Source organism: Globicephala melas, chromosome 13 (assembly GCF_963455315.2).
Source record: "Globicephala melas chromosome 13, mGloMel1.2, whole genome shotgun sequence".
Lineage (NCBI taxonomy): Eukaryota > Metazoa > Chordata > Mammalia > Artiodactyla > Delphinidae > Globicephala > Globicephala melas.
In genome coordinates, this window is record NC_083326.1 from 57,826,933 (window position 1) to 58,060,853 (window position 233,921).

The window sequence follows — 233,921 nt, forward strand, 5'->3', positions numbered from 1 at the left end:
CAACAGCTAGGAGATTTGCATGGCAGAGGTAACTAAGGACATCAGGGGTTTCTAGTGACATCGTTACCATGAGTACTGCTGGAGAAAAATAGATGGAGAGGTGCTAGGGTAAGTCGTTTGAAATCTTATTAGCGCTGCTCTGTGACCAGGGGATTTCATAGCATTTTTTCTGAACTCCATCTGCTACAGTTCAACAGTTTGAAATGCAACATCCCTTTGCTTCAAACATTCTATCAAATTGCCCTGATGAGATGGGTCCTTTTGGAGGTTCTAGGCTGCATCCTCTGATTTACTCAGTTGTCAGGATGCCCGGGTTTTATCACTTGAGTTCCGTTTTTAATTAAAAATCATGTGCAGAAAATCTTTTCTTTAAAATAGCTTAAATATATATTTAATCAGCAATGAGAAATGACCTTGGGAGCAGTTGTTCTTCCCCGGCGTGTTGGGACGAACACACAGTGTTTGTTGTCATTCTGACAGGCTCTGGATGTTCTGTCCTAGCCAGCCTGTTGTGGGGTACTGTGGTGATCCATGGGAAGTGCTATTTATTTGACCTGTGTGGAATGTAAAGTGCGATGGAAGGGGTCTCAGTGTGAGAGCAAGCTTTTAACTATGGTAATTCAAGTAAACCAACTTTTGAAATGACTTGGTCTTAAGGTCAAATTCAATTTGCTGTATTGTTTTTCCTTTCAATAAAATGCTTGGAAAATCTGTCTTGAAGCAGATTGTGAGCTGGGCAGTGAGTGGTCTTTCATCTTTGGAACTAATTCCTGATAAATATGATACTGAGAATCGTGCTCATATATCAGTTTTCTCAAAATTCTTCAATAGATTTAGCTCTACTTAATTTTTGCTCTAGAGAAAAAAAAGATATGACAAGTGTTATTATTAATATCGATTTAGCAGGATGACCCCTGTAACCAAAATCACTGTGATTAAAGAAGCCATGATGAAAATTCGACGCCTGTCTTTAGTGCTGCTAAATTCCCACTTAAACTGCTTCCATTTTCTCTGTTACTGGGGCAGTTTTGTTGCTGCTCATGGTTGAAGAAAGTCTCATACTGGAGCTGACAAAGCCCTGTAAAAAGAGCAACTCTGAACACTGTCGATCAAAGTGACCAAAAGCCCAACTTTGTTTTGTATGACCTCCAATTTTTCCCTATAGGAAAACTGCATCAGAAAGACAGAAAAAAATCTGAGTGCCTTCTTTGCACAGATGTTTTATTTTCATCATCTCTGTAATCTTCTCACGGAGACTATGACTTATCATTACCGTTAATTTACACTTTCTGAAAATGAGGAATGGTTACAATGCCAGTTTTTTGTAATCCTGTTTTCTGGCATGTTGTCTCATAAATCACTGAGTCTCTCCTCATTTTTTTTTTTTTTTTAAGAATTTTCCCTAATCTCTGGGTCTCATTTTAGGTAGTTTCTATTACTATTCCTTCAAGTTTATTGACCTTTTCTTTTGCAGTGTCTAATCTTCTATTAATCCTATCCAGTTATTTTGTAAAGATATTTTTTCCTCAGAACTTCAAATAAATGGTTTTGTTTATGTCTGGCATTTAGTGTTTCTAATTAGAAGATTGGTGCTATTCTCTTCTCAGTCTGTTTTGGAGACCTGGCTTTCTAGAGTTCTCTATCCCCAAGGTATTAGTTGTTCTTTTCATTAGCCTTGTTATTTGGTGATTCCAGTCTGAAGACTCTTGTCTCTCTTTTTTTTTTTTCATCTCCAAGGATCTTCCTTCTGTTACTTCTTTACTTATTCTCTTCCATTTTTTCTTTTCTGCACAGCTGGAACTCTTATTGGAAATATTTGGATGCCCTGCATCTATCTTTCATGGCTTATAACTTTAATTATTAATCTCCTTGTTTTCTGTTCAATATTATATTTCCTTAACTTTGCCTTCCAGATTAATAATTTTCCTCTTTAGTTTTGTCCAAGTTTTAAATCCAGCATATCCACTGATGTATGTATCCATGTATTTTAGGCAACAGTATTTTTTTTATTTCCAGGCAAACTTCATTAAAACCTCGACCCAATCAGAAACTAGTTACTTCTCATCGACTTTCCTGGTAATGTCCAGACCTAAGCCATCATCATCCCTCAACTGGAATAACTTATATCCCTTGCCCTCCCTCTCTCCAGAGTTTGTTCTTCACATACAAGTGGTCTCTTTAAAATGTGTTCCCATCATTTCATTCCTCTGCTTAAAATACTACAATGGCTTTCCATCTCATTCAGAGTAAAATTTAAAGTCTTTACCATGGTCTACAAAGTCTTACTTTACCTGGACTTCTACCACTTCTTCTGTCAACTCTTCTACTTGTCACCCCCTCCCACACTGTTGCCCCAGGGCATTTGCTCTTGTTCTTTCTCATGCCCTGGGACACTCCTCCCCCAGATTATACATGTGACTTCCTTCCTCAACTCATTCAGATCTCAGCAAAGCCTTTCCTGACCCCTCTGTTATGGACTAAACAGTTGAGTCCCTCCCAAAATTCATATGTTGAGACGAAGTCCCCAGTCTAATGGTATTTGGAGGTGAGACATTTGGGGGGAGGTTAGGCCATGAGGGTGGAGCCCTCAGGAATGGGATTAGTGTTCTTATACAAGAGGCTCAGGAGAACTTCCTCCCACTAACACCACGTGTGCTTATAGCAAGAGGCTATCTGTGAACCAGGCAGCAGGTCTCACCAGACCCATAGTTTTCCTGTACCTTGATTTTGGGCTTCTCAGCCTCCAGAACTGTGAGAAATAAATATTTGTTGTTGATAAGCCAACAGCTGATGGTATTTTGTTATATTAGCCCAAACAGACTAAGACACCTTCTGTTTAAGATCCCAACCCTCTTGTTCCCTCCCTTCCACCATTCTCTGCTTTATTATTCTCCATATTATTTCATTTACTTATGACATATAATATCTGATTGGTTTCCTGTGTGCCCTCCTGTAAGTTCCAGGAGGGCAGGGGGCTTTATCTGTTGTGGATAGTGCTATACCCCCAGCACCTAGAATAGTGCCTGGCAATGGTAGGCAGAAATAATACATGTATGGCAAATTGGTGAATGAATAAGTAAGCAAATAAACGCTTCTCCAATTTTTATCCTAATAGCCTCTGGATTAGAACTTCTCTGAAATACTGGTGACAATTTTGTGTTCACCTTAGTGTATTACTTGTTCTCAGTTTTCCTCAAAGATCTGATTCTTCTTCGTAGTGTGTTATTTCTTCAGCTACAGTTTTCTCTTTTTCCTCTGCTATAAATTTTATTCCATTCTCTTCCACCTTCCGTATAGTCCTTAATATTTCTGGGCCACTGATGATACACTTATGGTTGCATAGTTTAAAAAATATATTTATTGTAATTTCAGAGGGACTTTGGTGGGCAGCAACAGGGATGTGAGTGTTCTGTCCACCATCTTGAATAGGAAACCTTGGCTCTAATTCTCAAATCTGATAAACTTATTCGTAATGCCTCCAATTTGCCTACTTGGCTTTTTACTCGAGGACATATCTTAATATGATAAATATCGTTCAGGGATTGTTGGGTAAAATCTGTTTCCCTTCATAAATATTTTTGTCTCCTTTCCTAAGCTTTCAGGATGAAACAAAACCAAAGAACCAAACAACGAAGGAAGACTTGTTAATTGAACATATGTCTTTCTGTCTTGAGGCACATGTTTATAAACTCTGCCACATCAGCATTCTATGAGTGCAATCTTCCACTTTTAAACATCATTGAAACGTTTTAATATTAACTACTTGACTGTATTTTCTGCTTTTGTCTTATCTTTTCATCTTAAATATGAAAAAAACACCAAGTGACATTTGAAGAGAACCATGACAAGTTTATAGGAGGAAAATATGGCATCATTTTATGTTCATTTATTTTCTATTTCCTTTTGTTTATCTTATTTTTATATTCTTTGAAGCTTGAATTAACTGTGTCCTCTGAACTCTGGGATTTCTACCAGATGGGCTATTTAATTAACTCACAAGCCTTCATAGAACATTTTGAGTGGATAAATCATCCCAGAAATTAAACTGGCAAATTAAAAGTGATTTTTGGTATCAAGAGTTTTGGGCCTAAGATTATTTTCAGTTGATAAATAACATTGCAAAATAGTTGAACCTGCAGTTGGTTATCTGAGCCTTTATAGTTTCCCAATGTAGTAGGGGCAAATATGATCCAGAAAGGAAGACAGAAACTGGAGAAAAGCCTCAAGCGTGATAGACAATATCTGCAATAATTCTGTACCCTTTTAAGTGATTCAAAGGCAAAGTTAAATGAACACACTCTACAAATACATTTTGTCCGTTATTTATTTAGTATAAAAAAGAAGACATTCTAAAGAATACATTTTATTTCCAATTTTTTTGTCGGTCTCTATAGATCTAAATGAAATGGTACATTCTACATTAGAATGAACCACTTTGGATTACTGTCAAATACATGGAGATGCCAAAACTTCCTCATAGCTTGAAGTGATGGCATAGTCCAGAGCACTCATACTTAAGGAATCATTTCCATTTATTGTCCTCTCATCTTTGTGAATTCTTGTGAATTCTTTTCCTGCATGAACATATTATTCCCTACTGAGGACATTACCATTTTTCTCTTTCCTTACTCAAAGGCTGTTAAAATCAACTGAGCTACTTAATTACTTAGTTAAGAGAAAACATCTTAATTGGAAAGTATCTTCCTTCTGCAGCCAGTTTTAGAATTTAGAGCTTCATAGCTACAGCTTAAGAGAAATTTGCCAAAAGAACCTCAAGATGCTAATTATAAGGGTATATAATTTACATCGATTTACATATACATTTCGATTCTTTTGAGAATTAATGGAGTGCAAACTGATGAGGGCAATCACTGGGGTATTTTAAGATTTTCCCCTGTGATCAACCCAAGCACATCATTTATTTTAAAAATGTGTATTAGTTTGTTCTAATGAAAAGTATCTCAAATAGACATAAATAATTATTAGTTAGTATTCATGAGACCACATGGAAGAATTCTTTAATCGTGAGTATTGTAGTCTGGTGGGTCTCTAGTCATCTGGATACAGAATCACGGGGGGCAATCTCCGAGATTAGGGTTTAGTTACTCTGGAGTGTGGCCTAGGTCTTTGTGTCCTTTCAAAGCCTCCTGGGTCATCCTTCTGAGCAGTCGGGTAGAGTCAACAACTAACGTGAAGCATATCACATATCATTTTACAAACACTGCCACCAAAATTGTCATTGAGTTATACCATTAACAAACTTCAGCAGGGGCAATGTAGTGAGCATTTTTAAAATTAATGATCCCCTTAGAAAATCCTTGTGATAACAAGGAAAATTCTTGTTACCTGAGAAATCCAAATCTCCAATTTTCCCTTCCTTCCTTCCTTCCTTCTTTCCTTCCTTCCTTCCTCCCTTCCTCCCTCCCTCCCTCTCTCTCTCCCTGCCTTTCTTCCTTCTAGTCATACTTTGGTAGCATTCAAAATGATATGGTCTTCCTAGCTATCCTAAATGATTAGGAAGAAATGTCCATAAACTTTAGTGTTGTCTTTATGTCTGATATGTTTTTATGCAAAATCTAAGTAAATTCCTATACATTCCCTGGTACACTAAACAGGTTCAATGTTATTTCCATACACAAATGATAAGGTGTGTGTTCTTTAGTATCAAGCTAATGAAACCTAGTATTGGATTGGCTAAAAAGCTCATTCGGGTTTTTTCCGTAACCTCTTATGGAAAAACCCCAATGAACTTTTTGGCCAACCCAATACTAAGGAATACTAAGGTCTTCCTAACTCTTTGTCTTTTTATTCTTTTCTCATTAAATTGACTCCTTCTAATCAGAGTGGTCTGAGATCTGTAATATTGCCTAGTGTTAGTCACAATCACAAAGTCAATTTTTTCAATATTAATGTTTCTAATCATTACTTGATAAACTACCAAATACAAGGTTATACCTGGCTCAGGCCCAGGACAGCCACCAGAAACATATATGTCCAGTTGCCTGTAACTCTGGAAAGCAAATTTTGGCCATTTTAATTTTGGTTCTATAAATATAGATGCATCTTGATCTAAGAAAGAAAAATGCACTGAGGTTTATGACACTTGAGCTTATATTAAATATTCATATTCAGGTGATCGCAGCATAGTTTTTTCATTGACCTGATGTACATGTTTTTTCCAAAACCACTGAGAAGTGTCAACTGATGGTTATAAAGAGCTGATCTTAAAATTAAAGACACACACAAAAAGAAATCACGAAATGACACCTAAATATCTCTTGACAAGATTAAATATCTAACCCTTTCAGGTAACAAAGGAGAAACCTTATATTCTTCTGGTAAAGAAAAATCAAAATTACGGAACAAGCAGGTAGGGTGACTGTGTTATCTGAACTTCCGAAATCTTTAAAAATGGCTGAGTCAAACAAGTTTGTGTCGGTCTCTAAGAAATTATTCTAAAATAGGAACTTTTGGGAAGGTTCAGACATTTTTCTATTATTTCTGTTTTTGCCCCTAAAATTATGTCACAAAAAATTTCCTCCACAAATGATATCAGGGAAGAAACAGTGAAATAATTCCAGTCTCTGCTTGTAGGCAAGCTAGTTAGTTGACTGCATCTACTAAACACCAGGTGGCTAATTGTACCCAGAGTGGTTTATTTTGCCAGCATCAGACTGCTTTTGTCCGTGATCATTTTGGTACCAAATTTTGCATCTGCAAATGGACAAATTATGAATATAAATTGGAAGTTTATACTGTGTAAAATTCACCCTAAATGTAGAAACTAAGTTTTTTATTTTGATATGTGTCCAGACCTTATTTTCATCTGAATTAAGACAAAACATGTACCTAAAAGCCATCTCAGCATGTCATCACTTCACACATGTGACACCAATACCAGTGACCTTTGGGGAGTGCATCTGTAGCAATTAAATCATTTCTTCATTTTATGTAGTGTTTCCTGAAGGACATTCCACGAAATTTTAGAACATCCTATGTGGAAAGCAAAAGGTAAGGGAGAAAAGGAAGACTTGGTCCTGAAAGTTTGGGAAATATTGTCTTCAGTTTTAGAATACAGTGCTTTTAAACTCCTTTAATGAACAAGTATTCTTGATGGATCTCCAAGATCAGAAAGTGTAGCATTTCCCAAATGTATTTGACCTCGTAGGACCCAGTGAAATGTAGGACCTACAAAAATGCTGCTTTAATGAATCAAAACTACACATTTGTGAAGATAATTTCCATTCCCGTATCCATGTTGTCATAATTATTGCTCTTAACTTATATCACAAACTTGTCTGCATTCCAACAGTAAAATAGATTTTACTTATCTCCTAAGTATGTATGCTAAGACAGTTGCAGTGGTTTAAAACAGACAGCTAATATCTCCAGGGACTTTTCCGGAAGCTGATACTACCCCAGGATCTAGGAGTGAGCAGGTTACATGAGGTGGGTCTTATTAAGTCTGGAGAGCCATCTTGGCCACTGAGCTGAGCTCACTTATATATACCTTGTTTCAAATAGTCACTTCTATGCCTAAAATTTTACAATCTTGCTATTAATAACGTACTAGATACAATTTAGAGGCAGCTATAATCCTGCACATAGCCCTTTAGATAGGACCTACTCAGAAATTAACTATCAGGCAGATGCTGGTTAATTTCCCATTATATTAGCCAAAGCATTTTTTGTTCCATTAACCACAGTCAAGTACACACTTAAGACACTCGGGTATTACCTGCATTGCTTCCAGCTCCTGTTGAAGACGGGGTTCAACTGACCCTGAGCAGTCCAGGCCCCCGAACTAGTAGGGTTCTCTGTGTCCCTCTGGTGGACACAGAAGGCTTCCTCACATCAGGGTCTCTGGAGGCAAATGGGTAACTGCTTCCAAGGTGTATCCTGATGCCCTTTACAAAATCAACTTTATTGAGATATAATTTACATACAATAAATGCAGCCACTTCAATAAGTTTTGACAAATCATAAATCTGTATAACCGCCACCTGGTGAGGATTTGGGACAGTTCTGTCACACATGTTCTCTTTGAGCATCAGTTTCTTCAACCCCTGGCTCATTGTAACAACTGATCTGTTTCCTCTCCCTCTAATTTTCCCTTTTCCAGAATATCCTATAAATAGAATAATACAGTATGTACTCTTTGTGTGTGGCTTCTTCTGCTTAGCATATTTTTAACATTTTGAGGCTGATCAGTGCTGCATATCTCAGCAGTTCATTCATTTTTAGTGCTGAGTAGTATTCCATTGCATGGTTACACTACAGTGTGCTTATCCACTCACCTGCTAATGGGCATTGGATTGTTTTCAACTTAGAGCTGTTATGAATAATATTGCTATGAACACTGGTGTTCAAACTTTTGTGTTGCCATATGTTTTCAGTTCTTTGGAGTGAATGCATCAGAGTAGAATTGCAGGGTAGTACAGCTAAGAGTGGGTTTAAATTTCTAAAACTTGCCAATTTTCCAAAAAGGCTCTACCCTTTACATTCTCATTTGTGATCTATATGAGTTCCAGTTGCTCCACTGGAGCAACTATTGATAACCAGTCTTTCTTATTGCTTATTATTGTCAATGTTTTTTGTTTGAGTCTGCATTTTCTGATGACTAATTTAACATTTTTCATTGATTTCTTCACTAACATTCTTATTTAATATGAACCAAAATTTACTTTTAAAAGTTCAGTGCTAAATAAATTTCATGAGCTCAAATGTATCTTTTTTTTAATAGATTTTTAAAATTTATTTATTTATTTATTTTTGGTTGTGTTGGGTCTTCATTACTGTGTGCAGGTTTTCTCTAGTTGCGGTGAGCGGGATCTACTCTTCGTTGCGGTGCTAGGGCTTCTCATTTTGGTGGCTTCTCTTGTTGCGGAGCATGGGCTCTAGGTGCGCAGGCTTCAGTAGTTGTGGCACGCAGGCTTCAGTAGTTGTGGCGCACGGGCCTAGTTGCTCCAGGCACGTGGGATCTTCCCGGGCCAGGGCTCGAACCCATGTCCCTGCATTGGCAGGCAGATTCTTATAACCTCTGTGCCACCAGGGAAGCGCCATGTTGCCATCATTTTTTTTTTTTGCGGTACGCGGGCCTCTCACTGTTGTAGCCTCTCCCGTTGCGGAGCACAGGCTCCGGACGCGCAGGCTCAGCGGCCATGGCTCACGGGCCCAGCCGCTCCGCGCCACGTGGGATCTTCCTGGACCGGGGCACGGACCCGTGTCCCCTGCACCGGCAGGCGGACTCTCAACCACTGCGCCACCAGGGAAGCCCCACGTTGGCATCGTTTGTCAGAGATTTTGGCCCTGTCACTGGATACAAATTCTGACCTCCTGCTACAAAGTACAGGGGTCCTTCACAATCAGGAGGAGAGAAATGTTGTTTTCAGGGGGAAAAAGAAAACCAAAACATTTTATTTCATCAAAGCCTGGCTATCTCCAGTGGGCAAGTGTGGGAGAGTGACAGGTACCTGCTCAATACCCAGTCTCTTTTTCTTGCTTTGTAAGAAGACCCTTCTTTTATTCATGCTGGCAATGTGTCCAAGTAAAAGACTGTATTTCCCAGATTTCCTTGTAACAAAGTACAGCTTTGTAATGAGCACTGGCCAACAGAAGTAAGATGGATTTTTGGATGTGATGTCCAGGGAGAGTGTTAGAGGGAGCTGTTCCACTTTTTCCTTCCTCTCTTCTGCCTTCTCACTGCTTGGACAGTAGATGTGATGGTGAAGCTTCAGCAGTCCTATGATGCTCTTGAGGACAGAAGTACTAAGCAAAAGATGCAGTTAGAAACAGAAAGAAGAAACCAGGGGCCCTGAGGAATTTGTGGAGCTGCCTACCTGGCCCTGTTTGCCTAACTCAACTTTCATGGTGTGAGAACAGTTATAAAAGAGAACCATGCTTATACAACTGTTATTTGGGGTTTTCTCTTTTATGCAGCCTGAACTAATCCTAAGTGCTACTGCCAGCAGAGAAGAGGCATGAGCACTGCGGCCACCTGCAGTGCCCCCATCCCTCCCTGAGAATTACCAGCCAGCTGCAAAGGGGAGGGATGAAAGCCAGCTGGAAACAGCAAGTAGCCATAGCAACTCCAAGCTCAGTAAGATGGTCCTGATCTATTGTCTGGTCTTGTTTATTCCAGCAGAGAACTTTTCCAGGCAGTATACTAAGTCTGTGAGCACTCTGGCCATCTGAGTAAAATAAGTAAATCAATAGACTTATTTCATAAAAATCATTCCAGGCAATCAGCGTGGTTTAAAGAATAGAGTATTGAACCAACACTCAAGAAATTGGGGTTCCAGTACTGTTTCCACTTGTAACTGACTCTGGGAAAATTGTTTCTGTTTTCTGAGCAGTAAGTGAATAACTCCATTGCTATTAGGAAGGTTAGTCTTTAATGTGATCCTTCTTTTCTCTCCAGTGATTGTCCAACTGTGACTCTAGGTGAAGGTGACTGAAAGATAGTGGTAAGGTAAAAAATCATAGACAGAAGGCAAACAAAACAAGCTAAAATTATGATTTTTACATAATATCCTATGCTTATTATATATAATTTTATATACTATTATACACGAAGGTGACTTGAGGATGTTAAAATAAACTACAGAAAGCTTATCTTGGAATTGATTCTGTTGCAGTAGAACGGTAATAACGAAGTAGCCATAATGCCCAAGCTTCTCTTTTCTTTTCCACCTTCAGTATATTTATTTTGTGTCTAGGCATAGTATAGTATCTGCTTTAGGTTGTAAAAATGGACGCAGCTCCTCCCCCTCCTTACACGTCTGCCAGGTATTCTGCTACTGCCTCTGCCTGCCCAGCTGACAGCCAGCCAGCCCCTAGAAGCCAGCTGCCCCCAGACACACAAGTGAGCCCAGTCAAGGCCAGAGCAGCCCAGATGAGCCCAAATTGCTGACTCACAGCATCATGAGCTAAATAAATGGTTGTTCTTTTAAGTCACTAATTTCTGAGATTGTTTGTTATTCAGCCACAGCTAACTGATACTTATTCCTGTGACTATTTGAAACGGAATTTCCTTCTGTATCTTTTTTTCCTTCTTTAAACTTGAAAAAAAAAATAAGGAGGCTTTTCAATGCAACATTTTCCCCCAGTAAACTATCATGTTTGGGGTGACCAAACAATGGAAGGGATGTAGATCTCTTTTGTGTCTACCTTAAGGCCATCAAACTAAACACACTTTTTTTTTTTTTTTTGCGGTACACGGGCCTCTCACTGTTGTGGCCTCTCCCGTTGCGGAGCACAGGCTCTGGACACGCAGGCTCAGCGGCCATGGCTCACGGGCCCAGCTGCTCCGCAGCATGTGGGATCTTCCCAGACCGGGGCACGAACCCGTGTCCCCTGCATTGGCAGGCGGACTCTCAACCACTGTGCCACCAGGGAAGCCCCTAAACACATTTTTATTTTGTGCTGAAGCAACTACCTGGACATCACTGTATTTCTCCTATCTTTATAATGAGGTTTTATTATTTTTTAGTGCCCTGGTCAGCTTTACTGGGACCACATGAATTGATGTGAATTGCTGGTGCTGGAGGCACCTGGGCTGTGAGGTCTCAGAGTGAGTGAGGCATTATCCACCATCACTGCCCTGTGAAGAGTGAAGGTCTTCAACGGTCCATTTCCCAGCCATGGGCTCCTGATGTGGGCTCACCATCTCCGCCCCCGATGCAGGAAGATAGCAGGCTGCTTTCATTTGCAAGCTTCAGAGTTAATTTTGAAATAATATGTTTGTCTTCCCATGAAACCCTTGAGGTTTTCGTGGGTAAACGCAGGTATTGGCTAATTAAATAATCTGTTTTCTGATGCCCCACCTCATCATGCAGAGCACTGACTGCAGTGACTGCAGGGGTCTTGTCACAAGTTGACAGATTAGGAGCCCTGCACAGGACGTAAATTTAATGTTGCTGTGAAGATTCCTTGCTCTCCCTCAAGCGTCTGTCTCATGCTTGTCACCACACCTGGATTCACTCCATTAGCTCGTTATTTCTTCTGATCTTAAAGTTTTTTTGATGTCTAAGTGTTCCTCGTTAGAGATAAACCTCCCTGGCATCATCACTTAGCACATCTGCGGAATGAACTGATAGCTAATGAGGAGGAAGACCCTTGTAGGATGTAGGATAGGTCCTGAGAGAGGTAGGTGGTGTCATTTCAGGGACTTCGCCGAGTATTTGGGGGACTGTCGCTTTTCGCTTTGGAGCTTTTCTTTGGAAAGCTCTGCCGATTACTCACCCCCACCTCCAAGTCTCTTTCACACTCAGCAGATGACAATTTACTTCTGTTCTTTGAGATGTTCGTGTTCCCTTATTATTACTTTGGAAGCAGCTTTATTTCACTGTTGAGTTTTGCTCAAGTCATCGAATTTCATAAGCATTCTTAGAGGTCATCTCTTCTGATTCTCCCTCCATCCTGATTTTATAAACCAGGAAGCGAGGATCAAAGAGCTCAAGCGAGTTCCCTGGGCTCTGAGATTCCCCACTAACTGCCTGGTTCCTCTCCTTAAATACACACACACACACACACACACACACACACACACACACACACCTCTAAGGATCCTGGGATTTGGAGGAGTTAAGCCTGGGGTTACAGGGAGAAAGAAGGAGGGAGAGAGAGGGAGGGAAAGAAGAAATGATAAAAAGGAAGCAAGGGGGGAAGGAAGGAAGGAAAACATACATGTCTGGGAAAAAAGGCATTAGGAGTACAGATTTTGCCAGATATTTAGATCCTCAAAGCTGATGGAGGCCACCTCTCTGGGCCTCCAGGAGGTCAGGGTGGGGTGGGATTTGTACTCTAGTTACAGACATGTCAGGTTATAGCAAATGAAGTAATAGTCTCCATTTCCTTCCCCTTCTTTTAGGTATAGAAATCTTGAGTGTGAGGGGAAATTAGGGAAGTACATCTGCAATTATCCCCACCGGTACCAACAAGCCACCAAAGGTTTCTCCTTACTCTGTTTAAGGACAACATCATTTTTTGTGTGAGTCAGTAACACCTTAGCCTCCCTTTACTGGCTACTGTGGCAGAGACCCTTGTGGGGGTAATGAAAGACGCTCTGAAAGGAGGAGATTCAACAGGATGTAAAGAAATTGTCTTAGTTTGGGTCTCCCAAGAGCGGGGCCTGAGATGAGGCTGGGTGCAGGGAGTTTATCTGGAGGTGGTCCTGGCAAAGAGCAGTGAGGGCGCCTGTGCAAACCCGGCAGGATTTCCCCGCCCGAAGGGCCTGAAGTGGGGTGTTTCTACATGCGTCTATCCGCTGCAGAGCAGGTGAAGCCAGCAGGTGGAGGGGCGCAGGTGTGGACGCCGTGGATGTGGACTGAGCTGCCGCAGCTATGCACAGCATCTCCGCGGTGATACCTGGGCTTGGCTCGAGTCGCAGACAACGTCTTAACTCCCTGATTCCCTCCTGAGATGTGGGAGACGTAAGTAGGCTTCGTATTGATATGGTTCCCAAATGACAGCAATCAGGACCTTGAAAACCTGTAAGCATCAAGTTAGAAGAGGGACTGTCCCCCAGTATGCCCTTTGGGTTTGATTGACAGATGCTGATTGGAGCCAGGACTGGCCTCCACGTCTGGACCCCGGGATCCCGGCTCCTCCCACCAGCCTTGCCTGGCAGGTCTCTGCATTCTCAAGTTGTACCCTCTGATCATCATATCAAATTACGTTTTTCCTTAAGAGAGAAAATAGTGAAGTTGTTAAACATTCGGGTTTAGTGCCAGACTGCCAGCTTCAAATCCTACCCCTGCTGCCCACCAGCCATGTGAGCTGGCAACTCCAGCTGTTTGGGTTTCAGCATCCGTAGAACAGGGGTAATAATACAAGAGAACCTACCTCCCGTGGTCGTTGGGATTCAGTGAACACAGCGGGTATAGAGCACAACTGTTCCCAGCACTTATAAAAAAAGCCAGCTAAGTAGTAATTGTGGATGTTATGATTCCTTATGTTTTAGGCAGACTTACTCTTGTCTCCGCAATTCCCCAGTGTTCCTTCTTCTTAGTATTTAACTTACTGTGTTGGGATTGTTTGGCCGCCTTTCTCCCTGCTAGTCTGTGGGCCCCTGGAGAGAAGACTGTCCTGTTTCTTTTAATTTTCAGAAACGAACACAGTACCTAGCACATAGTAGGTCATTTAAAATCTTGTTTGATTGAGTGATTCAATGATTTCATTATACTCAGAATAAAGCCTCCATTTTTTTTTAACATGGCTTTCAGATTCCTTTTATTTTTTAATTTTCAGATGCTAACACAGGACCTAGCACATAGTAGTTCCTCTAAAATATTGTTTGAAAGAATGATTCAACAATTGCATAATACTCACAGAATAAAGCCCAAATTTCTTAATATGGCATTCAGATTCCTCCAGAACATGACTACGATGTCACCTTTTAATCCCCTCTAAACCTCCGTGTGTCATGTTCCATCCACGGATGCATCATGAGCTACTTGCTGTCATAACGTGTCCTGTTCCTACTCTCACATCCAATGTCCGCCTCCCCTTGCTTTGCTGGGTGGCTTTCTTTACTTCCTAAGGCCTTTCTTGAATGTCACCACTTGTGAGAGTTCTTCCAGGCTCCTTCAACTCTACAGGAAGAATATATTGCTTTTTTTTTTAAAATGTGTTCTCCAGGTTCTTTGTTCTTCCGTGTAGCGCTTGTGAAAATAAACTGTGGTTGGTCACATGCGTGTCTCCCTCCTTTAGTTTGCCAGCTCCTCCTGGAATAAGAGAATTGAGGCTGCCAGATATTCAATAAATATTTGTTAAAGGTTAATGCCTATGACTTTGCTGCTTTGGGTGATGTTTACATGTCTGTCTGCCACATCTACTCAGGGTTCAGGAGGTGATTTCTCCAGGCCAAGCTAATCAAAGGCATGCGACTAGGTGGTCTGCGCCTGGTGGAGTCACAGATCATTAAACTTCATCCCTGGTGTTCAGTGAACCGTTGAATAAGCCAGGTGTTCCTTTCTTTGTCCTTCTCTGTACCGACTCCTCAAGCTGGAGCCTACGGATCTGGAAGATACTTACCCAGGCGGGGGTGGGAGTGGGGCTGGAAACCACCATGTTTAACATCCTATTTGAGGTTTCCCTTGGCTTATTTTTATTGATTGATTTATTTGTTTGCGGGTGGGGAAAAATAACTTTATTTTTGCTAATGTCAAACTAAAATCAATCATTTTATTCACATTGGAATGAGGATGACAAACCGCTGTAATATTAACAGTCCCTGAGATGTTGGCAAAATAAGTCCCAGGTATTTTCATATGATATTTCACATGCAGCAGATATCATTTATGCTAGCATTACTTCAGAATTACAGGGTGTAGTGATTAGTTGGTCCAATTTTTTAAATTGTTTAATTTTTTAATACAATTTTAAAGGTTACCTTCCATTTACAGTCATTACAAAATATTGGCTATGGACTTCCCTGATGGCGCAGTGGTTAAGAATCCGACTGCCAATGCAGGGGACACGGGTTCGAGCCCTGGCCCAGGAAGATCCCACATGCTGCAGAGCAACTGAGCCTGTGCGCCACAACTACTGAGCCTGCAGTCTAGAGCCCGTGAGCCACAAGAACTGAGCCCGCGCACCTAGAGCCCGTGCTCCGCAGCAAGAGAAGCCACCACAGTGAGAAGCCCGCGCACCACAGTGAAGAGTAGCCCCTGCTCGCCGCAACTAGAGAAAGCCCACACGCAGCAATGAAGACCCAATGCAGCCAAAAATAAATAAATAAATAAATTATTGGCTATATTCCCTGTGTTGTACAATACATCCTTGAGCTTATCTTATACCCAGTAGTCTGTGCCTCCCCTCTCCCACCCCTAAATTGCCCCTCTCCCCACCTCCCCACTGGTAACCACTAGTTTGTTCTCCATATTTGTGAGTCTGCTTCTTCTTTGTTATATTCACTAGTTTGTCGTACAATTTATTTTTAAATGTTGGAGTTTTTCCTCATTCTTTGCAGAGAAGAGGGGACTTTGATATTTGTTAAGAAACTGTAGATTCTTGTAGGTAATTTTTGTTTGTCTGTTTCCTGGATGGATCCTAACACTGTCTTGCAAAAATAAGCAGTTTAGTAGTCTCAGATGGATATTAATCTGAGAGTCTTTGTGTCCATACAGGCACTGACATTTAGAGCCAGGTTTGGGGACAGAGAAAGAAGAGGAATGATGAATAAATGTCCCCTAAAGAAGGGCAGTGGAACACCCAGTGTGACAACTGACCTGTGTTAGCTGCCTATTCTCTTCAGTTGTCTCGGGTCAGAGACCAAAACACCAGCCACGTCCCAACAACTCTGTTCCCAAGCCTCTGTCTCTCTTGACTTTTATGTGTCCCCCTCCTCCCTCAAAGCCTAAATGCTACATCAAAGGTTTCATGCTTAGTCACATGAAACCAAAGGAGAAACAGGTAATCCTCTTCCACATTCTCTGAGGTCTAATTATTGTCAGGCAACTCTTAGATCTAATCATTAAAACTATGTGCATTTACACGTGTACACACAGACACACGTGGAAGAAAGTGCTTCAGTAAGATACGAATGTAAGCGTCTACTTTTGTACCTGGTATTTCCAAACTATTTTCTTAAGTGTTAGAGCTTTGTACGAAGAAATATAGTGTGGATTTAAACGTTACTTTGCATTGATACCTATGTTAAATCGAGTTGCCAAGTTTTAACTTCAAGTATAAAAATGAGGAACATACTATAGTTTAAAACTAGTATTCACAACATGAAATAGATGGACGCAGTATCTGTTTTTATGACAACTTCAACTGTGTAGCAAGATCAGGATCCATGTAGTTCAGATAGTCTGCCAATGGTACCATTATGATTGTAACAGTCCTGAAGTAACAATAGGTTATATTTCCAGAGTGTTGGCTGTCTAGAGAGATAGCAAATGTGCAGCCTCATTTAAATCCTACCTTATCACCACCAGGGAAATACCACTATTCCCACGTTATAGATAAGGAATGGAGGTTTAGAGAACTTGAAAGCAATTTGCCCAAGGTTACAAAGTGGCAAATAAATCTGAACTCAGGTGTGTCTGGCTCCAAAACTCATGTAGGCACAGCTATGTTACCATACTATCTTCTCCAATAATAATTGTTCATATTTAGCACCTACCTTCTCACTTCCAGATCCTGTGAACAAAGCTAATCCAGTGTTTAAATAGAGACGGCTCAAAGGACATTCAGGGGAGTATGGACTTCATGAGTTAAATGTACTTTATCTTTTACATGCACCCCTACGTTCATAGCAGCACTATTTACAATACCCAAGACATGGAAACAACCTAAATGTCCATCAACAAATGAATGGATAAAGATGTGGTACATATATACAAGGGAATACAACTCAGCCATAAAAAAGAGAAATAATGCCATTTGCAGCAACATGGATGAACCTAGAGATTATCATACTAAGTGAAGTAAGTCAGAAAGAGAAAGACAAATACCATATGGTATCACCTACATGTGGAATCTAAAATATGACACAAATGAACCTATCTATGAAACAGAAATAGACTCACAGACACAGAGAACAGACTTGTGGTTGCCAAGGAGGAGGGTGGTCAGGGGAGGGACGGATGGGTCTTTAGGACTAGCAGATGCAAACTATTATATATAGAATGGATAAACAACAAGGTCTTATTGTATAGCACACAGAACTATATTCAATATCCTGTAATAAACCATAATGGAAAAGAAAAACATTTTATGTACTTTATCTTTGATACTATGTCTTAAAGAAAAAAATCTAAAGAGAGAAACTTAAATGCATAAGTTCAAAATATATTTATTACCATGACTTACACTAAACCTTCTTGCTCCTGTGTGGACTCTTACCACAGTCTCCTCACTGATTTCTGTGTCTCAGTCACTTCATCTCTGATCCGTTTTATATTCTGCCTCCAGGTAAATCTTCACAATGCATGATGCTCTGCTCTTCAAAAACCTATGGTTTCAAATTCAAAGTTCAGCTTTCTTATCCCTCTGAATAACTAGACTATGTTGTTTATATTACTCATGTGATACTTATCTCATACCCTCTTGTGATTCAGCAATATATACACAGTTTATATTTCTTTACAGAATGTAAGCATTTTAAGGGTTGAGCCCTGAAGTAGGTAGCCAAAGTAAACAGTAAATAATTATCAGATTTGGAATTTTCCAGTAGGCAGCAGAAAATGCATTATTTTGGTTCTGTCGCTGGCTTTTCAAATGAGCTCAGCTCAGGCATGCTGTTCATTCCTGAGCAACTCAAAAACCTGCCACCATCTCATCTTAGTTATTTACCCAGATCTCTGCCCGCTTCCTTTTTCTCAACCCCATATTCCTTGGTCTTTTCTTCCACAAACCTTCAGCTCTGTCCTCTAGCCACTAAATCTTCCTCTGGCCTTGCTGGATCGGAGGGTGCATTTGAGCTCCAGATATGATCCTCCAACTCTGATTCTTGGTATCCTGTCTTGAACCAGTCATTGTCAACAGTCTTGTAACTTGTGCCAATAACTGTACATAGTCCTTCCTTCACAATCTGTCCTGTGGAGCTAACACCTGAGCCAGCCTCCCTGAATTCCTGCAGGGGAACATGGATCAAACAATATTGTCTGAAATACTTATTAGCCACTAGGTACTGGGTGGGTTAACAGATGAGAAATCACAGGGCTTCTCAGACAACAAAGTGAGAGTTGATTAGAATGCCTTCGAAAGCCATGCCTCCTTGAACTGAAGGGGATGCAAGAAAAATTGGACGTGAAGCGTAATAGAAAGAGCCTTAGCTTCAGAGTCCAAATGTAGAGATTCCATTTCTTAGGACTGTCAGGTGCAGGTAATAGTATCTGATGTGTCCCTTGAGGACTGTGGAAAGAAAGGGTCAAATGAGATGATGAGTATGAAAGTTCTTTGCCAACTGTAAGTGTTATAAGATAGAACTAAAAGACAGAGGCCCTTCTCTGTGACAGTTTCCCATGTGGAAAATGAGGATGTTGGACCAGAGCATCCTCGACCTTCCAGGGCTACAAGACACAAGCTTACGTCTCTCCAAGGCTGAGACACCTTCCAGTCCTGTGTCTTCACACTGGTACAGTTGGGAAATTACTCTTTCTTCTCTTCTGTGGATCCACAGATGCAGGAACCAGAGTACAAAGTCACATGGCCAGAGGTGAAGGATACCCATTCCCTCCTCTGCTCCTGTGACAGTTGCCTGGACCCCTGGAAGAGCTGGTGTCCGGCAGCTCCTGGAGGGACTGTGCCCCCCAACCAAAAGTGTGGGGAAGATAGGTCCTCATTGGGGTGGTCTAGAGTTGAGGAGAAGCCTGCCCATAAAATGTTTACCCTTCTTATCCCCAGTGGGACAAAGGGGCTTCAAACAGCATCTTGTCTGTGCCCCACACAACAGAGCAGTAGTTGTGTTTCCTTGAGAAGCTCTGGACAGCTCGGTCATGTACCACTTTACCTCTGCTTTCCCTCCTTCCCTGCCTCACTTTCTTCTTTCCCTCTTACTTGCTGCCCCAGGATTACACTCCTACAGGTAGAACACTGGCACAAGAGCTTTGCCTTAGGTTCTGAGTTTTAGGAACTTGGGTTAAACAGATTCCCAATGTAGAGATTTTGACCAGGCCATATCTCATTTCGGGCCGTGACATGGCCTAGTTTCTGATCGCTTTGCTGCCTGTTAAAAAGATTATTACCAAGAGGCATGATCATACACACATTTTCCTTAGAAAAAGTACTTGGTGGCAAAATATGAAGTCACACCTAATAATTTAACCAATAATCACTCAGTTAAAAAAAGCTGCAGCATTTTGCATTGAAATGATAGCGCTCAAATTAAATTGTCAAATCGCATGTGTTTGGCATGCTCTTTGGAGAAGTAATTTAATTTAGAAAAAGGACACTGGAGGATCATGTTACGTAGTTTCTAAAAGATCCCCACTCCAGTGTTTTACAATTGAGAACATGCAGCCTTTTTGATACTCACATTTTGTTTCTTAGCATTTTTGAAGGAGTCACTATGATTTTAGGAAAGAAAAGAGAACAGAAGCTGGGGCAACGTCAAGAGCATCCAGGGCGTTAGGAGCCTGGGAGCCACGTGGAACCACGTGATTACGTGGTTCCACGTGGCTCCCAGGCTCCTAACGCCCTGGATGCTCTTGAATTTGAAACCATAGCCACAAATTGAAATTCAAAATTCGAATTTGGAATTTGAAACCATAGCCACGAATACATCACCATGTAGCCAGGAGCAGATTTCCTGGTTCACACAGTGATGGAATTACACGGAGGCATGAAGAGCCTGGGTGGGAAATGATGAAGTAGCAAGAGCTTGGGTTGCCAAGGGACTGTTTCTGACAGTGGGACTCAGAAAATGTTAGGACCAAGGAGCTGTGCTGTCGTTCTGTTTTAAGATTGATGAGCATGTTTTTATTTACATTTTTACAAGTATTTATTACATTTAATTTTTTTATTGGTCATCAGGAACTTACGTATTATCATCATTTGTTACAAGTCCTCCTCTTTCTTTTTTTAAATTAATGCATTTTTAATTGAGATATAATAGACATATAACATTGTATTAGTTTTAGTTTAGTTTAGTACTAGTTTAGGTATAAATCAAATAATGATTTGATATGTGTATATATTACAAAATGGTCCCCACAATAAATTTAGTTAACATCCATCACCACACATAGTTACAAATATATTTTCCCCTTGTATGAGAGCTTTTCAGATCTACTCACTTAGCAACTTTCAAATATACCATACAGTATTGTTAACTGTAGACACCATGCTGTACATCACATCCCCAGGATTTATTTATCCTGTAACAGGAAGTTTGTACCTTTGGTAGCCATGTACTTTACTCAGAATGTGTGAGGACCAAAGGAGTTTTTACAGCAGAATCCAGCCTGAAAGTAGGGAATCTATCCTTGGGTAACTCACAGCTCTAGCTGTGTTGCTGAGAGTAATCTGGTGGAAACAAATGCAATTAACGTTGAGATTTCCAGGGACTTGTGTAATCCCTTGTAGAGTCTTAGAAAGCTAAAACTATAGGAGTGGTCAATGAAGTGCCTGTACTGCAAGCCTGAACACTGAGAAATCACAGCTTGAGAGAGATGAAGGACCCCCAGAGTCGCTAGGCAGCCCCAAACCATGTGCTTATCCGCGGGGAGTAGGAACCAAGTGGGGTAAAGTCGACAACACAGAGGGAAGTCTGGCTAAAACTCTGACGCCAGATTCCCTTTGCTGCACTTAATGGATGGAGTGTTTTGGCAAAAGGCAGTACCAGACCCACATCACACAACAGGTTTTGTTTGGAAGTAACTGTAGGTTTGAACTGTATATACTTTATTCCGTGAGATTATTTTAGTCGTTTTTATTTCTCACTTAGTCCCTTTGGTCCTTTTTACAGAATTCCTAGGCAAAGATCTTGTTAGTATAGGCTGAATCATGATCGTTGGAAACAGGAAAGACCCCGCTGGCAATAGTGCTCATTCTGCTTTGAGGTGAGGGCCAGGGGAGGCCTAGTGGAGACCAAGCACAGAGCCCTTGGCCTAGATGGGCTTTGACAGAGAACACTGGGTGGAAAGTTGTTGGACTAAGCATGCTGTTCTGCTCTGCCCAAAGAGGGAGAGGAGAAAAGTAGTCAGAACAAGGTTGTTTGTAGGAACTGACGACTGGAGCTGATGAGGAAGGGGGAGGAAGCGTTCAGTACACAAAGATAGGTCAGATGATCAAAATACAGACATGGTGGCAGATCGCCCAAGAGGAAAACTGTCACAAGCAGCCAGTCAGGATTAAGCCCCTGAGTGCCTTCTTTGCAAACATAGAATCCGGAAGATGCTACGTAGCAGAAAGCTGAGGCTATTTGATAAGGATGGTGGTGGTTTGCAGCGGCGAGGGTGTCCAATTGAACGTTATCCGACAAAGTGATTTTGCAACAGCTCGTGTGTTTCCATCTTTGCTGATCTAACTTCATTCTTTAAAGAGCAAATGACGTGAAATCTGACACCCAGTTTCCTGTAAGTAGCCTCCTTTATGGAATGGTGCTCAAATAAAGCTTAGATTTAAAATGCCTTTAATTACATGTGTCTAATCAGGCTCCTGACTTATCTGTTGTGAAACAGCAAACTTGGGCCGTGTATCTTTCAAACTTACATCTTGAGGTTTTCCATGGTAAAGCAAACTTTTATTCTTTCACTTAGGTGGTGCTGTTGATCGGGAGAGTGGCTTTCCAGGGTAGGGCCTCTCTGCAGAGCCTAAGCCAACTTCCAGAGGAAGGAATTTAGAGCTTTTCCACCTATGGGAAGATGCAAGAGTCTGGGCTCATTGAAACCATTCCTTTGATACGCACCTTAGCTATCTAGGGCCTGTATCCTGTTCTTTCGCATCCTGAGTTCCCACAGGGCTCACCGTCAGGGGCCTGCAGTGGCTGATGGCGGCAACATCCTTTGTTTATTGATATGGCAGGCAACATTTTTCATTCACAGCCTTGATTATCTCTCCCTCTTCCATTAACTTTCTTATATATGTTTTTTTAATCTTCCTCATTTTATTCAAAGAGGCAGAGTATACGTGTTAAAATAAATTTCTTATAGGACTTCCTTCGAATAGACTGTGATCTACAGGACTCCATGGATTGTGCCCTGGGGTGGAATTAGACACTGGGGTTGTCACCCTGTGATACAGTCAGCCTTTCTCAGGACCGAAACTCACCATCTTACAGGGCTCAGTTCTCTACTATGTCAAGACTCATTTCGTGAGCTGGAACCACTTAGGAACCAACTTTCTTGTTATGGGCGAATCCCCAGGAAATAAGATCATTAACATCGAAGTGTTCTATATACTAAATTACTATATCACAAACGACCCATAACAAGTAGAGAAAAAAAAAGTCCAAAGTAACGAGCTAGTTATTATGCCATCTCTTCATCATTCCTAATTATCTCAACAAATTGCTAAATCCTTAGAAACCCTCCATGTAGTTGTCTCCGCACTACAGAAAAGAGGAAATTTGTGGTTAGAACAATAAATCCCTAGTTTAAGGTTAATGTAAACCAGAATGTTAAAACTCCTATCGTTTCGACAGTGCTAAATTATAAAGAGTTCTAACTTGGAATTATGTATCCCTCTAGGGGGTCATGGGTTTCGGACACTATTCTTAAGCAGAATTAGGTCTCATCTTGATAGTTTTCTCTACTCCCAAGATCTCAGCATCTTGGTGAAAAACAGATACTCATTTCTCACTCAAGCCACATGTCAATGTGCAGTGGGATTGAGGGGGGTGCGGGTGGGCCTGGGGAGGTTCCCAGAGCCCTTCCATCTTCTACCCACTTTCTGTCCTTGGTGTCCTCTGTCCATTTAGGTTGCAGGGAAGATTGTGGAGGAAGCTTTCCTGGGTCAGACCTGTAGGTGGCATCCTTCATTCTTCCCAAGTTCTGGGTCACAAGGAGATATCCGTGTGCAGGTGAGGCTGAGAGCCCAGAAAGGAAAGGAATTAGGACTTAGAACAAGGCAGTCTCCCTCTCATATTTTGTTGCCCCCAATTTTCTGTCTTCGTTGTATCAGCAAATTTTGACAGAATTTACCCCACGAAGGAGCAATTTGTTCAGTGTGGGTCTTTGATTCCATGTTGTCAAAAGTCTCTACCTTCACCACTAACACCTTCCACCACTTGTGATTCATGTAAGGTTCTGTTTGTTTGTTTCTCTCAAATCAGTTCACAACCAGGTTTAAACCATCTCCATCAGAGGAAGAACTCCCATGCCTCTAGGGGTCAGGGGGGTCAGGCCACAGATTGTCGTGGGATGGATGTTAAGAGACCGTGAATTGCTGAGGCTGTGCTAGCACAGGAGTTGCATCTCATGTTTTCCATGAGCCACCGTGTGGCCCCTTGCCAATTGTTGCCAAGAAGGAACATGGTCCCAGGGTTGTAAGACCGTCTACTTCTGTAAAAGACACAGATATCCAGATTTTTCAGTCAAATGTCCTCATTTGGAAACGTTAACCTAACTAAAAACTGTCTTTAAACCTCTGAGTAGGCCATTCCAAATGTATCCGAAGGCCAGACTTGGCTGGTAGGTTGCCATTTTGCAACCTGTTTTAACTTTTCTGCCCTCGTGAGTGAAGACAAGGATTCAGAAGAAGTCAGAGCAGTGAACCGCAGCCCTTTCCCAGAGGAAGGAAAAGCTGCCAGCTGCTTCCTTAAAGGCCTGGTGTTGGGATTTTAGGGACAGTCATCTCTGCAAGGGTAATTAAGACTCGGAATTCTACATGTTGAACACCCTTGTTATTTCTTTGCAGATGTTACAAATACCAGGTGTATGTAAAAATGTTGAAGTTCTTTTTTATGGGCAGAAGGAATAGGACGGTGCATCCGAATTTGATGCTGCTGAGTAGGAAACTGATGTGTGTGTGTCTGCATTGTGGTGTGTGTGCATGTGTTTATGTGTGTGTATATGTGTATGTGGTGTGTGTGTCTGTGTTTATGTGTGTGTGTATGTGGTGTGAGTGTGTCTATGTATTGCGGTGTGTGTGTGCGTGTGTGGGTGTGTGTCTTTATGTGTGTGTATGTGTATGTGGTGTGCATCTGTGTGTCTATGTATTGCGGTGTGAGTATGCGTGTATTTATGTGGGTGTGTGTCTCTGTGTGTGTCTGTGTATGTGGTATGTGTCTGTGTATGTGGTGTGTGTCTGTGTACGTGTATGTGTGTCTGTGCTGTGATGTGTGTGTTCATGTATGTGCATGTGTGTGTCTTTGTGCTCACGTATCAGTGGAACTTGTCTAAACTTAAAGTGGCGTATACTTGCAGTCAAATTAGCAAGAGTGCTCGGTAGAAATAGTTTTGCAGTGTTTTGTTTTTAAAATGTTTGTTAAAGGGTGTGAAGAATGGTGCGGGGAGGAGTGGGGAGAACGAAAAGAGCCTGGTCAAGAGTACAGGGAAAAATATTATCTGAGGAAACCACTCAGTTGTCCACAAACAGACCTACCAGAGTAGAAGAGAGACCGGGGAAGGTGGACACACAGACCAGGACTTTCCAGCGGAGACTTGCAGACTTCCCACTTCTCTAACCCACAAAGCCGAAGCCCAGCGTCCTTTAGGGAAAAAAAAGTAAGCCAGGAATCCCTCAATGAGCAGGAGGTTGGAGTAATGGCAACCCTGGACATCTGGGCCCATTGGACAGAATTTGCAAAGAGAGAAAGAGTCCAGTTATGGCACAGATCAAGTCCCAGATTAAAAGGACATAGAAAAATATTCAAATAAATACATAGACCCTTAAGAGAACGGATGTGAATTAAGAGAGGGATAACAGATAGGAATTAAGGAAATTGAGATTAAGGAACACCAAATGCTATAAAGTCATAAAATGAAAAGTGTGTGTGTGTGTGTGTGTGAGTGTGTACATGCAGATTGTTTCTAGACATGGCTGGAGGTCTGACCTTTGTGCACTTTGCAGCCATGTTTCTTCTTGTTCAGGAGTTTTTGCTACACGTGGTCCAGAGCTCAGATTTCCAGCCTCAGACATGCTGTGCACATTCAGTAACAGATGTAGTATTATTTGAATGAGTTGGCTTAAAGTTATTTTGTTTTTATTCACTCACTAGCACTCCCCTTTAAACATCATTTATCATAAACAGAAGTTTTGCACACATCTTATGTACCATGGAGAGGTTTTATCCTATAAATTTTTTCCCCGTGATATACCTCCAATTTTAGGAATCTTTTTTTTCTTTCTTTTTTAGTTGAGATATAACTGACATATAACACTATATTAGTCTCAGATGTACAACATAATGGGAATCTTTCCTTTTCTAGGAGACTGGTCTGCTCTTAACAATAGAACAATAAGACTTTGTATTTTGTAACTAGCCACTTTTTAGAGTAGGCCTTTGATAAAGTGTTTTCACTTTCCTGAAACTTATTATTTTTATTTATACTTCATTTTTAAAGTATGTTATGAAACTTAGCATAGGCCTGGCCCATGGTGACATGAACCTTCAATAATTAAAATGTAAGTCATCAGTCCTGATTTATTTAATTAATCTAAATTTAATCAATTAAGTTTTCTTTTCTATAAATAAACAGATAAACATTTAAAATCCCTACATACTTATGGAGACTTCAGAAATTGCTTAAGTTTCATTAGATAGTGGTACAGATTTCTGGTAAATATATAAGAACCTTATAATGGCAGAGATATTTACCCTAAAATCCTCTGTGGAAAACAGACAGGAATTTTCACGAACCTGATCTGTTTGAGACTGAATCCCGTTGGCTTTTTCTTTTCTTTTTTTCCAGAAGTTCTCTTGCCTTCGATTTTCCAAGGCACTGGATAGAGCCAGAAAATCAAAGATCAACTAAAACTTAAGGTAGATCTTCAATTCCTTCAGTTATATACCAAATTTGATTAAGGCAAGTGAACTCTTCTGAAAGGAATAGACAAATGTACAATGCCAAGGAATTGAGTTGAAATGGGGAATTCACTTCTTTGGGCCCATTAACTCTGTCAAGGAGGGCAGCAATGAGAACCATATAAAGGCAGAAAGCACCTAGTGCTGAAGGTGGGTCTCTGCCTATGGTTCTAAATGTTCCACATGGACAAAGAAAACAATCTGGGGAGGCACTCTCCTAAAATACCCTGGGTCTCCATACAAATTTGGATTCCTTTGATTCAGGAAGGCCTGAACTACATTTGGTGTCGGTTTCTGGCTTACGTTTAACCTTTGGGTGTGTAAGGCAAGGAATGTCCGTTAATCACCTTTAGCCCCATAAAATCTGGCGGCTTAAAATGTGGACACTGTTTTGGAGCCATGAACTCCAAAACAGTAAAGATTTTATATAAATGTAAGCAAATATCACAATAACTATTTTCATTATTGTTGTTTAAATTAATATTCCACAACATAATGTTGTAGTAATGGTCTTGCGGGATGCTTCTCTTAGCTTAATTCAGCAAAATTTTGATGTATCATAGTGTCAATTTAATGTGAATTCTTGAGATTGTTTGAAAACTTTTTGAATACTTAATAATTTAGAATTTGGGACTAAATAGTACCTCTTGGTATTACAGGCATTTCCAAAGCTCTTACAAATGGACCTTGAGTACCAACTTTCTGGTTCTAAGACAGCCCAGCGACTCATCCTCTTTTAACCAAGGTGCACATTTTTAACCTAGGAAGGCTCTGCCCTTCAGCAGTTTGCTGCTGTGAGGGAGAAGAGGTCCAGTTCCTGACAGGCCAACCCTGTCCAGGGTTGCAGATGTCACAGCCAGATCACCCTCAGTCTGCCGAAGAGGAAAATGTATGACTAAGGCACGTGGCAGATTGTTGCAAATTGGTTTCAAGGAAATTTCGCCTGCTATTCCATTCCTCTGTTCACTTATCCATTCCTTTACCCCTGCTTTTATGAGTTGTCTATTGCTGTCCATGTGTCTGTCATCTGCTCAGAGCTGAAGACACAATTCTGAAGAGTAAAAAGAAGAAAAAGGGAAAGAAAGAAAGAGGAGGAACAGAAGGAGAATAATAATAAGGATAAAAAGGCAGCAGACAAATAATTATTGAGCATTTATTACATGTCAAGTCCTGTGCTGAATGCGTTATCTACTATCTATAGATGCATTATCTCATTGAATCCTCTCACTTCTTGAAGCCAATACTGTTATTTGTTCCCATGTTTCAGATGAGAAAATAGTTTCATTCAGGGCAAGAAATGACCCCAGGTCCAATAGCTAGTAAGCAGTGACTTTGTTCTAGAACCCAAGACTCTGATTTAAGAGGCAACACCTTATCATGATAAAGAGCATGGTCTCTGCAGATAACTGCCGAGGTTCAAATTATGGATCTGCCACTTACTGGCTGCATGACCTTGGGATAGATAACCTCTCTCTGCCCCTGTCTCCTGTGGGGTGGTTATGAAGATTAGATGGCGTTCGTCTACGTAAAGCACTCAGAATAACACTTGGCGCGTAGCATTCACGGCAAAGCCCATGTGCATAGCTATCACTTGCCTGTCCTCATGGAGCTTAGAGTCTAGCAGAGAATCAAGGTCATAGTACAGACCTAAACAGCCTGCTAAGGGCTCAGACAGGAGAAGTGAAGGGCGCTAAGGGAACGTGCTGGTGGTCTCGAATCCAGACCTGGAGTTTCAGGAAATGCTTCCTTGAGCAGGTGGCATCCAAGTGGAAAGACCTGAAGAAGGAGAAGGAGGAATGAACTATAGCCCAGGGAGTTGGGACCTGTGTACCAGGAAGGCTAATTTTCTTCTGGGAAATGTAAGTGTTAAAAAAATTAATTCAGGGAATTATTGCAAGTCTTTACTAACATTTTCCTGACTATTGAAGCAGGAAACAGCACACTTGACAAAGAACAGTGTAAATAAAATTTCCAAATAGATGCTAATTATTGGATCTGGAATTAGCTTTTGCATCAAGAATTTTAGAAGTACTTTTGATAACCTTTGATTGATATTCAGCACCATTAATATCTGTGTAACAGAATGCACAGAAAGGTCAACTGTCTCACTCTTTGCCTGTTGCCTACTAGTCTCTTTTTGTCCTTCCCTGTCTGTCCTCTCTGGTCCCCCATAGAATTCCCCAGTGACAATATTCACATCAGGTCTAAGTGCCTGCTACAAACCTCTGTGTCCTCTCAGTGTGCTCATAGCCCCAGTGGTCCCCGGCTGGGGAGAGAAGACAGCCTAAATGACGGAAAGAAAGAGGGAAGCAGGTATGTTCAGGGAACACGTGGCCACCTACCTTCTATCTAGCGTGCTCTGAGGATGTAAGACTTTCTCAGCACTCCCGCCTGCCTGCTCTGTATGAGGGAGGATGCTCTTTGTCTCATCAATATCTTACCTTCTATAAGAACGTCTCAGTATCCAAAATGTAGTACTTTCACTCCAAAACAAAATTAATAATATAATATGATTTCAATCAAGGCTATTATGAGGTGCAGCCTAATCCTAGATACAAAAACCCAGGCACGTGAAACCCATGTTTCTTCACCTCTTAGCAAGAGAGGGCATTGCACTTAATCACTTAATCCAGGGTTATGCAATCCATACAAAAGCAAAGTGAGAAAGATTGCTTTCATTAGCCCTTGCTATAAATTCCCAACTACTTTAAGAAGAAAAATGCAGCATCCCCTCCCCTGCAGCAGAAGAAAAGCAAGTGCTAAACGTTTCCATTATAAAATTTCAACCCCACAAAATGAATTTTTAACTAAAATTTTTTTTTGGTTAAAAAAAAAAATTGTGTTTTTTAAAAAAAAGTCTCTCAAGAAAAGACTGTCCCTTGTGAATGCTGCCTAACTTTTTATAAGCGTTACTTTGCCAGCTCGAAGTTACCCCTGTTTCATTTTCTGTGGCTAATGCAGTGAGGGCTGAGGTGTAGAGTCACATCCCCCTGTCTGTGGGGTTTAAGGTGTGGTGCTGGTTATAATAGTCTTTATCTCTACTTTTCTGTGATTGCAAAGAAAAAACCCTTGTTTGCCAAGTCCAGACAGGATCCCTGATTCTTTTTGTTGATCTTTCTATGCTTTTGCTCATTAGAAAACAAACTCATCCAAATCATCTTTCTTTTAGTGGAACCTAATAGCACACTTGCAAAATCACCGTATAATTTTGTGAGCTATATTTAAAAGCTGATTACATCCTACTTGAGCAATTTTTTTCCACAAGAAACCTAGAAATGTCTCCCAGTATAAATACGAAAATGCTCCAGGCCAAAATATATCATTGTTTTAGCCATATTTTCACTTGTAAGGCACTGTGCACTGAAATTGTGTTCTTTATTTCCATCCTATTAACTCATATAAATACAAGCAATGAGAATAAAACCGGGATAACCGAGGAGGGTAGATAAATGGATGAACCTTCTCTCCTCTGAATACCTAGAATTGCTGCCCATACACTTCACAAGTGGCAACTCACAGCCAATCCACAAAAGCACTGAGAGCCGTAGGTGGCCCCAATACACAAAGCACAGCTGGAAGATGTGGATTTGGGGAGCAAATAATAAATGTCATTAAGACATCCATTACTGTACTTTGCCATCAGCGCTACTCCCCTTAGAAAGTACACTGATCCAATGGGAATTGGCCCCAGACTTCAGTTTTCTGATCATGCTTGCTTTATAGCTTTGCTGTTTCCTCTTGGGCTATCATAATGTCAACAATCGCTACTTCATATTTCTTTCAGTTGGAGTTTTAAAGGTCTTTCTGAATTTGAGGTTCTTAATCTTTTGTAGAGCTCTAAGTGAGGACCATTTCTATTTTAATGCTCAGGAGCATTTTTCTTTTTCGCCTTCGATTCTCATTGGTGATTTGGACAGTTGAGGTTTTTGGATACATGATGGATCTGCTGTATGAGGCTACAGTGTTTGAAACGAAAACTCTGTGCCTAAGAGTAAGCAATTCTGAATGTGAAAATATGTTTACTATTAAGGTAATCTGGTTGTCCATATCTTAGTCATACCAAGGCTAAAATTAATTCTAATTCTTCTTTGACATGAGTTTGACCAAAATCAAATGTTCTTCCTATGAAAACATATCCCGTTATAGTTTTCTTTTCACTTGATGCCAAGCGATTATTAACTTATTTCTAAGATCTTTTACAGAGCTCATGTTACAAGAATATGGCTATGGAAATACACAGCTTTTATTTCTCAGCACATGAACCTGATTTTAGCTAAAAACAAAGCACATATTTCAAACAAATGAACAAAACATTGAAGCATGTGAACAAAAGAACACAAATTATCATGGTTATTCCATCCGTTTGTGATTAGGGCAAAACATTTCTAGTATAAAACATGTGTTGAACACATGCGTGGCAGTCTTCCAAAATATTTTCATAGAAAAATCAAGAGGGCAAAAACTCAAAGTGCTTTTCACATTTTTAATACTCAGTTTCTGCTAAAGGCTACAACAGAGAAATATTATAGAAATACCAAGTAATAATTAGCTATTTCATTATCATTTGATTTTTACATGTAGGGTAAATTTGAAAATGCCCCAGATTAAAATCTGCTATAAAATATTCCTGGGAAAACTGGAGTATAGGAATATCTCTGAGATATTGTACGTAGTCCACACTGAAGGTGATTCTTTCACTAAATCTCTATGCCTCATTTTCTAGCCAATTGCTACTTTTGAAACAGAATGAAGAACTAAATCAATTAGCCAGATAATTCTTTTCCAAAATAAAGGTAATTTCACTTTTCTTCTGATTTTAATTATAATATATACTCCTGGCTTTTTATTTTGGTGAAATCCATGTCACGGAAAAATCAGGTAATTTTAACCTTGAGCAAGTTCAAAACACTCTGAAGAAAGTAAACATTACTCCTAATCACACCACTCAGAGTTAGGCATTCTAAACCTTTAGGGGACCGTCTCTCTATACACGTACATACATATACATGAGTATGCAATTTCAAATAAAGTGAATTATATGTATTGTTTCATAATCTGCTTTTAAATCAAGGTGTCATATAGATCTTTCCCTGTCTATGAATGTAGATATACATCATCTGTCAAAGGGTTACATAGTATTCTAATATATAGCCAGACCACAGTTTATTTAACCAATTCTGTATTAATGAAGTTTTAGATTGCTTCCAGGATTTATTATTTTAAAAATGAAATGTTGTGGTGAACATCCTTGTACCCTTGTAAATCTGGCTACTTATCTTATGGGAAACACTCAGAAAATTCCTTGTATGGGCTGGAAACCCTTGGTTATACCTGAGCAGTGATTTTTCTTTTTTCATGGAAAGTGGAACTGACATTGATCATCGTCTATCACCTTAAGCAACTACTGCAAAGATCCATGTGGCCCTTTCCAGAGTAGAGAATACATATTTACAGTGAGAAACAGAGCATCTAATGTTTCAAGTTTCCCTCTGAAAAGCCCTTTTTTTGTGTACATGGATATAATTTTCCTTTTGTATGTGGTATTATATTGACCTTGGAGAGAAGTAAAAAGATGCATTTCATCTGACACAGTTCAGCTGAATAATGATGGCTTTGAGTGTGCTTGTCTCCTAAGAAAGAGTCTTATATTTTAAGGAATTATGTTTGAAGAGTAATGTTGTGGTCAGATAGACTTTTACCTCTCAGGAAGAAAGGGTTTTCTTTTCTCTGGGTCTTCTTGTCAATAAAAATAAATCAAATATTTGGATTGCTTGCTTTTACTTGCTTTAAAAATAAAGAGTGAACAAAAATGTGAAGAAAACTTTTCTGAGACCATTGAGTGGTTTTAAATACTAGAATGAAGGCTTTATACTAAAGGGGTAAGTAGACACAATTATGCTGATTTGTTTTAAGAAGCTCCAAAGGGAAAAGAAAGTGATTACTCTGAGACTGATGTAGAGAAGCCAAGAATCATTTAGAGCTTCCAGAAAACTGGGACAAAATCAATAGGAAAAGGGGTCTTTGTTTATAAGGGAATTTGAAATTTAAAAGTAAAAGTCACTAAAGTCTCTGGAGCTCCCCAAAGAATTGCTAAGTGAGTGAGTGGGTGAGATCTGGTGAGGCAAAGGAGAGGAGATGAGAGGGAAGGAGATGCAATAAATATTGCGCAGTTTCAGTGAAAGAGGAAGCCACCAGTAATTCCTTTACGTGACTAGACTTTATCATGGGAGATACTCATGAGTGTTATATAAGAATTTTTCTAGTTTTTTTCCATTCCTTCAGGTCAGCTGAGTTTTGCCTAATGCCCAGTGGAGGTCCTTGACCTCCAACTTACAGTAGCCCCCTGCTATGACATTAGAGACCTATACAGGACATGCTGACCTCATGTTGACCTCTACTTTTGAGCTGATTATTGAAAGGTAAGATGAAAAGAAGTCTCTAAAAGTCACCCAGACCTTCCGTTTCTGCAAACGGCCAGCTAGATTATTTCAATCAACCCTCTTGCTGGAAACAATGAAAATGAGGCTAGTAGTTTTGGCTTCTGGGGTTCTGACAATGTTGTCTTTCTTGATCTGAGGTTTCCTTGGTAGTAATTACATCTCTTGACCTGGGTGGTGATTACTTGTTTTTGCATTGTTCTGTATGTAAGTTATATGTCACAGTTAAAAAAAAAAAATGTAATTACCTAATTTGGCCTTCAACCTTCAGGCAGGTAGGTTTTGCCCACTCAAGATATATTTTCACTCTCCATGAATAGAAGTATTATCTTTCTTTAGAATCCAGAAAACCCTTTGTCAAATCCCACCTCCTAGTGGCATTAGTCATCTTATATATCAAATTGAAAGCTGCAGGTCCCAAACTGAAAATAGTGAAAAGACTTCCCTGAAAATTTTTGTCTAGAACATTAAAGTTTATGAGGTTGCCAGTTAGAATCATTTATAGTGGGAATAGTCTTCAATGTTTCTACTACAACAATTTTGTTTTAGCAAAAGAGTCCTCTCATTCAATTTCTTTAAATCCTGCATTAGGAAGTTCTGGTCTCTGAACATTTCTCACAAATCAAAAAGTAATGATGTGGCTTTTAATAATTGCATCAAAAGTTTGATTCTCTGCATCTAGCCAAAAATATTTGGAGTAGGAACTCTTTTTTTTTTTTAACATCTTTATTGGAGTATAATTGCTTTACAATGGTGTGTTACTTTCTGCTTTATAAGTGTGTTAGTTTCTGCTTTATAACAAAGTGAATCAGCTATACATATACATATATCCCCATATCCCCTCCCTATCCCACCCCTCTAGGTGGTCACAAAGCGCTGAGCTGATCTCCCTGTGCGATGCGGCTGCTTCCCACTAGCTATCTATTTTACATTTGGTAGTGTATATATGTCCATGCCACTCTCTCACTTCATCCCAGCTTACCCTTCCCCCTCCCTGTGCCCTCAAGTCCATTCTCTACATCTGCGTCTTTATTCCTGTCCTGCCCATAGGTTCTTCATAACCTTTTTTTTTTTTTTTTGATTCCATATATATGTGTTAGCATACAGTATTTCTTTTTCTCCTTCTGACTTACTTCACTCTGTATGACAGACTCTAGGTCCATCCACCTCACTACAAATAACTCAGTTTCGTTTCTTTTTATGGCTGAGTAATATTCCATTGTATATATGTGCCACATCTTCTTTATCCACTCATCTGTCGATGGACACTTAAGCTGCTTCCATGTCCTGGCTATTGTACATAAAGCTGCAATGAACACTGTGGTACATGACTCTTTTTGAATTATGCTTTTCTCAGGGTATATGCCCAGTAGTGGGATTGCTGGGTCATATGGTAGTTCTATTTTTAGTTTTTTAAGGAACTGGAGTAGGAACTCTTAAGCTCATTATGGACAATCATTGTCATCAGAATAATTTCATCAACCGCAGCTAAACTTTATTGAACACTGACTATGTACAGACATTCTGCTAAGTATATACAAGCATTATTTCATTTAGCACACACACAAATCCTGTGAGACAGGGAGTGGAATTAGTCAGTTCCAATTTTTAGACTGGAAACCTGAGAACCATAAAATTTAAGTATCTTTCCCAATATAAGACAGCTACTAAGTAGTAAAGCTGAGATTCAAATTCAGGTCTGTCTGACCCCAAAGTCATAGCTCATAATCATTGTTCTATGTCCTACGGAAGTCATAAGCAAATTGATGTAGAATCATTGGTGATTGTATTATATCCTTAATAAAGATTTTTTCCCCAAAAGATAAAATTGAAAGTAAGAAAAAAAAATGATTAAAGTCTGATGGGCCATTTTCTCTTCTCTGTATTTCTTATACCCCTGCATTCTTTAAGTCCACATTTTTCTTGAATATTCCATTACTCCTACTATTTTCCTTTCCATAATTATGATATTATCTGGTTAGTCAGTCTTTCCTAGGATATAAATGAATATTTCATTTCCAAGTTAAATTGGAAATAACTACTTTGAAGAAATGAGAAATATCTTTTGTTTAAGTATGAAAGTGGAGTAGATTACAGTAAAGTTATCTAACTCTTATTTTCCTAGGTGATATGATGGTATCATGTCAAATTTGATTCCATTGAGACTAAGTTATTCAGTTTCCGTCTAGTCTTAAATTCAGTGGTACATCAAACAGAATTTAGTTAACAATAATTTATGTAGAGAATATGTGATAGTGATTGGCATATAAAAATTAACCAATATTTAGAGGAGGTAAAGTCAACGTTGGATAAACCGAAGTGTTGCACCATTTTATAGGTGTAACCTCAAAACAAAGCAGCTACCAAGAGGGTGAATGCGGCTGAGCCTGGAGGGAATGATCTTGGGCACCCCACCCTCAGGGACCTTATCATCCCCCGCTCAAGCTCAACACACAGGATAAACTATGCATGAATGAGAAGCAATTCCTTTCAGACTGTGATCAATGCTGTGTGTCACACCATGCACACCAGTTTGCTGAAATACACAGAGAAAATTATTGGCTCAGACTGAGAGAGAACATTGCAGTGGGAAACGATAAGCCAAGACATACAAAAGGTCCCAACTTCTCTCTGGAAGTTCCTGGATAGTCATATCAAATTCATTTCATCCTCTGTGTGCTGAAACATTTCATGTTTGAGAAAACGAGTCAAATTGCATGCAAATAAAAGCTGAGAAAGAAAAACTACCGTTTCCTTATTTGGAATAAAAATCCAAACAACTCTGAGAAGTGACTTAGAAATATCTGAGATTGGCTTTAAATTCTCTCTCTGTAGTAAGATAAAAAGCTACATAAAAGTATTTTCACTAATGAAGGGGAAAAGTAAGATAATTTTTTTAAACCCGTGAAATAAAATACTCAGTAACCAATCTCTATGGAGTACTGTATCCTATAAATAAATGTATGTGTGTTTGGGTAATTTTCCTTTAATAAGCGGTTGCAAAAAATTATATAAAGTAGGTGCTTTCTAGCTTAGGCAAACTTCTCTCCCTGCAGAATCAGCAACACTAAACTTTAGCATTAGACCACATTATCAATTATAATAATGGACATGATAGGTCTTGTGAAAAATGGCTTTTCTTTGAGGATAGTGACGGACACACCAAATCATTGCAGTTTCTCTCGGCACAGCTAAATTGAGAGACTATTATTAATCACGTGGAATTTGTTGAAATGCTTTTTGTGTCAAGTAGGTACAGCACTGGCCTATTATAGTTACTGTCACGCTCTTCATTTTTTTTTTTAATAAACCAGATGTTCTCAGAAGAAAGCAGAATAGAATTTGATGTGAAAGGAATGAGTTTATCATGCTAGTTGTGATAAATGAACCACATAGAAAGATAATACACATTGGTAGAGATTGAAGCTTAAAATATCTCCAGAAGGAAGACCAAGAATTACAAATAATGAGCACCCAAAAGAAGGAACATTATTCATGTTAATATCCTATAGAGGAATATTATTCAGCCTTAAAAAGGAAGGAAATTCTAACAGGCTACGACATGAATGAAACTCGAGGACATTATGCTAAGTGAAATAAACCAGTCATGAAAAGACAAATATTGTATGATTCCACTTATAAGTACTTAGAGTAGTCAGTTCATAAAGACAGAAAGTATTGGTTTGGCCAAAAAATTCATTTGTGTTTAAACTTTTTGGCCAACCTGATAGAATGGTGGTTGCCAGGAACTGGGTGGGGAGTTGTTATTTAAGGGGTATAGAGCCTCGATTTTGCAAGGTGAAAAAGTTCTAGAAATTGGTTGTACCGTAGTGTGAATGTACATAACACTACAACTGTATATATACATTTAGAAATGGTGAAGATGGTGAATTTTATGTTATGTGTATTTTACCACAATTGAAAATTTAAAATGTCTTATTGATCCCAATTACAAACATTGTATTTTTCAGAGGAAATCGTAAACTCTTCATTCAAGTGTGTTTGATTCTCAAAATAATGCTGTTGGGAATTTATTATCTGTGTTCTTCATCTGGAGAAAACAAAAGAGAAGAAGGGTTAACTAACTTGTTTAAAGTTACAGAGCTAGTTAGTGTCAGAACTGGGACTGAATCCCAGGTCACCTGTTTGTAAATACAGAGCTCAGGTTGCATATTTATGTACATTCTATTCATATATGTGTATGTTATGCATAGCCATCAATTGTGACCACAGTGAACCATTCAGTTCAATTCAAAGAATATATATTTTTTAATTTTATAAAAATTTTATTGAGGTATAGTTGATTTACAACATTGTGTTAATTTCTTCTGTACAGCAAAGTGACTCAGTTATACGTATACATATTCTTTTTCATATTCTTTTCCATTATGGTTTATCACAAGATATTGAATATAGTTCCCTGTGCTATACAGGAGGACCTTGCTGTTTATCCATCCTATATATAATAGTTTGCCTCTGCTAATCCTAAATTCCCAATCCATCCCTCCCCTATCCTCCCCTTCCCCTTGGCAACCACAAGTCTGTTCTTCATGTCTATGAGTCTGTTTCTGTTTCGTAGATATGTTGATTTGTGTTATATATTAGATTCCACAAATAAGAGATATCATATGGTATTTGTCTTTCTCCTTTTTTTCTTTTTTGCTGTGTTGGGTCTTCGTTGCAGTGAGCGGAGCTACTCTTTGTTGCGGTGCATGGGCTTCTCACTGCAGTGGCTTCTCCTGTTGCAGAGCACGGGCTCTAGGCACACGGCCTTCAGTAGTTGTGGCACGTGGGCTCAGTAGCTGTGGCTCGTGGGCTCTAGAGCACAGGCTCAGTAGTTGTGGCGCACGGGCTTAGTTGCTCCACAACATGTGGGATCTTCCCGGACGAGGGATCGAACCTGTGTCCCCTACATTGGCAGGCAGATTCTCAACCAGGGAAGCCCTGTCTTTCTTCTGACTTACTTCACTTAGTATGATAATCTCTAGGTCCATCCATGTTGCTGCAAATGGCATTATTTCATTCTTTTTGATGGCTGAGTAACATTCCATTGCATATATGTACCACATCTTCTTTATCCACAAAGAAAATTTAATGATCTCATACTAAACTTTAGAATTATAGCCCCTTTCCTATATCTTAAATTTGTTTTCCCCTGAAAATGCTTGCAAATCATTCTCTCTATATTCTTAACAAAACGTGTTAGGCAAGGAGTCAAAAATCTATTACCTTCACATATTGGCTGAGAAGCAGAGAGGGTCAACGCAGTGCTTAAAATCAAATGAGCTAAAGACCTGGGGAGCTGAGAAGAGTTTAGGGCTCCTGACTCGGTGCCAGGTTCTGTGCACTATGCCCTGGGAAATCTGTGTGGTGAAGACTGTAATAATCATGTAAAGTCAGCATTCTTTCCCTCGTGGAGTCCAAATAACCTATGACAACTTGAACTGTGTTTGGGTCTGTGTTCGAGTGAATCTTCCAGAAGTCTCTCATGCTCACCTGCCGGTGGTCACGTCGCTTCTGCTTCATTACAACCACAGTCTGTGTTGCAACAGTGTCCCTTTCATGTCTGGCCCATCACAGGGCTGAGATGAGAGCATAGTTCAATACTTGTCGACGGGCTTAGCCTAGAGCTTCACTCCTGCTGGCCTTCTCCTGCCACTCCATTCCAAACACCCTCTTGACCATGCATCTCCTTATTTTAATTCTTTTTTTAAAATTGAAGTACAGCTGATTTACAAAGTTGTGTTAATTTCTGCTGTACAGCAAAGTGATTCAGTTATACATATATATACATTCTTTTTTATATTCTTTTCCACTATGGTTTATCATAGGATATTGAATATAGTTCCTTGTGCTATACAGTAGGACCTTGTTGTTTACCCATTCTATATATTCCTTAATTCTTTATGATACCATCATTATCATCCCCATTAAATAGGTTTGAAATTCACTTGCCCAATTTGTAAAGTTGTGACTTGACAAAGCCAGGATTCAAACCCAGTACTCCCGAGCCCTGATACTTAACCATCATGTTACTTGCCTTAAGTTTCTACCTGGGAGCCATGTGATTGTCACTTCTGTCAATCTCTACATAATAAGAATGCTTCTTTTTCTTCTGGTGCACACACTTCTCACCTTCCTCCCTCTCAATTCAGTTCTCTCCTTCTGCATCAATCATTACTGGATAATGTTTAACCTAAGAGGCAGAACCCAGTGACAGTTCTCATTTTCTAAGAAGACTCATGGACTTGGTACAATATTTCCCTTGTGTAAACTGGTATTTGATCTCAGGCTCCTCAAGGCTCACTGCCAGCCCCTGTGCTTTGCTGACTCTGCAAAGCAGCAAGTGATAAATTGCTTGCTTCTTTGGCTTCTGTGCTTTAGAACACAGTCATCCGTCCACGTCCTACAATTTCTGTGTCCTTGTCAATGATACATGATAATGTTTGTAATCTGGTAAGGTGAACGAGTCTCCCAGATGTCAAAATATATATTGTGACACAGCTTTCTACATCCCTTATTACATTCTCAAATACAACAGCACAGAAAAGGTTGAACAGAACTGAACATAATACACAGTCTGACTTCACTCAATTCTTGTTGGACATTGAGTGTTGGTCAACTTTTCAGGCTTGCCAAGCTTCTGAAGAGTAGTTGCCAGGATGCAGTTCTTCTAATGGTTGCCAAATCCTTTGTAGTTTTAGGACTGCATTTCAGAGATTCTTATGCTATTTTCTTCACATTTCCCGTGCATTAAAACTATGTGTATTGTAATTTGCCTTGATCTTAAACACATACATAAAGCTTTACATTAGCTGGCTCAGGGGTTTCTAACTAGGGTTTGCATTTTCAGTGTGAAGGTCATTGTTTGAAATGGGTAACGTTTTTCAATGTAAAATATCCAGCAATGATTAGCACTACAAGTGACCACGAACATTTGGTACATGAAAATTTGAATTTCTACCAAGGCACCTGCTTCTAAATCTGTAGCTCTGTTACCTATCCAATGATAGATAGATAGACAGACAGATAGACAGATAGACAGATAGACAGACAGATAGACAGATAGACAGACAGATAGACAGATAGATAGATAGATAGATAGATAGATAGATAGATAGATAGACAGATAGATAGATAGATGGATCTCACTCTGGGGAGCCAGAAATTGAATGTATTTTAAGGTATATACATCTATCAAATAGTCCTGTTTACACAAAAATCATTAGATTTAGCAATAGAAGGATCAGAACTGTAATTTGTTAATTTGCTTATTGTTCTTCTGAATTTAGTCAGCATGGTTTGTTGAGCTTACCCTACTTTGGCATCACAAATTATGTAAAAAAATTATAATGGTTAGACAGTCTAGACTGGATATTGGAAAGCTAAGTTGCAAGAAGAAAGACTTCTTTTTTAATTGGAAGACTCAGATATACATAGAAAATATCTAGTAGACAGTGTCAAGAGTGGAGATAGAGAGGCTATTATAGCCTAGTGTTTGGAGTTTGTGAGACAGAGCACCTTTTGCTCTGAGAGTTAGTGAAGGTTTCCACTCCCTTTTAAGCTCAAGTTCTCAGAACCTGCTACTCAGCCCGACCCTGACTAGCTCCTTTGAACTTAAAAGTCATTCCTTGGCCTGTGATCAAGTCCTCTTGGTCATGACCTTCTGGATTCAAACCCCCTCCCCCCCCACCAAGCAGGAGGGGGTTTCACCACTATTGGACTTGGGGATGGAGAGGGGTGTAAATCTTGAGCTGGTCCTTTAACTCTCAACCATGTCCAGGTGGTCAGGACTTTCCCTTTCACACCACCACTGCCACTGGGGTGTTCAGTGTTCCACCCATGGTGGTCCAAGGATGGAGAAAAGTCTCTAAGTACAGACAGGAATCTTTCCTGCTGGGCCACACACTGCTCTGTGGTATCTCAGGACAGGAGAAGGTGGGTGCTCACTCAGATGTTGACAGACAGTGGGCACCAGAATGGCCTCTGACAATTGTCAGGGTTTGCTGGCAGAGGCTGAGCTAAGTACAGTTGTGCCTCGGTACACAGATGGGGGGTTGGTTCCAGGACCCCCTCAGACACCAAACTCCCCAGATGCTCAAGTCCCTTATGTTACATGGCATAGTATGTGCACATAACCTACATAACCTATGCATGTCCTTCCTCCCATATATTTAAAATCTCTCTAGATTACTTATAATACTAATACAATGTAAATGTTATGCAAATAGTTGTAAGTACTATGTAAGTAGTTACCGGTGCTCCACAAATTCAAATTTTGCTTTTTGGAACTTTCTGGAATTTTTTTCCCAAATATTTTAAATCAAAGGTTGGTTGACTCCTCGAATGCAAAACTGGTCAATATGATCTTAATTTCTCTCTGCATCAGTGCTCCCTCTGCACAGTCCTCCTTAGGTGGGGTAGGCTGGCTCTACTCTTTCAAACTATTATTTATATATACTCCTTAGAGTGTTTTTAATTCTTAAAACACATTTCCACCCTCTATAAACAGAAGCAAAAGAAAAATATACTCCCAGTTCTTATCAACCAAAGCTTACCAATGCTAGGCAAAACCTAACCTGCTGACCCCGCCTTCTTTCGAGGCTGCCCCGCCCCCCGAAGACGCCCCGCCCCTGCTCCCAGACGCAAGAACGGGCGTGTGTTGGAGGGAGATCGCTTGGCCTCTACTGCGCAGACTCGAGAGTCTGAGGCCCTGAGGGGCAACGCTAACCGCGCCTCGGGGTGTCGCGTACTCCTCACCACGTTGACCCAGACGACGACGAAGACGACGACGATGACGACGGACGAGGATGTGAAGGACTTTGCCCCGAGTTTCCCGGTCTAAGGAGAGGAAAGGGCCCCAGAGAACCATGAAACTGCCCAAGCCGGTGGGGCCGAATATTCCATCAGGAGTCCAAGGCGGGCGAGCGCCGGGCCTCTGACGAAGAACGGCGGCTCCTGGGACTCCCGAGACCCGAGGCCGGGAGCGGCCCGTCCGAGGGGGCGGCCCGGCCGCGGAGGGGGCCCAGGCCCCGGCCACTCCGGCCCGGTCCCCGCGCGGCCTCCGGCCGGTCCCCCACGTATTTCCTCCTCCCTGTTATTTGCACCGTCCCTTCCGCGGGTAAATGACACCCACGGCCCCGTGACAGTGACCGGGAGGCGTGCACGCGCTGGACCCGGGCTGGGCCGGGGCTCGAGGCGGCGAGGCTTCCAGGTGAGACCCGGGGTCAGGGAGCCAAACCCGTGGCTTTGGGAGAGAGCGTCCTGAAGTTCCCGCACAGATGAGGCTTTGCGGGTCAGAGGGAGGGGATGGGGAGCCTGCTGTCCTTTGTCCCTGTTTTCAGAACCATTCTGGTGGCCTTTTAGGACAGTGCCTCTCAAACTTTGGTTCAGGATTTCTTCACACAGCTAACATTTACTGAGGACCCCGAAGAGGTTCTGTTCATCTGGGTTTTTATCTGTTAATATTTACTGTCAGAAATTAAAATGGGGAAGTTTTTAAATTTCAATTTATTTAAAACACAGTAATGAAACCCTTACACGTTAACATGTTCGTGTAAAGTAACTGTCTACAAAACAAAGAAAGCATGGCATTGTGTTACATTTTTGTGAATCTCTTTAATGTATTCTGTCTCTTTCAACATTCAGTCTCTTGTGATATCACATGTCATCTAGTCTGTAAATAACATCTTGGTATTATTGTGAAAATAGTTTTGGCTTTGCAGCCTGCCTGAAGGGGTCTTGGGAACCCCGGGGTCCCCACTTTGAGAACCTCTGGATTACAGAATTGGGAGGTGCCATCTGACCTCCACGGTGAAATGGATCAGGGTGCTTGAGTTTGGCTGCCGCCTGTAACACACACCCGGAGAGACAGATCCTTTGACAAATCACCCTTTTGATAATATTGTTATAGGAAAACTAGTTGCATCTGGCATTGTGTGTCCCTGAGACACATACTCCCTAAATTTCCATCCAGTGTGAGAATTTAGGTAAGATGGGAGGCTTTGGTTTCATAATGCTCTGCTAAGGAAGGAGTCGTTTATCCCACGCAAATCACTGTTTTCCTCTGTTCTTTTAACTTGGGGTATCATTATAGATCGTATGAAATGAAGTTCTCCAGGTTTCCCTCAATCTCCTTAACTGCCCTTTGTCAGTCTCCTTTGCCTGCTCCTTCTTTACCTAAATCTGCAACGAGGAGTGGAAAAGAGGGAATCCCACCCATGGTAGTTTGAATGGACTGAGTGAATTTTCAAAGTACAAACAGGCATCTTCCCAGCCTGACTGTGGTCAGCTTTCTGGTTGCAATGAGGAACACCGGTAAGGCTTCTCAGAACAGGAGAGCTTGCAGTGCTCTGAATGCTCTTTCTTTATGCTTTCTCCCTAGATTATTATTTCATCCAGTCCCATGGCTTTGACTGTTTCTAGCTTCAAAACACATTGCTTCTAATCTGAATTCCTGGCTCAACATTTAGCTGTACATATGATGTCACCACTTTAATGCCTTGAGGACAACTCAAATATAACACAGACGAAACTGAGCTTCCAATCTTCTCCCCCACAGTATACACACTCAGGCCTGATCCTTCTTCAGTTTTCCCATCTTAGAAATTGGCACTGTAGTCTTCTAAGTTGCTTAGAATATAAATCTGAAAGTCATTCTTGAGCTCTATTCATTTGGACTCCTTATGTCCCAATCTGTCACCTAGTCTTGTTCATTTAAATTCCAAATTATATCTCTAATACATTCTAATACATTAGCTTTTTCACTGCTACTACCCTAGTCCAAGTTTACCATCATTTTTCGCCTAGTCTACCCAATAGCATTCTTCATATCTCTTCTCCTTACATTCACATAAACCATTGCTCTCATTCCAGTCTGTCACCAAATAATCTTTTAAAATCAGAAATATAAATACATTACTCCCCTGCTTACAGTTTTTCCATGGCTTCTTAGTGTTCTTAAGGTAAAGCTCAGTGTTCTTAACAAGGACTCTGAGATACCATGTGATCTGCCTCTGTCCACTTCTCCAGCCTTTTCTCACACCCTTCTCTCCAGTACCCTTTATTCTTCACCTGTAGTGGGTATCATTTATTCAGTGGTTAACATTTATGACTAAGCATGTACCTTGTGCCAGATACTGCTCAGGGACCAAGGATACAGTGGTGAACAAGGGCAGGGGTCCTCTGCTCACAAAAAATATAGTCTACAGTAGGGAATTAGGCTACAATAACTTTAAGAGATAATTTCAGATGGTAAAAATGCTACAAAGAAAATGAAACATAATGTGATAGAAAGAAAGTGATGACTAGCTACTTAGAAGTGGTCAAGGAAGACCACTCTGTGAAGTTGAGTTCAAAATGACAAGAAGGAGCCAGGTCAGCCGTGTTAATATGTGGGGACATAGCATTCCACGTAGTGATGACCATAAAAATAAAAGCTCTGAGGCAGAGACAAGTTTGTTCATGGAATAGGCTAGTATGTCTGGTTCATTGTGAGGTAGTATATTAGTTTTCTATTACTGTGTAAAAATTACCACAAATTTAGCGGCTTAAAACAAAACAAATTTACATTCTTCACAGTCTTGGAAGTCAGAAGTGTGAAATGGGTCTCTTTGGGCTAAAATGAAGGTATCAACAGGACTGTAGTCCTTTCTAGAGGCTCTAGGGGAGAATACATTTCTTTGCATTTTCCAGCCTCTAGAAGCTGCCCACACCCCTTGGCCCATGACCCTCTGCCTCCATCTTCAAAGCAACGTGGATTGAGTCTTTCCCATGCTGCATCATGTTGATGACCTTGCTGCTGTAGTCATATCTTATTCTCTGACTCTGAGTCTTCTGCCTCCCTATTCTACTTTTAAGAACCCTTCTGATTACATTGGACCTCCCAGATAATCAAGGATAATCCTCCCATTTCAAGGTCAGTTGATTAGCAACCTTAATTTCATCTGCAGTCGCAGTTCCCTTTAGCCATTTAAGGTAACATATTCACAGGTTCCAGGGGTTAGGATGTGGATATCTTGGGGAGGGAGGCATTATTCTGCCTACCACAGTGTGGAAGAAAGATAAAAAGTGTGGAAGGAGATGAGGTTAAAGAGGTGGGCTTGGGCCAGATTATGAAAGGCTTGTAGGCTAGCTTAAGGAGTTTGGATTTTATTCCAAGTGAAAGGGAGAGCCCCTGGAGGATTTCAAGAAAGGCAGTGAAGTGATCTGAATTGCATTTTAAAAGGAACGTACTGTTTGCCATGGTGGACTTGGATTTAAAGAGGGAAGAAGTGGCTGTAGGGAGACTAGTTAGGGAATATGTGAACTTGTCTGGGCTTGGTTAGTCAGATTAGGGTGATGGTAATAAAGGTGGAGAGAAGTGAATGATTATAGGATGTATTTTGGAGATAGAGACTTGTTAATATATTTACATGGGGGTAGAGTAAGGGGAAGAGAAGAATGAGGGGTGAACCACTCATTTACTAAGATGGAGAAGACTAGAAGATGAGCAGGTTGAAGGGAATGGGAATCCGCTTTTTTTCCGTAAGTTTGAGAGGCCGATTTGGTATACAAGTGGAGACATAAGGCAATTACATATGAATCTGAATCTCAGTAGAAAGGCCAGGTCTAGAGGTATGTATTTGAGATTGACAACATAGTGGGATTAAGGCCATGGGACTGGGTGACAATGTCTTAAAGATGTAGATAGAGAAAAGGAAGGTGCTTAGGATCCAACCCTATGGCTCCAATATTGAAAAGTCAAGCAGAAGAAGAAAAGCCAGCAAAGAAGACTGAGACGGTGAACCCAGAGATTGTTACCAGCTTTTTAAAGAGGGAGGGGGTATGATTAGCAATTTGAATGCTAGTGAGAGATTGAATGAGATGACAGAGAAGTGCCTGTTGGATTTATAATATGGTGATCTTTGCTGACCTTAAGAATAGTGTGAGTGGAGTGGTGGAGATGGGAACCTGGCTGAAGAGTGTTAAAGAGAGAAACAGGTGAGAAAGTAGAGGTGGCTATTATAGACAATTCTTCCATATTCTAAGATGTGCTATGCTCTATCCCAGTTCGAGTCCATTGCTGCACACTCTCTTTCTTCTGCTTGCTATCTCTTTGCTCTTTACTATACCCTCCTCCACCACACCATTTGTCCTTCTTAACTCATCTGCATACTTTGAATCTCAGCTCATACATCACTTCCTCAGAAAGGGCTTTCCTGATTATTCCAGTCTATCTGCTTAAAAGAGATCTTTCTGCCACAATTTTCTTTCGTAGTACACTTCACATTTTATAATTGTGTAGTTATGTGTACTTCCCCCCCCTACACACACACACGCACACTAGACACATGACAAACAGTAAGCTCCACGAAGGTGGGAGGATTTCACTTTGGCTCATATTGTAGCCCAATGTATAGCACATAGTAGTTGCTCAACATTAAACTCGTTTGTTGAATCAATGAATAAATTAAATTATCTTTTAATACCTTGGACGAATGATACGGTCTTGTGTTTATGTTTTCTATAGCTCATTGTTCGCATGTGATGTTTGGCAGCCATTAATGAAATAATACATAGCTCTATCAGGAACACTCTGATTAACAGCTAATGAACATTTTGGCCTGAAACAGCTAATAAACATTTGGCCTGAACATCTTTTGCAGCAGATTCTTGGTGAAGAGCTTCATAAGTCAATTCAGTTTTGACGTTGAGAAGCTGCATGCTGTTCCCAAAGGGTAGTGTTCCCAAAAGCTAACAAAAAGCTGTTCTGAAGGTTTGGAAACATTCTTTGTGTTTCTTATTATTTATTAGCTGGGTCACAATGGGAGACCCCTTAAACTCTCTCAATGTCTTTATCTGTAAAATGGAGGTCATGCCCTTATTTTGCCCACCAAACAGGGTTGTTGTAGTCAAATGAAATAGAATGAAATAGAATATGTGAGAACACTTTGAAAATTCTAAAGCACTATGAAAATCTAAAGTATTATTACCAGTATGACTCCTTTTCAATACAACTCCTGTTACCGAAATGGAAAGATGAAAATACCCTCTCTTGCTTTCCTCCTTTTTAAACTGAGTATCCTCTTAACGGAACTTACAGTAAGAGTAGATGGCATTAAACCTTTTATCGCTTGTTCAAGAGCCAAGCTCTCTAATATTTTTATTTGGATCCTGTTTTTACTGTAATGCATTATCTGTTCCTTTTGTTCATTTACCTCTCATGGGAAGAAAACAAGTCATTTGTGACTTGAAATCTGTAGGCATAAAATGTGCCTTTCTTGTCTGTTCAGATACAGAGAATCTAAAAACATGAAACTTGAGATGTTTCTTCAAGGTGCTGTGAGATTTGAGGTGAAGAATTTACAAAAGACCAATATTCCACCAAACAAAAATCTGTAAATATGAAAATACCTTTGTGCTACAAGAAATCTTTCTAATTTATCCACACAGTATGCATAGTAAATATAGAGTGATTTTCACAAACAATACAGAAGAATCCATTTCATTATGTTATAGCTGTCCATTTCTAAATGTGTATATATATTAATACCATACTTAGTGCAGTGACTGGTGTCTTTATAAAAAGGGGAAATTTGAAGAATGACAAATACACAGAGAAAAATAAAACATGTGAAGATGAAGGTAGAGATCAGGGTAGTGATTCTGTAAGCCAAAGAATGAGAAGTTGGCTACCAAACCACCAGAACCTAGGCAAGAGGCATGAACAGATTCTCCCTCACAGCCCTCAGGGGGAACCAACACTGCTAAGAACCTTGACCTAGGACTTCTGGCCTCCAGAACCTTGAGACAATAAATTTCTGTTGTTTAAGTCACTCGGTTTGTCATACTTTGTTTCAGCAGCCTTATCAAAGTAATACATTTCCCCACTGGAAAATGAGTGAGAGCAGCCAGATAGAGTCTAGGAGGCAACAGCATAGGCAGGCACACCAAGGACATTCTCGTGTCCTTTCTCTCACTGCCCACTACTGAAAACCTACTTACCCTTCCAGGCTAGTCTAAAAGCCATTTTCACCACAAAGACTTTCCCAGTCTTCGGGTCAGAAACAATTGCTTGCCTTTTGTGCTCACAACCGAGAGAGGCAAGCATATTTCCCTAGTTCATCCTTTCCCTCCAAAATTCATTATGCTGATGAAGGTAGATTATCTCACTTAAGAATCACCCTTATTATCCTAGATATGTTTTCACCCCTGTCCCTTACGCATTCAATTCTAAGGATTTTGAGAACAAAGGAGGTCTTATTCATTGGGGTATGTCACTTCCATCCCCTACCAGCTAATGAAGAATGCAATGCTAGCCTGGCACATACAGTGGATGCTCAGTAAATATTTGAGAACTCGAGCTGATTTTCCCATCACTATTTCTTCATCTTAACGGCACTGTGAGAGAACCTTTCAGAGGGAGGAACTAAACTTAGTCGGAGGACCAAAAGTAAATACCTAAAGGTAAGTACCTAAAATACGTTTTTTTGGGTTGAGGTTTGTGGAAAGGGACCTTGTGGCCAAAAAGCTGCCAGAGGATATTAGGGAGTTCAAGGCACAGAGGCAAGCAAACTAATTTTTGTTCATTTGAGGTGGAGGTTGGGATTGGATTGATAGCCTGGAGAGCAGTTCAGGGCTGGAAGTCTGAAGGCTGGTCAGGGTGGGAATCCTGGCTATCACAGCGAGAAGGAAGGTAAGGTTATGGAGCCCAAACAGATTGGAGCTGGGGGTTGTCTGAGTGTGGTGGTGGTTGAGAGGAAAATGATAGGGGAGCCAAAGGGTGTCCAGCTACTGGTCGATGGGGAGAGGAACTGGGACCACAGCAGGAGTGAACCTGAGGACTGGGTACGAGTAGGCTTGATGACAACATTTTCCAAACCAAGAGTCAGAACATGCGTTAAATACGAATGAATGTATCCGAACAATAGTTCAGAATATTTGAAACTGGAATGATTCAAGAAAATTACCACATGTGGTTGCTATCATAATAGAAATGATAATTAGAGTAAGTCTGAGGTGTTGATCTTTTCTTGCTCCTAGGTTTTGTCATCTTTTCCCCTTGTCTAGCCTGAATACTGAACTGAAGTACGTTTTTATTATGTTTTTGTCTTAAGAGCAGGAGAATTGATTTTCTATTTCTCTTTCTTAAAATGTTGATTAAATTGTTGGTTGTCTATAGCCCTCAATGGATTTTTTTCCCTCCACTGCTTAAAATTTCCCCTCTTGCTCTAAGGTCTCCTTATAAGAAAATTTAAATTCCCTTTTTTCATTTCCCAAGATCAAGAGAATTTCTCCTTCGCTTTGGGATACTCTATATCTGTCTTAATGGCTTATGGAATTTTGTTCACCTCTTCCATTATTCTTATAACATCTACATGAATAGGACTTGCAAAGACATTTTTTCATTGGATACTTCCATCCAGCACAAGAATACTCATATCACTAATGCCTTAAGTTTAAATTAACTTTAATATATTTTTATTTTTAGGCAGTGCTAGTTATCAAGGGTAGGGAGTGCAGTTGATAGAACAAGTATAGTTCAGCTACAAAGTAGAAGATATTGCCCCTGTCATTGGGCCATTTTCTCAAAATAATTGTAAAATAGGCTAACCACAGGAATAAATTATATAGCAATATAACTTTGTCTCTCACATTATGTCTTCAAGTGTGTAGACCATAGGTTACATTTTACAAAATTTCTGCTATGGCGTGTTCCCTGGCTTTCACGTGTCTCCTGTGGGCATCTACTGGAAGTGGGCTTATGTTTCCATCTGTGTACCTCCAAAATTCTGTCCACAAGCAGTGCTCCTATAATCTTCCAGGAGCCAGCTTGTGTGCTATATTGTGAATAGGTAAGCTTCCAGCACATAAAATGAGATTAACTTACCTTATTGAAAGAAAAAAGCCAATAAACTTGCAACATTTTTTTTTAGTTGATGAATCTTTGCCATTATAATATGTAGCAGATTGAGAAAATTTTCTTTTACCCCCTGTATTTTTTCAGTAAATGAACAGTTAAGGGTCCATCCATGAACCATTAGGAATTGTATATTTAGTTCAGTTTACTTATTCTTAACTTTCTCTTGACCCTTACTCTGAAGACTGTCTTTTATGTAGATTTTAAGAACATGTTCAAAGATACTTTTTAAACTGACATAAGCTTAAGTTGATTGATATGTTTAAAATATGGCATTTAGCTATATAGAGAAAGGGAGTTTATATTGTGAGCTGTAGCATAGCTGAAGCATCAGAGGTGTTTAATAGAGAGGTGGCAGAGTATAATAGTTAAGCAGCCCCAACCTGGGTTCAAATCCCACCTCTGCTACGTACTAGCTGTGTGACCTAGGATAAACTATTTACTATCTCTGTACCTTAGTTTCTTTTTTAATAAAACTGTGGTGTTTCATTATGTGGTAGCCTATAGTAGCTACTTTATAGGTTTATGATGTTAAATTAGTATTTATAAAATAATGAGAAGAGTGCCTAGCTTATAGTAGGTTAAAATAAGTGTTAAGTAAGATTCTTCTCATAATTTAACAATAAAAGTATTTTTGGTGGCATTTCAGCGGTACATTTCTTTGGATAAGTATTAAATAACTACATTCATGTGAGTCCTTTTGAAGAACTCTGAATCTTGTTTTGGGGTCTGGTCAGTGAGAGATTATGAAAATACCTAAGCCCATTTATTCTGAAGAGCTCTTTACATTCCCTAGATCAGGTCTCAGACAAGGGCCAAATGCTACTGACCCTTGTTGCTTGAGGTTTCTGAATATTGCTTGGAATGAGGGGGAAACTCTGAATGAGAGGCAGTAGTAGGAGAACATTTCATTTCTGCTTTTGTGACTCAAAGTGAATTGAGGCATCAAGCAGTACTTCCCCTGAAGTCCTGTGATGTTATTGGTATGTGTGGATATGTGGTAGGAAGGTGGATGTGAGAAAAACAACTATTCCTGAAAAATAGCTGACAGCACAATACAGTACTACAGTATTATAAGGAAAATCAATCAGCAAGTTAGAGAAGTATGGTAGGTTAAACAAAGGATTAATATTAGTTTTGACATTAAATTGGTGGTTCTAATCTGGTATAATATTAGCAAAATCCCTCACTCTGCTGAATTTAATGGGGTAATAGGGCTGACTGGGAATATGCAGCTCCAGAATCCATGATGATCAAGAAGGATGAAGATTGCATCAGCTACCCATGACAGTAAGATAGACCTGATTCCTTAGGTTGGGTTTCAAATGCCTATGTTAATTCACTTCAGTTTATTTCCCTTAGCAAAACTCAGTTTAATATACTCATTCTAGAACATATTCTTGTAACAGTGGAGCACCTCATAAGAACACAATAATACTTACTAGACTCAGCTTTGATATTTTGCCTCACTTGTAACTGCAACCTGATCAGTGCTTTCTTTTCTACAATATTGTAAGAAAATAAGGCTTATTTTGGAAATAGCAAGATTAATGACTGGCTTTTAAAAAAGTTGTTTGGTATCTTTCTAAGTTTTTAATGTTTCTATTTTCAAGTTAAAAATCTAATTTCATTCTACATGTCATCTTAGTTTCATAAACAATTGTGATCTGTCATTTAAATATTATTCTTCAAATACCTGAATCTGAAAGTCTGATTTGCTACTTATGACACTATTTAAAGAATTTATTCTATAAATACCAGGTATAAGATGGTTTCCAAAAAGCATTTAAAAATCATTCTCAGTTATCTTCTTTGTATTTAACTGTTAGTCTACTATATTATGATAGCAAGTATCTTTTAGCTTTTTTTTTTATTATGGGAAGTCTCAAAGATGCACTAAATAGAATAGTATAATGAAGAATTTCATCTACCTTTCAACAATTATCAATCCGTAACTAATTTTGCTTCCTCTACAACTTACCTATATCCCTTTCACCTCCATATTATTTTGATGCAAATCCCAGACACCATATAAATTGGTCTATAAATATTTCTTCATGTATCTCTAAAACAAACACTATTTCTTAAGTGTTATCACAATACCATACCCCTTCAAATCAATGGTAATTCCTTATATTATCATTTCCCCACTATTTCCTTTTTTTTAAATTTCTTACTTATTAAAGAAATCAGGTTTGTCCCATAGAATTTCCCTTGGTCAGTGTATCATTGATTGCATCTCCATGGTGTCATTTAACATATTCTTCTATCCATTGCATTGATAGTTAGGTCTAGATTGATCAGGTATAGGTTAGTTTTTTGTTTGTTTGTTTTTATTTTTGGCAAGAATATTTCATAGGTGGTATTGTTTACCTTTACCTAAAAATATAATGTCTAGTTTTTCTCTTTGTTGGATGTTAGTAGCCACTGATGATCAATGTCTTAGATTCATTATATCACTATATGTCATAAAGAGGTGGAATTTTAATTATATTATTTCCTCCTTAATTATTAGTTGGAGTACTCCTATAAGAAAAGATTCCCTTATTGACTTTTTTTATTTCCCTCAGGTAGAGTTCCTATAATAAAAGGCAGAATAAATATTAATTTTTTAAAATATACTATAAACACTTGTGAAATTTTTGCAATTCATTGATTTAAAGATACTTGATGTGTTTCAGTGCTCTGCAGTTTTTATCCTTATTGATAACAAAATAATATTGATATTGTTTCATCTTTGGCAAGTGAGGGGTTATCAGGTTGACTCCTGAGTCCATTTTTGGTAAGGCTCAGTAGTTACAGATAGCTTCTAGTGTGATAACACTGCCATCAACAATATGATTACTAAAAATAAATTTTTTTTTTGTCCTGCTAGCATATCCCACTAGGAGTGTATAGTCAAATCACTGTGTTATAGGGTCACATGGAATAGTTCCCCAAAGAGAATTATGCTTTTGAGTGAATGCAGATTAGGTTAGCTTGTTTTATTGTACATTAAATTTTTAGGGATTGCTTGTATAATTTTCTTTTGTAATTATGTGAAATAGGTATATATACCAAATAAGGTATATGCAATGAATCTAGCTTCCATCTCTGTACCTTCTGTTTCCTCTTTCTTCCTATATATAACTACATTTTAAAATAATTTTTCTTTCTTTTAAAAATAGCTTTCATGGTAAACAAAATTAGCTAATTTTATTTTTATCACTTGATGCCTTCCAAAGAATGTAACACCGCTACACACTGAATCACATGTAAACACCAGTATGCACAAGATATAGACTATTTTCCTTCACCTCAAAAAGTTTCTTTGTTCCTCTTTGCAGTTATTCCCTTTTTCCTCCCTCTGGTCCGTGACAACCACTGATATGCTTTCTGTCACTATAATTTGTCTTTTCTAGAATTTTATATAAATGGAATCCTATGAAACAAACAACACAATTTAAAAATGGGTAGAAGAGCTGAATAGACACTTTTCCAAAGAGGAAATGCAGATGGCCAACAGGCATATGAAAATATGCTCAACATTGCTAATCATCAGGGAAATGCAAATCAAAACCACAATGAGATATCACCTCATACCTGTCAGAATGGCTATCATCAAAAAGAACACAAATAACAAATGTTGGCGAGAATGTGGAGAAAAGGGAACCCTTTTACACGGTTGGGAATGTAAATTGGTGCAGCCACTGTGGAAAACAGTATGGAGGTTTCTCAAAAAACTAAAAATAGAACTACCAGATGACCCAGCAATTCTATTCGTGGTTATATATCTGAAAAAAACCAAACACACTAATTCTAAAAGATACATGCACCCCAATGTTCATAGCAGCATTATTTACAATTGCCAAGATATGGAAACAACCTAAGTATCCAACAACAGATGAATCGATAAAGAAGATGTGGTATATATATATACAATGGAATACCACTCAGGATAGAAAAAAATGAAGTTTTGCTATTTGCAGCAACATGGATGGAGTTGGAGGGTGTTATGCTAAGTGAAATAAGTCAGAGAGAAAGATAAATACTGTATGATATCACTTATATGTGGAATCTAAAAATATGACAAACTAGTGAATATAACAGAAAAAAGTAGACTCACATGTAGAGAACAAACTAGTGGTTAACAGTGTGGGTGGGGGGCAATATACAGGTTGGGGAGTGGGAGTTACAAACTGTTGGGTGTAAGGTAGGCTCAAGGATGTATTGTACAACATAGGGAATATAGCCAATATTTTGTAATAACTGTAAATGGAAAGTAACCTTTAAAAATTGTATAAAAAATTAAAATTTAAAAATGGAATCATACAATGTATAGTCTTTCATGTCTGGCTTCTTTCACTCACCATAAGCAGGTTGCATAAGTCCTTCAACTTCATTATTTTTTAGAAATGTTTGACTATTCTAGGCCTTACCTTTGCCATATAAATTGTAAAATCAGCATGTCTATTCTGCAAAAGCTTACTTGACTTGTGATTGGAATTGCATTGACTCTATAAGTCATTTTGGGGAGAATTGACATTTACCAATACTGAGTCTTCATGAATATAGTATATTTCTACATTTATATATGTATTTTAAAATTTCTCTCAGCAGTAATTTTAAGTTTTCAGTTTACATGCCTAACACATATTTTGTTAAATTTATCCCTAAATAAATAATATTTTTGATGCTATTATAAAAGATAATTCTTTTTAAAACTTTTTCCAAATGTTACTTATATATAAACACAGTAGATACTATATATTGACCTTGTATCCTGCAACCTTGCTATAGTCGCTTATTAATTCTAGTAACTTTTTTTGCTAGATTCATTAGAATTTTCTATTTGACAGTCATGTTGTCTATAAATAAAGATACTTTTATTTCTTCCTTTCCAGTCTATGCCTTTAATTTCTTTTTCTTCTCTTATTCCACTGTCTAGGAACTCTAATATAATGTTGAATAGAAGTTGTGAGAGCAGGCATCCCTGTCTCATTTCTGATTTTAGGGGTAAAGCAATTAGTCTTTCACCATTAATTAATGAAGGTACCTGTAGGTTTTTCATAAATGCCCTTTATAGGGTTGAGGGGTTTTCCCTCTGTTTCTATTTTACTGAGAATCTTTGTCATGAATGGGAGTTGAATATTGTCAACTACTTTATATGTGTCTACTGAGACGATCATATGATTTTTCTTTTTCAGTATATTGAGTTACACTGAATTTTTTTTTTTTTTTTTTTGCGGTACGCGGGCCTCTCACTGCTGTGGCCTCTCCTGTTGTGGAGCACAGGCTCCGGACGCACAGGCTCAGTGGCCATGGCTCACGGGCCCAGCCGCTCTGCGGCATGTGGGATCCTCCCGGACCGGGGCATGAACCCATGTCCCCTGCACCGGCAGGCGGACTCTCAACCACTGCGCCACCAGGGAAGCCCTACACTGAATTATTTTTAAATGTTAAGCCAACTTTACATTCCTGGAATGAACTTCATGTAGTAGGGATGTGTTATCCTTTTTATAAATTGCTGGATTTAATTTGTTAAGGATTTTTATTTCTATGTTCATGAGGGAAATCAGTATATAATTGTCTTGTAATGTCTTTTTCTGGTTTTGCTTTTATGGGAAAGCAGACCTCATAAAAAAATACTGAGAAGTTTTTCCTCTTCTTTCATTTTATGAATAAGTTTGTTTTAAGTTAGCAGTATTTTTCCTTAAATGTTTGGTAGAACTTATTTATGAAAATATCTGGGTCTGAGGTTTTCTATGTAAAGGAGTTTTTAACTATGAATTTAATATCTTTAATTGATATATGGTTAATTAGGTTATCTACTGCTTCTTGAATGAGCTTTCATAGTTTTTTATCTTACAAGGAATGTGTCCATTTTGTTATAAATTATCAAGTTTATTTACATGAAATCATTCCTGATATTCTTTTATTATCATTTCCATACTTGTAGGATCTGTAATGGTATTCCATTCCCTCATTTGTTCCTTATATGGGTATTTTTATTTGCTCTTTTTTATTCTGGTGAATCTGGCTACAAGGTCAACTTTGTTGACCTTTTCCAAAAGAACCAGCTTTTGTTTTCATTTATTTGTCACTATTTTTTGCCTCGTTTTTATTTTTATTTATTTCTACTCTTTTATTATTTTCTGTCTTCTGCTTATTTTGTATTTAATTTTCTTTTTCTAATTTTATGAGGTGAAAGTTTAGATCATTGATTCAAGATTTTTTTTTCTTTTCATTATAAGCATTTAATGCTCTAAATTTCCCTATAATTACAACTTTATATGTATACCACAAATTTGATATGTTGTGTTTTTCATTTCATTCAGTTTAAAATGTTTTCCAGTAAATTTTAAGGCTTTTGATGTATTTAATATATTGGTTTATTGTATTCATATGTAAGGATATGTAAATATACACATACTTGTTTTCAGAAATGTATTATCAATTTATACTCCCACTAGTAGCATATGAGGATGCTAGTTCCTCTAGTTTTGATAATATCAGTATTATAAATTTTGTAATATTACTTGCTAATTCAATAGATGAAAATGGTAAAAAAAAATGTTTTCCATTTTCCCTTGTGATTTCTTCTTAGCCCTTTGGGTTATTTGAAAGTGTTTAATTTATAAACATCTGGTGATTTGACAGATACCTTTCTGTTACTGAGTCAATTTAATTCAGTGTGGTCAGAGGACATGTTTTGTATGAGTTTAGTCCTTTCACATACATTGTTACTTGTTTTATAGGTCAGCATATGTTTTGTGTTGGTGACTGTTCCATGTACACTTTCAGAAAAATGTGTTTCCTCCTGTTGTTGAGGGCAGTATTCTACAAATGTCAGGTTGGTTGGCAGTGTTATTAAAGTGTTTTCCCTCCTTATTGATTTCTGTATTCTTGTTCTATCAGTTACTGAGAGAAAAGTGATTCATTCCCCAACTATAATTGTGGACTTGTCTATTTCTCCTTTCAGTTCTTTAAGTTTGGCTTTGTGTATTTTGAAACTCTTATTGGGTGCATACACATTTAAAATTATGTGCTGTTGATGAATTCATCTTTATATCGTTGTGAACTATTCCTTTTTATTCCTAGGAAATATTCCTTGCCCTACAGCATACTCTGTCTGACAGCCACTCTAGTTTTCTTTTGATTTGTGCTTGAACATTATGCTCTTTCCATCTTGTAAGCTTTAAACTATCTGTGTCTTTATATTTAAAATGTGGCAACATATGTTTGCCAATCTGATAATCTCTACCTTTTAATTGTCTGTTTAGTTCATTTACATTTAATGTAATTATCTGTACGGATAGGGTTAAGTCTACTATCATACTACTTAATCACTATTTGTCTCTTCTGCTCTGTTATTTTTTTCTCCTTTCTTGCCTTCCTTTGTATTAACTAAGTTTTCTTTTTCTTAATGATTTCAATTTGTTTCTGTTATTGATTTATTAACCATGCCTCTTTTACTTTTATTTTTTAGAGATTTTACTGAGGTTCACAATAAATCATTTTTAACTTATAGTCTATCTTCAAGCAGTATTATAACTACTGAAATAGAAGAATTATACTACTATTTCATCTTTCAATACGTTATTATTTTTTTGCTTTAAAGAGTCAGTTATTTATTAAAGAGTTTAAAAATGAGAAAAATACATTTTATGACTTCCTGCATATTTTGGTACTCTTCATTTTGTTGTTGTTGATTTAATTTTTTTATCTGTTGTCATTTTTCTCTTCTGCCTGAGAAAATTTATTAACATTTCATGGTATAGGTCTATTAGAGATAAATATTTTAAACTTTTATTTTTCTGGAAAAGAACTTGTTATCCTTCCATTTTTATAGATATTTTGGTAAAGAAATCTAGGTTGACAAGTTTTCTTTTTTCTTTAAATACTGTAGAGATGTCTAACTATGGTCTCATTGCTTGAATAGTGTCTCATGAAAAGTATACCATTATTATTATACTTGTTCCTCATTATGTAATGTGCCCTTTTTCTCTGGCTGATTTTGAGATTTTTCTCCTTATTACTGGTTTTCAGAAGCTTGATTAAGATGGGTGTGGATGTGGCTTTCTTTGTGTTTCTTTTGCCTTTGAGTTTCCTTGAACATATTGGATCTATAGATTCATAGTTTTCAGTAAATGTGGAATATTTTTTTCTGTCCTCCAGGCCCCTTTTCTTGAACACCAATTGCACATAATATTACTCCCAAGGTCACTGATGCTGTATTAATTTTCAGTATTTTTTCTGAGTTTCATTTTGGATGAATCCTATAATTAATCACTGGTCTTTTCTTCCGCAGTGTCTAATCTGCTTTTATTCTCATTCAATGTATTTTAAATTTCAGCCTTTGTAATTTTCATCTTCAGAAGTTTTATTTGGGTCATTTTTATATCTTCAAATTTCTCTTCTTTGTTGTCATGTTATCCACTATCTTCTTGAACATCGGGAATATATTTATAATGGTTGTTTTAATGGATTCATCTACTGATTCCATTATCTCTGTCGTCTCTGGCTCTGTTTGCATTGATTTACTTTTATCCTGGTTATTTTTCGTATTTTGCTGCTGTTTTTTTGTGTTTCATAATTATTGATTATATGCCAGAAATTGTGTATTTTATGCTGTTGGTTGCTGGATTTTGTTATATTCCTTTCAAGATGTTTATATTTTGCTCTGATGTTTAGCTAATTTACTTAGAACCAATTAGTCCTCTTTCGTATTTACTATTTTTTTTTTTTTGTGGTCCGCAGGCCTCTCACTGTTGTGGCTTCTCCCGTTGCGGACCACAGGCTCTGGATGCACAGGCTCAGTGGCCATGGCTCACAGGCCTAGCTGCTCCGCGGCATGTGGGATCTTCACGGACCAGGGCACGAACCCATGTCCCCTGCATCGGCAGGTGGACTCTCAACCACTGTGCCACCAGGGAAGCCCTCGTATTTACTTTTAAGGTTTTTTTTAGGGTAGGTGTAAACAACCCTTAGTTTAGGACTAATTTTGTCCCTCTAATAAAGCAATACCCTCTGTAGATTCTACCTGATTCTCAACATACTGTAAGGTTTTCCAGTTTGGCTAGTGTAAACATGAACTTTTCCTGGTCCTCTGTGAACTGCTAGGGACATTTCCTTGTTCCTTTCCAGTAATTTTTTTTTTTTTTGCGGGGGCACTTTGGGTAAATTCTTCTTATGTATTTGCACATCAATACTCAGCCAAGGATAGGGGTGAACCCCTCTGAAAGTCTTTGGGCTGCTTCTCTATGAAGCTACTTCTCTGGTATTCTGGCTCACAAATTCTAGCTGCCTTTGCCTCTCTAAACTCCAATCTCTATTTCTTCAATTCATCAAAATCACCAGGCTATGTTTGGATTCCCTTTCCCTGAACTGTGACCTGGAAGCTGCCTCCAGTGTTTGCCTTGTTTCCTTTCTCTTAGGGATAAAACTCCTGAGCTGCCAGTTCTCCAGTGTCTGAAAAGTATCACTTCATATTGACATATTTGCTCAGTTTTCTAGATATGAGATTAAATTTGGTCTCCCTTACTCTGTCTTCACTTAAAATGGCTATCTGCCTTTTAAAAAAAAGTATACGCAAATGTATATATTCATACCCTGTCCACATTTCTTAAAGAATGCTATACACACATGCCATATGTACTTTTCTCTACTTTGCTGTTTTCAGTTAACAGTATATCATGGAAATCTCTCCATAGTAGTATATACAGGTATCCCTCCTTCCTTATTAAAACTGTGTAGTTCTCCATTGTGGTCTCAATCAGTCTGCTATTGATGAACATTCAGGTTGCTCCTGTCTTTTCTGTTACAAACAGTGGCATAAACAATAGACTTCTACATATGTCTTTCAGTATTTTTGCCAGTGTTTCTTTGGTTAGATCTTTATACATGAAACTGGTAAGTTAGAAAATAAATGCCTGTGTAGTGTTGCTGGGAATTGCCAAATTCTCCTCCATAAGGGTTGTACCATTTTCAGTTCCTACCAGCAATATCTGAATCCCTTTTCCCCAAGGTTTTATGAACGTATTTCAGATTTTGTATTGTTGTCAATTTATTAGGTGAGAAATATCTGACTCTAGCTTAATTTGCATTTTCTATTATGAATGAGGTTGAGCATTTTTTATATAAGAATTATTTGCATTTTTTGTAATTTGTTAATATCTTTAGCTCATTTTTCAATAGGGCGTTGGATTATTTCTTCTCTATGTTTAGAAAATCTTTTTATATTCATAATACCCCTTTTCCTGTGATAGAAATTGCAAATATTTCTCTCTCAGTTTTTCATTTTGGTTTACTTATGGTACCTTTCCTATCTATAAAGTCTTTAATTTTAAGATTTTATGTAATCACGTTTACCAATGTTTTCTCTTATTCCTTCTAAATTTTGAGTTATAGTTATGGAGTTTTTTATCACTAGCAAATTATAAAGGAATTCACCCAATTTTTTAAGTACTTGTGTAATTTCATTTTTTACATTTGATCTCTGATCCTTTTAGAATTTATCTTACACTGTAAGCCAGGCACTGTGCTTTGGGCCAGCTGGGAAGTGGTGCGATGTCTTGGATTGGGGATTTGGAGGCAATTAAATGCAAAGTTTAATGAGAGACTCTCTCTGCATCAAAGTGCTATTACTAGAAGAAGAATCAAAACAACTCTTAAGAAGAATTGAATAAATGGATACTATGAATGTGTATGGTAAGATAATATGGTAAAGAAATCGGTTCTCTCCAAATGAATTTATTGATTTACTTGTGGACACAAAAGTATTCTTAAAAGATAAGGTCTGACAAATGCATTTACAGAATAAGATGATACAAAATAGTTTATTTCATGGGATAGTCAAGAAAAGAATTGCAAGTGAAGTGACACCAGAGATGGGGTTTTTAAGGATAAGCAGGAACACAACAAAGTTAAGGTGAAGAAGGAAGGTATTCCTAGAAAACAGAACATTTGCATGACATGAAAGTACATGCCATGTTTATGAAAAAGTGGAATAGTTCCCTTGACTTGTTCATCCACATATGTGTTGTGAGGAAAAAGGTATGAGAGGACTGACTCAGTGATCCTGCCGGAACAAAGGTCAAGAAATGTTTTCTTAAAGGGCCAGATTGTAATACTTTAGGCTTGCCGAGACCATATGATCTGTGTCACAATTACTCAGTTCTCCTGTTTTAGCAAGAGAGCAGCCATAGACAATATGGAAACAAATGAGCATGGCTGTGTTCCAAAGAATTTTATCCACAAAAACAGGTGGCGATCTGGATTTGGTCCATGTGCCATGGTTTGCCTTTCCCTGAATTAAGATTGGGATTGGAGAGCAGATGGGGAGATGGGATGTTAGAAACACAGAAGAGTTTAGGAAGTATAGGAAAAAATTCAAAGCAACACAGTCTCTTTATTTTAGCATCCTCAAAGAGCTGAGACTTCTAGTGTGGCAATCACCACTATGTAATTTTACAAAAATAGTTTGTAAATTTTAGATCAGAATCCTTTTGACCTTTTATATTGAAAAACATGAATTGTAAAAATCAGAAAAGAATGCTGATCTCATTTTGCCTTGCCCAAGTGGGAGCAGGACAAGCAAAGTCTTCCAGAAACTTGGGTAATCTTAATCCAGTTACAAGCGAGCACCACCCTGTGCTGGAATTCTCTGAAAGTGGGGAATTTTGACATTGGAAATCAGCCTCTTAGTGTGGTAATTAGTCAGCCTTGTCATTTTGGTAGTTGAACTTACAGAAAGCTTAAAGGCTTCTCAAGCATTATATAAAAGTCTGATGGGGCTTCCCTGGTGGCGCAGTGGTTGAGAGTCCGCCTGTCGATGGCAGGGGATGCGGGTTTGTGCCCCGGTCCGGGAAGATCCCACATGCCTCTCCGCAATGGGAGAGGCCACAACAGTGAGAGGCCTGTGTACCGCAAAAAAAAAAAAAAAAAACAAGTCTGAAGAATTAGATCTGAGAGCAAAAGGGAAAACCTCTTGATGATTGGGATTCCTAAATTGGGTCTGAAGGTGGATTAGACAGATTCTAAATATTCTTCAGACTTGCAGATTCTATACAAATAAAGGCAACTTCACAACAGAACCTATCAGAATGTTTGTTTTTGACCAACTGCTAAATAATAAATAATAGAGAAGTTCAATTGTGTGGATGCATCTTCATTTTGGTAACAGTACAAATAAATATTAATTATGTATTTCAAATAATCCAACAGTCTGAATACAAATATATATATATATATATATTTTTTTTTTTGCGGTACGCGGGCCTCTCACTGTTGCGGCCTCTCCCATTGCGGAGCACAGGCTCTGGATGCGCAGGCCCAGCGGCCATGGCCCACGGGCCCAGCCGCTCCGCAGCACGCGGGATCCTCCCGGACCAGGGCACGAACCCGTGTCCCCTGCATCGGCAGGCGGATTCTCAACCGCTGCGCCACCAGGGAAGCCCTGAATACAGATATTTTTAAGTCACAAGGGTAATGACTATAAAAAAATTCTTATAATCTTAAAAAAAGTGACTCTACATCTCCAAAGAAAAAAGTCTAAGAATTATTAAAGTAAAGATGGTAACTTTCATCATGGAGCCAATGATGTTTCCATAATTATTGGTTTACATAAGTGTTTAAGTCATTTATATAATTACTTTTTAATTTTTAGAATTCACTAGACAGAACGAAGATAGTTATTGAGCAGGATACTTATTGAGAATGTTAGCCTGAAGCAAATCACCTATCAACAAGATGAAAGTTTCAGGTTAATGCTAACTGAGATTCTCTAAGGTAGCTCCATACATTATGGTATATGCTTTTTGAAATATAGAGATAAATAACTTGGTCCTTCACATTATTTCTTTTTTCTTGTTTGTTTAATTTTTCAGTAAAGAAGCAGGCATGAAACATGTTTTCCCTTTTTTCCCAATTATTTCTCACTTTGCTTGCTGGGCTCTTTTTTTTCTCTCTTCACTATCCTCAACAAATAAGGTTGTTCTATGTGATAACATACGTTTAAGTTCCTCAGTAATTAGTGGTTTTGTGACCTGGAAAGTGATCCTTGCTTAAACTATGTATATTTTTGGAAGCTTGTATTTCACCTCCTGGGCTTTTACCTAATGACTTAATGATGATTCGGGGGGAGGTATGCTTGGTAGATGTGAGATTTGAGCAAAGGGATAGAAAGTGCTTATGAATACTATGTCCCAGTCACTATATTAAACTCTTTTCATACATGATTTCATTTAAGGAGGTCACAGTCCTGAGGAAATGGGAGGAATTATCATTAAGATGTGTCTGATAAAACCGTATAGATTGCTCTCCCCTCTTGTTTTAACGCATTGGCCAGGACATCCAGTTAGATGTTGAATCTGTGTTTTATATTTCATTCAAAAAATTAATGTTTATAAATATAAGTGATCATTTCATACCATTGCCCAGATCTTCCTCTCCCTTCTCCTCTACTCCCCACACACCCACCACAACCCAATACCTAACAAAATGTACATACTTAAGAATTTCTTCATATCAATTCTAATATAGCATGTAAAAGGAGATGAGACAGGTAAGCAGTGTCCAGGCCACGGGGCAGAGGGCAGGGGGTGATGGTGGTGGTGGATGTGCCATTAGTGAACACGATAATAGGGACCAATAGAAGGACCATGCTCAGGAGAGTGGCGTGATCTGACAATGTAGGAGGTGGGCTTTGGGGAGCCAAGACTGGTGGTCAGGGAGAGTGGTGTGAAGACTATTGCAATGTCCATATAAGGAATAGTGAGGACTGCACTGGTAGAAGGAATGGTGACATTGGCATAGATTTGAGAATGATTCAACCATTACTATGTATGGGGTAGAGGAAGAGGGAAGAATCAACAATACTCCTTAGATTTCTGGCTTGGATGACTGGGTGGATAATAATGTGCTGAACTAAGGTAGAGAACACTTCCTGGTTTATTAAACAAAGCAATATTTTCAGCTTTCAAGTTCAGACATGAAGAGTAATCTTATATAGGACTGTCCAATATAAATCTAATACAAGCCACACTTGAGAGACATATATATAATTTTAAGTTTTCTAGAAGCCACATTAAGTAAAACGAAACAGGTGAAATTATTTTTAATAATATACTTTATTTTTCCCAATGTATTCAAAATATTGTAATTTAAACTTTTAACCCGTGTAAAAATTATTAATGATCATTTTACATTTTATTTTCATATGAAGTCTTCAAAATCCGGTGTGTGCTTTATACTTACAGCACTTCTCAAACACCCTAGTCACAAATCAAATGCTTAGTGATCACATGTGGCTACCATATTGGACAGTGCAGCTGTAAAGCATCCTAATACACTTAGATAAAAGCATTCTTTTTCATAAAGAACCATATAGCTCTTCAAAATTGACTAGTTAGGGCTTCCCTGGTGGCGCAATGGTTGAGAGTCCACCTGCCGATGCAGGGGACACGGGTTCATGCCCCAGTCCGGGAAGATCCCACATGCCGCGGAGCAGCTGGGCCTGTGAGCCATGGCCGCTGAGCCTGCGCATCCAGAGCCTGTGCTCCACAACGGGAGAGGCCACAGCAGTGAGAGGCCCGCGTACCGCAAAAAAAAAAAAAAAAAAAAAAAATTGACTAGTTAACGAGTTAAGATAAATCCTCAAGTATAGCTCGTAAAGAAACCATTTAGCTTAACAAGAGAACAGATTATCAGGAGATGTGGCACCTGCTTTGGGTTCTAACACTAAAAGTTGTGTGATCATTGGTAAGTCAATTTTTCTGCACCAGAGTGAATCTAAGATCAGGTACTCTTTGTACAGTTTACTTTAGTATCTGTAAGTCAATGATTTGACTACTTTGTGTTGCAGCCACAATTGTAGTAATAGTAGTGGTAATGAAAATGGCAAACTTTCTACTGTGTGCCGGGCACTGTGAAGTGCTTTACACATATCAATTCATCTAATTATCACAACAACCCTATGCAGTAGATTCTGTTCTAATGTTTATTGAATAGATGGGGAAACTAAAGTACAGAGAGGCTATCTAAACAGATAGCAGAGTTGGCAGTTTGCAAATTTGGGTTTAAAATGCATGTATTCTGATTCTCAGGTCCATGCCTTTAACCACTGCACATACCATTTTCTTAAAAAGTAATAAGTAAATAAGCTGTTATTTTCTTTCAAACACCACAAACTTAAATCCTTTTCAAACTCATAAAAATAATTTCAAAGCCACACTAATACTTTTTGGACTACGTTTGAATAGCACAGATAATGTGGTGTGTACATATTCATCCTTAAACTGTAATAAAATTTTAATTGTAAAGAAAATAGAAAGGTAATTATTGCCTTCTCTTTCCTTGTAGTAGCCCTTAAGCCAAGCTCCTTGTGACACTGTAGAAAACAACAAAGGGCCAAAAGGTAGAGATATAAAATTGGACATTTCTCACTAAAGAGAGATAACTGTCCTCTCTAAGAGTAAAAACAAAACTAACAACAAAAAAAAATTGAACGAATCGCTCACTTTTCCTAGATGAGAGAGAGGCACATGTAATGGTATGCTGATAAGTGACAATTGTCTCTCTGGAAAAGAATGTACTTGTTCTATAAATAAGCTTATTATAAATTTTATATATAAGATTTGTACCACACAATTTATAAATAATAATAAATATTACTGTGCCCTTTATTTTAAGCTCCATACAGCCACTGATTCTTATAAAATGCTTTTATTGTTTTTTTTTTTTTTTTTGCTTAACCCATGTATCTCTTGGTAACCTTTGGTAACAACTGATGAATGAGTGTAGTTTGGACATGAATGCTGACTGATATTTGCATTTATGTTAACCAACAAGACAACAGAGAAACAATCAAGACATAGGTTGGAATGTCACTCTTTTGTAGATGACATGAGTCATTTTGCTGAATCAGAAAATAGTTTTTGAATACTGGAAGGATATTTCTTCATTTATTTGTGTTATGTACAATGGAATGGCTATGGATACTGCATAATTTTAGGATTAATCTATATCATAAACACTTCCACCTTCATTTTTTTACATTCTAGGCAATCAACAAACAATCAAGCCCTCATTTATAGTAGTTTGCTAATTCCGTTGGTGTAAATACCCCTCACCAAGGCCACTTTCACACAGCAGACATAATGTCACTGAAAGGAGAACTGGGAAGAGATTCTCAGTATCTCAAATACAAATGGTGTATCAAATACACCATTATATTTTATTTCCACTATACAGGAACAGTACATGTAAGTAGCCTCAAAGGCATAAAAAATAGTAAAGTGTAATAAAATAATTAGAAAGTATTTCTTACCTTTGTTTTAAATATGATTTATTTAACTGTAAGTTTATGTAATAACAGCTGTGTCTAAAAACTGGCTCACAGAATTCCTAAAATCTTAATAATCATCTTTTATGAGCCAGTACAAATCAACTGCAGCACATCACTGACACAAGTATGGGGACTTTATATGCTGACTTAGAAAGGAGTGCATGGAGAGAATCACATCTCCCAGCTGAGATACGCAAGAGATTCAAAACCACCACGAGATTGTACAGCTTGGAAAGATCTTAGAGCATAGGAGCTGTAAAAGCATAAGTAAGCATAGCCCATTTAGCATGCTCATCAAAAAAATAAAAGTCCTTGCCACTCCTTACCAGAATCTTGACTTTAATAACCAGTCAGGATCCATGCAGACGGGCATATTTAACTTAGATTTTTATGGAAACATCAAAAGCATTTGTTGAGAATGACTATACCCATACTCTGTAATAAGACCTCTTACAATTTAGAACATGTAAAAGTAACTATAAAGGAAGCGGAATGTGTTTTTATACAAGTGTCTGTTTCTTCCTTGCCAAGAAATTGATGACAGTGCTTTATCTATTGTGATTAAATGGCCTTGCTGGCTCCAGCCACCTCTTCTGCTACATGCCCCCAGTTGTTGCCATAATTCAAAATCCGTTCTGTCATAAGATGTCTGCTGCTTCCTTCAAAATCTTGGGTACAAAGTAAAGCCATTTTTTTACCTTTTTGACAAACCCTACCCTAAATTGTAAGATTTCTCTTGTCTGACCTAGGAGTGCAGGCAAGGCTGCAGCTCTTTGAGCCTTTCCCAAGCCTCCTCCATGTGGACGGTGTCTCTGTGCCTGGGATTTCACTGGGGAATAAGCATTCTTCTACATCGCATCTGGGTTTTCTCAGTGTCTAATTTTAAGGTGCTTTGGAGGAAAATCCCTTCTTGACTGGGGTCTGTTCTGAAAACAGATCCTCCATAGCTGGGACATTTCCTGGGCAACACCAGTAAACATACTGTATGAACTTTGCCCACCTCCCTAGCACATAAAATACAAAGTACCTGGAATCTTGTCACTTCTGATATCATGTGGGGTTTATTGGGTCAAGAAAATTGCCAGTATAAATCAGACCTTCCTTGGAGCTATCTACCTCATTTTTAAAATTTTTTTTGGAGTGAGATTGAATAATGGTTTATGATGATTTCAATATTTTTTAAAAAACTGATAGACTTCATTTCTGTTCCTTCTCAGCGTTTGCATTTCCTGACTAGTTTATCATATTAATATTTCTTTCCATAGAGCATCTTCCTCAACCTAGTGATCACTTAGATTGTCCTTTAGCGGGCTTTCATCCAATTGTTTTTCTCAATTGGCATCATATTTCTGCAGTAGAACGTTAGCTCTTCTGGCCCTATAGCCTTTTTCTATTCTCACTTTAGCCACCCCCCCCAGGCCCAATTTATAAGCATGAAATGTATTTATTCATAAAATGTCAACATCAATCATATGCAAAATTAAGGCATGAAATGTATTTATTCATAAAATGTCAACATCAATCATATGCAAAATTATAGAGCAGAAAACTCCTGGGTTCAATACCTCACCTTATAACACACCCCTAGATTATAAAGTTCTTGAGGCAGGAATTTTATCTCATTCATCTTCATACAGTGGGTTTTACATTTCAAATACAGTCACGAGTCAGAGGTACAAAAAGTCTACCTTTACTCAACTTAGTTCTATTCTGTCACTTCAAAGACATTCAGTATCTTCCGACTGAAAGAAGTCTTTATTAGGAAATTACTAAATTCAGAATTTAAGCTCAGTCAATTCACGCCACAGCTTCCCGTCACGGTTCTTCTCTGTGGTGATGGAACCCTGGTTCTCCTTCTCCTTCTGCTTGATCCTGAGATTGTGTCTGGGTACAGGAGGCTTTATGTAACATTGTAGGGGTTTTGTGCTGTCCTCTAGACTTTGATCATCTGCTTTACTCTTCGGTTAAGGGGCTGGCGTGGCTGTCCATATTGCCCCCACTGCTGGAGGAACTCCTTATTCACTCTGTCCACAAAGGCAATGCTTGTCGGGAGCTCTGACATTTCCCCCATGCTCCTTAGGACCCCACCTTAGATCTCGCTGGCCCTGCAGACCTCCTGTGGCCTGGCTAGACCTACTCTTTGTTCCCCAGATTGGGCCGTCAACCCTGAGGCCCTCTGCCATAAGGTCTTTTCATCTCAGCTATAATGATTCCTCTGAGAGCTTGCTAGTCAATACTTACTGGGGAACATGGGAGATTACTGATCTCCCCCATGCCCTCCGTGATAGCTTCTGGGAGGCGTGGGTCATCTCAGGTTCTCTGCAGGACTGCCTCATCCCAGACTTTCAGGTGGGGATGGCACGTAATCTTCTCCATCCTCTAGTACTCAAGCCTATCTCTCATGATACCCTGCATCCCAGAGATTTAACCCAGGAAAGGGCAGACTGGATAGTTCCTCTTGAGTATAATTCTCTTCTCTCTTTGACATCTCTCCCAAGCCATGGAGTTTTCAAGTCCCCTCTGTGTGGAAGCAGTGCTGCCCTTCTCTTGACATCACAGTCTGTAGCTTTAAAAATCTCCATATTCAGTCTCCCAAACTTTGGTTTTTCAGATTAATGGGGAGTTTTTAGAATTTAGGAAACTCAAGTGCCAAGCTCTAGTCATGGAAGCCTAGTTCTCTTGACTAATATATCTAGAACATCCTTCAAGAGCCAGTCTTGAAAGTCAAAGTAAAGCGTTAGCCATTTCTCTCTTCCAGCTATAACAACCTCTATCAGTCTCTACATCTGCACATGTAAAATGGAATTACAGGACTGTTATTTCACTGTGACTTTTTCTAAAAAATAGGAGAACTCAAAAGCATAGGAGAGCAGTGCCATTGGGCCTCAAAAGTAGAGAATAAGATGCTGTGTAACTTATACCCCTAGAGTTGTGTGATGCAGCCCAGTTACAATAGCTTTGAAGACAGGAGCGTAAGGCTAAATTAAACAATAGTTGTAGTAATAAAACTTGTGTTGAAGGGAGAGGACAATTCTGATCTCTGTGTGTCATCCACTCGCCTTGAGACCATGTCGCACTTTTGTCTATTCCAGATTCACCTGTGGAGAATCCACACTAAAGCATTTGAAACCTCTGGCTGTATAGGAAGAACATCATATTAGGAAATACAAAAAAGAAAACATATGAATAAATTTCATAGTGTTATTTTACTATATTTGTATCCTCAGAACCCAGAATGGTATCTGGCATATAGCAGAAAGGTATATATTTATAAACATGTTTAATTTATATTTAGTGAGATAAATCGGGGTGATTTTTCCCTTCAAAACCCACAGCCAAGTGACAGTACCCAGAAATGAGCACAGTTCTCTTCTCCAGGGGGACCTGGGGGAGCAAACCAGCCAAGAAGAGGGAAGTGGCTAGTTTGTCCTTTGTCTGCAGAAAACAGATTCAAATAAGAATGGGGAAGCTGCAGGGAGGGAAAATCATAAAAGAAGCAGACTCTAAATGACTGCAGTTACCTGAAGGTAAATTGCTACTAATCAAATTACCTTTAGAATTATATTTCATTTGGATCAGATTTGTGATCTGTAGATAACAGGACTTCATCTACTTTAGGAAATATACCCCTTTCCACCATTAGCACGTTGAAATGAATTCAGAACAAAGGGATTCTAAACCTTTGAAGCACTGTGGTTAAGTGTATAATAATTCTTTCTCAAGTATCTCATCATCTTCAGCCTCTTTTCAGTCACTTTGAGAGGATTTTTTAAAAATAGCCAGGCCTCAAGTGACCATTTATTCCTACATGTGATGGCAACAGGGACAGATACAATCAAGTCATCAGGTCCAAACTGATGGTCCATTCTTTCGCTGTGGAAATGAACAAAACTGTTACTTGCTTTTAGGGAACAGACTATCATGATTCTTAGAACCCAACTTTTTCCCCAAATCCTCAAAGCTGTTTTGTAATAAACTCGTTTATTCCCACCCACCAAGCACCACTCAGAATGAAGGAAATGGAATGAAGTAGTGAATAATTGCAAGCACTACAATCACTACTATTTACTGAGAGCCCACTCTGATAAAATGTTGTTTATTTGCTCCTTATGTTGGAGGCTTAGAGATGGTGAATTCCTTGCCCAAGTTCACAATATTTGTTTGGGCAGTTAAGAGGCAGCATGGTGATGTTGCTAAGTTTCTAGACCCTGGTGCCAGATTACCTGGGTTGAATCCCAACTGTATCTCTTTCTAGATCTGTGACCTTGGATGAGTTAACCTCTCTGGGCTCCCATTTCCCCTCTCAAAATGGAGAGGATGATAATAATAGTGCTACCACATGAAACTGAGAGTCAAGTGCCTAACGTAACACGTGGCATTTACTAAATGCCACGTGAATGCTGGCTGTTCTTATTCTGTGGTTGCAAGTGATAAGAACCCAACTCACACTAGCTTAAGCTGCACAAGAAAAGGCAGTAGTATTTGCTTCAGACGTGCCTAGGAAAGAGGTTCAAAATCACCCCAGCATCTCTGCTTCTCCTTGGCTTCAAGATATATCAGAGAAGCTTTGTGGTAGTAAGATGGCTATTTGCAACTGCAGGGCTGCACTATCCTTACAGAGAATGAAAAAATTCTTGTTATGAAGATCTGGCAGAGGTCCCAGGGGAGTGAGGAAGGAGGGCTAGGTATGCTCAATCCAAACCACAAGGCCTGAGGAGAGTTCCTTGTATGAAGGCACTTAGGGTGATTCCTGAAAGGAAGGGCTCAGGAAGAAATATGAATAAGTATTGTGTATGCATATCATCTCATGGCTGGCAGGTGACAGAGCAGAGATCAGAACTGTCCTCTCCCTTCAACACAAGTTTTATTACTACAACTATTATTTAATTTAGCCTGACCCGCCTGTCTTAAAGCCATTCTAACAGGGCTGCATCCCACAACTGCAGGGGATAAGTTACACAGCATCCCATTCTCTACTTTTGTGGTCCATTGCACTGCTGTCCTAAGACTTTCGAGTCCTCCCACTCTTTTGAGAAAGGCACAGTAAGGTAGCAGTCCTGTAATTTCACCTTATATTTGCAGATGTAGAAAGCAAGGATTGAGTAGACCAGGGCTTCTTATTCATTAAGTAGTTATATAAGCCTACTTTGTACCAGATGCTATACTAAGTCTGCTAGCAGCCTTCTGAGAGCCCAACCAGAAATGACTGATCTGGAATGCCAGTGCTGTGAGTCAAGACTTCCTCTTCAGAGGCCATGCCAGTATTCTGGCCTAGTGATGCCAAGGCAGTCAGGCTTTCTGTGAATTTTTTGAACTGGATGATAATAATAACTAGGTACATCACTGAATAATGTTTCAACTGATAAACAAACATCAAGTTCTCACTATCTGCCTATGCCTGCTCAGTTTCAAAGGATGGCTCTGTTACAGTCATGACCCTTTCTGAAGAAATATTTATAGTCTTTGGAGTATATTGAAATGTCTTTGCTATAAGACTAGCAATGGTGGCTAGAGTTTATTGAATTCCCTTGGAAGCTCAAATAGGTACTGCTAACAAAGTAGAAGGAAAAATAACAGTGTCTTGGAAGCATAGCATAATAAAAGGAACCTATGTTTATTGAACATTATGTATGCAGTGATCCTACAAGTTATCCTTTCTAAATCCTGGCCAACAATGCTGTATGTTAAATGCTATCTCATTTTACAGATGAGAAAAATCAGATACCAAAGAGATTAAATAAAGGCTTATAGTCTTATGGCACTAAATGGAAGAAATAGGGTGTACTGGCATGTCTGTCCTGCTTCAAACACTGCCTTCTTTCTACCATCCTTTAACCATCCATGATTAACTTACTTTAAAATTATACTTTCAATTATTCTTCTATGGATTCAGGTGACTCAGTTCAGGTCATGTAAATCTTAATGAATGATGTAATTTGGGACCTATTTGAGGACTGACTTGTCAATATGGATTTGAACCTTGCTATTCTCATCACAAAATCACAAGTCCATTTGATTGTAAACTTCAGGAAATAAGACCACCCTCCCAACCTTTGCCACATCTAGACAAAACTGCACAATGGGCAGGTGTGTTCTTTCTTTATCTCACTCTGTGAAACCCCTTCCTTTCTCAGCTATTGGATATTTTTACCACCCATGACCCTTACAGAAGGCAACGGGGTCCCTGAAGGCCATGTCACCAGACCATTACTTTTAACACCCAAGGACTGCCAAGTGGAAGGTAAGCATGCAGCTGAAGCACAGACAATCTGATGCAATGTTCTGGAAGTCTGTATCCTGAGAAGAATGAAGCAAGGATGGGAGAAAAGTTAAAATTGGTTAATTTTATAAGAAGCACCGAGGCAAGACTGTATTCTGGCAAGATTATGTTCTCATTCCTGCCCCAAGTCTTGTTTTCAGCTTGACCTTCACAATCCTGTGATATTCCCATGACCCTTCTAAAACATTCTTCCTTGTTTCAGAATCAGAAATGTTTTTGTGGTTTGCAACCAAAGAACTCTCATAATAAATCTTCCCTCCCTGTTGGTAGCCCTACATGCCACATCTCTCCCTAAGCATCTCACTGTTGTGTTCTTTCTTCGCCAACTCAGTGGAAACCTAGTATCCTTATTCCATCACTTTCCAGGTCAGGTGATCTGTACTGCCCAGGGTGACTGAATGAATCAGGTAGCTTATCACTAAGATTGAGCTAGTAACATAGAGAGGGGGTTGATAGATCCCTTTCCTCAGCTTCCCCTCTGAGGCACTTACATAATTTATTAAAGTTCTTCTCAACAACTGTTTGAAATCCATCTGGACTTTGTCTTAGGATTCTATCTGGAGCTTAGCATCTGGACATTTATAATTGGCTTTCTTCTTTCCCAGGCTTCAGTGTATACTCTTCTCTAAAGGAGGCTGGGAAGCACAGGAGATGTAACTCAGAAGAGTTAAGACCACACTGCGCAGAACCCAGGAAGGACCATCTACAAGCACAAGTAGACCTTGGTTCTGTGCTGTTGGGAACCTACAGTGGATTTCCCATTTGAACTTCTCACTCAGCATTCAGATCCCCCCAGTGCCTGGCCTCTGTAATTTAGCTTCATCTCTAGCCTTCTCTCCTTTACACTTTATTCTCCAGCAAAGCTAAACTAAAGTTGCTTTCCTGTATGTGCCAAATTGTTTCTTTTCTTTGGGCCTCTTATTCAGTCTATTATCTCTCTGGAATTGCTCTTTTTCTCATCCCCTGCAACTGCACTCACCTACTCCTGAGCTGGCCGATTGTTATTTATCTTTTAAGACCTATCTCTAGCATTACCTCCTCTGGGTTCTGTGATGACCTACTCTCCATCCCCCGCCTCTACCCCTTGCAGGGACTGTGCTTTCAAACTCTTAATCATTTTTATATTCTTAGTGCTTAGCATTATAGGTGCTAATGATGATTGTAGGTTCTTAGGGTGGATGGATGGATGGATGGATATAGCCTTTGTATAACTGCAAAGCATGGCACTGTAGAAAGTATTCCATAATGCAGATCTTTTTGGACAGTAACTTCATGTCTGTTCCCTTCCACCAGTCTGCCTGGCTCTATTAGTAGTGATTCATTTCCAATCAATAATGATTCAGTTTATTTGTAAAAGTCACCTAAGTCACTCAGTTATGTCACTTAGTGGCTCAGTTATGTCCATCACATAAAAAACACAAGTCTTGACCTGGCTGACAGGCTCTCATGGTGACATAGTCTGCTTAACCTGATTACCAAACTGATCATAGAACTCAGAACAATTACTGAAGGAAAATAGGCCCTAAAATCTTTTTAAAGATCTTTTAATCTTTATGCTAAGAGAACAATAGGAAAATCAGAGTAGTCTAAAAATTCTGTGTCCTCTTGAGAGCACTCAGAAAATAAATTTGTATAATTTAATTAGTGCCAGTAAGTTTTAAAAACTATTTCAGGGTAGAAATTCAAGATTTATCAGCTGACTCAATGATGAAGAATTTACTCATTACTTTCTAAATACTTTTAAAATAGTTGTTTCATTAAAGTATTTTCTCTTTACATAAATGAAATTTTGCATTAATTCCCCCTAATTTTACCCAGTCTTTCTAGAGCATTTGGGGGAAGTGGTGAATGTATGTAAGGTGGAGTTTGACAGAATGCACATGTTTCTCTAGGTAGGTAAGAACTGTGCCTTCATTTCCTGCAAGATAGGGCCGGTAACTATGAAACTTCAAACCCTCTTGCTGAGAGGATGGCAGGCAGCGGCTACAAAGACTCCTGCAGCTACAGCTGTTTTCCTTTTCTGGTCCTAAACCATTATCCTAGCAGATAAGCAGCCAAAGCCACAAGAGACACTTTTCTTTTGTCCATGTTAAGCTTTTGCATAAATGCCCTGTTTTCTTGCCTTTCCTGGTGGGGTTGAATATGCTGGAATATCTACATACTACATAATACTTACTGCCGTGTCACTTACACTTGGGTCCCAGAGTTTGTTAGGCTTTCTCAGGTAAGCTTCATTATGTGAATTAAGTCTGACTCATCCCTCAGTATAGGTTCTGAAACACCTTTGGAATTCTGAAGATCAGGTTGTTTAGTCTTGAAGGTAGAACTCAAATGATGCTTCTGTAAAGGCTGAGGTAGAGGACAGGGGACAGGGGATAGTGAACAAGAGAGAAGGGAACCCACATGTGCTGAGCATCTATGATATGTTTAGCACCATGACTGGTGTTCTCAAGATGCTATTCAACTCTTGGAGGAGATACCCCACTTTTCAAATTAAGAAATTAAAACAGGGAAAAATTAACACAGAGAGTAGGTAGCAAATTCAGAATTCAAACTCAAACTCAACTCTGTCTGACCCTCTTTGGTCTACCACTCTGCCTCCTCTGTTTATTTGGAAAGTGCAGAGTCTTTGTGCACCTGTAGATCACGTATGTCACTACCCTTTAATACCTTATATATGTGATTCCACTGACAAATTTACAAGGCAGAATGAAATACTGAATTAACCTTCAACACATTCTTAGAGCAGTTAGTGAACTGCATATACCTATATGTGTGTATATATATATATATATATATACACACACACATATATATATATAAATAAAACATAAACTTTGAACTCCTTATTATTGTGCATTGAAAATACGTGTAATTCCTTCTTCATTTATTACATTTTCATTGTCATTATTATATGCTAGTGATATCTATCCTCCAATGTTTTAAACAGGTTTATGGAAAGTTGCCACAAAGAAGCATAAATCCTACCCATCTCATTATATTATAAAGGAGGAATGGGCTTTGAATCTCAACAAACGTTTTATGAAAGAGAACTATAATACTTACGAGCCTGGATTCAGGGAGCCAGACTCCTTGGGTTTGAACCCTAGCTTTGGTATGTCCTAGCCTGGGTGACCTTGGGCAAGTTACTAAAGCCAGTTTCTTCAATTGTAAAATGAAGATGCTAACAATATTTATCTCAGTAGGCTGCTGTGAGTGTTTCATGATTGGTGTTCTGATGCCTAGAACAGAACCAGGCACATGGTAAGTACTCAGTAAATGTGGGCTGTTTTGTTTCTCTTACATGTGAGGAAACAGGTCTGCAGTTCAAGCTTGCTCAGGTCCGGGTGTTCTGTTGTGGCAGAGTTGGTGCTGACACCCAGGTCTCCTGTTCTCAGTCCACTGCTGGGCACTGCAGTGACCACCAGAGCGGTGCAGTGCAGCAAACGAGAATTTTCCCTCTACTGTTGCCCCAGTCTAAGTAAACTGAAAATGCTATTTCTGTGCACTGAATGTCTACTGTCTACCATAAGGGCAATCTATCAGCCCAGTTCCCAGATGGAGAATCTTTCCCAGGGTCCCTGTTCACCGCCAAGTCAGCGGTCACAGTCTTGGGCTGTCATCCCCCAGCCCAGTGGTTCCCAGCAAGCCACAAAATGTAAGCAAATGCTACCAGGTCCACAATCCCATATCTGTAATTCCGAAATCCAAAAAGCTCTCAAATCTGGAAGCTTTTTCTTTTTTTTTTACATCTTTATCGGAGTATAATTGCCTTACAATGGTGTGTTAGTTTCTGCTTCACAACAAAGCGAGCCAGTTATACATATACATATGTTCCATATCTCTTCCCTTTTGTGTCTCCCTCCCTCCCACCCTCCCCATCCCACCCCTCCAGGCGGTCACAAAGCACCGAGCTGATCTCCCTGTGCTATGTGGCTGTGGAAGCCTTTTCTTAACTCATTTGACTGTAAAACTCTTTCAGACCTGAACTTATTTGGCGACACAGCACCTGAACTGACATGAGTTTATTTATCGTGTGTACCTATCCCTCATAGTGTGAGTCCTGCACAGTTGACTGCAGATGTGCTAATGCTTTTGCTCACAGGGTACTGCCCAGATCTCAAGGGGCTACCTATCAGCCAGGGTCTTGGCAGGAAGGGATGGGGTACTCAGCCCAGGTGAATGAGCAGAGTTTATTAAAAGGACTGTCTGTAAAGGTGTGGGTGGGGTGAAGGAACAACAGGGATGTTGCAGGAGGGCAGAAGGAGGGATTACGTGATGAAGCAGAAGCTGTTACCACCCCTAGGCATGAAGGGCCAGATGGAGGTAGAGTTACGGGAATCCAGAGAGAGCAGCATGGGAGAAGGCTGCAGTTAGGAGCTCTGGCCTTGGGTAGAAGGAACCAGCTGGCAGCAAAATAGAGAAGAAGCCTGGGAAATAAATACCCAACCTGGTTTTTCCGTCTCCCTCTAGATCTTCTGCTGGAGCCTCTCTTTGATCGCACCCTATCTGAAGCCAGAGGCAAGAGAGCTCACAGATGCAGACCATAAAGTGAGCCACTGGCACCAAGCCGGGGCATGAGGGTGGCAAGTGGATCTGAAGGGCAAAAGGTGAATATCTTGTACAGTGTATTCTATAAAATCTAATACATGCTCTCTACCACATTTATGAAACTTGAAAACTCACGAATGCTTAAAGAGTTGTCGTTTATTAAGTCAACAGTGTATATCCACACTCAAAAAATATTAATACATACATGTGAAACTTTTTATTAGTTTGCAGTGCCATAGAGAATTATTATAAATGAATCATTTATAATAATTCCTTGGCTACCCTGAAAATTGCAACTATCGCACTCAAGAGGGCTATCTCATTCACTGTTTCATTCATTGACTCATATATTCACTCAACAAGATTCCTTACTGAGTGCCAACTCTGCAAAACATGGGCTCTGGGATGTAAAGATAAAAATGTGACACTAGCACTTTCAATAGCTTACAACTTAGGAAAAGACACTAATGTTTTGGAAAATAGTAATACAATCCTAGCATAGTTTCATCTCAAATCTACCTTGCTGCTGTGGGCTCCATTCTGAGATTTTGTGGCCACATCTGGGCTTGGTGGGAAACACCACTCTGCCCTGTTAGCCCCGTGTGATGAGTGCACAGGAGCCAGGCGTGAGCTCAGCGCACATAGGGCTCTGGCTGACTGTGCTTTCACTGTAGGGCAGAGTGGGGTGGTCCCCACTGCAGGAGAAAGAGCAGTTTCCTCAGGAGGGCAGAAGGAGGGGTTCCTTTGGTTTGGAACACCTGAGAAGGCTTCGTGGGGGTAGGTAGGGGGTTTTGAGGATTTCCAGACAGGAAAGGACAGAGAAGAGCAAAGGCAAAGGTAAGAATGCAAGACAGGCTGGTGTAAGTGGGCCATGGAGACTTGGGAGTAAAAAAGTAGTAGGTGACCAAAACAGATTAATGAGAACCTATTCTAAGGAACTTGGACTTAATTTTGTAGCAAGTGGGTTACAACTGAGGGTTTTTGAAAAGGAGAGGTCCTATGTTTTAGGAAAATCACTTTCCCAGCACTTTGAATGTCGGGGAGGGTTGAAGAGGAAGGTGATTGAAGGTAACCTGTGTCCAGGGAAGCTCACTGTCACCCAGGAAAGAGACGGTGACGCTAGAACAAGGACAGTGGTGGTGGGAATAGAATTGAAAGAATGAGAAAAAAATGACAGATGTGATCACTGTTTGGAGCGAGGACCCCAAGGGACTCCAGGGTGTCTAAAATATGAACACTCAAGAGAAAGCGGAGAGCCGCTGCAGCTGGCATGAGGGAGAGCTCTGCAACATCGCACATGAGTTATGGAAAAAATATTTTCAAGGAAGTACCCTGCAGGTGTTTAAAATTGTGAGTCTGTAGTTCAGAAACAAACAAACAGAAAATGCCAAGGAGAAATTCCATGCCCAGAAAAGGTTCCACTACTATAATTCCTTATGGTGATTCCAAAATTCAAAAAGCTGTAAAATTACATGTTTTTAAAAGTTTAGTGTCAAAACTTGTGTGGTGACAAACCTGACCTTCATAAATGTAAGGGTATTAACAGACTTTATTTATCCCACTTAGGGTCCATTTATTTGCTGAAGGAATAATATATTTGAATACAGGGTTCTGTCCCAAATCGCACTGGACAGGAGGTGTTCTATGTTAAATGGTGCATGCACCAAATTACCTTTTAAAAGTAAAAAATACTTATAAATTCTAAAACATATCCCATTCCAAGGCTTTAGATGAGGCATTCTGGACGTGTATCAATACTTATACTATTTCTTTATTTCATATTTTAAGAAAGTATTCTCTTAGTTTCAATGTATTTGGCATTGAACACAGTCGGTAAACAGATGCCTCTTTGTAGCTGCAATTTTTGGAGAATGAAGCATTCTTTGTGCCCAATCCATACACTGATGCTTCCCAAGTTTGTTTATTCAGAAAATTGAGATAATAATACTACCTACCTTACAGAGTTGTTTAAAGAGCTAATGTATAGGATCCAACACACAGCGAGTAAGTATTTTAGTAAATGTTATTATTATCCCACCCTTTTAGTCAACAAAACATTTTCTAAAAAGCATTTTGGATGAATTTTTTTTTTTTTTTTTTGCTTTCCCAATCTCTGGAAGTGCAGTGAAAACAAATGTCTCCTTTCTTGATGAATGTGAAGGAAGCAGCAGAGGGAATCAACATTTCTTGAGAGCTAGCATGTACTTGATGCTTTTGACCCCACGAGAAGAATATTATTCTCCCCGTTTCACAGATACAGAAACAGATTCTGAGATGTTAATAGCAGGATCCAGGTCACCCCTCAGCGAGGGGTGAACTCAGTTCTCCTTCCAGTCCGCCTGCTCCCAGCTGAGCATAAGAGGCAGAAGGTAGAATGCCTTGTCGGGGTGGGCCTCTATGTAGCATTCTACTGCTTCTCTTTTTCATTGGCTAAAAGAATGTTCTTTCCATATGTGCTGTTAGTCTGATGGAGGTAAAGACGTACTTCAGACCCCAGATGTCTGACTATGCCCCCTTTTATCCACCTCCCTGCCAGACCCCAGATCCTCCCTCAATAAAGCCCTCTGGGAATAACAGGCTCTCTTCCCAGAGCGATCAAGTCTAATTTGCAGGCCAGCTGAAAGCAGGATGTGAATTTGAGCGGCATGGGGAGGACGAAAGGGATGTGGGAGTGAGGTAAGACCCTGATGGTTGGGGCACCGAGGGTGAGGGAGGGAAGTGTCCTGCTTGTCGTAAGAGGGCATTACCTGCCCGCAAGGAAATCACGTTGACTGGAACTGGACTAAGTAAACAGCAACGTGACCCGGTTCTTCAGTTTTTGATGTGGAGGCTTTCAATGAGACGGCGTCGCCTCTTCTTCCTTTCCTCGCCAGCCCGCGCACGTTGGAGCCGGCCCCTCTGCTTCTCAGCCGGGGCTCCCCAGGCGCCCTTTCTTTCTCTGACTTCGGGCTGCCCAGCAGGAAATGTTCCTAGCCATGGGACAAGCCTCCCGTTTGAAGGGGTGGGGCTGGGGGTTGAGAAAAGGAACAGGAAAAGAAACAAAGCAAGCAAAACTTTACTAGAGCAGCCAGCCCGAGCCCCTAAGCATCGCGGCGGGTTTCCAGTTTTCTAGACGCAGGGATCCCACACCCCACTTCCCCCGTCCTCGGCCGCCTGCACCCCGACGCCCCGCCTCGCCCTCCCCGCCCCACCCCACCCCAGGGGGCCTGGTGGGCGTGTATTTGAATCCGGGCTAATCGGCGGCCGGCGGGCGGGGCGGCCTGCCCGCGCCCCTGACAGCCCAGCGGCGGGCGGAGCCCCTCTGCCCCGGGAGCCGGACGGGCCGCGCCTCCCCGCCGGTGACCGGTCCGGTGCGCTGGCCCATGCTGGTCCCCGCCTTTGTTCTCGGGCCGGAGCGGAGACATGCGCGGCTGACGATGGAAGTAGAGGACTCGGGCGGCGTGGTGCTGACCGCCTACCACTCGTACGCGCGCCCCCAGCCGCCCAGCTCCGAGCCGCGCTGCGCGCCCCGGGCCGCCGCCAGCCACCCAGGCAGCAGGTAACCCACCGCGCCGAAGGGGCAGAGGTCTCCTGGGCTGGGGTGGGAGTGGGGGGTTCATATGCAGCTGGGTTTTCCGACGGAGCGTAGGACCACCGTCGCTTGATTGTTGTTTCAAGTTTTGGAGGACTGGATGAGTGAGCCTCCCGTTCTTTGTATTTGTCCTTGATGGGAAGTCTCAGCCGGCAATGGCTAAAGACGATGGCTAGGAGAGGTCAGCAGCGGAGTTGCATTCTTGGTACAACTTGCTGATAATAGGCATATGCCTGATGTCTGCCAAATTCACCTACTGAGCTATTGGAGAATTAAAAAAAAATTTTAAAATGAAACAGAAGGGGAAAATTTAAAAAAAGTAAAATATATTATCTTAATTCTCAGACACTATCGAGAATGTATTTAGTAACTGCATTTCACAGGAGCTAAAGCGCAGCTGGAGAGTCTCCAAAAAGGAAATCTCAGTAGACTTTTAAAAACAATTTTATTTCTAGATTTAAAAAAACCTTCCAGTTGTATACATTGGTGTCACTATTATTGCTAATGTTGACTCTGTCTATAAATGCAATTATAATTTTCCTTTGGATCAAAAGAGGTTTGAAGGCTTCTCACTATGTGCATTTTAGATTTAATATCTATGTTAATTAATTAATGTTAGTCAATCTATCAGTGTTCATCTATTTGATGCAAGATCAAGGCCAATGAGACTTCTATTAACTAAACGAAAATGTTAGACTGTTAGGAAGTTTCCTTCTGTGGACAAAAATATTCCACTAAGTGAGATGATTTGATATCTGACACATATTTAGGAGAAGTATTATTTGTTTAAATGTGACTATCTGCAATGAATCCATTGACAAATGGTTTTCTTTACGAGTGGGGAGATTTGAGTAGTGTGCTTTTTGCATGTTTATTTTCAGTCATTTTTTCCTCATACTTTTATCTTTAGTTATGTGATAAAGATTACTTGTTTCCTAATTTAATTGACTTGCAAGGCTTTCAACAGATTGTGACTTTATTTCAAGAAATATCCTCTTGGCTAGCATCCATGCGAAGAGCAAACTGCATTGGCATGAGATCTGTGTTGGGCTTGGCTAACAAAGAAAATATTGTTTCTTCCTAAAAGAGCAGCATGAGTGATATCTAATTTTTATATACAGACAATGAGAAAATAACATTTTTCTTCCAGTTTTAAGAGCTGTGCACATTATTTTAAAGGCTACTTGAAGGTACAAACTTGCATTTGTCTTTGGAGTGTTTTCTTTTCTAAACATGATCCTTGACTATAGTTACTCCTATTATGAGTAACTAAATAGATATACGTGACTTGGTGAGAAGTGGGGGCCAGGTTTGTGCATTTTTAGATGGTCCTGGTGTAGCTGTCCTGTCTGTAGCTCCCTGCAGCTGTCTGGGAGCAAGAGCCAGATTGTGCCATTTGGGCAATCCGAAATTATATCCCTTTCCATAGCAAACTGGAGAAGTTCCATTAACTCAGCATGTGGTCTCGTGGAATAATAATATATGAGAGCAAAAGAGTTGCCTATCATAGTGTTTTACCATACATTACCAATTAGATTTATGTTGCTCCAAGTTTGCATTTTTTGTGACTGCCCTGTACCCTCTGTATGGGAGCCTTCGTGCTACTCACCCTCTGATGCAGGAGATAGACGACCCCCGCCCCCTACAACTAAATTGTGAGAGAAGAGCTTAATTCCTTGGTTCTCAGTAACAGCGATCAAAAAGAGGTTCCTGTATTTACAGGGAGCCTGAGGACACTATCAATCATGCGTCTGGTAACAGAAGTAATCAGGCCTGAGTTATTAACCTTTGACTCACTAACTACTGATCAATACTCCCTTTCAAGCCAAGGAGCAAGATTGTATTGTTCCACTTATGAAGAGAGCACTCTCTCTTTCAAGAATACCCTTTCCTTTAAATTGCTTACGTATGTGTAATGTATTTGTGGAGTAGTGACCAGTATGGCACTAGGAAGCATGGGCTGTTGTATCTGACTTTCTAAGTATCATCTTTCTTTAGCTCTGAGTAGCATAGTTTCATTTCAAAGCAAGCCATCTCCTTATTTTCCAAGCCCACATACTTCATCTAACTTTATGTGCTTTTGATTTTTTTTTTTTGGCCTATTTTTTCCACTAAAATATAGTCTCTCTCTCTCTCTCTTTACTATTCTCTTTTCTTCACTATTGTATCCCAAGTGCCCAGAGTAGTGTCTGCCCACTGTAGTAGCTCAATAAATTAATGAATTCCTACCAAATGGCCAAGATAAAATGGAAGGATTTTTAACAGTATGTCAACGTATTTGTACCTACTATGTGCCAGAAACGCAATAGGCATTAGTGATACAAAGAGAAATGAGATGAAGAGCCTGCCTTGAGAATGTAGCCCTTGACCTTTCAGACCAATAGGATTTTTAGAAAAAAGCTTGAAATAAGTGGCAACATTTCAAAATCAAGAAGCTTCAGATATAAATCTGGACGTCAGCTTCCCATTAAAAACAAACAAACAAACAAACAAAACCCCCAAAGGATCCAGCAACTGAGGCTTCCATGGGCTCCATTACACACCTGTCCCTGTTACTCTTCAACACTGAAGCTGGGTGTCCATTGTAATTTCTTTTGGGGCCTGCCCATTTTATTTTATTAAAGTGAGTAGCCAGTATAAAGTGTACTTGCCAGTTACTCAGGCTTGGGGTCAGACTGCCAGACGCTGTTCATCACTTACACCGTTTCCTACCATGTGACCTTGGGCAGCCTGCTTCAGCTGCTTAGACTAGCATCCGACACCAAGGAAGCACCTGATAATTGTTAGCTGCATTATTACTGTTACCGCTTTTAATCACAGCTGTTGACGTAAAGAGGAATAGAACATTTTTGGTACCTATCCCCCAAACTTACTCATTCAGGGAAGAGACTCAGGAGTACTAAGCATTTGTTGCGAGGAGGGAAAGCAATTCCTTATTTCACAAACATTCTATATTTGCATTCTGTTGTAAGGATAAAAGAGAACGAAGGATTACAAATTCTCAGTTCTGTTGAAACAAATGGTTGGAATTATCTTTAGAATCATGTGATTTTTAGAGAAGCTAAGCTCCTAGACCCTTATTCAGAATCGAGAGTGAAATGTTAACATATGTTCAAAATGATTTCACTTACAAAATGAAAGGTAGCTGAAGATGAAGCTAGAAATCTTGTTTTTCAAAGATTTCCTAAGTTATATACAAGTAACATATACAACATTTTTTAGTGAAGGTATAGTATAAAATGGCTATGAGTATTTCTGATGTTTATCTCAATATACCATAAACTTCCTGAAAGAGGACAAAAATAGAGGAGGAAAAGAGCCAACTGTTCCTGAAAAACAAATATAGAAGCTCCCGAGGTTATCCTAGGAATTCTAATTCTATAGCAGTGTTAAAACTTTTGTCAAGGGCATATTGTTTCCTAATAGCATAACTGTTCATTATAATGGGAATGATTTGATTAAAATGGAATTAGTGATGAATAGAAAGTAAATATTTTGTTTGTGGAAAAGACTAGAGTTGGCAACTTCCCCCCTCCTTTAAAAAATGTTTGGAACCGTGGTCTCTATATTCTGCAGCCAGCAGAGGTGGGACCGAGCCATACCTGCCCTTGAACTCCAACCCTGTATGGCCTTCCCTCTCCAGTAAGTGGGTTTCTTTTTTTTAACCTTGGCAGTGTGCAGAGAAAGAGAGGTAACACCCCCTATTCCTCTGCACCAGAGCTCAGTATTTCTACCATGTAAGCAGGGATCTTGCTGGGGCTGGGGGAGCCAGAAATGGCAATAAAAGTTTGTTGACCTGGGCTAAAAAAAAAAAAATCCAGGAATGTACCACATATTTAGTGGTACATTCCTAGATTGAAATTAATTAATTAGAAAGACGTTTATTTCAAGGTGCCAACTCTTGTTCAGTTAAGCATTAATGTAGGTCTGTGTGAGCTTACAAACATATACACAGGTACACCAAATTCTGGGACATAGTAGGTATACTTTTCTAGAGGATTCAAAAAGAGTAATGGAAATAGGATTCTTAGGAGAGAATGAGGTATTTATAGGTCGTTCTTTATGCGATAGCTGAAACCAGAGTTGGTGGCTCTGGTTTCTTTTTACAGTGGGGTCCCTGCTGATTGTAGGTGCCTCCATATGTAGAGCTGTTGGAAAACATCTGGCACATTTCCTTTGATCATGTCATTTGGCTTAACATTTGGCCAGTTGCTCTGTCCATTTTTAACCTGCTCATTTCCCCCTGATCATTAATCCTTAATGTATCCGAAAAAATTCAGGGAACTTAGAGTGTTGTAGAATCATTTTCATGTGGTTGAAAATGATAACTTGCCCTTAACTTTTCATTTTGACGTAATTTTAGGCTTCCGAAAATTTGCAGAAGTGGTGCAGTAAGTTCCCATGTAACCTTCTCCAGCTTCCCTAACCTTCCCTAAGATTAATATCTTGCAGAACTGTGTTCTATTATCAAAACCAAAAAATTAACACTGCTACAGTGCTATTAACTAAACTATAGACTTTATTCTGATTTCACCAGTTTTTCCATTAGAATTGGAATTTTTCTGTTGTAGAATTGAATCCGGGATCCCACATTTGATTTAGTCATGACTCCCAAACCTCCTACAATCCATGACAGTCTGTTGTCTTTTGTGACCTGGCACTTTTGGAGTACCAGTTGGTTGTTTTGTAGGAAACCCCTCAGTTTGGATGGGTCTTGTGTCTTCTCATGACTGGATTGAAGTTATGTGTTTTGGGTGAGAATTCCACAGAATGATGTCAGGCCTTTCAGTGCATCATTTGGGGGGTTCACGATGTCGCTGTCTCGTTAATATTGATGTTAGCTCTGAACACCTGGTTAAGGTGTTGTCTGCCAGGTTTCCCTATGTAATTAATAAACATCTTGGGAGAGATACGTTTTGACTGTGCTAACATCCTGTTTCTCCTCAAACTTTCCTCCTCTGATTTTCACATCCATCTACAGATCTTGCCAGTAATATTTATTACAGTGATGTTCTTAATAGTGATTTTCAGTTTTTCTCAGTCCTCCTACATTTGACTTATTTTACATACTATAAAATCCACATTCAGTATTCTCTCATTTTATTATTTGTGGCTTTTTCTGCCTTTAAAAAGTCAACCAAATGTAATCTAACCTACTGGTTTTTTCACAGTTTCGCCACAAAATACAATAAAATGGCTTAGTTTTATCTGGTCTGAGTTCATGAAACCTATAAAGATAAATTCCCTAATTTTAAAAATCTATGATTTTTTGAAAGCAAAATTTTATTACAGGCTTAATAGAAAAAATAATCAGAAAGTTGCTAAATTAAATGCTGTGTTCAGAGAGGGTGGTTATTAGGTCCCACTTTGCCTGGCACTTGTTACTGAGGCTGTCCTTCTGTTTTCTTGGTACTATGCTTGCATCTGATGGGAAACATTTTCCCCTTACCAGTGTTCCAGAGATGTTACTTAAACATTTACAAATGTATCATAACTAAAGCAAACATTCTAATTTGCATATAATCAAAATTTCTTCTTACTGCATCCTAAAACCAAACTATTTCACTTTTGAAGTCATATCCGTTCTCTGTTTTCTCAATCTGTGGTCTCTAGATATCAGTTCTAGCAAAGATTAGAAGTAGAATGTTATATAGAAAAGCAAATGAAGGGAGTAAAATGTTCCTCAGAAGAAAATTTTGGAAATAAAGTTTATCCACTTAAACAGTAGACTTCATTTTGTTTTTAAGCCTCTTTGGATGAATATATGAAGTCAAATCTATCTTTAGTGCAGAAAAGAACCTTTTCTAAACGACTATCATCAAGTCAGTAAGAATTACAGTGCGGTGTAGTACAGGCACTGATTGAGATGTGGATGTTTTGCTTTACTAGTAAATAGCCTGAGAGTGGCATGGACATATATACACTACCAAATGTAAAATAGCTAGCTAGTGGGAAGCCACCGCACAGCACAGGGAGATCAGCTCCGTGCTTTGTGACCACCTAGGGGGGTGAGATAGGGAGGGTGGGAGGGAGGGAGACGCAAGAGGGAGGGGATATGGGGATATATGTATACTCGTATAGCTGATTCACTTGTTATACAGCAGAAACTAACACACCACTGTAAAGCAATTATACTCCAATAAAGATGTTAAAAAAAAAAGTAAATAACCTATATTGGTGTATTGTTTTATTGATTATATAATTTAAATATTATTTATTATCATTGTTGTTGTTTTCCTTCTTTTCAGGCAGACCTTAAAGCCTTTAGCAGTACTTTTGTTCTTTCTAATATTGCTATTTTTAACATGCTTTGTAATTTACTTTTGATTAGATAATCAAGCTTGTTGGAACTGTTGTAAAGAAAATGCTGCTCAAAGAACTAAAATGTATAATCTAACAAAAGGTTTTGATAGCATTTATTTCAGTTTCCTTGAGAATTTTTTGGTTTGCTTGTTTGCTTTCAGTTTCTTGCTATGTTCTGGTTACTTGAGTTAGTGAGTTTTGTATAATGTGTTGTTCTTTGTAATGGGGAATTTCACGTATCCATTGCTTTGTGATTATTAGAGGATGTGCATCAAAATATTAATATTGTGTCCAAAAGTGCCTAAAGTGGGAACTAAAGAAAATAGTAGATTGTTTTACTATATATCATCTTCCTAAATATCTGTGGTTTATGACACATTCTTTGAGTATCAAATGTGTTATATCAGTCTTCAATAAATGAATATTATAGGTAAAACTATCCATTTGACAGGCATTAAGTGCCAAGTAATTCCAAGTGTGGGAGGACATATGCTAATATCAAGTTGAGAACCAGCTGTGGTGTCTCATGTTACTCTTAAAAACTAATTAAACCTATGCATTCCATTTCTGATCCCTTCGATGAATAGATGATGACTGCACACAAACACACAATACCAAAGACAGGAAGGAGAAGGAGAAACTGGAAACCAAAGACAGAGTAGTATGTAGTAGTTTTAAATTGTGAAACACTTGAGATACCTTTGTACTATTTTAATAATTCTAAGTTGTGGTGCTGATTATCTTTTACGTATAAGAGATAAATCTTTATTCCTATGTTAAATTTTGTGGTCAGACACAAAATTTGCTTTTGTACATCTGTAATGTATAGGGACAAGAATTCCTTTGAAGTTTCCTGTTCAGTATTCATTTATGAAAATCAGTTTAGAAAACACTGGACAGTGCCTTTGGCTTTATACAAAGGCCCATCAATGGATTTATATTTTTATAGAGCTGTAGAGAAACCTGACAGGTGTTTAGAAAAAATGTTAAACATACTAAAATGACATTATAACTGATAATATGATATTTGATCTCTTTCCTCCCCACTTTTCCCTGCCTTCATTACCATACTGAAAAATTCACATAGTAGCCAAAGTTAACAGGTCAGTGGTTGGGACTAAACCCATATTTAAGTGGCTGCGCTGTAAAGGGAAAACACAAGAGGATAAATGTAGCTAAAGAAGTAAAGACTAGACCTCCTTTCTGAAGACTTCCTTCACAATAGTAGCCAGAAGGGTTTTTACCTACCATAACAATAATGATCCGTTGGTAATTCATCACGCACAGTCCTGTGGTGTCAATTCTTTAAAAAAAAAAGGTGCCAGGTTTTATTGATAGCTTACTGAGCCTGACATGCACTATCTCATTTAATCCTCACCACAATCCAGTGACATGGGAGGAATCTGAGGCACAGAGAAATAACCCAAGATCACACAGCAGGATAATGACAGCCCTTCTAAAACTGGTGCTTTTAACCCGTTATTTAAATCTTGAAACATTATTTAGTATATCGTGGATTTAGTCTTTTTCTGCCGCAATTTGGTTATAAGTTTATTGAGAGCAGGGACAGTATTATCATATCCCTGCCTAGCAACCAGCAATACTAACTTTCACATAGTAGATATTATACTCAGTTTTGATTTAGTCTTTCCTTTTGCAGTCATGTCTATTCTGTGTTAATGGAATGAGCATGGAGCGAGTTAAATATGAATGGATATAAATAGTTTGAGAAATTTTGTTGCCACTTGAAGTAAAATAATAGGATTTTTTAAAATTTAAAAGCTATATACTTGACCATCTTGCAGTCTTATTTAGGTAACTATATTTTAAAATAGACAGGGCTTCCCTGGTGGCACAGTGGTTGAGAGTCCGCCTGCCGATGCAGGGGATGCGGGTTCGTGCCCCGGTCCGGGAAGATCCCACATGCCGCGGAGCGGCTGGGCCCGTGAGCCATGGACGCTGAGCCTGCGTGTCCAGAGCCTGTGCTCTGCAACGGGAGAGACCACAGCAGTGAGAGGCCCGCGTACCGCAAAAAAAAAAAAAAAAAAAACACAAAATGTGCTACAGAAGTCATTCAACTTGACCAGAAAAGTGAGATCCAAGCAATAAGTTATAGGAAATCTTCCTTAGGGCTCTTTTTTAGGCAGAAGGAAGGGAGGGCAATTTTTAATCCTCTAACCCTTAGGTTCATGTTCTTAGAATTTTTCATGTTAGTTTTATTAATCATTTTCTTTAACTACTAAGACAGATTTCTATGGTTAAAAACATATTTTTCACTTTGTTCCTTCCATGTGATTTATAACATAACAGTTCTTAATGCAGGTTGAGAAGCAATGCTCCATGAGAATTAATGGAGTTTTCCTCTCCTGTCTCCTAATATTCAATCATTTTCACCTTATCTTGATTTTGAAGCCAACCAAGGGCAAGCAGGTCCTGGACCATGCCTTTGTGAGGAACAGTTCTGTTCAAAATGTTACTCAGAAACTTAGGATAAGTTAAGATAGGTTGTGCAATCCAGTCCGGACCCCGAGCCATCCCTGGTCTCCCATCAGCCTGAGCACAGTCCCTATCCCTCAGTGACCTTGGAGCCATGGATAATGCTGAACCTAAATTGGGCTTCAAGGATTTCTGTTTAGGAAACAAACTCAGGGCCCATTGTAGTCTGGACTTGAATCTTCCGGAGAGGTCAGAATCAGAGTGGCCTCCAGGCACTTGTGTTCATTTTCCGAGGTATTCATTTTGATAGCTTTGTTTTTTAGAACACTGTAACTACAGAGGCTGGACAGTTATTTTAGTTATACCTAAACAGTGTGGTCTGGACTTCTCTGCCAACTGCCATGTCATTAGAAGTCTTCTCTAACTATTTTTAACTAGCCAACTTGTTCAGAGTGTATTACTAATAGGAACTAAACATCATGAAAGACCAGTAATGAGTGAGGACTAATCTCTGTCGTACAGCTGGGAAGCAAAGTATGGAAAAGTGTCTTGTCGAAAACCTCACAAGGAATAACCAACTTGTTGAGCCAGGCTCTGAATTTGTTCTGCTGACCCCTCATCACCTGCTTGCATTACCACGGCACCTACTGAGGCCCACAGCATGGACCAATGTGTTCTGGGAGCAGTCAGGCCACCAGCAAGGAAAACATGGAGGAGGGGAAAACTGGCTTGCAGATGGGAGAACATTAAAGGTCTAGGACTGGAGAAAAGGTGGTGACTGTTAATGAGAACGACATTTCCTTAGCTTCCTTTCAAACACTATTACAACTCCCCTTGCACGTTATCTCACCAAACGTAACTTGGAGAGTCTCGAAAACACACTTGCTGTGACTTTTCATTGGCATCTTAAAGAAAAACATTTGCTGACCTCAATAGAGTAAGCAATTAAATGGGAAAAGAGCTGACTGTAAGTTTCCGTAGATTCTGTTTTGAAAAAACAGAGGATGCCTGGCCCCTGTGATTTTTAACATACCACAACTTAACTTCTCTCCTCCTCATTTACAAAGCTCAGTGATTACAAGGTCGACTTGGCAACTGTTTTTGTAAAATCAAAATTGTGCTTAGTTGCAGAAGGCTCCACTCCAGAGGACTCCCACCTCTTCAGTTGCTGGAAGCATGTAATTGGAAAAAGCAGGCCCTGCTCTGCTTGTTTAGAGCTGTGTCATCCTTTGTGGGGCAGTGAGTCAACACCAGCTAAAACAACATGAGTCATTGCTTAGAAGAAGCCCAAGTGAAGCTGATTTCAATTATACTTATCCTAAACAAACATGATACTTCTCTTATCCAGACTCTTAAAAAAGTTCTTATTGTGGGAGTTAAAAAAATTAGCACCAGTTCTCTTTAGTATTCATGGAAGTACTTTGCACTCAGAGGGCTTTTTAATGGGTCTTAAGGAGGAACTCTCTTCAGTTAATCAAATTTTACACTGATTTATTCTTTCTTCTGTCTCTTCCACTCTCCAACCCCACCCTGCTCATACCCGATTTAGATCATTACTATTTTAATCTGGTTTCAGAGCTATTGGATTAAAGTCCACAAAATCAAAATTGTGATCTTGTAACTGTTTGCTCCTTCTGTTCCAGGATCCCCCAGTGTCTTTTTTTCTCTGGAGTAAAACAGGTGGCTTTAAGGCGCATTGTGACTATCTGGAAGGCTAATGCCCTTGTCCAAGTAAAGATGATGAGAGCCTAGACTAGGGTCGTTCGAATATGGATGGAAGGAAGTAATGGAGTCTTTGGGACAACAAGCAATGGAGTTAGTATGATTTGGTAATTAAATGCATACCGGGGACCAGGAAAAAAATCTTGAGTTTTTGTTTTAGTGTTATTAACTGAAATTGAGAATTCTGGTGGATGAGCAGATTGTGGATGGGAGAAGTTTAGCCTGTGAAATTTTGAGCTCAGTGTATATACCCAGCTGATAGCTGGCTATACAAGTTGGAAGCTTGGGAAGGAGATCAAGGCCAAGACTTCTAAGCTATTTATTCGTGGGAATCTTCAGCATTTGAGAGGTAGTGAAAACTGGGACTGGATGAGATCTGGCAGGAGAGAATAGAGAATAGAGTCTCTATAGAGACAGCAGTGGAGCACAGATGGAAACCCGAGGAGCAGTGCCAGTTAGGGAAAAGCAGAGCTTTGGGAGCCTCTGATGGAGACCCAGAACGGGGCATTCTGGAAGCCAAGGCATTAGGTTCAGAATGAGTGGACAACCATATCAAGATAGCTAAGTGACCAATAAGGTCAAGACTAAAAATTGTCCCCCGGATTTGTAGTGTGGATAACAATGAAGATCTTTGTGAGCATGGGTTTAATGGAAGTGAGAGGTGGAAGCCTGTTTGCTGCAGGTTGAAGAGTGAGTGTAAGGTAAGGAAATAGAGGCAGCAAGTGGAACCTGTTGTAGAAGCTTAGCTTATGGGAAGGTGAAGAGACCAAAGGGGGGAGCTTTTAAAACTTAGCACAAAGAGCTGAAAATTAGCTAAACGTCAAGAAGGAAACCTAGCATTTCTAAAATGCAAGATTTAAACACATTTAGTCTCCTATTTATAATCCTTTGATAACATTTTTGCATTTAGGATGAATCTTTATCACTAGCCCCACAGTAGTGCTTAAGCACTTCTGGAACAGGAGCATTGTCTGTCTTCTTCATTGCTGAATCCTTCACTACCTTCCCCCCCCCGCCCCCCCCATTAAAGGGCCTGGCACTCAGCAGAGTCTTAACAAACTGTTGCTGAGTAAACACAGTGGGGGCTGATTTGTGGAAATGTGGCCTCTTCTTGGGTTGAGAAGCATCACTTCCTTTGTGAGGTCTTCCCTGACTGCTTCCTCCTCAAGCCGTGTTGGTCACTTCCACCTTTGTGCTTCCTCTACCTCTACATTCTTCTAGTATTGCACTTACCCACTACTTAGGGTAGTACTTACATAGCTGACCTGGAGTTTGTTGATGCCCTGGACCATGTCTCATTCATCTCCGTGTCCCTGGCCTAATTCAGTGACAGGTACATATATGCTTTTTGAGTAAATTAACAATTTATTCATTAAATAATGGTGAAGGTAATATTCCTTTTAAATATATGATGATAGTTTCATAATTGCTATTATTTTTGACCCTGGAAGTATTAGAAATCTTGGATTGGTGTTGTGTTGGAGAATATACTGTTCTGACCTTGCATACTACCTGCTTTCCCAGAATCTGATAAATTAAACTTTAGTCATAGGATAACATAAATTCTTGGTAATATGCTTTGAAGTAAAGAATGATTAATAAAAATCAAAACTGGCAACAATTGTAAACGAACATGCCATGACACATAAAACTGAGAGCAGTATGGATAATTAATAGAAGGTAAATATACCCTCCATTGTTTTAAAGATTAAATTTTGCTCGAGGGTAATTTTATTCATTAAAAGAAGAAGAACTTGAACTCCTGATTTTTACAATAAAAGTGAAATTGAACAGCCATCTATTGAGCCTCTGTATGCCATACACTCTGTCAGGTTCTGGGGCTGCAAAAATGGTTTAATAGTCCTTCAGTGAGAATGGATGGACTGTTAACAGGCGTTTCAGCTGCATCTGAAGTGCAGCTCCTTGAGGGTACAAAGGAAGTGTCTCTCTCTCTCTCTCTCTGTCTCCCCAGCGTTAGCCCACTGGCCCAGAGCAGGCACTCAGTATTTGAATGGTTGAAAGAATGATTGAGGAAAAACGCATGAGGTGCTCTGGGAAAACAGAGAAGGTGTAACTAACACTCGGGGCTCAAATTGATGTGGGTGAGAAAGGGGTCAAGGGAAGCATCTGGGAGGAGTCATAACTAGATTAAGCCTTAAAGAATGAGCATGACTTAGTAGGAAGAATAAGAGTGGGAAGAGTTTTTGGCAGAAGAACCAGTCTGAGGAAAAGGGACAGAGATTGTAGCCACAGTTGCTGGTGTCCTGAGGCCACGTAATATGAGACCAGCCAGCGAGGGGAGAGACCACTTACTGTGCATTTTGGGTAAAACGATGAAGGTCAGACTGAACTCAGTTACATGCCCAGTTTCTTCATTAGAATAATGAAGGGCTTCCATTAGCTGACCTCTAGATCCCTTCTAACACGTAAATTCTCTTTTTCTCAATTGTTAAGTTGGAAATGAAGGTAATTAGATAATTCTAGATTTTTTAACCAAAACATGGGTTCAGACCTGTACTAATTTTGTAATAACACTTTTTCCCTTCTCATTTAACTCTGCCAATTTAAATGATCTCTTGGGTACTTATGCTGTCTGTGCAGTAAGCATGTATTGTTGCCTAATTTAGTACTTTGATTACTCTTAAGTAGAGTTTGGTACATTTCAAACAAGCTACCAAAGTCAGATTAATATATCAGTAAGGTATTTATTTGTCTTTCAGCTTTTCTTTGAAAAATATAGCCTGTCCGATAAGCAGAACTGATTTTTATTTCTCAGATGATTGTAGACTGTAGTAGCCCAGTTAATAGGAATGCTAGATACTGTTGAAGAATGCCATGGCACTTCCTTGTTTTTTGTTCAGATTTAAAAGAGCATTTATTAATAACAATGTTTTGAAAGATACATTTTTATTTATTTACATATTCATTTATTTACATATCTATTTATTATATGCAGTATTTACATATTTATTCATTATATGTAAATATTTACATTTTTATTCATATTCAATATCATATGTGCTAGATTTAATACTTCTATTTGGCACAATATTATAATAAATTTAATGCAAATTAAGTAAAGCAGAGACTTCCAAGAAACATGTGAGTGTGTTGTTGTATATTTTCTCTGTGTTTTTTAATAGTCCAACAACACATACATACAATTTAAGGAGACAAGTCTGTTTCAACTATTTCCTCATTTTCTGCTTTTGAGTTTTTGTGAAAGACTAGGTTCCCAAACTGAGATATCTGATGACATATTGCAAGAATGTGCCTGTGAGGGAAATGGGCACAGAGGCCAAGAACCACCTTCCCTTCCGCTCACCCTCTTCACCATTCCTATGGGGGGAAATTTATATAATGACAATGATCCTAAAGATCTTCAAGATTTCTGAAGACATATCCCCAAACAAAGAAAGCCTTTATTTAGTGACAATAGTCACTTAATACATTTTAAAGTTGAGATATACTTATTATAGAGTAAAATGCACAGTTAAGGATTCAGCTAGTTGATTTTTAACCCGTGTAACTGCCATCCAAAATAAGATGCAGAACATTTCCTTCACTCTGAAAATGTCCTTCATGCCCCTTTTACTTCCTGCCAGTTCCTGACTTCTATCACCATACCTTAGTATTGCCTATTCTTGGAAGTCATATGAACAGAACATTACAGTATATATTGTTTTGTGTCTGCCTTCATTTCCTCAGAGTAATGGCTTTTGAGATTCAAACACATCATTTCCTCAGAGCCTGAAAGTGGGAAAAATGTATGTAGACCCTTTGGTGGTTTTATTTTATTGTCGTACCTGATTGTCATCCAGCTGTCCCATAGGCATTTGCTGTTACATAAAAGAGGGGCTAGGTGAGGGAGCAGGTTTAAATGAAAACCCATCACAGTATCAAAATCTAGAGACTCATCTCTCCATGGTGGACCCAGGCAAAATTGGGAAGTAAGCAAATTTGTCTTTGTGCCTGCTCAATTTGCTTTGGCTTGCCTGGGCCCTTCCATTTTCCTTTGCTGTCTCAGATAGGGATCATTTGATTACTACTAGGGGACTATCTGCTTAACACTTGAGGCATTTTGCCTTTCCAAAGCATATATACGTTTTGTAACTTCTAATGGTGAAATTCCAGGTCTTATTCAAGGAAGAGAGGCAAGATCTTTTGGTAGGAAGTCACAATCCTCAATGCACATCTTGTAGAACTGAGATTGGCTATGTTTTCCTACAAAAGACCAGTATTTTGGGCTTTGCTGGCCATACAGTCTCTGTTGTAACTCCACCATCATTAGCATGAAAGCAGCAATTGAGAAACCGATAAGACATGACTGTACTATAATAAAACTTTATTTACAAAAATGGGCAGTGGGCTGGATGTGGCCTGTGGGCCCTAGAACTCAGTCCCCTAATGTAGACAGCTTCCTGATCTGCCTACTCATGAAACTTGTAAGCCTATAATAGCAAGATACAGAGAATTTATTCTCTAGAATACATAAAGCTGAAAGGAACTGGGGGTTGTATTAGTAACAACCTCTCACCTTTCAGCTAAGACATTGAGTCTCAGAGTGGTGACTTTTCAAGGTCACAAGGAGTCAGTGGAAGAAGATCCCAGACTATTCAGAACCCCAGGTCTTTAGCTAGTGTTCTCTGCCCTGTTCAGTTTGTGATGGATATGAGTCACATTACCTCAAATATACTATCAGACTGACATTTGGGGAAACTGTCTTAGCTCACATATTTTAAAGGAATGAAAGACTGAGAGAGAGAGAGAAAAAAAAATTAGGAATTCAGTGGTAGTATTCCGGAAACCAAACCAAGGGTTGGCTAAGAAAGAATGAGGGTTATACATTTAGCAAACAGGTTAACTGATTTAAAAAACCAGTATATTGAATGCTTTGTCCAAATAATAGTTCTAACATTGTAAGTTTGTGAAAAAAATAAAAATTTAACTGAGAAAATAGAGACCTCTAGATTCTCTGTCATTCAGTTCATTCATCCATTTATTCTTTCTTTGAATTTCTTTCTTAGCACATATCTTTTGAGTATCTTCCCTGAGGGCACTGTGAATGATCACAGCTAAACAGGATGGAGTTTCCGTGGTTGAGGGGCTGTTAAGGGAGCCTGAGACCATTGGGAACCATGTCTTATTTAGCTTCATGCCTCTGGAGAGAACACAGACTTTGCTTCCTAGAGGAGTGGTGTTTTAGTTGGGCACGTGGACATACTGGGTGATGTGGGTATCCTGGTGTATGGGTAGGGTGTGCAGCAAAGAGAGGGTATACAAGGGGGCTCAATTCAGCTTGGATGTACTGAGAAATGTGTGAGGGAAGTAGTGGTAACGTCTATACAAATATTTGCAAGATTTTATTTGTGGGATGGGATTGGCTCAATGAGTGAATTGTCAAAGAGATATTAACTGTCACAGCCAAACCAATGAAAATAAATTAATGAGAGTACCTCACCTTGAGAGGATGTCTTAAACTCTTTGTACATTTCTTTAAAAATTAATGAGAATTTGTTTTGAAAGAATCAGACTGAAGCATAAAAGTAATTCTTTTAGAACTTTATTACCCACCCCCCCTACTCTACTCCCCCAGTCAAATAACCAATACAAAGTAGCTTATATCTTGGGAGTAAGTGGCTTAATGATAATCGCAAACATATGCTGGAATCCTAGTGGTTCAGCCAAAGTCCCATCTTCAGACTTCACATTTAGCATAGCTTTTATTCCCATTAACTTGGCTTGCAGTGGGGTGACACAGCTGGGTATTGTGGATGACAGAATTTTCCTAGTGTTGTGCCCCAGAGGGATACAGGGCAGATGGGGGAGAAGACTAATTCAACACTAATGAAACCCTGACCCCCACATGCATTTTGGTAATTCCATGAAGGCAGGAATGTTACTAATAACAGAGCAGATTTTGTAGGTCATCTCAAACTTGGTCAGCTGCAGTTAAGCCTGTGGCTGCTGGTGTTTGGAATGCACCCCTATTTGTTTTTGGAAAGTGGTGAAGGAGATTCAGTTACAGGTTTTCCATCTTCCTGGAATTATGCTACTCCTAGAATAGAATTCTCCACATACCCAAGTGTGATTGGACCTCAAATTTAGCAAGTATTCAATTAAACGAACCATTTACTGTATCAATACCTACTTTGGGGAACTATTTTACATCTAGAATATCTTTTTTTTCTGGTGTTAGGGTGAATTTTTTTAAAGCCAAATTACAAAATGTATTGTCAAAATTATTTGATGAACTATTGAAGCAAGGTAACTTTTCACAGACAGCATGTGTAGCAAATACTATCTTTTAATTTGGTATTCATTGCTCAAAGATATACAAATGAAGGCAAAAAGTGATATATTTTATGTTTCCTTGATACTTCTAGCTTGTGCACCTGAGTTGTATTTTTACATACTGAAATGGGAAGAGTTACTTACTTTTTATCATGTAGTTCTTAGCTTTTTCAAGTCATAGAATGCTTCGAGAATCTACTAAAAGCCTTAGACCTTTATGAAAAGTACACATATGTATGCTGTACAAGTTTGCATGCATTTTCAGGTGATTCGTGGACCGCAGGTTGAGAAGATATTGGTCAAGAGATATTTCCTCTCTTTTTTTTCTATCCAGGGTATCTTTACATTTACAGTTATCAGGACCATTTCATATACCTGGAGAGTATACTTAATAGTATTCAGAGTGTTTCCCTAGGACTTGAGTTGAGCTTTGAATGACTGCTGGACAAATTCAATATAAAAACGGATAGAATGCCTGCTGTTCTGTGTGTCTCCCCACAATTAGGACACTTCTGGGTGGCATTGCTGTGATGGCCAGCGTCTGGGCTTGGGCATTTCTGGCTGATGTGAGAAAGCCAATAGGGCAGAAGCAGGGGTGCCTTGGGCTTATGCGATAATACCTGTATGAATAGGATGTTTCTGTTCTCAGAAGTGAAAAACGTTGGCAGTCAACATTTAACGAGATCAGGGCACAAGAAGGTACTGAGTTTTAACCATTCTCGAAGAAGGTGTAGAGGAAACAAAAGCCTTTCAGTATTTCACACATGAGGGGTGGGAAATTGTATAATTGTTTTCTAATAGGAAGACAAGGTAAATTAATCCACCCCGCTTTTTTTTTTACCCTCATACCCACAGTCCAAGTTCAGTGTCCTGAATGGGAGTTTGCTTGGTGTTTCTAGTGCTTTCCTTGGATCCCTGTGCAGGTGTGTGATCTGCACATGAGACCACCAGTCCCTAGTCTTGTGTGCCAAGACAGAGAGGAAAGTGTTTGCTTTTGTAAGTGAAGCATTTCTGCGATTGGAGTTAAAGCTTCTGGTACATCTCTGACCAATATAATCGTAACACGAGGAAAAAAATGTTTGAGCTGAAAGTTAATCAGAGCAAACAACTGATCTGGTCTGTTTGCACATTATCTATTCAGTAGCCGTACCACACTGAAAATAGATTCAAGAAAGGTGAGCTGAAGTCATGAGTTGCAAATTTGTAGCATATCTTCATAGGAAAGTTAAAAAGGTAGCAGCCAAACAAATACTGCTGTTGCCTACAAACATTCCCTGCCTGGCAGCATTGTCCAACAGATTTCTGGACTGGACAGATATTTCTCCTTATACAGCGTTTTATATCCTGCCTTGATTACATATATAGCCTGTTCATCAGGCAGTTTATAGCATATTTGAGGTCCCAAGAGCCCTTTCTGCACATCCTCCTTCCTTTGCTGGGAGAGCCTTCTCCCCAGTCCTCACCTGGTTAAGTCCTGTCATCCCTGGGGATTGGACCACAGCTTCTGTTGTCTAGAAAACCTGCCCTAATACCTTTTCCTCTTCTCTTCCAGTCTATGTCCAGTTTCTCTCCTTTGTGCTCCCAGTGAACCCTGGGCCTACTGCTGCCCTCAAGTTGTTATTCTTGATGATAATGCTGATGTGACTTCTCTGTAGCTGCCCCCTGTACTCCACTGCTCGCAGCCCCCTAAGAGCTGGAGCCACGGCGTGTCTTTATGATCTCAGTGTCCAGCAACATGCTCCATAAATGTCTGTGAAATGGAGGGAAGGGGGCCATGTATGATTTTTTTTTCCAAAACTAGAAAACAAACTAATCAACTCTGGTTAAAATTTATTGTAGAAGACAGTTTCTTACAATAAGAAAGAGAAAATGAAACACTGAAGAAACACAGGGAAATGCTAATCAGGGTCAGGTTCCACATGGTCAGTTGCTTATGCTTTCACTTTGTCAGATTTTCTCTCTTGTAAAGAAAAAAATCCCTGGCAGGTAACAGAAAAGGGAAATGCTTTTGTTTTTCAGACTGTAAAACTAGAGTGTCCATGACCTCATTTGAGACAGTCGTTCTCAGAGATAATGTGTCTCCTGTTAAAATGCAGCATCTAATTTAGGACTCAGTAGCCAGGGATGATTCAGAGGATATTAGAGGATATAACTTTAAAGACTGGAAAATAATGGCCATGAGGAATATACATAGAAATTGAGATTGTTGGGACTGGGGCATAGAAAGGCAAAATGAGCCGTGCCAACTGGGTCAACAAGAAGCCTCAAACCGGTGGGCACACACATACTTGACTGGGGTGTCTGAAGTATCTACTGGTTCTCTACTGGGGTGTCAAATCTGGAGGTGGCACTGCCAGGCCCAGTAAGAGCAGCGGCAGCAGCTTCATAGATCACAGAATACAGCAGTGCTGTCTCTGTGATGGTGTAAACTATGGTATTTGCTATGTAATTTTCCTTTCTGATTTTAGTTTGATTTCCTTTCCTTGAAATTCTCTAGGGTTATGAAGTTAATTGACAATTGCTAAGACAAGAAACCAATTTTTCTATTATAAGAAGTAGCAAAGTCCCTCTCGTTTTGAAGACATGCCTACAAATCTTTTTAAAAAATTCCAGGTGTCTGGGAAGTCCAACTTCATAAAGTAGTGTTTAATTAGAAAGGAAGGAGAGCTATGTTTGTAGAACAGACCAATTTGATTATACTTTAACTATTAAATAGATTAATTTTCAGGGTGGCCATTCTCATTACATGCATTTAATTGACGTTAAATTGTATTAAGAATTTAATTTTAGCTCCCTTTACGAATCCGCCAATGCCCATTCACCCTTGGTAGACTAATAAGATTTCTACTCAGACATGCTTTTATTAATCCTCATGTCTACTCTGGGAGGAAAGCATGAGTGGAGCCAAATGGAATTCTTTCCCCTACTGAATTTAACAACCACAGTTTCTGGAACTGTTGCAAAAGAATGTGAACATTATCATAACTTATTGGGTCCTCAGACCCAAATTCAAACAATGAAGCAAAACAGACCTCCTTATCTATTCTGATTTTATCACTGGCATCACAAGTAAACCAAGGACTTAGAGCTTAACTTTCAAATTCGAGCTTTTGTTTGATCCTGTCTCTAACTCCGTCTCTCACAGTCTTTTCTGTCTACATCTGAGACCATTTGTGTCTTCAGTTAACACAGACCTCGTGTGGCGTAGCATAGGTTCCAGGCTCGACAAAACCAGTTGCTGAATTCACTCCAGCCTCTGTACAACGAGAACCATGTCTAAACAGAAGGGACTCTGTGAGCTGGGCTCGGGATGCTTCTCATCTGGTGCAAGGTCAGTTCTTAGCTGGAATTGCTGTGTGGTAATTGCCGTGTGATACACAGGCTCTGCCTCCTCAGCTAAAGAGCACGGACAGGTGACAATGAGGTCACTTGTTCCTCTCCACACTTCGTTATCATCTTGGTCACAATTCAGGAATGCAGAGAGTAGTCTTCTAAGAAATGCCTCAGTATCATCCCACCAAGGTATGCGTTTATTTTTCCCACTTTATATGCTCATAATCATTCTATGTGATTTAGTCTTTGACTCACTGATTGAGGATGATTTTTTTCTATTGTTGCTATAAACACTATACATAGGAGTGTGATGAAGTAAAAATAGAGCCTCAAGCATCTCAATAAATCAGTAGCTTTTGTGTCTTACAGAAGTATCACTTAGTCAAGTGATTGTGAGTCTAGGCTATAATTTGGGAGGGCACAGTGAAATAAGAGCCTTGGGATACCTAGGTGCCAGTGTGAAATGGTACCTGAGGGCTGATTTTGTAGTGTTTTTAAATTTTTTTTTTAAGGAAAGTGTCCTTGAAAGAGACTATTAAATATTTCTTCTTACTTTCAGTACAATATTGCAATTGTAAAAGGTTAAAGTAAAAAAAATAATTCGACATGAGAGCCACTGCTTGTGTCTAATTAAAAACAAATCTTCAAATTAGCCTTTCAAAAAATTTTTTAGACATTCCTATTCTCTCTAATGTAAAGGGACAGTAAGAACAAGTATCGTGTTTTCAGTGAGACCAAACTGAAATCAACTATATTTTTTTCCTCTCTGTCCCCTATCTGTATTTGTGATTCATGGGGATAATGCAATCATATGATTTAGTCTGTATCACACAGTAAAGTTCCAGCTCATTCAATAAGTGCAGTCCATAGTTGGAAGGAATAATATATAAAACCTCACACAGTATGAGGTTTAGTTAGAGACTGACCTTTAAAAATTATTCTTAGTAATATGGGTATTGTTAAGATAATTGAAAGGATGACATTTAGAGAAATGGAATTGAATGCTTTGAGGTGTCTTCTTTTTGCTGTTGTTTTCAAGTTTGAATTCTGATGGTCTTCCCAGAGCTGTGGCTTCTGCGTGTGTCTGACTCTAGTTGAGTTTCATCTTGAAACATTTCACCCCAAGCATACCGATTTTTGTCTTAGTAAATATTGTCCCTGTCCATAAAAGACAAAGAGATTACCGAAATTCCTATAGGAGTGTAATTGTAAAGCTGACATACAGAGACATGCTCGTTTTTCATGATTAAGATTTGGTCAAATTTTGGTCTATGTGTTGGCGAACATGTGCTTAAGTGTCACCTCATCGCTCTAAAATATGTGATACAATTGATTCTCTGTTTGCAATGACTCCACCTTTGTTCACGATATCTACTTATCGCAAATAAGACCACTTTCATGAAGGAACAAGGTAACAGGTAACTAGGAAGTAATGTCTATTTAAAACATTATTATAGAATGGAATGTATAATTTGCCTTTGGCCATGTGACTCTGAAGCTGTAATTACTTTCCTTACATCTTTAATGAAATTCACTTCTTTCTATTAAATGTGATTTTCAAACCTTATAGCAGTTTCTCCCCAAAAGGTACCACACATCCAAAGCAACTCTTATAGAGAACCCTTTAATGATATGTCATTATCATAGTGAGATTAAACCTCTTTGGATAGCTGAGGCCATTTAGTGGAAATTAAAGATGAATACAGTTCTATGTTGGGTATCAAAATCAAGATAAGTTTAAATACTAAGATCTGCAGAACATGGTCAAAACTTTGAAGTCACTAAGCAGGACATTGTAGGCTATTGTCTCCCTCATGCCGATTTACACTGGCGTGGAGCACTTTCCAGAACTAGTGGTCAACTATACCCTCGAACATCTGTAGTTATGTGGACCAAGATAAGAGTAAAACAATGCAGTCCAGTGCTTCAGGGCATGTTAACTGATCTCCTGTGGATGGAGGGCAGGAATTTCCTCCCTTCTCTCTGTAGGTCAGTTTTCCAAGGATCTTCATAAGCAATAAGGTGAATGAAGCCTAGGAGCTGGGAAGCTTTATTAGTCAGCTGAGTTTCCCAAGTAGACTGTACGTCTGAGTGGATAATTTGATCCAAGGGTAGGGTGGTCAGGGGTTTTGTGTAAGGAGACCAAGAGTAAATAATTTTCCAGAAGAATTATAAAGCGCTATGGAGAGAGCATAGGCCTACTAAGGCAATTGCTGAGTTGGGGGCATTACTGGAAGTGTAATGTGAGAGAGTGAATAATGAACAGTGGCTTGTTTCCAAAAAGTGACAATGGAATCCTTAAGGACAGAAGTGTCACTAGAGTGGTTATTATAGAAAAGAAAGTATTGGAGGAGGAAAGGGAGTAATTTGGCAAAAGGACTAGAGGGAAATGAAGTCTTTGAAGGTAGGAAGAGGCAGAAAAAAGGGAAATGGGGAAAAGCACCACTGAGCTCATTATGGTAAAAACAACTGATTTTAGGATGAGGAAATTAAAGAATCAGAATTATTAAAGCCAAATGCAGCACTTACCAGTTTTTATGCAGATGTTGATTCTCAGAAGATGAATAAGAGATCATTTGAAATTCACATGGTGATGTACAAAATCCTGTAAAGTGTTTGAGAAGAAAAAGATCAATAGAACTCTCCCTTTTATGAGCATATATGATTTTAAACTAACATTTATTGAGATAACTTTATGTGGCTTTAGTTGCACAGAAAGTTTTTAAATTACATATGTCTTGAAGTAGGGAAGGAGGGTGTTTGTTTTGTATTGATTTTGCCTTTTAGAAGTTTTAGAGTTAATCAGTAATCCTAATTAATTTTACAGGTAGAAAAAACTGAGTGAAAGATTCTTGTTGAATAGAAAGCTTGGGGATGGGACCATGAAACAAGAAAAAATGTGCATAAAGATAACGGAATCAATGCTGACAATGAACAGCCATTGGTTGTTGTTGGCATAGACCAATAGCTTCTGGAGCTGCTAAAAGGAATGACCTGAAAATAATACAGTAAAGAGATTGGATCTGAATTTTGTGCAATTTGACTTGTGCCAATTACACTGGTTGTGCATAAGTAAGATGACTGTATACTTTCTTGTCCGAAATGGGACACTTTTAAAAGTGAAAGTAGGTGCTATACAATCATGCCTGGACAGCAGGTATAAACTGAGATTTTCCTAAACCAGCACATGTGGTCACCCTGTGCCTGAGCCCAAATACTTTAAAATGTATTCAGCGTTTTCTAAAATGAATATCATTCCGGGACAACATTTAAGCAATTTTTCTGTATTATCAATAAGCACCAAAAAAATCAGTTTAAGTTAGTGTATGTCTCAACTATTAGGGTTCATATATTGATCACAAAGAAACTGGACCATTTTGGTCATAAGTCAGTTTCACTTTCACCCTCTCCAGTATTGAAATAATCAACTCTGTTACCTTTTTTTTTTCCTTTTAGTGGGCTTGTTTTGTTTTATTTTATTTATTTTTGGCCCCACCGTGTGGCTTGCGGGATCTTAGTTCCCCGACCAGGGGTCAAACCCAGGGCCCTGGCAGTGAGAGTGCAGAGTCCTAACCACTGGACCGCCAGGGAGGAACTCCCCTCTGTTAGCTTTAAAAGAAGCAAATCTATGTTGAAGAGCAAGATTTCTGGCTCTTCTGCTGACTTGGGCAAGTTATTTAGCCCTTCAGCCCCTCATTTTCCTCACTGGGGATAATAACAGAATTAATCTCCTAGACTTATTGTGAGGATTAAAGACATCAATATAAGTAAAGACCTTAGAACAATGAGTGCCACATAGTAAGATCTGTGTAAGAATTAACTTGTTATTCTTAATCTTACTCTTATTCATATTCTTAAGTCCCCACGAAGCACCGTTCTTTTTTTGCACAGTCCTTTGAATCATCATTTCCTGCCCTCCTTCCCTTCCCCCTCTCCCTGTTCCACCTCTACCACCGTAATGTATTGAAAACCTAAACACAGGAGCACCTAGCATAAAACATCCTTTCTGACCCTTTGCAGAGAATATGACCTGTTTGATAGTCATCACTTATGGGAAATAGCAGTACTTTGGGGAACATGAAACTGATTAGTAGAGTAAGCCACTCTTCTTTAACGTGGTGAAGTTTGGGAAACAGGAGAAAGCTCTGTTGTGTACTTTGTGGAGATAGAGAGGGGAGAATGGGGAGTGGAGCAGGATGGAAGGACGGGAAGAGAAACAAATGGAGCAAAACCTAAGAAGTAAAATGGGTCTAGAGAGATGGGTCAGAGTCAGAGATAAACGAGAAGACAAACCTGGCCAGCATTGCATATCAGGAGGAGTGTATCTGAATTAGGCATTATAGGGACATACTGATGATTAATGCAAAGTTTGGATTGACAACTATCATGATGTTACTACCCTCGGGAAATAAAATTCATACAGATTTGGTAAAGGAACAATTTAAGTAGTGTTTGATGTTCTACCTACCTATCCTATTGGATTAAGAATTAAGCCATGACAGGGTACATATAATTTTCCAAAATTGCGTGATGTCTCACTCTTTATGTCCTTCTCTCCATCATTCCAGTTAATGGGACCTGTGACATCAGAGATACAGGACCAGACTGAATAGCCAATGTTTTTAGCAACTTTGGTAAATTCTTTAGAAACTGATGTCAAGGGAGTTTCCAGAGTTCAGTAGAATAAAGCATTAAACACAGAGTTGTTCACCCCACACAAGCAGGACTGGATATCAGGCTTTCACACTGCACTGCCCCAGAAGAAAATTAATGAGTTCTGCTCCTTGGATTACCTGTCAGGAGGCTTTGAGGATGGTTTCCCCAGGGGTAGACCTCAGAAGTTCCATGCCAGAGCTATATAATTTTGACTCCAAGGGCCATTTTCCAAGTGCTGTGAAGTCCATTCGTTGTGCTATGTTAAATAGCTATTTCTCAAGTTTATTTAGGAAACTGAAGCTTGAGGAATGATTATTTTTACATGTCACTGTATGGGATTGTAGGTCTGCTATGAATATTATTTAGAAGATTCAAAATAAGAAATTTCTGTGGCAAACATACTATAATTGTATCAGATGAGAAGTGGGGATGGGGGAGGTGTTAAAATCCCTAGAGCATATATAAGATGCTGTATAATAGAGCATATATAAGATACTCTATTTTTCTTTGGTTTAGGGCATAGAATTTGCTTTAGAGTCTGTTGCTTGCTTATCCTTTAATATTGCTCCAGGAAGCAGGAAAGGATAGAAAGGGAAATGTAAATTATCCGATTTTCCTTCTGGATGGTTGGGCTAGTTAAAGATTTGTAGGTAGACAGACCTGAAAGTGAGGTATTAATGGTATTTGTGGCTTTTTCGCTCTATTATCTGTCCTTTTATCGTCTTAGATAAATGAGAGTTGTGGTTTTTAATCAGAGAAGATGAAAGGCAAGACAGGAAATGATGATTTATTGTGAGCAAGAGTCAGGTAAGGACATAGGACTGCTTTAGATTTGTTTTAAAATAATATGGATCTTGTTGCTTTATTAAATGGGTTTTTATTGAGACTTTTTAATACTCATTTTACATGTAACATTGTAAATGTAAGTTTTAATAAAATGCTGGCTAAAATCAATGAAAATTTAATACTTAGCAAGCATGGAGTGGGCTTTTCCTTTTAAATGCTTACTGTTTTCTCCTAATCTTTATTTCACCACAGATACCTTATGTATAATTTGAAAGGAGGCAAATTCAGATATCCTGGCAGATGGGGATTTAGTTCTTACTCTAATCCTTTTAGACACAATTTCTAAAGTTTCAGAAAGTTTCATTAAAGAGTTGGTAGGCAAATTTGGAACAAATCAGATTTTTCAAAAAGAAAAGCTTAGAAATGAATAAGGAAATTCTAGTTCTCATTTAGAATATCTTATTGGTGATCAATAAAATCCCCACTTTGGGTATACTCTTTTTTGTTTTATACCTTTGCAATGACTTGTCTTCATTCCTGTGATTGCCTAATTTATTATTAAAATGTTACTAATTTTCACCCAGTTATCCCTGCATGGTTGGTTAGTTAAAATACATATACATGTATATTTAGAGCTTGTGCTCTGCACCTAACAAGTTTAAGTAATTTAAATAAGCCAGAGATGCTTATGGGACATCAGACTTAAATGAGTGAAGGAACTGAAATCTACAACTCATCTATGACAGGAAATGAATATGGAAAATTATAAGAGCAGAAACGAAAAGTAAAAAGTAACTAAAGTTTGAATACTTTCACAGATCCTTATCTATCTGACCTTGAGAAAATTAAAGATATGACAGAGAAACTAGGCTTTCACACCCAGCTGCAGAGTTTCTCAGCTAAAAACAACTTGACTCACAATTCACCTGGAAGTTGCTGCTTCCCACCGAGTTTAAAGGCAGAGTATCCTGCAGTCAAAATATTGGTCATAGGCGGTTGATTCTTTTCTCAAAAGGAGGTTCATTAAGATTGTAATCAGAACCTTGTTTGGCTCAACAAGAAGGTTAGGCTAAATGTTGGCTCTTTTGTAGGAGAGGGACATCCAGATATAGTCGGGAATTTCAGGGAGTTAAGAAAAACGTGATCAAAAGATGTGCAGTGGGAGTTCAAAGAATTCACTATGCTAAAAAATGATGGGACTCTTCTCTGAAATGGGCTTATATCCTAACTGTGCACACCTATGTAGGTACAAACAAACAAACAAACAGACCTGTTGTGGAGAACAGTTAGGTGAACAGATAAGTTTTTTCTCCCTTTACAAACATTGGGTAACTTTAAAAGTTTGATGGCAGTAAATTTGCAAATATGATTGTTTTCACCTTCCAAGTCAAATTTTTTTTACAGTTTTTTTAATACTGTGATTGAAAGCAAAAGTAGTATAATTCATAAGAGAACTATCAAAGCCAAGATCCTCTTACCTTAAAAATAAGACTGTAGGGCTTCCCTGGTGGCACAGTGCTTGAGAATCTGCCTGCCAATGCAGGGGACATGGGTTCGAGCCCTGGTCCGGGTAGATCCCACGTGCTGTGGAGCAACTAAGCCTGTGCGCCACAACTACTGAGTCTGCATTCTAGAGCCCGCGAGCCACAACTACTGAGCCCGCGTGCTGCAACTACTGAAGCCTGCACGCCTAGAGCCCGTGCTCTGCAACAAGAGAAGCCACCGCAATGAGAAGCCCGTGCACCGCAACAAAGAGTAGCCCCCACTTGCCGCAACTAGATAAAGACTGCATGCAGCAACAAAGACTCAACGCAGCCAAAAATAAAATAAATAAATTTATTAAAAAAAAAAAAGACTGTAGTCCCTGCCCCACCAAGAAATTCCTAGGTCCAGGGGAGAAACAAACTCAGAATTCAGCAAGTACAATGTAGTGTTATATAGTATAATGAGCAGAGAGTAAAATATTAAGTTAAATGTACAGCTTCTATGAAATTGTTTTAGAAAAGAATTTTTAAAACTAATGAAAAAGTTAATTGTCATTTCTGTTGTTTTTAAAACACATTCAAAATACTATCTAAAGTCACTTTCAATTCCTTAGCAGTATGAAAGATTCCTAACTAGAAAAAGGGATTACTTTGATAAAGCAACAACTGGAGTTGATTTCACATTTATTATCATCTAAATTTACTTTAAGCTATTACAATAGAACTTTCCCTTTAAAACCTCTCTTACCATTACTATTACTTTACATCCTAATCTTTAATTCATCTGAAGGGATTTGTTACAGTTAGTCTGGGTCTGCGGCTCAATTTCTTCTAAAGGATGCAACACTGCAATGGGCCTTGTCCTTCTCTGGATTCATTTCACATTACTGATCTTACCTGGGAATATGAATGTTGTAGGTACTATGTATCCATCCATGCGGGAGTCCTTAGAAGATAAGAAAATGAGTTCATAAGATTATACTTATGTCTCCATCTGTAACAACCTCTTTTTTTTCCTCAAGTTAAATTGCAGACTTTAAAAATGCATGTGGACAGATACAAAAGAGTGCATACACTGTACAATTGCCTTCATATGCTGTACAGAAGTGGCCAGAACTAATCTGTGGCATCAGAGGTTAAGATAGTGGTGCCCCAGGGGTGGTGAGGGTGTGGGAAGGATGTGGCATCATGGCCAAGTTACGCATCTCACTAAGGCCCAGCTTCCTTGTCTGTATTCTAGAAAGGTGCGTGATAATCTACATAATTTCTTGGCACACTCTGTGGTGTATAGTCAGAGTTTAGTAAGCATAGATATTATCAACAGCCAGTGGTGTAATGGCAGTCCCATAGGTTTCTCAAATTCAAAAGGTCCATTTCAACTTTGTCATCTTCCTTCACCATTATCTGCCCATTTGCTGGTTACGTGGAAATTGTTCTCCTTTCCCCTCCTGCCCCATCAATCACAGAGTCCATTGATTAGCTCTCTGGAGTTTATCAGCTTCTTGTACCCCATGGCCTGACTCAAGGCATCAGCCTTTCTCACTTGTCTTATTTCACACACCTTGCCTCAAACTCACTCTGCCTCCAAAAACCTTCTTATAATGCAGGCAGAGTGATTTTTCTCTCTCAGATGGAGTTCAACTGTGCCACATATACATCCTGCTTGAAATTCTACAATGGTTTCCCATTCCCTTAGGGTAAACTCCAACTGCTTTATATTTAAACTCTCTTAGAGGCCTTACATGGCCTGATTTGTCTCCACCTTCTAGCTTCAACTCTTGCTATTCCTCTTTTGCAGTCTGTACTACAAAAGGGTTTAATTTCATTCAGTTTCTCGTCAACATGCTACACTATCCTGTTTCAGTTCACACATTATTAGAAATAGTGACATTCCTAATATTAATATTTAATATTTATTGAATAGTGATATTTCTGTTAGAAATAGTCCTCTTCTCTGTGCTGCTTCCTGTGTCTCCCATTGTTATGGGCTGAATTGCAACCCCCCAATTCATATGTTGAAACCCTGACCCCCAGTACCCCTGAATATGACTGTTTGGAGACAGGGCCTTTAAAAAAGAGGTAATTAAGTTAAAATGGGGTTATTAGGGTGGGCCCTAATCCAACCTGATCTTATAAGAAGAGGCAATTAGGACACACACTGGCACAGGAGGAAGAACATGTGAAGACACAAGGAGAAGATGGCCATCTCCAAGCCAAGGAGAGAAGCCTCAGCATGAAACCAACCTTGCTGACACATTGATCTTGGCCTTCAAGATTCCAGAACTGGGAGAAAAATTCCTTTGTTTAAAGCACCCAACCTGTAGTACATTGTTATGGCAGCTCTAGCAAACTGATACATCCACAATGAATTCCCTCCCATTCTTCAGACTGAGCTTAGAAGTCACTTCAATTAGGACACGCTGGGTTAGACCAGGTGCCCTTCTATGTGACATAACCACAGCAAAGATGCACTGTCCATTCATTGTGGGCCCGGCCCTGTTCACAGCATTTTGCCTTGTGTCATTCCATTTACTTGTCACTCACTTTATGAGGGAGGTACTTTTAAATCCTAAATTTACTGATCAGAAAATGGGGGAAAAAGCGTTGCCAGACATGCAGTCATGTACAAAAGACCCAGTCTCTTTTCCTCAGTTCTTATTTGTCAAGGTAGAATATTCTTAGAGTTTGAAAAGTATTAGAGTTTGACACCGAACGATCTGTATTTACCTTATCATGACATCCATCCAATGTTATTGCAAATACTTGTTCAGTTTTCTTCTCTGCTAGTCTCTAAACTCCAGGAGCACAGAGTCTATCTGGATTTCCCTACCACCCCCTGATTCTGTTGGCTGGTGTCCAGCGCAGTGTGTGCCCCACAGATATTTGGTGGGTGCTCCCAGCAGCTCTGGTGCTGAGGCAGGTGAGTGGCCAGAAGCTGTCCTGCCTGGCCTGCAGCTGCGGAGGGAGACCAGCACCGGTGCCCTGAGTAGAGCACATAAGAGCAGGGGTGCACCTGAGGGCACTCAGTGAGCATGGCACCCTCCCGGCTTCTCCCTCTTCTTTCCCCACAGTGTTCGCAGTTCTGTTGATTGGGGTCAGAGAGGGAAAGCACTAAAGCAGACAAGTAATTATCAAGAACTATTATATATCGAATCAGTATCCCTACATCTGGTTGGCCCTCTCTTGGCTGTTTTGTTCTATTGAAATTCTTTGAATAAAGACAGTTTCCTTCAGAAATTTGGGATATGGATGATAAAATCTAATTCTACACAATTAAATTTGTCCATGGAAAAAGTCCTCATAGACGTAAAAGAATAAGACTGAATAATTCTAGTGAAATGAAGGGCAAAAAGCTCTATTGTCGAATTGTTTGATGTTAGAAAAAAAAAATAATGCAAGTTGGCATGTTTTCTAGAATTTCACAGGCACTTTCTACAATGCAGGGTCCATTAACATTGGCACACAGGCTCATGTCCAGATTCCAGGACCCCAATAAGAGCTGGCTAGGCTTGTTCAGAATTAAAAGAAGCTTTTAATTCATTTAATTTTTTTGTGAATTTTTATTCAGTACTTCATGTGTACCAGATATCAGGAATATGAAGATAGTAAGACAGTCTCTGCCCTCAAAAGGTTTTCTGTCCAGTGGAAGAGGCAGATATGAGAGTAAATAAATGTAACGAAGGAGGCGGGGCTGGGGTAGGAATGTTACTCCCTGGGGAGACAGGAGAGCTGTCCAGGGACAGTGGCCTTTGGGCTGAGTTCTGAGAAACCCTTGAAACAAATAGAGCTCCAGTTAGAAATAAAAACAGTGATTTCAGACAATTCTTTTGGCATGTTGCATATAACTTTTCTAAGGGGATCATCATCAAAAGTGACTTTCACACAAATTCTCTCCCTTTTGCTTCTCTTAGGACAGATGAAGATGCTTGCAAATTATCCCATCACCTTCAAATATTTTCCAAGTCACTTCAAAACAAAGTGACTTTCAAAAAATTGATACAGCCGTCATCCAAGTACACGGACTCTCTAACTCTAGTGTTCATTTTTTTTTAATACTCAGTTGTGACTTTGTTTTATTGACTACATTTATCTTGAATCTATATCCAGTAATTCAGTTCAACATTTATTGAATACTTACTTTGTGCCAGGTATTGTTCTAGGCTCCGGCATACACGGATAAATGTCTTGACCTCCGGTTTACGGTCTTGTAGGGAGACACATATGCTAATAAGTAATTTAGTATATAGGTGTTAACAGCACCCAAAATTAGGTATTTAAGTCTGAGTAGTGAGGGAAACTGGTTAAGATTTCTTGGAGGTGGTAACATCTGGGTAGGGTTTTGAAAGCTAAATGAGATTTGTAATTTTAAAAGAAGCTGAAGGACTTCCCTGGCGGTCCAGTGGTTAAGACTGCGCTCCCAGTGCAGGGGACCTGGGTTCTATCCCTGCTGGGGAAGCTAGATCCCGCATGCTGCATCCTGTAGGTGGCAACAAGATCCTGCATGCCACAACTAAGACCCTGTGCAGACAAATAAATAAATAAATATTATTTATTTATTTATCTATTTTTAAGAAACAAAAAATTAAAACTGAGCATTAACTTTTAAATGCAGTGTTTATGGAGGATTCTCTATATATCATATTGAATGTAATAATTAATAAGTGCATGGACTGACCTGCTGTACTTATGTGTACTGTAACACATGTGACAGAGGACATGCATGTTTAGGGCTACCTGTATTTATAAGGAATCTTCAAAAAAGCGTAGTTTATGAATATTATTTGTATCATCTTAATTTTTAAATATCCTGATTAATAAAATAATCTAAGAAAAAGAAGTAAGATTTTTAAAATTTCCTGAGGGAGTGGGAGTGGGTGACATCTCTGCTCAAAGCATTTTTGTGTCCTCATTGCTACACTGAATGTTGGTAAGACCTGGTTAAGGAAAGGAAAGTTTTCTTCCCATTTGGAATTTAGGATTAGAAAGCCAATCATTGGCTTTTGCTGATTAAAAAAAAAAAAAAAAGACTGTTAGGTTAAATGAAGAGTCAACCCCTAAGTTTCAGGCAAAGAGAAAGCTAGAAAGACCAGGTATCTTTTCATTTCCCAATAAACAGAGATAACTTCCTCTGCTTTCCATGAATATAGATGCAATACAGGAATTGAAATTCCAGTTTGACATAAAAAATTAGTAAACTTCTAGAAAAGGGGCATTCGTGTTTTACTGGTATCTCATCCTCATCATCACCCATATGTCGACCCTTTTATTTTATTCCTAGCATGTATCACCATGTATTTCTATGCTCAGACTCATACAAAAATGAAATACTGATCTTTACTAAATTAATGGCTTATACTTGTCCACCACTCAACAAATATTTATTGAACCTAGTGAGTTTCAGGCCCTCATCTCAGTACTGAGGATACAGAATTGTACAGAACAAAATAGATAATAATTTCTGCCCTCATGAAGCTTACATTCTAGGGGGTAGAAAAGTGAAATAAATAAATTGAATTTTTGGTTAATATATAGTGTATTGTGATAAATGCTATGGGGAAATATACAGGAGGGCTTATATATATTAAGTCCTTTAATAATCACTGCATCACTATGATATAGGTACTGTCACCCATGGCTGGAAAGTTGAGGCATAGCAAGGTCAGGTAACTTGTCAATGGTTAGTCATCAGCATAACTGGGCTTCAGACCCAGGAGTCTTACCCTAGAGCTCAACCTTTGACATGATACAGTCTAGCCCCCCAGAAGAAGTAGAACACCTCTTACAAAGATGCCCCTCTGGGGTGGGCAGGCACAGGGGTCAGTGTGTGGTATGGGTGTGGTGTGAGCTTCGGAATCTGACAGATCAGAGGCGGACTTCTGACCTCCCCGCATATTTACTTGGGCACTTTACATAATCTCTTTTGTCCTCAGTTTTTCTAGACCTTAGAAATGGGAATAATACCTTATAGGTACATTGTCAAGATTTAATCAGATGAAGTGGAAACAACATAACACAGTTTTTGGCCCAACCTGGGGACTCAAAAATGTTTAGTTTTTCCCCTTTCCCTTTCCACAAGTCATGTAAACATCACCCAGTGATTGCATTTTCCTTCCAGGTCTTCTGCACAAAGAAGATACTAGAGCAAGTATGATTTTTCTTGTCTTGCAGAACGGGTTTCCAAGACAAGGTTCTATAAATCAATGTCACATCCTTTTCTCATTTCAAGATGTGGAAGTTCGTTAAGTTTTGATTTTAGGACTGAATTGATTTCTTTTTCCTCTGGGTCAGCTGTGCTGGTCTCCGTTCTACCTTGCTTACCTTTCAACATAACACCTTCTCACAGGCTGTTACTATGCTGTTTGCAAATGTGCTTGTAGTCTTGGAGTGTGCTACTGGATTATTGAAAAGGTTCTTCATCCCAGCAAGTTGACCTGCTGCTGGGAAGCTCACAGAACCAAATTAATGTTTCCTCACACTGTATTTTTCCTGATTCAGCTTATTAAAACCATAGAGACAAAAAGTGTCATTTCCAGAAGTAAAAAAACTTGTAAAAATGTTAATTCCTGCAATGTGAAAGCAGAGGTAGTAACTGGTGCACTGGGGAATTACTCTTCAGTTTTTACAGCATCAGAGCCTAGCTGTGCAATCCTGGGCAAATTCCTTAACCTCTCTGTGCCCCATACAGCATCAGAAGCCAATCTGTGGAATCCCGGGCAAATTACTTAACCTTTCTGTGCCTCCATTTCTTGATCTGTAAAATGATGGAAGTAATAGTACAATCTCATTGGGTGGTATGGAGGATGAGATTGGTTAGTATATGTAAAGCACTTAAAATACTAACCAGAACCTAGTAAATGCCTAAAGTGTTTTATTACTATCATTAAGCCTGGCATGACATCTTGATTGTGCACATCTCCCTATGAAAGTCTAGACTGTTGTTTGGCTTCTTAATATAAGAAACATAAACACTTGAGAAAAATAAAAATTGTTTCATTTACTAATGACCACTAATGATTAGAATTAAAGACATAACTTCTTAGGTAAGGCACATAACTTAATAGACTTGTAAATGGAGAATCGTGTTATTTTGTTATTTGTTCTTCCTTGTTGTATACATATATGATTAAATTTTACTCACCGGCTGCATCCTTTGCAGAAGAATTACCAAAAGGCTGTTGTTTACAACCCAAGCCCAAGAGCTGTTGAAAATGGGCAATAAAATCAAGTTTTAGTAGAAGTACAGCATAAAAGCAACAGTCTTCCTGTGACTTAATGCCCTCACTATGCAGTTGAGTTAATAATCATTGGCACATAACTGCTAATAGTCAAAGCTGGCTGTTCACAGCTTATTGTAAAACAAGAACTGTTTGCTATCCTGGATTCAAAGCACACTTCCTCCTGACAATCATCTTGCTTCTTTTGTTCCTAGGAATCATTCTGGGACCGTTTGTGTTGTCAAGGAAGCTATAGTTTCACTTCCAGACTTTTTAATTCCAAAAAAGAGATGGGTTGAGATCCAGACTCATATTAAAACCTCCTTGTAATTAAGGGTATTAGCTAATAATAATTTTGCCCTAATTATGCAAGTACTGTTGTAACCGAAAGTGGGGTCCAGCTGCTTGCCGCTCAAAAGCCAGTAAAGAGGCAAGGTTGGTGGAAAGGAAAGTTTGCTTTAGTTTGGATGCCGGCAACGGGGGGCGGGGAGGCGACTCCCCCTCCCTCCCCACTGTCAACCAGTGGGCAAGAGCTTTTATAGACAGAGGGAGGGGGCTACATGCAGAAACAGCACAGTCAGCTCTGACCGTCATCTTGAAATTGGTCATCGGTGGTCTGACCAGCGTCGTCTTGATTGTTTTAAGTACAGTTAGTCTTCAGTTCCAGGGTCGGTTTGTTCCCACTTCCTTGAGGCCAGTTCTCGGAATTGTGGCAGCTTATGTCATGGCTACAATCTGGTCATCATGTAGTTAACTTCCAGGAGATGGCTCGGAATATATCTATCTATAGCCCTTGAGAAGGAACTGAAGGTCCTTGACTGTGCTTAATGACTAAACTATTATTATTTTGTCTTGTTGGACTGTTTTCCTTTGTTTCTGCATTTTCTCACTTCTCTGATTAAACCTATTCTTTGGCTAAAGTTTTTCCACAGACAACAGGCAGGTGGAAGACATGCTGGGGGGGAAGGACCACAGCGTCCTGCTCCATTTCACTATTACTTTAGTTATATTCATTCACCCTTTATTTCGCCTTCCTGCTTTATCTGTTACTATGAGGTATCTTTCAGGATTTTAATTTTTACTGGCGTAAGGACTTTTGAAGCTAAAGTTATCACACTGGTGAGGCTGGTTTTCTTTTGTCCATGAATAAATTACTGCTACATGGAAAGTATAAAATCATCAGTCAATATTCAAAATAAATATAGGTAGGTTCCATTTCTTCTGCTGTCAGTTTTAGTAGTTTATATCTTTCAAGGAGGTTGTCCATTGCATGTAAGTTGTTTAATTTCTTGGAGTATAGTTTTTTATTTTATGCCATTACTATCCATTAGCTATCTTCAGGATTTTTAGGGGCAATCCTCTTTGTCCTTCCTGATACTGGTAATTTTTGTCTTCTCTTTTCTTGATAAAAGAGCTACAAATTTATCAATTTTATTCCTCTTTTCCAAAACCTAACTTTTAAATAATTTTTCTCTGTTCACCTGTTTACTCTTTCTTTCATTGATTTTTGTTCACTCTTACCTTAATTATTTCTTTGCTTTGATTTATTTCGGCCTTAATTTGTTCTTCTTTTACTAGCTTCCTAAGGTAGAAGCTTAGATCATTGATTATGGACCTCTATTCTATTTCAATAAGCATTTAATGCTATAAAATTCCCTCTAAGGATTGCTTCAGCAGTATCCTACAAATAGTGATATGTTGTAGTTTTCTTATTATTCAGTTAAAAATATTTTCTACTTTCCCTTGGAAGATTTCTTCTTATCTGTGGGTTTTTTAAAAGTGTGTCCTTTAACTTTCAATATTTAGGGATTTTCTAGATATCTTTCTTTTCTGATTTCTAAATGAATTCCTTTGTGGTCAAAGAACATACTCTGTATGAGTTAAATCCTTTAAAATTTATCAAGATTTGTTTTATGACCTGGCATATGATTTATCTCGGTGATATTTCCTGTGAACTTAAAAAGAATATATATTCTGCTCTTTTGGGTGGGAGTATTCTAAAAATATCCATTAAGTTAATTTGGTTGATGCTATTGTTTAAGTTTTCCGTATTTTTCTTGATTTTCTGTCTACTTATTCAATGTATTGCTGAGAGAGGAGTGCTGAAATATTCAACTGTAACTGGGCTTTGTCTGTTTATCCTTTCAGTTCTAAGAGGTTTTTTTTTTTTTTTTTTTTTTTTTTTTGCAGTACGCGGGCCTCTCACCGCTGCGGCCTCTCCCATCGCGGAGCACAGGCTCCGGACGTGCAGGCTCAGTGGCCATGGCTCACGGGCCCAGCCGCTCCGCGGCATGTGGGATCTTCCCGGACCGGGGCATGAACCCGCGTCCCCTGCATCGGCAGGCGGACTCTCAACCACTGCGCCACCAGGGAAGCCCCAGTTCTAAGAGTTTTTACTTCAAATATTTTGAAGCCTTGTGTTTCAGTGTATGTGCGTGTAGGATTGTTAGGGTCTCTTTATGAATTTTGCTTCTTATCATTAAGAAATATCCCTCCTTGTCCTTGGTCATACCCCTGGTTCTAAAGGTGTGGAAGCCATCGAGCTGTGCTCTTCAGACCTCCTTTCCCCAAAGTAGTACACTTAGCCCAGAGCCTCAGCTTCAACAGTTTGGGGATCTGCCACATATCCCCACTGTGGTTATGTTCTCCCCATGGTGCTGCCAGCTCATGACTGACCCCAACTGTTTCTGCCCAAAGCCAGCTCTTCCGATGGGCAGTCTCAGCTGGGGACTCCCCATCAGCCTGGCTAAGACTTTCACAGAGCCTGCAGTCTCAGGCTCCTCTGACCCAAACCTTCTTTCTCCTTTTCTCCTTTCACAGGTGTCAGATCTGCATTCAAGTCTGAAGACCTTACCCTGCTCAATCCTATTCCCTCTTACCTTTATCTTTCACAAGTGTTTCCCCCAATAAATCTCTTGAACTTCTGATTCAGTCTTGACATCTTCTTTCCCAGGACGCAAATTGACACAGAAGTCTACTTTGTCTGAATTAACATGGCCATCCAAACTTTCTTTTAATTATTGTTTGCATGGCATATCTTAGTCCATCCTTTTGCTTTTACTCTGTGTCTTTATAATTAAAGTGTGTTTCTTGTATGGCTGTGCTTAGTCTACTGTCTTGCGGTATGTTTTCTATTTTTTTAAATTAATTTTTATTGGATTATTGTTGCTTTACAATGTTGTGTTAGCCTCTGTTGCACAACAAAATGGATCAGCCATACACATACAGATAACCCCTCCCTTTTGGACTTCCCTCCCATTTAGTTTACCACTGTGTATTAGGTAGAGTTCCCTGTGCTATGCAGTATGTTCCCATCAGTTGTCTCATCTGTTCTCCTTCCCTTTTCTCTTTTTTTTCTTGCCTTTTTTGGGATGACTTAAGTATTTTTTTAGTATTCCATTTTATCTCCTCTCTTTCTTATAGTTCTTTGATCATTATTTTTGGTCATTACTCTAGAGTTTACAGTATGCCACTCTATCTTATCATATCCCACCTTCAAATAATATTGCTTCATGTGTCATGTAAGAGCTTCATGACTTTATGCTTTCATTTTCTCCTTCCTTTCCTTTGTGATATTGTTGTCATACATTATATTTATTACGTATGTCAAAAACCTAACAATACATTATCTTGTTTTAAATGGTCAATTTCATTTTAAAGAAATAAAAAAATAAGGAAATAGTTTATTTTGTATGTACCCACATATTTACAAATTCCCACACTTTTTGTGTAAGTCCAAGTTTCCACCTGGTGTTTTCTTTCTTCTTGAAAAACTTGCTCAAACATTTCTTGTAGTGCAAATCTGTTGGCCATGAATTCTCTGTGCTTTTGTTTGTGTAATGTAGTATTTATTTAGTCTTCATTTTTTGAAGGATATTTTCACTGGATATAGAATTCTAGGTTGACCTTTCTTTTTCTTTTTCCAGTCAGGTCTTTAAAGATGTCATTCTACTGATTTTTGCTTGTGTGGTTTCTAATGAGAAGTTTGCAGTTGTTCTTCTTGTTGATCTTTTGTACATAATGTCTTTTTTTCCCACTCTGCTGCCTTTGATATTTTCTCTTTATCTCTGGTTTTCAGCAATTGCCTCATGATATGCTTGGTTCTGGTTTTCTTTGTATATCTTTGTTGGGGTTCATTCAGTTCCATGGATTTCTGGTCTGTAGTTTTCATCAAATTTGGAAAAATTTTATCCATCATTTGTTTTTATCATTTTTATTCCCACCTGCATCCCAGGACTGTGATAACACATGTGTTAGACCACTTTGTTGTCTCACAAGTCACTGAGGCTCTGTTCATTTTTTCAGGCTTTTCTTCCTCTTTCTATTTACATTTGGGTATTCTCTACATTGTTTTGTCTTTGAATTTACTAGTTTCTTCTGCAGTTCATTAATGTCCTGATAATCCCATCTGGTATATTGTTTATTTCAAATATTTCTTTCCCTTCCATAACATCTCATTGTCTTTTAATCTTCCTTTTATCTCTTCATATCTTTCTTTTAAATCCTTAAGTATATTGAGCATATTTATAATTGTACTTGTGTGCTAATTCCTCAGCTCTGTCATTTCCAAGTCTATGTCCCATTTTCCTTCTTTGCATGTGCAGTAAATTTTTTACTGAATGCTAGATTTGGTGGGGGGGTGGTTGGTGTTTTGTTTTTAGTTTTTTGTTTTTGTATTATTTTGATTCAGTGCCAAGTTTTGTTGTCTTTCTCTTAAAAGGTTTGTTAGGGCAGGTCTGTAGTAACCTTTACTCTAGGCTTCATTTAACCATACTACTAAACAAATACTTTAAAGAACCTTCTGGGGTTGTGACCTAAAGCCCCAGTTGCTCAGCAAAGACTGTCTATTCTGGCTGGTAAAAACTCACATGGCTCCCAGCCCTTTGCCAGATCTGGGGATCTTTTATCTTGTAGATCCTCATTTGTTTTTGCCCAGTGTTATGAAGTTGACCCGGCCCGCGTGCAACTTAATATTCAGCAACAAACTCAAGGATACCCCGTGTGGATTTCTTGAGCTCTTTGTCAGTATAGATGCTTCCTGTCTAGTACTTTTCCTATAAAATTCCATCTGCCTTTGCCTCTGTGAACTCTGTTCTGTGTCCCCTTTACTTAGTGAGACCCAGGTTCTTGGGTTTCCTCTCACTGCTCTGCAAGCTGGGTTAACCATCAGACTCACCTAAGTTGTTCCCTTTCTCTCAGGGATCACATCTTGGGCTTCTTTTTGTCTAGTATCTGTAAATAGTTTTCCCTGTATTTTATCTAGTTTCCAGCTGTTTAGGCACGAAGGCTGATCCAGTCCCAGTTAATGCATCATGGCCAGAAACAGAAGTTTCGGTTTTTATGAATATTCTAGATGTCTTCTCCTAGACATTAAGGTAGTCTTTGAGAGTATCTGTTGTTGAGAGAGAAGCAATTTTGGGGGGAGAGAGAAGAGGCTCCAAGACCATTTACTGTGCCCTGGATGGCACAGGCTGAGACTGCACACAGGACCATGGGTAGGCATTCCAGAAAAGAGGGGGGCATGGCATCTGGGAGATAAGGGGGCTGTGGCCCCTTTTCTTTCCAGGTACTTTTCCTCAATCATCTTTCACACTGAAGGGATATAAGTCAAGGACAGCCTGTACATTCAACCTATTCCTAGAGCAGTTTCTCAGCTGCAAAATCCTCTGTCTCTTATTTTATTTATGGATGGAATTTTCTTTCTCCTTTGAATGTCCAGGGTAATTTAAGTATTTCTTCTAATTTTTTTCTTCTGCATCAGTGCTATTTATTGATAACTTCCAAAATCCAGTCATTCTGTTAAGGGCATTCATAAATTCATTTAATTTTCATCAGGACCCTAGGAGGCAGTACTAGTATGATCTCTATCTTATCCATGAGAAAAGCAGGGCTTAGAGGGATTAACAAGTTTCTGGAAGATCAGACAGCTTGGAAGTGGCAAAGCCATTGAACTTGTGTCCTCGCTTCATGCCCTGCACTCTTTTCTTTCTTTTTTTTTAAAATTTATTTATTTTTGGCTGCATTGGGTCTTCGTTGCTGCGTATGGGCTTTCTGTAGTTGCGGTGAGCGGGGGCTGCCCTTCGTCGCGGTGCATGGGCTTCTCATCGCTGTGACTTCTCTTGTTGCGGAGCACAGGCTCTAGGCGTGCAGGCTTCAGTAGTTGTGGCTCGCAGCCTCAGTAGTTGTGGCTCTCGGGCTCTAGAGTGCAGGCTCAGTAGTTGTGGTGCAAGTGCTTAGTTGCTCCGCGGCATCTTCCCGGACCAGGGCTTGAACTGGTGTGCCCTGCATTGGCAGGCGGATTCTTAACCACTGCGCGACCAGGGAAGTCCCCATGCCCTGCACTCTTGACCTGAGTGATCTGAGGTTTTCCTTTCTCTTTTACTACACACTACCTTGTACTAGATATTTCTGTACCTCTCTTACCAGTTCATGAATTGATTGAGGATGGGAACCCTGTGCTTACACATTGTATGTTCTTAAAGCATTTAGCAGAGCCCTTGCCCACATCCAGTTGAGAGGGAGGAAAGGAGGAAAAGATATTATCTTCTTTGTTTCTCATTTTGGAAAAGAAATAGCCCTAACCTCTTAGAACTAGCTTGCCATCAAAATACATCCTTATCAATAAGATTAATCTTTCGATGTGACTTTGTTTTACTTATTTGAGTCAGCTGACAGGAAATCTGCTGTCCTATAAAACAACAGATGGCAGAAAGGAAATATTCATTATTGTTCTGTCTTCCGGTGTACATACCTCGTAATGATAGACTTTGGGATAGTGTATTCTATGATATTTGCTCCTTTTACTCATGCCTATAAATTATTGTCCCTTACAAGATTGATTTTTATGTTTTCTGTAGCATTAGATAAATGTTTATTAAAATAAGATATGTGATCTCAAATAATGATAGAAATAACATAACAGGACCCTGTAATCAGTAATTTGAACTTATCTTTTTATTTGTTAACCAAATACACAGTGATATCTTGACTAAGTCTGTTAGTTACTAGGGCAATAAAACTATTTTATAGCAAATAGCTAGTGGGGTGCACCAGCAGCCCCAGGGGAGGATGTCAGAGCTTCTTGAAGAACTCTTCTTAAAGAAGTTCTTTATTGGATGAAGAAGCAGCTTGACTACAGGATGGTGGTTTCCACAATTCAGCCCCTCCCCCAGTGTCAGCTGTACCTGTTCCGGAGGCATTTAAGCGCATCCGATAACCCTCATGGTTGAACTCACAAGCCCCAGGCAGACTGGTATTTGTCAGGCTGGAGGCTACCGGCAAGGTGAGAAAGGCTTGCTGCTGGAAGCTATCAAAAATCGGTTTCGAACCTTCTTTAAAATCTTAAATTGCTCAGTTAAAAATGCCTCTAGCGCTGGGGGAGCTGTGTGAGAGAAGGAGGAGGAGGGATGTAGCGAACAATATCGTCAGTGTCTGAAATTCTGAACTTAGAAAAACAGAATAGATACTTGTTAAAGGTAATAAATTCTGATTTTATTTGATCATCACTCTGTTCTTCAGAGATGCTTTTTCGTTGGCCAAAAGCTGTAGAACTTTCAGGTTCAATGTTTATGAGATGCTTCCTCATATTTTGGAACTAAAATGACTTCATTCAGAGCGAGCAACTTAAAATCTTTATATGGCACTTTTAACGCTTGTGAAAAGATCTGTATGTAGTGGAATAGCTCTTGTCCTATCTATAAAGCAGGAGCCGAGAGAGGGCAGAGAGGAAAGGAGAAGAGACGCGGAAGGAGGGTCCTATTTCTCAAGCAAAGCAAGAGAAATCCTTAGAAGAGGGAATTATGTTTCACATGATCTTTTAAGATTCAGGATCTTTCCTCTCTTCGTAATTTTATAAAGTGAACAAATATCCACTATAGTTGCTTTCTTCTTTACACATAATAGATATTAATGAGCAGCCGTCAGAGGATTGATTTTTAGTCTCTAGTGGCCTGAACTGGATTCAGGCAATGATGTGAAGGCTCAAAACTAAATCTGTTGTTTCAGATCCCTGAGACTCTCCTGTCTCCCAGCATGTTGTTATGTTATATTAAACATTGGTAGTTGGATCATAAGAGCCACAAGGAACCATACATCTTTATCCTTCTTGTCTGGGTAATGCTCGTAAAAAAAATAAATGAATCCTTATCAATCCCATTGCCACCAAGCTAGGACTTAAAGGGCAACAGCGAAAAGAGAGTTTCCACTTTGAACAAAGACAGGCCTGAGGAAGGATTTTAGGTACAAACTAAGGTAAACTTTTTCAGCGAATTAATTCATATTGGATAGCGTACCTAATATCCATGAGATAAGAAGTTTGTACATTAACCATCTTAATAATATATTTGAACAAGGTGATCTAACAAAACATACAGTCATATTTATCTCAAATGTTTTTCAGGGTTCCAATGTGTCTTAAAATTCTGTCACGTTGCATTTTTACTGGGATGTTTTTCTATTAAAAAAAAGTGGTGGTACATTCACTAATAAGTATTTGTTACAGGCTTACTGTTTGTAGAGCATTGTGCTTGATTTTGCCTCAAATTATGCATTTATCTATTCATTTACTTTACAAATATTTATTGCATGTTAATAAATGTGAAGACTTGTTCTTGGTACTGGGGATATTGTTAAATCAGCATTACCAATGAGGTCTTTGGCCCCCTGGCAACCTGCGTGCCAGTGGGGAAGTCAGCTAATACACAAGCAAACAAATACATATGTAGTATAATTTTGGAGAGAAGTGAGGAGATGTATTAGCTCTTCGTTTGCCAGCTACCAATTTCTCATATTATGTAATGGCCACAGGGAAATTGGATACCTTGATGTAATGACAGCGTGCTCTGACCTTCTGGGGCAAAGTATGGGGTCTCTTCCAGTCATCTTATGCAGTTCTCACAAATAGACATGTAAAGCACACATTATTAGTCTCATTTATTCGGACAAAGAAACTGAGGCCCAGAGGGATTGAGTGCATTTCTTTATTTAAAGCTAGTAAATGGTAAAGGTTTTTTCGACTCAGACCCTTGCTTTCTGACCAAAAGTTGCATGGTTTTCCTCTGCATTATTAATTACTTGATACATATTGGATTAATCAGCGACAAATTTTTTCCTTTCTACATTTCAGGTGAAAAATCTTTCAGGAGTAGAAATACTTTTACCAGATCACAACATATACAGCTTTTGCCTTTGACTTTAAAAGTACTTTTAATAAAGCCTCATATCTACTTAGTGGAGGAAAGAAGGAAAGGGTAAAAGTGTTTCTAAAAATTGCCCTTGCACCCCGCATGGGTTTTCATAAACCTCAGCCTTCTCAGCGCTGATTACTCTTTGCAGTCTTCCTTAGGAAATGGATGAAAATTTGAGCTGGGACACAAACAGGAAGGCTCTGAGGCAGCCTTCGTCCTGCAGACACCACCTCTTTAAACGGCTGCCATGCGGTGGGAATTGTTCTCCACTCAGATGAGAAGCTCCCCTGCCCTTTGTTTCTCTGGCCCTGCAGGGCTGGAGGCAGCTGGTGAGGTCCTGCTCCGAGGTGGAGGTGGAGCTCTGCAGGTGTGAGGGTGCAAGTGGACTGGAGGGTGGCATCCCCACCTCTGGGCCATGAGGACACCGGGCCACAGAGAGGTCTTGTGCTTCTCCCTTAAGAATATCATCCATGAGACTTTCAACCTGCTGAAAGGTAAGTTTCCTAAACCAATAATTTGGGCCACAGACTTCTTTCTGCAGACTGGTTCTTCCTTTTACTTAAAAGAGGAAAGGAGAAAGCAAAGCTTGCCGGTAGCTTTTTTTTGTTTGTTTTAAATCCATTTTTAGGTGAATGCATGGGTGGGGCTCACAGTTTTATTAGTAGGTTATTGGTACATAATGTTAAGTGCCAGTAAACTGTTACTTTTTAACCTTTCAAAAGTTTTGTTGTGGTATGAATGTAAGTTTCTAAAGCTCAAATATAGAAGGCAAGTAGATAAGCCTTGTTACTAATTTGGGAAGGCTAGTTAAAATGGGATCTTAATAGATGCATAAAAAGGAATGGCTTAGAGATGTTTTGATTCCAGTTCCTGTTTTTGAGCAGGAGCCTTTCAACTATCTCATCTAATCTTTCCAGATGATTATCTAATTTTAGAAACATCAACTGAGGTAGACTCCATTACTCAAGCAAGCTCTTCCACTCTTTAATGGCATTAAAATATTTCTTTGGTGGGCTACCAGCCTTTCCTCTTGTGTTCAGTGCTGGGACAAAGGGCACCAACCAGAAATGGCTGTGTTCCTTGCCCTGGTCCGAGAGAAGACATGTGGGTAGGAAGGCGTTCTCATCATGTGCCTGCCCTCATTTGGCCTGGGGATTTGTGTGATCTGCCGCCATCCATTTCTTCTGATCTTTTCCTGGCCTCTGCCTGCTCCTCTCTTATGCACCTTCTTCGAGACATTGGTGCCTGAGTTATAGAGTGTACACTCGAGGCCAAAAATTCCTCTGATTAATCACAAGCAGAGGGTCTACTTCAGTAAACACAAGTGCATGCTCTTCCCAGAAAGACTTCCATAATATCTGTTCACCTTGTTTCATGTTTAATTGTTAGATCATTGTTATCCGTACAGCCACTTTGTCAAGGGTCCTTGCTGGTCTTTTATTTTCTTTTTATTCCTTTTCTTGTCCTTTGTATTGTCTTTTAGAGGGAAGTGCAAGTATCAGGAAGGATAGTTTTGTTGCTTATTTGAAATTCATTTCCTTTAAATTGGATTAGAATCATTTGCTTTACTGTGTTCTTTTTTTTTTAGTTAAGTAGCATCATTTTTATATTTTGCAAGTGTGTTTATAGTTTCTTTGTTGTTTTTAAATTGTTTTACTAGTGTATTTTGTAATCAAAGGTAAAGTCTACTTTGGCCTCAGTGAGCCTTCTTTTTAGATTAGAGTGTAGTAAGAAAGCCTACCGAAATGCAATATTGTTTTTTTGGGTATAGTGTGGGGAAATTTTTTTTTTTTTTAATCACAGATTTCAGGGGGTGGTAAGAAAAACCAAGGTTCATGATAGGGGATAAATGTCTGGCACGATGTCTAGGATTGTGGCAATAGCTTGATGTACTCATTTGTTTGTGAAAATAATTTCACACTTACTGCTAAATAAGAAGTCTTTAACTTTAAATCTTGCAAGTAATAAGGAATTTGCATATTTAGAAATTGTTTTCAGTTTCACATTCTACAGTTTCATTGTGATAGCCCCTGTAGTTCTGCAAATAATCACAAACCCCCTGCCCTGACCCCTCTGTACACGTCCCATCTTTTACAAGTTTTGTAAGGCCCTTGTTAAACTCTAAGCCCAGGGATTAATTGCAGAGCAGCTGTGCTAATCAAAGGCAAATTTAACAAGATATGACTCTGAAGGACTTCATTTTATGATCCTAAAGTTAAAAAAAAAACAAAACAGATGGAAAACAGAACAACACTTAGCTTACCCAAACAGGCAGAATCTCTACAGATAAGGAATTCTGAAGACAGTGGGCATAATAATGCAAGGCTCTAATAGCCAAGGTTCTGGCAGAAATTTTATGAAAAATAACAAAATAGCTTATAAGATGAGCTAAAAGGAAATCAGTGCCCCTCTGCAATAAGTAGAATGATAAAGTGAAATAACAGATTTACTGGAAGGCCTCCTACTGACCCCAGTTGAGTGTAGGACTGTGTTTCAAAGCCTGTTTAAAACCCCAGAGATGTTGTTTTGAATCAGTCTTGCTGACGTAAACACAGACCCTGCCTGGAAATTTTCCAGAAGCAGAGATTGAAGGCAGCTTAGTCAAGATGTGCAGTATTGTTACATGAAAGACAGGGGGGAAGGCAATTTACCGCCTTCTTGCCAGAGTGCAAAAGCCTTTCAGCTCTCTCTGAAGGCCTCGTGGGACGTGGCAGTAAGACCACTGACAGAGAGAAGATTGCACCAACAATTGCCCCCAAGTGCTTGTCTAAACAGAAGGAAGGAGGCTTTGAGAAAAAGGGAATTGTTTCATAGTGATAGAGAAGCCTGTGGATTATTTAAGGGGAAAAAACTATTGAGAGGAGTATTTGACCAATGTGAGCACTGATGAGATGGACATTCATTGCTAGGAGTCTTGAGTGATGAATAAATGATAGGCTTACAGAGCTCAGGTCCCAAACAAACTCAGGGTTTGTAAGTGAGCAGAGTAAACAGGTCTTGTCTCTGTTAGCTTTGAAGGTCTGTGTTACTTTCTGTTTGTTAGATGTAGTTAAGCAAATGAACATGAAGACTTCAACTTTTTTCTTTCTCTTATGAAAATACGTAGTAAAATTGGGGCCAGATATGTAAAGGATATCTCCTGCTAAAAATGCAGATCTCTGTTTTAGACTTTCCAAGAATCCAGCTTGGTACGTCACAAAAATCACTAGTTGGGACGTGAAACGTCCATTATTTTGCTTAAAAAGACAGAAGGCACAGTACTTCAGTTATTTGTGTACTGAAGTGGTGTTTGACTATCTGAAACTCCTGGAATAAGTAGGTGATAATATAGATGTTTTCACCCTGTTTTTCTTCCTGTTCCATGAGTTGTGGTGCTAATTCCAAACAGTGCTTCCATAAACTTCAAAAGGAGTCCTGGAGATAAGGAGACAGGAACCACATGTCAGTGCCGCCTGCTGAGGCAGTTTCGGGAGCCTGGTGGTTGACCAGGCACCTTCAGCGCTGGTGTTGGGCATCCACAGGCGCAGTAGGGCTAGTCCAGACAGAGTGCTTTGTGTTATAGCAATATAATTATCATGGAGGCCAGCAGAGCCTACATGTACTTCAAAAGATTCTTTTATATAATAGCATAGTATGCATCAGTCGTCTTTCATTCTTTTGACAGCCTCAAATTATTCAGTAGCTATGAATGTTCAGTATCGTTCAGTTAAAATATTACAGGATTTACCACTTGATCCATCTCTGGTTTCTGCTGCTGTTGCTTCTGCTTCTGCTCTTCCTCCTTCTCCTTCTGACAAAACAAAAACCCTAAAGCACAGTCTCCTTTTGAATTAGGCAAGTCTGTGGAGATCCCTTACCAGTAAGAAGTTACAGTCCCTTCAAAAACTGCTTTCAGGGCTTCCCTGGTGGCGCAGTGGTTGAGAGTCCGCCTGCCGATGCAGGGGACACGGGTTCGTGCCCCGGTCCGGGAAGATCCCACATGCCGCGGAGCGGCTGGGCCCGTGAGCCTTGGCCTCTGAGCCTGCGTGTCCGGAGCCTGTGCTCTGCAATGGGAGAGGCCACAACAGTGAGAGGCCCACGTACCGCAAAAAACAAAAAAAAAAACAAAAAAAACTGCTTTCTAATCTGTGAAACAGAAGAAATCAGACATCAACATGAGACAAACCCATCTCAAACTTTTTCAAGAAGTAGTGTAATTTCCAAAGCATCGAAGTGCCTGAACTATCAAAACATCTACCGCTACAATTCCGTAGGTTTTGGTGACCATGGTAGGAGTGGAATTAGAGTGTGTGCAGGCATTTTACAAATGCGGCTTCATTCATCTTCACGAAGACTCCATGCAGAGGTGGTTATCCTCAGTTTACAGATATGGAAACTGAGGCACGAGGAGGCCAGGCGTCTTCCCCACGTTTGTACAGCTGGTACGTGGCAGGGTGGGAATGTGAACCAAACGTTGTTTGCCTGAGAGGCCTGGGAACTCCCTCCCACACAGTGCTGAGTGAGCGGCACAATTTGTTACCTGTCTGTGTTTTTCAGTCTGGAGGTCGTAGAAGAACTCTGAGATTTTGCTGGAAGTAGCTGCAGGACTTTGAACAATGCAGGCAGGCCACTTCTCCTCGGGGCTCCCAGGCTACTCTGACCATTTTTACGTCCTTTCTGACTGACTCTCTTGAAGGAAGAGATAGTATCTATCCCTCTTCCCCAGTAATATGTAAATTTTGTTGCTTGCATGGGTGCGAACTTGTTGTGTGTGTGTGTGTGTGCGTGTGTGTTTAGGGGCGCTGTTGTGAGAGAAGAAGGGAAACATCATCTTCCTCCTTATCAGGAAAGATGTTTAGTTAATGATGAAAATCCATTTGTCAAGACTCGAGCAGGCCTCGGACATTTCTTTATTGCTTCACAATTACTCTGGCCAATGTGTGTCTTTCTAACAACCCTCTGGCAGAAATGCAACCATCCCACTACAAAAGTAAATAGAAGAGAACCCAAAATGTCACTGTCAGGGAACTCCAGAGCCCCTAGCTTACGTAAAAGAGATCCTTAGGAACTGGGATAGTTTGGGAAACTGCAGGGGGAATACAAGGCTGCAGTAAGACGTTGGGAAGGAGAGGCAAGCAGAAGAGTCAGACCCTGCCTGTGATCAGGGGAGCTGGCAGCCACGTGACGTGTGTTAGCGGAACTTGGCTGTGCATGTCACCCCTCAGGCAGGACCAGGTACCTGGAGAGACAGGTGCTTCCAGGCAGGGCTGCCACTTACAGAGCATGGACTGGACCTATGAGACCATCCCAGCTCTAAATCAGAGTTAATCTCAGGTGAGATTAAGATGAAGGCCAGATGGCCAACAAGAATCTGCTTCTCCATTGTTGGCCCAAGTGAGACCATGGGGGTGCTTTTTCTGGATAGAATTTGACCTTGACTGAATATTCACATACAACATTTAAGCAGTGAGGCTGAGAAAAATCAGTCACTTGTAATGCACATCAATTTCACAGTCACAGAATATAATTTTCTTTATTTTGGCAACAAAATTTGTATTCTAACTCGAATCCCCTATTTTTGACAGATAGCAGGAAAAATTAATCTAGTCACAGCCACAGCCAGTCAGCCACATCCAATTTTGGAGTAACTTGCTTCCGGTTAAGATTCAGGAATATTCAGGATCTTTCCCCTCCATCCTCCTCGTTCCCCTCCCTACTGGTGCTATAAGGAGTGCCTCTATAGAGGCCGTCAGGGACTTGGGTTCTGGACTCAGCCTCCCCTCCCCTGACTTCTTGGAGCCCAGAGCTGACCCCTTGACCCTAGTGGAGTTGGGGGCAGTGCTTCTGGGATGCAGACATGGATCCGTGGGCACAGGCGTGGCTCCCACCTGGCTATCTGCTAGGCAGCCCCTGCTATCAGGACTCTTACCTCAAGCCAGGAGTGTCTGTTAGACATAGAATCAATCAATCTCCTTCTCTTTCTGTCTCTCAGCTAAAATCAGTACCCATAGGCAAGGCAGGGAACTCCTGACCCCATGTGACTTAGCCCACCAGGATCCTCTATCCCAATTCTTCTTGCCCTTGTCCCAGGGGATTTCTCTGCCGCTGCCTTTAATGGTAGGAAGCATGTGTCCTCCCAGAGCCTCCCCAAATTTGGAGAGAAAACTGTGATGACCCCAACTCCCACCTGGTGCATCGGGGCTTTATTCTGGGGATGGGATACTGAATGCACAGCCGCTAATTGCTTATCATGCTCTTTTTCCTCTCTAAATTTTCCCTTCTTCCCAGTTTGGAGTGGGGTGGTTTAAAAAATAAAGAAAAAACAAAACAAAAGAACAACAACAAACAAAAAACTTCTCCTGCCAGTTCATATCTCTTTTCAAAATTATTTTTGTCTCTCATTTGAACTAGAGCCAAGAACTTGGAATCTTTGTTTATTGCGTTTTCTTTTCTTTCTTTTTCCTCCTGACAATTCCCTCTGGGGCAAGTGGTGAATGAGCCCTGCCCCAGCCAAATCTCTTGGAATATGGGTTTAGGGAAGGGGGCGGAGGTGGTGAAGAGGGAACACATCAGTCAAAAGTATATCATATCATCAGGCTTCCCTGGTGGCGCAGTGGTTAAGAATCCACCTGCCAATGCAGGGGACACGGGTTTGAGCCCTGGTCTGGGAGGATCCCACATGCTGCGGAGCAACTAAGTCCGTGTGCCACAACTACTGAGCCTGTGCGCTAGAGCCTGCGAGCCACAACTACTGAAGCCTGCGTGCCTAGAGCCCGTGCTCCGCAACCAGAGAAGCCACTGCAGTGAGAAGCCTGTGCACCACAATGAAGAGTAGCCCCTGCTCACCGCAACTGGAGAAAGCCTGCGTGCAGTGATGAAGACCCAACGCAGCCAAAAAATAATAAATAAATTAAAAAAAAAAAGTGTATCATATCATCCTGGCAAAAGGCAACCAAATCTCCCTCAGTCAAGGTCCAGACTGTGTTCTCACTTCATTGGGAGTGCAGCCATTTCTGAATGCCCTGCAGACTTGGGAAGGACTGCTCTGCTTAGCACTGACCAGGAGCATGGCACATCCCTCAGGGGTGATGAGGTGACACTATCTTTTAGGGTGAAAGATGCTGGCTTTTAGCATGTTGAAAGTCTAAATATGAGGATGTTGATTTTCCCACTTTTTTTTAGTGTTTTCCTAAGAGCCTTGATTAAAGCTCTAATGAGGAAGCCTGTGTGTGTCTCTCTGTGTGTGAGAATACATGTATATATACATACACATACAATTTTAATCATATGTCTCTAACAGACTTCTGGTTGGAATTTTTTAGGAGCTAGCATTTATGATGCTTACTCTTTCCAGCTTTCCTTGGGTCTGCTTTCTTCTCCAAATCTTGGAATTCAACCAATGATATTGCATCTACATTTTAAAAAGGAGTTGGAAATTTTTAGGCAAAGTGCCTCTGAGAGCTAAGCGAAGGCTCTCTGCTTTCCTGCCCCCAGCGCCAACCTGCTGGTCCTGTTTCTCTAAGAGATCCTGGGGCCACTCTATTCTTCACTTCCTGGGCTGGTCTTTTAATGGCTTCCCAGCACTTCCTTTCTGCCCTTGCCTCAGGCAGTCAGCTTGTTTTTCTTTTATCTCTAAAGCTGCCCCTACTTAACAAGCCCCTTGAGAGTCTTCTCCTCCTAAAGATTGCCTATGGAATCAACACAGACTGGTGCAGTCTTTTTTCATGTAGCTCCCTTAGACAAGTCCAGACTCTTTGTGTTTTAAGAGTATTTACTTTTAACCACAGGAAATAGTAAATTGCTAAATTGGTTGGAGTTCCTATGCTGGCTAGCTCCCTGTGCTGTCCAGTCCACTCTCCTTTCTGTGCTCTGGGTTGCTCTAGGGGGCTTATCAACAAGGCCTCCTTGTCCCCTAGGTCCCAATTGCATCTGGCCAATGGGAGGCATGGGAGGGGATCAGAAGCTGCGAAGGGAGGGAGACAGATATTTATTCTCCCTCTTCTGCCCTAGGAAATGCCTTTGCTCCTCTACCCAAGATACCCAAGAACACAGCTCTTTTCATGACCCTGTCCTACAGTTCCTGTTCCAGCTTCAAAGTTCTTTGATTCTGGTAACCTCTCCCTCCCTTTGCACCTTTTGGTTTGGGGCTAGTGATGGCTCATCCTCCCAGTTGCAAGTCTTAAGGTCCTTAATTTTCTCTTGCTGGTGTCCCCTAATGCTACTCACATCTTAGTCAAGGCTCCTCAATTAAGCTGTTTGCGTTTCCTGTCTACTTCTTCCCAGGACCCCAACTGAACCCGTGAGTTACAGACACTTAGAGCGCAGGTCCTGAGGCTGCCTTGTTACTTGAGGTGTGTCTAAACTGAACCAGCAGCATTTGGAACCCTTGGGAGCCTTGTTAGAAAATCAGACTGTAGGGTTCTGACTCAGACTTCCTGAGTCAGAAGCTTCATTTTAACAAGATTCCTAGGTGATTTATCTGCACCTTAAGGATTGGGAAGCCTTGCTATAAAGGTAAGCTTCCTTCTCAGGAAGTAAGTGGCCGGGAGCCCTGTTGGGTTGAAGCTTGCTACTCTGAATGTCATCTCCTTCGTTTCCTGGGATGGCCTGCAATTCCTCTGGCTTCTCCTGCCCTGCTTCCACCGTCCCCACTACCCCCCATCCTAGAGCAAAGCTCACATCCCTCTTACCCTCTTCTTATTTGCTTATGTACTGGGTATTGGACACATTCTCAACTCCAGGTACCGTCTAGGTTTTAGGAATACAAAGAAGAATAAGGTGACAGACACATCCTTGCTCTGAACTGGATTTAGTGAAAGAGTGAAGACTTGTTCATAGTCAGTGTGAAGACAACAAGAGTACATGCTATAACAGAGACAGGAACAAAAGGTGGTGGAAACAAAGGCCAAAGTATCAAAATTCAAGTTACTTTACTTGATGAATGTGAGGAAGTCCCTCTGTAAAATCCTATGAAAGGCCTTGTGTTTTCTAATTGTAGTCACATTTGAAAGTCTTGAGTAAAGATACCTGATTGTAATCCCCTGTCCTCAAACTTCACCCTAATGTCACACTTGACAAATAGCAGCATCTCTCCCAGGACCAGCCAGCAATCTGCGGAGTCAGAGTTGTTTGTATCGAGGCAGCTGCTGTGCAGCAAATGGGCACCCAGAGCTCTAAAGGCATTAAGGAGCTGATTTTTTTCTGAAAGGAAATTCAGGGAGGAAAAACCAACTGATTACCTCATAAGTTGTCTTTGGAATTAATTTCAGTGCTTGTTAACGAATCTAAGTCTCCCTTTCGTAAGGTTCTCATAGGAGTTCCTAATTAGGCCCCCAAGTTTGTCACCTGTAAGCAACTCTTCCATTCAAGACTCTGCATAATTCATGTACACAAAATAACACAGATTCCAAATGATCCAAGCAAAATGGGGGGGGCAATTTTTATACCAGTATGAATTTTTAAAAAAGAAATACTGGCTTAGGGCTATGAATATTGATTTAACCGTTCATTCATTTGTTCATTCAAGAGAACCAGGTGTGTCACTCAAAACATACACATTACCTGCCGTTTTGCTACCTCTTCCTGGCGCTAGAAGTGAGCGATAGAGGAAAGGTATCTTCTTCGTTCCGGATTCTTGAGCCTCAACTCCCCCTCCTCTGGCCCCAGACCAGCAGGTACTGCTCCCTTCTCTCTGCTTCCCCGGCTTGTAAGCAGCTGGAACTTGGATTAACTTCTGTCAGTACTTACGGGAGTTGATGCGGTGACTGTGACTCTGTTATTCTCACACACCTCCCACCCCCGGTATGTCATAGTCCTTACTGTATCAGAGCCAACCAGCAGGTTCTAAGAATTCTCCCAAAGTGGGCGGAGTTGAGAAACTGGGAAAGGAGCATTATTGTGTCTGATGTGGAAACAAGCTTCTGTGTCTGTACGAGCACTATTTAAATAGACTGCGCTGGGACTCTGCAGGCTTTGCTTAGCTTTCCAGCCGCTCGCATCACCCAGTAGAGGGTTATGAAGCCAGTTTGGTAGGTCACTATCAGCATGTGAAAGAATGGAATAGAAAATACATCAGAGCATGTCACGCATAATGAGACTTTCATGAAATTTGTTTTTGTTGCATATATGATTTATGTGTGTGTTGGGTGGAGATATAAATTGTATTTCTTGATATGAGTGGAAGTTAAAAAATTTTTGAAAAACACTCCACTAAGAGATATTATAGTGTTTGAAATAAGGACAAGTTTTAAGAGGGGGGCAGAATTGAGAATAAGGTGCTTGTCTTTAAATGGAGAGAAAAGTCAGTTAAACAAGAGTGTTTTGAGATAAAGTGAACAAGATAACGATTTCTAGCATTGTTAATTTATGCCAGTTAAACTGCATTATGAAGTCACTATTGGTCACATACTTATGCATTACAAATTTCCTGTTTTTGTTTTTTTCTTTAATCATTTCATTTTCTTTCCCCCTCCTTTCTTCAGTTTTTAGTAAATAAATTTTGAAAAACTATCCTGTCATAGATTCCTAAAGAAAAATTTCAGGGAATTTTTCTAACCATGCCAGAGTCTAATAAGGGGTAAGTATACCCAAGTCAGGATGAATTGGTGACAACGAGGGTAAAGATATGGGAACCCAAAGGAGGAAAGCAGCCCTCAGGAAGGAGAGTTGGAATCAGCTTACCTCTCCAGTCTCCTTTCCCAACTCCGGTCCCAGCTGCTGTCCCACTGCGACCCTCCCTCCAAAGCTGGCAGAGCTTCCGTGTCCATACGAGCTCAGTTTCTTACCATAAAATTTTTTGTTCCCCAGTTTTTCTTCCTTTGGCCTTTCTTCCTTTGATATTTGATAAAAATATCAAAATATGGTATTGGAGTATGGTATTCCAATATGATCATTTATGCAGATTTGAATTTTATATTGAAAATGTATTTTGAGAATAGAAAAAAAATCAACTAAAGTAAAAATCGGCACCCCTTGAGTGAAGAAGTTTATTTAAACTAATTGTTGTTATTTACCTTTCTTTGATACTGAGTGTATCATTTGCTGTCACTTTTTAGGAACAAAGTTAACAATGAAAATAATCATGAAGTATTAATTTCCTTCTGGGGAGATGATCTGCTGTTGGGGAAAACTGTTTTCATGTAAATGAGTGATTCTCAACAGTGGGAGCTTTTAAAAAATACTGACATCTGGGCTCCGGCCCTTAGATTCTGATTCAGTTGATCTGGAATGTGGCCCAGGCTTTAAGATTTTAAAAGTTAGGATGTGCAGACAAAGTGATGGTACCTTGAGTATTAATCTGGTGTCTCGGCTTCCCGTAGGTGTTCCCATGGTGGCTTTATTTTACTACTCAAAAACACAGTTTTAACCAAAGTGTTAAAGACTTCTCTATTATAAATACATAGGCACAAGGTATTGTTTTAATGTAAAAGCTTAATTCATCTTTTCTAACAGTCTCCACCATTATCAATTACTGATTAATCCAGCTGCCATTTCCTCCTAACTAACTTGACTTAACTTAGTGTTCTTCTTTTGGCACATTCTGGTTCCTTCTGCCTTTTGTCTTGTCAGAAACTCGGCTTCAGCTCCTCCAAGCCATCTGAGTATGTGAGGTGCTTGAAGATTTTCTTCCTGCAGCTTTTGGCTACATACATTAATTTGGTCATCGATCAAATGCTTTCTGAGTGCAGACCTTGTATCAGGGCTCAGAATACAAAGGTGACTAAGACACAGTATTTTCCCAGGAAGAGGAACTCCTGTGGCCATTCCTCTCTTATACCAAGAGATAAATGCTAACAGAAGAGTATCCACAACAATATTTGGGAGGAGCGTGTGAGAGGCTCTATCTCTGTCAGCAAAAGCTTCAGGCTGTAATGGCATTTGAATAGAGTCTTAAAGGATGAATGTGTTATTTGACCTGGCAGCAAAAGAGAAAAAGGACATTTTTGTCGAAGAAAACAGACTTGCAAAAAATGTCACAGTCCATGGCTTGTTCAAGCAAAGGTGGAAGGTCTGTTTGTTGGTGAGGAATTGCAGAGGAAGAGGCTGAAAAAAGAGACTTGGGAGACAGGTTCTCCCATCTTTTTATGACATGTGTATGTGTTTGCTCCTCGACCTTTGCACAGGTGGGGAGCCAGCAGAAAGGGAACTCCAGGGACAAATCTACATTTTGAAAACATTCATCTCAAAGCAGTGTGAAAGATGGACAGAAGGGAAAAGATACAGGAAGCAAGGAAAGTGTATGCAAAGGCTGTTATAAGTGATGAAACTATGGTCCAGGCACTATTGACAAGACTTGAAAAGGACTTAAAATAATTACTTATAGGAAAAACACGCATGGTGGAAAATCACAAAGATAGCAGAAGAAAACATTAAGGGGAAAATACAGATCATCTATAATCCTTTCACCAGGGATAAATCACCATTAGTGATTCATTCCAGTCATTTTTCCCTGCATAATTTATATGGTTGAGATAATTTTAGATCCTTATTTTTCATAGAACACTATGAAAAACATTTCTTATTATCATAAAGACATTCCATTAGCATAATTTTAATGGGTACAAAATCACTTTTGTATGGATGCATAATAAAAATACCAAACCATTCCTTTAGCTGTTTTTTTCCAAATTTTCATAAATAACCTTATATTTAACATCTTTGTGCATAAAGTTGTGTAAAATTATATTTTTACAGGCTATATAACTTAAGTAAAAATGAGTTAAACCATACGTAATGTTAAGGCTGTAATGCTACTTATTGTATTTCAGAAAAAGTGCAAAAACTTGTGCTCCAGATTTTAGAAATATTCAAGATATAAAATAGTTTGTTTGGATTTGGTGAGCAATTACTTTCGGGAAGTGTAAAAATGATGTATTATTCTAAAATGATTCCAGTTTTCTATAATTTGGCAGACTTGGTAAATTATATCATCCTTAACCAAGAAAAACAGGAATACAGGAGGTGCAGACTTTGCACGGGAAGATAATGTGTTCTGTTTTGGACTTGCTGCATTTGAGATACTGCACTGGTAGAAAATACAAGTGGTACACAGTGGGCAAGTGAAAATGTGGTGTGAAATTCAGCAAAAGAAGTGGGAAACTCAGGGTCTAGCCATTTGGCAAGTAAGTGTTACTCAAAGCTGTCAAAGTAAGCAAGAGAGATAAATCAGTAAAAATAGAGGGATGGGAATGAAACTCAGGAACACTGCAGCTTTTGTGAGTTGGGTATAATAGGAGCCAGTAAAGTAGACTAAGGAAGGAGGGGTTCAGGAAAACCAGGAGATAGCATTGTCCCAGAAGCCGGGAATGAGAGATTTTCCAGAAAAGAAAGAATGGCTAGGGCCGTGACTTTCAACCATATCAGATACATTGTTCCATTTATCAATCCCAAGATGAAATTTACAGATAATATACTCTCCTTGTGCACGTAATTTTAAAAATCAACATAATGCCCCAACTGTAATATATAAAAAAAAGGAAAGTGCATTTTATATAATAAGTGTTTCAATATGTAAACATTGGGACACAGCTCAGGCAGAGGACACTGTGAAGGAGTCAGATGGTCGCTCTGACGCGCAGAATTGGCGTGGATGGGGGCCCTGCACGTGGAGACTGGGCCGGATGAGCTTGTTCTGTGTTGCTGCACAGGACCTGAACTTCCAGGAGGGTGAATATTCGAACAAAACAAAGTACAGTTTTCCCTCAACTTACACAATAATTGTGTTCCTGGAAAATTCCGTACATAAAAAATACTTTGTCTTGAGTCTAAAACTGAATCGGGCTCTAGGTTGCAATGATTACAAACAAGCCTTTCACCTGTGGTCAGTGTCCAGAACGGTATTTGAAAGTCACGTATGACACAGGACGATTCTTTCTCCATGCAGGACTGTTCACTGCATCGTAGGACTCCTAGCATTCTGGCCCTGCCTATTAAATACCAGAAGGCCCCTAGTTGTTTTGACAGTTTAAAAGCTCTCCCACAGCATTCCAGAGCACTCCCTATGGAGTGGCGCAGTCCAAGAGAGAAGCATGGGTTCACAGTGTCAAATGCCCCTCCTTAGTCTTTAGATTTCTTTAGTTTTTAGAGTTCTGGCTAAGCAAGAAATGGAGGGGAAGTAACGTGATGGTGCAGCAATTGTGACCTCTGTAGAATTCTGTGGTTCTCCCTCCGTAAACCAATTATAGAGTTTTTCCATTGTTTCTATGTAAATTTTTCCAATCCCTTCCTTCCTCTCTCAGCTATAGGTTCTTAGGTTAATTCATTAGTTATACAAATATTGCAGTTCCCCTTAGCAATGGCTCTGATCGAGCAGTTTCCAGCCCACTTACAAACTAAATTTGTTCCTTAAATCTGCTTCCAGACCAATGCTTATAATTACCTGGTTCAAATTTGTATTTTAAACACTAAGCAGAACTTAATGAGGATCCTGAAAGAAACACCTCAGTTATTCTAGGTGATTTGTGTGGCCTTTATACTGATCATTTGGGTGTAAAAGCTTTCCTCATTTCTTCCCAAAAGACTATTCTGCTTTGTCCTGTGACCTTGGGCAAGTCACTTAACATCTGCATGTTCCGTTTCTTTGTAATTAGAATACTTATGAGACATGATAAATGTGAAACTCTAAAATGCTATAAAGTATAAGGTCCATAATTGGTATGGACCATGGCTGACTATAGAAGCCCTTGGCGTGTGAGAGTAGGTAAGGTCTTCTTATGCTTAAAATAAGGACAAATGAAGAAACTTGCTCCTTCAATATTTCTTTGAAGTATTATTTTAAATATTCAGACCATGAATGTTCCTCTTACATATACCTCTATTTCATTTCATGTTCAGTTTTTCCTCTTCTTTCTATCTTTTCATGCCCAAAGGGGACTGGCAAATTTGGGGTGGGTAGAAACAGTATGGAAGAAAAAAATTGAATTTAGGGCTCTGGTGGTTATGTTCTGAGTGGCAGAGAATAAAGAATTACAGTCTATTTTTAGGGAACTGTTTAAACATCTTCCCCTACTCTCCTTCCTTGTCCCACCTCAATTGCACATGAAGCCATGCTGTGAATTGTGAAACACTGCAGTGTGTTTCTGGGCAGTGACATTGAAAAGATGGTAAGTTACCCTCTGTTTGCTTTCATCAGGAGAGGTTCTAAACTGGCTTCCAGTTTGTCCAGGGAGATCCATGAAGGTTATGAGTAATCAGGAAGGGCATCAGAAAATATAATTCACAATACAAATACAAAATTTGACACCCAAATGCATTCGTCAATATGAGATTATCCTGGATTACTTGCCCAAGGCTCTATTAGATCATTCCTACAATGGGTATAAAGGGGAGAGAGGGGTTATACATTGTAAATTCTGTACAATGATGAAATTAATTATATTAATTCTTTATTCATTTTCAGTTAAAAATAAAAATATTAAATAACGAACACTGATCAGCTGTTTTCTTACTTCAATTCAACAATATTTCTCTTTAAGAGAATGTGTATACTGTGCAATCCTAGGCTTAAGGTGCTGCAAAATAGATACACAGAAAATTGATCTTGCTTCTGATAGCTGCCTGGTTGGTCCTGTATTTTCTATGGTATATCTCACTGCACATGATGAATACTCCTCTCCCAGCCCCTTGGAACCTCCCCACAAACTAACTTTCATAATAGACTAGCAAGTTTTGTTAGAAGCCACCTTTTTTCCTTCATAACGTGGTAAGTAAACTGCAGTGGTTTTTGCTTGATGTTTTTGCCTGACTTCAAACACTAGAAAAATTGTCACTTTTAAAAACTGGCTCATTGGCCTTCGGCATGTAATAGGAAAATGAGGCCATGGTCCTGTGAATTGCAGAAGGGTCTTGGAACCAACCAGTCCTTCCAGGAGGAGCTTGACCCTCCACTGGTCAGTGACATTGTGTTGCTTTTCTATCTGTCAAAGGTCATACCTTCGCGCCAATAATTTTGTTCTGGAGTCATTGTCTAACTTGTGATATTAAAAATTCATGGTTTTCAGTTTTCTTATACATTCTTTAGATTCACTTTAAGGGCCTGAAGTCTTTATTTCCAGATCTTGCTGTTTGTTCATTCAACAGAATAATTCAAGCCTCTGAATTCTAATATCACATGACCGATTGAATTTTTCAGTTATGGTTCTTCCTAGATGTACCAAGGAAGATTAAACAGGTTTAAACAGGCTTTCTGGAGAAATCAACTGAAGCATTGAAATTTTATTTTCTCAGATTGCCATTAGAGTATTTTTCTGCACATTTGGATTATTAAAAACTAACTTTCTAAATCCAAGAGTGGAATTTAGAGCACTTTTCTCTCTAGATAAGTGGACCTTTATACAAAGATTCCGACTCAGAGTATGAAAAGAGCACAAGCGAGTTTTAGTTGAGCCTCCCATTCTTCCTGAAGTCCAGGGAGGAGAGTCATGTGTTAAGAGTTTGTCAGTGTGCCCGGAGGACACAGCCTGTGCTCCTGGGGAAGAAGTGGGGCAGGTATGCTAAGCGCCATGGCTCCTCAGCATACAGTCTGCTCTCTTAATCTGGAAGAGGGGACGGATGTCTCTAGACCTGTCTGAGGTGGCACACAGCGGCAGCCTGCACCAGCAAAAGCACATTTTCTTTTGCTCTGAGCCAGGAGTCAGCACACTTCCTATAAAAAGTCAGATATAAATATTTTCAGCTTTGTGGTCCTTAGCACCTCTATGGCAACTGTTCAACTCTGCCACTGCAGCACGAATGCAACCAAGGGCTACTTCGACAGTGGGAGAGGCTGGATGTCAATAAAGCTATCTTTTGTCCACGTGTGGTTTACTGAGCCTTCTTTTCATTGGGTGACCTGGGTGTAGTCCGACCTTTAAGGTGAGAGGAGACATTTAGGTGTCTGGTTCCCATCCACATAAAGGGTGACCAGACATTTAGAGGTTGGGCCTCCCAAAGCACTTGTGGTATCCAGGCCACTGCTTGGAGCATCCCAAGGAAATTTTTAAACAATAGCCAAGTAACATTTACACCCTTACATTTTCATGTGTAACACTGGAGTCTAAATTCAAACTATAACGTGCGGCACAAGGCAGACTGTCATATCTAAGGCCTGCAGACTTTTCCTGTGTTTGGGGATAGTATGGTAAGTGGATGGATAGAAGTGCTTAACAAAATGTATGGAATATGTGAGGGTGAGATTCCAAGTATTAACTCTCAAGCCCAGGTACCAAGAGCAGCATGCCCTAGTGGTAGCCAGCAAGGATCTACTGGCAAGAACTAACTGGAAGGAAGTTCTCAATAAATAGAAACAGTCTGAACACGTGCATGTGCACACACCCATGCACATATCTACGTACACATAGAGATACACACACATACTTTATCCATTACAGCTCTTCATCTCCCTTCCCTCTATACCTGATGGAGAAAAATAGGATTTTGCTAAGCTTGAACCCTGCCTTCCTGCCTCCTTGGCAGCCTTGCTCAGTCCCCTCGGGCCCCTCCCTTACAGATCAATCTCTCCTTTTCTTTCTTTGTTTCTTTTTTTTCTTTAATTGAAGTATAGTTGGTTTACAATGTGTTAGTTTCTGGTGTACAGCAAAGTGATTCAGTTATATATGTATATACATATTCTTTTCCATTATGGTTTATTGCAGGATGTTGAATATAGTTCCCTGTGCTATACAGTAGGACCATGTTATTTATCTATTTTATATTTAGTAGTTTGTATCTGCTAATCTCAAACTCCCAATTTATCCCCTCCTCATCCCTTTTCCCCTTCAGTAACCATGTTTGTTTTCCATGTTGGTGAGTCTGTTTTCTAGGTTCATTTGTGTCATATTTTAGATTCCACATATAAGTGATATCATACGATATTTGTCTTTCTTTGTCTTACTTCACTTAGTATGATAGTCTCTAGATCCATCCATGTTGCTGAAAATGACATTATTTCATTCTTTTTTTATGGCTAAATCTCTCCTTTTCTAAAAGCTTCCTGTTCCTGCCTTTAAAGATGCTCAGATCGTCTTCATTCTAAATCAATAACCACTTATTTGAATACAACATTTTCTATCCGACATGTTAGTCATTTTCTTCAGAAAAGTTAGGTGGTCACACAGGCTCTAAGAAATTCAGTAGCAACCAATTCACTGCCCTCTTTTTAATCTCTCTCTCTTTTTCCCCTCTGAATTCTATGAAATTCAGCTTTGTTGTCATTTTTCAAAAACACCTAATTATAACATCCTATAGGTCTTATAAATGAGACTGGCGAAGTAACCTATTTAACGAAGTCCCATCAGACCTTTGGGGAATTAAAGGAGCAAAATCCCGGGTTAGTCTAAAACTGCCAATTTGCGCTTCTCCTTTTCATATATATATACACACACACACACACACACACACTTCTGTGATTTTATGTTTCATTCAAAATTAATTTAAAAGTTAAATTTAACAAATAACAAATGGAAAATGAGAAACAAACATGAGCCAGGGTGGCTGGTTGGTACAGAGCTCTGGAAACTGATGGTGGCCATAAAATAAGGTTTATCTAGGCAGGCTTCAGAGCTTACCAGAAGGGGGACAAGTTTGTATGTCTATGTCTGATAAATATTTATTGAAAGTAAATAGACTCGGGGGGCCTACTTGGTCCCCGCCTGTTTGTTTCTGTTCAGGCATTATGTGAGGCTGGCTTTCTGTGGTTAGCTGTATACACTTTCAAAATCTGTCCTGCTCTGTGGCAGATGGCCTTTATTTTATCTTTGACATCAGTGTGCCCCACCTGAAGCGAGACTTTAGAAATGGAAAAACCTAGATCACTTTGATGCCTTTTGGAGTTTGTCTCTGTGAGACTGGGAGAGAAAAGATGGCTGTCAACTCACAGATCCCTGCTCTCCCGAAGCTCTCATAGCTGAGGCATCTGCCTTTCTTCAGAATGTCATTTGAGGCCAGAAGCATCCTGGCAGTTGTCTCTGGGACAATACCTGCAACTTAAGGACACTGGATTTCCATGAAAGTTTGTGTGGTATTTCTTCCCCTCCCTCTCCCCAGTCTTCTGTTTCCTCTTTGCTTCCATAATAGCATAGCTTTGTTATCTTTTAGGAGCTGGCACTGCCTGGAACCGATTTCTACAACTTGGAGGTCTGTGAGAGAAAGGAAATTAGAGAATAGTGATTAACTTCAGATAATGGTTTTTAAAAACAAGTTGGTTTTTTTTTTTTCTTAATGCAACCTTGAGTTTAAAGGAAAAGCCTTAGATTTGGAAGGAGGAAGAAAATAGGTACTTACTTTCCTTAATGAAATTCAAAATTTTCTAGAACACATAAAAAAGAAATTATAAAATTATTAAACTTATAAAATAATTTTCTGCAACGTGTTTCTTCAATAAAACAGTCACTTACAAAAGGATTTCCATATATACCTACAATTCATCTATCTTTATGCACTTAACACTTGCATCAATGAAGCAGGCATCATGCCAGGACCTGTGATAGACGGAGAGATGTCAAAATCAATCTGATACAATTTCTAATTTCAAGTTTAAAATCTAATAGTTGAGGTGAGTCCTATCTTCAAGTCAGTGTAATACAAGATTGTAAGTGGCATATGCTGGCAGATAATTTTCCTCTGGTAAGATCAGGGATAATATCAGAGACAGTGGTACTTCAATTCTTAGTCTGTAAAACATCTCATTTTTCTCTCAATGATGTGTACAATTTTCTTCTTTGGTAAAGTGTTCAAATCTTCTTTTTGTGACCTATCTATGAAATCTTCACCTAACCCAAAGTCACAAGGATTTTCTCTTTATGTTTTCTACTAGAAACGTAAAGGTTTCTAAAGGTTTTAAAAGGTTTTAGGTTTTACATTTTAGCTCTATGACCCATTTTAAGTCAATTTTTGTATATAGAATAGAGGTAAAGATGGAAGTTGTTTCTGTTTTTGTTTTGATTATGGTTCTTTATTTTTTCCAGCACAACTTATTGAAAAGATTATTCTTTCCCCGCTGAATCCCTTTGCACCTTTGTTGAAAATCAATTGATAACATGTTTGTGGGTATATTTTTGGACTCTGTTCTGTTTCATTGATCTGTGTATCTATTTGATGGCACTACTATATTGCTTCCTACTGTAGCTTTGTAAGTCTTGAATTTAGGTAACATGAGTATTCTGATTTCCTTTTCCCACAGTTGTTTTGGCTATTCTAGGTTTTCTATATTTCCATATGAACTTTAGAAAGCTTGTCAATTTCTACAAAGAAATCCGACTGGAATTTTGATTGAGATTGCATTTACTCTATAGATCAATTTGGGGAGAATGACATCTTAAAGTATTTAATCTTCAAATCCATTTACAAGTCACGTCTCTCCCTTTATTTAGGGCTTTAATTTCTCTCAGCAGTATTTGTAGTTTTCAGTGTACAGGGCTTGCCCATCGTTTCTCAGATTTATTCTCCTAAGTAGTTCATATTTTTAATGCAATTATAAAAGATATTGTTTTAAAATATTGATTTTTAATTGCTCACTGTTAGTACATAGAAATACAACTGCTTTTTGTGTATTGATATTGATTTTTACCTTGTGACCTTGCTAAACTTACTTGTTAGTTTTAGTAGCTTTTTTTTCTGTATTCTATAGGATTTTCTACATAGACAATTATATCTGTATTTAAATATAGTCTACTTCTTTCTGCACTGGTTGAATCTCCAGTACAATCTTGAATAAAAGTGGTGAGAGCAGTCATCCAGATCTTCTTGATCTCAGAGGGAAAGCATTCAGTCTTTCATCGTTAAATATGCTATTAGCTGTTTTTCCTATCTCTGGATATATGCCTGGGAGTGGGATTGCTGGATCACATGGTAGCTCTATTTTCAGTTTTTAAGGAACCTCCATACTGTTCTCCATAGTGGCTGTACCAATTTACATTCCCACCAACAGTGCAGGAGGGTTCCCTTTTCTCCACACCCTCTTCAGCATTTATTGTTTGTAGATTTTGTGATGATGACCGTTCTGACCAGTGTGAGGTGATACCTCATTGTAGTTTTGATTTATATTTCTCTAATAATTAGTGATGTTGAGCATCTTTTCATGTGCTTTTTAGCCATCTGTATGTCTTCTTTGGAGAAATGTCATTTACATCTTCCCCCATTGTTTTGATTAGGTTGTTTGTTTTTTTGATATTGAGCTGCATGAGCTGTTTGTATATTTTTGAGTCTTACTTCTTCTTGATTGACTTTTCTGATATTAGAAAATGATTCCATTAACTTCTAGTGGTATTTTTTGCTCTGTAATCAAATTTTCCGATGTTAATATAGCCACTCAGCTCTCATTTGATTTTTTTTTCAGCATGGTGTTTTTTCTGTCTGTTTGCTTTTAACCTATTTGTGTCTTTGCATATAAAGTGGACTCCTTGGCAACACTGGGTTTTGTGTGTGTGTGTGTGTGTGTGTGTGTGTGTGTGTGTGTGTGTGTGTGTGTCTTATTAATCTAATCTGACAATCTGCATTTAATTGGGAGGTTTAAACCATGTACACTTTAATGTGATATGATTGGGTGTAAATCTACTATTCTTATATATTTTTTGTGCTTTTGTTTTTTATCCTTTTTTTCCTTTTTGGGGGGCTTTTGGGTAAATCAAGTATTTTTTACTTAATTCTTCGTGTATTTTGGCAATTGCTTTAACTACATATTTTAATCTTTAACTTATCATAATCTACCTTCAATTAATGTATATTATCATTTGATTATATATTATATTATATATTAATATTATTAACCTGAAATGTTATTTTTGTTTCAAACAATCAATTAACCTTTAAGGAGATTTAAGTAATAAGTTAAAAAGTTTTGTGTTTATCCCTATAGGTACCATTTCTTATGCTCCTTATTCCTTTGCATAGATCCATATTTCCATCTGGTATTATTTTCCTTCTGCTTAAAGGATTTTCATTAACATTTCTTGCAGGAAAGTTCTACTGCTAATGAATCTTTATGTCTGAAATAAAAACTTAGTTTCCCTTGAATTTTTGAAGATATTTTCACTGAGTATGTAATTCTAGATTGATAGTTTTTTCTTCAAGTATTTTAAAGCTACTGCTCTGCTGTCTTTTGGATTGTATTGTTTTTAACATGAAATTTGCTGATATCCTTTTCTTTGTTCCTCTTTACACTGATTTTTTTCAGTGTCTAATCTGTCATTTATTCCACACAGTGAATGTTTTATTTCACATATTATATGATTTATGTATAGAAATTTCATCTTTTATATTTTCTACTTCTTTCTGCATTATGTTCATCTTTTATTTTAGGTCCTTAAGTATTTTGAGTATTTTTATTATAGCTGTTTTAACATTTTTTTCTGCTAATTATATTATTTCTGTCTTCCTACTGACTGATTTTCTTCCGGTTATGAGTCACTTTTTCTTCCTTCTTCATATATCTTAATTTTCCTTAGATACTTGAACTTGTTAATTTTAGGTTGTATATTGGTATATTTTGTTCTATTTCTTTAAAGAGTGTACAGTTTTATTTTGGCAGACAGTTATTTGTTGATTTTGCAGAGGGGTGGTGAGTGCATTCTAGAGTAGCCTCTAGCTAGGGCAAACTTTACTATTACGACATGAGACTTCTAAGGTTTCTACTGTATGTCCTGCGGATTCTATCATATCCCTACTCTGCCTGGTGTGAAGTCTGAAACTTTGTCATGGTTGAAAGCAGAAGTTCACTTGATAAATTTTTAGTATACACACCAATGTACATACACACATTCCTGGCTTTGTTTGAACTCTGGAAATTTTTTGGGTTATAGCTCCCTGGTTCTTTCCTCAGGAGTCAATTTTTACCAGTTCTTGCAAAGTTTTAACTTATGCAGCCCTGATAGGTGTTTAACCAGAGTCAAGGCAACCTCTATGCCAATTCCTGGAGCATTTTCACTTTGTAGATCCTGCCATTCTGGATTTGCTGTCAGAGGTCAGATACTGAACTAGTAAAGCCATTCATCTCCAGTGCGGGGAGATCTTCAGAGCCCCACCACATGAAGTGTCAGCCAGTGTGAAACTAGTTATTTGATTCTCTTTCGGTGAAACTTACAGCTCATTTCTTTGTCATGCTGTGAGAAGGACTTTGAGGACCCTAGTCCCGAAAGTTGTTTTTATGGCATTTAGAGAGTGTGAAGTGCTCTGACTGCTGGCTCTTTGATTTGCTCAAGGGATTTATCTGGTGATGAACAGTGTTTTGAGTAAATTGGAGAGGGTGAGGTAGAGTACTAATTTAAAATGACTTCAATTGGATGATGGTGATTATGATGATTACCAATAGCAACAGTAACAAAAATGTGAATTTAGGGCTATGACACCTGGGAATTGTCTCTATATGCCACAAGGAAAGCTGAGTAAAATGGGAGTCTTAGCTTCTACTACCTTGAATGGCTTTAAAATAGAATGAATTATTGACCCTATTTCAATAAATTTTAATATATTCTAATATACCAAGCAATGGATAAATTAAAAATGTGATTTATGTTTAATAGTGCTAATATATTACTTTTATATTGGATATATAGCAGTTGTTTTTTTTTTTTGCGGTACGCGGGCCTCTCACTGCTGTGGCCTCTCCTGTTGCAGAGCACAGGCTCCGGACGCGCAGGCTCAGTGGCCATGGCTCACGGGCCCAGCCGCTCCGCAGCATGTGGGATCTTCCCGGACCGGGGCACGAACCCGCGTCCCCTGCATCAGCAGGCGGACTCTCAACCACTGCGCCACCAGGGAAGTCCAGCAGTTGTTTTTTTAATGTGTGTTTTCTGTCTATATTTTATATACAGCTTAGATAATTGGTGTATTTGGTCTGCTATACTTGCCGATCTTATTAGTTCACTTTCAGATTTTCAGAGAACTTTGCTTTTTAAAAAATCTTTATTTTGTGGGACACTTTTGCATGTAGCGCTCTTGTTCTTTAATGAAAACTGACTGGGGACATAATTTCCAACATATTTTACGATAAAAATATTATCCACTTGATTTTTTTTATCATGTGCTCTTTAAGAAATACATTAAGGGGACAAAGAGGATAATTTCTAATGTGAAAACGTGAATCTTTATTTATTTATTTATTTTGGTGAGTGGGTGAAGAATAAAGCATAAATGAATTAGGAGACTGGTGGTCAGGGGAGAAAGAGCATGGAATAAGGCATCAGGAGGCCAAGTTTGCAGTTCTAGTTCTCAGTAATTAGCTGTGTGATTTTGGGTGAATTGCTTGACCTCTCTGAGCTTCAGTTTTCTTATCTTTAAAACGTGGTGTTTTATTTGGCATTTCTCAGATTCCCTCTTAGCTCTCCAATTCTAGGATCCTCTGTTTCATTGGAAATCCTAGTTATGGCTCTCCAATTCAAAGCTGTTTGTAGGGAAGTTAGGAAACAGCTGTCTTAAAGTTAGACAGTGAAAACAAATGGAATACAATATGGTTATTGCTCAAATGGACCCTGTGGAATTAAAGCCATCATGGAGTGAGTCTCACTGTGGAAAAGTATATTGTGAAAGAAGAGAAATCAATTTGGATAATTATTCATCCAAATGGCCAGCTCCTGTCAGAATATGATAAATTGGATTTATATTCTACTTTGGATTCTATACCAAATAGTTTAAAGCTGAGCTGATTCCAGTGCCCCGTGAGGAAGAAGGTCAGTCCCACTTCAGGGAAAGCCTTGTCGGGATGGACCGCAGAGCTCTTTAAGGCCACATGAAAGGTTCAGTCCACATGAGAATGACCATGTGGGACTGCCTGAGACTCCCAGAGATCCTATTTATGCTTCTGTCCTGCTATTATTGAATTTTTGGAGCTGGAGAGAGGCAACAGACAAAGGCAATTGAAAAACAGTACAAGGATGCAGTAGAAGAACATTTTCACATTGCGTGGCTGAGCATTAATGGCTGGGTGATAATGATAATAAATACAGACCAGAGATGTGAAGGAAACAGAGGTTGAGTGGTTGCATTCCAGCAAATCATCACAGCACCAGAGAGGCACACAGGTAGCTGGAAAACAAAGGCAGACCCTCAGTAGACATCAGAATGGGGGACTCATCTGTTTAATTACTTTGAAAGTCAGACATAGCAATACCAGCCACAGCAGACTCCTCAAAACTACGTAATAAAAATATATACTGGGGCTTCCCTGGTGGCGCAGTGGTTGAGGGTCCGCCGGCCGATGCGGGGGACGCGGGTTCGTGCCCCAGTCCAGGAGGATCCCACATGCTGCGGAGCGGCTGGGCCCATGAGCCATGGCCGTTGAGCCTGTGCTCCACAATGGGAGAGGCCACAGCAGTGAGAGGCCCACGTACCGCAAAAAAAAAAAAAAAAAAAATATATATATATATATATATATACTGCTATTTGGTACTGAAAAATAGAGGGAATATGTAGCTTACATTTGATATTAAAAGACATCCTTTAAAAATTACTTATCCAGGTTACGTGGAGAAGAGTAATCTCAGAAGCACAAAACATAGATCACCAAGACTCTTATAGTGACATGTATCGCTGAATGGATAAAGGATAGAATTCTATTAAAGAGTAAGGGAAAGCTGCTTTTTGCTCGTATTCTGTTTTATAGATTCTTTCCTGGGCATCTCCTAATTTAAATAAAAATATGAGCCTCTGAGCAATAATTAGGTGTCACCAAACTAGTCTTCCACTCATAATTTTAACTTATCCTTAAGGATAATGTGACAAGAGTCACTTGTGGGATTGACCGAGCTTCACCAAAATCAATATATACTTCAAGCTCATAAACTGCATACTAGTTTTAAAACAGAACATAAAACATTCACACTCGGTGATTTCCTTTGCCTACATAGCAGGCATTTCATCCTGTCTCTTGTTTAGATGATTATTATTTGAGCAGATAGGACCATTTCCCATCTGTGATTGTTATTCTTTGCTCAAAGCAGCCAGTAGCTTTTCATAGAAGTATCTTTCCTTTCTTTCTAACCCCCTGGGTATTTTTGCAAATTTGATTCTTTTTTGCATTTTCCTAAGTTTGCCTTTACTTTGAAATTCCAAAGTACTTTTCTTTGAAAAAAAAAAAAAAAAGACTTTATCTTTTTAAAGAAGTTTTGGGTTCACAGCAAAATTGAGGGGAAGGACCAGAGATTTCCCATATGCCCCCAGCCCCACACATGCACAGCCTCTTCCATTAACAACACCCCTCTACCAGAGTGGTACATTTGTTACAATTGATAAACCTATATTGACACATCATAATCACCCAAAGTCCATAGTTTACATTCTGGGGGTTTGGACAAACGTGTGGTATCATACAGAAAAGTTTCACTGCCCTAAAAATCCTCTATGTTCCACGTGTTCATCCTTCCTTTCCCCCTCCCACTTACCCTGCTGCCCCCAAGCCCTGGTAACCACTGATCTTTTTACTGTCTTCATAGTTTTGCCTTTTCCAGAATGTCATGTAGCTGGAATCATACAGTATGTATGTAGTCTTCACAGATTATCTTCTTTCACTTAGTAATATGCATTTAAGATTCTCTCATGTCTTTACATGGCTTGACAGCTCATTTCTTTTTAGCATTGAATAATATTCCATTATCTGGATATACCACTGTTTATCCATTTGCTTACTAAAGGACATCTTGGTGGCTTCCACATTTTGTCAGTTATGAACATAGAACTCCTATGAATATCCATGTGCAGCTTTTTGTGTAAACATAAGTTTTCAACTCCTTTGGGTAAATACTGAGGAGAGAGCGATTGCTGGATTTACAGTAAGAGTGTGCTTAGTTTTAAGAAACCACCAAGCTGTCTTCCAAAGTGGCTGCACCGTTTTGCATTCCCACCCGCAGTGAATGAGAATTCTTCCTGCTCCACATCCTCGCCAGGGTTTTGTATTGTCAGTTTCAAAGCACTTGTAATTATCAAAATTAAAAAAAAGAAAGGTGGGGCTTCCCTGGTGGCGCAGTGGTTGAGAGTCTGCCTGCTGATGCAGGGGACACGCATTCGTGTCCCGGTCTGGGAAGATCCCACATGCCGCGGAGCGGCTGGGCCTGTGAGCCATGGCCGCTGAGCCTGCGCGTCCAGAGCCTGTGCTCCACAACGGGAGAGGCCACAGCACTGAGAGGCCTGCGTACCACAAAAAAAAATAAAATAAAAAAAAAAAAGAAAGGTGATCTTTTTCTCATACAATTAAAAAATTGAGATATAATTTATATAACATAAAATTCACCCTTCTAAAGTGTACAGTTCAGTGGTTTTTAGTATATTCACAAGTTGTGATACCATCACCACTAATTCCAGAACATGTTCATCATTCCAAAAAGAAACCCCTCACCCATTAGCAATCACTCTCTACCCCTCCCTCCCCTCAGCCAAAGTAGGGGAAATTTGAGAACCATTCTGTTTTGGTTTTGTCATGTGTATGTTTGCATGTATCCATATAAGTGATGTATTATACTTAAGTGGTAACTGTTACAAGCATTGATTTTAGTTAGTGGCTTTTCTTGGTAGAGCAATAGACAGAACATAACAGGTTACTTTCCTTCAAAGTCAAGCATGTGGAGTTGCTTTGCAGGAGAAGTAGAAGTACAGAAAAACCTGCTGTCCTCCTCCCACCTCCAGGAAGAGGTTCTGTCATTCTCTCTTACAGAAGAGCTTGTGGCCCCATTTGAGCCCCCTCCTTTGTAAATACTGGAGTTCAGTGTATAATAGTTGGAAGTTATTATTTCCTCATTCTCACTTTTCCCATTTCTAGCCCAGTGCCTGTACTCAGAGGTGATACACGGCTGCATAAGGATTTAATTGCTGCTGTGAACCTCAATTGGTTAAAAAGAATTCTAGCTTTCAAAACCATTTCAGATATTCCCTGCTGAGTGACTGAGGTTTGTTTGCTGTTTTAAGCCTCCCCTTAATCTACAAACACATTTTTCTGTATCTTTTTCTGCCAACAGAGAGGTTCAGGCAGACCTGTTTACCTTTTGAAGGAAAAGCTTCATCAGCTTTCTCCTCATTCCCCTAGGAGGGCTGAGGAAGGCCAGGAACAGAAGAGAAAACTGGGCTGGCAGGATGCGAAGGAGAGGATGCCAGAATGATAGTGAAAGACTGAGTCAGGGAGCCTGAGAAAGAGCGGGAACCTCCTCTGTGTTCTTGCGTCTATTAATCTGAAACCATAGCTTCTTTTTTTTAATCACCATTGCCTTTCAAGTGCTTTTTCCAAGACATCCAAGTTGAGCTTGTTTATAAGCATGTTAGAATCCAAAGATATTGAGAAGCCAGAGCCTGAAAACAAGGGATTTGTCCTCTTTCTTTCTCATGCTGAATGGCCTCCCCAGGAAGCGAAGAGGGCAGACAGCAGCATTACTGGGACTGTACCCAGCGTCTGTCCCAGAGAGCCGGAGGTTTCTCTTGCAAGAACCCTGCTGCACAGGCCCACTGCGGTCAGGGTCCAAGATGATTTCTCTAGATGGTCATGCTGTGCCTCATTCAGTGATAATGACAGTGGGGAATGCAGTCTTATTCTTTCAGAAAGAGAAGGGGAAATCTTTGATTTTGATATATTCTTCCTAAAATGTTTGGAATATGTTTGATTTGAGAGCAGTGTGAATATATTCCCTGCATATTCAGGCAGGGAGATCTTTAGCAGGAATGAAGTTTAACTCCATAGTGTACTGATCAAGACCATACCAAGACTGGGGTTAGGCGAATAATTTGGTCACCTTTAAAATGGAAAATCATTACATTAGATCCCACCTTCCTTTAGGAGGCAGGTTACTGACTGTCTAATCTTACTTGAATAGTCTCCTTAGTGGGGTGGAGATGGTGTCTCATCTTACCCCACCCCAAATGACTTATTAAAGTATTTCTTCTAGGTATATCACTTAGGAATCGTTTGGACTGCAAGTAGCAATAACAACAGCAACAGAGATTACTGTAGTTTTTAAAAATAGGAGTTTATTTTTCTCACGTTTCTGGAAGTCCAGAGAATAGGCAGCATCTGATGTTATTTCTGAGACTCCATAATATCAAGGCTGATCACTACAATTTTCATGGCTTTTTTCTCATAGTTGCAAGATGACTGCTGAGGCACCAGTCATCTTGTCTACATTCCAGTAAGGGAGAGGTAGGAAGAGAAAGGGGTAGCACCTATATGAGGAAAATAAAAGATTACACTGAAACTATGGAGAGGGGTTTTTCTTATGTGACTTGGCCAGAATTGTGTCAGATGGTCACTTCTGGCCTAAGGGAGTTAGAGAAACAAGGCTTGGGAATGGGGTTGGATCAGAGATGAGTTCTGATAAATGCAGTTTTATTTATCTCATTATATTCCTAGTAAATTTTAGTGCTGCTGTGATATTTTACCACCCGTTTTAGTCTGACCCTAAACCTAGCCATAGGCATGCCAACAAATTAGTTAAATTATAGTAATAACAGATGGGATTACTATGTGCCATGCATTTTACATATATTTACTCAGTTAATCCTCATAATAACCCAGGGCATGTATGTGATTAATGTTCCCATTTTACAGATTAGGAAATGGAGGCCCAAGGGTTCAATTCCTTTCTCAAGGTTGTAGATCTAGGAAGTGGCAGAGCCCACATTCAAATCTGGACCAGCTGTCTTCAGAGTTTTTCTCTAAATCACGATACTATATTCCTGGTATAAAAATATGTAGAGCTATACACAGATACGCAAATACCTGAGGAGACATTTGAAATTAAGAAGAATTACTGTAGGGAAAGCATTTGGAAAGAATTGAAAACGTGTGAATTCATATCCTGGCTTCACTGTCCCTAGTCATTCTTTCAGCAAATATTTCTGAGTTCCTGCTATTGGCCAGATACTGTGTAAATAAGACAGACACGGTTCCTCTATATTCTAGTGGGGAAAATAGTTCCCCAAAATGAAGTAGGTGAATAGATAAAGTTATGTTGTTGATGAGTGAGAAGAAGGAAATGCAGAAAGCTGAGATGGTGGGTAATTGGAGGAATGCTATGTTAGGGTGGCAGGGAAAAGATCCCCTGAGGAGGCGACATTTACATTAGGAGCTGAATGATGAGAAGCATCTTGCCATGGAAATAGACAGAATGTTCCAGGCAGAAAAAAACGGTAAGAGAAAGGGAAGGAAGAGCTTGACTTTTTAGATAAACTGAGAAAAGATTAGCAGGCCTGGTGCTAGTGCTAGGGGAGAGTGATATAAGGTGAGACTGGATAAGACGTTTGAGGACAGAACATGCTGGGCTATGAGGTCATAGAAAAGAATATGCATTTTATTGTAATTGTGGTGGGAAGTTAATGTGTCTTCACTTTACTTTCTGTAACTGTTTCCCTTACTGTATACTGAGATGTATAATACTTGCTTTGACTACTTCAGGAGGTTAAGGTAAGAATCAAATGATGGAATGTGTATGATAGTAAATTGTTTCATGTGAAATTCTTTATAAAATAAGAAATAATAAAGGCCACAGAATATTTCATAGCAAGAAGTATGTTTTTTTGAAATATTCTGTGGAATATACTCAGAACAATTGAACTTGTGGTTAGACAGAGCAAGCAGTTCATTAGTAGATGCAGCATTTTAAAAATATCTGATGTGTATACAGTGTTCTGTGGGAGTTCCATTTCCAGTTAGAACACAGACTAGGTTGCAGCCGATTATCTTTCTCACTGTTGCAACTAGAGAAGAGACGATGCATGTAAAATCATATGTTTTAAAGCTGTTTATAATGGAGAGCTGTGGACACAAAGAAGTCTAAAGGAACTCAGTTCCAGGGAGGGAAGAGCTCTTTCTAGGTGGCCAGAGCCCAGCAGTCACTTCAGTGTGTGTCTCTCCCTGAGTCTGTGTACTGCTGGGCAGAAGATCACACCTCCCTTGGCAGAAGGACTGTATGGGGAGAGGAGACACCCATGGGGCTGCCTGCACTGGCACAAAAGGTTGGAATCTGTCGAAGCCCCAAATGCAGAGCTAGTTCTCCAAGTCTGACAACTCTACCCCTTGGGATTTTGCTGAGAGCCCAACAACACAGGAGGCTCGCAGCTAGGCTCTAAAGTAGAGAGCAATTTCTGTAGTCCTGTGGTGTTTATCCGAAAGCCCTGTTGAGGGAGGGACCTATAATACACACAGGACAGATCAACCCCCTCAAAACATTTGGAATCAGAGGTAACCTAAAACTGATCAAAGTTGCAACTCAGCCCAGACCCACCTCAGCTCCTTAAATGGGTTGAAGTGATCTGTACCTCATTTCAACTACCAGACAGAAAGCTTACCCTTCTTGGGGAAATTACTATTTACTCCAGTTTTCTAGAGTTCTTTTAAAAACAAAGTCAACAAAAAATTGTGAGATTTGTAAAAGAAAAGGAAAATATGATCCATAGACAATTGGCTGTTTTTTTTAATCAATATTAGCAGATGCACTGACAGCACAGATGTTGGCACTGAGACAAGAACTTTTAAATAACAATAATAAGTATGTTAAAAAGACAGAGAAAAGGGATAAAAGATGAGTAATGTCAACAGAGAGATAGAATCTTTAAAAAGAACTAATAGGACATTCTTGATTTGAAAAAACATGGTATCAGAATTGAAGCATTCATTGGATGGTCTTAACTAGCACTGGGCACATAGAAGAAAAGAAAAGTGAACCTGAAGACAGGGTAGTAGAAATTCCCTAAACTGAAGTACAAGGGGTGAGGGTTGGAGGGGAAACAAACATATCGTGAAGGACATTTGGGACAATATTGGTTGTGTTATTGGAGTTCCAGAAGAAGAGGAGAGAGAGAGTTGGACAGAAGAAATACTTGAAGAGAAAATGAATGACTACCCTAAAGGTGATGAAATACATCTACCTACAGATTCAAGAAGCTCAGTAAACCTTAAGTAGAATAAATACAAATAAAACAATCTAGGCATTTTATAATTAAGCTTCTAAAATCAAAAGATAAGGGGAAAAAATCTATTAAAAGCAGTTAGAGAGGAAGAACATTATATTTAGAAGCATGTCAGTAAGAGTTATAATTGAGTTTTCATCAGAATCAAGAATACAAAAGACAATGGAATGCTGTCTTTAAAAGGATTATAAAAACAACAATAAATCTGCCAGCCTAGAGTCCTATGCCCAGGAAATATATTCATCAAAGATGAAGGTGAATTAAAGACATATTCAGAAAGAAATATGAGGGGATTTGTTGCCAGCACATCCATAGTACAAGAAATGCTAAAGAAAAAGAGAGGAAATACCAAAGGAGGTTCTCAAAACCGATTAGAATGATCTGTTATGGATACATGGACATGCAGGAAGGATGAAGAGCACCAGAAAGGATAAACATAAAAGACTACTTATTTAATTTTTGAAAAGATTATTGACTTTTTAAAAGAAACAAAAATAATAACCATTGTGGGGTGTAAACATGTGAAGAAGCAACATGTATGACAATAGTAATATAATAAGGGGTGGAGGGAGCATTAAACTCTTATACGTTATTTGCATTGTTCTGAAGTTGTAGCATCTCCAGTAATCATTAAAATATAAGGTATTTCTAAAAACATTATGGAGGGGAAAATGGAATAGTAAAATCTTTTTAAAAAATTTTTTTATTAATGCCACTTTGAATTTATGGTAATTATCATCCACTTAAATCTAATTTTAAACCTAATGGTGTTTTGGAACTTCCCTGGAGGTCCAGTGGTTAAGACTCTGTGCCTCCACTGCAGGGGACCCGGGTTCAATCCCTGGTCTCGGGAACTAAGATCCTGCATGCCGCATGGCGTGGCTAAAAAAACCCCACAAACCTAATGGTGTTTTCCCAACAAAAGTTGCTATATAATGCTGTGTAACAGTTGCATTCTGTTTTTCATGTAGTGTTTTCCTGGTATTGTTTTGGAATAAAAAATAACAAACAGCTGATGAAGCTGAAGCTCTGTTTATCCTAATATGGTGAGGTTTGAAGCTGTGAGGCTCATCAAAGTGGTGGATGAGCCCAAGCATCACAATTATGTAATACTTTAAGACTGGAAGGTCACGGTCCCTACTCTACCCTGGGGTGAAGGGGGAAATATTTGGATCCCTAACTAAAGAAGTGAGAACTCTTCCAAATGCGCTTATCCCAAAAATGCTGTTTGACTTACTTGCCAAAAAAAATAGTTGACCATTGCAATTAAAGGATTCTTTGGGTGGATTGTCTCAGATGAAACCAGTGTGTTACGCAGATGTTCATGACCTGTGTTTCACCTCCAATCCTCCCGTTCCCAGCAGAAGTTTATGAAGATCTCTTCTCTGAGATTCTACCAGTATTCCCTTTGCATGAGTAAGAAACCGTGCTGTAACTAAAAGGATCATTATTAGCCCTAAATATATATGCCCCTCATCTTCTAAGATTCACTTACTATTTCCCAAATTTCTCACTTTTTCAAACATTTTCAGTGCTTAGGTATATCTGCATGTTTTCTTAATTTCTAAGAGAAATGGTGCTTTTCCATGCAGCCATTGAGGTGTTATCTCTGTATTGGCATGGAAGAGATACCTATGACATGTTTTTGTTTTTGTTTTTGTTTTTTGCGGTATGCGGGCCTCTCACTGTTGTGGCCTCTCCCGTTGCAGAGCACAGGCTCCGGACGCACAAGCTCAGCGGCCATGGCTCACTGGCCCAGCCGCTCCACGGCATGTGGGATCTTCCCGGACTGGGGCACGAACCCGTGTCCCCTGCATCGTTAGGCGGACTCTCAACCACTGTGCTACCAGGGAAGCCCTATGACATGTTTTTGAGTGGGGAAAGCAAAGCAGCTTATCGAACAATATGATATGATACAGATAGGAAGAAACCTTCAGCTTCCGCTTTATAAATTGTGTATTACTTAAACTTTTATGCTTATAATATACGGCCTTATAATTTTTAAAAACTTAGTCCATGTCTTCTGTTAAGACTGTTAATTTTTTATAAGTTATATTCATTTTCAAAGAATAAACCTAAAAAAAAACCCCAAACTGGAACTAGAGAATGTTTTGGGCATCTATATACTTTTTCCTGAATATGGTACACGGAGGGCAGTAGGCTGTGTGAGCAGTGGTAATTGATTACAGTTTCACAGAAGTAGATGTTTATATACTATAATTCTATGAATTCATTAGTGGTTTTCAAAAGAGAAAAGGCTGAAGAGCCTAAAAATAGTAAAGGGAGCAGTAACTGCCTTCATGACCTGTGTTGATTTCCTATGTATTTCAACCACTAGAATGTGTCTGTCTTGTCAAACTGTAAAGAATTCAGTGAAGAACTCTCATCACCCAATTATCAAAGCGTCATAAAATTATTTTTATCAGCAAAGAATAAAAAAAAAAAAAGTGGGTATCTAATATTTTCCTGAAATGCTCTGAGTTTTAAAAATAAGTTGGCTAACTCACTGCAAAACTAGAACTACTTACAGTCTGGTACAGTCTCAGGATCAGTGGTCAAATTCTAGAAATTTATACTAAAGATGATTGAGAAATCTAGGATTCCTAGAGGTATAGACCATATGAGCACATGGAACTTTTTTCTTATTCCCCTTTCTTTTTGTACTGTTATACATATCAGTGTGCTTTACATATGCTCTAGGACACGGCTAAGTTTGGTAGTAATCCACTGCTGCTCTGAATGTCAAAATTGAATTGTCCTAAGCGAGTCAGAATGCCACGGTTGGACATTACTATGTCATTGCTCTTTCTATCTGGATTTCTTGTTTTGGATAAAACAGCTCTGACCACACATTGGTTAAGTAGTCTCAACTTTTTGGTTCAATTCCACCTGGACCCAAGGAGAAGAAAGCAAGTGTGGAGGAGTTCTTTGACAGGAGTTGCATATACACTCCAACTGGAAAATTAAAAAGAAAAAAAAAATCATGTAAGAATAAGAACAGAAGATCATACTGCATAGAGTAATTCAGTCATTCTTCCTGGTTGAGGACTGAAGTGTTGTATGTAATCAAACATTCTGTTCCGAAGAAGTGTAATATTTGTCAATCATATATCATAGAGTCAAACATTAAAAAATTTTTCCAGCTTTATTGAGATAGAATTGACATATAACATGGGGTAAATTTCAGGAGTACGACCTGAAGATTTGATATATGTATATATTGCTAAATGATTACCACAATAAGGTTAGTTAATGCATCCACCACCTCACATAAAATATTTTATTTTTATGTAAATCTCCAAACTCTCTCAGAATTCCAGCATTTTGGCATCTGTCTCCCCTACTGTGTCTCTTGTTTTTTAGACTAACATCTGTTGGATGTTTTATGTCCTAAATGCTTTACGTGTGCTAACTCACTTAGTCCTCGCAGCAATCCCACGAGGAAAGCACCCCATGGAGCTGCTCTGTGCCTTGTTCAGCTGTTGTCTGCTAGGCTAGCAGTGGTCCTGCTGGGTGGCGATACCTGGAGCTTCGCTGCCCCCCTAAGCATTTGGGCCTTTCCCTTGGTGGTGATCTGGTTCTCCCTGAACTGAGTCAGTGCCCCACTTCCCCATCCTAATACAGAGTTTTTCCGTTTAATATCATGGATTATTTCCTCTCATTAGCTCATTTTCTCAACAGCCAACTTTTAAAAAATGTATCTTTAAATTTAAAAATATTTGTTTTTAAATTCTGGTGCAATGTGCGACATAAAATTGACCATATTAACCCCTTTAAGCCTACAGCTCAGTGGCATGAAGCACATTCACACTGTTGTGCAACCGACTCCACCTTCCAGCTCCAGAACTCGTTCATCTTGTAAAACTGAAACTCTCTACCTGTTAAACAATAACTCGCCATGCCTCCTTCCCCGCAGACCCTTACAACCACCATTCTACTTTCTGTCTCTAGGCGTTTGACTCCTTTAGGTCCCTCACATAAGTGGAATCATACAGCATTTGTTTTTCTGTGACTGGCTTATTCCACTTAGCCTGATGTCCTCAAGGCTCATCCATGTTGTAGCATGTGTCAGAATTTCCTTTCTTTTTAAGGCTCAATAATATTTCGTTGTATGAATAGACCACATTTTGCTTATCCATTGGTCTGTCAGTGGATGTTTAAGTTGCTTCTGCCTTGTGGCTATCGTGAATCACTGTTATGAACATGGATGTACATGTATCTGTTCAAGACTCTGCTTTCAGTTCTTTTGTACGTAGAGTCAGTGGAATTGCTGGATATCACAGTAGTTCTGTTAGATTTTTTGAGGGATTGCCATGCTGTTTTCCACAGAGGCTGTACCATTTTACATTTCCACCAACAATGAACAAGGGTTCCAGTTTCTCTACATCCTCGCCAATGCTTATTTTGTTTGCTTAATAGTACCCACCCCACTGGATGTGAGCAGCCAGCTTTTTTCACTCTTCTCTGACATCACCTTAGATACTTACAGGGGCTAACTTTTACTATATATGTTTTGACTAACATGAACAGCTTCCCACTTTATGAGTGTGTGAAAGGTATAAAAAGTATTTTTGTGGTAATTTCCACATGGCCACAAAGTCATTATGAATTATAGAGAATGAAAAGGACGGGGCCACCACAGACTGGAGGTTATTCCCTCAAACCCCTCTCTTTCACACTAACTCCATCTCTCCCTTGATATCACACCTAAATTTAATTTTGTGATTTGTAACATGAGACACTGATTTTCGTTAACAGATACTATTCTTTTCTCAGAAAATCCATTTCTCGCTGCCGAAGAATTAGCAGGATGCTCTCCAATGAATCCTTACAATCCCCGGCATTCAGCCGCTCCAACTCTCAAGCCTCCATAGACAGCGCCTCCATGGAGGATTTCTGGCGGGAAATAGAAAGTATCAAAGAGAACAGCCTGGGAGTTCAGGAAGAGCAGACGCCAGCTGAGGCCAAGCCCCTGGATGGTGAGGTGCTAGATTGGTCTTCCCCTGTGCTGTCTTTCTTTGTATGCTCTCTTATTCTGTTGGCAGGTAGAAATCATTCCACTAGTAGTTTAACAAGTGAACCAGTAGAATTTGGCAAATCAGCTGCCTGCTCCCACTGATTTATATCTGCTGGTCTGGCTCAGGGTGGCTTCTGTGTAAGGTGACATGACCTGAAGGAGGGCTGTCAACACAATGCAAATTGATCCTTTACGTATCACCACTTAGGGATGCTGTACCCGTCTGTTGACTTGATTCATAATCATCTAACAGATTGAGTATTCTCATTTTGATGGCTTTTATATTTGTATACTTGACCATTAATTACCAAAAGAGAGAGACAGACAGAAAAAAAATTTACCAACATAATTCTGGATTAAAAATATTTAGCTATGGAGCATGTACTAGCATTAATGTATTTAGAGAACGGATAATCTAGTACTTCACCAAATAAGAGCTGTGTCAGATATGTCAATTATACTAGTTTCCAGTGAAATTAAACAAGAAGGTTGAGGACCCAAAAAGTATAATTGTCCGTAATTGTCAAAAAGTACAAAATTACTCACCTGAGATTAAAAGCATAGGTTATCTTCTCCAGGTACTACCTATGGACAAGTAAATGCATAAGAAAGACTGAAGGTAGTTTAGCAAGTATCTAAGAATGTTTTCATTAGCCAGTGATTAACCTCAAGACAACTATCAAGATAAACTGAAACTTTAAAAAACTTTTTTTTCTTTATTCTCTTTCTACAAGCCTATCCTTCTTAGATCTGAAAAACAATAGTTCAGATGTACCACAATTAGTATATTTCACTTAGCATTAGAAATAAAAAGTCCCACCACAGATTTAATGAAAATCCATTCAAGGGAACTGTCCTGCATCAGAGAAGGATATTTTTATTCCTTTTCCTTACATACTTACATTTTGCCTTTCAGATCCAGAAAGACACATAAAGGAAAATACCTCTTATTCTCCACTTCTTTTTTCTTACTAGCTAGCTAACTATCTATATTAAAAATCATGAGTTCGTAGTGATAACCTCCAATTCCAATCCAACGCCACAAAGTTTGTTGTCTTCCATTTTTCTGTATTTATAACCCCCTTCTCCAATAATGACAAACCTGTTCCTCAATGTACTTTTTCATTTGCTCAAGCCTAGAGTATACAGAAAACATTCTCAGGCGTGCTAACATAAACTTCTACAAAAAGCATACCTACTAACTGGAGTTCAAAATTTATTTGACTGATATTATTTTCCTTGAAGCATATGCCTAGATCTTAAGTGCAATTCAGTGACGTTTGACAAATACTAACCCTGTAACCTCACACAAATCGACATAACATTTCAGTCAACTCAGAATTTCCTCATGGTTTTTCCCAATTTCATCATCCCCGTGACTTGCTGTCCCTAGCCAGAGACAACCAAGGTTCTGATGTTTTTGCAGCATATAGTTTTGGGTTTGGCTTCTTTCACTGAACATAATATTTTTGAGATTCATTTGGTGTATTACTATTTCATTGCTTTTTATTATGGGATAGTTTGTATTAGTTTCCTAGCGGTGCTGTAACAAAGTACCACAGAACTAGGTGGCTTAAAACAACAGAAATCTGTTCTCTTGTGGTTCTGGAGACTAGAAGTCCAAAATCAAGGGGTCAGCAGGGCCCTCCTCTCTCTGAAGATGGTAGGGAAGAATCTGTTCCATGTCTTTCTCTTAGCTTCTGGTGTTGCCAGCAATCCTAGCTGTTCCTTGGCTTGTAGACAACACTTGCCATTCTCTACCTCTGTAGTCACGTAGCCTACTCCCTGTGTTGTTGTCTGTGTCTCACCTCCTCTTCTTATAAGGACACTAGCTATATCGGATCAAGGGCCCTCTCTACTCCAGTATGACCTCACCTCAACTTAAATCCTAATTATACCTGCCAAGACCCTGTTTCCAAATAAGGTTACATTCACCTGTATTGGTGGTTAGAACTTCAGTGTATCTTTTTGGGGACCCAATTCAACCCATGACAGCAGTATTCTGTTGTATGAATATGCCATAATTTGTCTATACATTTAACTGTTAATGGTTGTTTGCAGTTTTGGCCATTATGAATAAGGCTGCTGTGAACAATCTTGTAGAAGTCTTTCGGTGGAGACATATTTTTATTTCTCTTGGATATATGTATTTTTCATAGAATATGTGAAATTACATAAGAAACTGCCAGCATTTTTCCAAAGTAGTTGTACCACTTCACACTCCTCCCAGCGGTATCTGACAGACAAGTCTAGTGGCTTCACATCCTTGCAACATTTGATGTTTTAAGACTTATTAACATGAATGATTCTAGGGATGTGTGGAGGTATCTCATTGTGGTTGTAATTATACTTCACCGATGACTAATGATGTCAAACGCTTTTTCCTGTGCTTATTGTCCATTCATATATCTTGCTTTGTGAAATCTTTTGACTATTTCTTTTAATTGGGTGTCTCTCTCTTGTTCTCTCACCTCTCTCATTTTTTAATTGTTTGCAACTGGTGTGCAGTACAATTGATTTTTGTACTTGACCTTATATTTCATTACCTTTCTAAATTGACTTACCAGGAGTTGTCTACTACTAGATTTCTTAGAATTTTCTACATAAACAAAGAGATCATTTGTGAATAGAGACAGTTTTACTTTTTCCTTTGTGACTTCACTCCGTCCCACAAATTTTGATATTTCATATTTTCATTATTATTCAGTTTAAAAAGTTTTCTCGTTTTCTTGTAAAGCATGTGGGAAGGCTTTTGTTCATGTACCAGTGATAGAATAACATAAGCAGAGTCCAACGCCTCTGGACTGATGATTTGATAGTGTACTTGCAAACCAGTCAATTCTGCTCTTTAAAAGAAACCTTATTCAGGTAATGCCTGTTTAGCATAGTTCCCAGAATGTTATAGTGTGTACAGTGGTTTTTCTGTTACATGATGTTGTTATTCTGAATTCTTTAGTATTTCCGCACATCTAATTTATAATAGCGATTGATCTTCATCATGATGAATTTTAAGTTTTTTAGCTGCCTTCTGAGAAAAGGAAAGATTACCTAATGTTCAAAATAAGGAGAAAAGTAAGAGAACGAATATCTATTGAACACATACTCTGTTCTAGATTTTTGCCATCTGTCACAAATTCATTGATAAAATAATCCTCATAGCCACCTAATACTTTGGTGATTATTACCTCCGTTTTGCCAAGAGGACAGAAGATCTAGAGATACTTAAAACTCTCCAAAGTTATTCAGTTAGTAAATGGTGGTTGGGATTTGAACCTGAATTTGTGTGATTAAAAAATTCTTTTGTGTGCCATTAAACCACATTTTTTCTGTCATGGTTTTAGTTTAGATATTAATATTTTATCATTTTTTGAAATTGGCTGTTCAGATATGGCTTATATTTAACTCTCTGGTAAGGAAAATTACCTTCCCAAATCTGCCAAATAACCTTACTCTACTAGAAGATACTTTAAAAATTTGACTTACTTAAAAAAATACAATACAGACCTTTTATTCATTCCTATAGGCCGTTCCCACAATTACTATGGGAAAAAGAATGGTCTTTTAAAGTTTTTTGAGGTTTAATTTACATACAATATTATATTAGTTTCAGGTATAAACATAATGATTAGATATTTGAATACATTGTGAAACAGTCACCAAAATAAGTGTAGTTAATGCCCATCGTCACACATAGTTACAAAATGTTTTTTCTTGTGGTAAGAACTTTGAAGATCCTACTCTCTTAACAATTTTCAAATATGCAATAGAGCATTATCAACTATAGTTACCATGCTGTACATGACATCCCCATGACTTATTTATTTTATTTTATAACTGGAAGTTTGTACCTTTTGACCACCTTTACCCATTTCGCGCACCCTCCACCCCTGGCCTCTGGTAAGCACCAATCCGTTCCCTGTATTTATGAACTTGGACATTTTGCTTTGTTTTGTTTTTAAACTCCACATATAATGAGATCATATGGTGTTTGGTGTTTTTCTTTCTCTGTCTGACTTATTTCATTTGGCATAATGTCCTCAACGTCCAGGATGGTCTTAATATATTGTCTAGTGATTATTTATTACTTGCTGATGTGTACAGACTTACAGATATGCATGGCTTCCAATCTCAGAGTATTCTAACCTTCTCTTGGTAACTTCATCTTACAGAAGGAGAACTTGAAGCAGAGTGGTTGCAAGATGTAGGTTTATCAACCCTGATCTCGGGTGATGAAGAGGAGGGTGGCAAAGCCTTGCTCTCGACTTTGACTCGAACCCAAGCAGCTGCAGTGAAGAAGAGATATAATACTTACACTCAAACCATGAGAAAAAAGAACAAGCAATCCATCAGGGATGTCAGAGACATCTTTGGAGTCAGCGAATCTCCTGTAAGTAGTGAACAGGGCTCAAAAGGTTTGGTTTGCTTGAGGGGAGGGAAGGGGAATGTGGAAAAATTATCAGAAAAGGTCAATCATCTTCTAGCTTTAAGAGAAAAGTAAAGCAGACAGCAAACTGCAAAATTTCGCAAATTTGAAACTTAAGTGATTATTTCTTACTCCCCATACAGCAGTCTCCCCGCACACAAAATTTATTCCCTTTTTTGAAGTTGATCACTTCTTTGGTAATGGAGCAAGTCTTTGTGGATGAGATACACGGAGCCTTTACTTAAACCTCAGCACTGAATGGAAACTCTGTGGACAGGCAAAGGAGTCCCAGAGAAGTGGGCCCAAGTATTATGTGCAAGTCTGTGTAGTTTGTTTTAATTGGGAGTGGGGATGGGAGAGTGGTTAGGGTACCCTTTATGTTCAAAGAAATTAAAATGATGAAAAGTGAAAGATGCAGCATTAATCAAATGGGCCAGAGAATGATTCAAAAAACCATGAGGGAAGCATCACATGTTTTCTGAGAAATGGCTGGTTGACATGCCAGCGTACCCTTGGCTATTCCACGGCCACAGTTTTACTTCTGAGGCTGAGTCACGTCCTCCTATTTCTGTGGTTGTTTTACTGGTAGCTCTGCTTTACAGTTCACTCATTCATCCGTTTATTGCATCATTGCAGTGTTGCATTGAAATAATTGCGTCATTGATGCAACAGATAATTACTGGATACATTCTCTGTGCAATTCTTATATCAGGTTCTATGCGGATAGGATTCTTGGAACTTTGGGGTAATTCATATATAGGAAAAGGGGAACTTGATATTCTGCTGCAGTCACAGGTAAAGTTGCCTGGGGCAAGTTGGTTAATCACTTTGATTTAGGTTTCTCATCTGTTTAATTGTAATATCAATAGTGACATAAATTAAAACTTCAAGGATCTTGGGTAGCTGGCATAACTGAAGACAGTCTCTAATTTGAGTTAGTTTAGGTTGTCTGTAAGTCAAATCTTCTCTTAGATACATTAATCACAGCGGGGTGTTGCCAGGGCAGCTCACATATACAAAGTTAAGCTTTGTATTTGTGTTTACAATGTCCTAGAAGAGCGCTGTCCTTTAGAACTTTCTACGGCGATGGAAATGATCTATGTCTGTGCTGTCCAATATGGAAGCCCCCATCACATGTGGCATTAGCACTTGAAACGTAGCTAGTGTAAGTAAGGAACTAAAATTTTAATTGTATTTAATTGTAATTGATTTGAATCTAAAATGTCACATGTGGCTTGTAGCCAGTATAATGAACACAGTTGTAGAATCCTCTGCTGTATATAATGATATATACTCAAGGTAAGCCATTTTGAGTTCTACGCTGTTTGAACTTTCAGCCTAGTTGAAACCTGGGTCTTCTTGGAAGGTGAGATTGTCTCAAGCTGTAACTGAGTAAAGGTGATGCCCACAGCTTGAGGCTAGGGCTCCAGCCACATGAGTCCTGGACAAGATGCCTATCAAAGAAAAGGTTTACCCTGCAGGTTTAAATTCCCTGGGTCATTTTCCAGTTATCTCCCAGATCATCTTGAGAGAATCCTAAGAACTTGGCCTACATGCGTCCTTTCCCCATTTCTGTTTCCAGCTACTTCAGACTAATATTTTTCCTCTTCCCTAGCAAACTGCAAAATATGGGTCTATAGCTTCTCCTGAATCCTCCAGTTACTCAAGAAAATGCATAACTAGCCTCTCTAGGTTTCCCAAAACATTGCGCTATAGTCACATAGAAGCAGTGCTTCTCCCATTTCTTTCACTTGGACCCCGAAGGGAATCGTAAGGTGGGCACTTAACACATTAGGGCTTAAGTATAAAATGAAATGAAGAGTCTTACTTTTCCGTAACATGTAAGTGCAATAAACTGTTTGGTGTTTAACTCCAGCAAAGGCAGAGAGAGGGCCGCATTCTTGGTGGGCAAGGGGAGTAGCCCCGGGGGCTCTTCCTCCAGTCTGCCTTCCTCTTCTCCCACATACCCCCCCAGTCTTGCTGCGGAAGCCCCAGTTCTAGAGAGAATGGGGAATGAGGCAGGGGAAGTGGTCACAGGTAAAAGAATGACCATATATTCCAGGGAGTAGAGGTCTTGTGCTGTCCTGAGAAGTGGGGCACCTGGAAGTCAGGGAAAGCCTGGCATTGTATTACGCTGCTGAAAAATTCACATTGTTCTTTGTCAAAAATGTAAAAAGCCATATAAAGGCAGCCTTTTAAAAATATGATATATTTACAATGTGTAAGTCCTAATAAACATTCCCACAAGATTGTTTTTTCCTAAAAACTTCAGCATCTGCTTCTGCAGGTAAATAGACTTGGAGGTTCTTAGAAATGTACCTAAACTTTTAAGTTAAGTTAAACTTTTAAGTTTCCGATTTGAATTTGACGTCATGAATACCAGTTCCTCCCTCCTCCTCCTTCTTCTTTTCCCCACTCTCCCTTCCTTATTCTCTTCTATTCTTTATTTCTGTCTTTGTCATCATTTACCTACATTAATAGAACAATTACATAAAGTTTCCATTCCATTTTCTTGACGTTTTAACATTACAAGTTGCATTAGGTAATTTTGCATTAATCTTAGAATTATGAATCTGACCCACTATACTCACCAAATGAAGATATAAATAATTTTAAAAATAAATGTTTTTTTCTTAATTTTTTGCATATAGAATCCCAGGTTCAAAATCATTTTTCTTCAGAATTTTGAAAATATTTGTCCGTTATCTTCTCTCACGCACCATTGCTGTGGGGAAGCACAATATCTACGTCAACTTCATTCCTTTATATACAAATGTGGAAGCTTTGTGAATTTCACTTTTTATTGTTGGAACCTTGAAATTTTAGCAGTTTTCCTTTTTAAAAAAATTCATCCTGGTCACTACCAAGTGAGCTCTTTCATTCTTCATCTTGTTCATTCTGCATATTTTATTCTAATGTTTAAAACAAGTATTTATTCCCTTCATTTTCTCACTGTCTCCTTCTGGATATTAGATGATTGTTGTTAGATGATTGTTGTTAGATGATTGTTTCATTGTTTGGATTGAATCTCAATATCTCTTTAAATGTCCTATTTTCCAAGCTTTGTTTTTGTGTATGTTTGCTCTACATTCTTGGCTGTCCCTTCAACTTCATCTTTTATATCATTAATTTGGCCTTGGTTGTATTAACACTTTTACCTTTCATTAATTTTTAAAACTTTAATAGTCCTCTTATGAACTTACTGAAGCCCCTCCTTTCCCCTAATGTTTCCTTTATTTTGTGATCTGTTCCTGTTTCTCAGCCGCAGTAGCCTCTCAGCACTCTGAAGGTACTAAATTAACCCTTAAATTCCAAGGTTCTCTTTTTTCCTTGAATTATCTCTTTCCTTCAGGGTCATCTGTTTATTTTTGGCATCATTACATTGCTATTGTTCATTTAACTTTAATCTTTGGATTTTGATTTATATTCATTAATGGAGAACTAGATTGACTGATTGATTAGTATAGGTAGTGATCATATATTTCTTATGCAGTTATGTAGACCCATTTTCTCCCAAAAACTCTCCCCCAGAACAGGAGTCTGGGCCTGTGTGAGTGGTGAAGTGTGGCAACGTCAACTGTCACACTTCACTTTAAGAAATAAATATGGTATCAATGCCAAAGTAACAAGATCCTGCAGAATCATAATTGGTTTCCTTTTCAGGCAAACCCAACTTTCCTTTTTATATTCCTGTCTATATCCTTTTAGAAGGCCCCAATAAAGTGCAATTCAACATTCTTTCTATCCGGGACCACCGCACCCATACTAGGACAGCCACTACCACTTCCAAGGCAGGTGGTCACTCTGTCACCGAGGGGACACTTGGGTTTTATCCTGGAATTACATTTAGCTGCTGCCTGCTGTTCTTCTAAACAGCTGTTGCCTTCTGAATTGGGTGATGCCTTCCTGCCGTTTTTATTTTCACTCTGGATATGTGCTTTTTCTGGATCAGCATTTACCGTCCACACATTTTTCTCTTATACCTTTTTTCAGGCCGAAGTTTTTCTCTACCCTTATCAAACCGCTCTTGCTTGCTTTTTATCTTCCAGAAGCATCCAACAATTTCTGTTCTGCTAATGGAAATGTTTAGTGGTTTCTAGATCTACTCTTTGAGAAAGGTATCTCTTTGACATTTTGAGTGATTTGCAGGGGGAGGAGAATGTGGTATGTGCATTGTGATATCTTGATCCAATTTTCCTACGTTGATTTTTCAGTAGTATTGGTTCCTTTCAAAAAATGTGTTTTTTTCCTTATTATAAAAGTAATACAGCGTCTTTAATGGAAATTTAGAAAATATGGACAAGCGAGGTAAAAAATGAGTATTTCTGTGGGCCCAAATAAAATTTTATGATTTAATTAAATATCCAATGAATGTAATTTTCAGTGAAATTCTAACCATAAAAGAATAGAATATTTAACCCTTGTTTTGGTAGAGCTCTTATACACTAAATCACAGATATTAAATCACCCTTTGGATACATAATGCAAGGTCTACAATCCATTTCATCATGAGCAGAAGTTCAGTGCTCAAACAGATTTTTTCTAATATTCAGAAGATGTGAATCAATTATTACCTTCAGTAACACATTTAATTGAGCAAAATAGTCAGTCTAATTTCATAATTGATAAACAGTTAAAGGTGGGACTAACTCATAATTAACTGTATAAATATAGGCATACAGTCCTTAAAAAAAATGTTATATCACACATATACATTTGACTGCATGGCCCAGAAAACCCAAGAAATCATGAGTTTATACAAATATGAATTTGTTTTTTCTCTCTTTCAGAGGAAACTGATCTTTGCTTTAGCGTAGATCCAGCTTCCTTCCATCTTTCTATTTTATCTTTCACATGTGGCCTCCATTCTTTTGCTTGCCAAGGGGGCTGGGCCACTCCTGCCAGCATGCCCGTGTTCCTGGTGGTTCCTGGAGCTTGTACCAACTGACTCTATCTCTCTGACTTCAGTTTCCCAGAAATCTTACTTGGTAGAATTCCAGTTACCTCTCATTGCCTAGAAATGTTATACAATCATCCTTAGCTGCAAGAGAGCCTGGGAAGTTGATATTTTTTCATTGTACACAGAAGTTCCTGAAAAAAAAAATCAGGATCCTGTTAAGGAAGACAGGTGACTGGGTTTGGGGCAGGCGGTTGACAGGATCTTCCACACGTACCAGTGTCTGTCACTGGGCCTGGTGTGTGGTGAGCTCCCAGGACTGGCTGCTAAGTGGCCAAATGCAGTGATCAGTGCATAGGCAGTCATATCTGTGGGTGTCTCAACATGTCTGTATGAATGTGCACATCGTATGCGTAACACGTGATTAAATGCAGTTACCCTTGGGAGAACATGCCTGAATAAAAATGCACTTTCATTTTTCTCAATAGCCAGATGATTTTTGTTGTATCCCAGCTCCTCTTTTGGATGTGAACCCAGATGAAGAAGGGATGCCAGCAGTTCCCTGCAGAAATGGTCAACTGGTAAGACAGAGCAAGGGGATCAGGAGAAGTGGTTAATTCAAGGCAGCCTGGAAAGTTTTAAAAAAAAGCCTACTTACCTTGTAACAATGAAGAAAAAAGGGGACTCAGACTCAGGAATGAATAATTAAATAGTTAAATCCACAAATTCTATGGGGCCTGCTTGTACGTACAATAACAAAAACAATCACAGCTGCAGCTGCAGCCACAGCCAGAAGTCAGTACATGTGGGAGGTCATCAGCTAAACTATTGTTCTCTTTGCTGAGTGCATAGTGGAAAATTTTATGCTACCTTCTATAAATCTTTCAAAATTAATTTAATTGTCACTGTAAGAAATATTTTGACATTTAAGTTACTTTCTAAATGTAAATATATTGTGGGACGCAGCACTATAGCATCTTGAACCTGTAACAATAAGTGGAAAAAGTGCACAATCTTGCACAGGAGGTAAACACGTTTTATTTAGAGCCCACCTCACCCAGTTTAGTGCAAATTTCAAAGAGTGATGATCTGAGTTCCAAACTGTCAGTGAAGCTATTTCAGTGAAAGAGATGAATCTCATGCTGTGATCTATACCTCCTGGCATGAGGCCTGGGTCCTCTTACTGAAGTGGTGACCCTTCACCCTGAGAAGGACATGGGTTCCTGACATCTTCCTCCACCTGGACTCATGGCAGCAGAAAATTTACAGTAAGAGACCTTCCTCTATCATGCTTCTATGTGTTTCCTTCTCTTTAGCTCTTTATTTTCTTTCCTAGCAGAGGAAGAGGTATTCTTTGTTGTTCTAAGAGTAACCCCTGTACCATTCTTGATCTGATTGATGATGATGATGATGATGATGATGTTTAGATTCTCTACAGTTTACTTTCATCTTGCATATATTTTATGTGGGGCACTCTGTCAACATCTTGCAATTGTCTCGATACAGGCTAGCCCCTGGTCCCTTCCAAAATTCTGCTCAAGGGTTTGGATGTGGCCAGTTTGTGTTCTGGCTGCTCTTCTGTTGCCTGAGGGTAGGTCAAGGTCTGGAGGTGGAGGGTGGTCAGCTGGGGCTGTGAGCAATCCTGTATTCAGATATTTGTCTCAATTTTTTTCCAATTTCATTGCATTTCTCATAAGAGTGTGAACTCTGTCTAGTCAGAGGTCTTTACATTTTCTGTTGAGTTGGAAGATTTTTCCCTCGGTTCAGGGAGTCTTCTATACCATCCTTCCAGCCAGGACACTTGATCCAGGCATTTGTTCCTCTCTGCCCGCCTGCTCCCCTTCACAGCAGCCACTACCTCTTCTCTCAGCTAGAGGAGGGGCAAGTCAGAGTAGACACGGGGTGTTTTCAAAGAACGATTTCTATGAGCTTTTCACCCCACCTACCTCTACCTACTGTTTTGATTGCCTCCTCTTCACCCTGGGGTTATAGGGATGGCTCAGCACATGACCCCTGACACTGGAAAGATGAGACAACAGCAATTTATTACATGTTCTCACAGCCCAGGGAGGGAGGACACCGCACACCATACAGAGCCACATGTGGGGTGCACTTGGGAACAGAGTGAACAAGCTTTGTAGTATCAAGAGGGGGAGTGCCCCCTTGGTTCTCACAGAGGATGGATTGGCTTGTTTGAATAATTCCATGGGTGGACAGGAAACTGAAACCCACTACTCAGGGATAAGCAAGAACTGTGTCTGGCCCCCTGGGTAAGAAGTGTTGTCTTACTAGGGGACCTTATCTGAGGGAGCAAAGTGGGAGGGGAACTTGGGCTTAGACCACTTAGGGCCCTCCCACTTTTACCGGATGTCAAGGCAACGTGTAAGAGTGAGTCTTATTTTAGATCTTGTTGCCTCATTGACACTCCACATCCAGCCGTGGACTCTCATGATGAGTCTGTGCTTATTTTGTTTCTTTTCTCTTTTAGCACTATCCCTTTTATTTCAATTCTTTGGTGGCCTTGTCATCTTTTAAAGGTTAAAGGCAAGTGTGGTGACGAAACACATGAAGAAATCTCCCACTGAGGTGAACAAGAATGATTAAGTTTTATTCCAGACACACCCCTGAACTACTCACTAGTTTATAGAATGAGAAAGCAGTACTGCTCTTATCCCTGGAGGAGGATGAGGGCTAGCCCGCCAGAATGACCACAGAGAAGAGTAGAAATACTAATTTCCATAATCACATATATTACAAACTGTTACATCTTCTTAGCAGATTGCATCTTTTATCCTTTGAGCAAATCTGGCAAGAAATATCTCTGAATACTAAATTTTAATAACTAAAAGGCTTAAATCCTAAACTGGTTAGTATCAGTGTGCTAGGCTGTTGATCATTTTCTTTCAGAAATTTGTAAATATTAATCTATTTGCTTTTCATATAGTGTTAATGTTGAGAAGCCTGATGCCTCTCTAAATCATTCCTTTATTTGCATCCTACTCTCATTTTTATATTTCTGGAAGCTTTTAGGTTTATCTTTGTTGTGAGAGGCCTGAACTGCCATCAGGATATGAAATCTTTTTTTTTTTTTTTATCATGATCCAGCACTCAGCTTTTTGTTTCTGAAACATGTTTCCTTTCAGTTCTGAACATTCTTTTCCCATTATTTCTTTTACTTCATTATCTCCATTTTCTCTCTTCTTCTTTTCATTTCTTACATTAAACTCACACAGCTCTTAAGTTGTCTCTTATATTTCCCATGTCTTTGTTTTCCGTTTGTTCTGTATGCTAGCAGGTTTTGTCTACATCATTTTGTGGGAACCTAATTCTCATTTTTGTCATGAGTGGTTATAATTGGGTCCCTGTTGATTTTTAAATTCAGCAATCATACTGTTAATTCATAAGAACTCCTCCTTTTTTCACTGATTTACCCTTTATTGTTATAGTTAGTCCTGATTTATGATTGCAATAGTCTCTCAGATCTCTCTGAAATTATTAAATCATTATAAGCCTTTTTCTCTTCCCTCACTTATCTCTTTCTCCCAGAATGTATACCAATATACTTTTTTTTCAGAATGTTGATTTTCTCCACAGCTGACTTCTTTATAGTGTTGATTTTTCTCCAGTGGCTGATGATCCTTAGTGATGGTCTGGATTGACTAGTTAACAACTTTTAGGATATGTCATTGCTGTATGATTTCTTTGCCATTATATAGATATTTTCCCAAAGGGCTCTTTATTGAATAAGAGGGCTGACTTTGGGTCCTGTGTAAGCAGTAAGGTATGTGAGCAGTCTGTGAATGGACGTTATTTTAACAGCACACATGGGTGAGTCCGTGCATGTGTGCATATGTAGACACACGTACATACACACGTACACACACAAATACACGCATGCACATACCTTCAATGCCAAAGGGAGAGTGGCAAATGACATCATTCCCAGACAAAACTCATGTTCTCCTTTTATTCTCCCATCCATGTCTTTCATGAAGGTCCAGAGTGACCTGATATTGAGGTCTGTTTTGGTCCCAACCCTGGGCATCTTCCCAAGGCAGGTAGTTCACTTCATTCAGAGTGCTTTCCTTGGGTCCATACGTGGCTGCCGTCTGCTGTTCAATGTAAAGGGAACTGTTGGGAGTTCGGTCGGGCCCTTCCATTAAGGAAACACTTTACAATAAATTATCCTAGCCATTGCCCTGGGACCCCTTCTTGTCCTGTGTGGTTTTCACTCTAAGCTTGGTTGTGTCTGTTTGCTTTTTTGTGGATTTGCCCTTTCTTTGTCTTATGCTATCCTTAGGCTGAGAATTTCTTTACAATTATGAAATAAATTACTTATTTTTTATTTTCCAGGAATTTCTAACAATTTTTAATCTGTTATTAGAACACTTTGTTGGTTTTCAGTGCCCTTGGAGCTATACTTAAAAATACGCCCTTTCTCTAATTCTGAGTGATTGAGAGTGGTACACTCTCTGACCTCCATCCTGACCTAAGTTTTCTTGTACTGCCTTTTCAGCATTGTTTCCCCTTCCAAAGAGATGTGTGTTCTTCATAGCAATATAATACATACACATTGGGGGAAAGTTAGAAAATATGGAAAAGTCAAATGAAAAATGTTTCTAAGTTCTTGTGTAAAAGTTTATTTCATTAATATCCAGTATGCTTAATTTTGCAAAAAGTTGCTTTAATCATGGAGTAGAATATTTACATCTTATTTTGGGAAATGCCATTATATCACAAATGCTGCTAAAAATCTTAGAGCATATGCACAAGGCCTACAGTGCAGCACATCGCAATTAGAATAGTCTCAAATCCATTTGCTGCATAGTGAAAATCAGAGCTTTTCCAATACTCAGTGATGGGAATGAAATATTTGGTTCAGTCATATGTGTTTGTGAGATAATCAGTCTAATGTTTTTCCAGTTTCAAAATGAAAAAAAAACCTGAATACTCTTGCTTTTGATTTGTAAATCACTCCAAAATACAGTCATAAAGTCTGATTTTTAAGTAGCATAGTTTAATCAGTAAGCTTCCTGACTTAGACAATTAGAGGTTTATTTTCCTTACAAAATAAGAAGTCTGCGGCTGGTTTGACTAATATCCCTCTCATGGACCTACCAAATTTTTATCTTTCCATTCTGTTCCACTCAGCATACAGGCTAGTATTTAATGCTTACAGGATGTCTGGGCATCACAGGTACCATGCCCATGTTCTGGGAGAAGCATCAGCCAGCTGATTCCATGCACTTCAACAAGAAAACATTAGCCTTCCTGGGTGCTCTACCAAGTAGGGTTTCACTCGAATCTCTTTGGACGGAGCCATCACATGATCACACTTAGTCCTTTTAGATAGACACGCAGCATCTTAGAGCAAGATCATGATATTCATATGTTAAAGAAGAAAAGAAAAGTGGGTTTTGGCAGGCAGGCAGCAGTGTCTGCTTTTGAGACTCATTTCTATTGCAGTGCATGACGTTTAGGAGGCTCAACATCCTTTTGGAGGAATTGGTGAATGCTACCAATTGCACTGTAGTCATTAACTCTGTGTATGTCCACATGGCTGTGCATTTATACAGATTCTAGTGTGATGTATAATTGAATAAACAATCACATAGTGAAAGATATGCCTGGATAAAAATGACTTTCGTTTCTTTCATTAGCCAGGCGATACCTGTGACAACCATCCTAGTCAGTTGGACGACACCCAGGAGGAAAAAGAGCTGCCGGGAGTTATCAAAACAAGTGGTTCCTTGGTAAGTGATAGCAGGAGAACTGGGGTTAGGGATGAAAAAAGAAGCCGTTCCTTCAAGACAATCATGCAAAACTTCAAAACAACGCAACATAATTCAGGTGGCTGGACAACTCCAGCTGTCAACATGCCTATCTACTTTTATTTGATTTGTAGGAAGCCATTCAGCAGTAAATGAACCCGAGTTTAATAGTTAAAGCCACAAACAACTACATGCTCTATTAAAACAGATACAAACCCAGAAAACAAACGATGGTAGGCATTTCTTTATGACAGATTTAGTTCCTTTCCATTTTTCGTTTATTTTGAAAAATTCTCATAAGAGTGTTGGTTCCATTGAGTCACAGCTCCACCAGCTATGGACGTCAGGTCACAGGACAGCAGTAGGTGTCCTCAGGTTGTCCACTGCTTCCCTGGTGCAGGGCGAACCCCAGGCATCTTAGTTCTGACCACACTCTTCACCCTAGGTGTCTAGTGCCCTCCCCTTCCCCATCCCCCTGCTTTTCCCCAGAGCCACTTCCACTCCCCACTTACCCAGAGGAGGGCAAAGTCAGGCAAACGTTGGGAGAAAGATCCAGCTTCTGTCAGTTTACAAACGGGAAGGATTGCTTTATTTATGGTTTAGCCAGAGCCTGTTCTCACGTCTGTTTTTACTTGCACTTCTATCCTAAGCTATCTTTTCTCTCCCTTGGTGGAGCTTATGTACTCTACCTTTCCTTTAATTTTTCCATCTTCATATTCCCTCACCTAACTTCCTCCCAGGTAGAAAAGAGCAAAATGGTGAATCCAATAGGTTCCCTCCTCCCTACTGAGATGGTGTTGGGGAGAGACTGAGTTTCAAGGGCTCTGCTCATGTTGACCCCAGATGTGGTTACTCACACCTTCAGTTGTTTTCCCTCATGATTTGGAGGAGATAGTAGTTGTCTATTTCAAAAGTGTCTCCGTTTGATTAGGAGGGAGGTGGATTTTGGAAAAGAATTTACATTATTCCTGGAATATTTCTCTCTGACCACCACTCGTGTGAATGTTGCTGGGATTCTTTTTTCTTTTTTTCATTATGTTTTGTTGACTCTACTAGGTTTTAGGAGAGAAAGCCTTGGTCATTGACTTAACTCTCCCATTTTATTCCAGAATATAATCCCTATTGTTTACAGAAATAATACATAACTCTTTTTTTAAAATTAATTTATTTTATTTATTTATTTTTGTCTGTGTTGGGTCTTTGTTACTGCGTGCAGGCTTTCTCTAGTTGTGGCGAGCGGGGGCTACTCTTCATTGCGTTGCGCGGGTTTCTCATTGCAGTGGCTCCTCTTGTTGTGGAGCACAGGATCTAGGCACGCAGGCTTCAGTAGTTGTGGCTCATGGGCTCAGTAGTTGTGGCTCACAGGCTCAGTAGTTGTGGCTCGTGGGCTCTAGAGCGCAGGCTTAGTAGTTGTGGCGCACGGGCTTAGTTGCTCCCTGGCATGTGGGATCTTCCCAGACCACGGCTCGAACCCATGTTCCCTGCATTGGCAGGTGGATTCCTAACCACTACGCCACCAGGGAAGCCCCAACTCTTTCTTTTTATATTAAAATTATCCACAGTTTTTTCTCTGCTGGTATTTCCAAGCTTTAGTTCCCTCGCCTTTTTTTTTTTAATAACATTTATTTATTTGTTTGTATATTTATTTATTTGGCTGTGCCGGGTCTTACTTGTGGCACGTGGGATCTTCTTTGCGGCATGCAGGATCTTTTAGTTGCAGCATGCGAACTCTTAGTTGCGGCATGTATGTGGGATCCAGTTCCCTGAACAGGGATTGAACCCAGGCCCCCTGCATTGGGAGTGCAGAGTCTTAGCCACTGGGCCACCAGGGAAGTCCTAGTTCCTTCGACTTTATCACACAAATCCTCTACTTTTGAAAACAGATCAACTTTCTGTTTCAGGAACATAGTTGGAGCTTTCCAGTGATAAAATTTTGTTTGGTCTTTTCTCATCTTTTCAAATGGGCAAAAGATTTGAATAGACACCTCTCCAAGAAAGAGATTTGGATGGTGAATCATCTTATGAAAAGTGCTCAGTATCATTAGTGATTATGGAAATGCACATAAAGCCATGATGAGATAGCTCTACATACCCTGTAGAATGGCTGAAATTTAAAAAGCTGACCGTATCGACTGGTGCTAAGGATGCAGAGCAACTGGAACTCTCATACATTACTGGTAGGAATGTAAAATGGTCCATCCACTTTGGAAAATAATTTGGTAGTTTCTTAAAATATTAAGCACATGCCTTCCATATAGACCCAGCCGTTCTACTCATAGGTAATATATATTCATACGAAGACTTATCCACAGAAGTTTATAGCTTAATAGCCCCAAACTGGAAAGAACCCAGTTTTACCTGCAGCTAAATACATGAACAAATTGTGATATATCCATACAATAGAATATTTCTCAGCAATAAAAAGCAATGAACATTTGATATACAAAGCATGGATGGATCTTAAAATAATTATGCCATGTGAAAGAAGCCAGACAAAAAAGATTCAATTTATATGAAATTACAGAAAATGTAAATAACCTATAGTGAGGGAAAGAAGATCAGTGATTGCCTAGGGGTTGGTGAGGAGGAGAGGGAAGGAGGGATGACAAAGGGGCGTGAGGACATTTGGGGAGTGCTGGTTTTGTTCATTGTCTTGACTGTGGTGATGGTTTCATAGGTCTATATATTTGTCAGAACTCATCAAATTGTATACTTAATAATCTATCTCAAGAAACCTTTACAAAAGAGTCCATATAATATTTTATGATTTCTTTAATATCCAACACATTTATTTTGCAATAAGCTACTTACAATAAAGGAATTGTCTATTATAATACAGATGATTGTCTATTGTCTATATATTATACATGGTTGAATCTTGACTCTGGATCACAAATGCCACTAAATCTGGGCATTTACAAAAGATTTACAGAAGATTTACAACCTGTACAGAAGGCTTACAACCCAGTCTACAGTCCTTACAAACTAGTCTACAAATCACTTGTATAGATAAAAGAAACATTTTCCTTATGTGTAGTCAACATAAATGAATTAGTCATTAGAGGTGTTAGTTAACTCAAAGGCGAAGTAGTCGATCTAGTTTTTTTCCATCTAGTTTATTTGCAATGTCTTAAGTCAAACTCAAATAGCTACATTTGCTATTGATTTATAATTCACTGCAAAATACAATCATACCTTCTGTTAAAAATGATCAATTGCATCTGTGTTTGCTTTGTAGTAAAGAAAATCTAAGGAACCTTGGTTTAAACAAGTAGGAGTTTGTTTTAATCACAAAATGAGCAAGTAATGGTGGATAAACCAAGGCTAGTACAACTGCAGTGCAATGCACTGCCAACCTTAGCCCGAAACTTCTAACTTTTTCCTTTCATGCTGCCACCATAACATGTGGATTTAATCCTTAAACTTACAAGATGGTTAGCAAACTCTGGATCCCATTAGGAACATGTGCCAACTGAGTGTTCATTGTTAACAGAAAACCTTAGCTCTCCTGGAGAACCCACACAGTGACATTTCTCATATTGCTCATTGACCTACTCTTGCACTCTTACATGACAATCTGGGTTTCTTTTCTCTTCTTTGGTTGCCTGAACCTTATTCCTTTATAAATAAGCTTTTTGTGTTTGCCCTCTCTACAACTTTTTTGAATTTTGAATTTATTGCTGGAATTCTGAACTTTCACAAGAATCAGCCCCTTATTTCATTCATCTTGGTGACTGCTCAGTGAGTTCTTTCTGAGAACTGATTTCTTTCTTCAGTTTCTGGACATTGTCTTCTATTATGTCTTAAGTTATTTTTTTCTCTGCATTTTCTATGTTCCCCCCTTCTAGAACACATATTAGATGGTTCCTGCTTTGCTTGAATTGAATTTCAGTATCTCCTAAATTTTCTCTCCTGTTAGTCTGTTTGCTCTGATTTCTTCATCTTTATCTTCCAGATTAGTAATTTTTTTCTTGGTCATGATTCTGTTTTTTTTTTTTTTTTTTAAGCTTGTCTTACTCCTTGTACATTTCAGCAAACATATTCTTATTTCCCAAGAACAACTTTTTTCTTTCTGATTTACCCATTATGGTAGCTGTAGGTTCTTGATTCATAGCAGCAATAGCCCCTTGAAGATAAGAATTATATTATTTGTAAGGAATGAGATTATTTCTGTCTTTTTTATTGATATATATATATTTTTTAAAGTGCATGCATTTTAGGTATATAATTCAGTTTGAAGAAGTGTTTTCACTCATATAACTACAGTCAGTCAAAATAGAAAACATTTCCATCACCAAAGAAATTTCTCTCAGGCCTTTTCCAGTCAGTTGTCCTCCTTTTCCTGCAGCGGCAAACCCTATTGAGATTAATATGCACTCTTGTGTCTGGCTTCTTTCACTCAGAATAATTTTTAGATTTATCCATTTGTTGCGTGTATTAGAAATTTAGTCCTTTTATTACTAACAATAATCCATTGTGTAAATATACTATTATTGGTGTAGCTATTCACCTGATGATGGACATGTGGACTGTTTCCAGTTTTGCGCTATTATGAATAATGCCGCCAATACATTCATTTAGTATAAAGGATGTATATTCTCATTTCTCTTCCGTAAAGATGCAACATAATTCAGATTGTTGGCAAACAAGCCACCCTCAGCCCCATCACCCATAACCCTTAAACTCAGCTAGGAATAATTCAATAAATCAAAAATAACTAAATTCTATCCTTTAAAGAAAGCATCTACAGGCAGAAACAACAACAACAGAAACTAATTTTTTAAACTTATATCCTAAGTGGAGGATGTTGTCAACTAAAGCTTGGTCCTTGTGGGTGAGCTCATATGGAAAAATAACAGATTACCATGTAAATTGTTTTTCATTATTTTCAGTATCAACTAAGAAACAAAAATTTAGTTTTTCCCAGTTATTTTCCAAACGTAAACATCTTGTGTGGAGAACATGCTAGCTTTTGGAATGCATAGCAGTAAGTGATACAAGCAGTGGAGTCCTGCCCATGTGCAAGCACCATCTGATTAGGGAAGTGCACATCTCCTGTCGGGTGACAGCAAGTGTCCCCAAGCTTACAGTGCAGGGAGAGCTTCTCACCAAGACTATGGATCCTGAATGTTTTTTCAAGTCCAGCTCCGCAGTCCCTCCACTGTACCCCTGTCTATCAGAATCCTGTCACAGCAAGAGGGTGGGATGACCCACCAAAGCCTCCATCAGGGCTGAAAGTGTTCAACAAGGCAGAAGACACCAGCACATTTTCAGGTGGAACTACCATCCCTGGGCCCCTAAAGTCTGCAATCATAATGCAAGTCTTTATTAATTTTGATTGATTACTGGATTTCCTACTCTTTGTACATTCTGTTATTTTTCTCTTCCCTCTCTAAAAAATTTTCTTTTATGCTGTTTTCAAGTAGAGGTTTTTATTTTACCAAATCAATTCTATTAGCTTTTCTTCTAGAAATTTCTATCAGCTATGGAATTCTTTGCTGGTTTCCATTGCTGTTAACAATCTGTTTCTTTAAAATATATATATATATATATATATATATATATATGTTTTCTGCCATTTTTAGTGATTTGGGGTGAGGGGAGTTAGGTGATTGTCAGCTTGCCATCTTGACTTAAATTTCTTGAGCTAGATCTTTTGTTCTATTTGTTCCTTTAAAGAAAAAAGAGTCCTATGGTTTTTTTTGCGGTACGCGGGCCTCTCACTGTTGTGGCCTCTCCCGTTGCGGAGCACAGGCTCCAGACGCGCAGGCTCAGCGGCCATGGTTCACGGGCCCAGCCGCTCTGCGGCATGTGGGATCTTCCTGGACTGGGGCATGAACCCGTGTCCCCTGCATCGGCAGGCGGACTCTCAACCATTGCGCCACCAGGGAAGCCCAAGAGTCCTATGTTTATTTTATAAAGTAACACATACCATCTATAGAAAATTTAGAAAATGTGGTCAAGAAAGATGAGTGACAGTTTTTTAAAAAACAAAATATCGTATGTTTTTATAAGTATCGAATATATTCGATTTTGCCATAAGTTTCCTTCAGTAAAGAAAAGAATATTCATTTCTTAAATTTCAGTAATGCCCTTGTACACTAAAGCAAAAATCTACTTCAAGCTTTATAAATGAAAAAACAATTTGGTACTATTGCTATTGAATTCTAATCACTGTGAAAGATAGTCCTAGGGTCTGTTTAAAATAAATAAGATTAGACAAGTTTGTGTTTGGCTGCATGTAATAGGAAAGTCGGAGTTGCTTTGCTCCACGTGGAGATGCTTAAGAGGGGATGGTCCAAGTGTGACAGGGCAGCCATGTGATGCCCCTTAGCACAGACCCAGCCATCTCTGCCATCCATCATCCTCATTGGAGCAAGATGCCTGGCAACTCCAGGCTGTCACCTAGAGTGCTGTCATGAGCATGTAGCAGCTGACCCTACTCTTTTTGGTCAGGAAAGCCTTAACTTTTCTGGAGGCACTCTTCTTAATATTACACTTACACCTCATTGACCACACTTGTCACATGATCACTTTTAGCTGCAAAGAAGCCTGGAAATCAAGTTCTCTGGTTTCACACCTCACTCCCTGGAACAAAACCAAGATATTGTTAAGGAAAATGGAATTTGTGGCAGACAAGAGCAGTGTCTGCCACAGGGCCAGGGTCTGTCAGAGGGCCAGGCATTTAGCTGGTTCGCAGTGATGAGCCCTGAAGGGCTGGTGCAATTGCCCATGCCCTGGCAGTCATAACTCTGTGTATTGCCACACATATCTAAATACGTACGCATAGTGGAATACACAAACATGTTAGAAAGTATTTGCCTGAATAAGAATGGTGCTTTCATTTCTCCATTTAGCCAGATGATGCATCTTTCAACATTACTACCCTGTCAGATGGGTCCCAAGATGAAGAAGGGAGTTTTGCAGTTCCCAGGAGTGGCTCCATGGTAAGTCATCACATGCTCAGATGATTGCATGTCAGGGCAAAATTGCAAATTCAAGGCAAGAAGAAGAATTTTTTTCAAACAGATGAGAAAAACTTGAACTAACACTGTGAGGAAACCACAGCTGCCAATAGACCCATCAACCTTATAACAATTAGGAAGAAAGAGACTCAAAACTGAGGAATGAATAGATCAGTTTGAAAGAGGACTCCATAAATTAATACTGATGCAGTGTTCTTTAGGAGCATCAAGCATGGAGCGATTTGTTAACTTTTGTCCCCTTGTCTGAGTTCATACAGATGATCTGTCCTAACTCTGCCATCTTAACTCAGAAGTCCTTTTACCTGCAGGATAAATTAAAATTTCCTCCTCCTGATATTGAAGGCTCCCCACTGTTGCCTTTGTATCCAGCGTTGGATCTCAGGACTCATCCAAACAAACCCTCCACTTACGACAGATTCACTCACGTGGCCTTGAGTAGTAGAACTTGTACTTTTCTTTGTCTCAAACTCTCGTCATTCCTCCCCCCGCCCCACCTCCACTGGGAACCCCCAGTTGGTGTTTCTGTGCAGGAGCCCTGGCAGGATGTGGCATAATGGACCAGAAGTGAGAGACCCTGTTAGATAGGGTAGTGGTTCTCCACTGGCAAGTTGATGGAAGGCAAAAGAGCATGACAAGATGGGCAGATGGAGGGGGCACATTCAGCGTCCTCCTGGGCAGTAGTTTCTTGTCTGTTGTCGAGTTTGATATACCGGGTAGTTGATATGCACAACGCACTCCCAGGGCACCCCCATTGTTCAGGGAGATAATGCTGTTAGCCCCATGTGAATGAGTTTTTCTGTTGTGTTTTTAGATTTTTGGTTATGAGGTTGTTTTGTTTTGTTTCATAGTGATCATTTAAGAAGCATAAAGTAATGTGAGTGATTTTTATCAGTAGCACTCACTACAGGTTATAGCACCGATAGGCTAAGGGTTACCCACAGTTTCTGACCTACTGGCTTTAAATTCAGCTGTTACTTTCCCATTTAAGACCATGCATTGGAATGCAAATAAGTGAGAATATCTCTACTTCAGAGATAATCTCCAGTTCACCCCACTTAGCGATGAAAACAAAGTAAGTCATTTGCAAACTGGTAACTCCTAGAAATGAGGAGTTTCCTACAGTAGACCTTACATGGTGTGCTGTCCACCCCCACCCCACCCCGTGACCGAGGATTCCTCTTCTAAGTAAGGCCTTGCCCAGGATATTTCATTTTCAGTCTCAGCTGGAGATACCCATGTGCCCAAGACTCAGCCCCAAGTCTTAGCCTCACCTCTACTTGTCTTCTCTGACACCTGTTGATTTTATCTTGTACACAGTTCTAGAATATGTCTACTCCCCTCTTTTCCTACAACTACTTCCTTAGTACAGAAACTCATCATCTTTCTGTGTTACTGAAGCAGCCGCCTAAGTGATCTCCCGGACTTTAGCTTATACCCTCCATCTCATCCTCGCCGTGGCTGCAAGTCATCGGTCTAAAATGCAAGTCTTGCTCCATGCCTGCAGCAGTTCTCCCCACTTTCTAGTTAGTGTTAGTGTTAGGTAGTTAGAAAGCTTCTGTCTCTGACCTCTCGTCTGTCCACTAGCTGACTTCACCTGTTCTATAAGCCAACAAGAAAGTACTGTGTGTAGTTCTGTGCACACACCAAGCAGAACTTGAAGCATGGTGTTTGCACCGTTGAGTTGCTAAAGAAGAGGAGGTTGGGTAGGCCTGTTTTCTAGGCTTTTCCATGGCAGCTCTGTGACCACAATGCTTGTGACGTTTTTCTATTTCTTCATTCTTTGCTGATTCATTGATTTATTCATTCACCAAATCTTTATTGAACACGTGTTGTCTACAGATAGGACCCTTGAAAGTTTGACAGTGTAAGAGAAAGAAAATGATCTTGCATGGCAGTTATAGATAGAGCTTCCTGGGGTAAGTTAGTCACTCAGATTTCGTTTTTGTTTTCATTTTGTTTTTCTGAAAACTGATTGAATGTCAATAATGACATAAGTAAAAGTTTCAGCAGTAATGACACTCAAAAAAATTTCATTGGAACCTGTCTCTAGTGTGACTTACTTTGGATTGTTTGTTACTCATAATATCTTTACTTTGAAATGTTAAACAAATTGGTTAGTTGCTAAAGTAGCCCACAGATGCCAACTTCACTCTTTCTGCATCTGTACTGAAAATCATTCTAGAACTTCTCACCGTGACATAAACACATTTTTGACTTCCCTGCTTCTTGATTATAAGGAGCCATGGGCACCCCGGTTTGGTTCCCCAGTTTCTTCTACATGGTGGGATTTCCAGTGATTCAGTGCAGTGGAGGCAAGGGCTTCAGGGGTCCTGGCCATGATGCCTATAAGGCCTGTCAGGGAAAATCTCACTGACTGTTTACTGTTATCTCCAAGACTCCAGAGGCTCTTGACAACTTTCACTATTGGCATTTATGTTGTGGAATGGGATAAAGTAGGTAACCTAACTTTATCTTTTCCAAGGGGATAACCTTGGCTTGACCAACATCTTGTTTTTTCATTCTTTCATCTTTTTTACTTGTTTGATTTGCACCTTTATGATAAGTGAATTCTCTGCGTATACAGGATCTATCCTAATTACTGTGACTCTATGTTTTGTTTATTTAAATTTGTTACAAGTTTGCCATCATTGTTTAGAATCAAAATTTTCTTTCCTCTTCTCAGAAGTTTTTTTCTTTCAGATGAACTTACATTGAGGCTATCACTACCCATTAAATAAAAATCTTGTTAGTACTCCACTAAGAATTTCATTGAATTTAAAGATTGTTGGAGAGAATTCACATCTTAAAATATTGAATCTTCCCACTGAGAAAAAATTGTGTCTTTCCATTCATTTGTATCTTCTATCCTTCAGTAAAATTTCATGATTTCCTCTCATATTTTTTCCTACACATTTTTTCATTTGTTAGTTACTAGGAACTTAATGGCTTTCATTGGTATTTTAAATGATAGGGGTTTTTCATGGTATCTTCTTGTCTGTTTTTGTGGATATACAAGGAAAGTATTTTTGTTACTCACAAAAGTCTCTCTTATAGTTTCCTTTCTGAAAATTCTTTTTTATTTCTTAGAATTTTTCATTTGATTTTATAATTTGTGCAGACATCGTCTGAAATACTGAAAGTTTTATTTGCCCAATCTTTAAAATACAGTTAGCCCTCTTTATTTTTAGGTTCTGCATTCTAGGATTCAACCAACTGCAGGTTGAAAATATTCAGAAAAAAAAAAATCCCAGAAAGTTCCAAAAAGCAAAACTTGAATTTGCTGTGCACCAGCACCTATTTACATAGCATTTACATTGTATTAGGTGTTATAAGTGATCTAGAAATGATTTAAAGTATATGGAAGGATATGCATAGGTTATATGCAAACGCCACAACGTTTTGTATAAGGGACTTGAGCATTTGAGGATTTTGGTGTCCTTGGGGGTCCTGGAACCAATCCCCCATAAATACCAAGGGACGATTGTAGTTATTCATCTTATTTACTTTTCTTATCTTATTGAACCAACCTCAAGCACTTATAACATTGAATAATAATTATGGAGATCTTTTGATACATTTTTGATTTTCTCATGAATTCTTCTAAGTTTCACTATTAAGAATATTTGTTCTGGGTTTCTGAGCCTTGTAGTTACTTTTATCAGGAGTAGAGATTGAGTTATATCAAATGATTGTATCATCTATTAAAATGAATGTATTGTTTTTCTTCTTTAAAAGGCAATTACTTTAGGAAATTACATTGATAGGTTTTTCTAATGTTGAACTATAATTTCATTGCTTAGTTAAACCCTACTTGTGTTATATTATTCTTTTCTTATGCTACTGAATATGATTTGCTACCATTTTAGCATTTTTAACCACTATTCTAGTAAGTGGGGTTAGCCTATGATATATCATTTCTTTTTGTTATTACCAGAGTTATGCTAATCTTGGTACAAACATGTTGAGAACTTTGAATCTTTTTGAGTATTTTGGAGCTATTTATTAAACTTTGGTGTAAACACATATAATCTGTAAAAACTATTATATACAGTTTTATGCCAAGGTCTGGCATCACTGTAGACCTAATGCTTTGATTAATTTTTCAATGGATATGGTTTAGGGATTATATTCCTTTCAATCCCAACTTGTATGAATTTGGTAATGTGTATTTGTTCTAGCAAAACATCAAGTTCATTTAAAATTTCAATATATGTTGGGGGGTGTGTGTGTGTAAACACATATGTACACAAATATATATGTACATACACACATTTGTTTAGGTGCATAATTTTAAAATTTTCTGTGAAGGTAGCTGTTACTCCTTTTTTCTTCCTAAAATTTATGTCTGTCAGAATGTAAATACTTGCCTGTGTTGGCAGTATTTTTTTTTAAAGTCACTACCTTTAATTAATTAAGCCTACTTTTTCTATCATATTAATTTATTTAATCCTTATTAATTTTTTTCATTCATTCTTGGGTATACTTGGATAATTTTTCCTAGTCTCTTGGATTATAAACATTTTTCTTCTTTTTTTTGAAATATATACTCATTTTAATGTCAGATACAAAAATTTCAGAATATCCCTTTTTAGAAGAATTTGCTCGGAACTTATCCATTACATCAGCAACTTTTTTTTTTTCCTGAATTTTATTTTATTTATTTTTTTATACAGCAGGTTCTTATTAGTCATCAATTTTATACACATCAGTGTATACATGTCAATCCCAATCACCCAGTTCATCACACCACCACCCCCAGCCTCCTGCCGCTTTCCCCCCTTGGTGTCCATTTATTTTTAAACTTTATTATTTGTGTTTAAGGTTAAGAAGTAATCTGAATAATACTTCGGCTATTCACATGGATTTTTGGAATTTATTACTCTCATTGTCTTTAATATTTAATTTATAATTTCAGATGTCATAGATGGCATCGGAATGCCTTTAAATTCACATTTGGATAGATTTTGTAATTTTTATTTTATTTTTTATTTCAAAATTGGTTACGTATTTGTCAGTGAATGTGGCTTATTTACGTTCATCTCTGGGGAATTTGGCACAGTGGATTCAAGAGGTGGATTTATCAGTTCTGATCTCAGATGCAGAAGAGGAATATGGGGAGCCTTATTGTCTGTAATGACTGAAGCACAGGCAGATTTAGTGTATAGAGTTATAGCACATAGATTGAAACCATGAGAAAAAACCAAGCAACCAGTCAGGAAGGTCAGAAACATCTTTTGAGTCGGTGAGTTTCTCCTGTAAGTAATGAACACGGAAAATATTTGGTATGGTGTTTCTTTAATGAGAAGGAAATATCAGATAGTCGAAGTCTAGTTTTAAGAGAACTCAAGCAGATAGTGCTAACCTTCTAAATGTTGGAATTTAAAATAATAATCCTTCAACCCTTACTCTCCAATCCCAGTGCAGTAGGATTTGGGCAGCAGAGCAAGCGTTGGTAGCTAGGAAGCTTTGCCTCTCCTAAAGCAGCTGAGGCCCCAGTGGGGAACTCTAGTGGTTGGGCATGTAGGGAAATGGTAGGATCCATTATGGACAAGCTAGGGAAGTTTGTTTTAAAGGGGAGTGTCATTTATGTTTGAAATACATTAAAATCACTAGTGAAAATATTTTAAAGATTCTAATATTAATATGTTTAATGAGTAAGTGGATGTTTTAAAATTATGAATACCAAGCACTGAGCCTTTTCATTCAACCTGTTTCAAAACTCATGGTCCCTTTATTGGCAGAGCGATCTTCCTTTTCATTTTCACCAAGTCATCCCCCTGCTTTAACACATGAATGTTCTTTTGTTTGTTCTGTTGTGTTTTAACCGTTATGAGTCTAAGTCTGAGAACCTCTACCTGGCTTTCAAAACCTTCTTGACTAACATATTTCTCATATTTTTCTAATACCTTGTCTCAACTCCTGACAAATCAGGCTCTCCTTGATCCTCTCATGAAGCCAAAATGCTTCAGATTTCCATACCTGAAATTTATGATTCCACGTCTGGCCTGAATGCTTTGCCCTCCTCCCTGCCTTTGTAAGTCCTTTTCATCATTCCTTGAGTTTCAGTGCAAGGTCAGCCGCCTCTTCAGTGAAACCTTTTGGGTGGCACCTCCTTCCTCTCCTTTACTCTCCAGTAAACACTAGTAGTGTAGAAATTAGCTCTTAAGAGTGGATTGTCTTTTAATAATGTTCCATAAATGTTACTCTCTTCTCCTCATTATAAATAACTAAAGAGCAAGGGTAACGATTTAAATTTCTGCTTCCCCCAGGAAAGTCCCAGAATAATTTATATTACAAAAAGTGGGACCTCATTCAATACTATAGACTGGCTGGAGGCCAGTTAAACCAGACAGCAGATGGCACTTCTCCACTTTACGGATTACGAAATTGACATTTAGTCCATTCAAGGATCCCAAGCCATCAGCTTCAAGCCTTACATGAGTGTTTCTCAATTTTCAGGAGTGTTCTCTTCTATAGATGAGTTATTACAAAGTTTAATAAAACATTTCTTTCTAGAAAAACGTAAGGAAACCACTGAAAAGTGTTCCACATCTTTTTAAGGATTTCAGTGTATAGGTAATCTTTAATCTGTAGTGTTAGTTTTTAGAGCCACCAATTACATAATTGAGCATCTGTGTTTTAATAGTTGGCAATATATTCACATTCTGTTTACACAATAAGATATGTTATCTCCTTTGGAGTAAAATAGGAAAGAGAGAACGCAAAGCTCAGCATTTGAGATTCCCTTGTGCAATTTGTAGTACATAATAAAGGATCTTTCATGAAGCAGGTGTTCAGTTCATATTGCTAAATAAATATGAGCGACATCAGGCTCTGGGGGAAAAAGAACAGATTTATGTGTGAAGAGCATAAAAAAGGTTCTTGATGGAATAGCAGATTTTCACCCTCACACATACAGCTGATAACTTCCACGTTAAAATTTATATTGGTAGAAATGGTAGAATTTGTGTGTAAGTTTTTACTAGTACCCATCCAACCTGAGTTAGAGTTCTACAAAGCTCTACAGAGCTCTACAGAGTTAATTACTCAACTTCTGATAACATTGCAGGGGAGTGCAGTGCTTTGGCAGGATTGCAGTGAAGAAAGTAGGAAATTAATTAAGAGAGGACACTGAACTAGAAAACGTACTTAAATTGTTGGTAGTTATTATCACTCTGTATTTCCTAGCAAAGAAGTTAATGTATGAGTATATTAATAGTAGCTAGCCCTCGTGCAGTACTCACTATGTGCCAGATATTGTTCCATGTGATTTATAGTCATTTAAAATTCATAATAACTTGTTGAAATATGTTCTATTATCATCTTCATTTTACAGATCAGGAGATTAAGCAATAGAGAGTCCTGTAACTTGCTTGAAGTCACACGAAGTGGAAGAACCAGGATTAGAATCCAAGCAATCTGGCTCCAGCATCCCTGTTACTAACCATCTAGCTATGTCATGATTTAGAGTTTACGACCAAAATGTGTGACCAGCTGCATCAAGAATAACAAATATAATAATCATCAAACTATGTGACATCAAGCATTGTAATTTTTACGTTAGGAACTGTATGACAACAAACATTTAAGAAGATGTGGTTATTTTGACCTTGACTTAGTTCTCCTTTGAGAAAACTGTGTGAGCTGTACAGGTCTGAACTGAGTGAGAAAAAGGAAATCAGATGCAAGCCCTTCATGGAATCAAGAATTGCTTTTTGTGAAAAGAATTCAAATATACAGCAGAACATAAATCAGGTTGAAACGTAGGGTAGACTGTATTTATGATAAGCTGTTTTGTGTTCGTCTTCCCTTGTTTCACAGTCTATCCTGGAGACTATTCCAGATGTGCCAGCTCATTCCAATGGCTCAGCAGACCCTGGACAGTCGGTGCAGAACGCAGTGAGTGGTGAGTGACACAAACTCCTACTTAACTCAAGCTGTGTCTTTTTGCTTTTGTGCTGGCACTCAATTCAGTGAGAAGTGAATTTCTGAAAGCAAAATGTAAGTGTGTTTTCTCCCCTTTTTGATTCTGTCACCCGGGCCTCTCCTCCCATCACCTCCAAACAGCCCATCTATTATACCAGACGAAACTAATTGAACCACATGGGAAGCAGAATCTTTTCCACCTTTACTCCCATGGCATCATTTAGAAACTACTCACTTAGGCAGTGTCTTTGATTTGGGGCCTCTCTCACAGGTAATCTGGATCTGCTTAACAGTATCAAGCAGACCAGGAAGCAGACCACTTCCAAGAACCTCTAATTATGCTCAAGTAAATGCAGCAGCAGAGCAGCTTGTGATGTACAGAGTAGCAGGGTTAGCTTTTAAATGGGCCTCTTCCACTTGAGCATTGGATACTCTGCATGGACTCAGTATGGAATCTCAAATCCTCCTTGTTAGAAATAGGCCCCTTTAGGCCACACTTTAGTGATTCCTCAAAATTTTCCCTAAGTAATGCACCGTCTTCTCAGATACAGCAGAACCCTATACTTGCAGCATTAGCTTCAAAACTCAAATAAGTTGGGGTGATGAAAATGTTCTAAAATTGATCGATGGTTGTACAACTCTGCAAATATCCTAAAAACCGTTGACTATACACTTCAAATAAGTGAATTCTAGGCATGTGGATTACATTTTAATACAGCTGTTTCCAAAAAAAAAAGAAAAATCAAAGAGAATGGATTTGCTGTAAATTATTCCACATCATTCTATTTGCTGCCATATTGTTATTCAGTTCAACTCATACCACTAAAAGATAAAAGTCTACCTGGAGTAGTCTGGTGATTTGGAGTATCGGCCTGTATAATCAACACTGTCCAAAGAATCTGTCCATAGGTCCTTAAGAAATTAGCATTTTATTTAACAATCTTACTCTGATTTGCATGCAAGCCTCTGTATGATGAGTGAAAATCTTAACTGTGCCCTCATTATTTTCTAAGTTTTTACTGTATCCATTTATTGTGTTTTAATTCAGTATAACTGTTTAGAATTTTAAATTTGTTGATTTACAAATTTCTCTGTTAAACTTTTAATTGAGATTAACTAGGTCTTCTGTCATTTCTATCTTTTGTTCCTTTTGTTCTGTTTGGTTTTCATTTAGTCACTGTCTATAGAAGAGGGTAAAAGAGATGAGCTCTTTTTTTTGTAATCAAATAATTCTTTTCATGACATATGAACAGTTTTGCCAGGCAATGAAACAAGATGGCAAGCCAAACTCTTAGTCAAAAATCAGATTTAGATTTACTCAAATGATTTCACTTGTTTTTGGTAAGGAATCTATTGTCTTAATTTCAGACTTGAGAGAAACATGGATACGGGACAGTACTTGTCACCCATTTAGCTTTGTAATGTGCATCATACAAGGTCAGGTAACGATACAAAATCACAAGAATTAGAATTAATTCACCTGAACAAATCTAGTAGTGAAGGGCAAACTGAATTTGAACAAATCTTAAGAGGCACAGTTCCACAGTTTGGGAAAAACCCAAGAGGAATGAAAGTAGGCAGGAATTTCCTGTGGGGCCTCCACCCTTTCTCCCTCTGCTTTAAGCTTTTGCTTCCCCAATAGCAGCAACGTTGGGTCTGGATGGACTTAATTTTAATATCATGAGAATATATAGAAATATTTCATTTTTGTCTTTCTAATTAATCTTCAATGCTTTTCATGAGACATAAACATCTAAAATTAAAAACATCAGATTAAATAGAAAGTTTGCTTGGATAATGATTATAGAAGTTTGTTCATGTGGAAATCTGATGACACTACATTAATTGCTTAACTGAAATCATTCTGGGTGAGTCTAATGCTTTTCCTGGATGTAAACATTCTAATGTGCTTATGGATTAACTTGTAAACATTTTGTGCTTACTTTACAGTAAATGGTATTGATTGATTAAATGGCATATTAAATATTCCACATCCTCTGTTCTTTAGATGATGAATATCTGGAAAAGGACATTCCACTACAAGCTGAAGAGCTGTCCTTTGAAGAATCTTATTCAGAAATGGTTACAGAGGCTCCAAAAAGAAATAAATTGAAGAAGTCAGATTTTAAGAAAGAAGACTATGTTTTACCTGTAAGTAAAAACCTTTCATGATTATTCCACTAGCTTCCTGTGACTTCTCTGTGGGACAGACTAGGATTTTTAAAAAAATTTCTTTGTGTGTGCACAAGGGCATGGGGAGAGGCCAGGCATCAGTGTTGCATCACACCAGGGACATTATTTGTTGTGCAGTACACAGCCTGCCTGGCTGTACCTGGCAGCCCTGGGTTGAGGAAGAGTTGCTAGGGTATATGCTTGAGTACTGCTTTATAGATGAAATAGGTTTTCCACTTGGCTTGTGTGCTTTCATGCACTTTCTATCCTTACTTTACTTATAGGTTGATGCCAGTTCTAACTGTAACTGTATACCTACTTGTGCATTAGAAGCCACATGTCAGAAAGTCACAGTCATTAACAATAAGAAGTGAGAGCTTATAGGGCAGACACTAAGAACTCATCAAAAATAACTTCAAGAATTTGTAATATTATTATGGGATGGGAAAGTAGAGCGACATACTTCATTAGCCTGAAAGCCTCATTATATATATCCAGGATAATTATATTCTGAAAGCCCAATACAGGAAATATGCTACGCTGATCTATTTGCTACTCATTCAATGCATTTGTGAAGAGTTCAAGATGTGGAGTCCTGAATATTCTGTGCTGATCAGGGCTGGCGGCATGATGAGCAGGGCTCAGGCAGTTTCAGGGCTAGAGGAATGAGTCATCTAGAATCAGGCAGAGGCTTTGCCCCAGGTGGCCTGGACCATTCCTGTGAAGGAGGGGAAGAGGACAGGGCAAGAACTGTAAGACCCACCAGGCGCCTTCTATAGGCCAGACACTGCAGTAGGTATTCTAGTTCTCATCATCCTAGTGATTGCTCCCATTTTACAGTTGAGGAAACTGAGGCCCAAACAAGCTAAGTAACATATCCAAATCTTCACAGCTAATAGGAGGCAGAAACAGAATTTAAACCTACACGTGTCCATCTTCAGAACCCCTCCTGGACCCTACGCAGCCTCTATGTCGGAGGGCACAGTGGCATTCTGGGACAAAAGAGGGAACCCAGCTCTGGGACTCTGGTTGCAGGGGAAGTCCCTCTGAATCTTTGGAGAGAATTGTCCAAGAGAGGATGCTGACCCCCAGTCTCCTCATCATGTCTGTCTCCTCCTGAGTTTGGGCTCACCTGGGGTGCAGGGCAGCCTCCCATGAAGAGCTCTGCATAGGGTATAGCACGTAGTGTCAATAATTGCTCAGTAATGATGGCAGTTCTTGTTGTGTTGCTGTTCTTGTTATGTATTGTTGTCATGTGGGGCCTTGGTCTCAGAAAGAAGGTAAAATAACCAAGTGTTTAATAGCACAAGGTATACCTCAGACCACACCCTATGTTTTGTTGTTTAGCTTTTAAATACTTGGAATTTCAAAGAACAGTTGTTGAATGAATGAATGAATGAATGAATGAATGAATTGGAAGATGCTTTAAAAATCCCAAGGAAGCTCTAGTTTAGGGAACTCCTATGGAGAATGTATACTTACAACTTTGTAATTTAAATAACTATTGTATATTTCTACTTTAGCCATTTTCTTTCAATACCAGGTTTTCTGAGAGCAAAGTATTTGTTATAGATTTTATATATATACTTAAATATAAAATTTATATTTTACTTATTATGTAATTATATATTAACTTGTATAATACTTATATTTTATTATTATTACTTATATGTAATATTTCTGTTATTTATTACAAGAACAATCTCTTGTTTTTTTAAAGGTCTTACTTCTTACAGTCTTCACAATATTTCTGGACTGTTGAAGGGTTTTTTATTGTTCTTTTAGTGTATTTTGTTTCCTAGTGTGGAAATGGAGAATATAACAATATAATTGGCTTCAAAATGATAGTAGAATTATTTGGCACTTTCTGTGCATTTTTCCTTTTTAAGAATATTCTGAATTACCTAAATTTGATTTTTAAGGTAGAATAACTATTGTCTCAGCAAGCAGGCGCAATCAGTTTCAGTTGAGAAATTACCTACATTCTTTACATCACAGTTGTGATGATGACGTTATGGTATACTTCAGATCACTGTTTTGTTTCAATTTAGTGTAGTAGTGATCTGCAGATGTTCTAAAAATCATATTCATAATCTTTCTGTGATGCAGCATGCTCCTCAGAGATTTTTTTTATGAATAGCATGTCTTGCTGTACAGATTTAGAATGTCCAGGTGGCATTTGAATGAAGGTATAATAATTTTCCTTTGCCATAAAAAATAAATATCCTCAATATGTATTTTAGAAATTTATTGTTCAGAAAACCAGATTTGGCCTAACTGAAGCAGGAGATCTGTCTGCTGACGACATGAAGAAAATCCGCCATCTCTCTCTGATTGAATTGACGGCCTTTTTTGATGCCTTTCGTATTCAACTAAAAAGAAACAAAACGGAGAAAGTAAAAGGACGAGGTATTAAGACTTATTCTGAAAACAAAACAAAACAAAAAGACTTTTTCTGGCTTTAACACTTTGATACATGGGAATAAGACGGTGCTTTTCTGATTCTTTTTTCTTTCTCGCCTATTTTATAATGAAGACAGTGGGATTTTTGGAGTTCCTCTTACAGTCCTGCTGGAAAATGACCGAAGGAAAGATGCTGGAGTGAAAGTTCCCCTTGTGTTACAAAAAGTGAGTTCAATATAAATAAAGGGGGAGTTAATAGAGCCCTGTGCTTGCAATGTGCTATTTGTAAACCCACTAATGAATTTTCCTCTAGATTTAAAGACACTAAAGCCCTATTAGGACTTGGGCCTTGGTGATTTCCAGGTTTCCTCCATACATCCACATGACATCCACAAACACTTGGGCATGTCTGCCTTGGTGAGAACTTCTGGAGCCTGTTTCATTGTCTGATCATAAAGCATCAGGTGATGAGTGCAGATGCTCTGTCACATGGCTTCCTTCAGTTATATTTCTTTGAATATTTAAAAAATGTTATTTGTGTGTATGTTTGTGTTTGTGTGTGTGTGTGTATTTGATTATTCTGTCCTGTATAAGAGATGACTAGCAGTCCATTTACTAATCATACAAGTATTTGCTGAGGTATATCACAGGTCGGGTGTTTTTAAATGTGTATGTATAATTGTTTAGAATTTTCCAGACAAAGCTAAATAAAGTCTAAAAATCAGCTTATTCTGGTGGTGGTTGAGGCATGACTGAGAAGGTATGATCCATTTAGACAAAGAAGAATTTTGGTTTGGGAGGTTTTGAAACTGATATTACCTGAACTATCATATGTGGTTGTCTCTGTGACCATCACTGGTTAATGGCTCATTTGCTTTTGTGTCACGTTTTTTTATAGCCAACAATTTACACTGGTTTAATTATGCATTTATTCAACAGTGACATCCGGTGGCACAAGTAAAATTCCAAGCCCTAAACACAAATCTTGTTGAATTTTCAATTCAGTTTTTAAATGATATGTGAAAATACTGAGTGAGGAAACATACTTACTTTATTCACAATAACAATTCTATGTCTCTTTACTATCTTCCTTAATTTTGCTACCAATACCTCAAATTGAGCTGCTCCTCAAATCAGGTGATTGATTGGCTGCCAATAGGAGCAGGGAGGATGGCAACCAGGGGGCCAGAGGATGCGGGCGACACCCAGTGTGCGTGTCTGTAGGGCACCTCCCCTGCACCCGGCCGTCTGTACTTGTCATGTCTGGACAGCACCGAGCAGCCCCAGGAGGTCGGTGTTATCATCTCCCTTCTACTGGTGAGGCAACGGAGGCATCGTAGGGTGAGGTAACTTGCCCAAGAACACATAAGAGGTAGATGCAAAAAGGAACACAGTATGTATATCCAAGGCCAAGTCCATGGTGACTCTAAGATTTCCTTTCGTTCCTTGAATTAGAACCAGAATAATGCCCTTTGTCCTCTAGTGAAAGGACAGAGTCTGAAGAAAATGCATAAAAATCTAAGACTGAGAAGATTCAACACAAGAATTTATATTGTTAAGTAGGTGCAAAATCCTAGCACATGGAAGGTGCACAGTAAATGCTAGTTAAAACTAAATCTGGGTTTATCTCGTATTAGCATCTCAGTAGGTGCTAGCTCTAGTTACGCTCCTCATTTAAGACAGCTTGAGGCATTGCTCTTCTCCTCCTGTGGGAGAGTCTTTTCTTATGAACGTGTTTCTTCTTCCTAAATATCTACTTCTCTTCATACCTACAGGAGATACCTTAGCTCCAGGCACCATCATTTCATGAAGGGAAAATGGCAGAGACTCTGGATCCTGCTCTTGCTGTGTGAACGTGGGCAGATCCTTTCTCCTTTCCATGCCTCAGTCTCCTCAGCAGTAGAATGGGGATTCCACTAGTACCCGCCTCATAGGATTATTGTGAGGGTTAAGTAAGTTAATGTACGTAAAGTGCTGAGAATATTATCTGACACACAGTAAGTGCACAATCAGTGTTAGTGTTTATTATTATTTAATAATAAACCATCATCATTACCATGAGAGCTCATGAGACCTATAAGCCTTTACAGTATGTAATCCCTTGGTCAGATTTCGAGAATCCCTATAGTTTCTTAGCCAGAATAGTGCAACTAATGATAGTAAATTTAGGATCTTTTCTTATTGGTCAATCTGCAGAAAGAGATACAGTAATCAGATCTTAAAATAGTTAAGTGGCAGTGTAGTTTCTTGGTTAAGAGCACAAGCTTGAGAGAGTTGGTGCCATTACTTTTGAGGTTGACCCTGGGGAAAGTGGAAAACAGCTCTAAGTCTCCATTTCCTCATTTGCAAATTGGAGGCTAATGTTGACCTCCTGGGAGAGTGTGAACATTTAACTAGGCATTCAAGTACCAGGCATGTATATATGCTTGGTAATGTATCGATTGTTTTCATCATCATTATTATTTCAAATGTTTGTAATCATATGGAGGTATTTACTTTTGTAATGTATCATTGCTTTCCAGTTCTTTCAGAAAGTTGAAGAATCGGGTCTGGAATCTGAAGGGATTTTTCGACTTTCAGGATGTACTGCCAAAGTCAAGGTACCAAACATTTTCTCTCTTCCTCGTTAGAGATCTCAGCTAGCTAGACCCGAGTTCACACAGGCATCAGGTGTGTCTAGTTGTTTGTTGTTTTTTTGATACTACCACTTGGCCCTATAGAGCTTTCCTCAATACCTGTGTTCCATGATCCTGAGTTGTGTATTCCTTCAGACTAAAACAACAACAATAAAAAGCCAACAACAGTGAAAGAACACATCAATTCACTATCAGAAACTGCTGCTTGTCTTTAATTTGGTAAAGTTGAAATGTCCCATCATTGTTTTTTGTGTTAAACACTTTAGCTTCTTTGTGTTCCTCTCAGTCATGGAATTCATTAAGCCAGTATTAGATGATCCCTGATTTCCATTGTCAATTGCTTCAAACTTAGAAACATTCTTTGGCTTTCCTTTTAATGGAAGTCCTTATAAGAATTTGTAGGAATGGCTGTAACCACTAGAACACTCACTCAGCAGTTCTAAAACCCAATTCCATTTAAGGTAATGTTAGTTTCTACATATAAAACCACCCATGCAATGTGAATTCCTTTACATTCCTACTTCTGTATGGTGGGAAACTCTTCAAGTACAGCAAAAAAAAAAAAAAAAAAAGAATTGTTAGAAAAGAAAAGCTTTTCTCATAAATTTCAAGTAAGATATCCCACTTTGTGTGCCGGTGCGCATCCACAATGAAGCGTCCCTCCCTGCCTTGTACATTCCCCTGGTGGGTGGGCGTGGAAACATGAGCAGTTCTCAATAATGAATCCTTGAGAAAAAAAATCTCAGGGAGAGGGAAAAGTGAACTTGGTTCTGTTTGAACTAGTAAAAGGAATTGTGTAGGGGCAGGAAAGCATCTCTTTACTAATTCATTTGGGCACATGTTTTGGGAAATTCTAGTTGTATCAGAAGTCTCAGAGTTTTTATATAGACGTATGACGAGATATTTTTCAAAGGGGAAACTGAGAGTAAATAGGCTGTGTCTATTGGAAGCTCCAGAAAGCAGGTGCTGGGACAGAGTTAGGAGTAGAAGATGGTTATCGGGGGACCGTGCTTCTCAAGGATCAAGGGGGAGGAGGTGGGCTTGGGCGGGCTGAGCGTCAGACCGGGTGCAGTTGGGACTCTCTCCCTGTGCCCTGTCAGCCCCACGCTGCACTGTCACTGCTGGGGCTGCCTGCAGGGAAGGGCCTGAGGCCAGTCAGAAGGTGCCAGCACCTGGGGAGTCAGCTACCTGCATTTTTGCCGATGAACAGCCAGTTCTTTTTTGAAGGGAGACCTGAGCAGTGCTCTGCACTTTGCCAGTGACAGAGGGATCAGCACATTTGGGGGGGCTGTGACTTCCCTGGGAGTAGAAATTACTAAATACTGGCACAAGTTCGTTTGGAAGGCAGGAAAATTCCTAGTGGATCCTTAAGGTTTGTCCTCTCTGAATGGGATCTACTTTTTGTTTCAGGTTCTCACAGGTATGGTTTTTATATATACTTCTAAATAAATGTATCCTAAATCTGAGGACAAAAACTGTTACTAGTTTTGGTTAAGTCTTTGTGGTTATATCTGTAGAGTCAGAGAACCAAAATGAAGTCAGGAAAATGAATTTCCTAAACAGAATTAGACTCCATCCCTCTAAACCTCCCTCTATAATAGGAAAGTTGTATTCGCACATATTCTTACTGACTCTGTGTGTGTGTGTGTGTGTGTGTGTGTGTGTGTGTGTGTGTGTAGGGGGAACATAATGGATATGACTTAAAATTCTATTTTTGAAAATAATCAAAAGGAGACAACATTACACAACATTTCTTGTGTGTATGAATTTTAACATCATAGCACAAGTTGCTTTTCTTTAGCTAATCTTTGACTGAAAAATACTTATCAAAGGCCAATAATTCATTTAACGTGTTCTAATAGGCACATGCATTCCTGAACCACATTTAGGTAAAAGTCCCTTTTGGCCCTTAATAGGTTTTATGTAGTTTTAGCCTATTTATTCCATCTCTTATTAGTCCGAAAAATGTAATCCAGATGTTTTCGTGGTTTGAGCTCCAAGAAAGCCAATGTGAAAGAACTCCGGGCCAGTGAACAGAAACGGGGGTATTGCAGTTAGAAAGGCATTGTAACGTGATATAGTAAAGGGGCCTTTATTTCTCTTCTTTGTTCAAACTTTAAACTTTAAAAAAATTTTTCGTCTATGAATGTGCTTGGGGAAAGAAAGTTAAAAAAAAAAACAACATTGTAATTATCCTCAAATTGTGCCAAGTGGATGACGCTAACACTAAGGTATCATTATGAAGAAGCCAGCCTGGGTTGTGCTTTCAAGTCCCGGTTAGACTCACAGGGGAGTAGCCCTGGGGGACGCTGCTGGTTTTAGCTGCACGGGGCACATAACTGCCCAGCCCATTCCTGGATGTGAGGCCTCAGATCATTTGGAACCAATTTAATGCTTTGGTGTTTGCAGTGATTTTCTTTTCCAAAAATGACAGAAATTTGAGCCAAACACCGGGGAATATATTTCATGGAAGAAGGCAGACTGGTTTGACATGCACGGTTTTCTTTTTTGACTCGTGTCAGTTATTCGGAGGCTGCTCTAAATGTTTTATAGTGATGTTACCTGGTCTGCTGGTTTCCCTTCCTGAACTGGTTTTTGAAGCTGAAAGCAGGTTATTTGCATTTTTATAAAGTTACCTCAAAATTGGAAGCAGGTTATATATTTGCTCAGAGGAGATTGAAGGACATGGCTCCTGACCCTTGCCTGGTGTTCTCATTAACAGTGGACAGAAAGCATGACTTTTTTTTAACATGTACACGTCTCTGGCAAGGAAGACTCAGCCCCTGGTTCATAGGGCTTCATGTTTAGGACCACCGTGGACATGTCAGCTCTGCTCCTACTTCCACTGTGCTCTGGTCCAAACTTCTCCGTTTGTCTCACGCTGGCCGTCTAGACAAGACGAGGTGCTGTTATTACCAGAATATCCACACCACATACACATGGGTTTCCTGTAGTAATAATACTAGAGGTTGTAGCAGACCCAGACGAGGGGAGGGTAAGTGCAGCCAGCATTTCCTGAGCGCTCTCTGCCTGCAGGCCCTGCCCCCTGAGCTCTACATTGTAGTATCCAATTTAATCTCTGTGAGGTTGTTCTAATATCCATCTTTTTAAAAAAAATATGATTGCTCTTGACTTTATTTTATTTATTTATTTTTTAAAATTTTGGCTGCACCACACGACATGTGGGATCTTAGGTCCCCGACCAGGGATCGAACCCACGCCCCCTGCATTGGAAGCTTGGAGTCTTAACCACTGGATCGCTGGGGAAATCCCTAATATCCCTCTTATGGAGCGAGAAACCTCACAGGCGTACAACTAGGCAGTTGTGGAATTAGGATAAACACCTAAAGAATGTGGTTATAGAGCCTGCCCTTGACCCTGGTGCCATGTTGCCTCTTAGGTGGCAGGGAAGTAGTGAGAGGTTAGAATCACCTTAGTGTTTCAGGTAGCTTCCTGTGGCACAGGTCTGTGGGCAGTGGATTTGAATTATTCTGCTCTTGCCAATACTTCCTGCCCACTTGCAAAACAGTTTCCCCTTTGCCTTATGGCAGTGGTACCAGGCAGTGGACGGAAAACATTTACTCCTCCCCCTCTATTTCTTGTTAACAACACCTCCATCTGCCCATTACTCCAGCTAGCGATCTGAGAGTCATCCTGGACTGTTATTTCTCCCTCTGAGTCTCATGTTCAATCCATTACTGATTCTTGAGAATTTTCCCTCCTAGGCGTTTCTTAAATGCCACCTCTTCTTTCTATCCTACAACTGCTTATCCAGGTTAAGTCCTCGATGATCCATCACCAGAAATGGTGCCCTAGCCCGATAACTGCTTTCTGCATCTCTGGCCTGCTTCCCAGCCAGTGCCGATCTCTGAGCTCCCCCAAATCACTTTTCCGCCTACCTGTCAGGAAAGATAGATCTCACCTTGTCGTTCTCTAGCTTCTCTTACATGTTCAAGGCTGGAAGACTTAGGCATCTCATGAGAATAAAGCAAAGGCCTTAAGGATTTTCAGAGTTTTCACTTTTTTTTTAAGAATCCTTTTTGAAGCAGTTATTGTCAGTTGGGAAACTGACTATAACTGCCTGGTATTACTGGTAAACTCTAATTCAAGGGAGCAGTAGAATGGGGGGCACTGGTCATCAAATGAATTAATAATGTATAACTCAAGTAAAACTTAAGGACGATTAGTGATTGTTTTAAAAAGTATTTACACAGTGTTCCCAACCTTACGAAAGATTGGGCAAACATGCAGACATGTGGAAGACATGTGTACGTCTTGGCATAAAACTTTGCTGTAACTGCTCCAGGAAGATATCATTGGTGTGCATGTTGCAGTGAGGTCAAAGTTCCTTTGCTGGGATATTTCTCATTCTGTATGTGAACTAGCCAAGAGGCATACATTCTTGATCTAATTTAGAAACAGAAGACGGGGTGGCAGAAGTAAGGCATCATTGAAGAAAAGGGGGAAGTGGAGGCTTTGTCAAAATGTAGCAGTGCATTTATGATGTGGGCATAGGCAGTGTTCTGCCAAAACCATATAAATGAAACTATGATCTGAGTAAAGAACTTCTGTATTTGTATAGATGGCAAATTATTTTAAGATTAACATTATTCTAAAAGGATTTTAGAAAACTTTAAAAAGATATATTCAGAAATAGCCATTTCAGTTCTTTAATCATGTTGAAAAAAGATAAGCTTAGTAGATATTAGCTTTTCAATCTAATTACAAAAATAGTTTATGTAATGACAGTTTTTAAAGGGGGAGGATCAGGTGGTAAAACTCACTATTTTCCTTGATTTTCAGCAATACCGTGAAGAACTGGATGCCAAGTTTAATGCTGATAAGTTTAAATGGGAGAAAATGTGCCACAGAGAAGCTGCAGTAATGTTGAAAGCATTTTTCAGAGAACTACCCACCTCTCTCTTCCCTGTGGAATATATACCTGCTTTCATCACTCTAATGGAAAGTAGGTGGAAGAAGTTAAGTGTGAATGGACTAAGTTACAAGGTCAATAAAGTGGCACAGAGCAGAAGAAATATGCATAATCAGATGTGATCATAAATGTATAGATTTGCTATTTCCTGGTACCGCTTGATGAGCTATTGAGTTTGATGGTAAACTGTCATCTCTTCACATGTTTATATTTCTGAGTCTGGTTGATATGATTTAGAGGGTTTTATAATCATTAAAAGGCAGCGAGGGTTACAGAAAGACCTGGCTCTTGAGATTTGAATTCTTGCTCAACCATCTGTTAACTATGCAGTCTACCTTTCTAAGCTTCACTGCTGCACCTGTAAATTACAGATAATAATTACTTGTCAGGGTTGTTGTGGGTATTGAATGAAGACATCTAGGATAGTGCCTGGTGTATAATAGTCCTTCAAAAAATATAAGATCTCTCCCTTCTTTAAATCCGAGGTCCTGGGTCTGATGATGTAGCATGCAGTAAGAAGGTGTTTTGTCTCTGAAAATTACAGTATCACATAGTGTTTCTGAAACTTAAAAAGTCACATAGATGAGGCCTTAACTGAGGTACTTGGATAAAAAGTATAGAAACTGGACAGTGTGTGTTGTATTTGGCAGTCAGAAAGTAATTTCATCCTAAAGGTTGAATATTGAAGAAGGTGTGATGAGAGAAATTTAGAAAAGTAGGATGAGGCTACATAGTGTGGGCTTTGACTACCAACCTGAAGAATTCAGGAGTCACAAGTCTAAATATGTATAAGCATGCCAAGTAAGTGATTCTATATGGACAGAAAGGGACTGTGGCCAGATTGAGAGGACATATCCCATATAGAGAGGTTGGCCACTGCTCAGCTCTGGATGATGGTTACCATGCAGGAGTGAAAGCCAAAATCCAGGCTTTAATGACGAAACTCTTCATTTGAAAATGTCAGCCACAAATTCAAATTTTAAAACACTACATGAGCGTAGCAAGTATTACCTGTATCTGCCAGTTTACAACCTTCTGCAGGTTGACCAGAAGTATAAAATCCTTAAAATCACAATCAGAGAAAATAATAGTCACATCCTAAGTTGTATGACAAAATTTGTCCTAAAAATTAGTTGGTTCTAAATCTTTAAAATTTTTAACTAAACCAGATTCATAAAATAATCCACTGTGTCTTCAGAGAAAAGAATATAAGACAAGGCAGTCCTTTTCTAAGCTTTAATTGACATGCTGTGACCAGTATCTCTTTTCTTTGTATGATGTAGTATTTTTGTTTTATGAAAGAAAGAACTAGTTCTCTTCATTCTTTATTTAATTTAATTAATTAATTAATTTATTTATTTTAAAGAAGATGTTGGGGGTAGGAGTTTATTTATTTATTTATTTATTTTTGCTGTGTTGGGTCTTCGTTTCTGTGCAAGGGCTTTCTCTAGTTGTGGCAAGCAGGGGCCACTCTTCATCGCAGTGTGCGGGCCTCTCACTATCACGGCCTCTCTTGTTGTGGAGCACAAGCTCCAGACGTGCAGGCTCAGTAGTTGTGGCTCATGGGCCCAGTTGCTCTGTGGCATGTGGGATCTTCCCAGACCAGGACTCGAATCTTCATTCTTTTTTATTTCAGATATTGTATATTTTCAGTTCTAGAATCTCCAGTTGCTACTTTAAAACTATTTTCTATTTATCTGCTGACATTCCCTATCTTTTCATTCATTGTAAGCATATTTACCTTCATATCATTGAGCATAGTTATGATAGCTGCTTCATAACTAGTTCCAACATCTGGGTCATCTGAGGGTTGGTCTCTGTTGACTATCTCTTCCCTTGAAAATGGGTCACTGTTTATGTCAAGTAAGTTTAAACTGTATCCAGAACCTTGTGAATATTTTTTTGGAAACTCTGTGTTCTGTAATATTTCTCCAAGGAGTGGGGTTTTTTTGGTTAGTTTTGTGTTTTGTTTGTATTTAAGCAGACAATTTGCTATTTAATACTTACCTGTGCTACTCCACATATGCATGGTTTATGGGGTGAGCCATCATTTGGGTGGATTTTACACCAGAATTAGGGCCTTCTATATCTTGACCTTCCCTTTCTGGGATTCCCCATAACTTCCCAGTGTCTGTGGTCCTCCTGAACCCTGCCCTCTCTTTGTTCAGGCCAGAAAGATTGGGATTTTCTTTTGGAATTTCAGCCACCTCATGCCATTACTGTCTATGGCCTGACCTCAAACTAAAAGCCAGGAAATTGGACAGTCTCCCTGTGCCATTCCCTAATGCCAAGTGTCCAATGCCCTCCTAAATCTGCCTGCTTTTGTTCATTCTCCACTGCCTCAGGTAGTTGTTTTTTGTACATTGTCCAGAGTGTACAGTTGTCTTAAGGAGGGTTGATTGGGTAGGAGCTTACTCAGCCATACCAGAAACAGAACTCCCTCCCTCTGTTTCTAAGTCAGAGAAACACAGGATCTTCTGTAAAGTTTGCTGTCCTGGAAAACAGGCTGCAGAAGTCTTAACTTCACGTTGATCTGCAGTTTATATACTGAACAATTCATCAAAACAAATGGTGCCACAGAGGATTTTTTTGTTTTAGTTTTTCTTTTTTTGGTCTTATGGAATTATACAAGGAAGAGTCAATCACCATGTAAAACCTGTTTGCAGAATCATATTTAAGAAGGAAATCATATTAATTAAATCATATTAAGTTTTTCTTAATATCATTATTCAGATGTTGAAGCCAGCACACTTCAATGAAGGGAGAGAATCTGGAAAATATCCTGAAAAGTTTCACAGGACGATCCGCATTTATTTGTATGACTTTGAAAGTGAAAAATAGTATATTGTCGTGATTGATTTGATAACTAGCCAACCCCACAGGAAGCCCAGCGTTCTGGGCTGCTGCCATCGGGAAGAATGGCCTTTTTGCCACCTGGAGTAAGCTCTCGTTGTAATGAGATTTTCTGAAGGGAAGAACTGTGGACATCTGTGTGTTTAAGCTGCCCCTGTATTTACTCTAAAACGGAGGTCAGAGAATGTAGTCTTTTCCACTAGTGTAATTACTTTCTCTTTTCTCTTTTCAAACTTGGTCCAAAAATTGCCCATAAAATTAAAAGACTAATAGTTCATCAATCAAACCTTAGATACTTTCATGAAAAGTTGAATAACTTTCTGAGAAAATAATGACCTCAGGAGTGAAAAAAATGACTCTTAACCAGGGTGCAATAAACGAATTAACTACAAAACTATTAACCACAAAACAGTGTAGGGCTGGGTTTTCTAAGCAAAATGAAAATGGATTATTTGCCAGTTTAGATTTTTAATCTTAAAGGGGACTTTGTAATTTATCTGGAATTAATGGAAATAGAGAGCCTGCATCTGCATCTATTGTTTCCCCCCAGAGGCTTTTTTGGGTTGCATTGGAAAATTATAGACAGCCCTTAGCCTGCAATTTATGCACTAAAATAATGTCTTATCTGTCCCCAAATGCTTTGTACTGAGATATACTCCTGCTAGTGCCTGTTATTCAGGCAAACTCACATCAGTGTGCATTAGCCATTTTCAAAAACAACCTGGACCTGTGTCATTTTTGTTTACAAATTTGACATAAATTTTTAAAAATCCACATGGGGATTGTGCTGAGACAATATGATATGAGCCTATAAATACTCCTCCCAACTGTTCCTTCATTACGTGGTTACACACAATAATCATGTACTCCTAACTCGGATGCACACGACCTCCTGTGACCTAGTAGTTTGTCACGAGAGTGTTTCCACTACTGTAAAGCTAAGTAACTCTATAGGCAGCTGACTGCCTTTATCCACTGAGTCATAAATGGATAGATTTTCCTTCAACTTGAGAGCTCCCCGGGGGTTACAGAACGTCATGCTTCCCTGCAGGACCTCCCTACCAAGAGACCATTTTGGGGAGAATACAGAAAGAACAGGCAAAGCCTGGATGCTCTGGAATACCCTACGTTTTCAGCACAGCTGGCTGTGAATTATCCAGTTGTGGATAGATTTCCTAAAATCCTTTCCCTAAAATGGGAAAAGAGCCAATATTGAGAACACACAGTAGTAGAATGCCAACTCTCTGGTGCCATCTTCTGGATCTCCAAAGATCCAACTGTGGTTACCTTCCCTTTCATGTCCATTTAAGAGCTAAAATAAACGTCACTGATCATAACAAGAGCAAACACCTATGGAGGTAGCTATGTACAGGTACTGGTGTAAACACTCTGTACATTAGCTCATTTAACCTTCATAATGGCCCAGTGAGGTAGGTATGATGACGATTCCCATTTTATGGATGATAAAATAGAAGCAACAGGGGTTAGATAGCCTGCCCAAGGTCACTCAGTGACTAAATAGTACGTGCAGAATTTGAATCTGGTTCTAGAATCTCTGCTCCTAATTATTATGCTTGGCTGCCTCATTGTACGGAAATAAAATTTATTTTCTCTTGAATTGAACTTCAAGCCAACTGTTTATAGCATAAAAGTAAAGATCTATGAAAGTACTTTGAAAAGAGAAATGTTATACAGATCCAGAATAATTTTGAGGATCTCGTTGGCCACCTGCCCCTACAGTGGCATCCTAGGATGCTAAAAAGGAGTTGAGAGACTGAGGCTCCTGTCCAAGTGAACAGACTTACATTGTCAGTCACAAAACCTGAGTCTTTACCACTGAAAGCTGTCAGGGTCCTCGTATGCCACCAGATGTTAGCAAGAAATGCTGTCAGAATGCATGAGCGTTGTTCAAAATGTGTGGTTATTTCTGTTTTCTTGTTAGGAGGGCCTCACATCAAAGTACAGTTTCAAGCCTTACACCTCATGATCATGGCACTGCCTGAGGCCAACAGGGACACAGCCCAGGTATGTTGTATCGACCTCATGGTCTGTCATTGACTCTTATTGGTCAGAGGAAATGGCTCAGGTGGAAAAATGAAAACTGAGAGGACAACTTACCAACCAGCTGAGCCTGCAGCAAACCCGCTGCCTTTCCTTGTTCCCACCGCTGTTCTCCTGAGGAAACCAGGAAAGAATGTGAATCCTGGAATCTTCTTTGAACATTTGTTTCGTTCATTCAACCTGTTAAGAGATGTTGAGCATCTACAGTGTGCCAGGCACTGGGCGAGGGTTAGGAGTAGGAAGAAGAAGCAAAGATGGAAGACTTAAATGGAATAATGTCAGAAGTGAATGAAACCCCTGCTTTAAATAAAATTTCTAGAATGTTCATGTCTTACCATTATCCAATTTAAAGAATTATAGAATCCCAGAAGTTTACAGATCACCTGATAGGACCTTGCCATTTTCCAGATTAAGAAAATTAAGCTCAGAAAAGTGATTTCTCCATTAATATAAAATAGAACATTTGATAGAATTGTATTCCATAGTTCTCCATCCCAAATATCCCTCCTTTTATTTCAAATTCATTTCTCTGCTTTATGTTTGTAAAAATCAAAGTTTCTGTTGCTGTTTTGATAATGATTCTGTATACAATAGGAAATCTGTTATAAGTACAACAAGTGCTTGGAATCTTTTTTTTTTTTTTTTTTTTTTTGCGGTATGCGGGCCTCTCACTGTTGCGGCCTCTCCCGTTGCGGAGCACAGGCTCCGGACGCGCAGGCTCAGCAGCCCCAGATCACGGGCCCAGCCGCTCCGCGGCATGTGGGATCTTCCCGGACCGGGGCATGAACCCACATCCCCTGCATCGGCAGGCGGACTCTCAGCCACCGCGCCACCAGGGAAGCCCCAGGTGCTTGGAATCTTTAAAATGAAATTGAGGTGAGGATGAGTTGGAAAGAGTTATAATTTTGAGGCCAGTAAACATGATGCTGAAAACAAAGATGAGTCTTCGTGCTACCTCTTGTCAGACATTTCAGTTTGGTGAGGACCTTTCCTCCTACCAAGTGAAACCATCTATGTCAATTATATTATATCCTCCACCCAAGAATGGGGACTGGCAAAGGCATAAGAATGTCTGTTTTAATACAATTTGGTATTTTTCAAAAGCTGGAAATTTACTAGCTTTTTTTTGTTTGTTTGTTTGGCTTTGTCTGAACAATGCTTTTTTTTTTTTTTTATCCAAAGGAATGAATCTAGTATCAGATATCTGAGTCAAAGTGTCATTTCCCCTTTCATATAACTAAGAATGTAGCAATTATCAAAGAATTTAGTACATTCCTAACAGAAGATCCTCTCTGTCTCTCTCTCTCTCCCTCCCTCTTCCATTCTGAATTGTGACTGGAATGAAGATTGAAGCTAGTGTGTTGTAGAGATCAAGATGTCTGGCTCAAGAATTAGGCTTCCTTGGATCAGATCCTGGCTCTGCCACTTAATTAAGTGACGCTGGGCACAGCTACTTAATCCCTCCCCATCTTAGTTTCCTCATCTGTAAAACAATAATAGTACCTACCTCACAGGGTTTGGAATGATGATAAAATGAGTAGAAGTATATAAAGTACTAAGAATAATGCCTGGCTCACAGTAAACCCTCAAATAAATGTTAGCTGTTATCACTAGTATGTGCTGTCCATTTTCTCATTACACATACTATAGCAGAATTCAAACTTGGAAAACCAAAGAGCATCTCCTTTTAGGATTTCAGCCCTCTTGGTGAATTTTAGAAAGTTCTGATAGGCATTTATACTTTGGTGGCTCAGCCAAACTTTTATTAAGCTTTCTCAATTTTTTTTAATGCTGAGCACAGGTGCATGTAGTCATTTCCCTTTGGTCTGCTGAAGATTCCAAAATTGAAAAGCAGTACAAAAATGACACCCAAAAAGTGAAAGTTTTCAGCTTTTTGACTGAGATATTTTTGAAGTGAGGAATGAGATACTTATTTTGTTGTTTTTATTCTTTAATTTTTTTCTTTACTTTATTTTTAAATTTTTTATTGAGGTGTCATTGACATATAACATATTAATTTCAAGTAAGCAACATAATGTTCTGATATTTGTATACGCTGCAACATGATCACCATAGGAAATCTTGTTATCCTCCATCACCATTACAAAAATTTTTTTCTTGAGAGAACTTTTAAGATTTACTCTTTGTAACTTTCAAATATGCAATACCGTAGTATTGACTATAGTCACCATGCTGTATGTTATATCCCCGTGACATTTATTTCATAACTTATTTATTTTAAAACTCATTTTTTTCAATGGACTTTCCATTCCCAAGGAAACAAAATAATTTTTAACAGTAATGCCTTAAATTAAGAGTGAATTACTTTTCTACCTTCACGACAAAACTGCATTTCATGTTTATTTGAGCTGTAGTGCTTTCTCTCCCTTGTTTACTGTTTAATTTTAATATTTGTCAAGCTTGTTTAAGGTAAAAGAAAATAAGAAAATGCAAACTATTATTTATAGAGATCCCAACATAACAAATTCCATAAAAATGGAGCTACTTTTATGAAGCAGAGAAATGAAAAAACTCTTCACATTTCTCATTAGTACTTTTAAGCAGTTAGAGGGGACACATGACACATTCAGCCATTCTGTAGCTCCGACAATTTTCCAGAGGCCCAGTGAACGGGTATGGAAATGAGTGATAGTAATCAGTGATGCCTCTTCCTAATTTACAATGACTAGAGTGACACTGTGCTGTTTCCTATCAGGCCCTCATGACATTCTTCAATAAAGTCATTGCCAACGAATCAAAAAACCGGATGAGTATATGGAACATTTCTACTATAATGGCACCAAATCTTTTCTTCAGTAGAAGCAAACATTCTGACTGTGAAGAATTACTCTTAGCAAACACCGCTGCCCACATCATCCGCTTGATGCTAAAGTACCAGGAGATGTTGTGGAAGGTGAGTGACAATGTGACGACTAGGATGTTCTCATGTCTGCTAGCGCCCAGGAGATGTAAAGACTCGTGAGCAAGCACTGCCCTCAGGCACAGGGAGAGGTGGGAGACAGTAATCCCAGGTTGCTGGTGGCATCTTTATCATTCCTTAAGGCTGCTCCCGAACACATTTTCCTTTAAACAGGAATCCTCATAGATTTTCCTAATCTTTATGAGGACAGAACCACAGTTCCTGGTTCCTGGATACTGAGTGGCCAGAAGACAGACTCTACCAGGGAGGTTTAACTCAAGTGTTTTCCTTCTAGTCAAGCTCTGTTTCTTCTCCAGGTTCCATCTTTCTTAATCGCTCAAGTCAGAAGAATGAATGAAGCCACGATGTTGTTAAAGAAACAGCTTCCAAGTGTCAAAAAGCTGCTAAGGAGGAAGACCATAGAACGAGGGGTAATAACTAAATAAATGCACAAATATCATGGCCACCCAGGCTCTTATTTCTCACAGTGATGCACAAAGTAGCTTGTAATTTAGAACCAAAATTGTTATATTCTCATAAAGTGTCAGTCTTATAACTATAAACACTGTGGAAATTGTGTTCATGACAGAGTACTGTGGTCTTTACATTTTGTTGAATTATGTGATTTGCAGTTGAAGTTTTTGAATTATCTCTGTCATGAAGATTACTTAAGGGCAAAATGATTCTTACAAATGCTGAAAGTCAACATTTCAGTCCCTGTGAACTGGATTTAAGGGCAATCCAGTAGTCAATATATCTAATAAGTAGAGATAGAGATTTCTGTAGTGATTGGATACTAAAAGAATATGTAGTCCTCAAGTTGTTTTGTGTAAATTCATTACATTTCAAAGAATGTTTGCCTTAGCGCGGTTGTCTGTGTGGAGATGGATAATGGAAACAGGCTTTAGAATTATCTTTATTGCTTTAATTTGAGGATGATCGTGAGGCATAGCATTTGGCCTTGAGGAGGATGTAGAGATACAGGAAACTCACTTTGTCCTTAAAGGAACGTATATCTAGTAGAGAAATATCTGGTAGAGAAATGTACACAAGAGCCATGAATATGCATTCAGTGTGAAACGTGTCGTACAGACAGTGTGCTGGGAATCATGCAGAGGAGAAAGAAATGTGCTCCAACGTGGAAAGTGTGCAGACTTCACGGAGGAAGTGGCACTTGAGCTGCATCTTCAAGGATGGGTAGTAGCATTTGGAAGGGAGAAAGGAGGGGAAAGTTCATTCAGGGAAAGGAGTAGTAAATCCCAAGGCAGTAAGGTAGGAGTATTGCTAATTGATTTATCACAAACAGGCTGAATGGCTGTGTTCCCTCATTGATTATAGGCAAAGTGACTTCAGATCAACTAGAACCAGCACATTAAATTTGGGAAAAAAATTTTGTTTTGAGAAAAAATTCACATAATATAAAAGTTACCATTTTAACTATTTCAAAATGTATAAAATTTAGTATATACTTTTAGTATATTCACAAAGTTGTGCAACCATCACCACTATCTAATTCCAGACTATCTTTACCACCCCCCAAGAGAAACCCCATACCAATTAAGCATTCACTCCCCATTACCCCCTCCCCACAATCCCTGACACATTCTTATCTACTTTCTAGCTCTATGAATTTACCTATCTGGACATTTCATATAAATGGAAGCATGTAGTATGTGGCCTGTTATGTCTGACATCTTTCACTTAGCATAATGTTTTCAAGGTTCATCCATGTTGTAGCATGTATCAGTATTTCACTTCTTATTTTTCATTTGTGTTGCATTTCTCTTGGGCATATGTTGGGTCATATGGCAACTCTATGTTGACTTTCTAGTATTTTGTTGAGAATTTTTGCATCAACTTTTATAAGGGACACTGGTCTGTAGTTTTTCATTTCTTGCTATGTCTTTGTCTGGCTTTGGTATCAGGGTAATACTGGCCTTATAGAATGAGTTGGGAAGTGCTCCTTCCTCTTCAATTTTTTGGAAGAGTTTAAGAAAGATTAGTGTTACTTCTTCTTTAAATGTGTGGTAAAATTCACCAGTGAAACCATCTGGTCCTGGACTTTTCTCTGTAGGAATTTTTTTTTTTTTTTTGGGGATTACTGACTTAAGTTCTTTACTTGTTATAGCTCATTCAGATTTTCTATTTCTTCTTGAGTTAGTATTGACAGTTTGTGTGTTTCTAGGATTTTATCTGTTTTAGCTAGATTATCTAATTTGTTGAAATACAAATTGTTCATAGTATTCTCTTATAATCCTTTTTATTTGTATAAGGTTTGTAGTAATGTCCCCAGTTATACTCTTGATGAATAATTTGAATCCTCTCTCTTTTCTTGGTCAGTCTAACCAAGGGTTTGTCCATTTCATTGGTCTTTTTGAAGAGCCAACTTTTGTTTCATTATTTTCTCTAGTTTTTTGTTATTCTCTAGTCCTTATTAAAACTCAGGTCTGTATTGTTTCCTTCCTTATGCTTGTTTTGAGTTTAGCTGGCTTTTTTAGTTTCTTAAGGCGGAAGGTTAGGCTATTAATTTGAGATCTTTCTTTTTAACATAGGCATTTACATCTATAAATTTTCCTCTGAGGACTACTTCTCCTCCATCCAGTAAGTTTTGGTGTGTTGTGTTTCATTTTTGTTCATTTCAAGGTCTTTTCTAATTTCCCTTAGGTCCATTGGTTATTTAGGTATGTGTTGTTTGATTTCCATATTTGTAAATTTTCTAAATTTCCTTTTGTTACTGATTTCTAATTTTATTCCATTGTGGTTATGTAACATACTTTGTATTATTTTGATATTTTAAACTTCACTGAGACTTGTTTTGTGGTCCAACATATGTCTATCCTGGACAGTGTTTTGTGTGTACTTCAGAATGGATTCTGCTGTCATTGTCCTATATATGTCTGTTAGATCTAGTTGGTTGATAGTGTTGTCTAAGTCTTCTGTTTTCTTTCTGATCTTCTACCTACTTCTTCTATCCATTATTGAAAGTGAAGTATTGAAGTCTCCAACTATTGTAGAACTTTCTATTTTTCCCTTCAGTTATTTAATTTTGGACTATATGTCTTACATGTTTTAATCCTCAGTTTCTCCATTACTGCCTTCATTTGTGTAAAATAGATATTTTCTTGTGTACCACTTTAATTCTTTTGTTGTTGTTTTTTACTATATATTTTTGAATCATCTTTTTAGTGGTTGCCCTGGGGATTATAAGTAACATCTTAATTTATAACAATCTAGTTCATATTAATATACCTTAAGTATATAAAAACTTTCTACCTATATTCTTCTGTCCCCCCACATTATGCTGTTATTGCTGCATATTACAGCTTTATAAATTGTGTGCCCATCGACATAAATTTATAATTGTCATGTACTTGTCTTTTACATTAGATAAGGGAAAAGTGAGATTATAAACAAAAAATACATTATATTGCCTTTTATATTCTCCTAAGTAATTTCCTTTACTGATATTCTTTATTTCTTCATGTGGATTCGAGTTACTGTCTAGTGTCCTTTCATTTCAGTTTGAAGGACTCTCTTTAGCATTTCTCTTAAGGTAGGTCTGCTAGCAGTGAACTCTCTCAGCTTTTGCTTATCAAGGGAGTGTCTAAATGTTATAGTTTGCATCTACCAACCCCAAACTCCCAGTCTTCATTTTTTAAGGACTGTTTTGCCAGATGGAATTTTGCTTGTCAGTATTTTTTTTTTCTTTCACAATTTTAATATGTCACCCCAGTGTCTTCTGGCTTCCATGGTTTCTGCTGGGAGATCAGCTATTATTATTGAGGAGCTCTTGTACTTGAATTGATTTTTCTCTTAATGCTTTCAAGGGTCTCTCTTTATGTCTGTCTTTTGACAGTGTGATCATGATGTTTCTTGGTGTGAATCTCTTTGATTTTATCCTATTTGGAGTTTGTTGAGCTATTTGGATACATAGATCATTGTCTTTCAGCAAATTTGGGGAGTTTTCAGCCATTGTTCCTTCAAACGTTCTTTCTGTTCCTTTCTCTCTACTCCTTCTGGAACTCTAACTGTGTGTACGTTGGTGTGCTGGTGTTGTTCCACAGTTCCTCTAGGTTCTGTTCATCTTTCTTCATTTTTTTTTCTTCCTGTTTCAAGACTGGATAACCTCAAATGACCTATCTTCAGATTTGCTGATTTTTTCCTTCTGCTTTTTTTTTGACCACATCGTGCAGCTTGTGGGATCTTAGTTCCTGACCAGGGATTGAACCCAGATCCTCAACAGTGAAAGCGCAGAGTCCTAACCACTGGACCACCAGGGAATTCCCTCTTCTGCTTTCTTAAATCTGCTGTTGAACCTCTGTAGTAGGCTTTTCATTTCAATTGGACTTTTTTTAGCTCCATAATTTCTTTTTGGTTTCTTTTTATGATGTATTCTCTTTATTTGATATTCTCTATTTGGTGAGATATCAGTCTCATGGTTTTCTTTAGTTCTTTAGACACAGTTTCCATTAGTTCTTTTAAAGTATTTAAAATAGCTTTTTCAAGTACGTCCAATGTCTAGCCTTCCTTAAGGAGTTTCTTTTGAAACTATTGACACTAACTTTTTTTTTCCTGTGTATGGGCCATATTTTCTTTTTTTTAAAATTAATTTATTTAATTTATTTATTTTTGGCTGCGTTGGGTCTTCGTTGCTGCACGAGGGCTTTCTCTAGTTGCGGCGAGCGGGGGCTACTCCTTGTCGCACTGTGCGGGCTTCTCATTGCAGTGGCTTCTCTTGTTGCGGAGCACGGGCTCTAGGCTTCAGTAGTTGTGGCATGCAGGCTCAGTAGTTGTGGCGCACGGGCTTAGTTGCTCTGCGACATGTGGGATCATCCTGGACCAGGGCTCAAACCTGTGTCCCCTGCATTGGCGGGCGGATTCTTAACCACTGTACCACCAGGGAAGTCCGGGCCATATTTTCTTGCCATTTTTTTTGCCTGTCTCATAATTTTTATTGAAGAATGGACATTTTGAATGTTAAAATGTGGCAGCTTTGGATTCTTCCCCCTCCCCCTGGTTGCTGCTTGTTATAGCTGTTATTTATTTGTTCATGACTTTTCTGCTGAACTAATTTTGTTATGTCTATATTCTTTGTTTAGTGTGGCTACTGAAGTCTCTGTTCCATTAGCCTAGTGGTTAGCTGATGTTTGCACAGAGATTATCTTAAATATCTGAAACCAAAAAAATCTCCCAGTCTTTGCAAACGAGCTCTGTGTGTTTGTGTGCTTGACACACCTTCAGTATTCAGCCAGGCAGTTTACAACTTGACCTGAACCTTCAGTTCCTGTTTGGACAGAGCTTAAAGGTCAGCCAGAGGTGAGAGCTTAAGTTCTTTTCAGGTCTTTCCTGAATATGTGTACAGTCCTGGGCATGCCCATGTCCTTCTAGATTCTCAGGTATATGTTGGAGCTGTTCAAAGACCTTATTCCCCAAAGCATCTCATTCTCTAGGCTTGCCTCCCAAGATTTTTTCGTTAGTTATTTTTTCCCCCAACTCTTACCCACTACATCAGGCAGCAGTGATTAAAACATTTGCCTGTAAATGTTTTCAACATTACACCGCTTTAGCACTGGTCAAGTTCCAAGTTAGGCAAGTTAAAGGCAAGCCAGTCTTCCAGGGAACAAATAATTAGAATTTTTTGTGAATGAGGTCCATTCTGCTCCCTTCAGTACCTATACCAGGAACGCAGGCTGTTATTTTTAAGGCTGTCGCTGAACTGTGGAGCTGAGATGGGAAAGTGTAAGTTAAAATGCCACAAAGTTCACTCTTATCAAGATTCAGCTGTTTTTCTTACGTAAGCACTCCCCAGGCTGCAACTTTTGGGTTAGTTTCCAGAGTTCTGAAGAAGTTGACAATGACAGTTTTTGGCAGTTTGTTCATTACTTTTATGGAGGGACAGACTTTTGGAGTCCTTACTCTGCCATTTTCATTCTGGAAAACTTCAACGGCCTAAGTATGATGTGTGTGGAGCTGAAGCTGGGGTCAGGTCAGTCTTTGTGAGCCAGGGCAAATTAAATTCTTTCTCAGAGCCTCAATATTCTGTCATGCAGAGTGAAGTAAGTCAGAAAGAGAGAAACAAATATCATATATTTACGCATATATGTGGAATATGAAAAAATTGGTATAGAAGATCTTATTTACAAAGCAGAAATAGAGACACAGATGCAGAGAACAAACGTATGGATACCAAGGGGGATGGGGGGTTGTGATGAATTGGAAGATTGGGATTGACATATATACACTATTGATACTATGTGTAAAATAGATAACTAGTGAGAACCTACTGTATAGCACAGGGAGCTCAATGCTCTGTGGTGACCTAAATGGGGAAGAAATAAAAAAAAAAGGGGATATGGGTATACATATAGCTGATTCACTTTGCTGTACAGTAGAAACTAACACAACATTGTAAAGTAACTATACTCCAACAAAATTTTTAAAAAACATTTTCAATTTGGGGAAAAAAGTAATGATATCTATTTCACAGAGTTGTCATTAGCATCAACTCACATAATGTGGGTGTAAAGCACTGGGTCAACTGTATAATGCTATATGAATGTCAGTTGCTTTAATGTTTTAATTATAAATAGAACTAAGTAAAATTTTAAAAGGCTATAAGTACCATGAAAGCAAGCGCTTACAGATGAAGAAATAGTCTTTCTTCAGTTCTGTTGTACTATACTATGTTTTTACTTCCTGACTTTGATTGGAATAGACAATTCATTGACAGTTTACAAAATTCAAAATATTGGAAGGGGAAAAACTATAGAATAAAAGTTGACCATCTCTGACTTCCCCTCCTGAACACAAGTAATGTCGACAACCAATGACAGCATGTGTGTGCACAGGAACACACAGGTACATATATGTCCAGAGAGACACTATGACATACAAGCAAATACGAATATATGGTCTTCCCCCTTTTTTTTACATGAATGATAACATACTTGAAACACTGTCCTGCATCTTCTTTAATGACTTATGAAATCATGGTGATTATTCCACATCAGTCCACAGCCTTCTTCTTTGCTTCTTTTGCATGGTATTCCATAGACACACTGAAACTTATTTAAGTATTCCCGTATCACTGAACAGCTAGATTGTGTCCAATATTTTGCTATTAAAGTTTATGCATTGGTGAATAAACATGTTCATATGTCATTTCTCACAAATGAAGTCTATTTGAAGGATAAAGTTATAAATGTGGAATTGTTGGGTCAGAGTGCATATGCATTTTATAATTTGATAAATATTGCCAAAATGTTATCCATAAAGATTGTACCAGTTTACACTTCCAACAGCAGCATATGCTTGTTTTCTCAATGTTAATCCTAAAGACTAACTGTTTTTTATTTAGGTTATAAGCCCCAAGACTTCAAAGGTACTACAAAAATCACCCTCTACAAGAAGAATGGTAAGAAAACAAATCATTTCCTTTCCTCCCTAATTATTAACTCCTTACACAGTATTCTTTGGCTATATCCACCTCATCTGTGTATAATTTTGCTCATGATACACCTTCAAACTTGACATTTCCAGTGTAGCACATGAAGGAATGTATAAGGACTCAACTAATTGATGACTCAGAATTTGTGGTTAGACATTCTGTTCACAAGAGTGAATACTCTAGAAAGTTAGAGGGAAAATGTGATCATTATAACTGGCTCAATGATATCAGGAGTGTGAAATTTATCTTAAGAGGCTTCTGTGGAGCTGGCAGGGGACAGACGTGAGATGCCCACAGGAGTGTTTTGGGAGGGTGCTTTCGACTGCAGTGAACCAGGGGCTCCCTGCCCCCTCCCAGCTCTAAACCACTCACTGCCATTCCCTGGCATGCTCTCCTGCTTCTCACAGGTAATAGTAGAAAAGTACTGTTAGAACTGACCCTTAAAAAGTAGTTTCCTAGTGCTGCAGTAACAATACCAGGGTGGATTAAAACAATAGAAATTTACTCTCTCACAGTTCTGGAGGCTAAAACTCCGAAATCAAGGTGTTGATTCAGTTGGTTCCTTCTGAAGGTCGTGAAAGGAGGACGTGTTTCTGACATCATTCTTAACTTCGGGTGACGCCAGGAGTCCTTAGCCTTCCTTAGCCTACAGATGATGCATCACTCCAATCTCTGCCTCCATCTTTGTATGGCATTCACCCTGTTTGTGTGTGTGTGTGTGTCCTGTTATACGGACACCAATCACATTGGATTAAGGGCCCGCCGTGCTCCAATTTGAACCTCGTCTTAGCTAATTACATTTGCAATGACCCTATTTCCAAAAAAGGTCATATTCTGAGGTCCTGGGCTTAGGACTTCAACATATTTGGTTGGGGGCGGGAGGGAGGACACAATTCAATCCATAACACATTTTTTCTAGGGGATATACTGAGTCAATTCACATAAAACTACACCAACAGTATTGTCCCTTGAGAACACAGATTTAAAACAATTACCTGAAGAGTAGCCAGATCCTCAAATAGAAATTTATTTCTGCTTATCTCCAAATAGAGAATTAATTTTTAAAACATTCAAGATTTTGAAACAAAAGGAATTTTCCATTCAATTCTAACAAAAGAGACTTTATTGTTAATTAGACAGCACCATTCTTTGAATATTTCATTTAGATGAGAGCTCTGAGGTCCCCAAGCCAATCAGAGCACCTGAAAGCAGGGACACTCTTCCCCAACAGCTGTCCACACTCCATTCTTCACAGTGTTAATAGGACACTTTGAAGAATCAAGTTTGGTGCCCATCTGGAATTCAATTTGGAGTGACCATTCATTGCTACTGACTAAAGAAAAAGAATATTTGAAAAGCCACATTTTTCAATTAGATCCTTAAATTTTTCAGAAGGTTGATTTTCTTAAAATAAATTGAAATACAGAATCCTACTTCAAGTAGGCTTATTTAGGACATTGTTCAAGAAAATGCACTGATAAAAACATTAGATTTTTGTCACAACCCAGATTTTTTTTTAACATCTTTATTGGAGTATAATTTTTTTTACAATGGTGTGTTAGTTTCTGCTGTGTAACAAAATGAATCAGCTGTATGCATACATATATCCCCATAACCCCTCCCTCTTGCGTCTCCCTCCCACCTTCCCTATCCCACCCCTCTAGGTGGTCACAAAGTACCAAGCTGATCTCCCTGTGCTATGCAGCTGCTTCCCACTAGCTATCTATTTTACATTTGGTAGTGTATATATGTCCATGCCACTCTCTCACTTCGTCCCAGCTTACCCTTCCCTATCCCCGTGTCAAGTCCATTCTCTACGTCTGCGACTTTATTCCTGTCCTGCGCCTAGGTTCATCAGAACCATTTTTTTTTTTTAGATTCCATATATATGTGTTAGCATACGGTATTTGTTTTTCTCCTTCTGACTTACTTCACCCTGTATGACAGACTCTAGGTCCATCCACCTCACTACAAATAACTCAATTTCGTTTCTTTTTATGGCTGAATAATATTCCATTGTATATATGTGCCACATCTTGTTTATCCATTCATCTGTCGATGGACACTTAGGTTGCTTCCATGTCCTGGCTATTGTAAATAGTGCTGCAATGAACACAACCCAGTTTTCTTCCCTCATGATTTTAAGGCATTATAGTGAGACCTAAGCCTGTAACAAAAGTAAAATCCCAGATTAAGTTTAGTCATTAGTAAATCTCCTGTTAGGAAGAAAGCAATGTTTCATTCTGGTTAAATCCTGGTCATGTTTACATGTTTCCCTAATTTGGAATGCCACTGATTTTCATGTCTCTTAAGTGTAATCATTGAGTTTAACAGAATGTACCGCATGTTTCCTCCTTGGCAGTCTGACGTGCCGGAGGGAGTCATAAGGATCCACGCGCCCCTTCTCTCCAAGGTGTCCATGGCCATTCAACTCAACAGTCAAACCAAAGCCAAAGACATCTTGGCGAAATTTCAATATGAGAACAGGTGAGTAGAAGTGAATATGAGTCTCTGTACAGGAAGATGAACTTTTATCTGATGAGAAACTCCAGGCATTTGAAAATTTGACCTTTTTGAAAACTTAGAACCTGTTACTGTAAGGACTTCACCAGTAAATGAAGAATCAGAAGTAGAGAAAGAAGTTAAGTAGACCATAGAATTATCAGTAACAAAAGTTTTTTTTCAAGGAATTTCTACAATTGGGATTCTAAAATAGGTATCTTCTGTCCCGGTGTCTTCATTTACTCAATTGGTTTTACTTTTTATTTGAATAAAAAAATTAGCAAGTTAGTTTTGTAGATATCTTGATAGATTTCTAGGAATATCATTATTCCAGGCTCCACTGGGCTGTAACATGACTATATCAAGTAGAGTTTATGTAGTTGAGTGAACATCATAGCTGTTGGTCTCCCTAAAACCTACTACCAATAAACCTTAGGATCAGAGTGATGTTGACAAAATATTTTTTGCATATCTGCCTTAAGTCACGTTAAAGAGCATAAATCATGATAATTGTTGTACAGGCATACTTATTCAGGGATAAACATTTGCCCTGAGGTTTTTTAAAAGACGAGAAGCACTAGTTTAAATCTAACCATGATAAAGCAGGTACAGTTTGATGGTCTCTAGTACAACTGATGGATATCCTTTAAAAGCAACTTTCCAATCATATTGAAAAGAGTAGCCATGTTGAGCAAAAAAAGGTTACATATTGCAAGACTTCATTTATATAACATTTTTGAAATGACAAAATTTTAGAAATGCAGGGTAGCTGAGTGATTGCCAGAGGTTGAGGAGAGTGATCATGGAAACTGGTATTGCCCCGATACCAAAACCAGACCAAAATAATACAGAACAAACACTACAGACTAATATCTGTCATGAACTTAGATACAAAAGCCCTCAACAAATCTAATCCAAAGTATATTAAAAGAATTATACCTAGAACAAGTGGGATTTAGTTCAGGTATGCAAGATTAGTTTAACATTCAAAAATCAATTACTGTAATCCATCATATCAATTGGAGAAAAATCATGTGATCATGTTAAATGATACAGAAAAAGCATTTGACAAAATCCATCACCAATTCATGATAAAAACTCAGCAAATTTAGGAAGAGGAGATCTTCTGCAACTGGATAAAACTTTTAGAAAATAACATAGGAGAAAACCTTTGTGATAGAGGACTAGTGAAGAATTTCTTAAACTTGACATTGTATGACTCATATGAAACAAAAATTGGTAAATTGGACTTCATCAAGATTGAAAACTTGTACACTGAAAGACCCTGTTTAAAAGATGAAAAGACAAGCTAAAGACTTGGAGAAAATATTTATAAAGTACATATCAAATGAAGGACTAGTATCTAGAATGTATAAAGGACACTCAAATCTCAACAGTGCAGAAACAAACAATCCAATTTGAAAATGGGCAAAAGACATGAACAGAAGAAGATATACAAATGACAAATATGCACATGGAAAGATGTTCAGTATTTTTAACCATTAGGGAAATACAAAACCACAATGACATATTAAACACCTATGAAAATGGCTAAAAAGTAATAATAATGACAACACCAAGTACAGGTGAAGATACAAAAAAACTGAATTACTCATACATCGGTGGTGGGAATGTAAAATGGTCTAGTCACTCTGTAGAACAGTTTGACAGTTTCTTATAAAATTGAATATGCAACTGTCGTGTGATGTGGCATTCACACTCCTGGGCATTTATCCCAAAGAAATGAAGATTATGTTTACACAGAAACCTGTACACAAATTCTTATAGCAGCTTTATTTATAATAGTCAAAAACTGGAAAAGAAAAAACCCATGTCCTTCAACAGGTAAATGACTAAACAGGCCGTGGTCCATCCATATCACATGTGCTACGCAGCAGTAAAAATGCAGCAGCCTGGGTGAATCTCCCGGGATCTATGCTGACTGAAAAAAAAAAAAGCCACTACAAAAATGTTCCATACTGTGTGTTTCCATTTATATAACGTTTCTATAAATGACAAGTTTATAGAAATGTAGAATCCAGGGATAAGGGGTGGAGGATGGGGACAGGGGGAGGGAGGTGGGTGTGGCTATAAGGAGAACAAGAAGAGTCTTGTGGGGAAGGAAATGTTCTGTACCTTGACAGAATCCATGTGGCGCTTCTGGTTGTGACATCACACTAGGGTATTGGAAGATTTTACTATTGGGGAAACTAGGTAAAGAGTACACAAGGATGTGTCTGTATATTTTCTTATAACCACATGCAAATCTACAACTATCTCAAATAAAATGTTTAATTAAACAAAGAGGGTGCACGTCCTTCTCCCTCACAGCAGAGAGCCAAAGACCATCTTTTTGAGTAACCAAGCTGACAGTTCTAGTGGGCAGGACAGGAGCTCAGCGATGGTCTTTCCAGACTCTTCTGCCCCGGCAGCCTAGTCTGGGATGGAAGATTAAAATTGGACAATTATTTTCTCTGACTTGCAGAGACATGCAACAAAGGGCAGAAACATGCAACAAAGTCAACGTTAGTTTACAAAGCACTGGGCAAGCTTAGAAATGTGCCATGGGCTGAGGAAAGAATCTCATTCAATTTTTGGCAAATACAGAAATGGAACCTGATGGCTTTTGAACTGACAGTAATGTGGCCCATGACAAGGCAATATTAAACATCCAGCTGCTCCTTGGCCAGCCTTGGTGTGTCAGTAAGGTGTCCTCTCTTAAGAGGAGCTGACAGTGGTGGATGGAAGGGCTGGGGTGGCCGTGAAGCCTGGCGGCGTCCAGCTTCCTCTCTGCCTCAGATGCTTGTCTGTGTCAAGCAAAAAAAAAAAAAAGATTTTATCATCACTTCAGTCATAATAATGATTTGTGTGGTGTATTTCACCCAAGGCAGAATGATTGTTTGTTGCCATGATTATTTAATCCACAGGTTTACCCCAGATCACAGAGGAGGGTTTAAATTATATTGCTTTCTTCTTTTCTCAGTCATGGTTCATCGGAAGGCATTAAGATCCAGAACCAAAGATTATATGAAATTGGAGGTAATATAGGTAAGCATTCTTTAATGTTTTTCTTTAATGCTTTAATGTTTTTACTCCTACATTCTCTGATTCTCTAAAAGAAATATGCTGCTCTTATTGTAAAAGTGTACTTTACAAATTTCTTTAGATAGAAAATCAAAATCACTGTGTCAGATTTTTTAAATCTCACATAAGAACAGTATGACTTTCCGAAAATATTTTCAGAATTTAAATGTAAATAGTTTAGTCGATGTGGAGTAGATTTTTGCGTCTTTTAAATGTGACTCTGAAAGTTGGAGAGTCTGGAGATTCATGCAAACGAAAGGAGAAATTGTGGCACTTTCATCATCTCGACATCCTTTGTGTTGAACTTCCTGCTCAACTCTCAGTCCAGATTCATTCTTCCTATTCCCCTGAAGGGGGACAGAAAGGAGTAAAAAGAAAATTCCGTCCACGTGCCTCTGTGTCCTTACCTTCCTCTTGCCCCCCTTCACAGTTGGGACGAAATACCCGTGCTCCTGTTTAGGGCGGCGCCTCCCTCCTGTGGACGAGGGCTTGGTCAGTCTCCCATCCTCTCCTCTGTCATCAGCTTTTCCCTCCCAACCACACCATTTCTCTCTGCATAAACAGTTTTGTAATTTTTCTCATCTCCACAAAACTCTCTCTTGACCCCCTTCAAGTCTACTCCCATTTCTCTGCTCCACTTATAGCAAAAACTCCTTGGATCATTTGTGTATATACTCCAGTTTCTTCCTCTCCTTCTCTCTTGAAGGCACTCCAGTCAAGCTTTACCCCTCAACACTTCAGAATTGCTCTTTGGTCGAGGTCACCGGAGGACTCTTCTGTTGTGAAATCCAGTGCTTCATTTTGTCTTTACAACTGCCTGGGTTGATCTTTCCCTTCTTTAAGAAAACACTCTCTTCACCTGGTTTCAAGGACCCCCTAAGCTCCTGGCTTTCCCCCCACTTCACAGGCTGCTCCTTCTGAGTCTCTTCGGCCTGTTACTTCTCACCCTCTCAACCTCGGAGCACTGGAACTTCTGTCTGCACTTACCTGCCATGGTGAACTTAGTGCACCTCATTGCTCTGAAGGCACCTGGATGCTGCCATCTCTCAACATCATGTGCAGACTCCCCTGGACACCAGCTTTCATATCCAGTCCCCAGCACATCTTGCCCTGGGCCTTCACATCCGCTTTGACTTTTGCCCTGGATGCTTTCCATTGGATGGTTCCTTCCTCACTCCCTTACCTCTGTCAGGTGTTGGCCGCTGTATCAGCTTCTCAGTGAGACCTTCCTGGATTGGACCCTCTTTCTGCGCCTTCTCCAATTTCTTGTTCTCTCATGTTCTTATCACCATCAGACTTACTTTCTATCATACTTGCTTATTTGCTAGTTGCCTTTTACCACTTTTAGAACGTAAGCACCCCGAGGGCAAGTATTTTTGACTGTCTGATGCATTGCTGTAGCCTCAGCCCGTACAATAGTGCCTGGCATGTAATAACTCAAGAAATATTTGAGAAATGAATGAATGAATCAGGCAAGCAATTAAATATTGCTACTTTTGTTTGAGACTTTAGTATACATTTCGAACACACTGTACATAAGAATTTTCAAATGTATTTGCCCCCATGGAATGATCTTTTTGTTGTTATCAATTCCAGATCTCCTGCCCACAGGAAAAATGAAATGACCTTCCCTAAAATGAACTTGATATTAGTGTCTAGTCCTGGTCAAGTTTCTATCAATAAAACCGTTAGAGGATATGTATTGTCATCTAAATGATCATTAGTGCTCATTATCATATAAATGAATTGATACCTGAAACAGGTTCTTGTCATATTTTTCTAATTGATGTAGTGAGTCTAGGGAACAATTTGCTTGTGATTAGTGTGTCTGTTTGCTCCCCAGTGTCACATGGGATTTATTTGAAGTACTTCATAGTCAGAAGCAAAGAAAAGAGGGGAGGAAGGCTGGCTTTGCTAGGAAACTTTAAAATGTATTCATTTTTGGCTGAGGGAACTATACTGGCCTTATTTGAGCCTTGCAAACACACATACATGCACACATGCACACACACGCACGGAAGTGTGCACTTTTGAAAACATACTCTGATTTTTCTTTCTTTTAGGACAGCACTGCTTGGATCCAGAGGCTTATATATTGGATGTATATCATGTAAATCCCCAGGCAGAATGGGTGATTAAACCCCAATCAAGTGTTTGAAATACCCCCCAAGATGGCAGCTATCGTGCATTACCTGCCAAGAAGTCCTACATTTGGTAGGGAAAAAACAAGACTGCTTTTGACATGTTTGTTCCTAGAACCCTCTTGGTGTTTCTCAGCCCAACTGGTGTCTCCCACTGGTGTCAACACGAATTGTGGAAGAGGAACTGGTTGACCATTTGAGCTGAAGCTTTCTCATGATGGTTCTTTGATAAGAGTGAAGTAAAGAGGATGTGATCCTTCCAGAAGAAAGGCCAATATAGAATATGGAACTCTAATCATTTCTAATACTTTGACTTCACAGCAGAAATGAATTTGGTCCTCTACCTGGGGATAAGAAGCACTTCTTGATGTAGCAAATGCTACCAAACACAAGAGGTGGAAAAGACTTTTTTTTATATACTTATGTTATATATATATAGACATTTTTGAACAAGGATGCCAGAAATAACAAAAATTTCTGCTCTGAAAAATAATTTAGATCTACTTACCAAAGAGAATCAGTTTCCAGAGTCACACAAACAATGTTTATGCTCTGACTTGCTTCTGAATTGGAGGAGGAGAACCTTCTATTTAAAAACCACTGTGTTGTTATGTATGCTGTACTGTATTGTGGCTGTCTGCATTCTGGTGCAAATGAACGTTTCCCTATCTTGGGCTGTTGAAAACTGACATTCTTAAAGCTTGTTCTCTTATGAGCACAGGTCCCCATAGTTAAGGTTAGGTTGAAAAGGGCTGTTCCTGTGCGTCCATAACCTTTGGTGTAGTCAACGGTCACAGGGCCCCTATTTCCTCATCATGAATATGGTGCTCAGTGAATAGCTTTCCATGTGCCAGGCACAGATTTCCTTTCCTCATCAAACATATCATTTTTTATATTTCACAGCTGTAGAGAATCACTTCTGCAGCCCCAGTTTTAAACTGCAGAACTGCCTTTGTCCAACTGCTCTTTCTTCAAGAGTGCTGAAAAATACTGTTATATCCAGATTTTGTATGCTGTAAAAACAGGTTTTGTTTCTGTTCATCAATCATAGACTTGGCCAAGCACTGTGGATTAGCATCAGGCTTTAAAATCAGATGAATGTTTGGTGAGCTGAAAACTGCCTCGCTATCAAGATCCCACGGAGCCATTTTCCAGACCTGCAGTTGGTGAGAAAGCACAATTCATGATTCTAATTGAGAGCAAATCTGAAATTTGCTGGGGGGTTGGACAGCCCTGCCTTTCATTTGGAGACTGCAGTATAGTCATTCTAGAGTTGGTTAGAAATGGGGACAGAGGTCTCATTTATCCCATGTATGTGCTTTGGATTAGAATCTACTAATTAGATTGAGATTTTGATGAATTTACACCAGTTTTAATGAGATTTAACGCCCAAATGACTCTCTCTTGCAAATCAAACAATAGACAAAGTTGCTCACCAATGCAGAATACATTTAATCTACTTACCAAGTCTCAAAACAAAATGTGATAATAATTTAAGCCTATAGTATAGAAGAAATCTTTTACATGCTCATTATGCCTTGATATCTATAAAAACATAATTTATATTCAACATGTAGATAATTGCATTTCTGGCCATTAGAATTTTGTTATATTTTTATAGAAAACTCAAATATCCATTCATTTTATTTGCTTATTTGAGAATTTTTTATTTCCTTTGCCTGAAAACCCATTAGAAGATAAACATGTGTTCTGTTGGTTCATATTTATTCCTACATTTCATCAGTTTTCAATGTATGGCTAATTGACGGCATGTGAGTTTACATAATGAACTTTGAGGGTCTGAGAAAATGCCGTTATCATTTTTGCAATTCAAACAACAGGAGTAAACATTTTACTTCATGTAGTTGCTAAGGTCCAAGACATAAGATGGCTGTAATTTATGCCCACATACATGGAAGAAATTCTTCAAATTAGCTGCCTTACACTTCTGTGTATATATTAAAACAATGACTGATTTTTCTCACTGAATTTCCTATCATTTAGAATATATTCTGTTGTGTTTAGAAAATTCACAGATCTATCCATTTAATTTTTTATTTGGGAATTTTTTTTATATCTTTTGACTGAAAACACATTAGGACAGATGCATAAGTTCTAAAGGTTTTAAGATTTACTTCATTAGTCATTAGTTTTAAATAAATGGCTAACAGATGACAGATTAAAAAAAACTAAGTTTCTGAATTTCTTATGCACTTTTATGTGGTTTTAGATGTCAAAGGCTTAGCCCAGTCAATAATTTTAATCACTTCAGTGCATCCAAGGTTGTGTGACAACTTTCAAATAACTATATGATATGGAAGCCCACGTCAATACCAATATCATTGGATATAACCTGAATTTTTAGTCATCAAGTTAACAAACTGATTAGAGAAGAATTTCCAGTAGACACACAAACTAATTTTTGTGTGGTTAAAGAAGTTCTTTTTACTAATTTTTACTTTTCTTTTTTTTACTAATCTTATTCTTAATGAATAATTTTATTCTTAATGAATAAACAAACCCCTACAATTAAAACTCAAAATTGCTGGTCACCTAAGTGTTGAAAAAACTGTCTTTGCCTTATGAAGAGTTGTTTTTTAAAATAGTTACAGTAATCTGTAACAGTGAATAGTGTAAAAGCAAACATGAATAGTATATCTGCAAACAAAAGAAGAGTCAGATACTGGGCTTCTAAATTCTTTTCTTGATAGCTTCCCACCTCATCTCTTCCCAAGCGCTCTTGGTGTACAATTAGGAAAATTATATCTACGAAAACATTAGAGAAAGTTAACGTTTTAGGAACAATTATTCAGAAAAAAAACCCCTAGAACAGGCTCATTCTTTCCTCCATTCTACGAAAGAAGATCCCTTTGCTAAACAGCTCACTTGGGGATATGATTCTTGGAGTCATTGAACAATGAGTTTAGTGAGTTCAAGGAGTGACCTTTGAACAAACTGGAATATTAATCTCTTTACAATGTATATACAATATAAACTACCTCACTTGTCTTTCTTGGGAGAAAAAAATAACAGACGTTAACAATTTTTGTTACAAACTGTTCCTGAATCTTATTATTTAAGTCACTTCAGTTAGCTTTCAGTGTACATTTAATAATATACATTTAATGATGTAAAATATTGTTAGCAAAAGCTTTAAAACCAAATACTCTGTAACTATGATGTGTGGTGTAGACGCTGAGAGAATCCGTGTCCCTTAGTCATTGTCTTGTGTGTTTAACTGTGCTGAATCACAGGTTTTCAAATGTAGGAATTCACTTCATCTTCTTTCATGCATTTTCAACCGCTTTCCCCACATTGCACTTGACTAAAAGTAGCGTGAGATTAAACTTCTTTCTATCAAGCATATTTCAACTGTTTTTCATAAATGTATCACATGTCTGAAAGGAATATATATTACGGGATTGAATAGTTTGTTTTCTGACAGGCACTTTCAACGGTTTTTTTTTTTCCATAAATATGTCACTTAATAAAAAATAATATGACATGGATTAAAATGTTTCTTTCAAACATTTTCAACAGTTGTACACACACACACACACACACACACACACACACACCCCTTAATTTAAAAATAACATCTTTTCTTTTAGGCATTTTCCAACTTTTCTAAAACTATGTGCTTTGATTGAAAAATCATGTTGTCACTAGGTTGCCAATTTTTTATGTTGTCTCCCATCTCAAAAGTTAATGTTCTTTCATCCCATCAGTTTCATTGTTAAGTATAATATGTATGTTGCATTTTATCCATAAAAATAAAGAGGAAAAAACTAAAAACATTATCATGAGAATTCTTATATTCAACTAGTCTGAGGTTACCATGGTGCTGGTGAAAGAAAAGGAGCTTTAAATTCAAAAGGTTTGTGTCTGAGCCCAGTCTCTGTCACCTACTAGCCAGATGGTGGTCTTGTGCAAAAATCACGAGGCACTAAGGTAATGGTGGATGTTTGTGCAAAAACTATTTACTAAACTTGTTTGAGTGCTTTTTAATCTGCACTTAAAAAAAAAAAAAGAATCTTTTCCATTGATACAGAAAAGACATTTGGCAAATTCAGTACTCATTCATGATTTTTTTACACTCAACATTTTACTGTATACCAAAGCAAGGAAAAGAAATAATAAAAGGCATAAAGGTTAGAAAAGAAGAAATAAAATAGTCTCCATTTGCAAATAATATGATTATTTATGTATAAAAGCCTAAGGTATCTTCAACTATTAGAACTAATAAGATAATTTAGCAAGGTCATGGAATACAAGATTATTATATAAAAATCAGTAGTATTTTTTATGCTAGCAGCAAGCCATTGGAAAATAAATTTTTAAAGCTTCCATTTAGAATAACATCAAAAAACAAATACTTGTGAGTGCATTTAACAAAATATATGCAAAACATGTATACTGAAAACTACTACTATACTAAAAGCAAAATATTTGTGGTAGAAATGAAAGTAGCTGAGTAAATATATAGATACAGTATGTTTCTAGATGGGAAGAGGTGGGTGGAAGAGAATTGGCAAGATGTCAGTTCTCCACAAATATATCTGTAGATTCAGTGCGATCCCACTGAACCTGGGCCCCCTGTATTGGGAGTGTGGAGTCTTATCCACTGCACCACCAGGGAAGTCCCTCTCCCCCTGGCTCTTGACTGTGGAGTGGGTGCTCTCCTCTGCTGGCCATCCTGGAAGCTTTTCACCCTGCTTGAGCCCAGTTGCAACCTCTTCCACTACATCAATTTGGAATCCTGTTGGCTGTAACAAGTGATGAAGTACATTAGCTCAATTCCAAAGATCTCTGCAAAATGGGGTTTGACAGCAAAGCATATGAGCAGATGGAAAAGACTCAGGAATTCCCAGGGATGCTGGGGGCTTCCACATACCTGCTTCTCTTATCATCCCAGCAGTAAATGACACCTTTCCTGACAGGCCAGACAGAAGTTGGGAGCAGGTGGAGGGCAGTCACCAAAGGTTCATCTGAGTTTTATCAACTAACAATCACATGCTGACTCCTACAGAGTGTCATCTTGTTTGTGAACTTTTATGCTCTAACACTTCATTCTCAACTGTTGCTCTGCATTTGTGTAACATTTTTATTACTGCACAGCAGCGCAGCCCTTAGCTCCATGTCTTTAGATGACAGATTGGGAACTGGCTTTTCTACCATGTGGCCCTCACTATGTCACACTGCAATGGGGCAGCAAAAAGTTAGCCATAGAAGGAAATAATTGATAAATTGGATCCATAAAATTTTAAGAAACTGAAAACATAGATTTAGTGAAAAATATATAACACACTGGAGAATAAAAAAGGGAGTCTGGGGTGCAATTGTAATTGGTCATATTTTTTCTATAATCGAGGAATTCAACTAACCAGCATTTTATTGAGGATTTTCACATCTAGGTCCAAAAGTAAAATTGATCTATAATTGTCTTACAATTCCCTTACCTTGTTTTGGAGCCAGGGTTGTACCAGACTTGTTGAATGGGTAGAGTAGCTTTCCTGTTTTTGTCCTCGGCTTTGCAACAGTGTGTGAGGGGTTTCAAGGAGGACTGGGAGGGAGGGGTTGCAAAAGGGCAGGAGGAAACTCGGGGGTGATGGGTATGTTCATTATGCTGAATGTGGTGATGGTCGCAGGGATGGATACATACGCTCAAAGTCATCAAACTGTACACCTTTAAGTATGTGCTGTCAAGTTTATTGTATGTCAGTTATTCCTCAGTAAAGCTGTAAAAGAAACCAACTGCACACACTTAGGCCTGGGCTCTGCGCTTGGGCCCCCAAACATGGTGCCCTGGATTCCCCTGTGACCGGACCCTGGAAAACGGCCAGGCTTCGCCCACCACCATTGCCTGGAAAACAGCACCAGGCAGGACACCAGGGACAACATTTAGATTGTGAGACTGTCCAGAAGGACAGTCAAGAATATCTCCTGTGCAAACTGATGATTTCCATTGGAACAACTTCTGGAAAGAGACCGAATCTTCGCGTGCTCCTTTCCAGGAGTCGGGGGAGTCTGCAGTTCCTCCCGCCAGTGACCTCAAGGTTGGTTTGGAGGGGAGCACGAAGTCTCCACGTTTCTTCAGCAGGTTTGACTGCCGTTGTTGGGCTTCCAGGGGCCATGTCACAGCCAACACTGGACAGTAGTGACAACAGAAATGACTTACAAAGGCTTCCGGATTCCTTGGACACACAGCCTGTTGGGACATGCGGGGGGAAACCAAGATGTTTTACTTCAGCCTTCCCCGGGGTTCCAGATGGATGTGTCGCTGGGCCAGTGTTCCTCTCAGGAGCACTAAGGATCTGAAGTCACAAACCCCACGTTCTTTAAGAAGGAATTACCAAAGCAGCCTTCACTAATTTACAGCGGGAATGAAGCAACACACAGGAGGACCCCTTATCTGATCTGCCTGCAATGGTGGAGGCGTTAAAGGGGATAAACTGTGTTACATTTAATGCCTAGAGAGGGGCTGTTGGTCATTGCTATAATTCTTGAGATATTTCTTAGTCGGATAGTATCACTTGACAGATGTCTTACAACCATCAGGAAATAAAGGCAAAAACACAGTCTCCTTTCAGAATGACTTAGTGGTCAACGTGGTCTCCAGAGAAAACGGCCCCCAACCGCCAGGATAGCAGGCAGGAGATCAGGAGAGCTTGGGCCGCCTGGACAGACCTCAGGCCCCAAGAAGGCTAATTTCTCAAAAATGTTTCCCGGACAAAAATCAGCATTCATACATTGAGGCCTTTGAAAAGGCCTAAAGGTAGGAATAAAGGGAGTTTTCCCAGTTTGTGTTCTCCTACATCTCGACATGGGTAGAGTTGCTAGACAGAGCCTTGGCTTTCCACTCGGCGGAGGAGGACATTGCTGAGCCCAGCACGGCAGGGACCTCTGCAGCCCGTGTCTCTGAAACCAACAGGGAAGGTCCAGTGCTCACCCGGGCAGAGCAGGGCCTGCAGCTGCCCACACACATTGTGTGGATCATGCCCTCCAAATTGGACAGTTCATGGATTCCTCCACTGAGGGGACGTGGTTGCTGCTTCCTCGGGTGGGGAAGGAACCCTGTCCACCTTCCTTCAGTGAATCACAGCTCCTCAAGATGAAATGACAAAAGGCAATCATCCAAATAAGACATATCAGGGAACCAATGTGCCAAATGACATTCCCAGAAGCCTCCATCCTAGGCTAGCCCTCTCTCCCCTAACGCCCACCGCAATAGAGCTCTACCCGCCAGATGCATTAATATCGTTTCGTGAGGAAATGACACGCCTGCCTGCAAAAAAGCAAAGGCTTTCCGGAAAACCCATGGATTCAGCAAACTAACTCTCCGAACCCCACCTGGAGAAATCCCATCAACTCTTACCTTTACTGCAGGAATCCTTTCCAGCCTGTGTCAGCTACATCAAGCTCATCACCAGTTCTGAATAAACCGTCACTGATGGCGACCAAGGACAGTTATCTGAGGTCTGTCAAATCCACAGAGAACTGAAGTCCCTGGTCACCACCTGAACCTGACCTCACAGCAAGGGGACAAGCTGCTACCAGGCCCTGCATGGTGGTCTGTGCATGAAGTGAGGGAACTTGTGAAGGAGGCCGCTCCTCAGACTGTGGCACTCCTGGAAGAGCTCTGCAGTGGACATGGAACTGTCGAAGTTTCCTGAGGGACTGATGTGATGATGCAATTCATGAGACTGAGGCTAGGGTAGCACCAATGCTGGTCCCCACATAAAGAGACATGACAGTCGACAAACTGTGAGTCCATCCAGACTGTATGTACTTCTCAGGCGCACGGATGCCTTCTTAATGTTCAAGTGTGTGTGCTGCCCCAAGCTGTCTTCCTTTAGCAGAAGACCACCCCCCCTAAAAATTGTAAGACTGACATTTAAAATCTACTTCTCTAAAAGCTTCTCAAGGTATTAGTATACACAAATTTGAGTTCTATATATCTTAATTTTTAAAAATTGTACAGTTTACAGATATACTTTGTTCAGGAAAATGGAAAAGTTTTCTTG

At 39.1% G+C, this 233,921-nt stretch overlaps 1 protein-coding gene across 3 annotated transcripts; it reads left to right on the plus strand.

Moving 5' to 3' along the window:
* The first annotated feature begins 80,265 nt into the window (after nt 1–80,265).
* Nucleotides 80,266–229,622, plus strand: ARHGAP28 (Rho GTPase activating protein 28). 3 transcript variants are annotated; one of them, XR_009566486.1, is made up of 20 exons: nt 80,266–80,449; nt 160,502–160,704; nt 164,912–165,129; nt 170,551–170,643; nt 175,723–175,815; nt 182,691–182,780; nt 190,641–190,725; nt 192,754–192,896; nt 195,161–195,326; nt 195,454–195,545; nt 197,843–197,920; nt 202,760–202,922; nt 207,685–207,767; nt 210,520–210,717; nt 211,041–211,154; nt 218,081–218,137; nt 220,533–220,657; nt 223,656–223,720; nt 225,820–225,970; nt 226,949–229,622. XR_009566486.1 is itself a non-coding variant. In XM_030836650.2 (19 exons), exons 1-19 carry the CDS (start codon nt 80,274–80,276, stop codon nt 225,912–225,914), a joined length of 2,337 nt encoding a protein of 778 aa, XP_030692510.2. In that variant the 5' UTR covers nt 80,266–80,273; the 3' UTR covers nt 225,915–229,622. The 3 variants fall into 3 exon arrangements, 2 of the variants coding, with proteins under 2 accessions (XP_030692510.2, XP_030692511.1); XM_030836650.2 differs by having other exon boundaries at nt 225,820–229,622; XM_030836651.2 differs by lacking the exon at nt 170,551–170,643 and having other exon boundaries at nt 225,820–229,622.
* Nucleotides 229,623–233,921: the final 4,299 nt, after the last annotated feature.

What these genes read in the sequence shown, in the direction of transcription:
- ARHGAP28 (XM_030836650.2), top strand. Translation starts at nt 80,274, where the DNA reads ATGCTGGTCCCCGCCTTTGTTCTCGGGCCGGAGCGGAGACATGCGCGG. An exon ending in TGAGGCCAAGCCCCTGGATG is followed by an intron (nt 160,705 to 164,911) that starts GTGAGGTGCTAG and finishes TTCATCTTACAG; the next exon opens with AAGGAGAACTTGAAGCAGAG. An exon ending in CCTGCAGAAATGGTCAACTG is followed by an intron (nt 170,644 to 175,722) that starts GTAAGACAGAGC and finishes TTCTTTCATTAG; the next exon opens with CCAGGCGATACCTGTGACAA.